General features: G+C 50.2%; 5 protein-coding genes and 2 pseudogenes across 27 annotated transcripts; 5 read left to right on the top strand and 2 right to left on the bottom strand.

Moving 5' to 3' along the window:
* Positions 1–1146: 1146 nt before the first annotated feature.
* On the top strand, positions 1147–7038 carry LOC106978168 (interleukin-36 receptor antagonist protein). 3 transcript variants are annotated; one of them, XM_053200909.1, is made up of 6 exons: positions 1147–1282; positions 2715–2838; positions 3213–3268; positions 4606–4691; positions 5725–5852; positions 6055–7038. In XM_053200909.1, exons 3-6 carry the CDS (start codon positions 3240–3242, stop codon positions 6277–6279), a joined length of 468 nt encoding a protein of 155 aa, XP_053056884.1. In that variant the 5' UTR covers positions 1147–1282; positions 2715–2838; positions 3213–3239; the 3' UTR covers positions 6280–7038. The 3 variants fall into 3 exon arrangements, with proteins under 3 accessions (XP_053056884.1, XP_014931302.1, XP_026889558.1); XM_015075816.3 differs by lacking the exon at positions 1147–1282 and having other exon boundaries at positions 2650–2838; XM_027033757.2 differs by lacking the exons at positions 1147–1282; positions 2715–2838 and adding an exon at positions 2943–3019.
* On the top strand, positions 5719–19373 carry IL1F10 (interleukin 1 family member 10). Of its 4 annotated transcripts, none has more exons than XM_027033758.2 (5): positions 5719–5852; positions 16041–16100; positions 17894–17979; positions 18260–18387; positions 18667–19373. In XM_027033758.2, exons 2-5 carry the CDS (start codon positions 16069–16071, stop codon positions 18877–18879), a joined length of 459 nt encoding a protein of 152 aa, XP_026889559.1. In that variant the 5' UTR covers positions 5719–5852; positions 16041–16068; the 3' UTR covers positions 18880–19373. The 4 variants fall into 4 exon arrangements, with proteins under 4 accessions (XP_026889559.1, XP_053056882.1, XP_053056883.1 ...); XM_053200907.1 differs by lacking the exon at positions 5719–5852 and adding an exon at positions 6594–6967; XM_053200908.1 differs by lacking the exon at positions 5719–5852 and adding an exon at positions 10328–10350.
* A 36593-nt stretch (positions 19374–55966) lies between these two features.
* Positions 55967–71454, top strand: LOC106978148 (interleukin-1 receptor antagonist protein). 5 transcript variants are annotated; one of them, XM_027033759.2, is made up of 6 exons: positions 55967–56128; positions 57128–57221; positions 65768–65819; positions 67746–67834; positions 68962–69074; positions 70140–71454. In XM_027033759.2, the coding sequence occupies exons 2-6, from the start codon at positions 57143–57145 to the stop codon at positions 70353–70355; spliced, it is 549 nt and encodes a 182-aa protein (XP_026889560.1). In that variant the 5' UTR covers positions 55967–56128; positions 57128–57142; the 3' UTR covers positions 70356–71454. The 5 variants fall into 5 exon arrangements, with proteins under 5 accessions (XP_026889560.1, XP_014931281.1, XP_014931284.1 ...); XM_015075795.3 differs by lacking the exon at positions 57128–57221 and having other exon boundaries at positions 55972–56128; XM_015075798.3 differs by lacking the exons at positions 55967–56128; positions 57128–57221 and adding an exon at positions 65277–65437.
* On the top strand, positions 58121–60743 carry LOC113592441 (cytochrome c oxidase subunit 6C-like; annotated as a pseudogene).
* Positions 71455–94963: 23509 nt separating the features above from the next.
* PSD4 (pleckstrin and Sec7 domain containing 4) lies at positions 94964–118101 on the top strand. Its single transcript, XM_027033761.2, has 17 exons — positions 94964–95214; positions 102735–103812; positions 104924–105028; positions 105315–105393; positions 105901–106285; positions 109199–109375; positions 109797–109877; positions 110024–110136; positions 110378–110436; positions 110621–110710; positions 111749–111792; positions 112137–112297; positions 113235–113305; positions 113426–113589; positions 114126–114270; positions 114463–114606; positions 115974–118101. The coding sequence occupies exons 2-17, from the start codon at positions 102844–102846 to the stop codon at positions 116229–116231; spliced, it is 3045 nt and encodes a 1014-aa protein (XP_026889562.2). The 5' UTR covers positions 94964–95214; positions 102735–102843; the 3' UTR covers positions 116232–118101.
* A 10678-nt stretch (positions 118102–128779) lies between these two features.
* Positions 128780–188221, bottom strand: PAX8 (paired box 8). Of its 14 annotated transcripts, none has more exons than XM_053200895.1 (12): positions 188069–188221; positions 187615–187722; positions 154999–155191; positions 152365–152565; positions 150942–151030; positions 150504–150629; positions 150068–150243; positions 145862–145982; positions 145191–145397; positions 137781–137882; positions 131419–131505; positions 128780–129981 (listed from the first exon to the last, which is right to left on the bottom strand). In XM_053200895.1, exons 2-12 carry the CDS (start codon positions 187637–187639, stop codon positions 129905–129907), a joined length of 1404 nt encoding a protein of 467 aa, XP_053056870.1. In that variant the 5' UTR covers positions 187640–187722; positions 188069–188221; the 3' UTR covers positions 128780–129904. The 14 variants fall into 14 exon arrangements, 13 of the variants coding, with proteins under 13 accessions (XP_053056870.1, XP_026889567.1, XP_053056872.1 ...); XM_027033766.2 differs by having other exon boundaries at positions 154999–155164; XM_053200897.1 differs by lacking the exon at positions 188069–188221 and adding an exon at positions 173648–173800 and having other exon boundaries at positions 131419–131531; positions 154999–155164.
* Positions 188222–201897: 13676 nt separating this feature from the next.
* LOC113592552 (uncharacterized) lies at positions 201898–202003 on the bottom strand (annotated as a pseudogene).
* Positions 202004–243793: the final 41790 nt, after the last annotated feature.

Here is a 243793-nt window from a genome sequence, read left to right as displayed (position 1 = left end):
AACAGGAGCAGAAATGCCCCATAGTGATGGCAAAGTGTATTCATTACCTATTGCCGTGTAACAAAGTATTCCAAGCCTTAGCCGCGGCTTCAAACAGCAAGCATTATTCCACAGAGGTTCTCAGAATCTGGAATCAGAAGAGTGGCATTATCTGGGTCTGGCTCAGGGCTCCTCATGAAGCTGCAGTCAAGATGTCATCAGGGCTGCCTCATCCGAAGGCTGGAATGAAGATGTGGGGCCTGTTTCTAAGATTGCTCACACATAGCTGTTGTCAGGAGGCCTCAGTTCACCACGTGGGCCTCTCCACAGGCTGCTGGAGTGTCCTCCTCACCTGGCAGCTGGCTCCCCCCAGGGGTGAGAGCCAAGAAAGATCAGGAAGAAGCTACAACACCTTTTGTAATCTAGCCTCAGATGTCACACACCATCACTTCTACCAGGTAGTAGATTCTTTGGAAGCAAGTGACTAAGTCCAGCCCACACTTGAAGGAAAATTAAGCTCCACCTCTTAAATGGTAGAGTATTAAAGGATTTGTGGACAGATTTTAAAACCACCACACGTGATGTGTGACTTGGGACAAAATAACATTGTCTTAAGTATTACCAGTTTAGTTTTCAACAAGTCCAAAATATAACTCTCATACAAACACAAAGTGGGCATGTGCCAAAGATTTACCATTGTTAATAAATGAAGGAACCAGCAGGACGATGAAACTGATTCAAAAGGTACGATCAGTCAGGAAAGAAATGGTGGAATGGGTTGGCTGACTTAGATTAAGAAAAACAAAAACAAAACCCTGCTTAATGAATTGCAAGGCAATAAAACTGCACCCTTTGGATGCTATATTTTTTATCAGGCAGAAATGATTTGCAATTTATCTCTCTCTTCTTAGTTCACATCTAACTTTGCAGAATCTGGTATCTACTCCACCATCATAAGTCAAGCCAAGGCATCCGTTTCCTAGAGAATTGAGTAACCACTGGTGGAGCCTGTTCCATGATGTTCCAATGCAACATTGAAAGCACATGTGGTCACCATTTTGTCTTTTTTCAAGATTGAAGAACTTAACTTTTTTTTTCTAAATTTTTTTAGCGTTTATTCATTTTTGAGAGATAGAGACAGAGTATGAGCAGGGGAGGGGAAGAGACAGAGGGAGACACAGAACTTGAAGCAGGCTCCAGACTCCGAGCTGTCAGCACAGAGCCTGCCACGGAGCTGGAACTCACGAATCGAGAGATTGTGACCTGAGCCGAAGTCAGACATTTAACCGACTGAGCCATCCAGGTGCCCCAAGAACTTAACTTTCTTAATGAGGGCTCGTTTTGTTTTATTTATTTATTTATTTATTTATTTATTTATTTATTTATTTATTTATATTTTCACCATCTTAGCTCCTTCATTCACCTCTCCATCCATTTGTCCTGTACCCATCATCATGAAACACATTGCAGAGCAAACACAGCTGGCAGAAACATCCCCCTGCACCCTCAGCAAGTCGCCCCATCTGGAGGGGGACAGCCATGCATTGGCATCATTTCATGTTAGTCAGAATGAGGACAGAGCTTTTGAAGCCCCACACACGTGTCCTGTGGGCACGTGGGTGCAATTCACTGGGGTTAGAGGATCAGAGCCCAGAGAGGTTGGTGTTTTACTTTTTTGGGTGAAACAATATGTACTTCTCTATAATCACTTTACAAATGAAAGCCTGTCTGCTTAAACCCATTTTGCTGATAGGACAACACCTTCTGGAGTTTCCTTTTGGTTTTGTTCTTTTTTGCAATTATTTCAATGTCATTTCCATTTGGTCCATTTAATGATTTTAAAATGTTTTGGCAGGTGTTTTTCACATTCGAATAACTTGATATTTTATTTATTCCTGAATGCTGTAAGGGTTTTTTAGTCTATAGGCTGGAATGCAATTTCTTTAACATTTATACCTGAACAATAAATTGCTATCAATGGCACTCAAGATATAATTAAATTGTTATTATGCACTGCCCTCTACCTTTAATTCAGATCCATCACAGAGAATGTATGGAGGTGTTGAAACTGCATGAATTGTTATCCAATCACATTTTATTTTGCCAGTCAGGTACTGGAGAAAGGTCATTCACAGATGGCATGAGCTAGATTTTACTTTCTGAGGAAATAATCAAACGCATGAGCAAAGATGTTGATGCAAAAAATTTGTCACAACATGATTTTCAAGCAAATAATAATAAACTAATAATAATTCATTGCTATAAATAAATGATGCTGCATCTATATAATGAAATGTATTCAGCTATTCAATGTTGCATCGTTCATATTTGGTATGGAAAGATATTCTGCTATTTGCTATATGAAAAAAGCAAATTGCAAGTCTAGTGTAGGTTTCTGTGAAACACTGTTGACAGTTACGTGTGTATGTATGCAGAGGAAAACTGTTTTCATTGGCTTTCTGGTGGCACACTCACAGAACACAAGTATTCACTTTTTTTTTTCCTGATCTGGATTTTCAGGTTTTTCTACAGTGAACATGTAGACTAAACATTGCCTACACAGGAAAACCCCACCTCCAGCATTTTCCATAGGCTTGGCAAAGTCAGGAAGGGAGGAGGGAAGGAAGGAAGGAAGGAAGGAAGGAAGGAAGGAAGGAAGGAAGGAAGGGAGGAAGGGGGAGGAAAGGGGGTTTGTTCTAAAATCTGCTTGCCTAGGGGGGCTATCTGCACTGCAGTCTTTGGGTCTGGAAGCACTTGAAGTCCAGGAGCTGAGCGCTGGGAAGCGCTGGAAAGCTTCAGGGAAGTTCTTCAGAATTGCTAAAAGAAGATTATCTCCAGAACCTTCCTTCCCTGGGAGAGGTAAGGAACAGCAGGTGTTTCTGGAGGCTTCGGGTGGTGTGAAATACCTGGGAAACCCCGCTCCTCCTCAGCTTGTGGCAGTTTCAGGGGCTCCTCCCTAGCGCATTATTAAAAGGGCTGTGGCACCTCGGAGGAGTAGGAAGATACCGCGGGCTCTGCCAGGAGAAAGGAGCATTCTGAGGTGTCCTTTGGGGAGCTGGGCTTCATTCTCCCCAGCAGGGCCGAGGCTCTCTCCTGACCCCAGACCTGGAATCCCCTGCTCTGGGGGGGATGTTCCCATGCTGAGGGGTTGGGGTCAGAACGCTGCTTGCTACCCAGGCCCCTGCCAGCTCAACCTCTATTTCCACCTAAGATTTTGTGTTATTTCAAAACAGGAGAGTCTACACACTGTGAAACTCAAGATGGTCCTGAGTGGGGCGCTGTGCTTTCGGTGAGTATCTGAGCCTCTGATGGGCTGTGTCCTCTGGGGAGAAGTTAAGCTCCAGGTAGACCTGTTGTCCATCCTTTCTGCGTAGGGAGGGGCTGTGGCTGCTCAAAGCGCAGGTGGGTGGGCAGCTGGGCAGTTATGAACAGCCCCTCACTGTCCTAAGGAAAGTTTTTCCAGCCTTCGTCAGGCTGAGGCTGGCCACCTCATGGGGGTTCCCTGATGAGAAGGGGAGCAAGTGAATCACTCTGTGTCAAGCTGCAGCTTCATGTATCCATAATGAGGATGGAAGTCGGGAGACCCGGCTTGGAGCTGTTACCACCCACTGGGGTGAATATTAATGTCCATCCAGCGGCTCGGCTCTGCTACATCCTTGCTGCCCTTTGGGGCAAAACTAGTCAGTCTGTCTGTCTCCTGGCATGTACTGAGCCAGGCAGTCTGCCGTGTTCTGGACTTTGCACTAATGAGCAAAAATGGTCCCTGCTCTCTCTGAATCGAGAGTCTACTATAGCTTTTTGCAAGGTGTGTTCAGTGGAACCCCAATCCTATGAGCTGCTTGATACAGTGGTGATCAAGAAATGTGGGAAATATTGCTTTCTACGTCTCCGCATAAGAGAACCATGGTGTAATTCCGCATGTTAGCAACTCTGAAGTACAGATTTGTTTATGTTTAGCTACCATTGAACCAGTTTGCACGCAGCGTGCTTGTTTCCATATAATATCTGAAGAAACCCACTTTGGGATGTATCTTTTCACCTCATAGGATGTTGGAAAATCAACTGAGATCAGAGATGAAAAATAAATTCTTTCATTTAAAAAATGAAATTCTTTCATTTCAAATTTAAAGATATCCCACAATTAATAAGTGGAAGTAAATGTGCCTTGACGTCTTCAATAATGACTGAAGAATCAGATTTTCATCTGGGAAAGGCCTGGGCGTTATCTAACCCATTGTCTTAATTTAGCAGTGGGGAGCCTCAGGCCCAGAGTGGTCAAGTGACTTGTCTGTTGTGATCTGGAAATAATGGTGGCGAGCCAGACAAGCACCCAGGACTCTGACTCACAGTCCAGTTTCTTTTCCAACATCACCCATGGAGGAGATTGGTTGGTGTAGCAAAGATTGAATGGGGTGGAGGAGCAAATCCAAGACTCAGGTGCAGTCCCATTGTTGTTGGAGTCCAGTTGTTGTCCCATTGGTAAGGTATGAGCCCAGCAGGGCTGGGAAGAAGGTTGGACTGTTGCTCCTGGCAGAGGAGAGGGAGACAGTGGGACTCTGTAGAGCCCAGCAAGCCGGAGCACCCACTCCTCCCCTAACTAAGTGTCATCCTGTCCTGATGTTTCAGGATGAAGGATGCAGAATTGAAGGTGCTTTATCTGCATGATAACCAGCTTCTAGCTGGAAGGCTGCATGCAGGGAACATCATCCAAGGTTGGTGGCAAAACACGACACCACTTCCCTAGACACTCTGAGGGGACGGGGCCTGAAGAGAGCTTAGAACAGGCATGCTAACTGGCACAGACCTACAGAGCCCAGGCCTGACACAGTGGATGGGGCATCATAAAAGCAGACCCTGAACAAGGACAAATAAACTACAGTATCTTCCAGCAAAGTGAGGACACATGCCCCAACGCCACCTGAGGCCTCTATGCACAGATGGGGAATATTTCCAAGATGAATGCTTTGTCCTTCCCTCAGAGGTGGACTTAGACCAAACATTTCTTTTCCTGGGATCCAGTGCTGAGGAGAGATCTAAAACAGGCTCTCTAGGCCTTTATTCCCATGTGGGAGTGGTTTTCTGCCCCTTTACCCTGGGTCCCCTCTGCTCTCTGGGGATTCCTGGTCACTCAGAGTGGTGGGACCCAGGTGGCTGGTGGGCTTACTCCTTCTGCCCCGTACACTGTGGCAGGTCTTCTCTCTAGAACAGCACATACCTGGCCACTTGGGACACTTGTATAGGCTGTGTGCGTGTGCGTGCACATGTGCATGCTTGCATGTATGTATATGTGAGTGCATGTGTGCATGTGTTTGTATGAGTGGTGGGGGATGGTACAGAGAAGAATGAGACCCTCTTCTGGTCTCAGGAATCTCACAGGTGGTAGAACATGTCCAAATAACCCTGATGAGAGGCTTATCCAATCGAGTTTCCAAAAAGAGGCCAGAGGGTCAAGCGGCATTAAAGGAAGTGGTCAAATCTTCCTGGGGACTAGAGAAGACTTGAAAATTTGAGCCTGGACCAGGGGGTGGGCATGGGGTGGGAGGTGGTACAATGTGCTTATGTCCCTTGATGTCACTGGGCCAACTGACAGGAGACCACCCTTCCCTAGGTGACAGCTGCTAACAGGCTTCCCTTCTCAGTCTGGGGACAGGAGGTCTCACACAGGTCCTGCTCTCCAAAGTCCATGATGCAGGGAGAGGGAGGGAAGGGCAGTCAAGGCCTCTGCATCTGACTTCCTTTCTCTAGGCGAGGAGATCAGTGTTGTCCCCAATCGGTCTCTGGATGCCAAGCTCTCTCCAGTCATCCTGGGTGTCCAGGGAGGGAGCCAGTGCCTGTCATGTGGGACAGGGCAGGAACCGACTCTGAAACTAGAGGTGAGTCCTGTTGGGACATCCTTGCTATCTGATCTCACAAAGCCAGCAGATGCTGAAGCCACTGAGCTGGGTGTCCTGGGGCCCAAGCTCCTCTCCCTTGTGGGGTTCTGTTGATTGCAGCCCTGCCTCTCCGTGCTCCCGGCCCAGCTCTCCTGCCTCCCCCACTCCTTTCCCCTCACCTGCCACGCCCTTCTGCTCACAGCCAGTAAATATCATGGAGCTCTACCTCGGTGCCAAGGAATCCAAGAGCTTCACTTTCTACCGGCGAGACACAGGGCTCACCTCCAGCTTTGAGTCAGCTGCCTACCCAGGCTGGTTCCTCTGCACTGTGCCGGAAGCAGACCAGCCTCTCAGACTCACCCAACTCTCAGAGGATGCCAGCTGGGACAGCCCCATCACGGACTTCTACTTCCAGCAGTGTGACTAGGGCAATGTGCCCCCAGAACGCCCTGGGCAGAGCCCGCTCAGGCAGGGGTGAAGGTGGAAGAGGACACTGATGGCAGCCACCCCCTCCGCTCTCAGGGACCCCACCTCTGGCTGCGCATTTGGCCACTCTCCCTTTTGGTTCCCAGTTTGGGTGAATTCTTTTGCGATTCGGGGCTTAGGCCACAGTTTCTTTCCCTGTTGGGTGCTGCTGCTCTCGTGGCACCTTGCAAAAACCATATGAGATGAACTGGGAGTCACATAAAAAGGTTCCTTACGGGTCAGGGTGCAGGGAGTGGTAGAAATCCTTCATGCTTTATGGTAACTCAGCCAGTACCCCTGAGCCCACAGGGCAGCCCATCCCAGTTGAGCCTATTAGGGCCACTAGCTGCCCACATGAGGTCCTTTCGTGCACCACTGTGCAGGAGAGGGGAGGTCATAGAGTTAGGGGCACAAGGCCCAGCCCCTTCCCTCTTCCCTTTAACTCAGCTGCCATTGTATGCTATTTTTTCCATCCTATCCTTGTGCTCTAGCCGTGGCAGGAGAGGGTGGTGGTGTGTGAGGAAGTGGCTCCAGCTCAGAAGACTGAAGAATGGCCAGGCAGGCACGTCATACATTCCGAGACCCAAGATACCATTAAAATCCAAGATGCTGGTGTCCACTCACATGGAAAGATTCTCACGACGTATTAAGTAAGGAGAGCAAATTACAAAGTCGCATATCCTATAATTTCATTTTAATTAAAAAAAAATGCCTATCTATATATTTCTGCATAGAAAAAAGTCTGTAAGAGTTTCCTTCGATTTTAGCAACGTCAGAGTGGTGGTATCACAGGTGGTTTTTCTTTTTGTTTTTTTATTTATTTGCATTTTCTAATTGTTCTACAATGAAGATGGATTCCTTGTGTAATAAGTAAGTTAACCTTGAGGAAAACAGAGCAGACAGTATTTCTGACGGTCCTCCGCATCCACTTCCTTGAGTAAAATTCATGTTGAATTAAGATCTGCTGCTCTGAGCAGCAGTAGTGAGAATGAGAAAACAGACCTCAACAGAGCTGCCAAGAAAAAGCATATGATGGGTTAGTTAGTGTGGTTGGAATCTCCTGGAGAAGGAATTTACAGAAAGAACCATCCTGGACCTGGAGTGGTCACAACTCCCTGAGATTTCAAGGTGTGGGTTTCAGCCTCCAAAGGGACCTGTGCTGGTTGAATAGTGTTCCCCCCAGATTCATGTCCTCTGGGAACCTTAGACCATGACCTTATTTGGAGTTGGGTTCTTTGCAGATGCAATTAGTCAAGAGGTCATGTTGTATTGGGGGAGGGGGGCGGCACGCTCTAAATCCAACACGGCTGGTATCCTTGCAAGAAGAGGAAAGGACAAAGAGAGACCCAGAGGAGACCCAGGAAGAAGGCCATGTGAAGATGGAGGCTGAGATTGCCCTCATGCAGCAGTAAGGCAAGAAATGCCATGACTGAGGCAATCATCAGAAGTGAGGAAGAGGCAAAGAAGAATTCTTTCCAAACCCTTCAGAAGGAGTATGGCTCTCTAGTCTCCTGAACTGTGAGAGAACAAATTTTTGTTGCTTTAAACCACCAACTTTGTGGGGATTGGTTGTGGCAGCCCTATGAATTAACACAGCTGCCGATGACCCCATCTCACAGTGTGTGTGTCCCCTCCCACATTGTACCCACGTTGTCTCTGTGACCAACAGAACATGGCAGGAATAATACTATGCCATTTCTGAGATTTGGTTATAAAATACTGTAGGTTTTATCTTGTTTTCTCTCTCTGTTTCTTTGTTCACTTGCTCTGGGGGGAAGTTAGCTGCCATGGCATAAGCAGCTCTGTAGAGAAACCCATGTGTTGAAAAATGAAGCCTCTTACCAACTGCCACATGAGTGCATTTGGGAGCAGCTCCCCCAGCCCCAGTCAGGCCTTCAGATGAGGCGACCCTGGGGACAGCTTGACTGCCACCTCAGGAGAGACTCTGAAGCAGAACCACCTGGCTAAGCTGGTCTAGATTCCCAAACCCCCAGAAACTGTGCGAGAAAATACGTGTTTGTTGCTTTCAGTTGCTAAGTTTCAGGGTCACTAGTTACACAGCAATAGATAACTAATACACAGGAAAGAGAAATAAACACATTTCTTTTATTATGATTGTAATTTTCTCCAGTATTTTCATTTTCCTTCTCAAAGTCAACATCGGCCCTTTAATTTCCCCCAACATTCTACGTAAAAACTGATCATGCTAAATATGCTGAATAGTCTCTGTTCCTGCAAGGTTTAGCTCCTCCTTGATTACCTTCACACCTCTAGTTCTACATGCCAGGGACTGTGACTCCAGCGTCCCTACCTAAACTCTGGGAGATGAAAACAGAAGCCAGAGCTGAGAGGCTCAAATCTGAGTCCCAGGGATTCTGCCTGCACCTCACCAGTCAGACCAGCCTGGCAGGTTCAGATTCTGCTGAGGCACTAGTAAGGAGGTGGCCAGGCCGGAAGCCTCTGTCTCCGTGGAGCAGCTGAGACCCCGATGTAGCTGAAGGTCTCGGGTAGCAGACAGCACAAGTGCCTCCAGAGGCCTCTCAGGAGGGCCGAGAACACGGGCTCTGGGCACCAGGCTTGCTTCTGCAGACCTAGTTCACACTCTGTCTTTGCTCACAGACCCAGCCATACTCTCACCTTGTCTCCTCGTCCGAGAAGCCTTTGCTGAATTGAGGCGTCTGGTCATCTGCTCTGACTGTGCTACATTGCTATGTTAACTTCTTCTCGTTGTAAGAATTGATTTGCCGTCTGTGGCCCCTGAAGTGACCTCAAGGTCAAGGCTGTATCAGTTTGTTTCCAAGCACCTCAAATAATGTTTGACAAATAATTGGAAACCTGTGAATACAGACAGTGGAAACTATTCCTCCACCCTGGAATATTTCTTCTCTCTTCTCCACCCATCTAAATGGGCCCACCCTTCAAGAAGCAGCCGAAATTCTGCCTCACTCTGGAAGCTTTCTCCAGCCTGCAGTGATTGCTTCATCATCTGTAGGATGATAGAATTCAAAATGGCGTTAGCAAGGATGAGCTGACATGAGTCAACAGAAAAGGAAGGAATGTAAAATGCTACCTTAGAAGTGTTTGGGATGGGGGACCCTGGCATCACGACTGTTTATATGAAAAAGATACAGTGGTTTTAGATTTCTTCAATTTCAGTATAAGCACCCTGCTTGACCTGTATTTACAGGGTTGTAATGCCCACATCACATGGAGTTTGTGTCGGTTGTAGGCATTGAGGACTGAGTGGGTCCTGAATAGTAGAGAGTGTCCCAAGAGCAAGTCACAAGGGCAGAGGCTAGGAAGCTGAGGGTCTTTATCCTGGAGAAGCAATACACAGAGAGCTCCATTCAAGCACTCAGAGCTCTGCCTACTAGAAAAATAAACTTGTCCTGTGTAATTCCAGGAAGTACAAGCAGGACCGATTGATAGAAATTATGTGTGACCCAAAAATTTTAACCGCAAAGATCACACATGTTGTTAGGGTTTCTTTAAGAGGTTGTGGAGGTGTTGAAGCAAAGCCTGATTAACTATGTCCCAGGGATGCCATAGCACAGGTCTCTCCATTTAGAGGGAACCTATATGCTATGTATAAGTCACAAAAAGAATTCTAGGAATTTTTTTACTCGAGGAGATTCTCTGCATCTATTGTTTCCAATATGCCCTTGTTCTGCAGATTAGAGAGTCTGGTCTCCTTAATGATCTTTTTAAGTGTTTATGACTTAGATCCCCAGCTGGACTGTGAAGCTGCCTAACAACAGGGACTATGTATTGCACATCTTTGTCACACAGCAGTGTAAATGCTCAGTAAATGCCCATTGATTGCCTGGCATAATACCCCATGCTTTGGGCCTTTCCACGGAGAGAGAAGAGACTGGGAGAGGGGTGAAGAATGACTGTCAGCCTTAGGAAACACAAATTGGGTCCCTTCCCTGCCCATCTTTTCTTGTCTCTCCCTCTTCAAACATCTGCATGTGGGTTGGCCTCTCCTACCTCCTTACCAAGCCCTTTGTGGAACTGCGCAAATGACATAATAGTGAGTATTACAGTAAGGCATATGGTCCCCAGAGAATGCTATGCCAAGCTTCTCTACCCCTTGTGAGTAGATGAATGGATGGCTGGGTGGATGGCTGGATGGACAAATGGGTGAATAGATGGACTGAGTTAAGTAATATCAATTAGATGCTTGACTATTCTTTACCCCTGCCCTGTTCCCACTGTGCCATGTGTCCTAGCAGTCCAGGGCACATGGTGGCTGCCCAGTCCCAGGATGGGTCTAAGGTCCATGTCCTCTGTAGGTAGGTTTCCTCAGATGCTCTGTCTCATCAGCCTAATACTAGCTAATAGGACCTGTTGAAAAGCAGAGACTTCCCTCCCCTCTTTCCAAACAGGGCCATCTTTGCAATGCCATCAGTCCTCTCTCTCACGTTGCCTCACTGGCCACAGCCTGGCTTAAAATACTAAAGGTCACTCTGTCTTTGGGCCCCTCAGACCCATTCACTCTTGCCTTTTCTATCCCTCTAAGTCTAGGATGGAGCCCTATGGGGCACCAAAGGGAAGGTGACATGAAGACATCTGACCCCAAGGCTGTTTATATGGCTACTGAAAGCACCAATAACAGTGTCAATGACAGTAGCTATGAGCAGGGGCCCAGTGCCTGGCTTCTGCCAGGGCTTTATGGGTGACTCTCTCCCCCTTCAACAAACACTCATTAATGCCCCCACCTTCTTATTATCCATACTGTGCTAAAGACATTGTGAAATCCCTAGGCTCTTCTTCCCCATCCTGGAACCAATTATAAAGATTGCTGCAGGCTTGACCCACCCTGACCCGACAGTATAAACTCAGGGCAAATGCCCGGGAGAAATCATTCGGACCTTTCAGGCACCCAGGATTGAAGGTCAGTGGTTGGTAGGCAGTATTCTATCTCTCTTTCTCACTTTCCTTCTCCTTTCTGTTAATATCTCTGATATGCCCCCTCCCTTAACTCCTCCTGACAAGCTCTCTAGATAACAAGGTATCTCGTCCACGGAACGTAGTAGGATGCTGAATAAGCCTGAAAGCACATAGAAAAAAATTTGAGAGAAGATATAGTTTAAGCCAAGTCAAGATTTTTAAATATTTAGAACCATAGATTTTAGAAAGTAATTTCAGAAGAAATCAGCTAAGCCGGTGGTATTCCACAGTATGTGGTGAGGCTTGGAGTTCTTTGGGTATGTCCTGATGCCTGCTTCCATGGTCAAGGACAGTGTTAGCAGGGTTCTGGAGTCACCATCATTCTCCGACTCAGCAAAAGAAGGTCCCCTTTATCCATTTTACTTTCATCAGGTTTCTGTGTAAAATTTCATTGTGAAATTTAGTTTTGAGCAATACTGGCCTTACCTAGCCTCTCATCCTAATGATAACAAGTTGGAGGCCCAGGGACAAAAAGGGACTTTTGCCCCAAAGGGTGGCAATATGAATTGGTAGCAGAGCTAGGTCCAGAACCCAACCTTGCCGTTGAAACCTTCTGTGTGTGTTTCTATGTCCTGCTTATAAGCATGCATGTGTGTCAGGGTGGTTGGAGGGAGCTACAAGCCACATTTCATGCATCAAGATATTGTTAACTTTTATGGAAATGAATGTCTATATATAGAACAATACACAATACAGTGAGATTTAATAGGAGTTCAGAGTAGGGTTGCAATAGTAAAGGAAAGATTCATTAAACTTTGAGTCATGGAATCACAGGTAGTTTGATCTGGAAAGAATCTTTAATAACCACAGACTCTAATTTTATAGACGCTGAAACTGAGAATTGGAGGTTAAGTGTCACAACCTTGTAGGCCTGAGCTGTTACTCTGACCTGATAATTAATTTAGCAGAGCTAGAGGCTCAACCTATAGATAAATGATACCATGTCCAGTGGCTCTAATGCCAAAAGATCTGAATGGATGGCAAGGAGGAGGGATAGATTTTGAGTCAGGGAAACCAAAGACAACTTTGAGCATGCCCTCTGGGAAGATAAGGAAGAGGTCATGTGCCTGGAGGGGTGGTTTAGTGTCCACAGAGAAGTGAGATACACTCATGCAAGTGAATCGGGGCCAGATGGTGATGAAATGGACAGCCATTGTAGACTCCAGGGCTGAGCAGGGATATTGTGAAAGCAGTACTTAGAATGTAGGTCCAGGTACCTCACATAGGTTGGGCTGGATTGAAGGGAGAAAAACCAGGAATACAGGCACAGGTCTAATGGCTATGAAGAAGACAACATTACATTTTATTATTACTTTTTTAATTTTTATTTATTTTTTTTTGACAAAGTTACATTTTAAAGAATAATTTGTCAGAACTTATTGGTAAATCAGATACAGAGTAAGGAAAAGTGGGGAGATGAATGGGCTGGGAGGAGGAGAAGATAGATTTGGCTTCAGATCTATTTGTTGGGTGCGATGGCAGGATGTCCAAAGGGGGATGTCCTATAGTCTGCTGGAGATACAGTAGGGTGTTCAGTCTGGGCTTGGGAGGCATCAGACCAAGATGATCAGTGCAGCTGTGGAAGTGTATGAATTGCAACTCTGTGGGGCATGTGATAGAAGTGCTTAAGACTTAGATGTGTGACTTCCAGCCTGAGGGATGCCCCCACATGGAAGAGAGAATCTACATGGACCTGAGAACGGGAAAGTGGAGTGCAAAGGGAGTCAATCAATGTCAAGAGTTCCAAGGAGGCAGTAGCCAAATATTAGAGGAATCAAAAGAGTCTTGATTTGGCTCCACAGGGGTTAATAGTGGTCTTGTGGTCTGTGTAATAGTTCACACAGAAAATGTGTAGGAGAATGAGAAGAGGGTGTGATAGAGAAATGCCTAATGCTACTTGGTAGTGGTTTTTGACTCAGGATGGGTGGATTGATGAAATCTGAGACAGCCAGAGATGGTGTCCAGGGAGGACTATAGGCCAAAGTCCGGTGAAAGGTCACTTGGGGACAATAGGGAAGGGAAATCTTAGGGAATGGAGTGTGTGGTGCATTGGGAGGGACCGTGACAGACTCAGCATCAGGACCCCACGCTCTCTGATGGGCTAGAAGCCAGCTTCTCACTCCTGTTTACTTCATCACAGTCTAGCCAGACCCAGGCAGGGGGTGCCTGATAAGAGAGTCTTTGGGGGAAACACTGGAATTTGGGGTTGGGACAGGAGGCTTCTGGGGCCCCAGGGGATCTGGCTGGACTGGACAAGCCCTGAATTTCTGCCCGTCTTTTGCACTGACACTGACCAAGAGTGGGAGTCATCATCCTCACATGGAGCCCTCCATTTGATCGGCCCTGGCCAGGCCTTGGCATAGCTACTAGGCTGCCCATATTTTTGCTGCTACAACCAAAGAAGCCCCAGTAGTTTGGATGAGAGAGAGCACAGCACCAAGTGTGCTTGCATTGAGGCCACGCTGCTAATGGCGTATCTGGGCTGGGGGATCATCTGTCTAGCCCTCTGCTACTCAAAAGTGTGGCCAGGGACGAGCGGCGTTAATCTCACTTGGTTGCATGTTTGAAATGCACGGTCTCAGTTTCTACCCCAGATCTAGGGAACCAGAATTGTCAGGTGATTTACATGTTCATTGGAGAGGGAGAAAAACCGAGATGGTATACCAGTTCCCAAGCCTGGCTGATCATGGAGTCACTTCAAGCCCTGGTGAATCAGAACCTTCAGCACAGGGAATAGTACTTATCCAGAGTCCCCCAGGTGACTGATGGGCAGGTGCGCTTGGGAGCCAATGACTTTAGCTGAGTTTAATTATTGAAAACAATTAAAACTTACTTTATACTACAAAGGAGAATCATGTTCATATGGGGAAAAGGTTAAGAGAGCTGAAGAAAATATCACTCATAACCCTGTCAGCCAAAGAGAACAACATGGTCTTTGTTCCTGTGTGTGTCTCTCCATGTGTGTGGCTTTAGATGGAATAGTAATGTACACATTCTTCATAACCTGAATTTTCCACTTAATGTATTTTGAACATTTCGTGTCATAAAATGTTCTTCCACAATATCATCTTTAGTGTACCTGTTTAATGTACATGTTTCTTATTTACTTAACTTGCCATAATTTTTATTTTTATTTTTTAATTTAAAAATTTTAAATGTTTATTTTTGAGAGAGAGAGAGAGACACAGAGTGCAAGTGGGGAAGGGGCAGAGAGAGAGAGAAAGACAGCATCTGAAGTAGCTCCAGGTTCTGAGCCATCAGCACAGAGGCTGAGGCAGGGCCCAAACTCATGAACTGTGAGATCATGACCTGAGCCGAAATCAGATGTTTAACCGACTGAGTCACCCAGGCGCCCTACCATAATTTTTAAACCAATGACATGTTATTGGATGTTTAGCTTATATCCAACTTCTTGCTATTGTCCGCAATGATGTAGTGAACATAATTAAACATTTGGGTAATCCATTACTTTCCCTTAGAGAAAGGGCAACAAATGAAATTACAGAGTATGTAGAATCGTTTAAGACTTTGATTCACGTCACCAACATCCATCCAGAATCCTAGAGATGCCCTGTTATTCGTTATTCTCACCAACACTTAAATGCCCGCTGCCAAGCCTAGGAGGTGGGAAATGACTTGTCCAAGGTGACCGCATGGCAAATCCAGTACCAACACTGGGTCCTGGAGCTCGGAGCTGCTGGCATGACTAGAAGCTCTTCTGTCATCATCAACCTGTCCCTCCTCACCCACTTCCCCAAATGTCCTTCAGGGTCATTCTTTCTCTCTCTCTCTCTCTCTGAGCCCTGCTCCTTCCTGCCCACCCCTTTTCCCCTGTCCCCTCTTATTTTCTGCTATCTTCTCTTTCTTCTTCTATTTTGTTTTCTTACCCTGTGAGAATCAGATCTACTGGGCGCACCCCAGCCCCAACTACCCTTGCATTTACTTTTCCAGGCTATTTTCTAATGGCTACCACCCTCATGCCCTGAATGGCTCTGGGTTTTTTTCCATGCTAGGTTCTGGAATGGTCTTTCTAAAGGTGGTCATTTTAGGGTCAAGTTCTAGGGCAGGATAATCCAACCGGAAGGAGCAGAGCTGTTGTGAAACTGTGGTGTGGGATTAATAAGGGGACACTGGCTTCAGTTGAGATCACTCATCCTCAAGTCTCTATATCTCAGGGCCTGTCCTATTTTCCATCTGGAGCATCATGGGGGAGTTTGGATGGTCTCTCTTTCACAATCTTGGGAAAACATTCTAGTTCCTTGAACGAGGCTTTCTAACTCTGCAGGGAGACCCTGCACCCTCCAGCAGCGGGCTGGAGATGGCTCCTGGGAGCACTGCTATTCCCGCAGCTCCAGGAGACGTGCGGTGACTCTATGGCTAGGCTGGGCAGTGAGACAGGATTTGAGCCCAGCTCATCCTCAAACTGTGAGGCTGGAGCACACCCCACCCTAGTCTCAGCCCCAGGAAGTAGTCCTGGCCAAACTCTTCGGGGAACCTGTTCTTCAGTTCCCCCAAGCTAGCACCACTCACATGTCACTGGCTCACACCCCTGCCAGATGACCCCAAAGCAGGGTGAAGCAGAGATGCCTGGAGCTTGCTGGGCTGGGGAGACCTTGGTGGATTCCATCAGGCCAATTATAGATAAGCAGCTTAGTGAGATCTTTCAGCTTTGTGATTCAGTGATTCGGGGCCCCTCAGGGGGTCTGTCCCCCCAGCCCCACCCTTATAATACCCTCCTTTTCTGACAGCCTGTCTTTTCTTCCCCCTCAGCAAGGACCAGTCACCCAGGATTGCAGGAATGTGCTCCCTGCCCATGGCAAGATACTACACGTAAGTCTCCCGGGAGTCCATCCTTTCCAACTGGAGGTCTGGAGATGACGTGGGAAGAGGGCAGGAAGGCCCAGGGGAGGGATGCGGCTCCTTCTCACCTGAGAACTCTCAAGTGCCCCCTAATTAAGTTTAATCATAAGCATGCTAACAATAGCCCTCTTCCCTGAGCATCCAAGATGCCTTGCCTCCATCCTGAGTAACCTACAAGGGGAACGTGCCTAAGTCCGGTCAGATTTGGAAACCAAAGCTCAAAGAGGCTAGATCGATGACCTCATGTATCACAGAGCTGGGACCCACACTCTCTGTGCCACTCCAGCCTCCTCTCTCCAGAAGCTCAGGGACAATTTTGAATCTCAGAGACAGCATCTTCACACGTCGGTCTCTGTGGCCTTTGCTCCCAGCATGCACTGCCAACTCTCACTGTTACCTCATTTGACATTTGAGACTTTACTTATAGCTTACACTTTATTGCCTGTGATTTCTCATTGGAAACTACCTCCAGTCCTTTGAGGAATGAGCCAAAAGCAGAACTGACTTCTGGGTTGCATTGCTGCGGCTCCTGCATGGGTCTGCCCTGTCCTGGACGTGAGGGGGCCAGTCAGGACCTCTAGGAAGTTGCCACGTGGCTGGGAAGGCAAAACACCTGTGTATAAAGCACCCAAATGACAAAACAGATATCAGCACTTTGGGGTATCTAACTTGGGTTCTGGTCTCCAAGTAGAATGTGGCTTGCAGATGAGTTACAGACAAGTCCTGGTCATCCAGGTTGGAGAGAGAATGCTGGTTGGCAAGCCTAGGCTCTTTTGAGATCTTTATTTTTTATTGTACAAGTGAACCTACTTTGAACACATACAGTCATTAGCTAAGGGTATTATAATTAGCTGTTATTGAGAGAGAAAAATCTCCTGGAGGCGATGGCATTGGCCCAGAGGAGGTAGGGAGGGCTCCCCGGGTCCTGAGAGTGGCTGACAGACGTTTTGAAACCAGCCAAGCGACCAGGCTAATAACCTGTGTGACTTTGATGTTGCACACACTCATTGTGGTTTCCTCCCTGCTCCCCAGCACGTATTTACCCTCCCAGGCCCATCAATGGAAACTCTGCCAACCCCAAATGCCTGTAATCACACCCTGTTCGAGCTCTTTGCTGACCTCCTAAGTCTGGCACCTAGAATGTGGGCCCACCCCAGGGCATACCTCGCGTGGAACGGTGGGGGTGGGGGGCAATGTTGGCACACCTTCTGTCACGTTGGATTTTTTTTTTCCCGATTCCTGGATTTTGTTCTATAAGAAAGCCCTTAAGATATTGGAAAAGCAAGCCACACTTTATTATATACTCAATGAATCCCTTCACTGAAGAGAATAAACATTTATGTAAAATTGGGGCAGGCTCAGAAAATCTGGGATAAGGCTTACTACATCCCACAGATATCTGAGCCTCATTAGGAGATTTCTCAGGACGGGCATGCAAAAGGGCCGGCATAATCGGGAAAACTCTGTCTACCCCTCAGTGAGAAGGTACTGGCTTTCCTCAGTGCCCCCAGGGCCCCAATAGAGCCCAAGCCTGGTAAAGGGAGCCTCTGAGAATCGCGAGCCCCAGAAGACCTTCCCTGGCCTTAAGGCTGACCTGGTTTCACCTGTTCTTGGGTGGAGTTGTATACCCACTTCTCATGTGTGGAAGAGAGAAGAACCCCTAAATGTTCAGTGTGGTACTTTCAGAGTGTGGAGGGGCAAGGACTTTGGGGTTTGGTGGTGCCTGAAGGGAGCAGGCCATCAGCACTGCCATCCTGTTCCAGAATTAAGGATGCAGATCAGAAGGCTCTATACTTAAGAGGTGACCAGCTCCTGGTAGGAGATCCCAGTGCGGACGACTGCTGTGCAGGTGAGCATCTGGGCTTCACCCCCTCGGACACACTCATGCTCCACCTTCCACAGGCTTTCCCCTTCCCTCCTGCCTCTGGTAACAGTGAAAAGACGCAGGGAACAGCTGAGGACCTCTCTTTCGGAGGGTGTCGTGGCCGCTGCAGGGGTCCTGGCTCGCCTCGCAGCCCACATGCAGGGGCCAGGCCTGACCCGCTTCCTTCCTGCCTGGGCTTAGCTCACTGAGAGCTTGCAATCTGAATCCCTCCCATCTCCTGGCTCTCGTCTCTCTTCCCTCCCAGAGAAGATCTGCATACTTCCCAACAGAGGCCTGGACCGCACCAAAGTCCCCATCTTCCTGGGACTCCAGGGAGGCAGTCGCTGCCTGGCCTGTGTGGAGACAGAAGAGGGGCCTTCCCTGAAGCTGGAGGTGAGAAACCACACCCTGTTCTAAGGGACCCTGCAGACATGGCTTCCAGGATACTCTGGCATCTCTGCACCCATCTGTGGATTCCTGGCCAGGTCCACACATTCCTCTCCTTCCCTCTGCACCTAGCACCAAGACCCCTGCCCTCCAGAACCCGCAGAAGGCAGTTCCCCGGGTATAGAACCTCTCCGTAAAGTCCCTTATTGACCACCCCCTGGAGGCCTCTGGGGCTGACATCTTTACCAGTAGCCTCATCCCGCGGCGACCACCTTGCTCCCACAGGATGTGAACATCGAGGACCTGTACAAGGGTGGTGAGCAGGCCACACGCTTCACCTTCTTCCAGAGAAGCCTGGGCTCAGCCTTCAGGCTTGAGGCTGCTGCCTGGCCTGGCTGGTTCCTCTGTGGCCCAGCTGAGCCCCAGCAACCAGTACGACTTGCCAAGGAAAGTGAGCCATTGGCCTGCACTGAGTTCTACTTTGAACAGAGTCGGTAGTGAGGCAGGAGGCCGAGTTCCAGGCTGGTGCCCCCAAACCAAGCTCATCCTGCTGAAGGCAGCATCCTGCTGATAGGCAGAATAATGCCCCCCTAAAGATGTCCATGTCCTAATCCCCAGACTCTGTGACTATGTTACCTGCAAGGCAAAAGCGACTTTGCAAATGTGATTAAGGTAAGGATCTTGAGATGGGAAGACTCCCACAAGGGTCCTCGTAAGAATGAGGCAGGAGGGTGAGAGTCAGAGGCTGGAAGATGCTATGCTATTAATTGAATTTCAAATGTAGCAGACAGGGCTATCGGCCAGTGAATGCAGGTGGTTCCAGAAGCTGGAAAAGGCAAGGGAAGGATTCTCTCCTAGAGCTTCCAGGAGAAACACAGCTCGGCTGACAGTTGAATTTTAGTCCAGTGAAACCCATTTTAGACCTCTGACCTCCAGAACTGTAGAATAATAAATTTGTGTTGTTTGAAGCCACTAAGTTTGTGGTAATTTGTTACAGCAGCAATATAAAAATGGTACAGAGTCTTAATAGGTGCTAGTATTCAGTGTTTAACGCAAGGGGTGTGGGTAACTCGGTGGGTTCTTGCGAGGCTTCCCACAGCTTCTACTGCAGTCCATCTGCCCCAGAGTCCCTAGAAACAGCCAGAAGCTCCAGGAAGAACCCAGCTCTCCCCTGCTGTCCATGGACAGACAATGCCTTGGGCTGCTCACAGTTGTAGTTTTAGTTCAAGTCTTACGATTTTCCTTTCAGATACTTCACAGTGAATCAGTCATTCGGTCGATCAGAGGCTCTGGTTGTCTGCCAGTTTTGACGTGTGAGGAGCAAGGAGGGGCAGTGAGGGAGAGATGGCGAGCTGGTAGTGGATGTGTTGTTTAGGCTACGGTGGAGCGGATGGGCTGGGGTGGCTTGGTCCAAACAGCAATACAGGGCTGGGACTCGGCTGACTGTTTGCAGCCGGGACTGACCCTCTTCCTTGGAGCCTGAATCCCTCTCCATTTCTCAATCTGTGGTCTGGCACAGGCTAGAGTGGAGAGCCCATGACGTCAGCGCTCAGAGCGGTGGGCTGCTGGCTCTCTTCCTCCTTTGTGTAACCACTCAGCCCCCGTGGCACCAGGGGCCGGGGCATTTAATGACAGGCTGTCTTCACCCTCAGAACCACCCTGCAAGGCAAGCGTTTTCACCCATTTGACAGATGAGGACACTGAACTAGAAGGGATGAAATCCCTTGCTGAAGGTCATGTGGGCCGTACGTGATGGAACTCAAGGTCGTCCTGGCCCATCTGACCCCGGTGTTGGTCCACGCATTTTTATTCCACTCTTTCTTTGGGAGTTCAGACAGGATGGCAAACAAGCACAAGCTTCCTTACAACTGATAACTGAGTGGGGAAAACACTAACCAGGCACATAATCAAAGAAGAAAACAGACAAACAAGAGCAGTTTACATCACAGAGGGTGAGCGCGGTAGGTATTGAATGACGATAACATTGGAGAAGGTGGTCAGGGGAAGCACCTCTGTCTTTTTGAGGAGGTGCCATCTGAGCGAGACTGAAGGACAGGAGCAAGGGGGGAGCGGTGTGATGAGGCAGAGGTATAGCAAGTGTGCGGGCTCTGAGACAGAAGGGGCTTGGTGTGTCCAAACGGCAGTGGGAGGCAGGGGCGTTGGAACCTGGAGAATAGGGGAGGGTTGGAACAGGAGCAAGACCAGCAGGGCGTGGGTCATGGGGGCTTTAAAGGCAAAGTGAGGGCTTCAGTTTATCTTCAAGTGCAAAGGGAAGCTGTGGGAAGGGTTTTAGCAGAGGAGGGACATGCTGGCCTTAGATCCTTCTCCTGCCTCTCCGTGGCCCGCATATGCCCCAATTCCTTCACCCTCTGGCCATCATGTCATACCTATGTGTTTATGTGTTGAGACTGCTCTGTGCTCTTTGAGGGACCGTTCTGTTCAACTTTGGGTCACCAGTGCCCAGAGTAGCTACTGAAACACCAAAGGTGCCGAAGAAGGGCAAAGTCTTGAATGGATTAGCAGATGCTCACTTGGGTCTTATGGATCATTCAGGATACAGTGTAAGGAGAGCCAAGGTAGCAAGAGAGATGGTCCCCATTGTAGCACAGAGGCGGAGCTGGCAGAGGGGGCTGGACAAGGCTTCAAAAAGGAAAGCGCGCTTCGTCAGGGCCTCAGAGAAAGAGTTGTTTTCCAGGCGGAGAGTGTGGGCGTGGGCATTTCTAGGCAGAGAGAACAACTCAGGGAGGCGTGATGAAGAGGAGTTGCTAACACTTCTGGGCCTGGGGAGCCATGGCCGTGCTGGACCCTAGGGCTTCTGGCTGAGGAGTTGCTGAAAATGAAGAGGTGAGGCCTGACTGTGAATGCTTGTGAAAGAGGTGAGGAGGTGACTGACACTTTATCCAGGAGGCCTGGAGGCATCATCCAAGTATTGCAAGTAGAACCTGGATTTTAAGCCTGGGCCCCTGAGGTCAGCACTGGCCCAACCCAGCTGCTATGAGGGTTTCAGCCCCTCCAGCTTCCTCTCTCCTCCCCCTCTTGCCCCAACTGCCTTCTGTCTGGCACCACCCTGGGATCAGCTTTGGTGCTTTGGTTCCAAGGTTTGGCCAGCCCCTGTCACCTCCCCATGCCCGCTCATCTCCTTCACTCATGGTAACTCAACTTGATCCTGCTTGGAGCAGGGCTCACGAATGAGAGGAATATTGGGTATGCCTGGGTGGCCACGGGCATAGTTCACAAGAGAAAGATAAATTGGATCAAGTTCTCTATATAAGTAAAAAAAAAAAATTTTTTTTGAGCACCTAACATATGCCAATTCTGTATTAGTGCATAGGGGACAAAGAGGACACAAGAGATTTAGGAGACACTGTCCCTCCCCTTTAAAGACACACACTGTAGATGCAGAAACCAGACATTAGGAATAAAAAACCAACGTGTATTGACTGCTTTCTACAGAATGACTAGAAGACACTCGAAATAGCACTCAGGGAACCTGGGATTGAAATTCTGTAGGACTCTTCTAGGAATAATGATGGGATGTTCCGGCACTGGGGATTTAAGAGTAAGAAATGGAACTAACTTCTGATAGATACACTTCAGAGATGCCAGGAATGTTCTCCTTCTCCCTCCCAAGTCTTGTTTTTAAAATTCCTCCTCCTCCCTGGCGACCACACCAAAGGCTTCATTCCAAAACCAGCCAATCAGAGCTATTACTGTGTAAATTTCTGGGAGAGGCACACTTTCAGGTTCATCCTCTATTTATATCTCAGGGTGAACTTGTAGTTGGGAGCCAAGGACTAGTAAACAAGCGGTTGGAGAGCAGCGTAGTAACTTCTCTTTCAGGCAGCACCAGGGAGCTGGGCTGGTGGGGAGGGTAAGTGGTCTCATCCAAGGGGTCAGGAGAGGATTTAGAGGAAGTGAGGCATGCATGGGGACCAGCCAGGGGAGGCATGCATGGGGACCAGCCAGGAGTCGTGGGGGCAGGTCAAGATGGTTCAGGCAGAGGAGACAGTCACACGCCTGCAGGCAATCCTGAGTGTGGCTGCATATGTGTGTGTTAATGAGCACATGTATACGTGTGCTCACTAGCATGCATGTGTGCACGTGTGTGTATGGTGTGCATACGCACGTGTGTGAACCAGTGTCCGCATGCATGCGTATGTGTGTCGTGTGTATGCATGAATGTCTGCGTGAGCGTGTGTGTTCTCTTTGTGTCCACAAGAGGTTCCAGACATTGCCAGCTGTCGAGAACCAGAGAGCCTTGTCTTTATGCCAAGAAGCCTGGAGCAACTTTATACAAGGGACTGATGTGTTCAGGGTCTCCCGTAACACAGGTGTCATTCCAACCAGGATTCAAGATCTGGTCACACTTACTTTGGACCCCAATTTTCACCTCATGACCCCACTCCTGCACTTTATTACAGCCTCTACAAACACTGACTTAAAACGCTGGACACAAACTCCACAGGCTACACAAGAGATGGCAGTTGTAGGGAGGTCTACACCTGGATTCGGGGAGGAAAATAAAAGTGAATAAGAAAACTCGAATGGCAGCCAAATTTTCCCAGGTATCGTTCTGCTAAAATATACGGCCACTTCATGAATGAGCACGACAGAAATGAACAAAATGAGCGTAAACAGAAAAGTTAACGTCTTATATATATATTTTTTTGTATTTGTTTTTGTTTTGTTTTGTTTGTTTTTATTTTTTTATTAAAAAAAATTTTTTTTCAGTATATGAAGTTTATTGTCAAATTGGTTTCCATACAACACCCAGTGCTCATCCCAAAAGGTGCCCTCCTCAATACCCATCGCCCACCCTCCCCTCCCTCCCACCCCCCATCAACCCTCAGTTTGTTCTCAGTTTTTAAGAGTCTCTTATGCTTTGGCTCTCTCCCACTCTAACCTCTTTTTTTTTTCCCCTTCCCCTCCCCCATGGGTTTCTGTTAAGTTTCTCAGGATCCACATAAGAGTGAAAACATATGGTATCTGTCTGTCTCAATATGGCTTATTTCACTTAGCATCACACTCTTCAGTTCCATCCACGTTGCTACAAAAGGCCATATTTCATTTTTTCTCATTGCCACATAGTATTCCATTGTGTATATAAACCACAATTTCTTTATCCATTCATCAGTTGATGGACATTTAGGCTCTTTCCATCATTTGGCTATTGTTGAGAGTGCTGCTATAAACATTGGGGTACAAGTGCCCCTATGCATCAGTACTCCTGTATCCCTTGGGTAAATTCCTAGCAGTGCTATTGCTGGGTCATAGGGTAGGTCTATTTTTAATTTTTTGAGGAACCTCCACACTGTTTTCCAGAGCGGCTGCACCAGTTTGCATTCCCACCAACAGTGCAAGAGGGTTCCCGTTTCTCCACATCCTCTCCAGCATCTATAGTCTCCTGATTTGTTCATTTTGGCCACTCTGACTGGTGTGAGGTGATATCTGAGTGTGGTTTTGATTTGTATTTCCCTCATGAGGAGCGACGTTGAGCATCTTTTCATGTGCCTGTTGGCCATCCGGATGTCTTCTTTAGAGAAGTGTCTATTCATGTTTTCTGCCCATTTTTTCACTGGGTTATTTGTTTTTCGGGTGTGGAGTTTGGTGAGCTCTTTATAGATTTTGGATACTAGCCCTTTGTCCGATATGTCATTTGCAAATATCTTTTCCCATTCCGTTGCCTTTTAGTTTTGTTGGTTGTTTCCTTTGCTGTGAGAAAAGTTAACGTCTTAGACAGAAGCGCTGGCATTTGAGTTATTTGACAGCATTACTGCTTGGATTCTACATTTGTGTAACTAATAGGGTTCACTAGCGATTATTGCAAAACAAAGTCTGTCTATCCTTAAAGCAAATTCTGATCTCTGCTCCTAAAAGGCGCAAATTCACAATCCAGGATTTGGTCCCCACAGCCCATTTCTGAGGCCAGCAACTTGCAATGAGACCTTTGGGCTGCAGGTGGCGACAAAGATCAACCTTCCTCACTGCCTATTTGAGGCCTTGAGCAATCACAATTCCTCTTACATTTGGTATCCACAGTGTGTCAGCCTGTGTGCACCAAATCTCTGCCTTTCCTACCATAGATGCAGCCATCTCAAATGGTGTCTGAGTGCAGGTCCAAATCATATGGAGACTTTATGAAGCTCTGCCTGCTCCTTCCTTCTGACAAGTTTCCTAGCACCTTCTTGATGCTCTAGGAGCTTGGAGCCTCGGAGGGAAGAAAGATATGAAACACATAGTCACTTTTACTCTTTATGTATGTATGTGAAGGAGCCAAAGATGTATGTCTGATCCCTTCTCCTGGTGACAGTGAATCATCCTGCAGCGAATCATCCTTTCCCATAGTCATCCCCTCCAACCCCCTGGGAAACCCTTGCCCAGGCTTTGGTCATAGAAGTAGAGTGGCGTAGGAGGCTGGAAGCCTGCAGTTTTGACAGAGGCTCCTCTGCACTGGGGCATTTCCCAGTGACATTTTCTGAAGGCTCATAGCCTTCAACAAACAAACAAACAAACAAACACAAAAAAACCACACAGGCCATGTGACTTTGTCTACTCAGAGGACTGGAGACTTGGGTATCTCCTACCTAAGTATATTCCAGACTTCTTCTGGGGAACATTATTCAAATGAATGTTCATGGGTTTATGGGGAAAAGGGGTTATTGTAATGGTTAATTTCATGTGCCAACTTGACTGAGCTAAGGAATACCCAGATAGCTGGTGAAACATTATTTCTGGGAATGTCTGTGTGAGTGTTTCTGGAAGAGGTCAGCATTTGAATCCATAGGATGAGTAAAGAAGGTGGCCTTGGGGTGCCTGGGTGGCTCAGTTGGCTAAGCAGCCACCTTTGGCTCAGGTCATGATCTCACGGTTCCTGAGCTTGAGCCCCATGTTGGGCTCTGTGCTGACAGTTCAGAGCCTGGAGTCTACTTTGGATTCTGTGTCTCCCTCTTTCTCTGCCCCTCCCCCCACTCGTGCTCTGTGTCTCTCAAAAATAAATAAATGTTTAAAAAAAGAAAGAAGGTGGCCTTCACCAGTGTAGGTGGGCTTCATCCAATCCACTGAGGGCCCCAACAGAGCAAGAAGTCAGAGGAAGGGTGATTTTTCTCTCTCTTTCTTTGGACTGGGATATCTACCTTCTCTAGCCCTTGGACATTAGAGCTCCAGATTCTAGGGCCTTTGTACTCCAGTCTGACACCAACAGTATGCCCCCCACTCCCCTCCACCCCCCACTGGCTCTCAGGCCTTTGGACTCAGACTGGGTTCTGCCACTGGCTTTCCTGGTTCTCTCTTGTAGACAGCAGACTGTGGGACTCCTTGGCTTCCATAACTGTACGAGTCTCTCTCTCTCTCTCTCTCTCTCTCTCTCTCTAGACAAATAGATATAGATATAGGTATTTCTATCTGTCTATCTATCTATCTAATCTGTCCTATTGGTTCTGTTTCTCTGGAGAACCCTAACATAGTTATCTCTGACTTACCCTCCTATGCTCCTCTCCCTGTTACTCTCTGCTTCAGCCACCCCAGCCTCCTCACTTCTCTCCAAAGACAAACACTCCAGGCTTGATGCCACCCCAGGGCCTTTGCACTACCTTCTTCCTGGAATTTTCACTTCCTCAGTGAGGGCTACCTGGATCACTTCATTTAAAATAGCAACATGAATCCCAGCACTCCCACATCCTCTATAGTACCATCATATTCTAACACACTCTATGATGTAGTTTTTAAATGTATTTTACTTTTTTCCTTCTCACTCCACTAGAATGCAAGTTACACAGGGCAGAAGTTTTAGTCTGTTTTATTTGTTTATAGATCACGAGCATGCAAAAGTATTTATAACATGTGTCAGGCACTTAGCAACATTTGCTGAATTAATACAGAAATAGATGCACCAGTGAGTTGGAGGAATGTTGGCTATTCAAGTCACTGTGGAATTCAGTCCCCAAAAAAACTCAAGTAGGGTTCCCAAAATGGTCCAATTTGAAGGTCAGACCCTATAAAGAATAGCACCGGAACGCCTATCTAGATTTGTCAGGATTTGGCAGTGGGTGGGAGTAGTGGAGAAAGGGTCTAGTTTCCAGGAGGGATTTTCCCAGTTATCTACTGCTGTGTAACAACCAATCCAACACTTCGGAACTTAAAACAAGAATGACTTATTATTTTTCATGATTTCTGTGTGTTGGCTGGTGGGTCCTTTGCTGGTGTTTCCTGGGCTCACACACATTCGGCTGAGTGTTAGCTGGGCTGGACGGTCCAAGATGGTCTCACTCGCATGTCTGGCAGTTGATACGCACTGCTGGGTGGAGGCCTTGGCTCTCCTCTGTGTGTCCTCTGGTAGGCTAGAGTGACTTCCTTATGTGGCAGTCTTAGGGCTGCTGTTCCAAAGGGGAAAAATAGAAGCTGCAAACCCTCATGAAACCTAGACTCCAGAACTCGCATTGTCACTCTTGCCATGTTCTACTGGTCGAGGCAACTTACGAGGCCAGATTTAAGGCAATGTGGATGGAGAAATAGACTCTACCTCTTAATGGGGAGCACTGCAAAGGATTTGTGCCCAAAGTCACTGTGAAGAAATGGAAAAGGAAAGTGTTAAACCCAGACTGAATGAGCACTCTTGACTTTCATGTTACCCTACCTTCATAGTTAACTCAGTGGGCTGTGTAAGGCAGTAAACTCTTCATTCATTCATTCACTCACTCACTCACTTGCTCACTCACTCATTCACTCATTTGCTAATCAAACATTACTGAGCTCTCATGGTGTTCAAGTGCAGTGCTGGGCATGGGGGTATAGAAATGAGTGGGGTCCAGCACTTGGTGCTCCTAAGGAAAGTGGGAAAGCTACCTTGCTCAAGCCCTCTTGGATGTTCTTCATCTTGCTTAGTGGTTTCAAGGCTAACTGGGAACCCAAGGGACAGTGTTAGCCCTTGGAGGGACTTCCAGAGGGAAGTGAAGCCCAAATGGAGCCTCCGTCTATGGGACACAGGCTGGTATAAGTGAGGGTAAGATTTAAGGCAAATCACTAACGTTGAAAAGGAACAGATTCAAGGAGGAGGAGGAACATCAGAAAGCAAAGGGTCTGTGGCCCCAGGAGTGGGTTCTGAAATAGATACCACCTGCCTCAAAGCAACGAACTTCTGGTGCGCTGGCAATAATATTATAATAAAGGCACCCATGCTGTTCCTTGATGTTTCCTTCCTTCTTTTTTTTCCTCTTCCTTCCCTCTCTTCCATTTGTATTTACTTCCATTTGTATTTACTACGTTAAGTTCTGTATTAGGAGATACCTGTAAGTTTTGGTTTCACAGCCTGCTCAAGCTCATGCTTCTGTCTTGCTCTCCCAAATCCTGAATTCAATATTGAGCGCATGTTGAGAGCTTAATCAATGGTTTGGGATGATTCTAAGTGGCAGCTGCAAACTGAGGGCAAGGTCAAAGAGTATCTTCACAGACATCGTAAAGAGTAGCCTGACCCTTACCCAAGACACTCCCCCCCTCCCATCATACAATTCCTAGGATGCTGAGCACCTTGTAGGTAGTATAGATTTACATGTTTACTATGTTAAGTAATAGTCTGTTCTCAGAGTACCAAAAGTTCTCAGAATCTCTTGATCATTTATATCAGGACCAGCCAGTTAAAAACAAAGACTCCTGAGTCCCCACTTCAAATTGGCAGGTACAGAGTTGTGAGGCTAAGCCCAGGAACCTGAATTTCTAGGGAGCCTGTGCGTGATATTTTGGAAGATTCCGAGGATCCCCAGTGTAAACGAAACTTCACTTCCTCCACAACCAGCCCCATAGAAATGAGATCCCAATCAGAGCACATGGCACTCTGTCTGTGTATATTTCCATGACACAAAGGGGAATAATGAAAACAGGAAGTTGAGAATCAGAACATAAGTCTCTATACAAAAACATGTGCCACAGATGTGACCTAATATGTCATTCTCTGCTCAAGCTCATTAGTCATAGAAGATCATGGAAAATCATCCTCATTATGAGAGCTGCTTGTCAGGTGTTACTTCCCCAGTCATCCTATGAGAGGGGAAAAGTGAATGACCAGCGTGGAAATTCAGGAAAGCTTGGTTCTGGGAATTCATTAGAACAGACTCCACTGGGACAGGAAGTGCTTTGCCTAGGGTTGGTTAGTGGGGGTGGGGGGTGGTGCAGGGCAATGGTTTTTAGGTGAGAGTTTGAGGTTGACGTTACCTCCTTTCTTGCTCTGGAACTTGGGTGTCTCCCCTTACTGTGTTGTCCTTGGGTACACTTTTGTTGTATCTTGTAGGTGGCACTTCCTAGGCCTGGCCAATCACTTAGCCAAAGGGATGGGAGTTCCTTCTCTGGAGAGATCCTGACATGAGAATATGGGATAGCAGAGCACAAACCCGTGCGCTCCAAATACTCTGATGGTGGTAGGTTAATGCTTGACGCTTTACCAATGTTCTTATGACAAGGCACCAGACTGTGAACTCCTACAGGGAAGAGATTTGAAATTTTCATTTCTAAATGTTCATAAATGAGCACAAAGGCAGCTAACATTACCTCACACGGGTGTGCGCGTTTTAGGCTTCATGGCTCTAGAGGACACCACTCACATTTGGACATCATAGACTTGAATATTTATTAGGACAATGTAATGGTAGTTGACAATAAGGTGCCTTGTACTAAAAAAGCTAGTACTTCGATTGACTTTCTAGCTGATGAGAATAAAAAGGGAAGCCTTATGCTAACGCATTTCGAGGAGCCACAAGTGGTTGGAACAGAGTGGAAGAAAAAGGGGTAAGGCGAGAGAGGTGACTTAGAGGAAAATAAGGGCCAGACCATGACATTTATTAAGACTATACATGCTAAACCCAGGTTGTTAACAAGAGGACAACATGGAGTTCTTATCAATGATTTCAAGCAGGGGAATGACATGACCAAATTACCTGCTAAAATAGTTGCTTCTGGCTCCTGGCTGGCGAATGGATGTTGGGACAGCCTCTCAAGTTTCCCTACTCCAGTGTTTCTTGCTTCCAATCCAGATAAGAGATGAGTGTCTACTAATTGTCACAGGGGATTTGAGGGAAGTGAATGGATTTAAGGCATAGTAAGAGGGTAGAGTTGATAGATTTTGGTAATTTATTATGTGCAGAATGAAGGGGGTAATTGTTGAGATTGATTAACAGATTTACAGTTTTGGTGTCTATTGATGGATGTCTCTACTGACGGGTAGTGATTCTAGTAAGGGATGGCAATTTTATTCACTGACATAAGGAGTAATGGAAGAGAAAGTGGCAGTTTTGGGGGAAAGCTGATAAGCTTTGTATGTTGAATTTTGAGGTACATGTGAACTCCAGATAGAGGTGCTCAGTGGGCAGTAATTTATGTAGATCTGGTTTTCAAGAGAAGAATTTGGAATGGAGATTTAAAATTTGGAGTTTTCTTTTTTTTTTAATTTTTTTTTCAACGTTTATTTATTTTTGGGACAGAGAGAGACAGAGCATGAATGGGGGAGGGGCAGAGAGAGAGGGAGACACAGAATCGGAAACAGGCTCCAGGCTCTGAGCCATCAGCCCAGAGCCTGACGCGGGGCTCGAACTCATGGACCGCGAGATCGTGACCTGGCTGAAGTCGGACGCTTAACCGACTGCACCACCCAGGCACCCCTAAAATTTGGAGTTTTCAAAGCAAAGGAGATAATTGAACATGTGGGGTGAATAAAATGGGGAGAGAGATTTGTTTAAAAGAGAAGATGGTCTAGGACAGAGGGATGTTTGAGAGGTGGAAGGTGCAGAGCCTTCAGTGGAGGCTTGGAAGGAGAGGCCTGAGGAGGTGGAGGGAAGTCCAGGAGACACGGAGTATGGAAGTCTAGAGAAAAAAGTGTTTTAAAGTAAGAATCATCGGTGTTGAACACTAGCGGTACATCAAGGCTGGTAAAGTTTGAAAAGTGTCCATTGGATCTAGGAGCTAGGTAACCCTAGGGCAAAAGTTTAAATAAGGGTCTATGGGGCACATGGGTGGCTCAGCTGGTCGAGTGGCCAACTTCAGCTCAGGTCAGGATCTCATGGTTCATGGGTTCGGGCCCCACGTTGGGCTCTATGCTGACAGTTCAGATCCTGGTCCCTGCTTCAGAATCTGTGTCTCCTTCTCTCTCTGCCCCTCCCCACTCGTGCTCTGTCTCTCTCTCTCTCTCAAAAATAAATGAACGTTAAAAAAAAGATATTTAAATACTAAAAGAAAAAAAAGAAATAAAGCGTCTTCAGGAGTGAGTAGAAGGTGAGAACCGAAGGTCAGTGAGCAGAGATAATTTCTTCAATAGATTTGGCTCTGAAGGGGAGAGAGAGATGAGTAGACATGTGGCTAAGGGAAGGCTAGAGGGAGACACATGGCTAAGGGAAGGATTTTTCAAGATGTAACAGGTTTAAACAAGTGGAAAAGTGGATGGGAAGGAGCTAATGGAGAAGGATGGGTTGGAAAAGTCAGGGTAGGGATGCAATATGTGTGTTTGTGGGTAAGTATGTGGTCCTCAAATAAGTCTGTGTGACTTTAAGTTCCTGTTCTGCTCTTTCTCATGTGAGTAAAATGAATGAAGCAGGCATACTCAAGTTATTTTTTAAGTTACATTGCAGAGTCATATGCTTTTTTTCTTTCCATGATGCATCTGTGAGAAAAGAAGAGCGCTAGTGACCTTCAGATTTAACGAGACATCTTTTAAATCTTCATACCATTTAAGGATATGGAAATGCTTTTTCAACATTATTTCCAACGATTTCATTGATCTATTATTGTGAAATAAAGCATCCTGAAACTTAGTAGCTTAAAAAAAAGAAGAAGAAGACAATTTCGTTTTGCTTGTGAATCTGCAGTTGAACAAGACTCAGTCTGATCCACCCCAGCATCAGCTGAGGGAGTTCAAAGGTTAAGAGCTGGGGTCATCCGATGGTTGTTTCACTAACAGGTCTAGAGGTAATACCGGCTTTCTGCTGGGACCTTGGTGGGACTGTTGACCAAATCACCTTCATATGGACTCTCCACGCAGCGTGGGCTTTTCCACGACATGGTGACTGGGTTCCAGGAGTGGGCGTCTTGAGAGAGAGAGAGAGAGAGAGACAGAGTGCAAGCAGGGGAGGGGCAGAGAGAGAGGGAGACACAGAATCCGAAGCAGGCTCCAGGCTCCGAGCTGTGGGCACAGAGCCCGATGTGGGACTCGAACTCACGGACTGTGAGATCATGACCTGAGCCGAAGTCGGCCACTTAACCGACTGAGCCACCCAGGCACCCGTGGCTGTTCTTAATTATTGCTTAATATGGAAAAAAATCTTGCTTAAAATGGATTCTTTGAACTAGTTTATGCTGCAGAACCATATCTGTCCCACTGAAGCTGTGAGGAAGAGCAGATAGATACCTCCTATATTACCAGGATTTTTTGTTTTTCAGTTATGAAGACTAACACTGTAGGCATAGAAATGATATTATTTCTATGATAAATAAGCAGCAGTCCCTTGGGTTTAATCTTAACAGCAGAATGGAAAAAGAACTAAATAGGATTTTTATTTAATGATAGTAGAATAAGGAACGTAGAGCGATTTTATTCCACTTAATGTAAACTTGGGTAAATAAAGTGGGTTTATACTAATGGTGGCCACCATATCGTAGCCTTTTGGGGGAGGATTGAGTAAGTCAAGGCATGCCAAGCTCTTGGCATGGGACCAGGTGCACAAGAGTCCTCACGTGATGATCAAAAATGGTAGGTGATGTGAGAAACTTGAGGAGGCTGAATGGGATGGTACCCAAAGCTAGAGGTCAGAGACTAGCCTTGGGTAAGAGGGAAGAAGGCAAAGATAAAGAAAGGTTCAATATGGGCTGATGAGGAGTTGAGAAATTCTTCCTGTTAGTTTCTGTTACTTTGTTATTAAGTAAAGGAAGAGGAGGTTGGGCAGGAGACTAAAGAATATAAGGAATATTTGAAATATTTTCTGTGGAGATGGGATAGCTAGCAAATTATAGAAACAAGGAAGGGATGCCAAGCAATGACAGAGGCTAGCTGGTTTGGGCTGTCATCAACATGCAATGGGGCAGATCTGCCATGATCTTCCGAGCTACTTGGTGACTTTGGTGTAGAATCTGAGGAGGCAGACATCGGAGAGATCCAGATTTTTGCCAAGCAGTGCGATGGGAGAGCAGAGGGGCCATCAGTGGGGAATATTGACAAAAGAATGGTCCAAGTAGGGACTAGAAGGAAGTGAAAATTGGAAGAGATGATAGAAGAAAGTTGAGTGGTCAAGGGACTGGAGGTCTCTGGTGTTGAAATACATACGCAGTGGAAAAAATGAAAAGTGAGGGAGAAACAGAGGGAGGGAAAAAGAGAAAGGAGAAAAGGAGAAACAGGACATAAATCCTGTCTTTTGTGGTCAGAGTAGGATGTTTGAACATTTCAGAAGTGAAGAGATTATGAGAAATGACAAGTCATAGGGTAAAAAAGGGACAGTAGAGGTGGGAGTCACTGAAAGTGAGAAAGTCAAGAGACTGAGAAGTCATGGTGTAGGTCATCCAAATGGATGTCAAGGTCCCTTGGGGTTCAGGACAAAGAGACAGACTTGGTTCCAGGTGCCAAATATTTAATAAATGGAGGGGAATGATAATGAGGTCAGTAGCTGAAAGCTACACAAAGAAGTACAGGTTGGTATAAACTTCAAAGGGCTGGGGTTTTCGTTTGTTTGCCTTTGTTGGTTGTTCATTTAACAAAGGTTGAAGATGTCACAATCTGATGGCAGTGGAGAGGTGACCCAACGTTGGCCCCAACCTCCTGGCCCTGAAATATCTGGGCCTGAGTTCTTTCTCCTTGAGAAAGCTGCAAGGAAAGCATGGTCCCCAGAAAGACCATGCTTTGGGTTCTTGGTTCCAGGGTTCAGCCAATGCAAGAATTAGGGGAATATTTAGAAAAGAGAATAGAGTGATTCATTTAAAAAATAACTAGTAAGCACTTGCTATGTGTATGATACTGTTTTCACTATTGGGATGTATCCATGAATAAGATGTATTAAGGGATTTGTGTAGCAAGAGACAGAGAAATAAACACCTGAGCAAATACATATGATATAATTTTGGCTAGTGGTACAGGCTGTGAGGGAGAAAAATAGGGCTATTAGATGGAAAGTGGAGGGTGTGTGGAGGAAGTGGGCACTTATTTGTCACAAATCGTGTTCTCCAAAGGGAAAGGAGGGTGCAGTGGGAGTTGTGTAAATAGTAAGCCTAGATAGATTTTATTGAATTAGTGCTTGCTAGAATAAATAGTTTTGCTGAATGGCAGATGGAGGAAAGCACATTAGGGTTCGCAAACCATCGCTGTGGGACATGTGATTTTGCAAAATAACTGCCAGGGTTTTTACAGCAATTACTTCCCATTGTGGGCCCCCTGGGAAAGCTATGGCCACTGCATAACCTTTCTTACCTTTTTGACCTCAAGGCCAAGGACAGACACTTGCAATTCCTGCCCACAGGCCCCCACAGGGTCCCACAGGTCACTGAACTACTGGAAAGCAGACCAAGCCCTTGCCCTGTGGGAGTTGGAGGCAGCATCTAGGGTAAGACAGTTTGCATGCAGCTCAGGAAGCAATGGTGTTCTTGAAGTTGAGCAAAGGGAAGTGGCTAGCATTTCAGACGTGACATTCATTGAGGCTTAGAAGAGACTTTTTTAGGGCAAAGAAAAGGAAGTTTTACTTTACTGAGGTTAGTAAGCATAGGAAATTTGCTTTCTTTCTTTCTTTTTTTAAGTTTTATTTAAATTCAAGTTAGTTAACATATAGTGTAACAATGGTTTCAGGAGTAGAATTTAGTGATTCATCACTTACATATGACACCCAGTGCTCATCACCAAAAGTGCCCTCTTTAATGCCCATCACCCATTTAGCCCATCCCCCCACCCAACACCCCTCCAGCCATCCTCTGTTCTGTGAGACCCTTATGGTTTGTCCCCCTCTCTGTTTTTATCTTTTTTTCCTTCTCTTCCCCATGTTCATCTGTTTTATTTCTTAACTTCCACATGAGTGGAATCATATGATATTTACCTGTCTCTGACTGACATATTTCACTTAGCATAGCTTCTAGTTTCATCCACGTCGTTGCAAATGGCAAGATTTCATTCTTTTTGATTGACAAGTAGTATACCATTGTATATATATACCACATCTTTTTTATCCATTCGCCAGTTGATGGACATTTGGGCTCTTTCCTTAACTGGCTATTATTGATAGTGCTGCTATAAACATTGGGGTGCATCCCTTTGAATCAATATTTTTGCATACTATGGATAAGTACCTAGTAGTGCAACTGTTGGGTCATAGAGCAGTTCTATTTTTAAAATTTTGAGGAACCTCCATACTGTTTTCCAGAGGGGCTGTACCAGTTTGCATTCCCACCAACAGTGCAAAAGTGTTCCCCTTTCTCTGCATCCTTGCCAACATCTGTTGTCTTCTGAGTTGTAAATTTTAGCCAGGAGATTTGTTTTCTTAGTAAATCTCTAAATAAGGTTAGAGGAAGACCAGGAACAATACCTGGAGGATAGAGCAGTAACTGACTGGTCATGAGAACTGGGCATTTGGAGGAGGTAGCCTCATTCCAGGTGGCCCTAAGAGCAGCCTGGGCTATAGTGATCCTCTCGGGTGCCCTGATTGGCCAGGGCATTGGGAATGCCGTTTGGATCCAGATTGGTGCCCCCCTTGCCTGGGATTCTGCTTTATAGGAATCCTATAGTCCTGTATGTCCTCGTCCTGAGATCATGAGAAAGATCTACTTTCCTAGCTACAGTTAAAGCCCTTCCCCTTAAAAATGAGTAAATTAATTCATTATTGATGTGCTTATTACTGCCTTTTGAGCTCTTACTATATTCAAGATACTGTAGTAGAAAATACAGACTCAAAGATAAAAATGTTACAGTTAATAATGCAGCAGGGAGAACAAATTCATCTTTAAAAATGATATCATAGGGGCGCCTGGGTGGCTTAGTCGGTTGAGCGTCCGACTTCGGCTCAGGTCATGATCTCACAGTTCGTGGGTTTGAGCCCCGCATTGGGCTCTGTGCTGACAGCTCAGAGCCTGGAGCCTGTTTCAGATTCTGTGTCTCCCTCTCTCTCTGCCCCTCCCCTGTTCGCGCTCTGTCTCTGTCTCAAGAATAAATAAACGTTAGAAAAATTTTTTAAAAAAACTTAAAAAAAAATGATATCATAAACTACTCCGTGCTGAAGTGTTGGTTTACCCTTTACACTCTCTCTTTCAGGCCTCTCTCAGGCTTCAGCCATTACTTCCAGGTCTCTATCTTTAGAGCAGTCTCTTCTTCTAACTTCCAGGTGTGTGAGTCTGCCTGCCAACTGGACACCCCCTTGGATGTCCCCTCTACATTTCAGACACAATGCAACTAAGCTTAGTTAACTGTCTCCCTCCACTGCCTTCGAAGCAATCTGCTTCCCCTTCCAGTGTATCTCCATTCTCAGTGGATGATTCTGCTATCTTCCCAGTTATTGACACTCCCAAATAAGAATATTCTTGCTCTCTGTCGTCTCTGCACGTTCAATGTTGCATCCACATTCAGCACTCACAAGTCCTATTGAATCTATCTCCAAAGTATCTCTAGGGCCTTCTGTCCATCCCAATGGTCATCACCATAGTTCAGACTCTGCCTCCTCATCTGTGGGTGCTGACGTGATCTCCCCACCAAACTCCTTGTTGCAGTTCTGCTTTGTCCTATACCCTGGTCCACACTGCTACATCCAGATGGCCCTATGCCTTTTCTTACAAGGTTCCCATACAGTTTTAGCAAAAACAAGATGCCTCATATTCTGGGCACTGCCAGTCCCCAGCCCATCTCCCAGTTGCCCTCACGGCTCCCTGCACATGCAGCACATTATAGCTGTCGCAAACCTCTTGCAGGTAGGTCCCCAGGATGCTCTCTCTCACACAAGGTCTGCCCTTGAACATGCTGCTCTTTCTGTTTGGAAAATCATTCCTCTTTTACTTCCTCAGCTAATTTTACTCCTACTTTGGAGCTCAGGCCCTCAGGGAAACAATTTGTCGCCCTGTGGCCCGATCGAGTATCCCTTCTCCATGCTCCTATGAGACCCCGGATCAACTCCATCACAGCACTTGCCACACTACATTTTAATTGTGGGACTCTGGTTAATCTGTAAGCAGCCTCTGGGCAGAGACTGTGCCCTTTACATTTTTGTAGTTCACTGATTGTCTTCTAGTAAGTGTTTAGTAAATGTGTGATAAATGAGTAAGTGAAAGAAATGAAAAAAATGAATGAAAGGAATGAATAAGGAAAAGACGGAGAGAGAGAGAGATGATAGAGGGAGATATAGAGAGATGGAGAGACAGAGATGGAGGGAGAGAGATGGGGAGAGATAGAGGTGGAGAGAGAGAGGTAGAGAGAGAAAGATGGAGAGAGGTGGAGAGAGATGGAAGGAGAGAGATGGAAAGTGCATGAGAATGGAGAACAGGAACTAAACCATTCTGGAAATAAGCAGTAAAGCCTTCATGGAAGAGGTGATGTTTGAGCCAATGTTGAGATAAAAGTAGGAGTTAGCCAGGCAGAGTCAGGGCAAGAGGAGTTTTACACATAGCCAAGAGTACCTGCTAAGGCACAGAAGTGAGGAAGAAATGGTGAAATGTCGGTTTGGTTTTCAGGATTCAGTTGCAAGTGACAGGAATGCTCTGATTTCATCAGGAATGCTTTCCTATCAAGAATTGGGTGCATACAGAATCAGCTGGAGGATCAGAGGAATGAGCTGTAGGCTGGGCATTCAGAAATAATCTTTGGAGGAACACTCCAGAACTGGCTTGCTGGGGGAGCCATCACCTCTGCCACAGTTGGGGAGATGCTGTCACCACTGGCCCCAGCTTCACACCCCGGGAGCCCAGTGCAGAATCAGGAAGCAGCTGCATTGGCTGTTGGCTCCAGGAACACATGGCCTCACCAGCTCTGGGAACCTGAAGCAGGCTGTGCTTGCTCAATCTGCAGGAAAGGAATGGATGGCTTTCCCCAAATAATGGATCCCAAATTCAAGTCTCCCACAGATGTGTCCGATTGGCAGAACTGAAGTCACCTCTGGAACTTTCACTGCAAGGGAGTCTGCAAAATGTGGTTCTTAACTTTGCAGGTAGTACAAGGACAAGCTGGAAGGCCACTATAAGAGAGTCTAAGGAGCCAGGCTACCGCATGCACTGCCCCCTTCCCACCTCTGTGGAGCCACAGTCATCAGAAATGGCCCATGTCATGCAGTAGAGATGAGCCATGGCTCTGTGCAGCGTTGCTCTCCCTGCTCCCCTGCCACCCTGCCTGAGGATGCTGGGTCTGTTGGGCTTCATGGTCAATGTCGTCACATTCTTCTCTGCCAAAGCCTATGCTCCTTCTCTGGGTTTCCATCTTGCAGCTTACCGCCCAACTTCGAACCAGCGTCTGTGGGACTCGTGCACATGTAGTGGCCGACTGACAATGACAAATGTGATATTCCCCTATGGGCGAGTGTGGTGGGCCAAGCACTGGGCTGAAGGGAAACGTGTGGGCTGAAGGTCTTGTCCCGCAATGAGCTTTACTCCCCGATAGCTCTGTGGCCTTGGACAAGTAACTTCAATGTTCTGGATCACGTTCAGTGCTTTGTGACCTCAATGTGCTCAGTCATAAAGGGAGGGATTAGAATAACCACTGTCACCACTGTCATGAACAACTTAGTGCATTCTGTCTCTTTGATTCACTCCCTCAAATTCAAAGTCCTCAGGAGAAGCATCCACTGGCCTGTCTTTGATCATGTGCCCATACCCTCCTCACTATCTAGGGAATAAGAGAGAAGTAGTTTGCTCTTTCAAGTTCCTAAATGGAAAGCAGAGCCCTACTTCCTACCAAGACATGACCAGTGGGGGATTTATCCCCAATGGGAAGCATGCTTAGTTGGTGAATAGAAAACTAAAAAGCCACTACACTGCAGACACTTTTTAAAAATAGGAATTATCCATTTTAGCCTCCTCCTGAATACTGATATTGTTGACATCACAAGTTTCACATGCTAGCTATGTTTGCATTCTGGAACACAGTTCCACTATTGAAATATAAAAATATGTTCTGAGACCTGAAATTGTCTCACTACCACCAGTGAGAGCCATCACATGATTGGCAAACACAGATGTATACAGGGCACACGAAGTGTTATATTAGTGTCACAAGCCAGTCATGGTTGACAGATCCATGCTTATCAGCTGGGGGCTATGGGACAAGGAATGGAAATGGACCATACTTTTTAAAATAGAAAAATAATTTATTGAAAAGTTTTATCAGGTGGTTCCCAGAATCTGTGGGAAGGCTACAGAGCCAGCTCAGAAAACAGGCAGAAATCGGAGGGGGGGGGGGGGGGTTGGGGGAGTGGGGTGAGCAGATTGAAGGGAAAAGAACCAAGAAAGGGCAGAGAGAAAACAATCAGCAAAACTAAAAGGCAACCAACGGAATGGGAGAAGATATTTGCAAATGACATATCAGATAAGGGGCTAGTATCCAAAATCTATAAAGAACTTCTCAAACTCCACATTCAAAAAGCAAATAATCCAGTGAAGAAATGGGCAAAAGACATGAATAGTCACTTTTCTTTTTTTTTAAATATAATTTATTGTCAAATTGGCTTCCATACAACACCCAGTGCTCATCCCAACAATGCCCTCCTCAGTGCCCATTATCCATTTTCCCTCTCCCTCACCCCTCATCCACCCTCAGTTTGTTCTCTGTATTTAAGAGTCTCTTATGATTTGCCTCCCTCCCTCTCTGTAACAATTTTTGCTCCTTTCCTTCCCCCACGGTCTTCTGTTAAGTTTCTCGAGATCCACATATGAGTGAAAACATATGATATCTGTCCTTCTCTGACTTATTTCACTTAGCATAATACCTTCTAGTTCCATCCACGTTGCTGTAAATGGCAGGATTTCATTCTTTCTCATTGCCAAGTAGTATTCCATTGTATATATAAACCACATCTTCTTTGTCCATTCCTCAGTTGATGGACACTTAGGCTCTTTCCATGATTTGGCCATTGTTGAAAGCACTACTATAAACATAGGGGTACATATGCCCCTATGCATCAGAACTCCTGTATCCCATGGGTAAATTCCTAGAAGTGCTATTGCTGGGTCATAGGGTAGTTCTATTTTTAATTTTTTGAGGAACCTCCACACTGTTTTCCAGAGCGGCTGCACCCATTTGTGTTCCCCCCAACAGTGCAAGAGGGTTCCCATTTCTCCACACCCTTGCCAGCATCTATAGTCTCCTGATTTGTTCGTTTTAGCCACTCTGAGAGGTGTGAGGTAGTGTCTCAGTGTGACTTTGACTTGTACTTCCCTGATGATGAGTGACGTCGAGCATCATTTCATGTGTCTGTTGCCCATCTGGATGTCTTCCTTGGAAAAGTGTCTATGTCTTCTGCCCATTTCATCCCTGGGTTATTTGTTTTTCAGGTGTGGAGTTTGGTGAGGTCTTTATAGATTTTGGATACTAGCCTTTTATCCGATATGTCATTTGCAAATATCTTTTCCCATTCTGTCAGTTGCCTTTTAGTTTTGTTGATGGTTTCCTTTGCAGTGCAGAAGCTTTTTATCTTGATGAGGTCCCAATAGCTCAGTTTTGCTTTTAATTTTCTTGACTTTGGAGATGTGTCAAGTAAGAAATTGCTGTGGCTGAGGTCAGAGAGGTTGCCTGCTTTCTCCTCTAGGGTTTTGATGGTTTCCTGTCTCACATTTTGGTCTTTCATCCATTTTGAGTTTATATTTGTGTACAGTGTAAGAAAATGGTCTAGTTTCATTCCTCTACATGTTGCTGTCCAGTTCTCCCAGCACCATTTGCTAAAGAGACTGTGAATAGACACTTTTCTAAAAAAGACATTCAGATGACTAACAGACACATGAAAAGATGCTCAACATCACTCATCATCAGAGAAATACAAATCAAAACCACAATGAGATACCACCTCACACCTGTCAGAATGGCTAAAATTAACAACTTAGGCAATGACAGATACTGGCGAAGATGCAGAGAAAGAAGAACCCTTTTGCATTGCTGGTGGGCATACAAACTGGTGAAGCCACTCTGGAAAACAGCATGGAGGGTCCTCAAAAAATTAAAAATAGAACTACCCTACAATCCAGCAATTGCACTACTAGGTATTTGTCCAAAGGATACAGGTGTGCTGTTTCAAAGGGCCACATGCACCCCCGTGTTTAAAGCAGTGTTATCGACAATGGCCAAATTATGGAAAGAGCCCAAATATCCATCAACAGATGAATGGGTAAAGAAGATGTGGTATACATATACAATGGAGTAGTACTTGACAATCAAGAAGAATGAAATCTTGCCATTTGCAACAACGTGGATGGAACCAGAGTGTATTATGCTAAGTGAAGTAAGTCAGAGAAAGACCCATGACTTCACTCATATGTGGAATTTAAGATACAAAACAGATGAACATAAGGGAAGGGAAACAAAAATAATATAAAAACCGGGAGGAGGACAAAACATAAGAGACTTAAATATAGAGAACACACTGAGTATTGCTGGAGGGGTGGTGGGTGAAGGGATGGGCTAAATGGGTAAGGGGCATTAAGGAGGACATTTGTTGGGATGAGTCTTGGGTGGTATACATAGGGGATGAATCACTGGATTCTACTCCTGAAGTCATTATTGCACTATATGCTAACTAACTTGGATGTAAATTAAAAAAAGAAAAGAAAGAAAGAAAGGATAGAGAGAAAGGCTGCTCACAGGGGAAGGGGGATTCTGCAGTAGCTTTCTGTTCTTTCTTAAATGCTGGCAAACTGGAGATTATTTTTGCGGTTAGACACATTCACGTTCACACAACAGGCGCTAGTTGAGTGTCTCCCTGGAGAAGCAGGGAAAAACAAGGCATGGTGCCAGGACCGGAGTATTTTGGGCCAAGTGCTGGACACTGGGAGACACAGAAGGACTGAGTCTTGGTCATTATTAAACTGATGAAGGCGGCCTACTGGTAAGCCTTGAAGCGCCGTGCTGAGCCCATACCTAGGGGAACCTCATACTCCATCATCAAATCAGAGCAACTGAGGCTCAGAGAACTAAGTCGCCTGCCTCAGTTAATAAACGGTGCAAACGAGATTCCAATTCAGAGCCTCCTGACTGACAGTCTTGTTTGTAAACACTCCCCATTTCCTCCTCCTTCTTTCGAAAGCGTGCCTGAGGAGCTCAAACAAGCCAAGACGTAGATGCCACGGGGAAGATCCAAACAACCTATGCAGAGTTAGAGACAGCAAGCGGTTGAGAGGTCCCGAAAGCTTCATGGAAGAAGCAGCATTCCATATGGGCTCTGAGGGCTCACCAGGGTTTCAGCAGGTGCATATGTGTAGGAAGATGGATATGGCAGTTTGAGGGAGTGAAACGAGCCAAGTAAGTGAGAAGGGCGAGGGGGATAGTTCTAGAAATAGTGAAGGATCCATGTGACAGTGTGAGGGAATGCACGGAGGGTGAAGGAGCAGGTGGGGACATACTATTGGAAACTTGTTATGACCTGGATAGACATAAAGAGTGAGAAGGTTTCCTTCCACAAGCAAGGGAGGCTTTTTTAGATTGGGTTGGGGGGAGGAGGCCTGATAAACTCTGTGATCAGAACTATGGTTTAAGAGCTATTTGCAGACTTTTGAATAACTGATGCCAATAATTTGTCTTTTGACAATGTATGTTTTTTAATTCAGGAGTTTTCCGGAATTAACTTTTAACTTTGACAAGGGCCTTAATAAAAACAACAAATTACAGGGGCACCTGGGTGGCCCAGTTGGTTTGGGCTCAGGTTGTGATCTCACAGTCTGTGAGATCGAGCCCTGCATCTGGCACTGCTTTGTCAGTGTGGGGCCTCCCTGGGATTCTCTCTCCACTCTCTCTGCCCCTACCCTGCTCATACTCTTGCTCTCACTCTCAAAATAAATAAAAATACACTTAAAAAATAACAAATAACAAATTTCAAAAAGGAAAAGCCATTTTTATTCTGTGCCCCCCCCCAAAAGATATAATCTCAGAGGAAAGGACAGTCCTCAAAAACAGGAGAGTTGTCAACACCCCAATATACTTAAATATTAAGGGCTTTCTTGTTTCTCATCTTATTTGGCCCGTTTTTACAGTGGTGCTGATCTAAGGACCAATATGTAGAAACCACTCTTCTGAAATATCTGGCCACGTATAGGAGGCAGACTGATGCTGAGAGAGACCACAGGCAGAGGAAAAATTTCTGTTCTTAAGGGGCTATTGTAATACTTTGGGCAAACAGTTCTAATTGGGAATCGGGGGGGGTGGTGCCTGTGGGCCTGGGTAACAGAGGTCAGATATGGGAGATGCATCTCCCACGAGCACATGCTATGTACTGCCCTTCCATGACCACCACAGACATGGCTAATTGATCGGATCACTCTTTCTTGAAGGATCCAAGATACAGCCTCGCAGTCCACAGCACCATGTTCTAGGCAGCTTGTGCCAGTGGGTCGGAGGGGGCACGTGATCCCAAACTTCTTTGCTATCACTATACTAGGTGATTTCCTATGAAGGGAGGTGGGGATGGGGATGGAGAGGAGTCACAGATGTTCTCGATGCTTTAGGCCAGGGGTTCTGAAAGGACTTGTGTTAGGCAGATTTGTGGCCCCCAAAGATGTCCATGTCAATGGACATAGGATGCTCAGAACCTGTCACATGTTACCTTACATGGAAAAAGAGATTTTCTAGATGGAATTAAAGATCTCAAAATGGTAAGAGAAGTGATCCCGGATCATCCTGGCAGGCTCAATGTAATCTCAATGATACTTAGAATAGGAAAGCAGGAATATGAATCAGAGATGTGGCAACAGAAAAAGAGGTCAAGGAGATGAAGCTACAAGCCAAGGAATGTGGGCAGCCTCTAGAAGCAGGAAAAGGCAAGGAAAAGGACTCTCCCAAAGGGCATCCAGAAGGAACACAGCCATGCTGCCACCTTGATTTTCTCCCGGTAGCACCTGTGTCAGACATCTAACTTACAGAACTGTAAAACAATAAATTTGTGTTTTAAATCATTAAGTTTATGGTAATTTGTTACAGCAGCAATAGGAAACTAATTCAAGAAGGTTGCATTATCCACAGAAACAGAGTAGTTGGAAGGGTGGAGTGAGAAGTCAGTGGATTCTGCTTGGGGCATTATGGATGTTATATGTAAGGTACATGTTACCAGGGAGATGTCCATCCGACAGCTGGAACTTCGGGGACAGAAAGGAAGGAACAACAATATTTTAAAAGGAAGAGAAATGGATAATAGCCAATTTTTGTTGGGTACCTATGAGGTTTCTGGTCCTTTCACCAAGTTATTTTATTTAATCCTTATGACATCTTGAAGGTATGGTTTTTTTCTTTTAACTTCTTTTTGTAAGTGGCCCAGGTAAGTGGCCAAGGATTAGGAGATGTGCTAAATATTACTAAGCTAATAACATAGACCAGACTCACATCTGGGTCCAGTCACAGGTGATTTTTGTCATTATGGTTCCACTATAATTCTGAAGAAGGAAGTTAAGGGAATTCCTGACCCACATCCTGATTCTTCTCAGTAATACAGAACATGAGGTCACCAATAGGTAATGCCAGGGTTAAGGGGTCACTTTGAGAAGTTAGAGGTAAACAAGGTTTAGAGCAATGGTTGTAGGAGAGGAGACAAATCTTTGGTAACCTGGAGGAGATGCTTCTCAGAAGGAAAGTTTCTTCACATCATGGAGTCACCAACTCCAAGACCAGTGGGTGTCATGGATGATGTCAGCAGTGATTCACTGTCTGTTGGCCCAGCAGAGGGAAGGGGCCAGAGGTTGGGCAGCGGCCAGGAGATCTGATTCCTCCTGCCCCTACAGTGATCTATTCTTGGACCTTCTCACTGTGGGGGCGGAAGGAGGTACATGAAGGGATTTCCCCAATGTCTGAGGGCTCCAAGGGGACAGGAGAAGCAACTGCTAATTTCTGGACCTACAGTTGGATTCTTGTTGGCTCAAGGAGCTGTGGCCTTCTGGGATTCATATACCTTTTCCAGCCATTATGGTATGGCACTGGGCTAGGAGCCAAAAGACTTTGGTCTTATTCTACCCCAGGGATTCATAAGCCTGCATACAGATAATAATTATTGGGCACTTAGCATGTGTCAATAGCCTCATGAAGCAGGTTTTCTTTGACCCTTATTGTTCTGATAAAGGAACAAAAGTTCAGAGACTCAGTAACTTGTCCAAGGTCACAGAGCTAGTAAAAGGTGTGGCTAAAACTTAAAACCAGGTTTATTCAACTCCAAATCCCATACTGGATCCACTTTGCTATGAATTAAACTCCTAGTCACAGTGGGGAAACAGATGTAATCGCAATTTATGGTAACACAGTGCGGTAATGTGGAATAAAAAGAAGGGCATGGAAAGCCTGGGAAGAAGCCCTTGATGATAGGGAAATGCATGGGGGGGAGGCTTCTCAGAGGAGGCAGCCTTAAAGCTCAGGGGTGAATGAGTTTCTGGCCAGAAGAAGGGCATTGTGGGTAGAGCAAGAAACAGACAAAGATGTGTAGGTGGTGGCCATGTTTGGGAAGAATGAGTAGGCTGGCAACCAAGATGATGAGTCAAGAGTTTATGACATCAGAGGCTACTGTTGGCACAGATGAAGACTGTGAGATTTTGTAAAAAGAAAACCCTCAACACTTTCAGCTAAGTCCTAAAGCTGTGTTGATTATTCATCGTCCCTCATGAGAACCAAGTAGGCAATATTTGGGCCTTATCATTCTGTTCAGTAAATCATTACGTTGTTCAGGGTAACATTTTTTGGTGAGGTTTGTTTGATCAGAGTGTAAACTCTAAGCATGTAATCACAGGTTTCTCAGTTTGTTACTCATCCACTATGGTCATCTGATCACAAGGCATGGCCAGCTGCTCAGACTTCTTGAAAATACAGGGAAATTGGCGTCTAGTTGCATACTCTCTGAGAACTCAAAAATCTCCATCCCTTTTCAGAGTCTCAGTTGGGTGAGATGACACCACCTATGTGTAATAAGCACTTTTTGTGCTCGCCCCTTGGTCTTCAGAATTAAACATTTCAAAGAGCTGCATCATTTTCCATAAATATGGTATTACTAGTTCATTTACCTTTTTTGCACATTGAGTTTTCTTCTAATGTTTTTGTTTTCATCTATGCTGCAATAACTGTGTGATTTTTACCCCTCAGATTATTTTCTGTCGACAAATTCCCTGAAATAGGATTAATGGATCAAAGATGGATAATATTTTTACTGCTTTTGCTACACATTACACAATCACCTTCTGAAAAGTTTAAAACAATAGCCCTAGGTGCTGACATCAAATTTCACTGCAACCTCATCAGCGTTGGGAAGTGTGGTTTTCCTACTTTTTGCTAATTCACGAGGTGTAAATGCCTTATTTTAACTATGGCTTCTTCATTTTTTTTAATTTTTTTTTTTATTTTTAAAAATTTACATCCAAATTAGTTAGCAATAGTGCAACAATGATTTCAGGAGTAGATTCCTTAGTGCCCCATCCCCATTTAGCCCATCCCCGCTCCCACAACCCCTCCAGCAACCCTCAGTTTGTTCTCCATATTTATGAGTCTTTTAACTATGGCTTCTTCATTAATGATGGCAATGACACATTTTCTACGTTTCTGTTTTCCATCTGATTTCAGCTTCTGACAAAACCTCCTTTGCTCATTGGTCTACTAGAATTTTGATGTTTTTCTTCTCAACTTGGATTGGAAATCAAACCCAAAATCACACATGGAAAAATAAGCTAAGGTCTCTTTAGGAATCTACAGAAATGAAGGGATGGACTAAGAACCAGAACAGCAAAGGGATAATGAAGATACAAAATAATAAATGTGAGTTTATTTTCATTTTTGAAGTTCCTCCAGCGTAGTGATTCTTTTTTTAAAAAAGTTTTTAGTGTTTATTTTTGAGAGAGAGAGAGAGAGAGAGCGCGAGCACGAGTGGGGGAGGGGCAGAGAGAGAGGAAGACACAGAATCCGAAGCAGTCTCCAAGCTCTGAGCTGTCAGCGCAGAGCTGGATGCGGGGCTCGACCCCACTAATGGCGAGATCATGACCTGAGCCGAAGTCAGGCGCTTAACCACCTGAGCCACCCAGGCGCCCCCCAGAGTAGTGATTCTTAACTTTTTTTAGATGGTACATCTTTTCAGTATATGAGTCCTTACCCCCCAAAGATGAACCTGACCTATCACATAAAATTTACATGAGTTCACTGACCCACTCAGGCCTATCTGCAGATACCTCTCAGGTTAAGATCCTTTGTTCTACAATCACTGCTTTAACTAAAATGTTCATTTGATTATTGCTCAATTTTACCTGTCTTAACAAAGGGTTACATTGTTATGTTTTGTGTTAGAAGGTTAATGTTATAAATAATTCGATGTTGTCTTTATTTCTTTTCGTCCCCCCCCCCTTTTTTTTTTCAGAGTTTTAAGGCTCTTGCTGGGTGGATTTCAAAGTCCCAGAGAGAATTTGACCTCATGACTCAGACCTCCAACTTCAGGTACGACATGATCCCAGTAATGTGGGAACCTCAGAGTCTGAAACAAAAATAAGAAATTGAGGTCCCCAAATACTTCAGGTCAGTTGGGTTCAGAATTTTAAATAACTTTGTTTGAAATATTTAAAGCAAAAAAAAAAAAAAAAGAATCAAAGTGTGAGCAAGAGAGAAAACTAACAAATGACCTGGCAGTTTGGAGAATTAAACTGAGTTTTTAGAAATCATAATTATCTTCAAAGTGCTGACAGAAAATGAACTGTTAATACAGAATCATGTACATATTAAAACTATTTCTCCAGAAAAAGGACACAATAAGGAAATTTCCAGACAAATTATAAATGAGTTTACCACCAACAGGCCCTCATTAAAAGAATAAAGGGTGTGTTAAAAAGAAGGAAGATTATTCCAGAAAGAAGGCATATTATTTTTTTATTAGCTGCTATAACAAATTGCCACTAATGTAGTGGCTCAGAACAATGCAAAATTATCTTCCATTTCTGGAGGTTAGAATTCTTTTTAAAAAAAATTTTTTAATGCCTTATTTATTTTTGAGAGAGACAGAGCACAAATGGGGGGAGGGACAGAGAGAGAGGCTCTGAGCTGTCAGCACAGAGCCTGATGTGGGGCTCCAGCTCATGAACTGTGAGACTATGACCTAAGCTGAAGTCGCATGCTTAACTGACTGAGCCACCCAGGTGCCCCTGGAGGTTAGAATTCTGATCTGAGTCTCATTGGGCTCAAATCAAGGTGTTAGTCAACAGGGCTGCTGGGGGTTCTAGGACACAAACTGTCTCTTTGCTTTTACTACCTTCTAGAAGCTTCCTGCATTCCTTGGCTGGTGGCCCCTTTCTCCGCCTTCAAAGCCAATAATGGTGGTTGGGTCCTTCTCATATCATATGACTCTGACTCCTCTTCTGTCTCCCTCTCCCACTGTTAAGGACTCTTGTGGTTATACTGAGCCCACCCAGATAATCCAGAATAATTTCCCTATTTTAAGGGTCAGCTGATTAGCAACTTGCTTTCCATCTGTAACTTCAATTCCCTCTTTGCCATGTAACATAACACATTCACAGGTCACAGGGAGTAGGAGGTAGACATGTTTGGGTGGCCCACGACATCTGGGATGTCAGTAAGAATGGTGAGCCAAGAAACCAGCAAACGTGTAGGAAAACCTAAACAAAGCCTGTCTTATCTGTTAAAAACAAATCTAAATGTGCTGTTAGCAAAATAATAGAACTAAAACGCCATTCAGCAGTAACATAGAGGTTGGGTTTAAAATGCTCCTAGATCCATGTATTTGGGGGGAAGGATGTGTAGATATTTATTACCTTTAGACCCCGAAAAGTAAAAGAGCCATGGTAAAATTTCTATAGCAACCACAAAAAGAACACAAACAAAGTATGTAATTTCTGAGCCATTAAGGGAGGGCAGGGAAATGGCCCCCCCTTGCCGTACTGGCCCCCCCACCACCCGCCCCGGGCCAGTACGGCAAGAAAAGAGGAATAAGAAGCATTAAAAAAGAGCTAAAACAGAAATGAAAAATTAAGGTAGTAAAGCAAGTCCAAATATATTAAGGACTACCAAAAAATGAATGTGAACTAAGCTTCCTAGTTGAAAGACAGGTCAGAGAAAGACAGATATCATATGTTTTCACTCCTATGTAGAACTTGAGAAACTAAACAGAAGACCACGGGGGAGGGGGAGGGGAAAAAAAGTTTCAAACAGAGAGGGAGGGAGGCAAACTATAAGACACTTAAATATAGAGAACAAACTGAGGCCTGATAAGGGGGCGGGGGAGAGGGGGAAATGGGTGATGGGCATTGAGGAGGGCACTTGTTGGGTTTGAGCACTGGGTGTTGTATGTAAGTGATGAATCACAGGAATCTACCCCCGAAACCAAAAGCACACTGTATATGCACTCTATGTTAAGCTAACTTGACAATAAATTATATTAACAAAATAAAATAAAATATAAAATAAATCGGGCTTGCTGACATTTACAAGACATGTCTTAAATACAAACAGAAAAGTTCCAGGTAAAAGGATGAAAGAATACAGTCAAGCTCTAACTAGAAGACAGCCACTCTACTAATATTGGAGCCGAATTTCATGGAGAGAACACCAACAGGAAGGGGCTGGCCACAGCAGAGTGACCAGGTATTTAGTCGCCACAAATATAGGACACTTCTAAACGTGTACTGCTGCTACTAAATAAATTAGTATTATTTATAGTAACAAATAACTTCAACACACATGAAATTTTGGACGAACCACAGCTATCTGCTGAGGTGCTATGTCCACGTCACTCTACCGAAAGCTTTGCTGGTGTTATCAAAGCGCGATCATCATCCCCGTGTTGTGGATGGGGAAACCCTCCCCATACATCAAGAGGTTATGCTTGGGCCATGCCTTAGTGTCTTCTGGACTCTTCCCTCTCCTCATTGAGCCCACACCTCATCTAGAGAACCTTTTCACATCGCCCATCACCCAGGATGAGGAGGGGATATGTCTTTACTGAAGGACAACAGTCACCGTCAAATGTGTTTAGATAGATCTGGATGGAAGCTTCTCTGGTGCACGTGAATCAGCAGGCTCTGTGGCATGTCTGACTCCAGGTCAATCACTGCATACACACGTGCACCCACAGCCCTCTCCTGGCCTAGCAGTGATGCCCACACGCAGATCCCGGGTCCTGCTGGGGATCTCTTTGAGGAAACCACCATCACTCTGGGGCTTATAGGAAGGCCTCTTCTGTCTTCCCCCTTGTCCTCACCCCAGGGTTTTTTTTTTTTTTTCTGGGCCTGGGGCTTGCAAATCTTGCCTCAAACTTTCTTTAATCAACCACACCAGGCCCCTAGCATATTAATCCCAGAGAAGGCCTCAGACCAACACCCAAATTAAAGAAACAGGTCTTGCTGCAAGACGCAAAGGCTTTCACTCTCTTCTACAGTTTGCACTTCTGGGCAAGAACAAGTTCAGACGCTGGCCAGCCTATAATGCTGCCAGTATTCCTATGGCATTGGAGCAAGCTCCTTGCCCAGTAGGATGCTGCGAGATGTGCTGGAGAAAGCCAAGGTCCTGCCCCTTCTGGGCCCTATGTCCTTAACAGGTTACCCCTCACCTTTGAACCTCTGATTGACAGTGGTCAAAAGCCTCCGGTTATTGAAGGCATGAAAACATAACCTATATAAAGCATCTGGCATGGTGCCCAGCACATTTCACATTTCCCTCCTACCCCTTTCAGGAAGTCCATTTCCTCTTGGATGGGCTGGCTCTTGTTTCCATTGTGTCATCAGATCCATACTAAGGCCATGTTGGACATGGGTTCTGGGAATTAATTTTTGGCCTCAGTTCTGTCTGCAGACTTTCCTGTCATTTACCTCCATCTATCTATTTGCCAAATGGAGGTATTTGTATTTGCCCTTCTGCCAGCTGGAGTACCCAAAAGGTTTAGGCTTCTGGCCATCCTCAGAGATTTAGGGGTGGTCTTATACTGCCATTTCTTAGATCCCCTATTGTTCTTCATGTGTAATAAGAATCCCGTCTGCTATTCGTATAAGGGTTAGCAGTTCACAAAGCTCACCCAGTAAAAGGTAGGCCAAGTGAGTATTTTCCATTCGAGAGCTGGGAAAATTGAATCCCAGAGATCAATAAAGACGTTTTTGGGAAACAGTCAGTGGGTAGGTGAGAAGTTAAGGTGTTCGGCACTGAGGTGTCCCGATTACACATCCGATGATTTACTCCCAAAGGAGATGTTATGGTGAGTAGGCTCTGAGTGAAACAACTCTGTGCCTCAGTTTCCTCATCTGTAAAGTGAAGATAATAGTTAATACCCTCTGAAGACTGTTGTGAAAATTCAGTGAGATAGCCACTATGGTAGCATCACAGTTGTCATTGATCATTGCCACTGTAGATGCTAGGGGGCACTGCCCAGACTTACCCCTGCCCCATAAGGATGACCTGTCCCTGAAGAAGTCATGTCTGCCCTCCAAGGGAAGCCTGCATCCAGGGAGCAGTCAGTGTGGGGATACAGAGACCCAGCTCTCTTTTCAGGCCCACCCTAGCTCCAGATGTTCTAAGGGATGGGCTGAGGCCTGTGCTGTGACTGCATTGCAGTTCAGGTCCTTCTATTCAGTCTTCCTTTCTTCGCACCACACAGGAGTGGCTCCTGAACCAAGTCCCCAATAAGCTCCCTGCACGCTAGTCTCCATTGCATGCCAGTCTCTGTGTGCACGCGTTAAAACCATCCTCGGTCATTTAAGCATGAACCGTAAAGGGGAGTAGGTTTGCATGGAGCCATCCACACAAAGTCCTCTTCCCAGAGCAGCAGGGAGTTTGGCCCGGGTTAGGTGTGCACTCCATGTCCTTGCAACAGACTAGGATGGGGAGATTCTCCTGAGGTCTAAGTCCATGACCCTGGCCCCCAGCACTGGGATCCAGCCAACTGGGGAAGCCTCTAGGTCTGGACAACTCCAGACCCTTGGCTATTCTGTTCCTGGGCACAGCCTTCTTTCCCCAATGATGCAACCCTTTGTAACAAACCACAGGTCAATTGCACATTCCTGTTACCGAGCACAGAGAGGCTTTGTAGCTCAGTCTCTCCAGGAATTCTGACGCACCGCAAGACCCTGTGGTTAGAATACTTCTTTCCTAATAAAAGCCCCTGGCCTCAGAAAAGGAAGCTTTCTCAGGTGACTAACATTTGAGGCAGGGCTTCCCAGGACCCAGCCACCCTGTTGCATGAAACAACCAACAGAGATCTACTTTAGCTCAAGTTATTTTAGGCGGGGGGTGGGGGGGGTTGCGGATAAGACCCCATAACCACTATCAGCTCCCCAACTTCTCTTCCCCCAGATAAGCATAGAGTGTATGCTCCCACGGCTTTTCCCTCGGAACACTACACTTTAGCTCTGCTTTGCCTAAACCCCCTAGCCAGGCTTTCTTTCACTTTGAAGCTTCTCTTCCCTTTTCCTCTCCTACCTGCCCCATCTTCCTCCCCTGGCTGCTCCCCCAAGCCCAACTTCAGTGTCACTGCTCTGCACTCCCACAAAACCCTATGCTTCCCTTGTCCATGCACATATCACCCTGTGATGCAGTTTTCTGGAAGTATGAAGACTGTATCCTGTGAAGACAAGGACACGCCCACCACACTTACCTCTGACCCCTCAGGATCTGACATAGCACATGGCAGTGGTTGGGGGCTAAGTCTTCATGGAGCGAATGTACATTAGATTTTGTTGTGATTGTTGGTTGTTGTCACAAGGGACCAAATCGCACTTAGAACTAGCTGACAGCTTTTACTATTTGGCTGCTGTGAAAGCCAGTAGAATGGCTTCTCTTTCTTAGATTTAGCGTGAATGATACCAGGAGGATTTAGATTGTTCTAACTCGGGTCCTGAGTCCCATGCACTGTGGCTGAGGATGTGGTAAGACGGCTGGGCTGAGAAAAGCTGGGGTGGCTCACCCACGTGAGGCAGGGAGCCTGGCAGACAAAACCTCAGACAGGCCCAGCTGCGCCGTGGACTCACGTCTAGGAGCTTTGTCAACTGCAATGTACTCCACACACGTGGGCAATGACTTATGGATTTTGAGGTCCTCAGTTTGAGAGCAATTACATGTGGCCTGGCCTCTGCATTCTAGTTCCTCCTTCCCAGTGGTGCATTAGTTTGGAGGAGCTATCCCCCCAGCTACTGTCCAATCAGCCATGGCCTGGGGACAAAGTCAGGGACATTTATACGTGACTGGCCCTGTGAACTGTGGCGGTGGCAATGGGGAAGTTCCCAGAAGAGTGGATCGTGGGGTTAAGCAGAATCTGCACATCTTGACGTTGGTTGATGTGAACATGTGTGTTTCAATGCGTGACCACTTATAAGATGTGTGAGTGGGGTGTGTGTGTGTGTGTGTGTGTGTGTGAGAGAGAGAGAGAGAGAGAGAGAGAGAGAGAGAGAGAGAGACACTGTACCTGAGTGGTAGCTTCCCATCCATTCCTTTATTCATTTCTCCATGTGGCAGGTTCTGCGCCATGTGAGTTGGGGATATAATGGTGAACAGAACAGACACAGTCCTTGCCGTGACCTGCCGGGGAGGCAGAGGTCGCACATAGGATCACACAAATGAAGGTTTTAAGGGTGAGGATGGTCCGCTAGTCAGTGGAATGGGGCAGGGGAGGGTGTTCCATGCAGAGGACCAGCCTATGTCAAAGCCCTGAGGTGGGAGGAAGAGGTGAACTTGAGAAATCAAAAGGACTGTGTAGCTAGAGTTCAGGGAATAAGGGGATTGTTCTGCAGGATGAGCCTGGAGCCAGGTTGTATAGACTCTCCTGGAACCTGTGAGGACTAGTATTGATCTAAGACCATGTGAAACAGCTCAATGGTATCTCTTGTCACAACTCAGATCCATTGCTCTGGCCTCATGGACCGAAACCAGCAGGAAGCAGGATACCCCTTTGGTGCCTGTCTCCCCTGGCTGAAGTGGAGGGATTCTCTAATGCTCTTAGTCTTCCCACAGTGCACAGGAACCCTGCCATTGAGCCTAGCATATGACTTCCCTTTGGGGCCTTGGCATCTCTCCTACCTCACCTGCAGCTGTCTTAATCTGAGACATGGATTCTAATAACATTGAACCTCAATATCTCATTCCTCCATTCCTGATGCCTGCTCTCCTCATTACCTCTTGCTTTTCCCTTGTCTTCTATCTGTCCCCCACCCCCTTCTTCTTTGTGCAATGGCCTGGCCCAAGGGAGGTCAGTGCTGGAGTGAGTGGTCAGTCATTGTTGCTGGAGGCAGAGTGCCTCAGTGTTCTTCCGAAGCAGCCCCTCTCCACCACCCAGGGTCCCCAGCCACCAGGAATTCCCAAGTTCCCCATTGCCAGCCCTTCCCACAACTGTAGACTTCCCCATCTCTGGGACTTTTTTGACTCTGGGCTTCTCAGGTGCTCTGAGTGCTCCAGGCCAGGCCACTGATCCCTTAGATCTTTGCAGCTTTGGAGGAGAGGTGGTAAACCTAGGGAGGAAAGTTCTGGAGTGGGCTAGGCTCTAGAGGGCTAGAGATGCCTACAAATGGTTCCTCCATCCTGGAAGTGCCCCGTGTCAGGCCTGGATGGGAAATGCCAGCCTTGTGCACTGATCAACATGCCATCCCCGACCCAGACTGGCAGCCTAGCTTACCATCTTACCGACTGCAGACTAGGCCAGGCCCTTAGCTCCCCATGGAGACATCAGACCCATGCTCTGCCAGAATTATAGCTCATACTTAGATAATGCTTCCTGTGTTCTAAACACCTTATGTTTGTTTGCTCAGTCCTCACAACCACCCCAAAAGGTGACTAACAGTCTTACCTTCCTTTTACACATGTTTCTAAGATCACACAGATGTAGTTTGTGAGACTGGGATCCGAAACTCTGAGTGCCAGAACCTGCCTCACAGAGTGGTCCTCCTGGTGTAATAACAGACACGCACACCATGATGACAAGATGGCATCCACAGGCAGGTTCCCAAGCTTCCCCAAGGGCCCAACTTTCCAGGTTTACAAAATTTAGTTCCTGATTTGTTAGCAAACAGGAATTTCTCTACAAAACCTGCTTCAGAAATTCCCAGCCCAAACTCGGAAGCCTTGGCATTCTAGCTGATGAGCCAAGGCTGAATAGAACAGGAAGTGAAGGCCTTGTGGGAAGTCCCTGTGGTCAGAAGTACCCAGGAACGGGCACCCTGTCCGCCTCTGGCTCTCTGCATCTCTCTGCTGACTTCAGGCCCTGTGGGCTGAGTGAAGGGGCCCTGGGAATGAGCCCAGGCCCCAGAGGCAGGGTTAGAGGAAAAGTGAAGAACTCCAACAGACCCCTATTGAAACGTTTATGAACGATGAGCCCTTCTGCAAGTAAGAATGGCCTTTCCTTCTCCAAAAGAAAAGACAGGCTTGAAGGTGGCCAGTAGGCTGGCCCGCCCCTTCACTCTCCCTTTCTCCTGTGCCCTAAGGCCCTGTCTAGAGCAAAACCCTATTTCAATGCACACAGCCTATAAAGCATTTTACAGTTTGCATGCCATTTCTTGCTCCAGCCTGCCCCTAATCTAAGGGACACTTCCAGAGTCATACAGCTGGTTAGTGGTAGGCCAGAGGACAAGATTCAAGACCTCTAGCTTGCCAAGGGATCCCTTGCCACTGCTCCCCATGCATCAACCCAGATGGTTTTAAAGATTCCTGAGTTGTCTGCTCCCTGATGGCAGGACCCAAGGGCATAAAGCTAGAGAGCAAGTTTGGAATGGCAAAGAGGAGAAGGTTTAGAACATAGAGTCTTCTAGAGAAGGTGGGGAGAGAGTATCTGGCCTTGTGGGCAGTTATCATGCCAGCAGCTGGGGTGGGGAACCTGAGGGTAGCTGGAAGAAAGGATGGACACCCTGCTGCTCCATAAGCCACACCCCAACCTTATGAGCCTCCACATGGTCCCCAAATAGACCAAGAAGGTCCCCACCCAAGGGCCTTTGTGCTTACTCTTCCCTCCCCCAGGACACTCTTCCACTTCTTTGACATTACTCAGGTCTCAGGTCTCAGGTCGCAAGTCAGCTTCTCAGATTGGCCTTCTCTGACCACTTTGCAGAAAACATGCACCCACCCCTAGGTCCCTCAAAAACCTATCATGTTTTTTATTCCCCCTACTGTACTTCCTTTCATATGAAGGTAGTCCATTTGTTTCCTAATTTCTTGTCTTGCCCTCCTCTGTTAGACTATCAGGGACCTTATCTGGCTTTCCCCCAGTGCCTGGAAGATTACCTGGAACACAGGATTAGGTCAACCCATATTGACTAGGTGAATAAACGCATGCATGCATGATTGGGTTGAGCACAAAAGTTGGGTGCGCACAAAGGTCCAGCCTTACTAATCCCGGTCGGTTCCTCACGTGAGGCCTCTGGTTTTACAGAGAGATAAGAACCTGTTTGGTTCCTGTTAGCCTGAGTCACCCTTTTGGAAGCTGGGCCTGGCGAGCCCTGCCTGGGTGTGTAGAAGGCAGCAGTGGCTCTTCCTCTTCCTCTCCTCAGGTAATCCGGAAGGAAGGAGCAACTTCATCCCGGGAGGTGCTGGTGGCACAGGTACTGCCCGGTGCTTCTCCTCTCTGTGCAGCAGCTCAGTCTGGAGCCAGAGTGTAGAAGGTGTCAGAAGACCTCGGATGCTACCAGGCCCTCCCCATGGCATCAGGTAAGCGCCTTCCACTCCTATTTTTCCATCTGAAAAATGGGTAGGAAACTATCGACCACTCGTGTTTACTGAGGGCAGGCTTCCAGAGAAATGTCAAGGGCATGTAGCTCCAGGCCCACGTTGGAGACTTGGCCGAGGTGGAGGCTACAGCGGGCCACACACATACACTGAGGTGAGCCCAATGCCTGTCCCTCCAGCGGGCGCCAGAGGAAGCATGTCTGCTGTGAGAAAAATCATGGAGCTGTTAGACTCTATTGGTCCTTTTCCACTGTTGACAGAGACATAGAAATTGGAGAAATATTTCTGTCAAATGAGGGTGAGAACAGTGTGAACTCAATGAGAAATACTAAAAGAAGCGGGCACTAGCTTACAAGAGCTGAAGGATAATACCAAAGGGTGGGGACTGGGAATTAGTGGGGACTGACTGGCTCCAGCAGCTGGTTGTCTCATGAGAATGCTGGCCCAGGTGGCCAGAACTTCTCATTTCTCAGGAGCAGTCAGATATTCTGATTTCCTTGTGTAGTAGTTTGATTAAATAAAACAATAACGTGAGCAATGGAAACACGCAGCCTACAGGCTACTGCTCTGCCGTCTGTTTAAGATCTGTGTAGGTCAGAAAAAAGATCTTAAAACTGGGGTTCCGGAGACCTAGTTCCTGTGCTTGGCCTCAAACGGCCTCTATTACTCCTTTCTGGGTCTCACTCTTCTCAGGTCAAGAGGAGGCAGGCAAACTCTCAGGGTTTCACGGGTACAGTAATAGCCAATCCTTCCGTGGGCTTACTATGAGCCAGGTGCTCTGCCGAGCTGTTAAGGTGGCCTGTCTCTTCTAATGCTCACAACAACCATATGGGGAAGCACTATTATTGTTCAGTTTCAGAAGGGGGAACTTGGACACAGAAAAGTTAAGTAATTTGCCCAAGGCCAGACAGCCACTACAAGGGGAGGGGCTGGGCTCCACTGCAGACGGTCTGTCTCTTAAATCACTGTGTTGTGTTCTAGGGGTGCAGAGACTGAATGAGGTCATGGAGGGAAAAGTGCTTTGGAAACCACAAGCAGTTTTTCCAAGGGCAGCAAGGCCTCCCCTTTGGAGGAGGTGAGGCAGTCTCCAGTGGCTTGTATGAAAATGTGAGCCCGTGGTCTTGGGTGTCTTTCGAATGTGTAAAAGGGGCGCCACTCCCAGAACTAGATAATGATATAATGTGAGGAAACCACTATACTTAAAAACGGTTCATTCCAAAATATTTTATTATTTTTTAAGTTTATTAATTTTGAGAGAGAGAGAGAGAGAGCATGCACGCAAGTGGGGGAAGGGTAGAGAGGGGAACAGAAGATCTGAAGTGGGCTCTGTGCTGACATCCAGAGATCCTGATGTGGGGCTCGAACTCATGAACCATGAGATTAAAATGTGAGCCTAAACCAAGAGCTGGATGCTTAACCAACTGAGCCACCCAGGTGACCCTATTATTTTTTAAAATGTTTATTTATTTATTTTGAGAGATTGAGAGAGAGAGAGAGAGAGAGAGAGAGCAGAGGAGGGGCAGAGAGAGAGAGAGGGAGAGAGAGAATCCCAAACAGGCTTCCCGCTGTCAGCGCAGAGCCCGACGTGGGGCTCAATCTCATGAATCGTGAGGTCATGACCTGAGCCTAAATCAAGAGTAGGATGTTCAACCGACTGAGCCACCCAGGCACCCCCAAAACATTTTAAAGTGGCAGGTGGTAGGTGCTGAGTAAGTTCAAGTTCAGGAGATGAGTGTGTGTGAGCCCAGTGAAGACACCATGTTTTCTGGAAGGCCAGGGACGTGGGTGGTGCTATCCTTGCCGAGCAGAGAGCAGGGCTCTGAGGAGAGAGATCATGGAGAGATTCGTAGTTTGCCTAAAGAGCTGGGAACTCGAGGGCAGAGGAGCCAGGGTGAAGGTGGGTATGGGCTTGGGACACGTCTCTTACCTCACTGGACCTCTGCTTCTTCTCTAACACCCCTGACCATACCGCTAATGTGTGTGAAGAAGGCAGGGCAGGAGGATGAGGAGGTGAAGGTGAAAATAGTGATAGTGAAAGGGTAAATCCTTTGCACAACTTACATTTGAAAACAATCTTAAGCCACTTGACATGGACATATCTTGATTTACATAGTTGGAGGAAATAAAATGTGAATGGCTAAATTAAAAATTAACTTGATCAGAAGGGGAGTGATTGATCAATACCGTATCCGCTATGGTCTCTTTTCCTAAGTGGAAGACTCGCTAAGTTTTTTGGTTCTTGTGTGCTTCATCTACATATCTATGTACCTAATAAAATGGACCACATCTTTGGGGCGCCTGGGTGGCTCAGTTGGTTGAGCGTCTGACTTCAGCTCAGGTCATGATCTCATGGTTCGTGGGTTCCAGCCTTGCATTGGGTTCTGTGCTGACAACTTGCTCAGAGCCTGGAGCCTGCTTGGGATTCTGTGTCTCCTTCTCTCTCTGCCCCTCCCCCACTCATGGCCTGTGTCTCTCTGTCTCTCAAAAACGAATAAATGTTAAAAAAAAATTTTTTTAATGGACTACATCTCTGCTATGCAAGACACAATGATGAGCAGTTAACTGTGCCTGCAATTTGCAATCCCAGCCACCCGCCGATATAAGCACCTCTTAAGGACTCGTATTATAGGGTGACCAATCATCTCAGTTTTCCAGGGACTGAGGGACTTCCCAGGATGCCAGACTTTTAGTACTAACACTTGGAAAGTCCTAGAAAAACCAGGACAGTTGGCCACTCTAGTTCAAAACCAGATAAAGAGCTTTTTCTCTTTAACTTCTGTAAGGCCTTAGAATCGTCCTTTCCTTACTACCAAAAAACAGACAAACGCCTAAAATGTCCAAGCAATTGTGGAATAAATTGTTGCTCTATAAGATGTGAGTTCAAACCAAAAGGAACACCATAGGAACAAATACAATCCTTGGCTTCTGTTACCTGTGCGATGAGGCAGAGAGGAAAGAGGTCAGCTGCCTTTCTGGCAGGACTGACTGTAAGGAAGAATACAAGAACTGGGTTCAAATGCTGCCTCCACCACCATCTGGGGCAAGTGATTTAGTCTTCCTGTACCTTGGTGTTTTTCTTATGCTACAAAGTGAGTATAAATATATATACCCATCTTGAAAGTGGGTCTACATTTATCCACCTTGCACAGCTGTTATGCGGACTAAGTGAGATCCATATGAAAGAATAGAACACACAGCCTGAAGCAAGCATGTAAGAAACACAGCTGTGCCCTCCCCCATTCCCTGGTTCCTGTCCCTCCCTGTCTGCCAGTGGAGAAGCTAGCTGCCTTATAAAGCTAGTTACCATAGCCAAGAAGGCAAGAGCAAACATGTCCCTCTAGAAGCACAAGATAACTAGATAAATAATGGTTTCAGTGCAGATTCATATCAAACCCAGAAATTGTTGAAGCAAAAAACATCTTGGAAGACTTTGAAACGTACAAAAGATTCTCAGTAAGTTTACCATTTAGACCTAGGAGGAGAGCAAGCTTCTTGTGAAGCAATGATTGATAACAGTTGACGTTATATATAATCTCCTGACCACCCTTACATGGCCCAGGAGGGCATACGGGTCACCCTGATGGCTGCAGTTTGGTGGGCAGAGATGCCCAGGACAGAATCTGTCTCCAAAGCTGGCTTGCTGCTGTAGGGAGCTTCTAATAAGCTTCTGGATGTTGTTAAAATTGACTTGGTTACCTGGCAGGGCTGGGTAGGTGGAAACTGACAAAGGGAAGGCATGAGATATACTTGTTCCTCCTCCTGTTTGTACGAATATATTTACCCATCTCTTGGAAAGAGTAACCGGAGACTTTGTACCGTTACCTTAGTAAAAATTTCCAAAGTTTGGACAACAGCACTGCGTCTATTGTGTGCTGTGTGCTGTGACACTCACGTACTCAAGAGCTGGCTGAACATGAGACTGAGACATTACAACTTAAGGTGCACACCTGTCCACCCAAAGGCTTAAATTTTTACAAGTGGTGCTCGCATGACATAAATGCAGCGCCAGCAGGCATAGCTGAAAACGTTTGCACCAAGATTCACTGAAGTTTCTTGATAAACTGGATTTGTCAGGAGGGATCATTTTCTGCGAGGGGGACGTGACCAGTGCGATAGGCCCCTGGGCTGAGATGGGGAGGGACTAGAGTTAAGAAATAGGATGCTTTTGGCCATCCATTTCTGTATCAGTTAGGAAGGACGTTGGGTTTAAGGTTGGTGTTGAGCAGAATAGCTACCAAGACTTCCGGTGTTTTGGCGAAACCTCAGATGTGAGGTCTTCTGGCCAAGTGTCTGCGATTTCATACTGTTAGAGCATTCCCTGTATCCCTGGGGGTTGCAGCTTTCTATAAGTTTGCTGTGGCCGAACCAAGAAAGAAGACATACGCAGATTTCTACGGAAATTATGATTCCACGAAAGATTTTGAGGAGATGAAGAAGGCTGGTATCTTTCAGAGTGCAAAGTGATTTTGGAATGTAAAGAATTTCCTTGGGTTGAGTTCCATGAAAGTTTGTCGCTGATCTGTGTTCCTGAAGTATGAAACATGAATATTGGGTTATGGAATAGTTTCTCTTGATAAATAAACTAACAGATACTGTGGGGGGAAAAAAAGAAAAAAAAAAAAAAGAAAGAAATGGGATGACTTTGGGTGCTTGGGTGGCTCAGTCGGTTAAGCATCTGACTTTGGTCCAGGTCATAATCTCACAGTTCGTGAGTTCGAGTCTTGCATTGGGCGAGCCCTGCTTTTCTCTCTCTCTCTTTCTCTCTCTCTCTGCCCCTTGCTTACTTGCACCTTCTCTCTAAAAACAAAAACAAAAAACAAAAACAAAAAACAAGAAGAAGAAGGAGAAGAAAAAGAAAAGAAATAGGACGCTTTCTCTCAAGAAAGATAGGCGAGCTGCCAAATCGGCCTCCTCTGCAGGATGCTGCCATCAGCGAGACGTGCTTGTGTGCGTCAGCTTTGCATTCAGCATTGTCATGCTAGTGGCTCGAGATCATCCACAGTGGGAGTATTTACACCAGAGAAACAGGCAAATGCTACTAACGAGAACCCTTTTGGTGAGCCAGCTGTCAACACTTACCAGCACATCACCCCTCTGCCTTCAGGCTCAGTGACCCCAAACCTCACACCAAGTCTAATCCATCTGTCCACTGGCCCCACGATTATCTTAATAAGACAAATCTGACTGTCTCACTCTCTGATTCCATTTTCTCTAAGATAAATTCCCTGCCCCTTGGTGTTACATTAAAGGCCCTTCATCCTCTGATTCCTGCCCAACTTTTCAGTCACTTCTGCCCCTACCCCCCCCAAATGCTGTTCCAACTCCACCATCCTGAGTAATAAGACTTAAAGTATAGACATCAGTGTCCACGCCTGGCCTAGGATCAACCTTCCTGCTGTGATAACTAGCAAAGCTAGCAAAACGTATTTCTAGATAATCAGAAGGTGTCAAAGAATGACCAAGGCTTTGAAGAACTACAAAAGCCCAGACAGGTGGAGGTCAGCACTGGGCCCCTTTGCCCTGGGAAGCATTGGCTGGTTTTAGAAGCCCCAGCTGAGTTTTGGACAGACTTACAGGGCTGGGGGTGTGGGGGCAGGGAGAGGATAAAATGTGTACTTTAGCTCTCACTGAGGAGGAGGGGCCTCAATAAACCCCCCAGGTCTGGGCTGGGACCCGAGAGGATTGGGAGTGAACAGAAATGGAACAGTCTGCATGGTTATTAAAGCTCTGCTCCGATCGTGTCAACCCTCTTGGGGTTAAGGTCATGTGGGGCTTCAGTGCCTACAGCCTCACTGCCCGGAAGAAGCAAAAGTGAATCATCTCTAGATATATACACCTCTAGATGACTTGTCCGGAGCCTCAAATGATCTCTGCAGTTTTTGATATGCTACAGTGCCCAGCAGTCAGTAAAAAGTAGTCAGGCATATGTAAGACAACCTGTGCACCAGAGAAAAAACGGACGGCAGAAGGAGACACAGCAGGGATTCAAATAATGAAGTTATCAGGTGCAGCCTTTACAAGAACCGTGAATACTGTATTCAAGGATTTAAAAGACAAGATGGAAACTTTTGGCAGAGAAGTAGAAACTATACAAAAAAAAAGGAAGCAAATGGAAATCTTAGAACTGAAAGATGTAATTAACTGAAATTGAGAAATAGTTAGCATTTATTGAGCACTTCCTATGTGGATGGAGCTCTAGAAGCATCAACAGGGGCCCATAGAGCCTGTGTGGTATCGCTCCAAGGACACAGACAGAGCCTGGTTTTCCTATTTCCCTTGGAGTGGGCCTTGGTCATTTCTGCAGTCACCAGTGTCTAGCAGGGCAGGGCTCGGCATGCCGAGGAAGGCACTAGATACAATTGTGATGCCTGGAGCTCCCAGGGTCCGCTATGTGGTGTGGTCGTTAAACCGAATTCAGGAACTGGAGCGAGTGGTTGAGGAGCCAGAACTGAGAACAAGTTTAGTCAGAGATTTCCTGTGGGCAGAGATCATCGGGACACCAACTATTTTGATAAGACGGAACCAAGAGAGGAATTGTGGCCAGAAGCGTGAGGGGAGGGAAAGAGCCTCTCACCCCCCACTCCTTTCCTCCCCCAGCCCAGAGGGATGAGGGCCTCCCCCTCGGGAGTCCAACTGGGCGTGCAGGGCAGGGCTGACTGGCTCAGGGGCCTTGTGACTGACCTTTCTCACTTTACGTGGGCCACAAAGCAGACGCAGTAGCTTTCTATTGTTTGTGTATTTCCTACGTGCCAGGGTCAGGGTTAAATACACCATGTGCACCATCTCAATCCTCACAGAACCCCGTGACAAGGCTTCAATTATTAGGCCTGTCTAATGGATAATGAAACCGAGGCCAAGAGACCTGGGCCTGGGTGGCCCAGCTCATAAGTGATGGGAGGACGCAGCCCCAGGTCGGCCTGACTTGTCGGCCCGGCCCTAGGAACTCCTTCCTCTATACTCAGAAAGGCCTGCCAAGACACTTCTTGGGCACAGTGGGAAAAGGGCACAGACCTGGCAAAGGTGGAGAACTCAGGGCTCTGTTCTCCAGGAGAAACCTGTCTCTTTGAATTTGGGCTAGGGACAAAGGAGCATTTACCCAGCAGCCCCAGGGGGGGTGGGACCTTGGCTTGGAGTGCTGTCTGAGGGCAGGCTCCGGGCCGCTCGGCCTCCCCTGGGCAAGTCACTTCTCTTCAGTCTTCAGGGACGTTTTTCAAGGGATGTGGATGTAACATTGAGGCACGTAGGAGAGGGTTTATCACAGTTTAGCTGCCTTTCATCTCAGAGAGGTGCTGACCAAGTTTAGGCACCTGATGATTTCTAAGCGTTCCAGAAATCGTATCCCGCAATTCAGCAAATGCTGCAAGAGGAAAATAATCAAGCAGGTTCTTACACATCACCTCCTTCAGCCAGCCCTCCCCCAAACAAACAAAACTCCCCTTTGGCCCTCAAGGGTAGATACTGTTTCTCGCATGTGTTTCAAAGGTGAATGTCTCCCTCAAGGTCACTCACCTTGTGAGAACAGAGGGGACACGTACACGCCACTTTGCTCCTCAAAGGAATCACTCAGGGAGATGATACAATTTTTGCAGAAATGTTCCACTTGCTCTGAAAGATTTGAGAAGTCTGCCTTTTTGTTTTTTTTTTTAATTTTTTTTTCAACGTTTATTTATTTTTGGGACAGAGAGAGACAGAGCATGAACGGGGGAGGGGCAGAGAGAGAGGGAGACACAGAATCGGAAATGGGCTCCAGGCTCTGAGCCATCAGCCCAGAGCCTGACGCGGGGCTCGAACTCACGGACCGCGAGATCGTGACCTGGCTGAAGTCGGACGCTTAACCGACTGCGCCACCCAGGTGCCCCTAGAAGCCTGCCTTTTTAAAAAAATTTTTTTAATTGAGGTATAATTGACATAGAACATTGTATTAGTCGCAGGTGTACAACATAGTGATTTACCCAGCAGCTGTTTTATATACATAGTCATAAAAATATCTTTTATATCTTATCTTTTATACCTTTTGTGATCTACTCTCTTAGCAACTTTCAAATACGCGGTGTAGCCTTCCTCCTTGAAGGATTTTACTCTCATTTGGACACAGATGCTGATTTGTTGGTTGAACATATTTGTTGGCTGAGCTCATCAAGATCAGCCGCTGTGAACAGGATGACCATTGGCTAGGAGTCTGGAGACCTGGATTCCTGGGCATATCGTTGCCATTAACGTGCTGTGTGGCCTTGGGCGGGTCCCTTTCCCTCTCTGAGTCTTAGTGTTCTTCAAAACAATGGTAGGGTGGGATAGGAGGGCTGCCGAGCTCCCATCCAGTTCTCCAATGCTTCAGCCTACGTTTCTGCATTAGCGTTGTGTGCTCTGATCATGCAGAAGCCCTGTACGTATTTTCCTTATCCGTAAATGGGAGTACGCATACCTTTTTCCTAACTTCTACAATGTAGTAAGGAAAGAAGTTAATGCGTATTAGTGCTCACTGCAGGCTAGAACTTTCCTCTCCTTCTTCCCTTCCTTTCCCTTCCTCCTTCCCTTCCTTTCCCTTCCTTCTTTCCTTCCTTCCTTCCTTCCTTCCTTCCTTCCTTCCTTGCTTCCTTCCTTCCTTCCTCCTTCTCTCCCTCCCTCCTCCTTTTCACCCATGAGGAAGACGTGATCAATCCCATTCTGGGCATGAGGAGACGGAGACAGAGGCCCAAATAAGTGAAGTGACTTGTTCCAGGTCACGCGGGTAGCAAATGGCAAATGGCAGAGGTGAAATTTGGATCCATTTTTCTCCAGGTGCTGAATTGGCCCCATTTTCCCAAGACGATTACTTTAAAGACGCAGATAGCAGGAATAGAGCTGGCTTCAAAGCACCTCTCAGGAAGTTTGCACTACAGCAGGAGGTCCACAAACCAAGCCAACCCTGGCCACCACCCATTTTTGTAAATAAAGTTGTATCGGAACACAATCAGCCTGCTCATTTACAGATCGCCTCTTCTACTGTTTAAGCTACGGTAGCTGAATTGAGTAATCATGACGGAGACAGACCCTAAAATATTTACTATCTGGTCCTTTACAGAATGTTTGCTAGTCCCTGGTCCAGAGTCCAGCAAGGGCATGCATCCTTCAAAGAATACAAAGTGACATGAGACCGTCCTGGGTGCTGAGGAACCCCACCACTTAGCTTTAGGAGAGGAGGACTTTTCTACTTAAATCTATTTTTACAAAGTCAACAAACAGTCTCAGGATACCTGTCAGGAAGATGAGGGAGCGTTCAGTTTTCATTGTGCTCTTCTTCCCAGGAACTTGGTGAGGGGGAAATAGAAAGCTCAATTTTGGGGAAATTACACAGGGGGAAAGGGGAGGGAGTCAGTTACAACACCCCGTTGCGACACTCAGCACGGTTGAAAGTGACAACAACAAGGGTTTCTCATTTTGGAAATGTGAGGGCATTTCCGTTTCTCAGAGCGGGACAGGGCGGCAACAGCCTGCTTTGGGTGAGTGACTATTTTCTTTATAAGCAGCTACTCCGGGCCTGAAATGGCAGTGTCCCTTTGCCTCGCCGTGGCCACAGAATGGAAATCTGCAGATGTCCCCCCAGTTACCTGATCTCTTTCCTCCTTTTCTTGTTCTATTCAGAGACAGCCTGCCATCCCTTGGGGAAGAGACCTTGCAGGATGCAAGCCTTCAGGTAAGGCCGCCCCTGCAGAGGTGGGGTGGATGGACAGGAAAATGGAGCCATCGCAGCCGTCGGGGGACGTTGGCCTCCACAGCACCTGAAAACCGGGTTTGGACTGGACAGGGATGCCCGTTATTCAGGAAAGGGGAGCCACATGCGTGGTCTTCAGGGCTTGCATTTCAGAGTAACTTGGCCAGGGACTTATTTCCCGGAGACTGGCGACTCGGTGGGTGACAGACAGGTGCCAAGGAACCATGCTGAGGCTCTTTGCTGGGCAAAGAAGCACACAGGGTGGCTGTGGGCAGAGCATGGCCCAGAGTCCCAGACTGCCGGCTAGCACTGTGGCTCCGTGTTGACATGGTGGAGGATCCTGCTCCTCTGGGGCCTCAGTTTCCCCATCTGTGACATGGGGTTAATGATAACCCCCTGCCTGCCTTACTGAGTTGTTGTGAACGTCAAGTAGGGCCTGAAAACTACTGTGATTTTTAAAAATTGAGCCAGGAGTTTTGTGAGATGTCACCAACACTGTGGGAACATTGGCAGGCTCTGATGCTGTCCACGTGCGCCCTCTGTCCTGTGACATCCTAGGACTGAGCCTTGTCAGGGTGACTTCACCCTCAGACTGAGTTTCTGTGCTTGAGGCTGAAGTTTGGGGTTCTGTGCATGCCTGTGTAAGTGTGTGCATGCATGTGCGTGTGCATCCGGGGCAAGTCCTTCCCCTTTCCAGACATGGAAACTGCTTCACGAGATTTGCCTCTGCCTCCACCTACTGGCTGGGAGCTCCAGGAGATGCCCCTAGAGGTCTCTAGGAGAAGACTCATCCAGGAACTAAGAAAAATCTCGAAAGGTCAAATCCTCACATGTGCAAAGACCTTTACAGTTTGTCCCACTATCCTTCACTAAGCTCATGAGCTCCCCAAGGTCACCTGATGAGATGGGTGGTTTTAGGTACACTTCATGTGTGAGGAGATGAGGTACAGGTCCAAGGTCACATGGGGGGCAGCAGGGAATGGAGTCTCTGTTAGTCCCGCTGTCAGCCCTTGACCAAGAAGAAAAGACTGGAAGTCCCTGGGTGAGCTGGAAAGGAAGCTTGTTCCCAGGGAGTGCTGCCCCTGCCAGACCCAGAGCAGCCACTGGCTGATGGGAACAGACCCTCACGGTCTAAGGCTCAGAGTGAGTTAGTTACAAGCTGCTGTGTCTCTTGAAACTGCTGTGATGGCCACTAGTCTCAGACAACTCTTTAAATTTACACTGAAATTAATAAAAATTAAATTGAATTTAAAATTCAGATCCTCAGTTCCACCACATTTCAAGAGCTCAATAGCCATATGTGGCTGGTGGCTGCCATATTGGACAGGGTAGGTCCAGAACATTTCTGCACCCAGAAACTTTTATTGGATGGTGCTACTCTAGAGCATGTTTTGCTGAAGTAGAAGGTGTCTGCTCTGGGAATCAGAGGATGAATAACAAGTGAGGAGAGGGATAGAATGTGGGTGCGCATTGGGGCACCTGGGTGGCTCAGTCGGTTAAGTGTCCAACTTCAGATCAGGTCATGATCTCATGACTCATGAGGTCGAGCCCCACATTGGGCTCTGTGCTGACAGCTCAGAGCCTGGAACATGCTTTGGATTCTGTCTCTGTCTCTTTCTGCCCTTCCCCCACTCACGCTCTGTCTCTCTCTTCAAAATAAATAAACATTAAAAAAAAAAAAAAGAATGTGATGTGGGTACACTGCTTTCCAGCTGTGGGAGTTGGGTCTGCTCCTTAATCAGTGTTGACCTCAATCTCTCCTCCATGCCATGGGTGTACAGAAATCCCACACCCCTGGCAGAAAGTTGAATGTGGACCCAGTGAGCTCTGGAGCACACAGGAAGGGGTGGAGCACAGGGTTGGGCACACAGAGGTTGTTTCCCATAGCCGGGTCCTTTTGCATTTCAGAATCTGGGATGTTAACCAGAAGACCTTCTACCTAAGGAATAACCAACTGGTTGCCGGATACTTGCAAGGACCAAGTACTAAATTAGAAGGTGAGTGGTTGCCAGGAAAGTGGCTGCTACGTGGGAACCGGGTCACTTTGCCCTGGAGTCCTTATCCTGTTCCCCCAAAACCTTAGTTTCAAAGCCCTAATCCCCATTGGGTCTTTGCGGCTGAGTTGGAAGCTGGGGGAAGCCTGGCCACTAGAGGGCATACTTGAGGGCAGCCTCAAGAGGGTGGGAGCCTTAAAGCTTAGGTCTGGAGCCCCCACCAACTGGCACAGGGTTCCCAGGCCACAGCTGGCAGGGATAGGGCACAGAAGGTAAGATGGGCCCTTTCCCTCTGTGACTATTAAGCCTTCCATGTTGCTCTGTTGTCCAGACCCTAACTACCATCCAAAATGAATACACCATATCTAAGGCTGGGTTATGTCCCTTTTTCACAGACACCACACTCAGCCATGTTCTGGTCTGTGCGCTAAACAAGCTGCATGAACATGGGCAAGCTTTGCCCCCTCCCCCACCTCAGTTTTTCCCTTTAGTAAAATGAGGCCACTGTGAGGGCATGATGGGAGATTCTTTCAGCACTAGCTTTCCGGGATGCTTTCACATCCCTATCGGCTGACTTGATACTATAGAACGGTACCATCTGATCTCCATCTTTCCACCCTGCCCCATCCCCTTGTTTTTGGCCCCCTGCCTCCTTCTGAAAGAGTGTGAGACATACCTTTCCTGTCCATCTGTTAATTCTCCTAACGAACACACTGAAGGGCAGAAAGGCTGAGATTTTCACTGCTATGTGAGGGCTCAGAGACCACCGAGGGTAAGAGGCAGGTTCAAAGTCACTCAGGTCCCTGTAGACCAAGCCCTGGAGCCCATTATGTGCTATTTTCTGTCCTCATGGGCAGCAGACTTGGTGACCTGGAGCACCCGTATCCTGGGAAGAAGGAAGGATAGAAACCATGTGGAGCGGAATCTAGGCCACTTGGTCCTTGAGGAGTAACTGGATAGGGAGTTTGGTTTGATCTGCTATTTGAATGCGGACCAGGAAGATGGCGCCTCAGTGTCCTTCTGATCTTAGGGTTTTAGTTGGTCAGGGGGAGACAGAAAACTCTCCTGGGAGAGTCCAGGCTGCCTCCCATTCTCTCTACAACCTGACCCGCCCCTGTGCTCTTCCCCAGAAAAGTTAAACGTGGTGCCCATTGAGTCTCATGCCATGTTCCTGGGGATCCATGGGGGGAAGCTCTGCCTGGCCTGTGTCAAGTCTGGTGATGAGACTAGGCTCCAGCTGGAGGTAAGGACCTGTCTCATATAACAAGCACCCCAAACCTGGTGGCTGGAACCACCATAATGTGCTCTTTCTCGGGACTCTGTGGGCCATTTAGGGGGACTCAGCTGGGTAGTTCTGACCCACTCAGTGCAGCTCACGCCCCTCCTGCAGCTGCACCCGGGAGAGAGCTCTGGTGGCGCTGGGGTGTCTAAGATGGTTTCTCACCCTTCAGGCCCTTGTTTCAGGTGCTCTCTCAGAGCTCTGTTGTCGGCTTGGGTTTCCTTACAGCATGGCGGCTGGCTTCCTCAGAGGGATTTTTCCAAAATGACAAGCCTCACTGTGCAAATGCTTATCAAACCCCTGCTTGCACCATACCATTAATGTCCCATTGGCTGAAGCCCATTGTGTGGCTAAGTCTAGTCTCAGTAAGGGAGGGGGCGAAGAAGGATTGTTCATTTGGGATCTCATTCTCTGTGGGTCACTCTCTTGCCTGAGGGGCCCCAACCCACTTAGGCTTGCCACCATCCAGTGAAGCCAAGCTTCAGGACCCTTCTCTTCTAATCCTTATCTACTCAAACCCATGAGTTGGCATCCTATTCAGGGCCCTGTATTCCTTGATCCCTGCAATATTAATGAGCTGCCAGCCCTGGGAAAAGATGGCTTTGTCTTAGGCGCTTGTTGGACAAGATCTTAACCCAACGTGAGTAGCTGTGAGCATGGCACTGTCACTTGCCCCCACCAGTGGATAGGGGCACCTATCCTTCTCTACCATGCCCTCTTTCCAGAGGCATAGACCTTGACAGAGCACCAGCCTCCACAGCCTTGGTCTCTACTGATGGTACCATGTGCTTACCAAACTTATTGGCCCATGGCTAGAGTGGCCAGATTTTTCAAAGTCAAGGTGTGACAGTGGGACAGACTCTGCTGTCCTAGGAGATGTAGGACACGTGACTTCTTGCAGTGGTCCCAGGTCAGTGTTTCTCCAGCACTTGCTCTGGGCCAGCCAGAGGCCATGTCATGGTGGGGAGAAGGGGGCAGCACAGGACCTCCATGCCTCCCCGTTCTCACTGCTCATGTCTTGGCTTCCAGGCAGTTAACATCACTGACCTGAGCAAGAACAAGGAGCAAGATAAGCGCTTCACGTTCATCCGCTCAGACAGCGGCCCCACCACCAGCTTCGAGTCTGCTGCCTGCCCAGGCTGGTTCCTCTGCACAGCCCTGGAGGCCGACCGGCCCGTCAGCCTCACCAACACGCCCGAGGAGGCCATGTTGGTCACCAAGTTCTACTTCCAGATGGAACGTTAGTGTGTCTGTACCTCACTTCCCCCACTCCCAACGTCGATGACTCCAGAGACACGTCTCCACCCTGCCCGACGTCTCCTGGCTGTTGTGGGGCTCTGAGGAGCAGCCTTGGTGGGGTGGACCCTCAGAAGGATATGCAAGAGCCCTGCAAACAGGACTCCAGCAGCTCCTCCTCAGCTAACCAACCTCCATGCTGCCTCCACAGCGGTCTTTCTAAAGTGCAGCTTGAGCCACAGCACTGCTCCAAGCCTTTCAGTGCTGCCTGTGGCTTCCGGACAAAAGCCAGGCGCCTTGGCCAGCCTGGCCCTCTGCTCTCCTCTCGCCGACTCCTCACCCTCCTGCCTTGCCCCAGTGTCCATGTCCCGGATCCCTCCTGTCACTCGCTGGCCTGCCCAACCTTGTTTTGCAAGCTGTCTCGTGGGGGAAGCCTTTAGAGTCTGTGGCAAAACGGAAGATAAGGATTTCATCTTTTTTTTTTCAAAGCCAGTTGCATCCAATTTGAAGGAGAGTCCTTTATTTGGAGACTGTCCTTTCTGGAAAGGAGCAGGGGAGGGTGAAAGCAACTCTCCTTTTTCATTTACCTGTCTTATTTTTGTAACAACTCAACCTAAAAAAATGAAAAGTCAGCGTATTTTGTTGGTCCCCGCAATTTTTCTTTCTGTAACATTCCTGAAGTCTGGACTCCACTGACCAGGCCCCAGTACCGTCTCTACTCCAGACCTTTTACAGCTGCGGGCAGTGCTTTCCTCCCCCATCCGACCCATCAAAAGCTCCCAACCCCCAGGGCACAGCACAGGAGCAGCCCCCCTGGTGTTCTTTCCACGTCTCCTGGGAGGGAGGAATTGCTCTTGGACCATTTTAGCACTTCTGACATTCTGAGACTTGTTTGAAAGATGGTTGAGCCTCTGTCTGTCTCCTGCACCAGACTGTGAGCTCCTGAGAGCAGGGAGCATGGCTTGTGTGTTTCAGGTCCCCGCGGGGGCCGAACACATGACCTGGCCCTTAGCAGGTGCTCAGTGAATGTGTGTTGTATATGTTAAGTGGAAAGTTTTCTACTCCCTGTGACTTATGCTCTGTTTTACAATAAAATGTTGAAAATTCATCTACTTTGCTGGCTGTGTCTATGGCCTTGCCAGGCTTGGGGCATGGAGAGCTTAGGAAATGGGGAGTCCTTGGACCTCTGTCACTCTGGGGACTAGACCTGGATGACTCTCTTCTAATAGACCTTTCCTCCTTGGGCCTCACTCTTTCTGGATACAGGAGCGCAAATCTCCTGGCCAGGAAGCGGTGTGGTACTACTGTCCCCAATAGCCCCCAATAGAAAACAATGCAAACGCCCATCACAGAAGAACGAAGACACAAATCACGTATGCTCATACGACGCAATGCTCGACAGCAAAGAAAGTGGATGAATTGCAGCCGGCTGCCCTTAACAAAACAGATGCATCTTACCAGCATGATGTGGGGCACAAGAATCACAAAAGCATGCACAGAGCATGATTCCACTTACATAAAGCTAAAATGGGCAACGAGCAGTTGTGTGGAGGGATGTATAGACAGGTGGTGCAAACAAAGAAGCAGGGACAGGCTGTGTCTGAAAGCAGATTTGGTGGGTGACTCCTGGGAGACAGAAGGGCAGGCAGGGGCACCCAGCCGCTTTTAGGACCCAGATGACAGTCTATTTCTCGGTATGGATATGTTTTCTGTGTGTATGTGACATTTCACAGTTCTGAAATCTGAAAAATAAAAAGCCTTGCCCCTCTGGGGTGTGAGAAAAGGGGGCACTGGGAAATGATGAGATCAACAGGTGGAATTTTGAATTTGGCCGCGTGCGGTGGGCATGCAAGACCATCATTAAACACAGCTCGGCTACCAGGCGGGTGGGTGGGCAGTGCTGTCCCTAATCCTGCCCGGGTTCTGCTGACTTCTGGACTTGGTCTCGGGAGTCTTGAGGGGAGCCCAGCTGGGCCATGAGCCCGCTGTGTGACTTTGGCCAGGTCTCCTCCCTCCTTGGGGCCTGCTGCTCACTTGTTCCCAGAGACAGTTGACTTGGACCGAGGGTTTGCAAACAGCGCCCCCTGCACTCCTCTCCAAGACTCGAGAAACAGAATCCACAAAGCAAGACCACAAGGCGGGGCTCCACTCCTGGAACCCAGCTCTGGCCCAGCCCTCTGCTCTCTGCTTCACAAACCGAACTTCACGTGCAGCCTTGCTGGAAGGGGAGATTTCGTTGCTAAAAAAACAAACGGAATCAAACAGGTTAACAGGCAACCGTCTAGATCTCAGCTCTGGCTCCTCGGAGGAGGTCACCCTCCAGTCACCTCTCTCTTCCTCCTGTGTAAGGTGCAAGTATCCACACCTGCTCCCCGGGGACAACATAGCGATGAAATGAGATGGTCTGGGTACCGTGCCGTGTGTCAGAAAAGGGCGCACGTGACTGATAGATTTGCAGTCCTGGTAAAGGGAGAAGTTCAGGGCGGAAAACCCTTCCCGGGTTGATGGTGACAATAGCAGCGACACTTGTGAGGCCCTGCAGCCACCCTGCCCTCCTATTACAGAAGGGGAAACCTGAGGCTCAGACCCTTCACATGATTAGGTCAAGCAGCTGTCGCGGGTAAGTAGCAGGCGAGGCAGCGGGGGGTCAGGCCCTGAGCTCTGGTGTTTCCTGGCTCTCCTGTCGGCAACAGGTGCTCATGCGCAGGTTTGTTAGTGTCTTGAAGCCTCAGTTTCCTCATCTCTAAATGCAGGTAACTGCTAATGCACAGGGCTGGCTTCTCGCGTTCAGTCTTTGCACTATTACCATGGTGGTGTGCTTACCATTATTAGTTCCGCCAAGAGTCAGTGCTCAAGGGAATCTTCTTTAAAGCCTCGTTGCTCTAAGTGTGGTATAGAGATCGGCAGCAGCAGCATTTGGGAGTTAAAATGCAGAGTCCCAGGCCTCATGCCAGACTTACTGACGTAAGATCTTCTTCTTCAGCAGGTCTCCAGGTAAGTCAATGCAGGTTAAAGTTTAAAAAGTTCTGCTTCAGGGCGCCTGGGTGGCTCAGTCAGTTAAGCGTCCGACTCTTGATTTCGGCTCAGGTCATGGTCTCACGGTTCATGAGATCAAGCCTCGAGTTGGGCTCTGTGCTGACAGCTGAAGAGCCTGCTTTGGAGTCTCTCTCTCCCTCTCTCTCTGCCCCTCCTTCCCACATACTCTCTCAAAATAAATAAACTTAAAAAAAAAATCAGCTTCAAAGCGCAGCAGTTATGCGGTATATAAACTCAGGCATATCTGTTAAACTGACTCTCATAATTATAAACCCAACCCATGCCCTCAACATCTCTCCCACTTGCTCACTGACGACACCAAAAACTCCCCTCTTAAGATCTCCTTACTCCGGCTTCAAGTGTTCTTTAAGGGAGGAAAAGCCTTAAGCCCTTTCCATCCTGCTAGAACATCCATCCATGCAGGGATATTCATCTGTTTTGTTTGATGATGTATCCTAAGTACCTAGATCAACACTTGGAACGTAGTGGGTGCCCAGTAAATAGTGGATGAATAAACAAGTTGGCCATTGATATATCCATTGGAATTAATGTATTACACGGGTCCAAAAATTTGGGAAGACAGGGAACTTAGGCCAGGGAAGTTTTGAAAGAGGCCTAGAGAAAGGGAAAAGACCAGGGTGTTGCGGGTTCCAGGGATTTGGGAGCTCATCATGGAGAAAGAAATGACCACAAGGAGGCAGCACACGAGCTTTTACTGAGCCACTCTATGACGGGTGTGCTTCCAGAGAAGTCTGTCCAGAGACTAGTCAGCAGTAAGTTGCTACTTAGGAAGAGAGGCAGGCATGGGGACTTGGGGGAGAGGGGACGCATGTGTCTGGGTGATGTCACTCGGCAGCACAGCGGGGAACTTCTGGGTCAGAGAGCTCCAAAGCACATCAGCAGCTTGGGGTCTTTACGGCCTGGGGCTTATCCATGGTTAGCAGATGTTGGGAACAGTTTTGTGGGATATGCAAAGCAGGCAGGCTCTCACTGGCTAAAAACGTGCTTATTTGGGTGATGTTTAAAACACTTAGTTGTGGAAACATTTGAGTTAGGCCTCAGGTGGGCTTTTAAGCTAATAGGTCTCAGCTACTGTGAAGAAATCAACTACCTGGGGGCCAGTGAGCAGAGGCCACTGTTGGCTCATTTACGTGACACAGGGTCTGGGACGTGGCTCAGGAAAGGCCGGCCTGGGCAGCCTGTTAAGTGACAGTTTTGTGCAAGTAGGAGGCAGTCCCGGTGGCTGGGAGGTGGGGGGTTTGGGGGGGTGGGGGTGGGGGGGAGTACAGAGCACAGGGAGGAAAGATGAACAAGCATCTGAGAGGAAGGGGACCTTTTCACATTGAGGCCTGACTGCCCTGTAAGGCCGCAGCAGAGCAGAACAGCTAATTCGAAAATTCGAAACTGAATATACAGGGCTCCAGTCTTTAAGGCCTTCAGAGTCTAGCCAGAATCTCCCTACTAACCGGCTGGGTGACCTTGGCCACGAGACGTCTCCTCTCTGGGCCTCAGTGTTCTCACTTATAAGTGGAGGGGATTAGACTAGGTCTGTGGTTCTCATTAGGCTCACCTGTGGAGCCTTACCAAAAACATGATGGCAATGCCCAACCCCACCTCCAGCGACTGGTTTGGGGGTGGTCGGGGCACGCCCAGGTCAAGACCCCCTGGACCAGAAGGCTCCTGAGTTCAAGTCTTCCCAGCTGCTCAGAAGGAACCCTGCCTAGTGGCATCTATAAATGCAAGGGAGGAATGGTTCTTAACTTCAGAGAAAGGCTCTTTACCAAGTCAGCACTGTATTTTGACTATATATATATATATATATATATATATATATTTTTTTTTTTTTTTTTTTTTTTAAATTTCAGAGAGAGAGAGAACCAGGGAGATGGGCAGAGGGAGAGAGCGAGAGAATCCTAAGCAGGTTCCATGCACAGCACAGAGCCTGATGTGGGGCTTGATCCCACAATCCTGGGATCATGACCTGAGTCGAAATCAAGAGTTGGGGCGCTCAACCGACTGAACCACCCAAGTGCCCCTATTTTGACTATATTTTGAGTTGAAGGTAGGTTTTCAATCTTCTCAGTCTGGTTATGATCGTCTTCAAACTTCATTTTTTTTTTTTTTTGGCATAAATTATGCCATAATAGGAGATGTTAAATTGAGGTAAAATTCTGGAAATCTTGGGGAAAACAAATAATTTTGTGTTTTCTCTTCATACAAGTGAAATCCCTAATCATAGTGGCAAATCTTAACATGCTTGATATTGAACCCAACTCTCAAAAAAGTTCGGAGATGGTGAAATATGTGTGTTATCTGCAAAACTGAGGGAGCCTAAATAGAGGGACGTTCAACTTGCAAACTAATGTTTTGCCTCTGGGTCTTCTGTTCAATAAAGTATGTGGGGGTTAAAACAACATCAAAAACAAAAAACCCAAATAAAAAAACAACCCAAGGAAGAGTTAAAAAAAAATGTCCACCAGAGGTCAGCATTTTACTGAAGATAATCCTACATGCCTGCCTGCCATCTCCACTCTGGAAAGAACCTCGAGATGATAAATTAGTTCAGTTCATGTGCTCAGACTGGTGAAGGTCCACTCCTCAAAAACTCTCTAAGAAATAGCTGGGTTTTCATGCCACGGGAAGTATATTCTCATTCAACCTATCAAACAAACCGTAGTTCAGTCCTAATTTGAACTATTTGCTGCATAGAGTACATGGAGGGCCTGAACCCTGATAAGTATCCAACAAATGTCTGTTTTTCCAAAGGGTGAGACTCAGGAAATTCTAAAGGTCTTCTTGTATCTGCTTGAAAATCCACATCCTGTGGTTCTGTTTCCAGTTGAGGGCCTGGTGGCCAGATGATCGGATGATCGATTGACATGTAGAATTAACCACCATGCCCCTGCCCCACTGGGGGGAGGGATACCCACCCAGCCCACCAGAACTCAACACAGGACCCCTGTTGACACTCTTTTTGTGCCGGAAAGGGGCTAATGGAGCTAACAAAAGACAGGTAAGCAAAAAAAGCCGGTGAGGAACAGATCCAGATCCATAGAGGGAACAGCCCCGCCTTCATCCTCTCCCCAGGGAAAGCTGACCCAGAGTCAGATGACCCGGGGTAGCAACAGAGGTCACTGATCTTAGTGGTCAGGGACCTTAAACTGCAGCACCTGTTCTTCCACCTTCACTCGGAGGGTCTCCCTGCCAAGGGATGAGAATGTCTTGTTCTCAGAGTCAAGGCACCCTCTTCCTTGGGTCTTGATGGAGTCACCCTGGCATCTTCTTTTTTCTCCTTGGCACCATTCTTTATTAGTCATGGAAGTTTTCTTTCCTTTCACCGAAGGCCTGTGGCTGAAGCCCAGGGACGGGGGGAGGTAGGCAGGGGCTAGATCCTGCCGGGCCTGGCCAGTCACGGAAAGGACCACAGTCTCTGTCCTAAGGCATGAACAGACCTTGGACACTCAGAAGCTTACCCTGTCAGCACCCCATGTCCCATTTTGGGGCACACACTCTCTTCCTCAACACCACCGAATTCCTAGTCAACCTTCATATCCAGGTTCCTGGGCAACATTTTCCGTGAAGCCACGGAGGACCACGTGTAACCTATGTGTAACCCTCAGTAACCCACTGTCTTGAAACCTCCGCAAGAGACTGGGGCTTAGACCCCTGGTCTGCATAGGACCGATGAGGCCTTTCCAAGTGTACGTGTTTTAACCCTCCCCTGAACGCCTGAAGGCGGGGACTCAGCATTTTGTGACCTCCAGAACACTTAGCCACTTACCTGAAACTGATGAAAATGCATTGCAAACATATCCGAAGTGTGTTAATTTCATAGGCACTTCCCATTTATCTTTCCTTTTCTTAGACTACTCTACCCGGCTTGTTTCCTCTTCTTCCCTGAGGCCTCTGCACAAACGGCACTTTATCAGGTCTTTTCTGCCCGCCCCCCGCCCATCTCAAGTAGAATTCTACCCCCCAAAGCCACATGTATCTCCCTTACTTGCTATCTCTGTACCTTGTTTTATTTTTCTTTCTGGCAATGATTGCCTCTGACATGATCCATATTTTGCTTGTTTGCTTATTTAATCTATTGCCCTACTACGTTTTAAGTTTCGTTAAGGCAGGGACATTTCCCCACATCAGTGCGCGATTATTAATTCAATAGTCTTCAGCAAGCATCTACTCTATGTCAGTTCCTGGTGCTGGAGACAATACCCGGAGTGCACCCTCACAAGCTTGGCCAGGACTAAAAACCAGTTCAAATATACACGCATAATTGGTAGTATTTTTACATGGTTAAAATTTGTATTCCAGTCCTTGTCTCCTTTCTTGTGGGCAGTGTTGTGAAACAACAACGCCTTTTCCTGGGGTAGAGATGGGGGCCCATGGATACCACTTGGGCATCTCTATGTCCTTATTGTGAGAGCCACGAAAATCTCAGGGGTGTGACGGAATCATCTGGGAAGAAAAAGAAAGGCTTGAATCGTGAAAGAAGGGTCCCAGCAGAGACAGCGTGAGCCACAATGAGAACTGACTAAGAGACGCCATCGTCCTAAACATCCGCTGGCTTCCCCACCCCATAGTGCAGGATCCCAAGGTCCAGTCTAGCGCCTTGTTCTTGGCCCTTCTCTTTCCCTAAAGACCATTCCCCACCACTCTAGCTGCTGGCCCCCAGTGCACACCTTGCTGTTGCTCTCTCTGTAAAGGAGCTTATATCTCATGACCTCCCTCCACCCCAAGTAGGTCCAGAGCTCACCTATGCATTTCCAAACACACCCCAAAGAGCTCTGCTAAGCACAGGGCCCATGTGCTCCAGGAGGGCCAGAACTTTCGATTGATGGCTGTGTTTCACATCAAATTCTTGAGCCAGGGCTTCCAGACTTTCAGACCAGAACAAACCACCTGGTGAAAGTCCTTGTGTTTAGCCCTCTCTGAGGTGGTCAGGAGGACGTGTACTGCCATCAGCAGAGGGGAGGGGAGCCAGTGGCACAGAGGGCTGGTGTCCAGGTGGGCCCTTTGCTGATAGAGAAGGTGGTATATCGATAGAAATCCCTGATTTGAAGCCAGAAGGCTCGGGGATAAGGTCCAGCTCCACCATTGAATAGCCGCAGGATTCTGAACAAGCTACTTACACTTCTTGAAGATCATTTTACTCATTTGGAAAAGCAAGATCATACTTCCCAGAGCCGTTTTGACGATTAAATAACATACGTAAACGTACTCCATATAAAAGCTCTCTGTAGAAAACCATTTTAATAATGTTATAACCCAAGTGTCTCCAGATGTCTCTAGGCTACAGAAACGAAGCAAATCCCACCATCTGCAGGTCTGGATCCCGTTCCAGCTTTCCCTTGAGCCCCTCACTGCCCCGTGACGTGAAGCCACCCCACCCCCACCCCAGGACTTCTGGAGTGACCCAGTAAGGGGCCCTCACTCATTTGGTCACCACTTACTTCCCTCCTCACCCTATTCATCAATGTCTACACCAATGGCCATCTCTCTAGATAATCCCAGAGCCTCCAGTTCCCGTGGTGCCCAAGTGGGTTCTGAGACAGAGAAAGGACATCTATTTCTCCAGCTCTTGTACCACTAGATGGCACTTGTCTCTCCAAAAAGCGCTCAGTGGCCCTTCCGTTCCCAGTGAAAAACCTGGTCTGTGATCATTTGATCCGATGAGACACACATTCCCAAGAAGCAGCAGCCAGTTTCCCAAAATCGGATCCTGATTTGGGAAGGAAACTTACGGAAGCCATGTGCAGAGATGCCGTCCTGCCTGTCCTCCTCACACTGCCCAGAGAGCCTCCTCTTCGGAGGATGGTTTCTGCTTTGCAAATGCAAAATCCAATGATGCCATTCTTCACCCAGAGCGAAGGATCCATCTGCCCCCAATGCCTTTCCAAGCATTCATTTTTTTTTTTCTCATGACAAAATCGCTCGCTGCTTTGCAACCACGGTTTCTCACTCAACGCAATGCTTTTGAGATTCATCCAAGTGTTGTGGGCAATCAGATCACTTCTATTTGCTGAGCCCTATTCCAACTTAGGAATAGTTCGCAACTGTTCAGTCATGGACTTTGGGGTTGTTTCCAGTTTTTGTATTTGATAAATGAAGCAGTTGTGAATATCCTTTTGGATAAGTCTTCTCACTGACATTTATTTTTCATTCTCTTAGTAAACTGCTAGGAGTGGCATGTCTGAGGTCAATGGCAGATGTGTGTTTCGTTTTATAAGAAGTGGCCAAACTGCTTTCCGAAAAAGTTGCGCCTTTTTTCTACATCAGCAAAGTGACAGTTGTTTAACTTCCTTGCCAATAATCGGTATTATCAGTATTCAAATTTTAGCCATTCTTTTTGAGGGTGGGTGATGTGGTATCTCATTGTAGCTTTATTCAGCACGAATCATATGGAGCATCATTTCATGTGCTTTTTTGGCCATTTGTTTATCTTTCAGTGTAAAGTGTCTGTTCAAATCTATTGGCCTTTATTTTAATTGAGTGATGTGTCTTTTTATTGCTGATTTGTGGCACTTGATTTAACCTGGATACAATTCTGTCGTCAGATATTTTCTCCCCATCTGGAACTTGCTTGTTCATTTTCCTAACAGGGTATTTTGGTGAACAGAATTGAAAAAGATTTAAGTCCAATTATTATTATAAGAAATCTTGGCAATCCTTTTACAAAGCTGCAAGAATTATCTCCTTATTTTCTTCTAGATATTTTATAGTTCCGGCTTTTATAGTTAGGTCTATGATCTATTTTGAGTTAATTTTTATGTGTGACGAGAACTGAGGCACAAGGTTCTTTTTTTTTTTTTCTTTTGTGATAGCTTTGAGATATCATCATTCACATGGCATACAATTCAACCTTTAAAGCGTACAATCCAATGGTTTTTAGTACTGGGATGGTTAACTTTACGTGTTGGCAGAGCTAAGAGATGCCCAGGTAGCTGGTAAAACATTATTTTGGGGTGTGTCAGGGAGTTTCTGGAAGATGTTAGCATTAAATCGGTAGACTAAGTAAAAAAGATCGCCCTCACCAATGCTGGTGGACATCATCCAATCCATTGAAAAAAAACATAATGGCAGAGGAGGGGTGAATTTGCTCTCTTTGCTTGGCCTGGGATATCCGTCTTCTTCTCCTGCCCTTACATATCAGCTCCCCTGGCCTTTGGACTCAGACTGGGACTTACACCAACCGTGTTCCTGGTTCTCCAGCCTATAGATGGAGGATCAGGAGCCAATTCCTATAATAAACCTCCTCTTTCATGTAAGTCTCTCTCTATACCCTGTTGGCTCTACTTCTCCGGAGAACTCTAACATAAGCATTTGTGTAGCACTGTGCAACTATCGCCACAATGATTTTCATCCTTTTCTGTACCCCAGACACAAACCCCATATTTTTACCAGTGACTTACCGTTTCCCCTTTTCCCTAGTCCTAGGCAACCAAGAATCTATGGATTTGCCTATTCTTATCATTTTATATGAATGGCATCATGCAATGTGTGGTCTTTCGTGACGGAGTTCTTTCACTTAGCAAAATGCTTCTGAAATTAATCCATATTGTCGTATCACATATCTGATGGGCTGACTGATATTCCACTGTATGTATATACTGCATTTGGTTTATTTGTTCATCAGTTGATTGACATGTGACAAGTCGCTCTACTTTTGGCGACTATGAATAATGTTGCTATAAACATTCCTGTACAAATTTTTGTATGGGGATATATTTTCACTTTTCTTGGGTATAGACCAAAAAGCATAATTGCTAGGTAATATGGTACTTCTAGTTCTAACCTTTGAGGGACTGCCCAACTGTTTTCCAAAGCTGCTAGATCATTTTATAATCCCACAAGCAGTATATAAGGGTTCTAGTTTCTCTACAGTCTCACCAACAGAGAGATTACCTTTTTTTTTCAATATGTGAAATTTATTGTCAAATTGGTTTCCTTACCTGTCTTTTTTATTATAGTCAACCTAATGTGTGAAGTAGTCTCTCATGGTGGTTTTGATTTGCATTTCTCTGATGGCTAATGATGTTGAACATCTTTTTTTTGTATGCTGATTAGCCATTTGTGTATCTTTCTTTGGAAAAATGTTTATTCAGACCCTTTGCCCATTTTTTAGTTGGGTTGTCTTTTTGTTATTGTTTACTCTAGATACAAGTCCCAAGTTCATTTTTTATCATAGGGGTTTCTAGATGTTCCAGAACAATTTGTGGAAAGACTTTTCTTTCTCCATTGAATTACCTGGATGCCTTTGTCAGGAGGTGCCAATTGATCACATATGTGTGGATCTATATTTAGACAGTCTAATTCTGCTACATTAATCTGTTTGTCTTTATGCCATTTTGGTTTGAAGTGTTTCCTAATTTTCCCTGTGATGTCTTCTTTGACCCATGAGTTGTTTGGAGGTGTCTTGCTTGACGTGGCATTTTCTAGATAAAATACTGCTGTCGATTTGCAAATTAATTCCATTGCGATCGAGAAGATACCATCTATATGGGTTGACCTAATGAAATTTAGTGATTGTTTTATACCCAGTCTATATGGTCAGTCTTCATCCTTCTAGCCCAGAGTGCCTTGTCAATGCCTGACGTACACGCAGCAGGTGTGCGGTGAAAGTTTGTAGAGTGAACAAAAGAATGAATAAGTTGTAGGATTGCTGACCTGGCATCAGGCCCCCTCTAAAAAGCACCAAAGCATCAGCATTGCATGGTAATGTAGAGCATGGACCCTGGGTCCTTCTGACTTGGGCAGGTTACTTAACCTCAGTTTCCTCATTAAGTGAAAAGTTTCCTACCTCATAGGGGAGTTGCAAGGATTACATGTGTTAAGACAGGTAGAGAGCTACTGCTCTCTAGTTAACACAGTATACATTAGCTGTTGTTCCTCGTGGAGATCCTGGTCAGCTCCGTTTTAGGCAGCATCAGATAAAGAGGCAGTTTCTCCAGGTCGCCAGTCTCTACGAGAGTTAAGATATCACAGGCTATGTTGGAAGAATAGAATCACTTAACTCAGACTTTTACATATGGCGCCTTAATGGCTACAGAAATAGAAACTAGATCGTGCCATGAACTGGGATCCTGGAAAATAGAAGCTTCTTGCCAATGTCAACTTATGTCTGAGGATGTGTTTGCTAAAATATGCTCGTTTCAAAACACAACTAGTTGCCATCATGCCACCAATTCCCAAACCAGCGAGCAGAAGTTCTCTGTAAGTGGACAGTCACAGCTGAAATTCTGGACTCCACTCAGACCGTTTTTCCCTGCCCCTGTGAAATACACACAAGCAGTGAGTTTGCAGGAATTCAGAGCAGCGCCCAGCTCGAGGCGTGCGCACATCTGGGTCTGGCCTCAGTTTCCGGTTTCTGGGCCCAGAGACGGAGCGGAGGGCTCCGCCGCGGGCAGCTTAGCCCCGGAGAGCGCAGGCGGGCGCGTAGCCCGCGCCGCCGCCGTCAGACCAGTCGGACGGCTTCGCCCCCAGCCCGCCCCTCCCTGCCCGCGCCGCCGCCCTCCCTCCCGGAAACCCAGTCCCTCCCGCGAGCGCCCGAGCTGGACGCGCCCGGCCCCGCGCAGTCACCGCCCGCAGCCCTCGCGGTCCTGGCCCGCGCCTGGGCGCCGGGCCATGGGGCAGCCGGGCCGGCGGGAGAGGCCGGAGCAGGAGCCCGGCGGGAAGTGGGTAAGGGCACGTGGGGAGGCCGGGCGGGGGCGGCCCCGCCGCCCTCGACAGCGACAGTGTGCGGGACACGGGGCGCCGAGCCGGGGAGCACCTGCGCGGGGCTGTGGGGACTTGCGCTGAGGTCACCGGGGGTCTGCGGACCGGAAGAGCGGGAACAGGCCGCAGGAGGGTGGACAGTGAGCGCGGGGTGGGGGGGGCGGGTTCTCAGAATCCAATCTGATGTGGTGACAGGGATGGCACACAGTGGCGACTGTGCCCCACTGGGACAGTCTGCCCGGGCCTGCCCTGCGGTGGCTCCACAGGCTCCTCCAGAGGGGCTGCGTGGATCTCGGCTCCAGTATTAAAACTGGGTGACACGAGGGCTTTACTGCTAATCTCTATTGCCCTGTGCCTCCAGTGACCTCAGACCTCCTCCCTGCCCCCTTGGATGCCGGCCCCTCTCCTTGCCCTTCTGGGTGTCTGGCCAGAAAACATCAGAGATTTCTGGAAAGGTAAACAGTGTCTGCTCAGCTGACAAACTCACATCCCCGCTCGGTTCCTTTCTGGTCTAGAATTTAGTCTAGCTTGTCCTTTTGGCAGGACGGTGGAGCCAGGATTGGGAGTTCTTTGCTGGTTTTTTCCATGCTGCAAGATGGATTTTGCTGCTCTGGTCAATGCGCTCCCCCAGACCCCTGTGTCTGTGGCCTGCATGTCTAGGTCAGGAGGCCCGCATCAAAGTGAGGACCTGGGCAAGTTGGGGCTCCACCTGCCCTTGAACCTCATTAGCCCAGCCCTTTCCCCAGCCCAGAGCTGATTGAATGTAATTAGCAACTAATTGAATGTCTATGAGCCCCTCTGCATAAGAAATACACCAAGGTCAAGGTTAGACGGGCGGATAGGGCTGAGTGATTCATTCTTTTCTTTCAGACCTTGTATATTCTCTATGTGGGGCCTATGAAGAAGAGTCATTCATTCATTCAACAGATTCATTCATTCATCGCACAGATGTTTAGTGAGTGCCCACTACCAATCAGGCATTGGAAATAGGAGTTGTAGGAGAGAGGAGCAGGTGAATCATGTTATTTCAGAGACCGATAAATACTGTAAAAGGAAAGAACCTGGCTGATTGATGAGCATGGTGGTGAGACAGGTAAGAGCAATTGGCCGCTAGCTAGACAAGGAACTAGCTTTCTGAATGTCGTGGGAGGGTGGTACCATTTTCAGGCCCTCAAACTCTGGGGGCTCAGGATAGGATGTCCTCCGTTTCCATGAGCAGGGACTTGTGAGCTGCCTATGAGGGGGTCAGTGAGCAGCGGATGGGTAGTGAGTAGCTCCTCTCTGGAGCCCTCCGAGTATACTTGGGGAGGGGATGGCTTATATCTAGGCTTCCCTAGAACACGTGCTCTGTTGGCTGGCTCGCTCATTTGTTCATTCAACAATTCCTTACAATATGTTTCAGGCCCTATTCCAGGTGTTAAGGCTACATCAGTGAACAATACAGTCTTTCTTATCACAGAGCTTATTTTCTGGTGGGGAGAAATGGACAGTAAACAACAATAACAGCGATCTGAGTGTCTTGTCAGAGAAACGCTATGAAGAGAAGCAGAGCAACTTAAGGGGTTGAAGAAGACGATGGGGCTGTTGTGTTCAACAGAGTGGTCAGGACAAGCTGTACAGAGAAGATGAAATTGGAGTGGAGACCTGCATGTAGATAAGACATAGTTATGGGACTATCTGAGGGGAGAACATTGCAGGCAGAGGGAAGAGCGAGTGCAAAGGCCCTGAGGCATAAGTAACGCTTGAACATGCTGGGCATACTGACCATGCTGGAGGAGCGGGTAGGAGGCCAGTGTGGCTCTGGAAGGCCAGCAGGCATTCCAGAGGCTCTCTGAAATGGGGGCTCAGCCTGATGAGCAGAGGCATCCAGGAAGGAGATGATGCCTCCTGGCTGCTGTGGCAGGAAGATTCATAGGCTCCCCAGCAAACCCAGGGTCAAGGCTGGTGGTTTACACTGAGCAGAACAGGTGATCCCCAGACATGGAGAGTGTGTCTTTTGGTGGGAGAGGCATTGCTTGCTGTTCTTACACCCAATATCTGCCTAAAAAAAATCATCACGGGCCCACACTAAGAGAGCTAAAGTGGGAGGCAGATCCCAAGTTTTTCAAATCAGTAAAGACTCTGGAAACTGGATAGAGGGAGAAAAAACTTGCCTTCTAGGAAGATTCCAGTAATCTTTCATTCTTTAATTAGGTGATCTCAATAGGTTTAAAAGGAAAACAGTATATAATCAGTGACATTTATTTATTTAAAATATTTTTTAATGTTTATTTATTATTGAGAGACAGAGACAGAGCATGAGCCTGAGCATGGGAGGGGCGGAGAGAGGAGACACAGAATCTGAAGCAGGCTCCAGGCTCTGAGCTGTCAGCACAGAGCCCCACGCGGGGCTCCAACTCCGGAACTTCGAGATCATGACCTGAGTGGAAGTCGGGCGCTCAACCAACTGAACCACCCAGGTGCCCCATCTTTTGTTATTTTTAAGATAATATTTACAAGGGTTACAATTCTTTTAGAAAGTATTTTTAAAGGCACGACTTGCATGTGTTAAAACTTTTTATAAATGTTAATTCAAACAGCGCTTAAGGTGCACGGTGAAAACTCTCCCTCCCCCTCCTGTGCTCTGATCCTCTATTTTCCTCTTCAAAGGCAGTTTCTTGAGACTACTTCCAGAGAGATACATTCTGTTTGTAAAGGAGCCTACAAGTATGTGTAACTTCTCTTTTTTTATGCAAATAGTACTAATACTCGGTTCTGCCCTGTCTCTCTTTTAAGATACTTGTTCTGATTCAGGACGTAGGGATGTACTTCATGCTTTTTAAATAAATGTGTAATGTCTCACTGAATGGATGTGCCATATTCATCTAGCCAGTCCTCTATGGCTTCTAGGTTGTTCTCATTTTTGTTTCTTTGCTTGCCATGCCAGACAATAATGTGTGAAGCGTACGTGTTCCTACATACCCGCTCACTTCTGTGACGATAGGAGGTCATGAGCACAGAGTGACTGATTTGAAAGCCATGCGTAGTTTAGATTTCTGTTGATGGTGCCAGCCTGCTTTGCAGACACACACAGTATGACTGAGGGCTTCTGAGACAGCTTGGTTTTCCCGCCGCTCTGCCAGCTTGGTGTGTTATCATCTCGCTGTTCTTGCCAATGTGACAGATTAAAAAAAAAACAACAACGAAACTGGCATCACGTTGTAGTTTTAATAAGTATGCATAGCGAGTGGTGGTAGGAGTCTCATCTGTTTTTCGCTGTTTGTCTCTGTGAACTGTTCACGTCCTTGGCCTATGGTTTAAATTGGATTTTCGTCCTTCTGTTGTTTTGATTGCATTATAAGGGGTCTTAGGATTTCTTCTTCGTCGCTCCTGTCTAGTCCCACCGACTGCCCCTCACTGTCTTCCCCTACCTACCCTGCTTGTAAACAGCGGCCATTCTGATAGATGTATGGTACATTTATCCCGGGATCTGGATGTATTCTAGAGAAATATATGACGTTGATTTATATATGCATGTATTTTAAACCACATAAATTGTATTGTGCTACAAATCATGATCTTCTTACTTTTGAAACCTGACGCTGTTTTTTAAAAAGATTGATCTGGGGGCGCCTGGGTGGCTCAGTCGGTTAAGCCTCCGACTTTGGCTCAGGTCATGATCTCGCGGTCCGTGAGTTTGAGCCCCGCGTCGGGCTCTGTGCTGACAGCTCAGAGCCTGGAGCCTGCTTCCGATTCTGTGTCTCCCTCTCTCCCTGACCCTCCCCCGTTCATGCTCTGTCTCTCTCTGTCTCAAAAATAAATAAACACTAAAAAAAATATTAAAAAAAAAAAAAAGATTGATCTGACTGCTGTGTGAATCTCGGTTCATTGCCCTGATTACTGGGCTGTGTTCCCTGGCTGGGATTATTGAATTTTCCTAATAGATGATTCTTTCATATTTTATTTATTTATTTGTTTATTTTTGTTGATTTTAGAGAGAGAGAGAGCATGAGCAGGGGAGAAGGTCAGAGGGACAGAGAAAATCCCAAGCTGAGCGTGGAGCCCGACTCGGGTTTTGATCTCACGACCCTGGGTTCATGACCCCAGCCAAAATGGAGTCGGACACTCAACTGACTGGGCTACCCAGGCACCCCCTAACAGTTAATTCTTAGTGGCTTGGCCCACATAGATTGGAGAAATGCTATTATGGGGATAGCCTCAGGGGAGGAGGAAGATTTGAGAGATGGAAAGGAGAGTGGGGAAGGGAACACAGATGACCAAGAACACAGCGTGAGGGCACTGCGGTGCACAGAAGTACCAGGAACATTCAGGCAGAACATTCACGTGGCGCTTCAGGCTGTGGATGTGTGGCCCAGGGAGAGGCTGGGGGTCTCAAACGCCGGTGTTGGACCTTCCCCGATGGCACCATGGGCGGAGGTCAGCAGGAAGTATTTTCAAGGGCAGGAGTGATCTGGAGGACCGGGGCCTTTTGTACACAAGAACCTGAGGGGTAGGGGGTCCCTGTGGTTCTCCTGGTGGCGGAGTGGGGAGCAGTGGCACCTGCCGGAGTAGGAGAAGCAGCAGAACTGGGTACCGGGGTCAGGAAGGGTCTGGGCTGGTGTCAGGGCCGTTAACCTGAGAAACCAGGTGGATGTGATGCCACAGACAGGACCCAGGAGGGGCAGGCCTGGGCACAGAGATGGGAAGGCATATTCATGGGCACATGGAAACACTGTTGGGCCTGCCACTAAATCGAAGCCCTGCTCATCCAGTAGAGGATTCCTGCTGGCAGTTAGGACTCTGGGCTTCAGTGAGTGAGGTCACCCCGGGCAAGAGAGGCCTGGGCAGAGCAGAGCCTGGGGCAGGCACTCTGGGAGAAGTGGATGGACAGGCTGAGCCAGACTAGGAGGCTGGGTGCACTCTCGAACTCTCCCTTTGCTGACTCCACGACTTTAGGAAGGCCTTCTCTCAGCATGGGAACCTGGGTGAGGTAGGAGGCCCTGCCTCCCCGATGTCTCCCAGTGCAGCCTTGGAGGAGGCATAGACGCACAGAGGCAGACAGGAGGGAGACGGCCTCAGGCGGCGCAGGTCTGTGGGCTCTCTCTTCCCAGGGATGAGCCCTGAGGCCCCCGTGCTGTTCCCACGTGAAGCTGCCATGCCAGGCTGCCCCTCTGTCCCTGCAGGCAAGTGTGCATAGAGCATGGAAAGGTCCCTCCTAGCATCGAAAGAGCACCAAGAAGCCCAGGGCTTTGCTGCTATGGGCAGGGCTAAATCTGGGCACCCCCAGGGAAATCCGGGACCTTTCAGTGGCCCCGGGGAATGCCTTGCTCTAAGTTTTCTCACCCTCCGTCACGATGTCAGAGCATGCCTGTTCTCGGTTTTGTGTAACACCAGAGCCTTGTGCTCCTGCTAATTGTAAGCCTAAATTTCTATTCAGCAGTTAATGACTGATCAAGGCTAATTAGCGTTATAAGGAAGACTCCCAGTTCTTTCTCCAACGGAAATGCTTGAGAGGTTAGAGTCAGCGGCACACAGCATCTGCTCTTTTGCGTATCTTGTCATGATTTTTGACAGAAGAGTTTTCCACCTTCACTGTTTTAATATTTTTCCTTGACTACACACAGTTTGAAAATAAAGTAGGCATTATTTGCTTCCATGTGGTCCTAAGAAATAATATCTTATGCAATCATATGTCTGTCGCATCAGTTATACTTTTTAAATGCGTATTCAAATAAAATTTATTAAAAATGTTCATTATGTGTACCACACTCCTACTTAAGTGAGCCCAGCCTTAGATTCATGGAGTCATGGAGGAGGTAGGTAATCTTTGCCCTGTAGGAGAGGGGAAAAAAACTTTTCCTCTAGCGGCTTAGATTTAGGCCACTGAGACAGGCAAATTAAACTGACAAAAGACAGATTAACAGTAGAAAGAGGTTGGGCGCCTGGGTGGCTCAGTCAGTTAAGCCTCAGACTCTTGATTTTGGCTCAGGTCATGATCTCACGGTTCATGGACTGAGCCCCATGTTGGGCTCTGTGCTGACAGCGTGGAGCCTGCTTGGGATCCTCTCTCTCTAGAAATACTTTCTAAAACAAAACAGGGAATGCCTTGCTCTAAGTTTCCTGGGCTTATTGCCATGCCCAGGAAAGCCAACCAAAGAAGTAGGGGGCTTGTTAAGTGGTTAAAAGCTTGCACACCTAACTTAGGGAGAGGGAGGCAAGGAGAAAAAGGCTTCTGTGGGAAGAACAGATAGGTTTCTTTAGAAAGACAAATGGGTTTTTAGAACAAATGAGGGATGAGAAAGTTTGTGATAATGTCCGTCTCTAGGATATGGGTGGTCTTTCAGTCTCCTTCGGGGGCCGTAATCTTTCCTAGAGAAGGGATTTGGGAAAGTTTTTATTTTCCCAAAAGAAGGAATTTATGGCACCCTTATTTTCCAGAAGTTGTTGCTTCCAGTCAGGTAAGGGGAGCTCTGAGAAGACTTCTTTTAGCACCTGTCAGACCTCAGATGTCTTCACCTTTAAACAATCCTCATAGCAACTCTGGAATTCCAAGCAGGTCCCCACACCAACAGCAGAGAGGTCCCACTGGCAGCCACTCAGGGTGTGGTGACAGTGCGGGGTCAAATACAGTAGACACCATCGTGGGCCTCCCCATTGTACCCTAGTTCCCGCCTCCCCTGGAAAGGAGGGATGAGGTTGGCAAAGAACCTCCCAGTCTTTAAAGTGTGCAGAAATATTCAATCATTATTTAATTCAGTGTATTTAATTGTCTAGTACCTTTGTTATTTTTGCTGATGGTAAACACAACACATATTTTTTAAAAATTAGATACGTGCCAGAAAGAGCGTGAAGAGCTTAAAATCCTGTGTACTGTTGCCACGCACAGAAAGCCGCTGCCAACCCATGTTTTGGTATTCTGTGGCCTAAATACACACGCTCTCAAACCTTGAGATCATCAGGAATATATAACTGGTTTTCTTAATAATATGCCATGGGCATCTTTCCCCTGCATTAAATACTCTCTAAACATAAGATGGTTAAGGGTGGCCGAGGTTCACCATATGGCTCTGGGCTCTACCATAATCAATTATCCAATTCCCAATCGTGGGTGTTGAGTTTGGGAGCATTTTTGCCGTTAGAAAGAACTGCCTATCCCTGTACCGGAGCAGATGTTTGTGAGTATCTGCTGGGTGCCAAGGGGGCTTGGAGACGGAGGTGACTAGCTAGAATCCCACTCACTGCTTACCTAAGGAGGGCAGACCCGTGACAAGTGGCTGCAAGGAAGGTGCCAATCTACGAGCCCAGAGTTGGGAGGGAGCTGAGGAGAGGAGCCTTGGAAGACAGAGTCCGGGGCCAGACTTTGGTCCCAAGGAAGAAGAGAGCCAGGGAGCTGTGGCCTGGGCGGCTGTCCATGCACATAGGGTCAGCCTCCCAAGGCTCCTGTGCTTACCACAGGATTGGGCAACCAAGTCCAGGAGGTAGAAGCTTGTCATCATCACTTCCTGCCCTTTGTCAGGAAACCAGGGGCAGCACTGGTGCCCACATCTGTGTTGGGAGGTTGGTGGTAGCGGTCACCGCTGGACCAGACTCCCTTTCCTCATTGCCCTGCCTCTAAGAGACGTCTCCCTCGCATTCGAGAACTACAGGCATTAGGGAGGGAAGCCCTCACCCCACTCTGCCCCCCAGCTCTCCGCTCAGATCCCCAGGGGACCCATAGTCATGTGGGCCAGTGCAACTATAACCATCTAACCTGCCAGAGGAATGTCGAGGGAGGCAGGTGTCCTGTCTACACTCACTGAGGCCCCAGGCTTGTGGAGGCTGGAGAGCCGAGGGAATAGGGCCTTTACGGGAGGAAGGAGCGTGTGGCTTACTCCCAGGCCTCCCTAAAGGGCAGAAGTTTGTAATGCAGGCAGGCACGCAGGAGCCCACTGAGGTGCTCCTGGTTTCTGCTCTCACCCTGCCCAGTAGCTGATGCACCCCCCCCCCCAACCCCCCCGGAAGGATGGGAGTGAGCTGTAGCAGCTCAGGAGTTTCTAAAAGCTTTGAATTGGGAGAGAGAGTTTGGTAGCGCTGCTTGCTTGGAGAGAAGCCCAGCGCCTTGACACCTGCAGTATGCAGATGGTAACGGGGTGTAGCAGAAAGCGGATTGGCTTGGGTTTGGCAGTCCTGGGTTCAGATCCAGCCAGAGTAACCGCTCAGACCCTCAGCGTCCCCATGTGTTCTGCAGCATGGGGATAATAACACCCCATCCCCACCCCAGCCTCGTGGGGATTGGAGGTGCTGCTTCTAAAGGGCCTGGTGAATGTCAGCACAGGGGGGCCCTTGGTGAGGGGCGGTCATAAGTCAGGTGCCCATTCCCTTCCCGGCTGCCCCCCTCCTCTCACACCCTCTCAGGAGGGCAGGCTGCGTGCTGGAATCCCCAGAGCCCCTGTCCTGGAAGGTGGGCCCCATTCCCTCATCTGTGCTCAGCTTGTAAGCTGCCACCTCCCTACCTGTGCCGAGCAGCTTCCTCTGCCGGCAAACAGGAAGTCACTCACCTCGAAGGAGGCAGGAAGGGGCTGCCTGGCAAGGCTGCGTGCCCAGGGGCTGTGGTCAAGTCAGGAGGCCAGGCGTCCTCTGGGCCCTGGGGATGGGGGCGGTGGGCTGGGTAGGGATCCCCAGGCACGGGGAGGGGTTGCAGATCGAAGCTCCCGCTGGCAGGGGCTTGGGGCCAGGAACCCGTTTCCCTCCGCCTGCCCTCATCAGAGCCACACAGCCACAGAGCCAGTGCCCTCCTGGGCTGTACCCAGGGATCCCCCATCTGGAGTTTTGCGCCTGGCAGCCTTGGGAAGGAGATGGAGCAGAGCTGGTGGCTGCTACAGTCAGGGAGTCTGTTCTTGGAGATAGCTGTGAGCAGGAACATCCCACACCCCCAGAGGCACGCCCCTTGCACACACCAGCCCCCTGGGAGGAAAGGGAGGGGCAGATTCCGTCCCCTGTGGCAGCGTTGTCCTGAAGTGATTAAGGAGGAGATGACAGGTAGCCCTGGGGTGCTCTGGAGGTGAGTGGGTGGTCCTTGCCCTTGACAAGGTCACATCACAGGGAACGTGTGGACTCATAAACACATAGAGGAGGCAGATCGCTGGTGCCCCACCTGACCAGCGGCATTGCAGCCACGGGGAACCGTGTGTGTGCCAGGATCACTGGGGTGGCAGAGGGGCTGGACTGCAGGGGGCAGGCCCAGACTCGGGGTGCAGGAGGTCCACCCCAGGTCCTCACCTCCTAATCAGTCCTCACTTTATGGCCACCTGGCTTCGGCCCGCATCGAGTCCCCTGCTCTCCCAACCCCTGCTTGTCTATAACCTCCGTGTGGCCACGTTTCATGGTCATTTTGCTCCTGCCTTACCGTCCTAGACCTTCTAGTGGCATTTGACATAGCTGACCACTTCCTCCTTCTAAAGTTATCTCCTTCCTTATCTTCTGTGATGACACACTCATGTTTCTGTCCCCTCCTTGGTGCCCCCTCTCACTGTCCTTTGCCTACTTGTCCCTGTTAAAGCTCCCCCAGAGGGGCCCCTTCCTGCTGCTCACACGTGGCTCACTTCTGCGGCCCAGTCCTCGCTTCCCGTCCCCTCCAGGCATGGTTTCAGTTGCTTGCTTGAGTTTCACAGGTGTTTTACACCTGATATTTTAAAAAGCAAACTCTGGATTTTCTCCCCAAAGCTTCATCTCCCTGATTGTGCCATTTTCAAAAGTGCCATTTGTACCCATCCAGGTGCTCTAGCCAGCAATCTAGAACTTTCCCCTGGCTTGGCAGTGCCCTCCAAGCCACTGACCTGCCTCCCCTGGACCGTGGGAGCCCCCGGTGGTCTCCCTGTTGTCGGTGAGCCCTTGACTGTCTAGTGCTCATGCAACAGCAGATGATCTTAAAAACCAGTCTGGCAGTGCCCCCTGGCCTGTCATTTCTCCACTTAGCATGCACACTGGCTGACCACTGGGGACCCTGTGGGACCTGGTCCTGCCACGCCAGCCTCGTCTTCTCCCACCATCCCCTCAGCCAGGTGACCAGCTGGCTGCCTTGCTTTCCGTCCCCTTAACTCACGAAGAACTTTCCAGTCTCAGGCAAGGAATTAGACTGGCTGGTTTTTCTTCACCAGGGGATAATGGCCCCCATGAGCATTTCTGGTCTCCTGCCGCTGTCCCTGCTGTCGTCCCCCCTTTGCTCCCCACTCCTTCCTTCCTCGGCATCCATCACCACTTACAATCATGTGTTGATTACTTAGGCCACTTGTTTATTTTCTGTTTCTGTCACTAGATTGGAAGCTCCCTGAGGACAGAGTCTGTGTATTATTCCTGAGGGGTCAGCAGCTTGTCGCATTGGGACCACTGGAGGAAGGGGCGCTGGCTGGCCGGGGCCACATTCCAGAGAGGCCCTGTGAGGCTGGAGGCCCGGGGGGAAGGTTTGCATTCAGGCTGAGGTGACTGGGTTTGTGGCAGACACAGCTGGGCACAGCGCTGTAAAATCCCAAATACAGAAGGAGGGGCGGCTTGGGGGAGGTGATGAGCCAGGTTTGTACTGCGGGGAGTCCGAGGCACTCATGAGATAAGCCTGCCCCTAACATTTGCCAGCCCCAGAAGTGAACAGTGGAGGGCCCCGTCTGAGGTGTTCAGATATATAAAAATTATAACTGCGCCTGCCAAAGTGTTCTGTGAAGTGTGTCCTCTCCTCTTACCTCCCAGCTTAATACTGGCCTGGAGGTCCAGGTTTGAATGGGGATCCTCGGCCTCCTTCGAATGTGGCTGTTGTGGCAGAGCTCACGTCCAGCCTCCGACCCCTGCCCTGGACCGCCTCCCCTCCCTCTTCCCACCCTGCACCACAGGCGCACGCGGGGAGCAGCCTGCTACAGGTCCAAGCCCTGTCCACCCGCCCCTGTCCCTCCCCTGTCCGCAGTCTAGGGCTGCACAGAGCAGTGATGCAATGCCTCATGGGAGGAACAGGCCATTGTGGCCCCCGAAGCCAAGAATTCCAGGCTCCTTGGGTGCTCTGAGTATGGTGGAGGAGGGCCTGGTAGGCCTGTCCTTGTGGAGGAGGGACACAGAATGGCAGAGGGGTAGAGCTGGAGTGAGGCCCTCTAAACTGTGGGCCAGGGTGGCCTCGGTCAGAAGGTGCTCTGTTCATGGGACTTGCATGTGGCGGAATCTCCTGGGCCCTTGGAATTATGAGGAGCTCGGCGGTGGGGGCTTTGGAGCCTCAGCAGGGGAGGTGGTGGTTGTTGAGGCGGGAGGAGTAGCTTGTGCAGGGGGAGAAGAGAATGGTACAGGGACCATGGCTCCCCACCAGCCTTTGTCTCACGCTTGTGGACACCTGGGACCTGTGTCCTGCAGATACATGTGGGGAATCCAGCAGTGGGGAACGGATGACAGTTCTTGTGGTCAGACACTCTGAGTTCTAATCTTAGCTCTGTGACTTCCCAGCTGTGCCACCCTAGGCAGAGGCGTAACCTCTCTGAGCCTGCCTCCAATCTGTAACGGGTATAGGGATGCTTCCTCAAGCAGGTGAGAAGAGTTGGCTGGGGTGCTATGGGGGGAGGGGGGGCGCTTCGTGACTGCAAGGCCTTTGTATCAGGCACCCCTGTTACCTACGTGAGAAGTAACAGCACACAGTTTGCAGTATCATTTGTGAAAAACAAGCAAAGAAAAGCTGCAGGGCCCAGGGCCCTCTGTGTCCCACTGGGTGCCCTGCGAGGGACCGCCAGCTGGGGTAGAGATGAGAACCTGGTGACAGAACCACAGGGAGGAAGGGGGTGGGGCCTGTCCACAGTCCAGGGCACAGCACCTTCCCCTTTCTCTCCCGAGGCCCTTGACTGACAGTTCTCTCTGGGCCTGGTGGAGGGCCCGGGGGCCTCCAGCCAGCAGGGGCATGGGGAGGGGGGCCAGAGGCAGTGGGCCTGGGAATGGAGGCCCCTGTCTTGTGGGCAGGAAGTGCGAGGTGCAGAGCAGCTAGGGAGCCCTGGGGAGGCTGCGGGGTGGGAGGGTGAGAGTGTCGGTGAGGAGAGCGGAAGTCGGAAGCACCGGCAGCCACATTCTCCACTCACGGACAGACGGGTGTCCGGACCTTGCATCGGGAGGGCCCGCTTATCCTTTCCTGGGTCCTCTGGAGGTGAGCAAGGCAGACCTGCTTGGGGTGGCAGCTGGGACGGAGCCGGGGGCGGCAGAGGAGGTGGACAGTCCCGTGCGGGCCCTTGTGGTAGCTGCTGGGGCAGGTGGGCAGGAAGGAGGGCTCTGTGGGCCCACTGCGTGTGTACCTGCTGTGAGCCTGGCAGGGCGTCAACCCTCAGCTTCTCTTTCCTGTCTCTCTGTCTCCCTCCTCCCTCAACCTTCCCCTCCCAATCCGGCCCTGCCTCCGATCCCGGCTCTGGCTCCCACTCACCCTGGCTGGGGGTCTGCGTTGTGAAGAGTTAAGGGGCAGAGCGAAACTCCTTCCTGAACCTCTTGTGGGCCTCCCCAGGCCTCTGGTGACCGCTATGGCTCGGCGCCCAGGAGGACTTGTGTGGCCAGAGGTCCCAAGTGAGCCAGGAAGAGGCTGGAGAGAAGGAAGCTAGGCGGGCCTGGGCTTTGGGACAGCTTTGGGTGCAGTCGCTCAGAATCAGCCATTAGGGGGCTCCCAGCTGTACCTCCCCTTTCGGGCCCCACCCTGAGAGAGGCTGGGTTAGTGCCCGGGACCCTGGTTGCTGGCTTGCCTGGGCAGCCTTGGTTTAGGCCTGTTGACCTGACGTGCAGCCGCCACCATTTTACTCTGAGAAGCGTCCCTGTTGGGGACACTCTAAGGCCTTCTGCTCATAGTTGTGATCCTCGCGGTGAATGGAGTCTCCAGGAGGGAAGGTCCTTCCAGGGCCTCAGATCCTATGGCTGGTGTCACTCCTCTGCTAAAAAGCAGGGGAGAGTGACCTGTCAGCAGCAGGTAATAAATACCCCTCAGGACTGTTGGGCCTTAGCCAGGTTTGAAGCAATGTGCCTCAAAGGGGCCTGACTCCCCAGCCTCCTGGGGCTTTAGAACGTCACGGAGCTGCTTCTTTCTATAGATAAGGAAGCACCAAGCACAGGGATTAGAACCTGGGCTGCTGGGAGACCCGAGAAAGGGTGAGGGTGCTCCGGCCTGGCCCTGAGCCCTCCTCCTGGTCCTTGTCCTTCTCAGGGAGCAGCTGCTCTGGAGACACATTGGTGTTCTGCTCTCATTCTCTCTGTCCCCCAACATCTCTGCCCCAACCCCTCTGCCCCCTATCTTCTCCATACCCCCATTCTCTCTTCCCCCACCCATTTTTGCCCCCCCCATTTCTCTGTACCCCATCCTGTCTGCCCCTCCCCCACCCTCCCTGCACACCCATTCCGTCTTTCTTCTCTGTTCTCCCTCTCTGCCTGAGCCCCAGCTGACCCCACCACAGGGTCCTCAGTACCACTGGAGCCTATCTCTCTCTCTCTCTCTCTCTCTCTCTCTGCACATTTGCATGAAGGCTTCTTCCGTGTGGGCAGGATGTGGGGCTGCCCCTCGTCATGTCTCTCAGTGCTCTGGCCCCAGGTTCAGGCAGGAGCGTCTATCCTGCACCTCCAGACAAGGAACTCCTTTACTCCTCTGTTCTCTGGGGTGGCATCCCTAACCTGGCTCCCGCCTAGGGCTTCATGGGGACAGGCTACCTCCTAAATCCCTGGAGAGGCCAGGAGCCTTTGCTTTTTCCATAGGTAGGAAAAATTTCCAGGGCAAAAGGAAGGAATGTGTGCTGAGTCTGGAAGCTTAAAGGGAGTGAGAGACGGAGACATATAACCCAGATAGAAGGTTCAGGGCCTACTCCGGGAGGAGCTGAGAGCTGAGGGAGCCCACTGGGAGGGTTGTCTGTGTGCTCGTTTGTTTTGGCTTCTCTAAAAGGCCGGCAAAGCAGCAAAGGTCAACTGAGCGAGACATGCTATTTCCTAGCACCTACCGGGGGCCAGGCCAGCAGCAACTTTCAGACCCGTCCGGCTTTATCACAAATCTATAGAATAGCTTTACTCCATCTTATTTCCTTGTTTTATAGCTAAGGAACCAGGTGAAGTTTCTTGACCAGAGTCATACAGCTCTTTGGTCATAGTTAGGGCTTGAGTCTAGTCTGTGAGCCTCTGGACGCAGCCGGGGAGGGGTGCGGACCTTCAAGACTTCCACCTGTCCCCTCAGGGCAGGCTCACCCCCAGCCCCCTGCGGCCGCCCTGCACTTCAGGGTACAGGCTGTGTGCCCAAGCAGGGGGTGAAAAGCAAACCCAGCTCTCAAAAAGTACAATCCAGGTACCAACTGGTCTCCTTCTTGACCCCAAGATCAAGGCAAAGTTGCACTGAAGCCCAGGGCGAGGTCAGGCAGGGGTGGAGGGACTCATGTCCCCTTGATTTCCTAGCAATCAGTGTCTGTGTCCCACACGCCCATCAGCCAGACCCAGCTTAGCCTCTGCAGGGCTCTCCATACAAGAGAGAGAGGGCACCACCCCTCTTTCCTCTGCCCCAGCCCCAGCCCCCTTCTATTCCTTCCTCTCACTGTCTCCTGGAGCTCAAAGCATTTTGTTGGATTCCATAGAGCCATTCCACCAGAACTGAGCTTTAAATGTCCCAAGCCATCGAAGGGCCACTTCATTTTGGAGGTAACAAAACCCATCTTAGGAAGCACCAGAGGCTTTCACCCTCCTTGGTTCTGGTTAGCATACCTGAGATGAGTGATCTCAGAAGAGATTTCACTAAACACCAGGGCTGAAAAATAAAATGAAATAAAAAGTAAAATAAGAAATTTCTAGGTGCAGGAGCCCTGGACTCTGCTCCCCAGTTCCTGGCCCACCTCTGCCTAAGAGGTTCTATCCTACCCCCGGGAAACAGGCCCTTGCTCCATTCTTGACCCTTGCCATGTCAGGCTGCCCTCACCCAGGTGATTGGCAGGACTCCTTGATGGCCATGGGAAGTGACCTCACCCCTGAGGTCATCCTACCCCTTCATTCAGGGAGGAGCAGTTCAAAAAAAGGAGGAGAGAAAGAGAGGGAGGAGAAGGGGAAGAGAAAGAGAAAGGAAGAAAGGGGTCAGGGGAAGAAGGACCTTCTTAAACTCTCAGTGACGTGGCTTGCACAGGTGGAGTACCAACAAGGTGCTTAAACATGTCTTCCTCAGGTCCTCTCTGTTGACTTGCTGCCTGCAAGTCAGGACCCTACCTCTGGGAAAGCTCTGCCCCAGGGCACTGGGCTTCCTGGGAGAAGGGAAGATATGATTGGTTCATGGGCAGAAGGAAGTTGCGAGGTCAAAATGATGCTACATATCCTCCAAGCCTCAGTGTCTCCAGTCCTTTGGTAAGGTTGTTGAGGAGGGGCTTCCTGAGGATCTGTCCCTTCCACCCACTCATCCATTCATCCATCATCCATCCATCCATCCATCCATCCATCCATCCATCCATCCATCCCTTCTGTCCATCCATCCATCCATCCATCCATCCATCCATCTGTCCATCATCTATCATCCATCATCCATCTGTTCCTCCCTTCCATCCATCCATCATCCATCCATCATCTATCCATCCATCCATCCATCCATCCATCCATCCATCTTTTCATTTATCCATCCATCATCCATCCATCCCATCCATCCATCCATCTTTCCTCTCATTTCCACAAACATTTCTGGAGTACCACTTCTGAGTCAAGCAGGTACTGCACCAAACAGTGGGAAAACAGATGAATTCAAGAGACTCTGCTTCACAAGTAATTCATACTTCATTCAATGCATGAAGACCCAAGGGAAATAGATTTATGAGTGGGTAGATAGGGCGCCTGGGTGGCTCAGTCGGTTAAGCATCTGACTCTTGACTTCGGTTTGTGAGTTCAAGCCCCACATCAGGCTCTGTGCTGGCAATGTGGAGCCTGCTAGGGATTCTGTCTCCCTCTCTCTCGGCCCCTCCCCTGCTTGCTCTCTGTCTCTCTCTCTCTCTCTCTCAATAAAATAAAAATTTAAAAACTTTAAAAAAAAGGTTTATGGGTGGGAAGAGAGAATGATACTTAAAAGAGCCACAGACCTGGGATTGGACCCCAGTTCCCCCACTTACCAGCTGAGTTACCTGGGCATATCTAACACTGTCTGAGCCTTCACTCAGCCTTACAAGTAGGGAGGAACTGTTACCATTTGTCTTATTCTTGGGGTGGCTGGCAAGACAGATGAGCCTGTAAAGCACCAAACTGGATAACTGGCACGTTGCAAGGGCTTGGTACGTTCTTTTTGCCTCCCCCATGAGGTTGGGTTGCCAGATAAAATACAGAATGCCCAGTTAATTTGAATTTTTTAGAGAGTAAATTTTTAGTATAAGTATGTCCCAAATATCGAGCATCCTGTATGCTTATTTGCTAAATGTGGCAACTCTACCATGAAGTTGCATGCCGCCCATTTGGAACTGCCAGCCTAGAACTGGGAACACCTCCCACTGGACTCTGTAACCCTAGGTGTCCCACAGGTGGTCCTGAACTTCTTGAGTCAACACTAACCTTTAACTAATCCACTTGAACCAAAGTATAAGGACATGCCCTCTGCCCTGAACTTTGTAGTTGGGAGTGGGCATAACACACACACTAGCAGGATTCTGTCCTTCAGCATTTCCATACTGAGACAGGTGAACAGAATCACAAAGAACCTGCCTTCTAGGTGCTTACATTCTGGGAACGGGAGGCAGATGAGAACCATGTGAGTAAACCACCCGCAATCACACAGTGGGGTAAATGTTCTGAAATAGAGAGTGAGGGGTGGGGTGTAACCAGGGTGAATTTAATTGATGCAGAGTCACGGCCTAGTCAAAGTGCATACCTCTTCCCCCATCAAATGCTTGATCTCTCAGTCTGTCTGTTTCCTCCCTCCATTTCCCAGTCTCCACCCCACCTCCCTCAGGCCCCAAAAATCTGCTCTCTTCTCTCTTTGGTCTCTGGAAAGCTGCTACAGCTTTTCTGATTTTTTCCCCCCTCAAACCCATTGAAGAATGTCTGGTTTCTTCTGGGAAGGCAAATCCAATGATCATTTACATCTAGCAGAGTCATGAACGTTTACCTGTATGGCTCCTTAATTCATATACATATTTATATAGAATTCTGTACATATTTGCCAAGAGGAGCATGGGGGATGCTCCCCCATGGAGGAGCCTTTCCACTGGCTGCTGCTAGCATTTCCCAGTCCAGTTATTGACATTTGAACGTTTCTTATCAAGTGAGTTCACTAATGGGAGTAGGAGAGTTGATGTCATCCAGGCAAAATACTCTCATGCCCACAGGGCCATGCTCTTGAGGCTGGCCGAGAGAGAGGGAGACAGAATCCCTAGCAGGCTCCACATTGCCAGCACAGAGCCTGATGTGGGGCTTGAACTCACAAACCGAAGTCAAGAGTCAAATGCTTAACCTACTGAGCCACCCAGGCGCCCTGTCTACCCACCCATAAATAGTAGCCCAGTGAGGAGTGAGGACTGGAGCAGAGGTGTGGGGAGGGGAGCCAGCTAAGCACAAATAGACAAGGTCCTGGTATGGAGGGAAGGTCAGGGGAGGTCGGCCTCGGGGTCGGGGAAGTGAGCTGTAGAGTGGGTGCTTCTTTCCACCTCTGCCCTAAATGGAACTTTCTGCCCGATGTTCCCTGTGCCCTGTGGGCTGCAGTGGTGGGATCTCACCTCCTCACTCATACTTGATCATTCTTCACACAGGCCTGGGGAGGGAGGTTTGGATCTGGCAGGTTGTCCAAGTATAGACAATGGGTTGTGAGGTTCACTCCTCCTTCTCCCTTGGAAATAGGACTATGGCAGTTCTCTTACTCAGAGAGGACGGAGAGTAGAAAATGGACAGCCACCTAGGGGGAGCAAGGTAGTCAGATATCTCCTTTGGGGCCAGCTGAGGATTTAGGGAGCAAAGCATCTGAATCCTCAGCCTATAACTGGGGCTGGTTGGGGGGAGGGGTGTGGGGTGGAGACAAAGAACCAAGAAGGACCCAAGGCTGAGCTAGGAGACCCATAGAAGACCAAGGGGGAGACCAGTGCACATCAGTTTGATTCAGAGCATTGAATATAAGATTAAAAATAAGAAACAGCCCCATTTTGGGGGACAGGTAGTCTACACAGTCACTGCCAGAACTTGGTGGCTTCGAAGGCGGGACTGGGGGCCTTTCCCAGGGGCCACAACTTCAGGATCATGAGGCCCTAGTTCAGCAATGACAGATTCTCGCTCTGAGTGAGGGATGTGGCGGTTGGGGCAGAGAGGTAAAAGTCCAGAAAAGGATTCTGTTTTTGAGGGACTTTTAGGGGAATGCTCTTAAGAGGAACAAGAAACTGAAATTCATGGTGGTCCTGTGTCATTTCTGTTAGGTACCCTCCCAAAAGAGGGCACAGTGCCAAGCTGTGTTTCTAGGTGACCTTAAAGCAATAGGTTTAAACAAGAGGACTCCCACCTGACCCTGGTTTTTCAACTCTGGGGGTTCCCATTTATTGAGCGTCTGATGGCAGGCTATAACGTAGGCAACAGGTGGTTACAAGTCAGGGGCAGGTGTGTGTTTATTTGTACCTTTGTTCCCCAAAATAGTTTAATACAGCACACAAGCACACACAAGACTTCATGGTAGAAACACGCGAGTGAGGAAAGTGAGCCAAAGAGAGAACAAGAAAAGGTGGGATGAAGCCGGGGATGGGTTCGGTACTGGAAATCTGTGCTCGAAGGGCCTGTGCACTTGACCCCGTACTTCCTGAGAGCCAGTACCAAGAGTGGAACAGGTTATGAGTTTCATAGCATCCACAGGATCAAAACCAGCCACTTGTTCTGAAGGAGCAGGGCCACCCAGAGAGCCACGTAGCTTGTCCACATGCAGAGCATGGAGATGCACGCTTCTGGAAAGTACCCTGGGGCATCCCTCAGCTGCACCCAACTGGTGCGAGTGTGGCCGATGCACCGGGCAGGTCTGAGCAGATGTGGTGCAGCCCTTGGTGGGCACGGCCCTGTACCTCTCTCCTCCCCACGCAGCTAGGTAGGCCCGTGGGCTGCGGGTCCTCCCGTCAGGAGCCCAGGCTGGCTCTAGCCCAGCGCCCCCTCTGGCCTCCACCTGCATGGTGGAAGTGAGAAGCAGCCTCCTGGCCTAGCGAAGGATGAGGCCCCAAAGACAGGAGCCCAGGGAGGCAGAAATAAGGCAGCCTGCACCTTTCTCTCCTGGGTGCCTGCTTCTCCCCCAGGTCTCCCTGCCTCTAGTGTTGTCTGTTTGGCTCCCACACACTTTGGTTTACGTGTGTTTTTGGCTTCCGTGGCTTGCGTGCCATTTTGAGGCACGTCCACCTTTGGTTCTTGCCAACCACTTCAGTCCCTCGGTTCTCCAATCCCAATTCCCTAGTAAATCATCTGGTTCGTCCAGTTTATCTTTTCCGGCTAAGCCCCTGGGCCACCTTCAGCCGACAGACGGGGGTCTTGGAGCGAGCAGTTGAGACGGGGGGGGGGGGGGGGGGGGGCAGGGGGGGGGGTCGACGGTGCCCTCCTCACCCTGCCGGCGGGGCTGTGGCTGGCAGCATCCCTTAGCCGGGAGCATGGATGCGGCAGGCACCCCAGACGCATCTAATACACTAGACGTGTGTCTCCAGGGGCTCACAGCCTTTGCTAACCTGCATTTGCTCTGGGCGCTTGCAGGGTAGATGTGGGTTCCCAGCCGCACCCCAGGCGAGCGCTCCCCCTCATCCACACGATGGGATTGTGAAGGCGGACGTTTCTGGGGCCTCCTGAGCAGCTTGCGTTCCGGATGATGGGTGACGACAGCCTCTCTGAACACCCCAAACCCATGGAGTTTCTCAGCCTCTCCTTGGGAGACGACCTGCGGCCGTGCCCAGGAGCAGACCTGAGGGAGACGTGCGGCCATCCTGACCCTCCTGAACCTTGTGCGGAACAGACCTGGTCCTCTGAGCCTCCAGATTCCACGAAGCCAGATGCTCCTCCCGGGGCCTCCGACGCAGAGCCTGTGCACCTGGGGAGCGGCTCTTCCCAGGGGGGGCCCAGGCACAAGGCCGCACCCCCCGGGTCACCCAGGAGCAGCCATCCTCTGGGGAGCCCCAGGCAGAGCCAGAGCACGTCCACCCAGGTGATGTTCTGGGCGGGCATCCTGCAGGCCCAGATGTGCGTCCTGGACCTGGAAGAGGAGCTGGAGAAGACAGAAGGGCTCAGGGCTGAGCTGAGGTGCTGCATCCCCACGGCCCCTGTGGAGCTCCCCACCTTCCCCTCCAGCTCCGCAGGCCCCCGGGGCTCAGGCCTCCACCCCAGCTCGCCCACGGAGGAGGCCTCTGGGAGAGACAGCAGTGGGCCTGAGGGGGAGAATCCGAAGCCCGTGTGGCCGAGGGAGGAAAGGCCAGACTCTTCCCCGGAGTGGGGTGCCGAGGAGGAGAGCGTCTTCTTCGACAACCCCCTCTTTTTGGAGAGCCCTTGCTCGGACACCAGTGCTTCTGGAGCTGGCTTTTCCTGGGGGTTCTCAGACTCTCACACAGATAGGAGACCCGGGCCCCAGTATCCCCAGACCCTGGAGCCCCCGCTCCCAGAAGGCGGAGTGCCATGGGAGCTGGGCAGTGAGCCGGATCTGGGGGTTGGCACGGCTGATCACAGCGGACACACCACACCTCCATTCCCTGTGCCCACCTACAAACCTCACTTCTTCTCGTGGGCTGTGGCTGACACCACCGAGGGGACCCCTGAAGCACCTTCTGGCTGCGGGGAGAGTGAGGTAAGCCGAGCCCTGGGGACCGACCCAAGGCTGTGCATGGGGACACGGAAGGAAAGGCCTTTCTCTGTGGTCACGGGGCCCAGAACACTCTTCAGATACTAGGGCCTTTTGGAATGCTGAAGTAATATAGCTGAAAAGCAGGTCCGGGGTGGCCTTCAGAATTATGAGTCCTTCGTTTGTTTCATGAACGCCATGATGTCAACAGAACACGATGGCAATTAAGTGCACAAATGTCTCCATCTCACCAGTTTCAGGGGGCTGTGTCTGGACACATTTGGAGAACAAACAGCTCCTCCAATTGCAGCGTGTTCCAGGCCATTCTTAGTCTCCACCCCTCCCACCTCCAAGACCTTCCCAGCTGTAACAGGGCAGGGCTCAGCCTGCAAGATGACCTCTGCCCCTGGCCGGGAGATGTCTGTTTTAGGAGTCTTGTCCTCTCTTTTCTTGAGAGATTTTAGCATTTAGTTACTTTTAGTTCACCATCTTTCAACACCCCCCCCCCCACCCCCGTGTTGATAGATCAGGCCCCTGCGACAATGGCAGAGGTCCTTGAGATCAACTAGGACAAGTTATGGGGACAAGTGATGTGAGACAGCAGGGAGCAGCTTTCCCAGGGAGACCTCTGCTTAAGAGATAAGGAAAGTCAAGATGGCAGAGCAGGGCTGTAACTTTCTAATCTCTGTTTGCAAAGAACAATGCAGAAGAGCCATTAACCCGCACGGCTCTCTCACCTGACCCCAAGGTCAGCGATGCTGCTGGGGACTGTTGGAGTCGCCTCACCCGAAGGCTGGGGGTGCCCCGTGTGGGCCGTTATGGCTCTGTACGTGACCCTTGTTGCTCTGGCACCCTGGGGGTCCTCAGAGGGAAGCCTGGGAGCCCCATCCTCACAGCAAGTGGCACTTGCTCCCATCCCAGTGCCTGGGTGCTGCCACTCTCCCTAGAATCCAGCCCCCCTGGGGCCGGTGCTGCAGCCCATGGAGGGAGGAGGCTGGGGGCAGAGAAGGCAAGAAGTCAGTGAGCCTGGATGGGAGGCCCCGGAGGCCTTGTAGGGCGTGTTAAAGGCCCTAAGAACAGTCTCCCTCAGGTCAAACCTCTTGCCTCTCTTTCTAAGACTTCTCTGGGAAACAGCTGTGACCCCACCGCGTCTGCAGCATCCTGTGTGGATAAAGCCTGGGACGCAGGACCCAGCCCCGCCATACATCCTGCATTACCTTGGGCAAGTCATTTCCCCTCTCTTGGCCTCCCCTGCCCCATCCGTATGGAGGAACATGAGCCCGGTGATACTAGGGCCCGGCACCAGCACTTCTGGGATGTGGGTCTTTTCCCATCCAGGGTTCCTCTTCTGAACTGAGGACCCAGACTAGACTGGACTGGGGCCATGTTGTCCGGGTGGGAAGACAGCAGGGAGGGAGGGGCCCTGTTTACTCAAGTCATTCTCCCTTCCCCACCTTCCCCTCTCAGTGCCTCCAGGGCTCATGGAGATCCTGTGCCTCTCTCAACAGGCCCTGCCCAGCCCTGAAGGCTGGCAGACAGAAGAGGGTCCTTCCTGGCCCCGGGGGCCTCTTCTCTCCCAGAACAGAGGTGAGACCTATTATGGGCTCTGGGAAATTGGGTGATGGGAGGCTTTGGATCCAGGTGGGGACAGAGACCATCCTTGGATTCACAGGTGTCATTGAGAAGTCTCATTATATTTTCTTGGAGCCAGACAGACTTGGGGTTTAATCCTGCTTCTGTCTCTGTGACTTCATCAGGACCATGGGTTTGAAAATGCTCATTTCATAGAATAAATGAAGAAATGGACAAAAGACCCAGCATTTCTGATGCCTGGGTCCTAGTCATTTAGGAAGTCCTGAACCCCAGGTTGCCTCGGGACTGGAGTCTCCTGGGAGCTCTCTGGCCACTGCCTCTGCATGTGGGAGGTCACTGCCCGAAGGAGGGACAGAACGTGCTGCCCAGCTCCAGGGGAGGAGCCCCGGGGAGGGAGCTCGTGGAGGTGGCTTCCCAGGCTGTTTTCCTGGCTCTGCCGCACCCCTTTGCCCTCAGTCTGCCTCTCGCCCCGTGTCAGCTTCACTCCATGCTCTTCCTCAGGTGACAGTGATGCTGAGTGTTCCCAGGAATCTGCTCCCTGCACCTTGGCTCCTGGCTCCCCAGGGAGCCCAGCGTCTTCACCGGAACCTAGCAGCCCTGAGTCTGAGAGCAGAGGCCCTGGCCCCAGGCCCAGCCCTGTGTCCTCCCAGGAAGGCAGCCCGCGGCTCTGGGGCCCCCTCCAGGGCAGCAGTTTCCCCGAGTGGACACTAGATGCTTCACGCCCTTCACTCCTGGAGACAGATGGGGCAAAGCCAAGTTTCCTGGAGAAAGAGGAGGCCAGAGACGCTCCAAACCCAGGGAAGGAAGTAAAGAGTGAAGGCCCAGCCAGGACTCCAGAGGCTGGAGCCGTCGTCCAGCCTGGTCCTCACTTGACTTCTACAGAAGGGTAAGTGTTAGACTGACCAGCTCTCTAATTGTGGATACATTTAGGAATGCCCTGGTCTGGACAGAGCGTGAGAAACGCACAGTGGGATTTAACACACTAATATCTATTAAGCCAGGAGTATAGGACTGGGTGTCAGAAGCTTTGGGAAATACTGAAGGGTTTGAAAGCACGAGAAACCAAGAAGCAGACAGTTACACACATGGGGTGGGATTTGTGTGTGCTGAGGCAATGCCCTGAGAGTCTGGGCACCGGGAGAGGAGGAAGGGGAAGTGTTCGGGGAACCTGACCGGGGCCAGGTGCCCAGAAAAATAGGAGTCGTGCTAGGCAGGGCTGGGGAATGTGAAGGTCAGAGCTTGTGATGTGGGGATTACACACTGCTTTGAATTTGAGATGTCTAGGAGAAATCCATCCGTGAGCCTAGGTCCAAGGTGCTGGCTAAGATCTCAGGGGAAGCCAGAACACCAAGGGGAAGTTTGACTGGAATCAAGGGGGTGGATGTTGGGGCCCATGGCAGGATTGAATAGCCCCAAAACTGTGGCCGGAGGCAGGAACAGGACACCTGGGAAGCCAGCCTAGATGTCTGCCTGCCCCGGGAGGCACCTGGGGTCTCCACCCAGGAAGGAGGTTTTGTTCTCTGGCTGGCTGAGTAGGGACATACTGAAGAGACCAGGAGGCACCGGTGACAATTCTGGTCGCACCAACTGGAAGGTTGGCCCCACTCCTAGCTCAGTGTTATTGGATGATGGGGACAGAGCCTCAGGCAGGGCCAGAAACCAAAGCATCTTCCTCATGCATCTGGAAAACTCCACTCTGGAGTCTCTGGAGGTGTTTGGAGGCTAGGTAATCAGGGGAGTCTCTCAGAATCTGAGAAGACAGGGCTTGTCATACCAAAACTCCAGTCAATTCAACCCAAAATAAAAGTAAGTAAATCTGCTTAAAATGAGAAGCATACTTTCATAGTAAATAATGAAACAAAGGCTTGATCGGGGCTTTGCTTGCTATGATGTTAAGTATTACATAAATAAATAAGTTGAATCTTATTTTTAGCACAATATAGGATTAACGTTCCTGGCCTGAGTCTGCTGGCCCCACGAGATGTCTCCTTTGGGTCTGACTGTCACAGTGAGGTCACAGAGGTTATTTTTATTATATTTTATTTTACTTTTCATTTCATTTCAATTCATTTGTTTTAATGTTTATTTTTCAGAGAGAGAGAGACAGAGTGTGAGTAGGGGAGGAGCAGAGAGAGAGGGAGACACAGAATCTGAAGCAGGCTCCAGGCTCTGAGCTGTCAGCACAGAGCTGGAGGCGGGGCTCGAACTCAAGAACTGTGAGATCATGACCTGAGCCGAAGTCAGACACTTAACCGACTGAACCACCTGGCACGCCCCTCAATTAATTTATTTTAATAACAGCTTTTTTGAGAAAGAATTCACATACCATACAATTCACCCATTTAAAGTGTCCAATTTAAGTGCAAGCAGGATGCATTGCCCCATGTCAATCCTGTGACAGTTCATATTTGCCTTATTTTTTCTACCCCCAAAGTAACTCCCCATTGTAACAACGCTAATCGACTAGGTCGTTCCTATAAACGTATTTTAGGGCTTGCTCAGCTGGGTATTCACATAGTTCCGTTTAGGTGGGACAAATGTGTCATTATTTTTCTTCTCTTCAGTTGTCCAGTGGAGTAAATCCTCCAGTTCCTTGTTTGTCTGTGGCTTTCCATGTGATTCCTGGAACCTTCTGGCATCACTTACACGGACTTCATGAAATTAAACGTTTTTTTGGCGAGATTTGTAATTTCACTTTTCAGTGGGTCTCTGTTATGCTGGCCCCGCCTTGCTGGGTGCGTTAGAAGCCTCAGGAAGCAGTGAGGAATGAGCAGCAAAGACATGCCCTGGGAAGGGGGGTGGGCAGCCAGAGATGGACGTTTGTGTTAAAGGAGAGAGTGCTGTCGAGTGCAGCCTAATTTTATAAGTGGCCGGCTGATCAGTGAACATTTTCACGTTCTGATGACTTTTGCTTACCCGTACAGCCCCCTAACCGTGGTCACTTGGATAATGAGTGGGCACATCACGAGAATTCCCCCCCTCGCCCCCGGTTGTCATACTGCAGGGAACCGGAGGAGTCAGGGAGAGGCTGGGCTCGGTGACTTCCAGGGTTCTAGCTGCCAGGCTCCGAGTGTTCCCTGAGTCTGTCAGGGTTGCCTGGGCCCCTGTAAGCTCGCGATAATGACAGCTCACCATCTGGGCTCCTGTGGTGACGGCTTCCTTTATCGAAGGGCTGCCTGTGAGAAGGGAGAGGCGGCTTGGAGAGGTCGGAAGCCGCCTATTTGACTCCCGAGCTGTAGCTGTGCCTGAAGCCGGGCTGGCTTCCTGTGCTTCCCTCCTCCTTGCACCTTCCGTGGCTCCAGCTCTAGGAGTGAAGCCTGGGGCTGGGGCTGGCAGGGGGAAGAGGGCATGGAGGCGACACGGGCAGGGCAGGACGGGTGAGGGAGATGAGTGGCTGGTGGGGTTTGGAGAGACAAATGCCATCCCTCCTGGGGATGGATTAAATACCACTGGTGTCTTCAAAGGGGACACCTGCCACCTCAGATGAACTAGGCTCAGAACATCCTGGTGGTCTGCCCGAGAAAGTGCCAGGTGCTAAGCTTGGCTCCAGCCCTTGCAGGCTGGATTCTCCTGGTGCCCAGGCCAAGCAGGCTGTGACGCTGCCTCTTTCCCCGGTGAGGCCCTGGTCCAGCTTCCCTCGGCCCCCACCGCTCAAGGCCCTGGAGCTCTAGCTCGCCTGCTGAGCTCTGGGCAGGGACTCTGAGCATCCCTTCCAGGACTGACCTGTAGGGACACTTGCCCCATACACCTTCCTGTCCAGCCCCCGTGGTAGTCTGAGCACACTGTTGGACTTTTGCAGGCTTCCTGAGAGCCCCATGCCCCAAACACAGTCCCCCGAGGAAGGCCAAAGGCCACAGGCTGGAGACAAGCTGGCGAATGGTGTGAGGACCGACAAGGTGGCCTGGAACTTGGCCTCTCGCCTCTATCACCTGGAAGGCTTTCGGAAGTCTGAAGTGGCTGCCTACCTACAGAAGAAGTAAGGGGCTTTGAGCCTGAGCAAGGCTGGAGGTCAAGTCAGGGGAGGGAGGAGTGGTTGGTAGACTCCATCCGCCGGTCGCCCCTCCTGTCCCTGTGTCCCTGCTGCCCCACTGCTGACCTTCACCCCGTCATTCCTGTCCCAATCCATGCCTCCCCCCCATCCCCTTGCCCTGCCTGCCTCTTCCTCTTCATCACGCATGTCACCGCTTGTCCATACTCGTGAGCCCTGCTTAGAGCCAGTGGACCGGCCCCCTTGTCTCCCCTACCCAACTCCTCGTGTCCTCCCCACTCGATGTTGGATGGTGCCAGTGGCAGACCAGAGGCCTGCTGCCCCCTTGCCCCCTCGTCCTCTTGGGACGTGTGCCGGCCCTGGGGCCCCGACCCCCAGTGCAGGCTTCATGCCCATTTCCTGTCCACAGCAATGACTTCAGCAGGGCTGTGGCTGAGGAGTACTTGTCCTTCTTCCAGTTTGGAGGCCAGAGCCTCGACCGCGCCCTCCGGTAAGACCCCTGGGCCGTCTCTGGGGCGGAGGGATGGCTGGGAGGTGGCGGCACTGGCGAGGGCTGGAATCTTGATTGCCCCCCGGCTCTGGCGCCTGCTGGCTGCCCCAGCCTGGGCTCCATCCTGGACTCTGGCCTCCTTCCAGGGTCTTCCTGCAGGCCCTGGTGCTCAGTGGGGAGACTCAGGAGCGGGAGCGAATCCTCTACCAGTTCTCCAAACGCTTCCATTACTGCAATCCTGGGGTCTTCTCCTCTGCAGGTAGGAAGGGGCTGGCCCTGAAGGCAGGGCAGGGGGGTCCTGGGGTGCCTGGGAGGGGGTTGCATGGAAGTGTCCCCTGGTCCACTCAGGAGTTCACTGGGTAGCTGCTGGTGGGAGTGTCTGGGGGACTGTGGAGAACCAGAGAAGCATTTGGGGGTCACCCCACCCAGCACGGGCAGGTGGAAATGCGGGAGTCCCGGTTCCAATGAGCTTTCTCTGCACTCACCTCCCTCTGGAGCAGATTCTGTACACACCTTGACCTGTGCCATCATGCTCCTTAACACAGACCTGCATGGACAGGTGAGAGGGCGGGGGTGCCGGAAGAGGGGGGTTGAGGCCAGAGGCCCGGGGTGGAGTCATGGAAGGGCCCTGGGGGAGGTAGGTCTGGAGAACTGGAGAAGGTTCCAGAGTGTCCACCTGGGGGGTTATTCTGTTGGGGTGAGGAGTGTGTGCCAGCAGTCCCCCTCCTCTGCATGGGCCACAGAACATTGGGAAGAGCATGACTTGCCAAGAATTCATAACCAACCTGAACGGCCTGTGTGACGGCGGGAACTTCCCCAAGGAGCTGCTGAAGGTATGGTGGGGAGCGAGGGTGCCGGGGTGGGGGGGCGCTCCCTGGGCTCACGGTGCCAGGGGCTCCCAGCCTGGGCCTGCCTCTGCTGCATTATCTTTGGGAGGACAGGCTTGTGTATGGAAGGTCCCAAAGCGTGGGTCCTAGCCAGCCGCATCAGCACTACCTTGGTATTTGTCGGCTTGTGGAAATTCACAGGCTCCTTGCCTCGGACCTACTGAATTAGAATCTCTGGGGCTGGGGCCCCTAAAATGTTCTCTTAGGCTTCCCGGCGATTCTGAGGCTTGGGGAATGTGAGGAGCACTGGTTTCTTGGTCCTCTGAACGAACAAAGGGCAGTTTGAAGTCTAAGACTTAGGAACCACAGGTTCTAGGGTTTGAATTCTTGTCCCTTGGCCCACTTGGGCTCCTCCTGGGGTAGCAACCACTTTATGGTGTGGTTATCACAGTGAAATAAAGGTTGTCAGGTGCTCAGAGCGGGGCGAGGCACACAGCATGCTTTTCATAAGCAGTGTTGGCCCTGGTTCTTTTGTCTGTGGGGTGAACATTTCTTGCACCCTTGCTGTGTGCCAGGCATTGCCAGGGCTCCAGAGGCATGCAAGCAGGATGCATCGACACGAATACTCTTTGTTATATCATTTCAATGTTCCGGTACCTCATTTATTCATTCGTTCACCATATATTTATTGCCCCCGTCAGTCAGCCGTTCCTGCTGTGTCCCATGGGCGGGATGGTATGTGGATGATTCATCTTCTCAGGAGAACTAGCTCAGGCCTCACTAAGCTCAGGTAGGGACTAGGATTGCTTTGCTCACCTTGTCTCCAGCATCTGGCATGGTGCCTGGCACACGGTGAAGGCTCCGTAAATGGTTGCACGCCTGCATGGGTACGTGGATGCATGAATGAGCTTCCCGCTCAAGGAAGGGCAGCTGTGTTGGGGGTGGATGAGGCCGATTGCGGCCTGCCCTTGTCCTACCGATGCCAGGTGGAGTTTGGGCCCCACAGGCCGAGGCTCCCTGCCCACTATGTGCCTTCTCTTCTAGGCCTTCTACTGGTCTATCCGAAGTGAGAAGCTTGAATGGGCTGTGTAAGTGACAGCCCCCTTCCCCCCACTCCCCACCCCTTCCCCGTCTCTGGGCCTGTCCTCCCTCCACCTGCCCACCTGAGAGTTGGAGGAGCCCCAAGGCCCCGGACAGTGCTCCCCCACTGAGTGAGGGCCAGTTTCAAAGCAGGTGGAGGAGCCCAAGTCACACCTGGAGGTGGGGCTGGGGATGACAGGAACGGATGAGCTGGCTTGGAAGGACTCCTCTTGGGAGGTCCTGGGTGATCTGGCTCCCCAGTGAGAGAGAGGGTGGGGGGTGCTGAGGCTACGGGTGCCTCCTGGTGGCCTTTGCCCGGCCAGTACCCCCAGCCTGATTCTCTGATGTCCAGGGACGAAGAAGACGCAGCCGGACCAGAGAAGGCCCAGCTGTCTCCCGCTGCGGGCAAGATGAACAAGCCCTTCCTGCAGCTGGCCCAGAACCCCATGGCACCCACCTACAAGCAGGGCATCCTGGCCCGGAAGATGCATCATGATGCAGATGGCAAGAAGAGTGAGTGCTGCCCTGTCGCTGTGCGGGGCTTACATCTGCCATTGAACCAGAGTGTGTGCGTGCGTACTACAGTGGCTCTGCTCGGGGACACGGCTGACGCGTGCGGGTGTGCAGAGAGATCGCACAGGTCAGGAACCGGCGCCTGTGTTCTTTCCTTGCTGGTGACCGTGTGCTGGGCGCTATGTAAGATGCCAGGGGGTCGGGGCACGGGGACAAGACAGACCCTGCCCTCCAGGGTCCCTGTGGTGAGGGGAAGTCAGACAGTCGCATGGGTGTCTGGGATAAAAGGTAGAGATTGGTAAGTGGTGTAGGGAGGGTAAGATCAAATACGGGGGGGTGTGGAGAAGGGCTAGGTTTTGGTTTCGTTTGGGGGATGAGATATGGGGGACAGGGACGGGTCAGGCTTCTGGGACATGATGGTATCTGAGCTGAACCTTGGAGGAACGGAGGGCAAGAGGGCATTCCCAGTAGACAAAGGAGTAGACGCAGTTTGCTCTGAATGGGGGTGTGTGTGACAGAGAACAGAAGGAGGTGAATTTGGCCTCATCTCTCAGACAGGTGAAGGCTTTAGAGCAGGCCAGCGACAGGACCAGAGCCAGGCTGGGAGGGGACTCTAGGGAAGCAGGCCTTCTTCTGCTTGAGGACTGAGTCCCTGTGCCTCTCTGGATGGGACCAGAAAGATGTCTAGTGGGTCTGTGCTCGTGGGTGGGAGTGTTTGGAGAGGGGGCGGCCGGCATGGACATCTCTTTTGTTGTTTGTTGTTTGTTGATTGCCTGGGCGTGAGGCATGGTGCATGCTTGCTTGTGACTGTGTTTTGTTGTGTTGCTATGCTGCGTGTTTCCGTGGACCCTGGGCAGGGACTGAGTTGGTGGGGGAGGGGGCCGTGTGTGTCTACGTGTCTGGATGGGGCGCCCACCTTTGTGTACTCCTGGGGCAGCGCCGTGGGGCAAGCGCGGCTGGAAGATGTTCCACACCTTGCTTCGGGGGATGGTTCTCTATTTCCTGAAGGTAGGAACGGGGTGCACACCCCTGACGGGCAGGGTGGGGGAACAGGGAAAGGCCCAGGATGGTTCGGAGGGTGGGCAACAGATGATAACCTCTTTTCTGGGCCCCTGGGCCCCGTGGCAGGGAGAGGACCACTGCCCTGCAGAGGAGAGTTTGGTGGGGCAGATGGTGGATGAGCCCGTGGGGGTGCACCACTCGCTGGCCACCCCGGCCATCCATTACACCAAGAAGCCGCACGTCTTCCAGCTGCGGACTGCCGACTGGCGGCTCTACCTCTTCCAGGCACCGTAAGTCCTCCTGGGGTGACAGACAGCAGCAAAGCCCCCGCTGTCCTCTCCCCATCGCTTGCTCACCCTCTGATGGCTGCTGGCTGGGACCCGGCGGGAGCGGCCTTCTTCACCAGGAAGCCTGAGAATGCTGCAGCCTTTGGAAGGGGTCCTAGGGTGGCCCCAGAGGCTGGTGCTGCCTGCTGGCCTCTTCTGACCCGGGCTGCTTCCCCAGTGCATCTGCCTCCCGCGTGTAAGTCCCAGTCAAGCCTCCCAATTCCGAGCGGAGGATTCCAGGAAGCCTCTAGCAACTGAGCACTGGCTTGGACATTTGGTCTAAAATCTATTGCCTTCCCAGATTTTCCTCTTTGATGGATGACTAACACCACCAGCAGAGGTCAGCCACCTCGATCAGTGGCAGCGCTTCTGGCTTTTTGAGGCGCTGCGTCCTGAAGCAGTCCTGGAAGACTGTGCAGACCGCAGGAAGCTGGGGGGGTGGGGGGAGGGGCGGGACCGACCCTGTGACCTTGGGGACCCACGGCCTCCTCTGCCCGCAGCACTGCTAAGGAGATGAGTTCCTGGATCGCGCGCATCAACCTGGCCGCCGCCACGCACTCGGCGCCGCCCTTCCCCGCAGCGGTGGGCTCCCAGCGCAGATTCGTCAGGCCCATCCTGCCTGTGGGCCCCGCGCAGAGCTCCCTGGTACAGCCCCCGGAAGGGCCGGGTGCGGCGGGGAAGGGCGCTGCGCGGGACGCGGGACGAGAGGGGAGGTGGGAGGGAGGGGCTGCGCACCTGGGCCCGGGAACGAAGTGGGGTTTGCGATGGGCTGTGCACCTGGGCTCGGGAACGGAGGGGAGCGGAGAAACAGCTTACCCCTCTGCCTCCCGCTCCCAGGAGGAGCAGCATCGATCCCACGAGAACTGCCTGGACGCTGCCTCCGATGACCTGCTGGATCTGCAGAGGAACTTACCGGAGCGGCGCGGCCGCAGCCGAGAGCTGGAAGAGTACCGCTTGCGGAAGGAGTACCTGGAGTATGAGGTCAGGAGCCGAGTCTCCGCCCGCCCGGCTCGCTCCAGTTCCCTCGGTTGGGCCCTCTGCCGCCCTCTCGTGGCCGCATCCGTCCTTGCAGCCTTAGTTTCCCCAGCTGCCCTGGCGGAGGGAGGTCCTGTAGGCACCCGCGCGGGCAGGGGCTTGCGCGAAGTGTGCGTGTCCTTGTGCCCTCAGACCTCTTCACTTCTTGTCGTGGGGGCACCCAGCAGCTGCTTGTCTGTCCGCAAACACTCACAGGGGACGTTCTTTTTATAACTTTCTTTCACCCAAGAGTATACTGTATTTGGCTTTCCCTAAATTGAAGGAAAAACGATTTCAGTTGAATGATCTCCCCTAATACCTACCTAATACTAATGGGCAATATTTATGGAGCTTGTATTACTTGCCTCTATTATCTTGTTTAGTTGTCTGACAACTCTGAGGTAGGGACTGTTGTCCTGACTTTACAGATGAGGAAACTGAGGCAAAGAGAGATTAAACAACTTGACCGAAAATGATGAATTCACATGCCGCTCCAGTCAGGGTCGAGCCTCATTTATATTAGCCCAATGATCGATGCCAAAATGGCTTATCCCTGACTCCCCCCCGCCCCCGCCCCACCTTACACCCAGATTCTGCTACGGTCTCTCATCCGTGCACCTTCTGGGACCCTATGCCCGAGGAGTAGGTGAGGGGCACTGCTGTGCACACTGGGCCTCACGCTGCCCTCTCCCTGCCTGTGACCAGCTGCAACCTGTAGCCAAGCCCCTGGCCCTCCCCAGACCTCACTCCCCTCTGTAGAGAGCAGAGACAATGATGCGTGGGCCCCCCAGCCACCCAGGGCTGGGCTGAGGGTCCAGCGGGGTGGAAGACGGGAACGCGCTTAGTACGCTGGGACCTGTATCCCAAGGCTGCTAGTTACGGAGGCCTCAGGAGTGTTAAACAGATGAAGGGTAGTTAGCATCTCTCTCTCCAGATGCCAATTGTTAAAATGCTATTCAGACTCAATTAGGCTTCAGTACAGATGTGAGCTGTTTGTGCGCCGTGCTGCACAGATCAGGCCTAGCGGGTTATGGGTCTTTTAGTGTCTCAGAGATGTAGCACGTTCTGGAGACGTTAGTTACAGCCCTACAAGGCGGTGGCGGTTAGAATGGGGCTGGGCTGGCGGGGGTCCGGATGATACTATCCAGGTAACCCCAGGGCTCGGACGCGAGGCTGCTGTGTTCTGCAGTCTGGTTGCTGGAGCGTGGGACAGACATTGGCTGTTGGTCTAGCCCTCTTCCTCACACGTGTGAGCTGTCTGCCCCTCGAGATTCCAGCTTCCTCCTACCCTGCAGCCAGGGAAGCGCTAAGGTGGCGGGGCCCGTGTGTTGCAGAAAACCCGCTACGAGACGTACGTGCAGCTGCTGGTGGCCCGTCTTCACTACCCCTTGGATGACCTGGACCTGTGGGAAGAGCAGCTGGGGAGGGAAGCCGGAGGCACTCAGGAGCCCAAGCCCAGCCTGAAGAAATCCCACTCGAGCCCGTCCCTGCACCAGGACGAGGCCCCCACCACGGCCAAGGTGAAGCGGAACATCTCAGAGCGTAGAACTTACCGGAAGATCATCCCCAAGAGGAACCGCAATCAGCTGTGAAGCCGACGCCACCTCCCAGACTCTGGCCCCTGCTCGGGGTGGACCTGAGACCCCACGGAGGAAGCTTGTTTCAGTGGGTCCGTGGTGGGGGATGAGGCCTACCCCTTTCCCACGGAAGGCCAACCCCCGTTCCCCTGTGGTCCTCGCTCCCTCCTGCGTTCACTGGAACTTTCCCAAACTGCTGCGCCCACCCCCACGGCAGCCCCCAGCTGCCCTGGTCCCCGGTCACTTCCGAGGGAGGAGGGAGGTCCGGGGTTTGGCTGCACTCCCGTGTCACTCTCTACCCTTCCACAATCCAGAGTGGCCACATTTTTTGGGCCTGGGGGCAGCTTAGCACTCATTTGAGCATCGGAGTACCCCTGGGCTTCCAGAGAAAAGCTGGGGCAGAGGAAGCCTCTGGGCAGTCAAGTTAGGGGAGCCATAGTCCTGAGGAAGATCTTGCTCTGGGGATCAGGTGACCTGCTGTGAGAGGTCCTGGGAGAACCCAGCCAGCCCCCGGTGACAGAGAGCAGGGTTGCTCAGTGCCACCCCCTGACAGGTAGGCTTTTCGGGCAGGGACTCAGCTCAGTGAGGCTGACTCTGGGACCCTGGGCCTTTGTCTCCTACCCCCCGATAAACATCCGTGCACCAGGGGCAAATGAGACAGGCCCACGTCACACACCCCATTGCTAATCATCGGAGCAGAGCCAATGGTGGGCAGTGAGGGCCAGAAGGGGTTGGGGCCTCCAGAGCTCTGTGGAGAGGCCTGGGAACAAGGGGCCTTTGTTTCCCCAGAGCAGGGAAGGAGGTTCTCCAGGTTGGGACCCTGAGAGAGGCTGAGGGGCAAGAGGTGGTGTTGTACCCCTTGGGGACTCTCTCGGAAGGAGCTTGTCTGAGAGCTGTGAGGGCCAGTGGAAGCCTGGCTCCCTCCCACACACCCCACTCCTTGCATTTCATTCCCGAGGAGGGGCCCCAGGGTCCCTTCCGGGCCCCTCCCCCTCCTGCACCCTCTGCCCCCCTGCCAGCTGACAGGGGGCTTTGCTGCCCTCCCTGGGAAGTCCCCTTGTGCTGCCCTCTGGCTGCCTCCCAGCTGGGCTCTGGGGGAGGTTCCGGACACTCAGGGACCTCGGGCTCTGCCTGCGGGAAGGAGGCTGGGCTGGAGGAGCGGGCCACCATTGTCTCTGTTCAGCCAAGTGTGCGAGCAGGCCGCCGGCCAAGAGGGGCCTCTGCTGCCTGTCTGCCGCCTGCTGGCTGACGCGCTGCCTCTCCAGCCTTCCCGCCGTGGGGGGGGGGGGGGGGGGGGGAAGCCCTCCTCCCGTCCTCGCTTGTCACCACCCCCGGGACCTGAACTCTACCAAGTGGGGCTGGCCCCTGGGGACTGTGAGGGGTGTCTGGCCAGGGCCCAGGGCTGGGCCAGGTAACCAGTGGGCACACACTAAACGCAGGCCAGTAAAGAAGCAGGTGTGCATGCATATGTGAGGAAGGGGAGGGCCATCCTAGGACACACCTGTGCCTAAGCGTGTCTGCGTGTGAATGCGTAGGTCTGCGTGCATGTGTGTGGGACGGAGTCACACATTTATAGGCTGTCAGCGCTGGGGGGACCTCAGAATCATCTGTTCATTCCACTCATTCATGCATTCATTTCACGAATACTATTGACCATTTCTTATGGGCCAGTACTAGCGGATTACAAAATCACTTGAACACGTCTCTGGCCTCAGGAGGTAACAGTCCTGTGGTCTGGTTCCCTGCTGTCCATACAGAACCACACTTTATCTTGCTGGTAAAGACCCATTCCCACCCTTTGCTCAGGGATTCGGATTCAGTAGGTCTGGGTCAGGGTCACGGATACGTATTTTTAAAGCAGCCTGGGTCACTGATGTGCAGTTAATAGGTGAAAACCTAGCATCAGGTGGATGTGACTTGCCCTGGGACTGATGCTTACAAGCTTGGCCTTGAGTGGATTTTTTGACCTCACTGAACATGTATCCTTATTTCTAAAACCAGAATAAAAGGCAGAGGCGTGCCTGCGTTTGTGCATAGGTGTGGCCCTTCGATGCACCTTCGCTCATGTAGAACCGGTGCCTCTCTTTCACCCTGGGGAACATGAAGCCTTCAGAGAGATGGGGACTGCAGGGCCCTGCCTGGTCAATGCTGTGTAGGCTTGGCTTGGCCTGGAGGCCTGGGGAGGTGGAGACTGGGTGGTTAGGCTGCAGTTCTGACATGTGGCCACGGGAGGGCGGGCTTGCATCTTTCAAGCTTCTGGAGCCCAGGGGCCCAGCTGCGGAGCACTGCTCCTTGAAGAAGAGGAAGTTAGTCTGTATGTCCCCGGGGCCATCACCAGAACCAGGACCTCCCGCTTCCCTACACGCACAGTGGTCCAGGCCGGGCCTCCCACCTTGTGGAGAAGTTGGCCAAGCAAGGGTTGGGACTCTGACATCTTCCTGCAGATGGAGAGGGAAAGGGTTTCTGGAGCTGTGTGGGCGCGGCCTGGAGTTCCCTACACAGCTGTCCCTACAAAAGTGAAAACTGAGTGAGCTCCAAGTCCCAATCCTGAGGTGTGGGGCAGATCCAACGCACGGGCCTCTGTCTGATCTTGTGTCCACCCTCACTTCCTTTCCCACCTGGGAAGTGGGTTTGGTGGGTCTCTGCAGAAAAGACAGGTTCGTGGTGATGAGCTCAGGCTCCGTGAGGCTGGCTGAAGTTTGGTTCTTCTCCCTTCTAGGGGGGGCTCAGCCTCCGGGGCCCGCCGTGACCCAGGTGATGCCCCAGATGTGATCTCTTCCTGGTGTCCCAGCGTCTCTGTGTGGCTTTCTACTGATAACCTTCATTTGTTGGTTGTTTGCCGGGCACCGGGAGAGAGTGAAAGGCCACTGAGGTCCAAGGCTTGGGTCCTTTCCTTTGGCAGCCAGAGTCAGATGGAGACGACAGGTGGGCTATGTTGGAAGGAGCTGGGCTGGAGGACTGGGATTAGCCAGGGTGAGGGAAACATGGCCGTAAGGGTGGGCCCAGGCCGGGTCATACGGGACCTTGCATGCGGCCGAGGAGTGTGCTTTACCAGCAGAAGAGGCAAAGCCTCGTGGTTTGGGGGGCAGCCAGCCTGGGAAAAGGCTTTAAGAAAATGAAATGAGTGAATAAGGCTGATAAGTAGGGTCAGCATATGGCCTGGGGACATTCTCTATAACTATGCAACTTTTCTGTGAGTTTAAAAAAGAAAAAGAAAAGGCCTGGAAACTTAGGACAGCCTGGCAGTCCCACATCTGGTCCTTCTCCCTCCCTCGTCCCCCACCCCCACATGCACGCTGGCACGTACTTGCACGTACTTCTGGGTCTCCTCAATGCCACACTCTCCATAACCACTCCTCCGCCAACTTTTCTGGATGCCTCTGCCCGCTTGCTCACACCTTTATCTGTTTGCCTTGCGAACAACTTCCAACATCCTCTGTACCCTTCCGTGAAATGGGGACACACCAGAAGGACCACTGATGACACTCAATCGTCAAATCCAATGTCTTCTCAGCCTTCATGCCCCTCACCTCTCAGCGACCTCTGACCCACAGACCTGTCTGACCCTGCACGAGGCCCAGCGCAATCTGGTCTCAGCAACCGGGACCTGGAGTCAGACTGCCCGGGGTTGAGTCCCAGCTGTCCCTTTTGTGGCTCTCTGACCACATGCCAGTTACTTGGCCTCATATGCTTTGGTTTGCTTCTCTATCAAATGCGGATAATGACACCATGTACCTCACAGGGTCCTTGTGAGGAATAAGTATAATTATGCACATAAACATCTCAGAACAATGCCTGGCACAGAAGGAAAGCTTAGCAAGTTAGCTATTAGTACGCGGCCTTGCCAGTCTTACCACATGTGCCCTCCCCTCCTTGGGGCCCTGCTTAGGTTCTGCTCTTACAATTCAAGGCCTTGACTTTCCCTCTGCCTGGAAGTTGCAAACAACAAATCTTAACTCCAATAGGCTTTAGCAAAAAAAGGACATTTAATGGCTCCCATAAAGGACAGTCTCTATCCAGGTCAGATGACGCTCGAGCTAGGGCTCCACGCGGAGCAGGCCCCCCACTGCCTTCTGTTCTTCTGAGCTCCATCTCCCAGGCTAGGAGGCAGGAGCAGCACTCATGATAGCAAGATGGCCCTCGTAGCTACCACCTTCTTGGTGCAAGTCCAGCACATAGAAACTATCTGCTCCTTGGAAAGTTCAAACTCAAGTCCAGGAACAGAGTCCCTCTGAGCTGCCCACTTTGAGCTATGTGCCCATCTCTGAGCCAATCACTAGGGTCAGGGGCCTAGGGTAATCAGAGTCCACCTTCTGAGATGGGGATGGTGGTGAGGTAGTGTCACCCCAAAGGATGGGGACTGGGACCAGCGGCTGAGAAATTCTGAGTACTGCTAGTCCCAGGAAGGGGAGGAAACCAACGATCCGGAGGCCTTCTCCTCCAGGACCTTCCTTGAGCCCTGCTCCCCCAGTTAAGTCTGTCTCCCTTCCCCTGTCCTTCTCTCATCCCCTGCCCTCTTCTTTCTGTCTCCGCTCCCAGTAGAACATAGGCTTCCCAAGGGTAGAAGCAGGGCATGTTGGTTTCCATTGCTCTGAGCCCAACTCGTACAGTCAAGAAGTGTAAATCTCGAAACTGTATCCTCCCTGGGCTTCCAGCCTCCGTGTTTTCTTGGCTCTCCTACTTTCTTACATTGTCTTTTACTGTCTTTCTTCCACTTGCTTCTCCCACCCCTGAAGTCAGCCTTCCCCCAAGGTGCAACCTTGTGGAGGCCTTCAGGATAGCTTCTGGGAAAGCCTCGTGATGTCGGCCTTCAGCTCTGATCTCTGTTCTGCTTTTCAGACCCGGGGGTCTAACTGTGCAGGACGCGGCCCTCAATCTTCCTGGAGATGGTAAGTTTCCATACAGATGTACTCCCGTTTCTAGTGATGATTCTGTGACAGTTCTGTGACAGCTGATTTGAGAGGCAACGTACCAGGATTATGAGGATATTTGAGCCAAGTGGGCTTCTGCCTCACCGGCAGTGTCAGGTGGAAGTTTCTGGTTTCCTGATGTCTTTGTCTCCGTCTGGTGAGACACGGACAGGGTCTGGAGGAAGTACGTGGACAGAAAAGCGATGACTCTCTCATTCAGTGAACGAGGACGGATGAGAGTGAAAGTCCTTCCACCTGGCCACCAAGGGGCTCGAAGCTCATTTACAGATCAACTGCGGTGGCCCAGGACCACTCTTTGTATATTTCCCGTGGGCCTGATGCTTTATTTCTTGTTTGTATTTTCCTAATTTACTACATGCATTTCCTGTGAGCTGTCTCAAATCCTCTCTGGAACAAGGTGAGGAATACGTTAATATTTAAAATAAAATAAACAAAATGGCAGTGTGTGTGTGTGTGTGTGTGTGTCTTAGGTTGGAAATTCCTTAAGGGCAGGGACCATGTCTGTTTATACAGCACCTGGCACAGTGTCAAATTGAAGCTTAACAAATGCATTTTGATGAAGAGGGAGAAAGAAGCTGTCTGCAGGAAGATAGGGAGATTTAGACTGCACCCTCCAGCTACCCTTCCGCCAAAGCCCCTTTTTCGCAAGGCGTGCCTTTCATACTCTCTGTTCCTGACCATCCAGGTTCCTTCCTGTCATCCCTGCCCTGTCCCCACTCCTCATGACCAACCCTGTCCTCATCCACACCTGCTCTCTTACAGACGTGCCCCTTCCCCACACAAACACAGCTCCAGACACACCTCGCTCGGGGCTTCCCCCCAAAACACCCCGCCCACCCTTTCACCCGCTGCCCCAGCCCCACAGGCTCAGCCAAGGCTGGGCAGCAGCGTGTGGTGCTAGGAAATGCCACCGGCGGAGCCGTTGGAGGTGCTGTCCCTACTCGTGCCTTGGCCCCATGGGGGCCTCCAGCCAGGCGGGGACCTGGCAGAGGGAGGGAGAGGATAAGCCGCTTCAAAACTCCAGATGCAGCAGTTAAAAAGAGGACAGAGGCAATGATCCTTCAAATTGCCACATCTGTATAATCTGCCTTTTATTTTCTGCTTCATGAAGTTTTATTTCCTATTATTTATTCACCTCCCCGCCCTCCCCTCCCCCGCCTCCGCTCCTCCTTAGCAGGCGACATGCTCAGATGGGCCCTGAGCCTTGGCCTGGGTCTCAGCCCACCCCCACCCAACCCCCACCCTGGGCCGGCTGCTGGGAGAAGGCACCTGCTCCCCCCTCCTATGGCGCCCCCCCCATCCTTGTGCTGCGGCCCCTACAGGCCCCTCCCTCCACCCTCCAAGGGGAGCTTGGCTGCAGTGTGATGGGGGGAAGGGATCAGGGATGTGAGGCCTGTCCCCCAAGACGGCTGACACTGCCACCACCACTTAGCAGGAGCTTATGGGAAAGAAGAACCCAAGGCCCTGGAACCCACAGCCAGGGGGTCTCCATCCCTATGTACCCTCTCCCCGCCCTCCTCTCCTGTGCCTCGTTTTCCACCCTCAAGGCCTCTTCCTTCTGCTCTTCCAGGCTGTGGTCAGAGAGCTGGGTGGGGGGCGGCCTGCTGAGCAGGGGCGTATTGAGATGGGAAGAAGGGGGACCAGCCAAGCCTGCACTGGGAGGGACAGCTGCCCAGCTGTTTAGGACCTGAGCCCCCTTGTCCTGCAGGAACAAAGAAGCCACTCTGAGAAAGACCCAGGTCTTCAGGTCCCTGGCTCCCTGCTAGTGGCAAGCCAGGCTGGAGTGCGGGGAGAGGGTGTTTGGGAAAGATCGCCTACATTTTGCACTCCCCTCACCCAGCACCCTCCTTATCCCTCCTGGGGACACACAAGCATGGGAGAACACCCCTTTTCTGGAAAGAGAGGTTTGGCTTTTAGGCCCTGGGGGTTCAGGGTTTGAGTTGGTGTTCCTAGTGGCTGCTTCCTGGAGAAGACAGGGATGCCAGGGAAAGGCCTGGCAGGGGCAGGGAGGATTTCGCAAATATCTGAAACCTGAAGGCACTTCACATCACCTCTCTCGAGGCCTTCATCACCTTCCCGCCTTGTTCTGTCCTAGTGGCTTTCAGTAAAATCTCAGTTCTAAGTTCTGAAGGAGGTGGGGTGGGGTGGGGTGGGGGATGGTGTAATCCAATCGATTCATCTTGTTTTCCAGTAGATGCCTGTCACAGTCTGGCACATAGTAGGTGGGTCGGGAAAGACTCCCAAATGAATGAATGAATCAATGGATGGGAGGGCTCAGCAGACTTTTCCTGCCCCAGCCTCTGTTAACTGTGGCTTATTAGTCTCACTCTGGTTTCTGCCCCAGCCCTGGAATCCTTTTGAAGCCTGGCTTAGTTCCTCCAGCTGACACGGGGCCCCTGGGTGAGCAGGGCACCAGAAGCCACCCCGTCCCCACCCAACAGAGACGCGATTCCAAATACGGCAATATGGTGCTTCCTATGGGGTTCAGTGGAAAATTACCTGGGGAATTTGGAAGAAAGAGGGCTTCATACCTGAACCAGTCAGATGAGGCCGGTAATGCCTTTCACTGACCCAGGCAACCACTGAATCACAATGTTAGGGCCAGACATCATCTCGGCCCAAGCCACACATTTTACAGCTGAGGACACTGGCCTCCCCTGGGGTCTCCAATGGGGAGGAGATGGGGAGGGGCCAGGGCCCCGCACCCCAGCTCTGGGCTCCTTAGCTCCACCACTGGCCACTCGCTCTGGGGGAGGGGTGGGAGAAACAGAGGTGATGTCCCGTTATGATGACAAGAACTAGCAGGTTCCAGTACCCGCCAGAGTCAGTCTACACTGGCAGGCGGAGCAGCCCTTTCCCTTGGCATCGGCAGCTAGTTTCACCAGCCCTTCTTTCTTAAGCTTCTCTCTTTCTCTTCCCTTCTTTCCGTTGGTGGGGAAATGAGTTTCCATTCAGACCAAGCTCACCCCTTCAGGGACAACTTCTTTCCCTGCGGGGGCAGCAGAACCCCTGGAGGCCGATTGATAGATCGGGCCCAAGGAACGTTCTGGCCACACTCCCTGGGCTGGGGCCGCGGGGTGCTCTCCTCTCCCCAGGGGGGCATACGTGGGGGAGCCGAGGCCTCCCAGGAGATGGGGTGGAGGGGGGATGGAAGGGTGGAGGGGTGGGGGGGCACAGGCTTGGAGGTGGTGGGAAGATAGGAGGCCTGAACATGACTTCCGGGTCCAAGCTCCGGGCCAGGCCGGGCCGTAAGTTAAGCTTGCTAACAATGCCCCCCTCCCCAAGGCAAACAAACGAAAACCAAACAAAAAAAGATTTATTTGCGAATGAACAGCGGCTCCCGTAGGAGGCCTGGGCGGCGGACTGTGGGCCCGCGTGCGTGACTGTGAGCGCCCGGTGGGCCCGGCTCCCTCACGCGGGGGAGGGTGCCTTGGCTGTGGGGGAGGAGGACGTGGAAGTGGGGGGTCTCGGAGCGGGTGGGGGCCGGAGGCGCGGCGGGGGGAGGGTGTTGGCTTCACGCTGGTACTAGTTTGATTTATCCCTAATGAGTTCTCAGCACATGGCTGCTCCCGGCGCACTCCGGGGGCCAGCGCGGCCTCCCGCGGGCCCCAGCCCGCCCCGACTCCAGAACAGCCGCCGCTCGCTCAGAAAAGAGCCAATTTCCACACTGCACAGTCCGCTTCACTCAAGGGGAAATCACATTTCCCTGGGAGAGCCGCAGGCAGTCACTCCACAGCCTGGCCAGCTGCCACCAGGCACAGATGCGGGGGAGCAGGGCCCCGCTTCCCCTCTCTCCTCGCCCAAAGCCCCGCTTCCCGCCGCCCGCGGGCCCCGAGCCCCTGCCCCCAAATCTCCGGGCAGCCTCTCAGCGGCCTCTGCTGCTTTGCAAGACCAGGAGAGAGGGTGCCGTCCAGGGGAGGATGCTGGCCCGGAGGGGACCGGCCTTGCCCGCTTCCTCCGGCTTCTTAGAAGGCCAGGCGGCTGGTTCCGTCCAGGGGCTGGGGCACGTGGAGGCGGGGTTGAATGTGGTGGGTCTGCCTTCAGGAGACAAGGCCTCTGTGCCTGTGTCCCACGGTCCCCCAAACAGCCAGAGGAACAGAAGAAGGTAATGAGAAGAACAAGAAGCCAAAAGATAAGCAGATGGAGAGAAGAGACGCGCGTCCTGGCATTTGTGGAGCAGGACGCGGGACCTCTAAGCCCTTCCCGAGCGGTCACTTCCTCTCTCACGTGTCCACACCCCTGCGGGACGCAAATGGGGGCGGAAGGAATCCTTTGCTCCGGACCCAGCGGAGGAGGAACTGGAATAAGAAACTAAGAGATGAAAAATGTCAGGACAAAGAGGTGAGAGAGGTTGAGGGACGGGGTTCTCCACAAGAATCACAGCTATGGTCACTCAGCTTGGTCACTCCCTGTGGAGGGTGACGCATGGACTGCGGGCAGAGGAACAGTTAGATCCCCTATAGATGGAAGTGCTTAGTGACCCTAAAGGTAGGACGGCAGCTGCCAAGGGATGGCCGGAAGAGAAACTCACGGCCAAGGACAGCGGAAACGGGGTCAACCCGGTGCTCCTGGGCCCAGACCTACCCACCTCCGCCTGTAGCCTGACCTCTGGACCTTCCATCCAGCACTGTTTGCCCTGTCAGGAGAGCATGGAAGTGCCCTGGGTGCTCACGTGCCTGCCATCCCTCCCCACAAAGTAAAAGCCGCCTGAGGTCTCTGCAGAAGCCTGGCCACATCCAGGTATCAAGGCCCTAGATTAGGATGCAGAGTTGGCCTTAGATTAGGGGTTGGGCTGTGGTCCCTGCTCCTCTGAATGACCTTGAAAAAGTCAAGTAATCGTTTGCTCTCAGTTTCTCCACGTGCAAAATGGGGCCAATGTTCAGAATCAGAGACAACAATTGATATGAATGAGCTTTATAAACAAAGACTAAGCCTGTGTGGAGGATTAGGACGTCTTCTGAGGATGAGGGAAGATGGGGGTGGGGGTGGGGGGACAGTTAAGTAGGGAGTGAAGGGGGGCCGGGCAGGGGCCCCCATTCCCCCTTGGCCTCCCTCTGCTCCTGAAGCTCAGTCCCACCGACCAGGGGCATCGTGGTCTCTAGGCCCCTCCTCCTGCACCCACCCCAAAGGACAAGGACATCAGGAGTCTCCTAAAGAGGACCTAGGTGGGTACACGTGTGCATTGGGGGAGGGAAGCAGGAGAATGACGCGGGCCGGCAGGAAAGCAGCAGCCCTAGCAAGTGCCTCGACTTCCCTGGTCTCCTATTTCCTGTCTGAAAACTGTGGCCGCTGACTGCTCTTGCCTGAGCTTGTTGCCAGGGTGAAGCGCGTGCCCGCACGCGAGGGACAGAAAATTCACTTTCTTTGCTAACAACTCATGGCAAGGATATTGGAGAAGGGAGAGAGGGGTTGGAACCCGCCTGGGGCTGGCCTTGGAGGCAAGACTCGCAGCTGCCCCTGTCCTCACCCCTGCAGGCTGTGGGGTCAGACTGGAGCATCCACACAGCTCCAACCCACCTTAGAAAGCGGGGGGTTCTGTCTGCTCCACCTGGTGGCCCTGGGGGTGGGGGGTTTGAGCCGCTCTGTGTCTTAGCCGGAAGCTGTTCAGCTGCCTGCGGGGGCTGCCTGGCCCACTCAGACCTCTCGGAGCTTCTGGTACCCTGGGCTGGCCCTGCTGCGCTAGGAGGGGCAGAGGGGGTGTGGGGAGGTGTGATGGCGGTGGGGGTCACTGAAGGGGATGGAGTGAAGACGAAATGATGGAGCAGGAGCTGGGAGAGCTGCCTGGAAAGCTGAGGAGGCCTCCCCACACCGGCTGTGACTGGGATTGCTCTGGTTGTGAGGCAGGTGGGTGCCTCTCTCGCCCGCTCAGGCCCAAGCCTCACCTCAAATCCTCCTCCGCACACGCTCTACCCCCACAAGTCTTCGCAGAAACCAGGGCCTGACCTTGCTCCCCGGCAAACTGACCCCCCTCACACGCAGCTACTCACGGGTGCTTCCCACATTCCCGCGTGTCCTCCCTCCTCACAATCCTTTACCCCCGCCCGGGCCACCCCAACTTCTCCCAACCTGCCCCCAGTGCTGGGGCACCTCAAGTCGTCGCTTTCCCCCAATACAGAAACGACTCTATTTTCTGAGACCCAAAGGGGGACCATGGTTTGACCGTGGATCGAACGTCTGGATAGGCACTGTCTAGTAGGACACATGGCCGTTGGCCCACACCACACACTAGCCAACACCCGCTTTGAGCACAGTGCCCTGAGATGTTCAGCTCACCTCAGAGAAAGGGAGGGGAGTTCAGAACCACGGTTACCTGCAGCAAAAAAGCACAGCCCAAGTCCCATTGTCATTTGGGGGTTGGAGAGGGCCTGCCAGGAGCACCAAGTGTTCCCAGAGAGGGTTCTGTCTGCAAATGCAAAATCCGTCTGCAGGCTCCTTGGGGCACCATGCATCTCAAAGTGATCTTGGAACCAGGTCAGGGGGCACTGTCTTAGGGCACTCAGGGACCCAGAGGTTCGAGATGATGCGGAGCCTCAGATACGACGGGATTCAGTCCTGCTTCCATGCTCATAGCTAGAGGCAAGTGCTATTCTTGGAAAATGAGCCTCATCTCAGATCCCCTCAGAAGAGGAGACGGGTTTTCTCTGCGGGAGGGTCCCGTGGCTCTACTCTCGTGCCATCCTTGGCCAGCATCCTTGGCCTCTCTTTAGGGAGGATGGTGGGGCAACAGGCCTATCTCTCTGCCTCAGCCCTCCTAGTCTTGGAGTCCCTGGTGGGTGAGGAGTTTCCTCTCCATCTGACAACCTCCGTGTGCTGCCCTGTCGTCAGCATTCACCTGGGCACCGTGCTACACAGAGCCCTGCCCCTAGTTCCTGCTGTGTCCCCGGTGGAGAGGGTCCCCACAGGCCAAGCACCCTCGTGGGGGCACAGCTCTTGCAGTCACCATTTTATGTGACCCTTGTTCTCCAAAACTTCTTAGAAAGGGATTGTCTGCCCTGCGGCCTCCCTCACCCCCTCCTGGCCCTGCACGCCCAGGGCCACCCATTGCTCGGTCTTTCCAAGAGGACTTGATTGAACCCCACCCCCCACCCCCACTTCCCACCTGGGGCAAGTTATTTCATTTTGCCGGAGCCTCAGTTTCCTCAAATCTCGAATGGGGCTAATCCCAGCTTAATTTATGGGAGGCCCTCCACACGGAGCCTTGCACACAGTAGAGCCCGGGAAATGTCTTCTCTCTCCTGTCACACCGCAGGGCGCATGGGAGCGGTTACCTGGGCTCCGGTTTACAGTGTTCCCAGAACCTTCACCAACCCTCCCGCTGATTCTCTGGCTTCCTGTGAATAACAGGAGCAACTACTTGTGGGGAGTCTACGATTGGCCCGGCATCGTGCCATGTGCTCATTTTAATCTCACATTCACTCACAGTGGAAATCAAAGCTTAGGATAAGTGGCTGCCCGGAATTAAACATCTATTAACAGAGGGAGAGGGAGAATGCCAAGTCAGGGCTCCTGGGCATCAGACGGTCTTTCAACCCCCCACCCCCCACCCAACATGAGTTCATTGTCCACAGGGCTCTGGGGTTCCCTGGAGAAAGCCCAGACCCAGGGTGCTTCCTTCCCCAGCTGACCCCAAAGCCTGAGACCAAGAGTAATGGTTTATTGAGTTATGTGGTAATGGTGGGTTGTCTTTAAAAAAAAAAGAAAGAAGCGTCAAGGAGAGAAAGCCCAACATGGCAAGGAGACAATTCACTGAGAGGCCAAAGTCTAGGGGTGGACAGAGGGAAGCTTGACCCAAACAGAGCTTCATTTACAGTATTTACAGTCAGGCTTCTGGGGCAAGGGCTGCGAGGGGGCCAGAGGGGGAACCTCCATTGCTGGCTTCAGGGGGTTGCCTCAGGGTCTTTTCCGTTGCTGTGGGCTTGGGCTGTAGGCTGCATACCTGGCTTGGCAGGGGCTGTGGGGAGAGGGAAGCGGTCCCCGGCAATTCTGCCTCATTCTGCCCCCGGGGAAGGGCTGCAGCTCACTCCCCAGGAGCCTGGGCCCTGGGGAATGTCTGTCTCAAGCTGTAATAGGCCGACTGGCTGGCAAGGAATGATCCACCGGAGGAGAACCTGGGGCCTGCTCACACATTCTCAGCAGCAGGTGAAAGGCAGGCCCTTGACCGCCAGGTGGAGCTTCTGGCTGACTCCACCCGGCCCTCAGCCGGTGGCCGGGAGGGAGGCGCGGAAAGAGCCAAGCAAGCCGAGTGGAGGAGGTGGACGGCCAGAGCCTCGGCTGTGGGGCAGGCTGCAGGTGACGGTCAGCGAGGCTGTGGGGGGACAGCCTCCGCGCCCGGCTGTGGTGTGCGGGCTGGACAGAAGTGCTTACAGCCCAGGACCGCCAGAGCGCGTTGATGGAGCCACAGACGCCTTTGCGGCCCTAAGCCCCTCGTGGGCCGCGAGCCGTCCCTCTCAAGCTCCTCGGCGGTTCCCTCCTCTCTCCACATTTCTCCTCCAATTCTGTCTCTTTTGGAATGGGGCAGTGCTCTCTCCCTGGAACTCCTGCCCCTCATTGCGGAGTCTTTAGAGGACAGTTTGGCCTTCTCCAAAGTCATCCTGTCTTTCATGGTTCATTAAATCAACCACACAGGGAGTGAGCCGCAATGCTGGACTTGTGGTTATTTTTCATGTAATAAATAAAGATTCCTTTGTGTGACTCTCTGGGGCCTGTCCCAGGCCAAGTCCTCCTGTTGCTCAGTTGCTCCCACTGTCCCCATGGCAACTACAGGTGGTCAAAGGCCGTGGCAGTGGTGGGCGGTGCGCTTGGCCTTGATGTGGAACTGTAATAATATGGGGAACCTGGACGTGTTTAAAAAAAAAACAACAACAACAACAACACTGCTGGTCAGAAGGGGAAATTGCACCACAGCCTTCCCCTGCATCTGCTAACCTTTAAGACAACACAAGTTAATCATCCACCCCTCCGGCCTATCTGATCATCAAAGATTAACTCCTCTCTGGGCCTATTTCCTCCTTCCCTGCCCTCACCTTTGGGTTTCTGGCCAGAATGAGAACTGTTGGCTTCTTGCCCCTCCCCCCACGATGGCTTTGACCTTCAACACCCTCCTTTTCAGGGAGAGGGCAACTGAGAGCAGTTACATCTGGAACCTTGAAGAACCAAGCACACCTGGGGATCACTGGGGCCTTCCCCAACCTTGCATACACAGTGCGAGGTCAGAGAATCTTCTCCTTAGGGCCCAGAAGGACTAGAATCCTGACTGGCCATGGGGGATGTGCGTTTGAGGATCTCCACAGGGAGGCTCCCTACACCTGCAGGATGCGCAGCCCAGGAAGGCTTGGAGGGGAGGTGCCCTGCCCCTGGCCCATCTCAGCACCGTCATCCTTTCTGGCTAAATTGAACGGAAAGGTGTGTTGGAGTTGACCCCATGTGGCAAACAGAGCCCAGGTTAACCACCCTCCCAGTCATTTTTGGAATGCCAGAAGGTAATGGGAAGAAAGGGGGTTCTTGGGGGATGGCTGGTCCTGCCAGGCCCTTGGGGTGGGCCACACTTGCTCCACTGCTCCTCTTGGGCTCAGGTTTGCTCTGAGACCCTCAAGGTCATCACTCAGGGAAACTCTAGTGGGATTCTTCAAGCCACTTATGGGGCTTGGTTTCCTAAAAAGCTTCCTTACCCAGCCCATGGCCCCAGGGCAAGAGAGGGGTGAACAGGAGCCCATAGCTCACTCTCTGGACCTCCATCCTGAAGGGTGTCCACATCTCAAGCCAAATATCAGGAAGGTACTGAACAAAGGGTCCCCGTATGAGGGTTCTGGTGCTGGATAATGAGTACCAGTGCGCCACTTAGATGGTCAATGTGTGTGACAGGACAGCCTTATTTGCACTCCTGTAGGGCATCCTTGCCTCAGTGTCCCTGCTGCTGCGCTGTGAGCCCCTGAAGGCAGGAAGTCCACTCTTAGACTTTGCTGGAGTCCACCTTTGCCCTTCCAAGGCCTGAGCCCTGAATCTCACACAGAACCAAGATTTCAGAGACATGGCCTCAGGCAGTAGGAGGGAGAATGATGCCGAGAAGTCTCTTGCTTGTGTGCTCTCCCTCCAAACACCTAGGTACTTGGCCTTCCCTCTACCTGCTTGGACTGCCAAGAACACCTGTCTCCCAGAAGCCTTCCATCTAACCTGGGCCTCCGGGCTGCCTTTCAGGCAGACTTTTGGCCCAGTCTTGTACCCCAACCCTGCCCCACACAGCAGAGGGCCCGGGCGGCCCCGAGGGGACTTACTCAGCAAGCTGGAGTTGGGGAAGCGCCAGGCCTCGCCGTAGGAGGAGTAGGGGGTGTGGCCGTAGGCATTGCCAGAGTATTCACTTCCTGTTGGAGGCACACAGGTGAGAGGCCTGTGAGGTGGACATACCAATGTAGGCTTGGGGGTGGGGGAGAAGGGTCTGCAGGGCTGGCACTGGGCCAGCCCTGGGGGCACGGACAGCCAGGGCAGAGACCATGTGAGCTCAGATGTCCCTCAATCCACCCTTTGGGGGCCCCTCAGCCTGCATCAATTTGGACAGGTACCAGAGGCGCCGCCCTGACAAGCTCAGTCCTCCCAGGTAGCCCAGGAGGGACGTGATATTATTGTGCCCATTTTTCAGGTAAAGAAGCTAAGGCTTGGAGACCTCTAGAAGCTCACACAGCTGAAGGGTTTGGTGATGTTTGGAAGCTGAACTGTGTCTCCGGCGCCCAGGTTCTACCACTTTTTCTGGGCCTGGACCTTCAACAGAAGACCTTTCCAGGAAGGGGAGAAGGGAGTGAGCGGGGTCACAGAAGCAGCCATAGAAAGAATTAGCACGTACAAACTTTTTAGCCTCCCTAGGTCTGAGTTTGTTAGGGACGGGTGTGGGGTGTGTGTGAGGCCGTGGCGGTGGGGGAAGGGGGCTGCTGAGGATTAAAGGAAGGAGCCCAGGGAGGAGCCCTGCGAAGCACCAACCTCTTGGGGACTTGCTCTGAGGACGTGGGGGTCCCATCCTAAGTGGGCCACTTGAAGCAAACTCAGTGCGTGACTTCCAACACAGCAAATCAGATCACCTCTTTCTGTGAGTGAATTCTTGGCTTTACCAAAAAGGAATGACTTACCAAAGAAATGACATAAGGATTCCCTTAAGTAACAACAAACCCAAGCAGACCGCACCATTACCATGGGTACTTGGTGGGGAGCTTAAAGTCTGCAAAACATGTTCCCATACACTATGCTCCTTTGTCCTCATCAGCATCCTATGCAGCACCCATTAATATGGCCAATTGATAGAAGAGGAAATTGGAGTGCCGCAGGATTAAGCAGTTTGCCTCAAATCAAATGGCAGAGCAGAACTTGGCCTCAGGGCTCTTAACTCTGAATTTCGGATAATCCCTTTATGTGCTTCTGAGACAGTTTCCTCTGGAAGCCAGGTTCCTGCCAATCCTGCCAAACCATGAATATCTGCACCGCCTTTCAGAACCTCATCTGCTATTGGGAGCTAAGAGCCTTCGGTGGCTTCTGGTCTCCTTCACCGACACTGGAAGGGAAGCTTGAAACTGCCTGACTCTGGAGCCGGCCTGCCTGGAATCAAATCTCTGCTCCCAAATCTCCCACTTCCTAGCTGTATAACCTTGGGCAAATCACTTAACCTCTCTGAGCCTTGCTGTCCTCATCCGTAAAATGGGACGAATTATTGTCTCTCTCTCATGGTGTTTTAGGGAGGATTAAATCGGATAATATACGTCAAACGTTTAGCCCCACTCTTGGTATATAAAAAGCACTCAAGAAATGCTAGCTTTTAATATTTTCCCATCAAGCAGGCGCTAGAATAAAGCTCAACCGAGGATCACGAGTGAAGAAACTGCTCCCCAGAGAGGGAAAGACATTTACCCCAGATCCCCTGTTCAATTAGAGCCTGCACTAGAATCATGCGCCCTAGCTCCTACCCCAGGGCTCTTTCTTGTCTCCCACAATGGAAACTGTTCCCCATTAACCGCTGTTGTATCCTCGATTTGCCTGGTTTCAGAACACCCTAGAAGGAAGCTGATTCTACGTGGGCTACACAGCCGGGGCCTCTAACCACAACCCCCACTCACCCCACCCCCCTGCCCAGGGCCAAACACTACTGGCTTCGAAGGACAAGGAAGAGAGGTGGAAAATACAATGTGTTTCCTCTCTCCTTTTGTCACTTATTCATGCATTCACTCACTCACACACTCATATACTGAACACACATTCACCAAATACCTATGTGCTTCGATCACACGGAAGCTGGCAGAAGGGTTGGGGCACAGGAGGCGGCACGCACCTGGGTGCCGCGTCTTCCCACCACCAGACCCGTCAACCTGCATGCAACCCCAGTGGATGAAATGTTTCTGCATCCGTGAAAGGCCAACCCGTCGTCTTTGCTCTGCATCTCACCCCTCTCACCTTTCCAAGGACTTTCCCCCTACAATCTATCCCCTTTTTTCCTGCTTCAACGATCCCTCCCTTTCTAATTCACCAGTTCTTCCAGGCAGCAAACATGCTCTGCCATCTTCTCTTTTAAAAAATTCTCTTCCTGCCGCGTATCCAGCTACCAGCCCCTTTCTGTGCTCCCTGGTCTCTGCCCTCACCTCCTCATTCCCCTCCAAACAGGCCAGTGCTGATCCCCTGACATCCCCACAACCTCCATCCTGATCATTCCAATGGTCACTTCGATGCCCACCCCACCCCCTCAACCTCCTAGCCAACCTTGATTCAGGTCATTGCTCCCTCTATGCCTTTGGGTTTCACGATGCCTTTGCCATTAGATCCACTGTTCCCTCCCACTCACTCTCCTTGCTGGTGTCTTCTCTGCTCCAGCTCTAAGTGCTGAAGGCTTGGTCTGTGAGCCTTCTGTGATTTTCCATCCACATTCTCTTTCTAGTGATCTTGTCAAATCACTTGGCATTAAATAACAGCTTGGTACAATGGCTGAAATTTATGTCCTAGCCAGAATTCGTTCCTTCAGACATATATCAAGTGCCTACTGACTTATTAAACCGGGTATTTGGAGGTGTCTCAATCCTATTATGGCCCAGTAGAACTCTTGATTTCCACCTGCCACACATTCTATCCCTCCCTCTCCTGGTCTCCCATATATAGACTTGCCAGCACCACCATCCACGCATTTTCCCAAGCTTCAAGCCTAGGAGTCATTCCTGCTTCCTCTGTTTTGGAACCCCCACAGCCAATTCACCAAGTGTTGTTGGCTGTACCGCTAAAATACCTTCAGTGGTCTCTTTTCTCCTCCCTCACTGCTTACCCCCCCGCCCAGCCCAAGCCACCAAGGTCTTGCAGGAACTATTACGGTTGTCCGTCCGCTAACTGGTCTCTGTGCTTCTTCTTTTGACTGTCTACCTTCCAGTCCCACTAAGCTCCTCCCAAGAATGAAACAGCAGTCTGTTTCCCCGGCAGTTGTCTTAAAATTTGACCCAGCCACTACCAACAGCCCCTCCTTTTGTAGTGCCTTCCCCATTTACTCATTGTTCTTGGATATACTCACCAACTCCTTTTTAAGTGTGATCGCGCTAAACTAGTTCCTGCCTTGGGGCCTTTGCACTTGCTGTTCTTTCAGGCTGGGGATGGTTTGCTCTAGTTTATCACTTGGCTGATCACTTTGAAAACCGTCTCAAAGAGGTCTCCCCTGTTCACCCAATCTAAAGTAGTTATCTCCTCTCCCCGTGGCTCTTTAATACATCATCCAACTTTACTGTCTTCACAGCACTTGCCACTATCTGAAATGATCTTGTTTACTCATGTGTTGACTTGTTTACTGTACTTTTTTCTTCATGATTAGGTTGTAAGCTCCATGAATAGAGGGGCCTCCTGCCTTCTTCACTGCTATATCCTCAGCATCCTATACCATAGATATTCAACCAGTATTTGTCAAGTGAAAAAGAGATGAATGGACGAAAGGATGCAAGAATGGTTTAAAGGCTGGAAACTGGATGATGGATGATGGAAAGGTAGACAGATGAAAGGATGGATGTACAGAGGGATATATGGATGGATGGATGAATGGATGGATGGATGGATGGATGGATGAATGGATGGATGGGTGGATGGATGGATGGGTGGATGGGTGGATAGAAGGATAGATGGATCAATGAAAGGATGGATGTAAGAAAGGATGGATAGATGAACGGATAGAAGGAACTATCAATGGAAGGAAAAAATGGAAAGATGGATGATGGATGGATGGAAAAATGTGTATAAAGATGCATGGACGGAAAAGTGGGTAGATGGATGGACGGATCCATCTATCTGGAGTTGTCAGTTCAGCTCTAGAACTGGTGTGAGGGTCATCAACTCTGTTAATGGGGCCGGAAAAACAACAACAACCATGAGAAGGCAAAACAGATGATGAGCGGACAGGAGAAGTCTGTGTCCTGGTCCTGTTCTTGTGTCACTTTGCTATAGCCTGCGTTGTTATTTCTAGTATTGGGGGAGGCAGTATGGTGTAGTAGAAAGAACCCTAGATTTGAAATCAAAAGACCTGGGTTTGAACAACTCAGTCACATGGTATAGTTAATTAAGGCCCTGAGCACACTCCTTTGCTTTTCTAAGCTCGTTTCCTCATCTATATTAAGCTAGAATGATACCAGCTTCCTAATTTTATGGTGAGGATTCAAGAGGAGAGTTATATCTATGAATGGCCAGGCACACAGGAATTAATGATCTTTTCCTTCCTTCCACAAATGATTGAAGAATGCCCACCGGCATGCCTTGCTTTAAGCATGTATTATGCATCTAACACACAGTCGGCACTCAGTGAAGTTTTGTTAATTTTAATAGAAGGAATCACCGTTTAGTCAACTGGGAGATTGCGGCTACTATAGAGATGGACAAATAATCTTTGTGCAAAAAGATTCCTTAAGAATTAATTTGTACCACGGAGTTCCTAGGAACCAGATGATACACTTAAATAGTATTGCATTTTCTGAAACCTGAGTTACATATGACTTACTGGAAAGTCCATGCACTGCGCAAGGCAAGGCCCACCCCTTTTGTAATTCACTTGAAGTTGATGTTGTAGTTGTGCTATTTTTTTTTTTTTTTCCACAACACTCACTCAGGATGAGATCCTTCTGGAAACACCTGCGGGCCTTTGATGAGAGGCCCAAACCTTCCAGCTACCTCACGGGTCATACTCTGGGCCCCAGGACCCCCTTGCCCTGGGCCTGGCCTTGGGGAATGATTCATAATTAAGAGAAAAGCCCTGTGCTTTCTGTTTCCTCCTCCTCCTCTAAGCAGGCGGCAGGGAAAGGTGGAGAGGTTGGAAGGGGGATGGGGGGAGCCGACTGGAGCCTGGGATTTTGATTGAGAGGCCCCATTATCCACACTCTTAAAAAAATAACCGAATCTTTTCCTTTTTTATCTTGACCAATCTCATTTCACGCTCCAGAAGAGGAAGGGAGGGAGGGAGGGAGTCCAGGGCCAGGAGGGAGAGAGGAGTCAGTATTCTGTATTTTCAACGCTGCATTAAGCACATCGCCACGGTAACCAGGCAGCAACAAGTGCCAGCTCAGCAGGTTCCCAGGGAGCGCAGAGCCTCCTTGCCTCCTGTCTTCTCCCTCCCCTCCCTCTGCCCTGGAGAGCCCAGCCCACCTGCTTCAGCACAGGGCACCCAGAGTGGGTGGCTGGCAGAGAACAGCCCCTGCCAGGGAGGGAGGGAGGGAAGCAGCCTGGGTGAATGTAATGTGTTAAGTCTCTGGGGTCAGGGGCGTCTGCACGGGGGTCACAGATGCCCTGATTCAGAGCTCGTTCCAAAAGCTCCACGTCCTGGGGCCTCTTGGGGCAGTAGATATGACTCGATTCTGCCCTGTCCTCCCTTGGGTCCTTCCTATACGGTTCCTAAAAGAGTGAGTGAGATTCGCCCAGAAAAACTCCTTGTCCTCACTTGTCTAGACCTTGACACCCTGGGTCACTATTGGGTGATGATCACGCGGGTGGAGAAAGAAATCCACATGACTGGCAGGCAGTATTCCAGGGCAATGCCAGTGATGATGGAGAAATCCTTCCAGCTCATGTCCCTGCAGTACCTTTGGAGTACGTGGAACACGGGTCCTGCCCATGCAGGGTTGAGTGCGTGTGGGGTGTGAAGGAAGGTATGTTTCAACCATTTCATCATCATCATCATCATCATCATCATCACCGACCCCATTCTTATTCAAGTTTTACAGAAAGGGTGTACAAATGCATCAGAGTGAAAAAACTGGGAGACAATGGGTTGCTCAAGGGCCAGGCTTGCGTTTAGCTCACACTGTCCTGCGGACCCCTAAGGCACCCTCCATCAAGCCTCACTGAGTCAACGGAAGAAGTGGCAGAGTTTGGGTTTGAACACTGGCCAGTCTCAGCCCTGCCCGTTTCATCACAGGGAATCTGGGAGCAGGTGGGAAGAAAGAAGCTGAGCCGGGGAGAGTTAAGGAGCCAGGACTGCAGTGCAATTTTTGCTCCAAGCGTTTCCAAGAAGATGCACCCTATGGTGGGTCTTTCAATGCCTTTTGGGAAATCTGTGCATGGGACGTACCCTGCCTCTTGGCCCCTCTTGCTCTACCTTTGGCCAACACTTCCTGTTTGCAGTACTCCCCTCCTGCCCAGCCCCTCCCCTTACCTGCCACCATGCCTGCGATGGCAGAAGAGGCATAGCTGCCCTGTCCGCTGGTGGGGATGTGGGGTGGGTATCCGGGCAGCGTGGGCCCCACCATCTCTCTCCCTGGAAAAATACAGCAAGGAGTCATTAGTTAGGCCACTGTGGGCTTCTGCGCTGTCTGTCTTGCTTCCCTGAGGCTCAGCGAGTCTTCCCTCATGCCACCACCACTCTCCTCAAAGCCAGTCTCCAAACCCACTCCCCCTCCTCCCTTCTCTGAGCTCAAGCTTCTCCCTCTGTCTGGCCGACAGGACACAGGCTCCGCCGTGCAGGGAGCACTTGCTGTTGCAGTCCTGTATTGTGGCCCATCCTCCAATGATTTTATTGGTGTGCATCTTATTTACCCATAACAATGTCATGGTTTTGAAGGCAGGGCGGGGGCTCTCTCTTCTGGGTCTTTGTTATCCCCCCCAGCGTCCAGCGTACCAGTGTGTGTAGGGCCTAAGTAATACATTAGGGGCCACTGGACTCAAAGCTCACATTCTTTCAGCTCCGCTTTGAGGATCAAGAATGAGGTCCTACAAGGGATGGCAAAGGCCTTTGGGCCACTACCTTTCACTATACTTTTTTGGACCCGTGGCAGACATCGCTAATCAATCACTGAACTGGTTTCCAATGGGCCAAGGAGGGTGGTTCCTATTCCTCAACGTGGTCTTCCAGGTGGGTACAACCTATCAGAATTGTAAAGGACACAAAACCTATAGGCTATCCCTGACCTAGAAAGGAGACACAGGCTGAGAGATATTTGGTGTTAACACCTGAACATGAACCACACATCTGTCGATTCCATTCCTGGAAAAAAAAACACAAACAAAAACCAAAAAACAACCCACTTTCAGCAAAACGGACATCCAGCTCTCTCTTTATAATCTACGGGTAATGCCCTTGTCTTGGAGGCATGTGGAGACAGCCCTAGTGACCTGATTTCCCTGGCTCTACCTCTCCTCTACATCAGAAAGTTTGAACCTTCCCATTCTGGAGGCCCCGTCTGACTCGGTGAGTTTCTTCCACTTCTCTCATGTCCCACAGGCCCAGATCAGACTCTCCCTCACCCAAGGATTCTTGGCAATTCATCCTGCTTTGGCCACATCTGTCCAGGTAATGACCGCTGTCATTACCACTCAGCGTATTTATTAATAACATCTATTTTACTCTCAAATGCCCCATTTGGAATGATGAGTTATTTGGTCATTCCATTTCTTAGTGATGTTTACAGGGTTTCTCAACTTCAGCACTATTGACATTTGGGGCCAGATAATTTTTTTTTTTAATTTTTTTTTAACGTTTATTTTATTTTTAAGGCAGAGAGAGACAGGGCATGAACGGGGGAGGGTCAGAGAGAGGGAGACACAGAATCTGAAACAGGCTCCAGGCTCTGAGCAGTCAGCACAGAGCCCGACCCGGGGCTCGAACTCACAGACCGCGAGATCGTGACCTGAGCCGAAGTCAGATGCTTAACCAACTGAGCCACCCAGGCACCCCAGGGGCCAGATAATTTTTGTGTGGGGGTCATCCTCAGCATCGCAGGATGTTCCATAGCATCCCTGGTGTCTACTCGCTAGGTACTGGGAGAACTTCCCACCCCACAGGACAACCAAAAATGTCTCCAGATATTGTCATACGTCCCCAGGGGGCAAAATCACCCTGGGGTGAGAAACGCTGTGTTCGGTTATGACCATTTTACCCAAGCACCTCTGCCTCCTTCACATCGGGGACTGCCTTTTCTCCCGGGACTCACAGGGACCCCCTGTGAGTCTGTCAACCAACTTACCAAGGCCGTCCCCTCTGCACCACTGCCTGTTCAACTTTTCTGCCTGACATCCCCCCGAGGTCCAACATGCTTTGAACTCTTCAGGGGGTGGCTAGTAATGATGAACAGGAAGGCATGTCCCATGGAACCTTATGAGTCGTCAGTACTGCAGCGACTAAATCTTACCTCTATTTTTAGAGATTTCCTGAAGACAAGTTGTGCATTCAATAAAGATTTATTGAGAAAGTATGAGGTCCCAGGCACTTTTCCGAATACTGGGGATACAGCAGTAAGAATGCTAAATTAGCAAGGCCAGCCACTAAAGCAAGATTGGGCATGAGCTGGGATAAGCATGTGGAGCCAAGTTTAGGGGGTCAACAAACGAGACCAGGCCTTCTGGACTTCTGTCTTTCCCCTGAAGGAAGGATTTAGGAACCAGAGGACCTTGGTCCTTACCCTGCTTCTGCAACTAATTTTCCAAGGGTCCTTAGACCAGCCACCTATGTGCCCAAGCTTGTTTCTTCATGTGCAAAATGGGTGGGGGAGGGGGGAAATAAGAGTACCTTATATACCTTATTACTATTACTATGATGTTATCAGTATAACTCACAGCCAGGGTTTCATGTTATAGGTGGACATCGATTAGCGCAGTGGACACATTCTATAAGTTGTTACATCATGGGAACCCTTATAGAATAAACCCTATTTGAAATAAGCCATCAGTGTTCATTATTTAAAACTATGTGAATGTTTTCATAAAAATGAACACCATCGGTGCCGGAGCAAACAGGGTGGAATCCACTGGAATTCTATAGGTGGGTTCAGTTCACTTGACCCAAGGTCTGAATAAAGGCGGGATTGGAAACTCAGGTGAGGCAAGGAAATTTTAGTGCATTTAGAAGTAGAGGAAGGACTATGCCGAAAATACTCCAAGGTAAAATCTGATCCTTCTTTGAAGAAGGGCTGCAATACAATCAGCTATCGGACTCAGCCCCCTCGGCTCTCAGATGAACATTTAGCAAAAGACTGAAGGCTCTGAGAGGAAGGGGCGGCCATGAAGTCTGTGAGGGCAGCAGGCGTACAGGGGGTGGACAGATGCATGAGTAGGAGAGTGATGGAAGAAGGTTGGTGGCTAATTCAGGCCCAATGCCTTTTCTTTTCTTTTCCTGCTTCCTCTTCCCTGAGAGAGAGAGAGAGAGAGAGAGAGAGAGAGAGAGAGGGAGAGCTCCAGATACAAGCCAGGCTGTGGATGAGGGACAAACTAATTTCTCTGAATCACATCTTCCCATCTGTCTCATGAGCTAGGTTAGATTAGAGATAGTAAATTAGGTTCACCCTATCACTTATTTCATTGGTAGGGGCTTCTTGGTACCCTGTGTTGAGAAGGATTCTGAGGCTGCATCTGTGTCTACCATGACTGGGGCTGGAGGTGAGGAGGTAACTCTTGGCTTTTAGGCCTCCTCTTTGCTGGTGCTGGTCTAGGTATTCTCCAGGTCTCCTTTGACCCTGGAGCCCTGTGGTTCCACACTCCCCTTTCTACTGCCCTCGACCCATCCCTTTCCATCACCTGGCCCTACTGTTTCTTGAGCTCTGCAGCTCAGTGGGCAGAGCACCAGGACACATGCTCCCCCGAATCTGCAATTTAGTCACAATTGCCCTGTAGGACCCCATCCCATGAGAGCTAGCCCCTAGACTGCTCTTAGAAATAAATTCATTAACCTCACTCCCTTGTATTCTGAGATTTTAATCTTCATCTCTCCTTGACCACCGAATTTTCTCCCAGGGGAGCAGATGTTTCTGGATCAAGTGCTGGAGCAGACCCCAAAGTCTTCCATGAAACTTGGCCCTCCTGGAAAGCCTAGTAAGACTTTCTACAGGATGGCCCTCATCCAGCCTATGGTACCTTAAACTCCCCTGTCAATCCCTCAAAACTCTGCTTCAGTTCCTTGAATATGTGGTTTCTTCCAAAAAGCCAAGAACCTTGTGACCTTCTCAGAAATGTAACCACAGAAACCATGAGGTAGATGCACTCCAACATGTTAGAGACATGCAACTCTAACCACGACCTTTTACTGAATTACTTATTTTTGAAGGGTCTTCATCATTAGTTTCTTTGATTTGTTATTATTTATTTATTTATTTATTTATTTATTTATATTTTGAGAGAGAGTGTGTGCGCATGTGTGCATGCATGAGTGAGGGAGGAGCAGAAGGAGAGAGAGAGAGAGAGAGAGAGAGAGAGAGAGAGAGAGAGAGAGGATCGTAAGCAGGCTCCATGCTCAGTGCAAAGCCTAAATCAGGGCTCAATCCCATGACCCTAGGATCATGAGCTGAGCTGAAATCAAGAGAGACACTTAATCAACTGAGCCACCCAGGTGCCCTTAGGTTCTTTGATTTGTAATTCCTCTGCACTCAAATATACTTTCTACATGGCCCTATTTTTCAGAAGGTGATGTAGACACAGGTTGATATTCACTGGCTGCAAAGTGGGGTTCTATAAAAAAACACTAACACCCCAGAAATATTGGCAAGTGTTCTAAATATTGGTAGAGTCCAGGAGGAATTTAGAGGGTAGAGGTGATTTCAGACAATTTTATTTGCCCACTTTGATGTCTGCCCTCTACTTGACCCCTTTTCAATTCCTTATCTTGTTCTGATAGCAAAGAAAATTTATAGCAATCCAGAAATCTCTTTGGCAGGACTAAATATAATTTTGCACAAAAGAATGGAGGCGGGTACTGGACTCTTTGATGATAAAACCAAACTCAGGGCTCTCTGATCAGCTGAGCTGGAATCAGCCCTGGAACACCCAGGACAAGGATGCCTTCGCTATCACTCTTGCAAATGTGCTGGGACCCAGACTGGGGCATCTGAAGGGAAATGGCAGGAATATTAGGGACAAGCCTATTGTTCCCCAAACTCTGATCCTTCTTTTTTAAAAAGCTGATTAGGGGGAAGCTGAGACCCAGAGGGACAGTCACCCTGGAGACCGCGCTATCAGAGACACTGGGTGAGGAGAGGAAGTGACCCCAGGGGGAGACTGTGAAGCAGCAGGGAGGGTTCTTAGGAAGCCACTCAGAGGAGGTGAGCTGGGAAGGCTCTGGTAGGTGAGGGCCAAGCTGATTCTGGAATGAAAACTCATCTGGTCCTGCCTCTTTCCTCTTGTCTGCAGCACTACCTCGGCATAATTGAGTCTTGGCTCCCTTCTTTCTTTCAAGTTCACCTCTTCCTCTCTTGGATGGCTTTCTAGCCCCCCCGACTCTTGAGATCCTTCCTTCCTTCCGGCCTTCCTTCTCCCTGCATGTCCTCCCAGCCTGCTCACCGTGGCTCAGACCCATGGTAGGTATTTTAGGTTCATTCTTGACCATAGTCTGCAGGTGGACAGTCTTCGAGGAGCCACAGGTCAACACCCTGGGCTCCACATGGACACCAGCCATCCTGTACCTTGTGCCCAAGCCACAGGGCTGGCCCAGCTCTGTGAACTGCATCCCTGACTTGCTTCCTGCTCTTGGCAACCTGCCTGGACCCGGTGCCTCCAAGCCTGGGCGTTCCTTGACAGAGGAAGAGTCCCTGACTCTGGTGCTGCATCTTCAGCCCTCGGGCTGGGCCCTACAGCCAGCCATTGGCTTCCACAGGGGCCGCACTCTATACCCTGGTGTCTGCTGACAGCTTCTTTGCTCCATGGGGTGCATGACCTTCCAGTTCTGCTGCTGGTCTGGAATGTGGGCATGTCCACTAAACGGAGAGCTGACAGAGGTCGGAAGTGGCCCACTGCTTTGACTGCATATTGACAGGGGGTGCGTGAAGCCCTAACAGGGTGACAGGGAAGGGAGAAAGTTGGGGGCAGGGAGTTTGCCACGGACCACTGTCCAAGACCGCTTCCCAATGCCATGCGTCCACTGCCTTGACCTCTCGAATGGTCTTGCCAGGTACCTGGGCAATTCACGCAGTAACTAAAGAACTGCGCCCCATCGTCACGTGCTCCATCCACACCTCATCCCCTGCCTGGCTTATTGCAGCCCTCCTGGTTGGGGCCCACCATTCACACGAAGCAGGCGGTCTCACCCAGTGCTTGGGCCTCTCCATCCTGCGGCGGATGTGAGCCCCTTTACTCCCTGGCTCCCCTCCCACCCTCCCATCCCATTTTCTCTGGCTGACATCACTCCACTCAGCTCACAGATTTTTCTCCTTTAATCACTTTGGTCAAAACAAATGACCCATCTCCGCTGACTTCACCCGCTTTTGAAATTTTGAACTCTGAGTCAGCATGTGCTCCCGTGCCCCATACCCTGAAACACTGCCTCTCTGCCCACACATTGGGCTTCCTTCATGAACCCTTTACCTCTGTGCCCACCTCTTTCAAGAGGTCCTCCCACACTAGACATGGGGATGCACAGAGAAAAACATCCCAGGTCCAGCCAGACTGTGCACTTGAGTAAGATGACCTTGTGGTCCCTCTGGGCAGGTAGAGGCCTTGTTCTTCTGGTGTGGTGGTTTTCAAGTCCAGGGGCTTTCAGGGAGGCAGAGTCCCTACTTTAAAACAGAGTAGCTCTTCATTTGTCTGATTTGGATACCTGGCTTCTGTAAAAGCTGTCATTTTAACAGCGTGTTTTGAGGCCCAGCAAGGTGAAAAACACTGGTCCAGAAGGGCTAGTCCACTTCTGGCTTCCTCCATGGGTTCTGGTTCAGTGCCTTGGGCCAGTGCCTTGGTTCAGTCCCATCTCCGTGGAAGCCCTTCGGAGAGCTGAAGGCTATCATGGGTCCCTCCCTGCTCCCCATTCTCGCTCCATCTCAGGTCTTCTCCTGCCCAAGCCAGACACCCTCTTTCAGCTGCTGCCCAGGCCCTGGCTGGTGGGCTGATGTCCTACTTCCAGGGAGGCCCACTTCTACTGAGGTCTGACCCACAGGCCGCATGCAGGCCGAGCCCTCACTCTGCCAGACAACCACACGCCTACGCAGGGGCCCTGGCCAGGCCCAACTCCTTCCTGGGCCTCTTTCCCATCAATATAAGGAGAGATTTGCTCTAGATGCCCCTAAGGCATTCCAGCTTTACGTGTTTTGAGGCCAGTGAGGTTCCTGATAGGAGGTCCCCTGCTCCCTCATCTCTCAAGTTTCTCCGAGGGTGACCCTGTTAAGCTGGATACAAGGAGTGCTACACCGTGGAGACCCAACTGGGACGGACCCTCTGTCTTCTTTAGAAATTTGATCCGGAAATCGTCTCCAAAAGCCAATGACTTCTTCCCTCCAAAGTTTTCTTCTTTTCCTTCTTTTTTACTTTTCACCCAGACCAAGGGTTCACTGCTTTATACTTCCTGGCTCCTGGCCTTAAGGGCCCCCGCTCTTCCATGGGTCTTTGGGGGGAGGTTCTGGAAATGTGCCGCGCACCCCACTTCCTGGCATCCCCAGAGTGCCTGCCCCTCCCACGGCCTGACTTGGCCAGCACGGAGCACCACATCTTGGCACGTCCAAAAGCTGCGGGTAGATTTAGGGAATAGGGTGATGGTGGACAGGACTGAGGGCCAGAGACGGGGCTGGACCCAAAGCAGGGGACTGGTGGCCGGCCCTGAGGACCTCCCCCTCCCCCACCCGCGATAGCTGCACGGCCCGGGACCTCCCTGTCGTACCTGAGAGGAGGGCCTGGCCCGTGAACTGCCCGTACACGGAGGCAGCATGGGGAAAGGCATTGAAGGGCGGGACCGAGGCACCGGCTGGGACCCCGGAGCCGACTTGCTGCAGATCCAAAAAGGCGGAGCTAGATAAAGAGGAAGGGGTGGAGCTAGAACTGGACACCTCGGGGGTTTCCTGCTTTATGGCGAAGGGTGAATGAGGATCTGCCGGAGGGAGGGAGACAACAAGGAGAGAGGGGTGTGAGATGATGGGGTGGGCACATGCACAGACCCAGCCATGAGATGCGGGAGGGTGCGGGCGGGGCGCGGGGGCAGGCGGCTCCTGTCTGAGTCTGGGGGTGGCGGGAGGGCTGCACGTGTTCCTCGGGATGACTGAGGGCTGGAGAGAAGCTCTGCCTCCCTGCTGTGCCTCTGCTAGCATAGGAGTGTTGTGTGTGGCGCCTCCCCTCCCCTCCCCCGCAGCGGTGGGGGAGCGAGGAGGCACGGAGGGGGTCTGGGATAGGAGGCTAGACCCTCTGGACCCACCTGGAGGCCCAGTCAGCACAGCCCACCTCTCCTCTGCAGGCCCAAGGTCCTAGCACCCTCCTCCTCAGGGCCGGCCGCGCTCTGCCTTCCAGCCCATCTGTGCAGCTGGGGCCACATGGCCCAGGACATTCCGGGCGTCGTACCTGCCACCACTGGGTAGGTCTGATGAGTCGAGAGGTTGCGCCCCAAGGGTGTATTGGAAGGGGTCAGGGTGGCCTTGCCGTCGTCCAGGGCGCTGTTGAGCAAGGGCAGCGGGTAGAGGCCCTGGGGAACAAAGAGAAGTCAGCGCACAGAGGCCCCTGGCAGGCGGCCTACCTAGAGACCCTGAAGCCTGATCTCCGGGCTTCCTCTCCTGCAGCCCTGGAATTCAAAGCCAGCTGGTCTCCCTCCCTGTCTCCCCACACGGTCTGGACGCACAGAGAGCAGGATGCAGGGCTGAAGCGGTCTGCCTCTGGCCTGGCTCAGAGTGCTTCGCTCCATTCATTAGTTTATTCCTCTCCAGATAGGAAATGCAGGCACAGGGAAGCCAAGAAGCTCGTCATACTCCCATGTGGGGCAGAGCCAGGACCGAAACCCAAGGGCCCTGGCTCTCATGTGCATGCTCTCAAACGCTGCCCTAAACTGGAAGACACGATGACCGTTTCTGTTTGCAAAGAGGGCACGTCAGAGCTTTGCCAATGCCATCCTGACCCACTGAGCCCCATGGCCCTGTGATGTGGCCAAGCAGTATTTTGTATGTTTTGTACGTGGAGAGCCCGAAGCCCAGAGAGGCAAGTGTCCCCAGTAAGTATGAAACTGGTACCAAACAGAGGGTCCCGGATCCTGCCTCGTGTGCTCTTTCCTTCAATAAAGTGGCAGACAGGACACCCACCAGAACAGGTGGGTGTCTTCTTTCTCTTTTCTACGTCCAAGTAAACATTAACCCGCAGGTTCAGCTGGACGATGATACTTGGGGTCAATTTTGTTTAAAAATCTCTTTATCAAGTACCTGGGGGAGTTTTCTTTGTTAAGGCCTCATTTTAGATGCCTTCCGGCCTCCCTGGACACGAGTGGGGTTATGTATGATTAGGGCAAGCATGCATTACCCCTCACCGGGACTCCCTCCCTTGAGGGGACAAGACAGCGCAAACAGGCACACACCCGATCCCCCGGGCAGGTCACACACATCACAAACACACTAAGTGGAGCCGTGTGCATATTAAAATCGAGGAACGTTCTGCGGTTACATAACAGCTCCACTAAAGGCAGTCACTTCCATGGAGCCGTGTTCTCCGAGGGGCCACAGCACTTTCTGGTTGCATGCTGGGCACTTTTGGAAACTGCAGTCAATTCTGAAGGCCACCAGGGCACCATTACCATTGTAGCAGCAATTACTGACTGAATGGTGCTCTGGTTCCATGCCTTCCGAGGGGAGACTGCTGTAGGGTAGGGTAGAGTTGCCTGGAGCCTGGCTTAATGAAATTGAACAAAATACCCAATTTCTAGAGAGTGTAAGAAAAGTTTAAAATGCCTTATGGATGTGTTGATTTGATAACAAATATCTACTCAAAATCCTATAGCTTTCCAAAATCCAGGCAATTCAGTGAAGGGGGAAAAAAAATCCCCAAATCTCTAGAGTCAGACATCTTGGTGATGTTGCATTGAATGGCGGCGATATCCCAGTGATGGGACAAACTGGGATGGAGCCTGAATTGGCGTGCAGAGGGGCACAGTGCTTTCGTTTCCTGGGCCAGTTTGAGCCCTGGCTCTGCAATGACCAGCCAAGGAGCTTTAATCTCCTTGACCTCTCTGAGCCTTGATTTTTTTTTTTTTCTCCTACATAACAAGGATAATAGAATCTGATGTACGGATTGAATGAGATTCTATATACATATACTAAATGCTTAGCACAGAATGCCCAGTAAATTGCTATCATAGGTATTATTATTTCAGAATTATGTGAAGAGTCATAAGCTGCCAAATTCTTGCGGTCTGTCCTAATAGTCACATTCTGTTGATCTGCTTCTTATTGCACTTATAAAATAGAGGAAAAATACCTATTCCTAAGCGTGACATCTAACTGTGCCTGATCGTGAAAGAGCAACCAGAAGTAAGGCCACCATCTTACTTTCCCTTGTTGATTTTACAGAACCTGAGGTCAGGTGTGAGGACCTGTAAGCCTCTCTCTCTCCCTCTCTCTCTCTCTCTTTCTCGGCTCCCCAGGCCAGAGGGCCTTCCCGTGCCCAGATGAGAGAACACGGAGTGTCCTTTGATGGCACAGAGTCACCAAGGGTGGGAAAGGCAGGGGCTCAGATGCAAAGAGCCCTCGGGACAGGCTGGATTCTCCCTGCCCCCACCACCAACCCAGGTGAATGAATGAGCGAGTAGAAGACTGGCTGAGGGAGGGAATGAATCACGGGTGGACATGGCTGAGCCTCAGTTTCCTCCTGTACAGGATGAGAGGTTGGAGGAGTTCCATGGTTTTCGAACTCTGTTTTTCCGGTGTTCACATAATAATGGACATAGAAGCACCATATCTAAAACAGGTATCAGTGGGCAAGTCTGAATGAAACCAGGGCCGGCAGGTCTGAGCTCCACAGCTGTTTGCTCCCCCAGGCTCCGTCGACCCTCCCTGGCCCTGGGTTATCTCCATGCAAATGGAAAGACTGGACTCAGTGGTCCCCGGGGTCCCTGTGGCTCTGAGACTCTCTGATAACCATAATTCCCCATGTACAACATAGGCCGGCTTGGTGTGGGGTGTCGGGGCTTCCTTGTAATCAAGGAATCAGCCAGGTTAATGGAGCCAGGAGATGGCTCTGTGACCCAGAGGGCGCCTGGGGTCTCAGCAGCAGGGTTTCTTTACCAGGATGGCTGCTGTTTGCACACTGGGGTTACGCAGGCTCCTTCCCACAGAGCGGGCTCCCCGTGGGCCCACGGCTGCGGCCCCATTTCCCTCAGGGAGCCATGTGCTGACTCTCCGATGAGCACCCGGACCCTCTCCCCAGGTCTGCTGGCGGCCAGCTTTCTCTGCACCCCCTCGTGGGGTGCAGAGCCCGGCCTGATAAAATCGCTGACGCAGATTGCTGGCCCAGCTGCGGTGCTGGCATGGACCCAGCAGCCCAGACGGTCACTGGCAGTGGTTCAGCTGGTTATTGGCATCGGCGATGTTGTCCTGCTCAGACTTTAAAGGTGTAAGGCTTGCCTCATTCCTGGGTCAAACGCTAGCAGGAGCAAAGTGGGACTCGTGGACCCACCCTAAGGGAATTCCTCAGCTGGTTGATCCCGTGGGGGAGGGGGTGGAGGTCACGGCTACTGCGGACAGATACAGATGAACTGAGGGGCCAGCGGCCCTGGAGTTTCTGTCAGACTTGTGGAGTCTCTTTTGGGCTCGTGGGAGACCCGTGACATCTCTGCTACCTTTTCCCGGAAGCTGACCCACTATAAACCATCTCACCTGTCCTGAGCACGAGAAGTAAAAAAAAACAAACAAAAACAAAAACAAAACAAAAAACTCCCCTGTAACTTGAAATTTAGCGTTCTGGATTTCTCAGCTCACTCACCCATACGTCTTCACTGGGTATCTATTCTAAAAGGGGCACAACGTTAGGTGCCGGAGATTAAAAAAAAAAGATGCTTCAAGACGCTGCCCTGCCTTATGAAATCCACTGTCCACACACCTCTGTCCACTAGACGGTTCCAGCACAATGTGAGAAGTTACCCGAGGGGCACATTGGGTATGCAGAAGCACAGACGAGGGAGAGACGGAGCATGTCTGAGGGGCAGGGCATGCTTCATGGACAAGTGATGCTTGAGCTGAGTCATAATGGCCAGGCGGTACTTTTCCAGGCAGAAAGGTGGGAGGCAAGGCGCTGTGCGGGGAGGGCGTGCACTGTGCCAGTGCAGAGAGGTGTGAACGAGAGCAGTGTGCTCGGGAGCATGAGTCACGCACGGTCGTAGGGTGTGCGGGTGTGAGTGGCCAAAGGTAGGCTGCAGGTGCTGGCTGAGGTCATGGCGTAGGGCTTGGAGGAGCTGCTTTGGAGCTGTAGGACCCGACCCCTGCAGTCTGGGAAAGCCACAGGGCAACAGAGGGATGGTTGTGTTGCTCTTCCCGAAAAGGCAGAGCTCAGAGGCTATAGGTGAGGAGAGGCAAGAGTGCTGGGGCAGGGGCGGGGGGAGGGGAGGAGATGCCAGCATCTGGGAAAATAAAGTCTGTGAGGCTTGATGCTGCATGAAGCATGCGCCCTGAGCCCGTCGGAGCAAGTTCTAGTTGCTCTGGCGGCTGGACTGCAGGCTGACTGGGAGTCTTTGAGAGACGGCGCTTTGCTGCGGCCCCTGCCCGCCGCCGCTCACCTGCTCACCCGGCTGCTCACCTGCTCGCCTTTGGTGTGGCTGGGGGAGGCATAGGCCTCCGGGTAGTGCTGCCGCTCGAATGGGCACTCGAGCGGCTCAAGGTGGTGCTGGCTGAAGGCGTCCGTGCGAAGGTGCTTGCGGGGCCCGCTGCTGCTGCTCTGGGAGTCGATGCTCAGCCGGCAGCTGTCCTGGTCACCTGGCATCCCCAGGCAGGGAGAGAGCTTTCAGGGGACCCATCTACCACACCCCAGGCCAGAGTGGAAGGGCAGACTCGGGCTGCAGAGGGATGGGAAGGACCTGGCTCCGGGCTGCGGGACTGTGGCCAGCTTGGGGGGTGGGCCACGTGCTGTAGGCGGGAGTTGCAAAGTCTGCGGCCACCGGTCCCTGTGGAGCCTGAGCAGACTGCCCTCCTGCACCCCCCCACCCCAACCTGCCCTCTGGCTCCCCAACACTCACTGTCGTCCATTTTCCTCTTGCTGTCGCTGCCAGGCTGAGCAATCCCCAGGAGCCCGTTGATGGAGTAGGTGGAGCCCAGAGAGTCTGACTGGGGTGACTCTGGGGGCGTTACAGCTGAGCTGGGGACTGCAGTGGGGGGGGAAAGGGAGAGGGTCAGCACATGCGGGTGACACCCTTGGGAGCCCCCACTGCCACCATGGGGGAGACAGGGGGCCCACTGGAGTGGGGGTTCTTGGATCAAGGCTGCCGGAAATGTTTCCACCCCTAAGTATGTCAGTGCATCTTCCCCGGGACCCAGCAAGGCTTTGTTGGTGGAAGGGCTCAGTCCGCACAGGCGTGTGTGTGTGTGTGTGTGTGTGTGTGTGTGTGTGTGTGTGACTGTTTTTGCTGATGGGTATGGGTGTGCGAGGCTGAGTGTGCCTGCAGGTCAGCACTCACTCAGCGTGTGTCCCGGGCTCAGGGACTTGGTGGCCACGCAGCTGTCCATGGGGAGGTTGAATGGTTGCTGCACTTTGGTCCGGATGATCCTGTAAGGAAGACAAGAAAGGCTATTAGAGAGAAGAGGAGGAAACAGGACTCACGCTGGCCTGGATCTGTGCCTTTTTGAGAGCCCACCTGGGTATCTTAAAGGCACCTCGATTACAACCTGCTACAATCAAATGCATGGCCTTACTCCTCACACCTGGTCCTTCCCAGTTTTCCCGTTTCATGATCAGTTCCATTGGTCACTCAAGGCAGAGATACAGGCGGAGTTCACGTCTGCCTCCTTCCCTCTTCTCTCAAGCCCATCATGAGGTTCAGTGGGTTTGACCTTGTAAACCTCTCTGCTGTTGACCCCTCTCTGCATCTCACTGTCAGCAACTTAGTGCATGCCACTACCAAGTCTCTCCCTCCGGGATCGCTCCCTGGCCTGCCCCTATCTGCTCTTGACCCTTTCTACTCGATTCTCCCGATTGTAGCTAGAGTGGACTTTTTGAGATGCCAGTCAGCCTCCTGCTTAAAGTCTGCCAAGTTTCGTATAGGTCACAGGTAAGAATATGTGACATGGCCACCCGCCTCTAAAAGGCAGTCTTTGCTGACCTTTCCACCTCAGCCTACCCCATGTTCCCCGTCTATCTGCTGGCTTTCTTTCAGCTTCTTGTCTAAGATCTATGAGCCACAGGTCCTTTGCATGTGCTGCCTCAAGGCTCCTTTGGCTCCCCTTTTCACTTATTTAACTCTTACTCATCGTTCTTACTCAGGGACATCTTTTCATACCTTCCTAAACCAAGTCGCTTTATGCTAGCTCACATACCCGCATGTTTCTCTCCTCAGGAGGACTTACAGTGCACTTATACAATTGTTTGTGTGGGCACTTGATTAGTACTTGATTAGTGTCTGTCTTCCCCCTAGACTGTAAGCTCCACAAGGACAAGGATTGTGTGTGTCCAGGGCCTAGCACATAAATCGAGTGAATCACACATACATGAATGAGTGAGTGAGGAAATGATTGAGGTAGTGAGTGAATAATTGAATGACTAAACAATGGGGTGAATGCTTGAATGAGGGCCGGGTTAGGGGTCATGTGGCCCAAGAAAGGATCAATTCAAGATTCTTTCATTGAATAAAAAAGGATGTAGCGTGTGAGGAAGGAAACTGTGGAAAGTACAACCCAGGGTGGGGTGGGGTGGGGGCAGAAATGTCTCCTAGCAGTGGGGAGGTGTGATGTCTGCCCGGAGGCTGGGGGGCTTCCTGCTTAATTCTTCAGCAGTAGGCCCCTCCTCAGGCTCCCCTCTACCCAAGCCAGGCCCTTCTTCAGGTCTCTGTCATGATTCCCCCAAAGCCCAGGTGCCTTGGCCCCCGGCTACTGTGTCCCTCTTACCTATTGATGGAGCTGACACTGGGCACAGTGTCATTGTCGCAGACCCCCTCAGCCAGGAGCCGGTCTCGGATCTCCCAGGCAAACATGGTAGGGTTCTGACGCTTGTAGTCTCCAATCTTCTCCACCACCTTGGGGGTGGCCACCTTGGGCTTGGAGCCCCCTATCACTCCAGGCCGGATGCTGCCAGTCTCGTAGTACCTACTCCAATAGAGAACCCCAAAGAATTACCCAATAAGCAGGTGGGGTCTTCCAGCCGGGACTTAGCCAGAGACTCTCATTCCTCTCCAAAGCTTCTGGGAGGGGTTTGGGAGCTAAAACGCACCCCCCCAGGGCTGGCCTCAAACACTTGATGTTCCTGGCACTATCTGTTTCCCTTGCATGGGTAGGTTTATGCTGCTGCTGAACTCTGCTAAAGACCTCACCCTGGACACCTGGCTTCTCTCTTTTTCCCTCAGGCCAGTGTCTTGTGTCTGAGCTCCTGCAAGAGCCACCTGTGGAGAACAAAAGATTTCCCTTCTTAGAAAGGAAATTGTGATGCCCATGCTGCGTGTGTACATACAAGTTCACAGTGGTGGGTTTCTCTATCCGGCTTTTCTTTCTTTCTTTTTAATGTTTTTATTTATTTTTGAGAGAGAGAAAGAGAGACAGGGCACAAGTGGGGGTGGGGGCAGAGAGAGAGGGAGACACAGAGCAGGGCGCTGTGAGCTGTCAGCACAGAACCCGATGCGGGGCTCGAACTCACGAGCCATGAGATCATGACCTGAGCCAAAGTCAGACGCTCAACAGACTGACCCACCCAGGTGCCCCTCTATCCAGCTTTTCTTAGTTAAAGCATGACTCACTGTTCTTGGCCATCCTGGCTTTACCCTCCCCAGGAAGCCAGCTTGGATCGTTGGGCCCTCTGCCTCGGTCTGGCTGGTTCACCTTTGCTCCCCTCCCTTCCCCCTGGCTGGCCACTGGTTTTCTACCAGGTTACATGGTTCATGTTGAAGCTGCTTCTCATGGACTCTGGAATACCAGCCTGTCCTGGATCCCTGGCCACATCCAGCCCCATAAGCCAAGCTCACTCTCCCAGGCTGTCCACTTCTCCTCTCCTCTGAGCACCCAACTAGCTGCTTTGGCGGATCAGAGACTTAGGTCAGGATAGCTTTGCCCTCCTTGTTGTGGAAACTCTGTGGTTTCTTCTACAATGAAATAAAATCTGGTTCTTTAAAACTCCGCTTGCCTGTCACAGCCTTCCAGGGCTCATCTCTCTGGGGCACCCCAGCCCACCCTGGGAAGCCCTCTCCTGACCCTAGCCACAGAGCACATGCCACCCTGACAGCTTCGGTAGGAAGCCAGGGCTCTCCACAGTTCAGTTACAGTTCAGGGCTCTTTGCCTCTTTAAACCAGAACTCCACTTGAATCCGTTAAAAAAAAATTTTTTTTTTTTAATGTTTCTTCATTTTTGGAAGACAGAGAGAGACAGAGCACAAGCAGGGATGGGGCGGAGAGAGAGGGGGACACAGAACCTGAAGCAGGCTCCAGGCTCTGAGCTGTCAGCACGGAGCCCGACGCGGGGCTCGAACTCATGAACTACGAGATCATGACCTGAGCCGAAGTCAGACACTTAACTGACTGAGTCACTCAGGTGCTCTTCTTCTTGAATCCACTTATCGGTTGGGTGAGGGAGACAGGTACATTGAACTGATGCAAGGCCCCAAGTCCCCCAGTGCAGGGGCATTTTGGGAGTGGCTCTCCAGACTGTGCTATGTCAATCCAGAAGCAGGGCTTTGCTGCTCCTGGTTCCACCTGAACCTTTGGGTCAGTGGTCCTCAACTCCGGCTTCAGAAAGTTGGAATCACTTGATGGAGCCTTAGCACTGTACGAAAACTTGGGCCCATTCTCCTAAAGTTCTGCTTTAATTGGTGTGGGCTGGGGCCGAGACATATATATATATATATATATATTTTTTTTTTTTTTAATTACTTTTCCCCAGGTGACTCTAACGTGCAGCTGCGGCTGTGAGCCACTGCTCTGTGGTTAGTGTTCATTCGTGTTACCTGGTCATCTCATAAAAATCACAGCACCCAGGCCTGGCTTCCAGAGTGGATGCTGTGATTTATATGTAGGTCTGGACCAGGCCTTAGGAGCTGCCTCTCATCAGGACCCCCTGATGCTTCTGCTGCCGTTGCTCTGGGAGTTACCAGTTTGAGAAGCACACTCAGACATCCCTCATGGGGGGCTTAGGCCGCAGGAGCCACCTCTGATCATGTGCCCCTCCCTGGTGGCTCCATTTCCTTTGGTCTCAGCGGTTGGCGGGGGTGGGGGTGGGGTGCTTTGGGGAAGATGCTCCTGCTTTAGGAGTAGAGAAGCCTATAAAAATAAGACATGAGACAAAGGAGAAAAGTGGGAGGGAGAAACAAAAGGAAGGAGAAGTGGACAAAGAAGAAGAAAGGGCAGCAAAATAACAGAAGAAGAGCAGTGCATAAGGGGGAGGCCCAGAAGTGCCATCACACTGTTCAGGTCCCGGGGACCAAGGCTGGACATCGGGAATGGACCCGAGTCCCCTGGGGGAAGGGAGGGTGGCTGCGAGGTGGGCCGCAGAAGGCAAGCCCTGCAGGGACGGTGGCGTGTGGTGAATTTTGTGCTTACCTGCCAAGGATCTTGCTGACACAGCCATGGCTGACTCGGAGCTGGCGGGAGATGTCGCAGGGTCTCACGCCCTGGTGGGCCAGGTCCACGATGCGCTGACGCACCACTTCAGGCAGGGGTCTGCCGTTCACAAAGGCCCCTCCTAGCTGATTCAGCCCTCCGTGGCCTAAGAAGACAGTAGTCCCAGGAACAGCTGTCAGGGGCCAGGCAGGGCGGGTGGGTGGGAATTAGCCCGGGTGTGGGTGCTTCTGTGCATGAGAGACCGTGCACGTGAACTCTAACCATCGTGCCCTCGGGTTCTCCTGATGCAATGCCCCCTGTTTCCCATTGCAGAGGGAGGCCAGCTCCCATTGGGGGGTGGTGTATGATGCCACAGAGGGGTGCGCTGCAGTCTGGGCACCTCTTGGACCTGCGCAGGCTCCTCTGAGACCCTCAGCCCTCCTCTCTGAATGCCAACCCCACCACCTTCTTCCCTCCCTCTGAAAGGGGTTGGAGATGCAGAGTCTTCCTACTCTGACACTGAGCTGTGTGATGTTGGAGCAAGTCCCCTCTCCTCTTTGGCTCCCCGTTCCTTATCTATCAGATGAGGGCATTCAGTGGTCTTTACATTTGTCAGAGCCAGATTTTGTAAGCACAATTGCACTGAGAAACACAAACACAAGTGAACCGAAGCAGAGCTTCTCTGCTTGAGCCAGGGCAGAGCGGGCCCAGGCCCTGTGTGTGGGCTCCTGGCCCGAGTGAGTGACCCCGTGGTTTCTTCTTTATGGGCCAGAGGACTAACAGGACTGGCAGAGAACTCCCTGCCATCCATTCCCGGGGGCCCAGGACTATGTCAGGCTGCAGGCAGTTGTGCAGAACGTGGACAAGCCGTGGACGCGTGTGCATGTTCCTTAGCTGCCTTCCCGACTTGCCCTCTGCCCTCTGGCCCCCGCCTGTGTTTCATTCTGAGCCCTTCTACCTGTTCCAATGTATGTATCGAGTGCCTACTATGTGCCAGGCCCTGCAGATGCCCAGGTGAATAAGACAGATGTGATCTCTGTTCTTGTTTCACGGGGTTTACTAAAGTGAGGGCCCAGACCAACAAATAGCCAATTACCAGACCACGTGACCACTGCTGGGATGGGGCCCAAGTAGGGAGTTATGGGAACCACTGAAGGGGACCAAGCCCAGGCTTAGGGGACCATAGAAGGGTTCCTGGAGAAGTCTGAACTTTGACTGAACATAAAGAGGTGTTAGCCAAGTGAAGGAGTGAAGGGAGAAAACTGTTCCAGGCAGTGGGAACAGCACGTGAAAGGCTTAAAGGTAAGAAAGTGCTTGTCTATTAGACTTACCAACCTTCTCAACTCTCTAAAATCCCTAGACCAGCTTGGACTAATTCCAGGGCTGAAATATCCCTTTTGCTGATGAAGAGACTGGGGCTTGGAGAGTTTCAGTGACCTGATTTATGACTTAGGTGACTCAGCCCGTTTGAGGAGCAACCAGGCTCTAGCTAAAGATTAAGGCTCCCATCAGTGCTTCTTGGGTTGAGTCCTGCACTTGTGTTGAGTCCAGAACCGACCCTGGAAGCTTGGCATTGCCCCTGCGGGACTGCACTGAAGGTGCCATGGTCTGGGCATGAAGGAGATCTTTCCACACTGGGGCATGATTTGGTGATATGGCTGGGATGGTGGAGCTTGAGGGGTGGGCGTCAGGGGGAGCGAGCAGGCAAGGAGGAAGAGCCAGTGCCAAGCCTTCTGTGTGAGCCCGTTAAGGACTATTTACGGCCAAGGGTGGGAAGCGCCTCTCAGAGCACACAGTGCCCATTATCGCCCACTGACTTAGCACATTCAGAACTGCCTTGCAATGTCCCCTCAGGGGCCCAAGCTGACTTCAGCAAAATAGTCAATTTCTCTTAAAAGAAAAAAAAAAAAAAAGAGGCTATAAGCCTCTGGCCTGGGCAATAAGTCAGGAGGAAAAAGCCTGCTGGCCAAATACCCAGCAGGAGGGACACAGTGATCCATCTCCCTGGTGGAGGCAACTGGGTGAGCTGGAGCACAATTTCCACCTGTGCTCTGCTAGGCAGCTTGTCCCAGCGAGTGCTTTCCCACCAGGGCTGGGAGGACATCCCAGATGACCCTCTCCTGAGCCCATGCGGCTAGCTTCTCATGGCTACAGGCCATTCTTGGAGAATGGCTTAGCCACTTGATCCTCATTCGTCCATCCTTATGGTCTTTTGGCTCGTTTGGGTCCAGACACTGAACACAAGGGGGCGCCAGACAGCCACCCAAACGCAGACAAGACCGTGAACTGTCCAGCTTTGTCCCCATTTTCCAGAACTTCGATCTGCCACGTCATCTACCAAGGTTCAGGTGTTTGGTGGTGGGGGCTAGAGCCTCTATATCTGGAAGCAAGTTTTCCTGAAGGTGGAGTTCTTCACCCCTAGAAAGGTAGAAGTTGAAAAAACCAAGCGCCATTTTGGGGGTGACCTGAATTGGATATGGTGCCTTAAAAAAAAATATATCAGCCCTATCTGTTTCTCTGTTGAAGCTGTATGGGCTATTGTCCTAAATCTTCCTGAAGGGCTGATCAGGATTCTTAGAGACCTAAGCCCTCAGGAACCCTCCTGAAGGCTTATTTATTGGATCATCCAGCATCAGTGTGAAATGGAAGGTGTTCTCCTACCTCTGGCCCCTAAACTATAAATGCTCTGGTGCTTTATTTTATTTTAGTGGCTTCTGAGTGACTTGTGTTGCTGTACAAGGAGCTTTGGGCCAGATTCTTGCATCGACTCTGTCTGTTTTTACTTTTATCATTTGAGAAAGTTGGTAGGTTTTTTTTTCAGCACTACTGTTCTCATCCATTGAATGAAACTTCTTCCTGTGTCTCATGCTGACCCATAACAAGTGCTGTAAGAAGATGTGGAAATGAGGGTGTAGGAGTATTTGGTTTGATGGAAATCTTGATAGAAGTGTAATGTTTTTCTAATTTGTAATATTCACATGGTTGAATGTTATGTCCCAAGCTTGGACCTAGGACTGAGGCAGTGGTTCACACACTTAAGCTTGCATCAGAATCACTTTGGGAACTTTTAAAAACACAGGCTGATGAGCACAGTGCCCTGAGTTTCTGAAGCAGCGGGTCGAGGATGGAACCATGAATTTGTTTCTACGAAGTTCCCAGATGCTGCCGATACTGCTTGTCTGGGACCACACGTTGCAAACCACTGGTTTAGGTTGGACAATGGCAGGGAAAGAAAACTGAGAGAAACTAAATATTTGTACATCTACCACCTCAGCCCTACCTTCTAAGAATAATAATTCATATTATTTGTATGTTAAAATTTTCATTTCTTTTTATCTCAACGCGTACGTATGAAGTGCCTACCACGGCTCAGGTACAGAGCACTGAGGATGCCATCTTGAATAGGACAGGAAACCGGGCCCTCAAGGAACTTACAATCTTTGGGGGATGCAGTCACATAATTGGGAATCACCATGGTGAGGGAGAAGTTTCTTGAAAAAGGTAAGTTCAGGTGTTAGGGGAGCCCATAAGTGGTCAGATGGAAGTTGCAGGGAGGAATGACCAGGAGGTAACCAGGTGAAGAAGTATCCACAGGAAAATAAATCCATGCACAAGGTCTTGGTGCTCTCAAGGCACTGGAAGACATTTACTGTGGTGTAGGACAGGCAGGTAGCAGGGAGGTAACAGAAGATGGAGATGGCCCGTATGGTTTGAGGTGTTGAGCTGAGTCCCCGTAATGGAAGGACTTTTGTCCTTCCTATGTCCGGTGTGGGGGAGTGGAGTCCTTTGGGTGAGTCACCACCAAATGCCCAGAGGTGGGTGCAGCCTTCCTTCCTGCACCGGGATGGGCTGGGCCGCCCACCGTGCTGACCACCTTTCCATGCAGCTGTGGATGAGGTGGGCTTTGAGGCCGGAAGCCGGGAATGAGTGGGAGCTCCTGGTTGGACTAGTGGGAAGGTGTGAACCCGAAAGAGGTTGGAAGCTTCCTAAGCAAAGGCCCTTTGCATGGTCTGGAGCGTCATGGGTGGGTATGGTAGAGGAAGACAAGACTGCTTGGCCGGACACAAGCAGGTTCTGAGTGTGAAGGCCCTCAGACAAGGGGATGCTGACTTTCCCAGGGCCACAGAAGGAAATTGAGGGGTTTCGACACTGAGGGGTTTTGATCCTTGCAAAACCCCAGATGAAGCCTGCTGTCCGGAAGTGTATACTATGGAAAAGTGCCATTCAAGAAGGCATTAGGATTTTCTTTGGTAATTTCTTCACTCCGTATAGAGCTCTAAGGAACAGGAACAGTAGGAGGAAAAGAGAGACACTCATCGCTTAAAATTCTTGTTATGTGTACCAATCCCAGAACTTTAAGACACATGGAGAATTTTCCTGGGCCCATAGTCCTTTATACAAGTCTCTGTCATGTCACTGAGGGCACTGATAAGTCTCTTTATTTATATTCCAAAGGGCCCTCCTCAAGGCCAGGACCTTTGCTGTCTTTGTCTACCTGGCACCTGCCATAAAAGTCGAATTAATGCTTCAGTATATACATGAGACACGAAAAATGCTTTTCAAACGTGTGGGGCTGTTGTGATGGTCACATCGCACTGACTCTCCACTGTGGGATCTCTAAATGGCAGACTCCAATACTCTCCTCTTTCTTTCTGTCTCATTCCTCAGGCCTCTGCCCGGTCCCAGAGCGACACTGGTGCAATGTGTTGTTCTGGGAGAATTTCCATGTAACTCCCCGGGGATTTTTGCTTTATCTCCAAAGGGTGTCAAGGTGGAAGTTTGACCCTTGGTAGGACTATAGCGGGAGGGGCTTGTGGCTGCCTTGGGATGTCCTTTAGATCAAGCATGCCTACTCCCCTTCCATGGAGGAACAGCCTTGCCGATGCTAACTGGGCTCTGCCATACTTAGCCCGGTGGTGGTGTCCCTCCCCAGCACGCTCGCCGGGCCTGTGGTCACCCACTGCAACCTCCCAGCTGCTCCCCTTGGCCTGGTGCCTTTCTGGAATAAAGGCCAGGGCCTCAAACCATTCCTAAAGGAAGTGTTCCAGGACCACAGAAACCTAGTGTTCCAACCTCTTGTTCCATCTTGCACCCCAAGTCTGCACATCGGATTGCACTGGCATCCATGGTTATGGGTTCCCTGGGCACATTAGGACTTAGACTAGCCCAAAAGGGGTGGGCATGCTGAGAGACAGCCTTCCGCATCTGGCTTTAGCCCCGTCTTGCTGCATGGCCTTCGTGTCTGTGCCTTGCACTTCTCTCCCCAAGGCTAACTGACTGGGGCAGAGACAGTAGCTAGGTAAAGCTATTGCTTCTACTTCTCATTCATTTCGCATTGATGCCTCGCCCTTCTACCCGTTCTGGAACCCTACTCCATAAATTAGCCTCACATTTCTTTTTTTTTTTTTTAAGTTTATTTATTTTGAGAGACGGGGGGGAGGGGCAGAGAGAGAGGGAGAGAGAGAATCCCAAGCAGGCTCCGCACTGTCAGCGCAGAGCCCGATGTGGGACTCGAACTCGCAAACCACGAGAGCATGACCTGAGCCGAAATCGAGTTGGATGGTTAACTGACTGAGCCACCAGGCGCCCCTCCTCACTTTTCTTTTGTGTTACTTACCTCTCCCTTTCTACTAGGTCTTTCGCTGGACCTACAAACTCAATTACATTCTTCTATGCTGCTTCCCCAACCCCTCCCCGTCCCCCCAATATTCCCCCCGTTGACTATGAAATGTTTTCTGATGATTGTTTTCAACCAGACTTCTCGAGAAGTAGTCATACTTGCTGTTCCTATTTCTTTCATTTCCTTCCTTGCTAGTCGGTGGTCAACTCACTGTGTGCCTCCAGCTTAGCGTGTGCTCAAACTCGGTACTGGATGGATGGCGAGTGGTTCCGTGCTAGGTTCTCCCCCTTAAAGAAGTTTCTGTGACAATGCTGTCTCCTGGTTTCTTATACCTTCAGACCTGCTTTTGTTTCCCTTTACTGGGCTCTCTTCTCTCATTTGTTCTATTATATATGTATATATATATATTTTTTTTTTCAGGCTTTTCTCAAACCCCAGTGCTTCACCCACTTTACACCATCATCCTTGGTGATCACACGCCCACTCTCATTGTACCCATGTACTGATGGCCCCATGGGCATCTCTGGGATCTCCAGCCCAGAACTTTCCCCTTCCTTTTATATCCAATTTCCTACTGGAAATCTCCTGTTGGGTGATAAAGAGCGTCCTCTCTAGTGTTGTCTTGGTCAGTAAAAGCACCAGCTGCCATACAAGCACAGAGCCTGCCTTTGGCTTCATCTCCCACCACCCTCAACCACAATGTGCACCGTGCCCTCCCTCATTGGCTTCCGTGTGACCTTAGAGCTACCAGTGCGTCCTTCTGCCTTGGGGCTTTTGCACACACGGTTCCCTCTGCCTGAGGGAACCTCTTCCCCTCTTATCTGGTTAATTCCTGCCCATCCTGTATAGGTTAGCACAAAGTCACTTCATCCAGGTGGCTTTGCTTTACCCTGCAGAGTAGGTTAGGGCCTGTGGTTAGACACCGTCCATGACATCGTTTATCTTTCTTGCAATGCAGTCATTCAAATTTTAATTTCACATTCATTTGCATGATTATATACAGGAGTAGTGACTGTCTTCTCCCACCAGATCGAAAGCTCCATGAGGGCGGGACCGTGTCTGTTTTGTTCATTATTAAATGGTATTAGGTGTTCAATTAATATGTGCCACATGAAAGAACTAATGGTCTTTAGTTTCTTCCCTTCTGCTCATAGGGAGGACTCACTCAGCCATGACATTTTTACCTCTTAAATATTTACCTAACCAGTACCTGCTTAGCCATTCCCAGTGTTCACACATCCAAATATTCATTTATCCATTCAACGTGTATTCATTGAGTACCTACCACATGCCAGGCACTTTACTGGGACTGATCATATAGAATTGATGCCTGATCTCATGGAGCCCCTAGTCTAGAAATAGGTAGATATTTAAAAAGTAAACGCATAAACAAATGGATAATTCTTGCTAGGATAGTGCTAAGAAGGACACAATAGGGTACAGTATTAAAGAATAAGGGGGTGGAGGGTGAGACATAGAATTAGTTCCAGGTGACCAAAGACAATCTCTCTAAGTGATGTATAATCTGAGACAAAGGTAGGGGTTAACTAGTCCCCTGGACTCACTGGTCTTTGCTCTCAGTATGCACACATGGCCTTTTGTGGGGAGCAACCCATCTAAAACCTGAGTCTGACCGTGTGCCCCCCGGTATTGAAGAAACCCGCTGGGGTGTGGTCCCATCTCCTATGGGTGACGTCTAAGCTACTAAATCTGGAGGACAAGGTCCATGTGAGCTGACCCTGGCTCACCTCTCCTCTCCAGCCTCGATTCCTACCTGCCTGAGCCTTATTTCTGATGACCCAGCAGTGCGGAATTGCGTGCTGTTCTTTCATAGCATCCAAATCCTCCCGTGTCCTTGTTTGTGCCGTCCTCCATGCCTGGAGTGGCCTTTCCTAACCGTCTCCTGATTGATTTGTACGCATACCTTGAGTCACTTCAGGAAGCTACCTCCTCCAGGAAGTCTCCCTGCCTTTCCTGCCTGTTGTCTCTGGTCCTTCCTTTTTTTTTTTTTTTAAACATTTTTTTTAACGTTTATTTATTTTTGAGACAGAGAGAGACAGCGCATGAACGGGGGAGGGTCAGAGAGAGGGAGACACAGAATCTGAAACAGGCTCCAGGCTCTGAGCTGTCAGCACAGACCCGATGCGGGGCTCGAACTCACGGACCGCGAGATCATGACCTGAGCCAAAGTCGGACGCTTAACTGACTGAGCCACCCAGGCACCCCTGGTCCTTCCTTTTAAACATGTCAGGACATAGTCTCTACCACTACACGTGGCAGAATATGCATCTATTTATACTGGCTGTGTCCTGCTACATAGACTGTGCCCCATGAGGGATGATTTTTTTATATCTCTGAAGCACTAATATCTAGTATAATGCTTGGTGCACAGTGGGCACTCAATAAATGCTGGCTAATTATTGGAAGAAAGGAAGGAAAGAGGGAGGGAAAGAAGAAACAAAGGAAAGAGAGGGAAGAAGGAAGGAAGGAAGGAAAGAAAGAAGGAGGGGAGAGAGAGATGAAAGGAAGGAGGGTGGAAGGGAGGAAGGGAAGGAAGGAAGGAAGGGAGGGAAGGACAGAGGGACAGAGGGACAGGAAGGAAAGTAAACAGGCACCAAACAAGCTTAGTGAAGCCCACACATTCTTTGCGCTAAGCAGAATTCTGTCTTGCAAAGTCATATTCTCTTAGACACGAGCTATTTTAAAAGGGGTCCAGATATCACAGTCCAGGAAAAGAGAAATTTGCCCTCCTGTAGGAGCCATGGGATGAACACAGAGGCCTTCCTTTACATCAAGCCTTTGACGTCAGCATGAAATGTGTGGGCACTTGTCATGGCTCACTTACAGCCTATTTGGTCTGCAGGAGCTCCCTGTCACTCCCATGGGAGACTGTCACCAAGGCGGGCCTGCAGGCTCCAAGGTGAGAAGCCTTTTCCTTCTAACTCCGGCCTTGGAGGGCCTATGGAGAAAGATGCGGGGACACCTACACAGAGTGACCCTCACGGGGTTTACGGCTCTCGTGGGGAGACTAAAGTGCGCACCGAGGGAAGGAGCCACAAGAGAGAGCTCGGGCTAGGGATGACCGCTGTGTCTTGTCAACAGCTACCCCTCCTGGGACCTGGACACCCCAGAGTCAGAGGCACACTTGAGGAGAAGTTTCTGGCTCAGAGCTGCTGGGCAGTGACGCCCTTTTACGTCTAACAGGATCCAGTTGTTAAAAAAGAAACTGGTGGGGCGCCTGGGTGGCTCAGTCGGTTGAGCATCCGACTTCAGCTCAGGTCACGATCTCGCGGTCCGTGAGTTCGAGCCCCGCGTCGGGCCCTGGGCTGCTGGCTCAGAGCCTGAAGCCTGCTTCCGATTCTGTGTCTCCCTCTCTCTCTGCCCCTCCCCCGTTCATGCTTTGTCTCTCTCTGTCTCAAAAATAAATAAACGTTAAAAAAAAAAAAAAAAGAAAGAAAGAAACTGGTGTCCCAGGTCTCAGTGCCAAGAAGCTCAGCACTGTGCTCTGTGTTCAAGGCCAAGGACACGACCAAGCCAGTCCTGGAATCCTGTTTCCTCAGACCTCTCTGACATTAAGTAGCATTATCAGTCAGTGTCTAGTCAGAAGACCTGTCCTTAGGTATTTCCGAAGAGATGCTTCAGTGTAGGAGCTTGCTTATCTGGCTGCTGGAGGGCTGTAAACAGAGCACAAAGAAACACTGAGGTAACCCTGAGGTGGTAACTGCAGAAAGGAGTCACTGCTCCTAGGGGAAAGAAAGGGAAGAGGCCTATTCTGGCCTGGTCATTATCTTGCTCTTGGAAGTTTCTGGAATGCCCTAAGGGACAGGGAATAATCCAAGCTCTGGCTTCCCCGCTCCTGGAGCCCCTGCTGAGATGGTTATTCATAGATTCTTGGGCTTGTCCATGTTGATTTATTCTCCTGGTCCATTGGGCTCTGTCCCTCTTGTGCCTCTGTGCACTTTAACGAAGCCCAAGAGGTCTCCAGGTTGGGAGGCCATGAGGACAAGCTCCAGCTCCCAGCTTCTCTCATCCCGTCATTCCGGTAAATTTGAGGGTCCCCGCAGGCCCTTAGGAACAATGGGATAAGAAGTTTGGCTCCCTTAGAAGCTCTGCCTTAGATCAGCCCAGAGGGTGGGAGGGTTTAGCACTATTCTTTCCTCCTCAACAGGGAGAGAGGGCTGGGAGGGGCAGAGGGAGGGAGACAAAGGGTGGGGAAAGAGGTCTCCCCTGGATTAGTCTCCAGCTGGGAAAGAGACAAATTTGGTATCTTGCCAGTGTTGGACTTAAAGAAGAGGAAAGAGGGGAAGGAGGAAGGAAGCAAGGGCTATTTTCAGGATTCAACCTCCTTCCCCCATTAGTCAATGCTTAGGAATAATACTAAGAGCCCATCTGCAGGAGGTACTTACTCTAAGTGCACCTTTTCATTAGCTCCCATGACAACCTTTGAGGTAGGTAGCACATTGTCCCCATTCTACAGATGAGGAGGTGAGGAGCAGAGGCCCTGTGGAACTTGCCCAAGGCTGCATCATTACAAAGGGGCAGAACTGAGACTCGGGCATAGGGCCTCCAGGTGCTGCTCGGCCCATCCACCCCCGGCCCCACCCCTGGCAGCACGGGGTGGTTCCAGAACAGTCAGCCCCTTCTCTAAGAGCCACAGTGTCTTCACATCACCTACCAAACAGGGGTACGTTCCAAAACACACTTCAGGATCCTTCTCAGGTTTTCATTTCGTTGAGGCCCTAATCTTTCCTTTTTTATAATTTTCTTTAGTCATAATTTGGTTCTTTTTTTAAAAAAAATTTTTTAAAGTTTATTTATTTATTTTGAGAGAGACAGGGACAGCATGAGTGGGGGAGGTGAAGAGAGAGAGGAGAGAGAGAGAGAGAGGGAGAATCCCAAGCAGGTTCCACACTGCCAGTACGGAGCCCCACGCGGGGCTTGAACCCATGAAACCATGAGATCGTGACCTGAGCCGAAACCAAGAGTTGGATATTTAACCGACTGAGCCACCCAGGCGCCCCTAACCTAATTCAGTTCTATTTCCTCGTACTCTTCATGTTAATCCTGCACTCTATTTCCATGCTTTGCCACTGCCTTTGTGCCCAGTCTTTCCTGCTCTGGGTTTGATCCTTCTGCCCTCTCTTTTGATTGCCTTCCTTTCCTTTATTTCCAGCCCTTGCTGACTGCCCCTGCGCCTCCCATTCTCGTTTCCTCCCAGCCCTTTCCCTGTCCCAGTCCCTTGGTCCCGTCAAAGATGACAGAGCCCTCCCACCACCTCTCCCCTGCCCATTCACCCTGAGTGTTCCCTTCTTTCTGCCTCTGCGCTCCTTTGGCCGACCCCCTCCCTGCATCATCTTTATTGCCTGCATGACTGCTCAGGTTCTTTATCCCATCTTCCCCTCAAAGGCATTCGCAGCTCGGCTGTTATTCTTGTATTAGCATTGAACCCATTAAAGCTAATTTGTTTGCCCTAATCTCCATTTATTTTTCCCTAGTTGATATTAGATTTCCCTTTCTATTGCTCCAGCATGATTTTCTCTTTGTCTTCCTAATGGTCTACCCCCCTCTCTCTTCCTCTATTAATCTGGTTGGCTTCACCGTGTGTTTCAAGGCCTTTCTCCGCCTCCCCCAGCCCTTAGATTAACCCTGTCACCTCCCTCCCAGGAAGGGCCCCAGTGCATGGATTTCCAGACGATGGAGCTGCTGTAAATGTCAATAGACCCTTAAGCTTCCTAAGAAAAGTCCCACTTGACGTGAGGCCCTGCCCTGTCCTGAAGGCAGTCAGGATGCCTGGAACTCAGGAGCTGGGGAGCTGGAGGCACGTGGGAAAACACGGGCTGTTCTGAAGGGTCACCAAACCCGAGGCTTCCCTGGCTAGGCTCCCCACTGGGGCTGTCTCAGAGATTTCTGGAAGCCTCTGCAAGCTTTCTCAGATCCACACATTACATCGGTAAGCCACACAGTGGATGGGCCACTTTGTCGCTGTGATTAAGGTTGGGTACCATTTCTCCTCCTTCCTTGGTTCTCCAACTAGAGGCACGCTGCCTCCTCTCCCAGAAGAGGTGTAGCCTCCTCTCTGAGGATGTGAATTTGGGGTGGCTAATCTTCACCTTGCACTCACGTTCCCCCAGATAGAAGCCTTCCTGGACCAGCTGTCAGGGACAGCTGTCAGGGACCTCCACTATCCCCTATCTTCCCCCATCCTCGACTGCCCCTATCCATGGCCCCTTATCTGAATCTCATTAGGCCTCTCTCGGGGTCGATGCTTTGTCTGCATAGCTAGATGCCTAGCTCCTTGAAGGCAGGTGCAGTGTCCTATCTGGCCATATAAGCTTGCCTTGTAGGGGGACAGCCATGCTCCCACCTGGTTGCATGTTGGAATCACCTAGGGCATTTGGAAACTTTCTACTTCTGGTCAGTTCAACCAGACTCTCTTGCCATGGTGTCCCTAAATCTGTATTTTAAAAAGTTCCTCTGATGATTGCCCAGAGTTTATATCCACTCATTAGATGCTCAATACATGCTTATTGAAAGCATTAACTAATTGATTGAACATAAAGTTCTGGTCAGAGGCTTCAGTGGACCTCCAGTGCTGGCTGGAGGTTGATTAGAGGTCATTCTTCTCAGCCCTTCTCACTGAGTTTAGATGTCTCCAGACTCTCCGGAAGTGACACACCAGGGGCTATAGGAGAAAGGTCTCGGGCCTCTGCATCTGGGGGGGGGGGGGCAGGGAGACCTGAGAGGTGACAATGCCAGCACGCCCTGGTCATGTACTTAGAAGCCCAGCAGCCACACAAATCACTGTGCCCCACCTTTCTATCACCCTCCCTGGGGTCAGAGGCCTGGGGATATTAATGTTGTTTTTTAAAATATGGGTCTATGTTAAAGCAATTTTCAGTTCGTTAGATTTCAATTCAATGAGTACCCCCTCTAAGTCTAATAATATTCCAGGCTGGATGTGTGTGGGGAGATGGTTTCTGCATAGAAGACACAGTTCTTGCCCTTGAGAAACTTACAAGTTAATAATCCCTGACACGTTATAGAACCTTAAAATTTTAAAATCCGTTCACATGCACATCTCCTTCAATTCTTTCGACAAGCCTGTGGAATATCTATGGTGGGGGGTGTGCACATGTGTGTGTGTGTGTGTGTGTGTGTGTGTGTGTGTGTATGAGGATGAATCATCAATAATTCACATCCTGAGGACATATGTTATGTAACGTTCGGCCAGGTTCTATAGCTCAAAGTTATAATGTTATAAATGTGGGTGTTGTGGACATTGACTTAAAAATCACCCAGAGGTGGGGAAGGGAGGAAGAGGCCAGGTAGCTTGAAGGACCCCTGGTGAACAAGGGAGGACTTGGTGGCAGAGGGAGAGGGAGAGGCAGAAGGAGGGGGGAAGGAAGCAGCGGCCGGCAGGTGGGGTAACTGCAGTGACTGAGAGGCCACAGGTTCGAAGGACATCTTGAATAGAAGTGAAATCACGTGAAGAAGAGAAGCGGGAAATTTTGCCTCACCTAGAGGGTTGAACTAAATGACCTTGGAGATTCTCTCTAACGGGGATTCTATGCTTCTGAGGTCTTAATTAAGATAAGAGGTGGCTGACAAGCTCAGCAAGGAGGTGGCTGGAAAGGGTGAGCTTTGGTCTGAACTTGAGGCAGTTGGAAGGGATGTGTGTGTGTGTGTGTGTGTGTGTGTGTGTGTGTGTGTGTGTGCAGGTGCAGAGCCCTCAGGGCTGGGGTGGGAAGGGGAAGAAGGGGAGCCTGGCCGTCCTGTGGAGCAAAACAGGTAGGAACAAATGAAGAGGAACCGCGTTTTTGAGCCCGATACACCGAGCAAAATGTGTGACAAAACCGTGTATCTGTGTTTTCCACACCTGATGGCAGCTGGGCCCCCAGAACCATAGCCAGCCCCCCTGGCACCATAGCAAAGTGGATTACACACTCTAGAAGCCACACTCACGGCTGCATAAGGAACCAGGAGGGGACAGGCAGAGGTAGACTCAGCCTGCAGGTTATGGTTTCAGGGGAGGGAACAGGGGTGCTGAGACCTGGGTTCCACCCACTCTGTGACCCTACCTGGCTGTGCCTCAGTTTCCTCATCTGGTCTGAAGGCAGCAAATGATCTTTATTGTCCTCCCAATCCAACAGCTGCCACTCCAGGAATGCCCTCAGGCCTGGGAGCAGAGGTCAGACACCCCCGGGAGGGTGTGCACAGAGAGCTCTGTGGTGGGACGTTGGGCAACTTTTCCACACAGGAAGCTATCAGTGGGTGGCCCTGAGGCCACCTGTAGGAAGATGAGGGAAAGTGGCACACAGTGGGCCTCCTGGTCTGCCACGTGACCTGCATGATGACAAAGAGAGACGCTCTGGCTGACTGACTATGGAGGTGGCCATGGGCAGTATCTTAATGCCAGAGTTGTAGGCCCTTCTAGAGCGTTCTTGGCCAGGAAGGGGAGGTGACCCGTCTAATGTCACAGACTCACTTCATGGCACAGTCAAGACTCAGGTTTTCTGACCCAAATCCCTGTTGGTTCCACCCTCCAGGAGGCCCTTTTGGACCTGGGCAGCACCTTGGCTGGGGCCAGCTTGGCAGACAGAGGAGGAAGAAAAGTGTGGGGATTGGGCAGAATGTGTTCTGAATCTCAGCATACCCTGAAAAACATTTCTGCTCCTCTTACCAGCTTATTCATTTGTCATTTTTATTTGCTTATGTGGTGAACCCAGACTCAAGGGTCTTGTCTGCAGGTTCCGGGTTTATGAAGCAGAGTCCTCTCCTCTGTGGGAGCACTGGGGTGGACACCACAAGAAAAGTTCTAGAGAACCCATATTGGTTTCTCCTCCTCTTCTGTCAGTCCCAACAGATGCTTCTACAGCTGGTGTCATTTGGACCTAAAGCAGCCAAGGGTCCATTCAGGGCTGGGTGGAGGGCTGACCCAGATCACCAACCTGCAACACTCAGATTGTTATGTGTTGAACTGTGTCCCCTCAAAACTCATATGTTGAAGTCCTAACCCCCAGTACCTCAGAATGTGACCTTATTTGGAAATAAGGTCTTTGCAAATGATCAGCATGAGGTCATTAGGGTGGGTCCTAATCCAACACGACTGCGTCCTTAAGAAAAGGGAAATTTGGGCACACAGTGACGACGCAGGGAGAATGCCATGCGAAGACTGAAGTTATGTTGCCACAAGACAAAGAACACCAAAGATGGCCAGCAAGCCACGGGAAGCTGGGGGAGGGGCATGAAAAACAGACTCCCCCTCACAGCCCACAGAAGGAACCAATCCTGCCAGCATCTTGATCTCAGACTTCCAGCCTCCAGAGCCGTGAGACAACAACTTTCTGTTATTTCAGCCCCCCAGTTTGTGGTACTTTGTTACGGCAGCCCCAGCAAACGAATGCACAGATCAACAGGGTTCTAGCTCTGAACTGGATCCAGCAGGTTCAGGGAGGCGTCCTTGGGCTACTCTCCTGGGATATTGGGCTGCCTCTCCAAGTGACTTCACAATATAAGGCAGGCTCAGTCAGGCAGAGAGCACTTTCTAACATCTGATCCTCTCTATGTGCCCCTCTCCTCTTGTCTTCACTATGGTTCCTACAGAGCCACCATTGTGGTCTCCATTCCTGATCCTTCTATCATGGGGCAAATTCTTCTTTAATGTCAACATCAGCATAACAAAGCCTCCATGTAGGTGTCAATCACTCTTACCCAGCCAGGCTGGGTACCCCCCCCAACCCCCAGTCAATCAGGACCTCCAGGCTTCTCCCTCTTTCAAGAACCTTCGGGATTGACTTTAAGGGTTGGTTATGGACTCACCTAACATTTGCAGTGCCCTTTCAAAGTGTTGGCAAATAAGTGATTCTTAAATTTAATTAAATTTAATAAATATCAATCGGGCCTTGGTTTTTATCGGAGATGGGTTTTCATAACTCTGTGAGAGAGGTGGGGCTAGTGTGTGCACTGGCTTGTGCACAGCCAGCTAAGAGCAGACTTGAGACTGTATGTCAGTCTGATCCACTCTTGCCCACAGCCAGATGGGAAATCTCGGTGAGGCAGGGCTGTTGTACAGGAAGAAGGGCTGTCTCCCCAGCAGGCTGGCTTGACAGTCTCTACCTGTGAAAGACCTCTGGCTGGGCCTTGGTGGGCTGACTATGGATCTGTGGTTCTCAAAAGCTGATCCACAGCAGAATCACTGGGCACCTGTGATGGGTGCAGACTCCAGGGCCCTACATCTGTTAATAGAGCCCCGGGAGCTTCTGATGCTGGAGTGAAGACTACCTTTGAGAAACAGTTGTATAAAGCAGATTTTTTAAATGGTCATTTCATTTAGTGAATATTTACTAAGCATCTAGCATATATCTCCTATGTGCCAGAGGAGTTTGGGGCACTTAATTCATAGCCTAGAGAATCTTGTAAGCTTTGGTCCTTACAGATGGCCCTAAATCTGGCCATCCGCCCTGCCAAGCTGGTGCCCAACATCCACGAGGAAGGACCCCTGTTGGGCCAGTCTTGCCCAAGCCTGCCAATACTTGCTATTTCCAGGGGTCACTGCGGCCCAACCTCAACAGCCCCCATCGGGGGCCTGCGGCAATATCGTGTGAAAGGGCCAAGTGCGCTTCGTGTGGGGAAAGCTTTATTCGCTAAGCTCAAATGTACGAGGTAGGTCAACTCCAAAACAAAAACATGCTATTGGAGGATTATGTCAAAATTACCATCATCGGGGTGCCTGGGTGGCTCAGCTGGTTAAGCATCTGACTCTTGATTTCAGCTCAGGTCATGATCTCGTGGTTTGTGAGATAGAGTCATGTCAGGCTCTGTGATGACTTCTTGGAGCCTGCTTGGGATTCTCTCTCTCCCTCTGTCTCTGTCCCTCCCCCACTCATTCTCTCTCTCTCTCTCTCTCTCTCTCTCTCTCTCTCTCTCTCAAAATACATAAATAAGCTTAAAAAAAAAACTACCATCATAGGCATTTTCAGAGCCCTCGTTTGATACAGGATTTTATGTCCAAGTGCTAGGGATGTAGAGAGAACAAAGAGTTCTCGCTCTTGCCTAGCTCGGAGGCGAGTGCAGTGGGGAGACAGACCAGAGGGTCACTAATGAGGGGGGCAGAAAGGGTCGGGTTAGGGAAGTGGAATGTGGGTGGGACCTTGTCTAAAGGGTAGGAGTAGGGATGATGTTCCAGGCAGCTGCCATCGCATGGGCAAATGCACAGAGGTGGAACTGCACACGATGTGTTTTGGAAACAAAGACTAGTTGGCTGGAACATGGGTTTGCATATGGAAGTTGTGGGAAACAGTGTCAGCGAAGTGGGATAGAATGTTCTCAAACTGTATACCAGCGGTTTGCCCACAAATGCCTGTTAATGATTGGATGAAAAGGAAGCACAAACAGGACTCTAAGATTATTTTGGAAAATCACCAGGCTAAGATACTCTGGAACAGGGATGGGAGAGGAGAGAACTCAGAACATTCTGGTAATGCGAATCATCTAGCTGTCACAGATTATTGCCAAGCTGTTCCCCTTAATAAAAATACCACAAAGCCCAAAGAGGATAAAATAGGTATGTGGCTCCAGCAAGAGAGCTAAAGGGACTACGAAAATCAACAAGGGAAGTGTGAAGTCAAGCCAGGAGAGGATGCAAGTTTTCATGCACGGTGAGTAAAACACTCCCAAACATGTACATGGAGTGCACTTGGCCCAGGCTTCCTGACCCTGACAGCAGGGTTGTATCAACAACACCTTAGCCTGGCCTCTCTGGTCAAAGCCCCCTATAAATCCCAGCTGACGTTCTGTTGCTGTATCCTTTGCCCAGAGCTGACTCTGGTCCCTGCCGGCTGCACACACACCTAAGACTCCACATCTCTGCTCCTGCTGGTCCCTCCCAGAGTCCTCTGATGGAATCCTGCCCCTGCCTCGGCGCAGGCTCCCACCCCTGCCCCGATCATTGCCCCGTATATCCTCCTCTCCCACGGGCTCAGCATTTTGTGTCTATCTGGACTGAGGTTTTTCCTTTCTCTCCTGGCTTGTGGCTGAAAGTCCAATTTGTTTCCATTCTCTCTAGAATGTCAGCAAGAAGGCGGAGGCCAGGTGTCTTGAGTTCTGCAACCCCAAAGGCCAGAACCTACTGAAGGGTTCCATGCATGTTCACTCGTTAAACTTAAAGATAGAGTACAAATGTCCTTTGAGACAATTTGGAGTTAGAGCTCAAGGTTTATGTGGCCAGGGGATGAATGATTGGGTGAGAGGGTGAGGTGTGTCACAGGACCCCGGAGTAGCTAAGCGTGGGCTACGGGAGGGGGGGGGGCAGGGTGTGTGGTCAGAGACCTGTGCAGGGCACTGCCAGGCAAGTGCAGGCATGCGGGGCGTCAGAGGCAGAGAGTAGAGGGACCCTGGATGCTTCTTTAGGAGCTAGAGTATACCCTCAGGTGATCCAGGCCCAGGGGCCAGACTGGGCACCCACTTAGGAGAGAAATAGGCCAGGAGGAGAGGGGACAGTCTCAGGGCATTAGAGGTTGGGAAGAGAAGCATCTCTAGAGAGTGGTGGGCCATGTGGTTTGTGAATCTGAGAAAGAGGAAAAAGTAGATGATGATTTCTATGGCTGGTGTCATGGGTTAAATGTTGTGTCCCTACCCCCCCCCCCCCCCCCCGGCTCAAATTCATACGTTGAAGCCCTAATCCCCAGTGTGGTGGTATTTGGAGGTGGGGCCTTCGGGAGGTAATTAGGGTTAGATGAGGTCATGCGGGTGGACCCTTATTTTTTTTGTTTAATTTTTCAATGTTTATTTTTGATAGAGAGAGACAGAGCATGAGTGGGGGAGGGACAGAGAGAGAGGGAGACACAGAATCTGAAGCAGGCTCCAGGCTCTGAGCTGTCAGCATGGAGCCTAATGTGGGACTCAAGCTCTGAATGGCAAGATCATGACCTCAGTCGCCCAACCAACGGAGCCACCCAGGCACCCCACGGGTGGACCCTTATGATGGGATCAGTGCTTATAATTAGAGCTTATAATAACGCTTATTCTTACCAGAAAAGACACCAGATCCTTCTCTCTCCAAGCACAGGAACCAAGTAAAGGCCATGTGAGGATACAGTGTGACGTCTCAGTCTACAAGCCAGAAAGAGCATCCTCACCAGACTCCATGTTGGTATTCTGATCTCATACTCTCAGCCTCCAGAACTGTGAGAAATAAATATCTGTTGTTTCGGCACCCAGTGCATGGCACTGTATTGTAACAGCCTGAGCTGACAAAGACAGGTGGCTGGGATGGAAGGTGTAGGGGTGATGGGAGCTTCTGAAGAAATCTCAAGGAGAGATGTCACAGGAGCAGCCCTAGGGATGCTCCAGGGCAGCAGAGAGCGAGACAGAGGGGCAACTTGAAAAAGCTGTGTGGGCAAGTGTCCTTACTCTGGTGCAAAGCCACTGGGTCCCTTAAATGACTGGCACGTGTGTGCCAAATATCATATTCCTGGAGAGCAGGGGGCTTGTTGAGAAAGTAAAAGGGAGAGGTGGGGGCCCAGGGACATGGCTTCTTCCTTCCTTCCTTCCTTCCTTCCTTCCTTCCTTCCTTCCTTTCTCCCTTCCTTTTAATGTTTTTTTTTTTGAGACAGTGTTGGGGGGGGAGGGGCAGACAGGGGACAGAGGATGCACTGACAGTGAGAAGGATGCAGGGCTCGAACTCATGAACCACGAGATCATGACCCGAGCAAAGTCAGACACTCAACCGACTGAGCCACCCAGGTGTTCCCACAGGGCTCCTTCCTTGATGGTGGCAGTGCAAATCCTCTGTGATGGAAATGCCTTCCCACACAGGAATGTGCATCTTTCGATTTCACGGAATTGGGGTGCTGCACCCACCACGCGGACATCAGGCAACTCCAGCCTCACATCAACACTAGCTGTTCTGATATTTGTCAGGAGACAGGGCACCTGGAAGATCACACACACGTCCACCGAGGGCGTGACCACATGGCAAGCTCCACGTAGCAAAAAGTATAGTGTGCTGCGAACTCAATCCCAGATCCTAAGGAACGTACGACGTTGTGCCACTAAACGGAAAAAAAATTACACCTTGAACTCGAAGGTGGTTTGTCCACCAATGCACTTTCTCCTGCCACCCTTGCTCAGTTGCATTATACCAGTGAACGCGTCTGCCCGCTCTGCAGGGAAACACTGTTTGAGAATCACTGATTTATGAAGGTTATACAAATATTTGTGGATCAAATGTACAAAGCATTCATGATGACGCCGTATTGTTTGTGATAATCAGCTCATGCAGGTGCTGCAGCAGGCGTTGTGCGTCCGTGAGATCGAGGTGCACACTCACGTGGCCCCTGCACATTTTAGTGAACAGGGGCATGTGTGTTCATAGGGCTGCAGGGCCAGGACAGAGTGGCTCAGGGCACCGAGCTGCCAGGGAGTTCTGATCGGGGCAGAAGATTTGACAGGATATTCTCATGGTCTGAGCAGAGGTCGGAGCCCTCCAGTGACAGTGCTCAGCCACCAGGGGACCAAGAGGCCAGATCTCTAGAATAAGCAAGTCCTGCTGCTGTTGCCCACCTGCTCAGTAACTCTGTCCTCATCTGGGAAGAGCCACCATGAATCCCAGGGACAGAGCACTGCTAGTGGCCCTGACATTGGCCCAACGAGTGGCCCATGCGAATGACTGTCTTTTGGTCTCATTTGAAAATAAGGTCTCTGTGGGGTCCCCATGACCACCTATGTCCCATCACTTAAGTGGGGGCCCAGACAGGAGGGCGTGGCTGGACAGTGGAGTTCCTCTGCTCAGATCTCAAACCATAGGTTACAAGAACGGGGAGGTCACAGGTCCATGACCTCATGTCTAAATTGTCCAGAGCTGACCCACCACACAGAGCAGATTCTCTGGATATCTTGGACCTCACTTTCCCTACAATGTCTATTATTGGTGCTTCTCAGCAATTGTGGACTCAGTCGGGACTCAGCAATGGCGCCTGTATTTCCTTGGGGTGTCTGAGAGCAAGGGCTTCCTATGTGTATGTGTGGGAGCATATGTTGCCCACATGTGTACGGGTGTATGTGGGTGTGTGAATCATATATAGGGGACTAGGGCAGGACAGCCAGGCACCCAGGAGATAAAAATTTTTTTTCAATTTTTTTTTTAACTTTTTATTTATTATTGAGAGACAGAGAGAGACACAGCATGAGCATTGGAGAGGCAGAGAGAGGGGAGACACAGAATCTGAAGCAGGCTCAGGCTCCAAGCTGTCAGCACAGAGCCCGACTAGGGGCTCAAACTCACAAACCCACAAACCGGAGATGATGACCTGAGCCTAAGTGGGACGCTCAACCAGGAGATAAAATTTAAGGAGGCATTCACTCTCAGGGCCAGCCTTGCCCTTTCGTGCACCTGAGAGTGAGCGCTTCCTTAAATTTTGCCCTCTGGATGGCTTTGTGACTCACCCCTAGTGGCAACCCTGGTGGGGTGTATGTGTGTGCATTTGCTTGTCTGTGTGTGTGAGTGTCTCTGGCTTCAGCGGTCCCTGCCAGCAGGCGTGGGAGCCCCTCTTCCCAGTCCCCTGGGTCAGTGCTCACTTAAAACAGGCCATAGCCAGTACTCCCTGGACCTGAGTCAGCCCTCACTCCTCCCCAGCACACTCTGAAGGCAGCCGGGTGTCACAGAGAGAGCGCTGGAGCCTCTGCTGTGTCACTAAGCAACTGGGGTCTGGGGCAAGGCACAGCCCTATGAGTCTCCATTTCCTCGTCCGTAAAATGTGGCCACAGGGCCTCGCCGGAGAACCCCTTCTCTGGGGTCTAGGTAGATTATTTGACGTAACAAAATCCTATGACGTTCCTGTGATATGGGAGGCCTACCCACTCACAGGTGTTCAGGTAGGTCAAATCTAGAAGGCATGAGTCACAGAGAGAAATATTTCTTTACAAAGCAGACTGTAAAATATACCATAAGAGTAAAGGTCTAGGGGGCCCTGGGAAAGGGGTGGAGAGGAGGGAAGGCTTTAGGGGCGGGTGGCGTTGGAGCTGGGCTGGTGGAGGATGGCTGGGATGTGGGGAACCCCCGACTAAGTGCTTCGCCAGCCCGAGGTCAGCCAGTCCCCACAGCAGCCTGCTGAGACAGGAACCTTGAGTCTACTTTTCTGCAGGTGTAAGAGGTTGAAAGGGGGGACTCAAAATCCCCAAGGCCAGTTCCTTTGGGGCTCCCTTCTGCCTTCCAGCAAGGAGAGACATGGGCTCCCTGGCCTCAAGATGGGCGCCGTCTATGTGGAGCAGATTGGCGAACTCACACAAAACTGTCTGCAAACAATAGAAGGCTGTGCGCAATTGTGTGCGTGCTGCGGTACAGACAGTGACTTCCAGGGAGGTGGGGACAGAGAGCAGAGTGGGCAGGGGCACGATGCGCTCCTGGCCTCAGACCTCTCGGGGAGATGGAGACCTTCCAACCAACAGGATCCAGCCAGCCAGGAATGCAACTGTGAGAAAGCAATCAGGACAGCACCCGTGTCACTACCATCAGGACTCTCGAGAGCAGGTCTCACCTGCCAGAGGGTGAGCCCTGAGGTCCGGACGGGCTTGTCACAGTTAGGGACACCTGTCCGGACAGCTCTGTGGCCAGCAGGAGAGGGGACGCTTGGGGGGCACAGGGATCTCCCTGGTGTGGGGCACGGTCATAAGGTCACAGAATACAGGGACACTGTCCCTACTTGTCCTGTCACACTGTCACACTGTCAACGAGATGGGAGGCCTAGAAGGGAAATCCTTTGAAGTCTGCACATCTCTGAAGGTGCGGGGGATATGCGTCAGAAGTGTCTGGCAAGCATTTTGATTTAGCAGAAGTGGGCACATCTCCATGGCATTTGCACCTGCAGAAGGGCAACGTTTTGCCATGAGCCAGCCAGTCACCCCACTCCAGAGTCCTAGGGCAGACCCCCACGGAGCTGGTTGAGCCGCCACAGGCTCACGTGGTGCCTCTCTGGAATATGTGCTCCGGGGACCAACTAGACTCAAGAAGGCCAGATGAGGTTTATCTGTTGTCGGCAGTGACGTGGACAGGGAATCACAAGACTCCAGCTGCCCACCGGAGTGAGAATCACCCCTGTATTTACCTTCACTACTGAGGCAGTGAATGCCACCATTGCTGGCCTGGTGCCCTGCACGTGGCAGGTGGCCCTCCACCAGGGCTTGTTAAATTGAATTAAAAGGCCGACCCTTGGGTTCCCGTTGGCTCCTAGCTTGACTCTAGTACTTTCCTGCCCTGACATTCTCCCTCCCATCCTCATCTCCGCCCCCCCCCCCCCGCCTTGTTTCCACCTCAAAGTCACAGCCAGATGCCCAAGGACCTGTCAAGAGGTTGCCCCATTCTTGCCACCTCCATTTTGACAGCACTCTGACATGATCTCAGTGTCAGAGGAGACGACCAAACAGAGCTGGCGTCCGTGATTTTGGTGCTCAGCTAATTTCAAATGTCAACCAGGGTCGGGCGCCTGGGTGGCTCAGTACGTTATTCATCCGACTTCGGCTCAGGTCATGATCTCACAGTCCACGAGTTCGAGCCCCGCCTCAGTTCGAGCCCCGGGTCGGGCTCTGTGCTGACAGCTGAGAGCCTGGAGCCTGCTTCGGATTCTGTCTGTCCTTCTCTCTCTGCCATTCCCCCACTTGTGCTCTGTCTCTCTCTGTGTGTCTCTCAAAAATACATAAGGGTTAAAAAATCTTTTTTTAAGAAAAAGCTGTTTCTAAGTTCCTTGCTTACAAACATGCTTGTCTCATCATCCTAAAATTAAAAATCAATCAATCAATCAATGTCAATCAGGGTTTGCTGTTGTGACAAAGCTGGATGATTATTATACAAAGCAGGAAAATATAAGATGGGGGTGGGGTGGAGGGAGGGAGAAAGAAAGAGAGATTAGTGAATTTTAACTTTTTGAAGATAAATGTATGGCTTTGTGTCCGTCAAGAACAAGTACAAAGACATGTCCTCCCGTGGTCCTCTCTTACTACACACACAGGATAGCTGCACACCACTTCGGCTCATCTTCCCTCTAAGACTCTAAATTCTACGAAAACTCTAGAACGTTCTGGATTCGGACATAAAGTCCACGGATAGCCCATTCTAGCGTTTCCCCCATGACTGGGTTTTCTCGTAAAATGGATTAAGGAATCGTTTTCCAGAGTGAGTGGCGGTCCCCGTTGATAATGGCCACGGGGGCCTGAGTCAGTGCTTCCCATGTGTCTTTTCATTTAATCCAACACCCCTGGGTCGTAGGCCTCTTATTTTGCCCACCTGGAATTCGTGAAAGATCTGTCCTAAATTTTAACAGGAACAAAGTTTAAAGGCTGGGTATCAAGTTACTCACGGAGAGTTTCACAGGAAATACTAACACAATGTCATGTTTGGGCACCTGCCCTGGAGAAGTTTTGGAGACTCTCCTCCCTGGTGACCACTGTATGAAGCAGGAAAAAAAAAATTGGGGGTGTCTGGGTGGCTCAGTGGGTTGAGCGTCTGACTTCAACTCGGGTCATGATCTCGCGGTCTGTGAGTTCGAGCCCTGCATCGGGCTCTGTGCTGACAGCTCAGAGCCTGGAGCCTGCTTCGGATTCTGTGTTTCCCTCTCTCTCTCTCTGGCCCTCCCCCGCTCATGCTCTGTCTCTCTCTCTGTCAAAAATAAATAAACATTAAAAAAAATTTTTTTAATTAAAAAAAGGGGCGCCTGGGTGGCTCAGTCGGTTAAGCGTCCAACTTCGGCTCAGGTCATCATCATCTTGCGGTCCGTGAGTTCGAGCCCCACGTCGGGCTCCGTGCTGACAGTTCAGAGCCTGGAGCCTGTTTCAGATTCTGTGTCTCCCTCTTTCTCTGACCCTCCCCCGTTCATGCTCTGTGTCTCTCTGTCTCAAAAATAAATAAACGTTAACAAAATTAAAAAAAAATTCTTCAGTAGTTGCTATGTGCCAGGTGGGGATACTGGTTTTACTTTCAGAACTTTCTAGAAGCCCCACATCTTTTTATTTTATACACACGAGGAAACTCAAGCCCAGAGAGACAACTGACTTGCCTAAGATCACACAGGAAGAAAACAGGACAGGCAAAGCCTCCAAGGCATAGCCCCTTCTGCTGCCTGTAGAGACGGGGAGGCTGCCACAGGGCCCTGGCTTCACAGTGATTTCAAACTCCCTCGCCCTCTTGACACCTCCTGGCCCTGGAGTTTATTCTAAGAATAATAGTTCTGCTGTCCTCCTGGGGCAGCTGAGGGATCAAAAAAGCAACACACACAGAGGGCCCTGGGTGTGCAAACATGCAGTTCACATGATGACAGCAGATTAAGCTATTTCTTAGATGTGTCACCCAACCAGCTCCCGACCTCTCCGCTGTGCTGGTCTGACAGCGACAATATGTCCCAGTGGACTAATTAGCACTAACTACTCAGGTCACTCCAAGGCCACTTAGGAGAACAAGTGCAAGAGAAAAACTGATGGGCATCGTGGCTGAAGACGGGAGGAGAAAGAAAAGAGTTAAAAGAAGGGAGAGAAAACAATGCTTTTTTTCTTTCTCAATCTCTTTGCTTAAACTACAGATGGGTTTTTATCCGAGAAAGGCAAACCAGCTCAGGAGTTGTGCAGCTGTTCTCACAGCGAAGAGTGAAAACGTTAAAATTAAACCCGGTGTCGGCTAATGTTACAAGTTGAACCACGGAGGTGGCTCTGAAGGAGCAGACGATATGGTTTTGAACCCCTGAGTGAGAGGGACCCAGCAGAGGGAATGAACCTAAACTTGGGAAGATGAGACAGGGCACCTCAAGTGCTCAGCACTGGCTGCCTGTGGATGGGGCACCAGTGGTGTCCCCTGACTCTAAAACTCCCATCACACCCACTAACTCATTAGTCTCTACAGTGGACCCACGTCGGGAGGCCAAGTGTGGTTTGGGATGCCAAGGGACTAAGTTCCTTGTTGGCCTACGATTTATTGAGATGCCGGAGTATAGCTGTCCCCTTTTTTTGGTGCAGGTGCAAATGTGGGCGCCTTGGGGGCATGCGTTTAAAGAAAGCCCCCTCTTTCTGCCTTTCCTAGTGGCTGATCATTTCCTTCCTCCTCACAGCGACCTCCAGGAGGGACATCCAGTGCGACGCCACTTCTCCCATTGTGCAGATGGGAAGATCGAGAACTGCACTGAAAAAGGATCTATCCTAACTGAGGTGGAGAATTAGGGACTCTGATGAGGAGAACAAGCTGGTAGACTGAAGGCCCTGCCTGTCACCATCACCGTTGCTATTGCATAGGCCCTGTATTTTCTCACCAGGGGACCTGGCCGAAGATCCAGGCGGAGCTGCGGGCACGAACCATCCAATGCCACAGGGAGTTTGGATGAGCTGGACTTTGGGAAAGGGGTACGGGGGAAGGGGGGGGGCATGGAGTCAGATCAGTCTCTCTCAGGTCCCTTCTCTTCTGAAAAATGTCAGTAACAATAACTACCTGGCAGAGTCCTGGGAATTAAACTGGAGGATGATGTGCCCTCTCCAGTGGAACACCATACCAATGACAGCCCTCGAAGATACTAACACAGCTCTCATTTACTGAGGGCTCACTAAGTGCCAGGGTGTGCTGAGCTCTTTGCATATTACTTCTCTTTCTTTGAATATGAGAGTGGCACTTGCAGAGCTGAAGCAGCTATGGGCTGGCTGGCTGTGCTGAGGCTTAGCAAGACAGGGCATCTTCTGCGGCATTCAGGACTAGGGGTGGATCCTGGGAATGAACACAGAAACAGGACCCACATGCAACTGGGGGCAACTCTGCTGAGCTTCTGGCCCCTTGATCTTAGATATGCCTTAGTAAGGAGATGCTGATTTCTGCCCAGGCCCATTCCTGGGGAAGGAGCCCCGGTCAAGGTAAAGCCCAGACTCAGTGACATGAATTGTGGGTTTAATAGAAAGATTCCTGTAAAGATTTTTCTGGCCCATGGCCCATGTAAGAGACATTTGCTCATCGTGTCCCCACCTGGCCAAGGGTGAGATCGAGAAGGGCTTTCAAAAAACCGAAAGAGGCTTGTCAGCCCTAACTCTGGACTTGAGGAAATAGTTAAGACCCTCAAAGATCTACTTAAGAGAGTGCCATGACCACAGATAAATAAGGAAGAGTGGATGCCTTTGCCTACCCAACCCTGACCCAGAGATTCCATCTGAATCACTGAGATGGACTGAAAGAACTGGGATTGGCCTGGGATAGTGGAGCTTCTGGGAACCAGGAGACCCCTGGATTGTTGTTCTCTATTTCTTCCCCCAAAGAGAAATATCTAGCACCCCTGCAGAAAGCAGTCACCACACAGATTTCCTAGGCAGAATATCTTCTAGCCCCTTCTCAAAAGAACCCCAGGCTGAAGTATTCTCATCTGAACCCAGAATCACTCCCCCCAAAGAACTCTGAGTATGGGGGTGCATTCTCCCGCTTTTACAGGGTGTTTTACATCCCCAGGTTCTATCTTTGAAGGGAGTGGGGGCTGGTGGGGGCCAGTGACTCAGCTGTTCCCCGAGTTTCAACTAAAACAAAAGCAAACTGCAGTCTTGAATAGGGGTGCATTCTCTTGTCCTCTCCTTTTACAATCATCTTTTTTTCTTAAATGAAATCGTTTCTTTTATCTTTTGGCTCCTTGTGTACTCAGAACCACAGAGCTCAAAGCTTTCTCAGCGCAACTGAGAACTCGGCACCTCTTGGACTGATAAATAGAGCAGCTTTAAAATGCTTAGAACTGAAGACAGACCAACTGTGGCGAGAGAAAGTAAACACATCCGTGCACCAGTCAACCCTAGCAAGCTCCTCGCTGAGATTACAAACTGCAGTTCCTGCCTGAGCTGGCGAGGATGCTGGAGCAGGCTGGGGAGGGTGGGGGGCACAGCCACAAAGCAGCCTCCTCTGCCTGCCTGGGTTAGTCCTGCCCCAGGGGAGATAGGTCACCTGGGAGTCTGCTCAGGACCAGGTTTGGATGTGTCTAAGCATAACAGCCCCTGCCAATGTGTTTTCCCATTGGTTTCACACTTGGAAATATCCCAAGAGAAGAGGGGACCAGCTTCATTCTTCTGATTTTAAAGGGGCTCATCTCCCTCACCCCACACTCTTTGTGTGCAGGTGAAATTCACCAGTGATAGAATTGGGATTTTTCACAAAAGAGAATGTGATCACTACATATTTTGATAGGAATAGTTGAGGAACTTTTCCTATGAAAAAGAAATACTTTAAATATCTACCCCCCCTGAAACACGCACACAAATTGTTTTTATGAGAACCAATTAATAAATGCTAATTCATTCAGGCATATCTCTACTAAATTACTGTTTCATTTAATTGCAGGGGAATTTTCCATTACTAAACTCTCCCTTGCTGATTTTTTTTTGCATTATTTATATATTTTTTCAGTTTCACTAATAGTGAGATTGGTATGTGATATTATCTAATGTTTGTACGTCTTAAATTTCTTTTTTCATTTAAAATGTTTCCTCATTCTTGCAGCTCCACGTAATCTGGGAGAAACATCGTTAAAAGCAGACAAGATTTTATACATAAATGATTGAAAAAGGCACTGGCTGAAATTAACCTGACAGGAGCGCATCTTGTCTGATTGAGTTTCTTTCATTTCAGCTGTGCGTGAGTGTGGGCAAGTGTGTGTCTCCAGTTTGGGTTTGTGTGGAAACGTTTTCCTATGTCAGTGAGTCACAAGTCTATCTATGGAGAGCTTATGGGTATACAGCTAGGAGTGAAGATCACAGGGGCTTTAATAATAAAAATAAACACTCAAATCTCTTTATAAGCCCCCCCCCGCCCCCCACCACCGTGCCCTAGCACAGTGCGTATTTTCTGGCTTCCTTTTTATGGACATCACATCAAGACTTTTGTATCTAGACACCCAAGAGCCAGACCAGCTGGCTCCTCAAAATCCTGCTTCGTTTTATGCATAAAAAAGTGGGGAGTTTCCAGTGGTGTTTAGGGGTAACTTAGGGAATATGGTAGAGATCCCTGTTCAAAAGGATGTGTTTTGAAGTAGAATTTCCATTTTCTTATATTGAATGACCAAGGTCCTGTGCACCTGGCTATCTTCACTCCTGAAATAACTTCTTTCATTTTTATTCTCCCTAGCCACCTTCTCCCTCTCTCTCTCCTCCCCCTCCCCCCTTGCCTCCTTTCAGTGCCTTTTTCTCTTGATTCTTTCCTTTCTTTCCCTTCTTTCTCTTTCAGAGTAAGTATTCTGGATGATGTGAATGATTAAACTGTTTACTCTGAGGTTCAAGTATGAAAAGGCATGTCACCGAAGCAAAGTTTCACCTTCATACCCAACTCTATCAATAATTACAAAACAGGGATGACGATTAGTAAATCTTTCTTACAATTATCTCTTACGAAAATGATGCCATGTAATCTGAGCATACTGAGTTCTACTGATTTTACCGTTCACAAAAATTAATTACAAAGCACAGTAACCTCAAAATGAAGTCAGCATATACAAGGATTGTGAGGATACCCATGGGAAAATATATACCCATTAAACATGTGCCCTGTTAAAATCCAAGGCTTGAAGCCATAAATAGAAAGTTTTGACATATTATTATATTGGTAGATGCTCTCCTTGGAATAAAAATTGTGCAATCATTAATATTTCGTGAGACTGACTTTTTTGTTGTGGTTTCTTTCACTTCCTTTGTCCTCTTCAGCAAAATCAGGCACAGTCTTTTGGGTATCGACTGATAAAATTAATTAACTTTTCTTCCACTCCAAAAAGGTCCCAAATAAATGCTTCCAATAGACATCAAAAAAATGTCAATTAGAAATAATTACTTCTTATCAATCAGCGGAGCAATTAAAGTGACAAAAGCTTGAAAAGATACTTATCTTAAAACTAATTCACAAGGTAGCTAAATTATCTCCTAATTAACTGGCATTGAGGAGGGCGGGAGGATGGAACATCTCGAAACAAAGATGAATTGAGGAACCCCAATACCTCTTTATGTTCCTAGAGACGGTTTTCCATCCGGAGACCTTGTTTTCAACCCAGGCAAGAAACCTGGGGAGAAAATAGATCCTTCCCAAATGCGTTTGGTCCCCTTTCCTCCTTTCGAAAACCTAGAGGAACAGGGCTTTGCATCTCAGATCTAGGAAGTCAGAGGCACGTTCCTCCTGGATCTTAAGTCTCATTTTACCACTTGAATAACCTACTTTCAGCAGCTGGGGTAGAGGGTTGCTGCAAATTAATTGCACATAACTTTTAATCAAACTTGCTTGCTTTTACTGAACTCTTTTCCTCGCCGATAGAGTATTATTTTCATTTTAATATTTATGTGGCACTTATCTTAAAACAGTTTTAAAAAACGGTTTTGCTTTACAGGATCTTTGTTCCCTGATGCTACAAAATTCCCAGTAGATTTTACAAAACGTTCAGCCCATTGCTGTCCAGCGCGCATCAGAATAACTCCCTATGCGCTCTCCACATCCTTTCAGAATAAAGCTGTAGAAAAAAAATTAAGACCTCTCTCCACAGCAAGATCAGCCAAGAGTGAGGAGAGCGAGCCGAGGGTGAGCTGCAGCGGCCAGGTGGGCAGAGGCTGCGCAGAAAACTTTCCTGGGGCGTCTCCGGTTTTTGGAAACGGTGCGCTGGGCCTCGCTCCCGCGAAAAGCCCCGTGGCCGCCTGCACCTCTGGATTCTGTTCTACGGAAAAACTTAAATGGAAGCTTTCCAGGCAAAGCCGAACTCAGAAAGGAAGTGTCCTGGGCAAAGAGGGAAGCTGCTAAAGCCTGAGAGAAATGGGCTTATAAAAACAGGAGGCATCAGCTTATGAATTTATCTTTAAATATAAGCAACAGTGTTAAGTGAACTGATTTAGAGAGACGCAGGTCTCTGGCTCAGGTTTTCCAGAGAGGATTTTGAAAAGAAACGGGATAGCCTCGAAACGTTTGAGCTATGTTTTAGGCAGTTTTCTTCTGTTCAATTAGCATTAAATTAAACTAAAGGAGAAAGGCTCATTTTCCTTCCTTGCAGCTTTATCTCTTTATTTGTTTGGGGGAAGGTTTAGAAGAAGTCCCTCTGCCTTCCTCAAACGGAAAAATACCTCTGCCCTGGCCCTGCCAGGGAGTGGATGGCTCTCTCCCCAAACCCAAGGACAATTTGCATCTGAGCTAGTGGAGAAGGGGCCTCTCTCATCTTCTGGGCCTGTTGCTGATTAAAAACAAAGTAAACATAAATGGTGTCCTTTTATTTCTTTCCTTCTTTTAGCCCCATTTATTCTAATGAGTGCTTCCAGAATGAAAATAAGTAGCGAGAACAAAATCAAGCCAACATAAGGGACCGTGACATCGCCTTATTTCTAGCAGCGACAGAGGGAAAGGGGTCTGGCGCAGCAAGGTAAATTCGAGGTCCAAGAGCACCCACTCCTACCGGAGCCTGAAAGGTCAGGGGAAGGTCGGGCTGCGGGCGGGGGGAGATGGAATCGGGAACCGAGCGGAAGGGGCCGGGAACAGGCTGGTACAGGTTGGGGCACTAGGCGCTGAGCGCTCGGCCTCGGAGACTGTCCTGATCCCGAGGCAGGGGCGACGTCCGGTATTGTACCCCGGTTTGGCTAATGACTGAGGGGCTAAAGCCTGGTTCCAGCTTTAGAAAGTGGTCACGAAGCGCGCGGCGCCCGGGCGCGGCTGGGCAAGGGGTGCCAGACATCTCCGCTCGGTTCCCTGGCTTGCTGACCCCACTGCTCCCGGAAAGGGCCGCGAGGTCTCGGCTCGGTGCCCCGAAAGCGGCCCCGCGCTCGCAGAGGGCGGCCGGGATGGCTGTGGCCCCGCTCTCCCAGGGGGACCAGGGTGGGGAGGCAGGGTACCGCCGACTCCGTCTCCCAACCCGGAGCAAACCAGGACGAGCAACCTTCCGGCGCCCTGCGGGGTTCCCCGCACCCCGTGTCGTGCAGCCTCGGCCCCGGGACCCGAGGCTGCGCGGCGAAGCTCGCGCTCTCGGCTAAATAGAGATCTCAGCCGCGCGCCGCGCCCGATCCGACCCTGCTTATTATAACAAATGTCCCGTTTGCCGAGCGGGACTTCATATTCGCCGAGAATTCATCTGAAATATTGATTTCCTCTCACTTCGCCGGCCCAAATCGATAGCGCTGCGCCCTGGCCCCATAAATCGCCTTCCCCGCGGCCGGCCCGGCTCCATCCATCACCGCGGGCCGGGTCGCGCCTCTGCCCGCCGTCCACACTTGCTGCGCGCCGGGGCGGCGGTGCCCGCCCGCCCCGACCTCGGGCCTCCGTCTCCGTACACACCTCCCCCCCTCCCCCGCACCCTCCAACCCGGGGCCTGGGTCAGGAGGCAGGGGAGAGCAGGCGCCGCGGCCGAGGACCCCGAGCGCTTTGGAAGGCCCTGGGCCGGGACGCCGCCGGGGAGGGGGTTCGGCCCCGCGGGCAGCCCAGTGCTCGCAGGCCGGACGCCCCGCGCGCGGCTCCCCGCCTGCCCCAGGGCCGGCCAGGAGGAGTCCGAGAGCAGCCGAGGGCACTCAGAGGCCCCCAGGCCCCTGACCGCGGGCTCCTTTCCCGCTGGCTTGAGGGGTGCGCGGGGCTCACGGTCCCGCCGGGGCAGCCACCGGCAAGAGCTGCGCACACCCGGAACAAGGGCTTAGAGGTCGGGGGCGGCGCGGGGCCTGAGAGCGCACAGGGTGTCCATTCTAATGGGCCGTGCAAGACGGGGGTGGGGCGCGAGGGACAGACACCCCTCTGACCCACACGGAGAGCTCCTCACCGCTCCGTGTGGTCCGCAGAAACCAAGGCCTGGGGAGGGCGGCTCGCCGGGCCGAGGGGGACCTCGGGGCCTGAGAACGGCGCGATGGCCGCAGCGGTGAGCTAGGCCGGCGGCGCCCCCAGCTGCGTCCCCACGCAGGTGGGTCCCACGAGCCCGGAGCGTAAGCTCCCCAGCCCCACCGGCCCGAGCGCACGCACGGACGCACGGCGACGCGGGGGCTCCGGGGTCCCGGCAACGCCGCGTCCTTACCGGATCTGATGGAGTTGTGAGGCATCGCCGGGGAGTCGCTCGCAGCCCGCCGAGGGCTCAGGGCTTCCTCACGCCGGTCCCCGCCGCGCCCGCCGCCACGCAGCTGCCCTGTACAGACCCAGGGGAAGGGGCGTAAGATTCGCTGTCCCTGCTTATGCCTCCTCCCCAGGCCCTGTCCCTTAGGCTCTCATCATGTGGCAGGAGTCGGAGGATTTTTAGGCGAAGGGTGGCCCACCTCAGCCCGGCTACCTAACACACGTTTGCCCGGAAGATCAGGGATTGGGTGTCCGCTGGGGAAGCCCCAAACTCCAGCCTGGGTGCCCTCCTCCTCTGTGGCCTCGGCCTTATCCAGTTTAACTTAGGAGAGGAAAGGCTGCCAGCCTTCCTGGGACCCTCTCCCTTCTCGAATCACCGCTCTCCCCGTCAGCTTTCAGCCAACCCCTGGACAGCATACCTGGCCAGCCGGCCGCAGGCCCTCAACGCCTGGGTCCGCTCGCGAGGGTGCCCTGGGCCCTGCGTCTCTCCTCCTTCTGAAGTTTGTTCCCATCCACCCGGCATCGCCGCCCGGTTTTATCCCGCCAGGGCCCTGAGAGATGGGTCTGGAGAGGCTCGAAGGCCTCGGATTGGCTGGCTGGGTGCAGGGGGGTGCGGGAAGGGGAGGATTTTGCAAGGGGGACATGGCTGAGTGGACTCAGGAGTTAGAAACATTCGCAGGAGCTTCTGTTTCCAGCGGAGAGGGGAGAGGGAGGCAGCTGAGCCCGAACTCAGCGGGCCTGGAAATATTAGAGGAGTGGGGACATGGAGGCCTCAGAGCCTGACGATGAGGAGCTCTGGGTCCTCCTGGGGTCACTGACCGCCAGAGTGGGAGAAACAGTTTCTCTGTGATCCCCTGCAACCTTTCTCTCACCCCTGCTCCGCTCTAGGGAAGCAGCCTTTTCTTTCGTAGATGGGGAACTGTTGTTTTTAAGCCTGTTTCTTAGGGTAGAAGCCTGCAAGTAGGGCTGGAGATATGAGGGTCCCACCTTGTCACCACTGGTGTGGACTCCTTCCCTGAACAGCCCCTGAACCCATTCCCTCCATATCACCCAGCCAGGAACCACACCCTCACATTATGAGGCTAATGAAAATGGTCCCATAGCCTATTCAACAGGGATTCCCCTCCTGCCAAACACACATAGCCACCAGCCAGCCTTCCTTCTTGCTCCTTGAGGAGTTTGAACTTGGTAGAAGAGTTCACAGGGCGGGCAGTGAGGGTCTAGGTCTCACTTCAACATGGGTGTCAGAAAGGGACAGGACTGAGCTGACCTCTGGCCTTGTCTGTGGGGATCAGCAGCCTTGTGAGTTGGGGGCCTGGGTGTGGATAGGAAGGGGTGTTTTGGGGGGGAATGAGCGGCCCTCTCTTTCTTCACAGGTTTTCTTTTCTGTCCAAGAGGCTGGGTCCAGGGAAGATTGTGTGGGCGCACAAATGTCTTGGCACATCTGTAGGCTGGGAGGGCAGGGCCTGGATGCTCCCCAGTTTCAGACCAGGTGGCCAGACTCAGGAGCACAACTCCCTGGCCTGGAGGGACTGCTCTGGGACACAGAGGCCAGAGATGCCAGAGTGAGAGAGGAAGGAAGGGGCAGAGGAAGGGAGTTATTCACGGGGACGTGTGTGTGTGCATGCACAAGTGTATGTGTGCCTGTGTGTAAAAAACCACATGATTTTTGTTAATGAAAGAAAAAATCTTTCATGTTAATCCGCTTCCTCCTCCCACCCAGACTTGCTCGATTTAGTAGAATTTAATCATTTTGTGAAAAGAGGAAGAACACGCATGTCCCTAAATGAATCCTCCACATCTGTAAGTCAAGCTGTAAACAAAAACAACAGGTGCTTTATTGTCTTAAAGCTTTCTCCAAAATTGTTATTTAAAATTGCTCCGTGGTTTCCAAATGTCCAGATGCAGCGCTTCTCTGGTCAGATCCCCTGGAGAGAGAAGACCAAGGAAGGGTGTTGGGATGGACGTGGAACTCAGCACGGGTCCCACTGATGACACTGTGGGCCAGTGGGCTACTCTAGTGCCCGCCCTGCTTCTGTAGGGAGCTGTGGGGCAGGGCAGTAGAGGCAAAGGCAGAGACTGTCTGCTCAAGCTTCTTCCCACCAAGGGAAGTGCTCCGGGTGAACCTAAAAAAGTTCCACAGACCTCAGAAGGTCTTCCCAAGCCAAGGGGCTGATAGGTACTAATCAGGGAAACTCCTTCATCCATTCTTGCCAGTGCTTTGCTCCTGGTGGGCAAAACAAATCCTCCCTCCCCCCTGCCGCCCACTTTTTTTGGCAAAGGCTCTCAAAGGACAAAAACAGCAACTTATCAAAACATTCCTGTCTCCTTTGTGAGCTCATTAAAAAAATTCATTTAAATATGACAACTAAAGGTGCAAAAAAGCCATTCACATGCCTGGAGAGCGTGCTTCCCAGACTGTAGGTGACCAGATGGCCAGGAGGAGACTCAGCAGAGAAGTTCTAGATCCAGCAAGCTATAAGAATGCAGTGAGCCCTGCTGAAGAAATAAACACAGGCGTCATGGTGCTATCTAATTAGTCAGAAATCAGTTCCGGGTTCCTTACTACTTTCGAATTTCCCTACCACTGAGGTCAAGAAAATGGTTATTAATCAGCACCCCAATTCAATCTCTTTGACGGCAGTCTCCTCCTCTGCAAAATGAAGAGGTTGAAATAGATATATATTTCAATATTTAAGTTGGATAGATTAAGATACATTAAATATATTATGTCTATTTAAGTTAAAATATGTATTTTTAAAATCCATATCCATGATTTTAGTTATGCATAAAAACTTAAGCCTTCCTCTGATGTTACGTGACATTTCAAAAAAAAAATTTAGCATCATGACCGAGAGACTCAGATCAATGGTACATTTAGAACACACTTTTTGTTATTATTTTTTAAGTTTATTTATTTATCTTGAGAGAGAGACAGAGCATGAGCAGGGGAGGGGCAGAGAGAGAGGGAGAGAGAGAGAATCCCAAGCAGGCTCCCTGATGTCCATGCAGAGCCTGAAGCAGGGCTTGACCCCACAAACCATGAGATCATGACCTGAACTGAAATCAAGAGTCTGAGCCACCAGGTACCCCTAGAACGCGCTTTTTATTAAAAACATTTTTTTCCCAATGTTTATTTGTTTTTGAGAGAGAGTGAGACAGAGCACGAGCAGGGGAGGGGCAGGCAGAGAGGAAGACACAGAATCTGAAGCAGGCTCCAGGCTCCGTGCTGTCAGCACAAAGCCTGATGAGGGGCTCAAATGCATGAGCTGTGAGATCATGTTCCGAGCCAAAGTTGGATGCTTAACTGACTGAGCCACCCAGGTGCCCCCCACTTTTAATTTTTTTAAAAGTATATCTGCCTCGAGTTTGTTTGTTTATTTGTTTATTTTGAAAGAGAGAAAGAGTGCATGCACGGGAGAAAGGCAGAGAGAGCGGAAGAGAGAAGACCCCAAGCAGGCTCCACGCTGTCAGTATGGAGCATGATGTGGGGCACAAACTAACGAACCATGTGATCATGACCTGAACTGACATCAAGAGTCAGACACTAGTGCACACTTTTTAAAACCAACACTTTCTTCTCCAGCTTCTCTTAGATTTGATACCCATTAGGTTTTCATGCTGAGATTATCAACTGGCAACCTGTGATTCAAACCCAGTTACAATTTTTTTAACTCAGTGTTTTTCCAAGAAAATGTAACTAACTACCAACATGAAGATCGAAAGAATAGCTCTGGCTTGCCTTTAAACATTGGACAGATCTGGCCATAGATCTGAGTGTTTCTTTGTGGGAATGAATGTTCTTTCAGGTTTAACGTTCAAAGAGTTTAATATCCATACCAGGTATAGCTGCCTAACTCCAAGGAGTATTCTGTGATTTTTAAAATATTCTAAGTTGATCTGCGGAGCCTTCCAAGGTTGGTCTTTCTTTCCAGGATTCAGCTGACATTGGCAGAGCTGGTGGTAGGGTTTGCCAGGGATGAAACTGAGGATATTCCCTAGATGTGGGATTTCTGGTACTAAAACCAAACTGCCCTAAGCAAACCAGGATGAGTTGGCCATCATAGCTGACAGAATTGGGAAAAAGAGTGGTTTAGGGTTTTCATAAGCAGCTCACAGTTTGCACTGACTACAGGTGTGGCTGTTTAATCGCACAGGTGGCATCCTATCATCTTCTTGGCCCCTTGAACTCCAGCATGGGCCATGGGCCTTACCTCTTAATCCTAGGAGAGGGAGAGAACCTCCCTCTCTCCTCCCCCTGTCCCACTTTGACATGCAATCTCAGAAGTTTCTCTGTGCAGACCACCCAGAGGCCAGCCTTGAAGGAAACCCTCGTCCCCCAAACCCTGAGTGCTTACCTGTCATACCCCTTTTCCCTACAAGGGAAACAATCCCGGGGATGAAAGTTCGTTTTTTGGGAAGAAAACAGCAGCTCTGTGCTAAGAGTTAGAAGGTAAGCAGTTTAGCCCTGGCTGTGTGAAATAGGACCATTTCTTTTCTCTGAGCCTCACTTGCTCCTTCCATAGGATGTGGGTGCAGGTGGGGAGTGAGGAGGTTAAGACCCGCCTGCCAGATTTGTTGCGAGGATGAACAGAATTATGAATGTGGAAACCCTTTGAAAGTTACAGCTCTGTACAAAAGTTAATTATTATTCGGCCACAAAGGCTGGGCAATACTTCCAAGGGTAGAATGAAAACTTCTCTAAAACATTGCTGTAGAAGTCAGTCCCTTTAATCCCCTCCCCAAAGTACTGGGGAGTTTATCAAGCAGCCATGTGAACCACTGGGTGATGGGCAGGTGAGAGGGGGAGGAAAGGGCCAGTGAGCCTGCACTGGGGGTGCAGGGTGGGCTGTGGAAGGGGGGAGGGGGAAGAAAGAAGGGGAGAAGGGGGAGGAGGGGGCGAGGGAGGGTGTCTCTGAGGGGAGCTGGGCATAAGGGTGTCAGGGCAGAGCTCCCAGCCTTGCTAACTTCACCATTTCACAGAGGGCAGAAGTCTTAAGGGCACCTGCCACCTTTGCCCCACCCTCTCCCCTCACAGACTTGCCCAGTGGAGCCGCAGCCACCTGGGATTTCTACCCCGTCCCCACACCTCAGGAAATGGCTGACAGCCTGCCCCGAGGCCTCCTCGTTGCCCAGCCAGAGAATCAATCATTAATTAGCCCGTGTGCCACCCCTCCCCCTCAGGCTTTCCAAACACAGAAATAGAAATACAGGTCCTGGCAGGTGAAAGGAAAGGCCCCGCTTGTGGAAGGCAGTTTGGAAAAAGCCACCAGTGGCATTTGTCCAGTTTGTTTTGGGCTGGAGATGCATCCTGGGCACGCATCTCTCAAGCTCTTTGCCTACCCTGCAGCCCTTCGGGGGCTGTGTCTGGGGTATCTGTAGGCCACCTGAGTAGGAAAGAGCCTCGTTGGGGAAGCAGAGAGGAGGGTGACAGGAGAAGACGGGAACAATAGACGGCGGGGATACCAGCTGTCAACTTTTTTCTAGTTTTAAGAGCTTTTTAAAAGTTACAAATAATAAACCAGGCCCCTTGGCAACCCATTTTGCAGATGAGAAAACTGAGCCCCCGAGAAGGTAGGTAGCATGTCCAAGTTTACCCGGCTGGTAGGTGGCTGACTCGATGACCGAATAAGCACTCGTGATCCAGGCCCTGCCTTCAGTGTTGGAAATTCTGCTTACCCCATCCTAGTGGCTCCCTCTCCCGAGTGCCTATTCACCCACCAGTCAGGAAGGAAGGTTCTGGAACCCAAGGAGTGGCCAGAGTGAGGTCAGACCCTCATGGCCAGAAAACTTTCCTGTCCCAGGAGAGGAGAGCTGCTCACTCAGCAGGAATGCCCTCCTCTTGGCTAGGCCCCTGGTCCAGCCCAGAACAGCAAGCGTCAGGGCACAAGAATCTTCTCAGGCCTATGCCAGGGCCCTGGAGTGGTCTGTCTTTCTGACAGCTGTTTTTGGGGAGGCACCAAGGGAAAAACCCAGGCTCAGGGCTCTTCATCAGACTCCAGGCTGGCTTTGTTCTCTGTGGCCTTGGAATACCAGAGGTTCCTGTGGTTCACACAAACCACAGAACAGAGCATGGCCTCCCCTACCCCTCAGCAGTGCCCGGAGCCCTGATGAAAGGACCAGGAGACCCTGGTGGTTGGGGAGCAGGGTTGGGGGAGAGGTTGAGGGATAGAGAGGATTCAGGAGATCTAATCTGTCTTTTGCCTCTACCCTTCACTACTGCCTCGCTCCCGGAAGGCTTCCCACATGCTGAGCAGAGTGATCCTGGACACTTTGCCAGACTTTGGGCCTCCTCCAAACTCAGGACCTCTTGCATTCTTCTGGAGAGCCCCTGCCTTCCCTGCATTTGGAGGAGCAGCCTTGAGGGTTTACCACTTTGGAGCCCGATTTTTGTATCTGTGCCTCAGTGCCCCAGCAATATGTCCACCCTGGCTGTTCTACGTACCCCACGTGAGGGTGGACACAGCATCACCTTGAGGGAATGCTAAGCATGGCATTTCTTTCCGATAACAACTATTATTTACTAAGTATTATTAAATACTAGGGACTGTTGAGTACCTTACACACACCCAGTGAAGCCAAGTTTTGAGGCAACTGGGACATAGAGGTTGCTCTGGGTCACCTCACTGCCGAGCAGTAGAGCCAGGATCCGAACCGAGGCTCATCTAAGACCTGAGCCCGCATTCTCTCCACTGCCCCATGAGGTGTTTCCAGGGCACGGAGGGCCAGGGAGCCCCAGGGGAACAAATTAGAAGACAAACTAGAAAATGAGTCTCGTTTGTCAGTTTCAGGGGCCACCCGTGGCCGACTGGGAAGAAGCTTGACCCTTAGTAATGAGACCGAGGCTTCCTCGGCCCTCCGAGAGGCCAGGTAAAGGAAAGAATAAAAAACAAGGCAAAGGTTGGGGTCACAGTGCATTCCACCTCGCCCTCGCAAAATTCCCATGCACTTGGCAAAGCCCAGGCACAGAACTCATTTGTGGCAAGAATGAGTGAGTCGGACACATTTTTCTTTTTCTTTTGTCTTCAGCTTTATTGAGATATAACTCACAAATTAAATTGTAAGATATTTCAGGTGTACATCATGGTGAATATCTGTATACATTGTGAAAGGATCCCCACTATCTAGTTAATGAACACATCCATCACCTCACAGATCTCTCTCTCTCTCTCTCTCTCTCTCTCTGTCTCTCTCTCTTTGGTGAGAAAGTTTTCCTAGCAAATGTTAACAATGTGTTTTCTCAGCAAGTGTTAATCATGACAGTCACAGTGTTTTATGTTAGATCCTCAGACCTTAAACCTATACACTTTGGTAAGCTTTGTTTAAATTTTTTCCCCTCATTTTTAGGTATGTCATCTAAGGTAGCATTTTCCTTTTGCTCGTCCTGAGCTCTTCTCCTCTGAACCTCATAGAGTATGCTGTGGTCTTGCTGCTTTCCCTGTCGTGTTACAGACTTTGAGCATGTCTGCTCGGAGACTTCATTTTTCCAAGTGGAATCACTTCCCTCAGGCTGACTGCAGAGGAGAGAGAGCCTGGAGCCCTGAGGAAGGATCTTTTTCCCGCTTGCACCATGACACTGCCCTCCACGATGCAGGGACAGTGTAGGTAAGAGTCAGGACCACAGAGCTGGCTGTCCGGCAGCCAAAGCTGGGATCCTGGCACATTCTTGCACTGGCTGTGTGACTTTCTCCCAATTGCCCGATCACATTTCTCTGAGCTGCAGTTTCTGAGTCTGAGAAGTGAGACGACTAAGGGTACTTCTCTTTTTTTATATTGTGGTGATTAAGTCAGACAAAGTGCTTGGAACACAACGGGTGCTCGGTAAGTATCAGTGACTGACAGTAAAACTAGCCACGGTAAAGAAGGTAGAGACCACGATTCGTAGACCTTGGGGAATGTCACTGTCTCCATACTCTACACTGGCAGACTCTGGAGGTTCTGAAGGTGGTAATGGAGTGAGGGGGCTGGGGAAAAGAGGATAGAACATGGATGTTTTGTTTGTTTGTTTGTTTATTTATTTATAGATTATACGCATAACATATCATAAATAATTCAAACAGTCATGATAAATGTCTCCCTTCCTCCAGCCTTTAGCCTGAGGTAACCGCATTATCTATTTGATGTTTGTCCTTCCAGAACTTTGCTATTCATACCTATGTTTGTGGCCGGTAGAAAGTCTGACCTTTGTTTTAGGAGTGTGTGTTTCAGCATACATAGTAGCATACTGGATGTAAATCTCACTCTGCAAGTTGCTTTTTTTTTTTTTTTTTGCTTAGCAATGTCTTGAACATCTTTATATCTTAGGACATAGCTCTACCTTGTTCTTTTGAACTTCTCAATCACAGTCCAAAATATGGATATAATGCATATATAATATATGCAGATATAATGCATATAAGTCTCCCCCTTTCCATGTATTTTTCTCTCTCACTTTTTTTCTCATTAAAATGTTCTGCAATGAACTCTTTGTGCACATGTGTGAATATTTTCCTGGTGAGACGGAAAATGAGAAACGGAATTGTGGGGCTCCTTTAAAATAGGCGGGATTCATTGGCTGTCCAGTAGTCTAGTCTGGCTTCTTTTTTCATTACTCTTGAATATGCCTTTAAAGATTGAAGGTAAGCAGGTTGGGCAGAGGAAGAAGTGAGGTACCTGTAAGGTTTCCTAATCCAGGGTCATTGTCATCCTCTAGACAGTGACCAAGGTGTACAGAAGTCAGGGTGGGTGTCGTGACTGGGGGATGCTCTTCATCCTGAGAACATTCCTGACTGCTCACAACTAATCGGGGAATGGAAAGAGGGTGCACCCCAGCCCCCTGGGATCCCAAGGCGACTTCCATAGATCAAACTGGGTGACTGTGTTACGTTCCTTCCTTCAGAATTCAAGAGACAGCTGGCCCCTCAGGCTTGAGACCCAGTGTCTCCATTCCAGAGCCTCAGGAGTTGTGAGCTCAGAATCAGAGAGACTTGGGTCTGTGACACAGCCCTACTCTGAGCTATGTGAGCTTGGAAAAGCCACTCACTCACTCTGATTCCCTGGTCTGTCATGCTTAGTAAAAAAAAAAAAGCATATATATTCACATCCTATCAATAGGGTGCTGTGAAAGTGGTTTGTAAACTGTTAAGAAATGGAGAAATGTGAAGGATAATGAACTTGAAGCAGTTATGGTGATGAATATAACACCAGGGTTACCTCACCAGGAGAGCCTTTCTCCTTCCTTCCCTCTCTCTTTCCTTCCCTCTCTTTCCATGAATTTAGTTGCACAGATATTTACTGAGCATCTACCAAGTCCTGGGCACCCTGCTAGGACCTGGGAACACAGTGGAAACTGTGCAAAACAAGAATCACATACTCGTGGAATAAATAGGCAGGTTCTTGCAGGGAGGTGTGCTACGTGCCATGACAGAGCAGGAGTGGACAGGGGAGGTGTGGGGAGCATGGAGCAGGGCACCTCACAGAGTCTTAGCTGTTCAGAAGGGACCTCTCAGCAGATATTGGAAGAAAGAAATGCAACCAGCCAGGCAAACAGAGGAATGGGAGAAAGTGAAGATCAAATATTCTGGTATGGGCCAAAAAAAAGTTCACAAGGTGAAGAAGGTCCAGAGGCCAGGAGGCACCAGGCACATTTAGGGACATTTCTCACTGTAGTGAGAAATCAAGTACAATTATAGTGTGTGTGTGTGTGTGTGTGTGTGTGTGTGTGTGTGTGTGTATGCATGCAGGTATGGTAGGGGCTGAGAGATGGGACTGGGACAGGGTACAGGGTTAGATCACTAATGTCCTTATAGACTTGTTAATGGAATTAGACTTTATTCTAAATGCAAGGCGAATGTCTGAAAGGATTTTAGCAGGGGAAAAGGAACGGCCAGACTTATGTTTTATTATTATTATTATTATATTTAAAGTTTAAAGTTTATTTATTCTGAGAGAGAGAGCAGGAGAGGGGCAGAGAGAGAGGGAGAGACAGAATCCTAAGCAGTGTCTGCACTGTCAGCACAGAGCCTGGCGTGGGGCTCAAACTCATGAACCGTGAGATCATGACCTGGGCAGAAGTCAGATGCTTAACTGACTGAGCCACCCAGGTGCCCCTAGACTTTATGTTTTAGAAAGTTCTTCCTTGCTGCAATGTGGACAATGGGTTGGAGGAAGCCACGTGACAGGCTGGAAGAGGCTGTGTGACCATGGTTCGCTGAGTGGTGACAGAAGCAGTGGGGCTGGAGAGAAGCAATGTTGGGGATGGGGTAGTGGAAATATTGCCCTACTTAGCTGTTGACTCTTGATTTCATCCTTGTTCTGGTGGTGACAGGCTGCAGCCCCGTGAAGACCAGATTGAATGTAAGTGATAGTCCTGTCCTATCTTCCTATATCCCCTGGAGGGCTCAGACCTTGGGTCTCCTCCAAATTGTAGCCACTGCAGGTCAATCTGGTTCTTCTCACCTCAAAACCTCAATGGCCAAGGGGAAGTTTCTGTCTGATGACAGATCCGACAAGAGAGGATAGAGATCTTGGTCCAGGACCCAGACTGTCATAGACCAGCTGATGGGATAGGGAGGAGGCATGTGCCTCAAGTTGCCCAAGGTTTTGGATTTCAAACCCTACCCCAACCTTGACAACAATAACACCCTTGGGGCTGAACAACAGACAACTGCTGAACGGGAAGGAGGGGGTGAAAAGGTGTGCAAAGGGTGTTTGCTTCTACACAGGGCAGTGAAAAAAGAGAATTGGCTGACAGGAAGGTAGGGTCCCAGGCTTGGGACTGAGTTACAGACCTTGGGGACGTCACTCAGCTTCTTGGACCTTGGTGTCCCCATCTTCATAAAGGAGGAGAATGTGGGAGCTGGCACATGTACTGGCTCCCAAGTAATAACATAGAGGAGTATTTCCTAGAGTGATTCCTTGAGCAAAAACCACTCTACACACTATCTCTAAACCCAAGTTTTCTCGTTTTCAATACAAAGTGCTTAATTAAGGATAGCTTCTTGTTTAATCTCATTGGGTTGGTTCTTGGGAGACACTGTGTGTGAAAGCACCTTGAAAACTCTTAAGTTGTAATAATACTATAGCCTGATATCACTCTTTATGGTGAACAAATGCTGTCATACCCATGATTTCGTTTAATACATTTGTCAGTACATATGTGTATTACTATTGCTATGTGTATCTACTATATAATAACGTGTGATGCTACATATAATATACATCAAATATATCTATAATATATCACTATATATAATAATACTATGTACCTCTGTCTCTGTCTCTGTCTCTATCTCCATCTCTATCTCTATCTCCATCTCTATCTCTCTCTATTCCTATCTCTATCTATGCTGGCATGATTTCTAATATGTTCCAAGGCACATTCAGTGGGTCTCTCACTCAGAGAAGATGACAAAGCTCTGACAGTGGCCTCCCAAGTCCTCCTCCATCAGGGCATGTCACCTGTCCCTTCCCTCATACATCTCCTCTCCTCGCTCCCTCTTTTATTCTGTTCCAGCCACACTGGCCTCTTGGCCTTCCTCAAATATGCCAGGCTTGCTCTCATCCCATTAGCCTGATGCTTGTCCCTCACCTCCAAGTCTTGGCCCAAATCACCTTCTCAGTGAATCCCTCTCCAGTCCCCCTTATTGCAACCCTCTCCCTGACTCTTTATCCCTGTTCCTCTGCTTTATTTCTCTCCACCACTGACATATTATATTTATCACTTATTTATTTGTTTGTCACCTGTTCTCTCCCTCCCCTGCCCCCTGTAACAGATAAGTGGCATGAGGGCAAGGAGGGCTCATCACTTTTGTTCCCCCATGTCTGTTATAGTGCCTGGTACATAGGAGGGGCTCAGTAAACATTGGTGCTTGCGTGCGTGTTCGGTGGAATGAATGGTAGCAGCAAGGATAACACAATGACTTTATTGTGACCAAGTGGTGCTGGGCGCTGGACACACAGCAGTTAACAAGACAAACACTGGGCCAAAGTCTCAGCCGTGTGTGCCCCCCATTGGTTCTTGGCAGCTGGCGGTAGAAGCAGAAACTCAGTAGCCCTTAACTTTTTACCTGGGAATGCCGCCTGCCTGCTGTTTTTTGTTACAGGCAGCTGAGGATGCTCTGAGTACAATCCGGGTGGAAGTCGGGTTCAGGCCCTGGCCAGGGTCAATGAGAGGTGTACAGGGAGCAGCCTCCCCCAGACCCCAAGGGCAGTGGGAGACAGCTAGATCAGCCTCCTCCTCTTTGGCATTCAGCCCTGCCACCAAGGGCTCCAAATCTCTGGGCAAAGGTCACAGCACCTGATGCCCAGAGGACATGTGACCAGAGTGCTGCTGAGTTGGAACAAGCCACACAATCAGGTCATTGTGTTAAACGCGCAGGTCCCCTTGCCAAGACGCACCCCATTCCATCAATGCCAGGATTTTCTGGGGCCCTGATCTACAGGGACCCTAAACTGGGGAGGGTGTTGTCTCAAAGGTCTTAAGGGGAGGAGGGATTCTTCTGGGAGACCCATTGTCCCTGGTCTGTTCTGAGAGCCAGGAACAAGTGGGTAATGGAGAAAGAAGCACTAAGCCCAGCCTGGCTCTGTGCCTCACGAGGAGTGGCAGACCCTGGCAAGATCGTTACTCTTTGACTCTTGGTGCACTTTGGCTTTAACCATTGTCTTCCAACATTTGCTTTGGGTGGTGAAGACTGCTGATCACTAACTTTGATATTTTAGAAATCCAAAGATTTTCCTTCTGTTATGACTGGGTCCAAGGATTCGCAGGAAGTCCACTCTTGAAAGGAGATCTTCCTTCACAGAACCAGCAGGCCACTAGGCAAGGATTTGGGGCTACTGAACTCTGGGTGAATCTGCCAGACTAAGAGCATTGTGGGGTGGGCCTCTGGAGAACCAGATCAAGCTGTCAGAGAGTACATCCCCCCTTTTCCACTTTTAAGCTGAATGGCCTTGGGCAAACTACCTAACCTCTCTGAGACTTAGTTTCCTCATTTATAAAATGGGGATGATGATGCTTGTCATATATGATTGCAGATGATCTTAAATGAAATGAGGTCTGTAAAATATTGACCTGCACAACAAGAATGCATTTGTTACTGTCCCTGGAGGAGTGAGGGGTCAGAGGAGGCTTTGCACTCTGTAGATGCTCAGGCAAAGCTTACTGGTAGGTTTCACTCCACAGACCATTCAGTGACTTTAAGAGAGTCCCACCCTGCGTGGGTTGTTTACTTTTTTCATCATAGGTGACCCTAAGGAAGCTGGCATGATGCAGTAGCCTTCAGCTGGGTGGACACAGCAACCTTGATTTTAACAGACAGGAGAATAAGGAATTTGCTTCTTACACTGCAAGATTCTTGAGCACCTGGTGTGTAGTGAGTAAAACAGAAGTGAATCTGCACTTGATCTGAGCCAGAAGACTGAGAAGTTATAAGAGGTGAATCTGAGTCAGGGAGCTTGCGGTCAACCAGGACCACCTTGGGTCCTAGTTACTCATGGGTTCAGAGATCCCAGTTCTCAGCACACCTTTCCACAAGAGAGAGGGAGAGGCAGTAAACAGCACTCGCCCTTCTCCATGTTACCTTGCAGGAAAGAGATTGGTCTAGAGGCTGGGACCTAGGTACCTGAGATGCCCTTGTCCATAAACCTGGCTCTTGGGGGCTAGTAGATGATTTTTGTGTTCTATATTTTATCTCTCCATAGTCATCCTCCAGGGCAACATCCACCCTCCCTGTCCCCCCACCCCCCGACATATGAAGGAAGGTCTGGGCAAGGGAAGAGGAGCATTACAATTATTAGAGGTTAATTTTTTTTGGCATATGTGTGTCCATTCTCCCACATCATTTGTTGAATGGACTTTATTCCCCCATTGAACTACTTTTGCACTTTTGTCAAAAATCCACTGGACATATTTGTATGACTGAATTTCTGGACTCCTATGACCCATTAATCTATGTGTCTCTCCATCTGCCAATACTATAGGTTATCTTCATTACAGTAGCTTTACAAGTAATTCTTAAAATTGAGTGCTGTGAATCCTACAACTTTTTTCTTTATCCACAATTTATTTTGACAATTCAAGTTTTCTTTTCCTTGCCTTTCCATATAAATTCTTTTACTTTTAGTTTTCAAATTCATTTAATGGCAAGTGGTAATTAGCAAATTGGCAACGGTTATCCTGAAGTTACTACACTCGCTGTGTTGTGATTTCTTAGGTTTGATCAGATAACCTAGGATCAGACATGCCCCCTCATAAGATGAGTCAGAGTTGGTTGATCACCAGCACTTATCAGACCAGACCTAGACAAAGGACTAGGTCTGGGGACATGTCCCTGGTCTTAATATAGTGAATGATTAGCCTGGGAGGAGCATTACAATTATTGAGCACCTACTTAGTAAGCATCAACTACGTGGTGGATGCTGTCCAAGGTGCTGTCTGCTGCCATTCCCACTGTTCTGGGTGCTCTTATTCCTAAAGAAAAGGGCCCTGAGACCTTCAATTTTGGAGCTGGAAAGTCTTGGAGGCTTTGGTCTGCCACTTACTGGAGGACCTTAAGATGTGACTTAGCCTCTTTCGACCTCAGTTGCCCCCCCTGTGAGATGGGGGTAATTAGAACGCCCACATTTTGAGTGTTGTTGATGATTAAATGAGATGAGATACGCAAAGCACATGGCACAGGGCTTGCTAAATGCTCTGAAGTTTTTAGGGATGATGATGATAAAATAGAGTTGGATCCGAAAACCTTCCCCAGATGTGATCCTTGGTCTTGGTGCTACCTGGAATTTCCAGCTGCGCAGCAGAGAGGTCTTGACTCTGGCAGTTCTGGGAGTACAACTCTATTTCTCACTTGCCTGATCACTCGGTGTCATTTATTTCTTCCAGAATATTTCCATTCTGGGGTCTGAGAGTTGGGTCCCAGGGCGCTGGGCCAGCGGTGCAATGTCAGAGCTGTTCCAAAGGACAGAAAGGCCCCTTGCCTCCTCCAGGTGCCCTCCTCTGCATGGGGAGAAGCGGAGGGGGGGGGGGGTGCGATGAGGATGAGCCCCGCGTGGGCCGGGCTGGCTCTCTCCCAACCCGCCCAGCGGTGGCCGACTTGCTCTAGTTACCTCCTCCCACCGGCTGGGTCTCCAGGTGCCTTCCTTTAATTAAAAGTCTTTAGCCTTCCGCGACACGGGCCTTCATTTGCATGGGATCCCTCCCTTTATGCAGCCTCGGTATCAGAACGAGCCAGGAGGTTAACGGAGCGTCGTCGCGCCTTGTCCCGGGACAGCCGGCTGAGCCCAGCGCCTAGTCCCCGCCAGGGCCCCCGGGGACTCCGCATGCCGCGGAGCCGTTCTGCCGCCCCGCCTGGCTGGCCTGGCTCGAACCTGGCCGGAGCAGAGGCGTCCCGGCTCCGCTCCAGCGCCGGCGTGCCCTAGCCTCCCGCCTCCCCGCGTTTGCAGCCCGAGTGGCCCGCGGTCCTTGAAGCCTGGGCGAGGTCCTCTGCGTCTCTGCAGCCTTCGGAGCTGATCTGGACGCATGGGAATCCAGGAGGAAGGCGGGTGTTTTCCAATCATCTGTGTTTGCCCGTCCCTGGACTGAGTTCCAGGGGTTTTGCAGGGCAAGTCATGACTCCCTCCCCAAGGAAACAAGAGCTGATCAGGAGAAATTGGTATTGGAGATTATGCCAAGCACTGTGCTATCAAGGTAGGAAGTGGTTAAAAACTGCAGGAGGGTTTCACCTCAAGGGGCACTGGAGTTTAAAGGAAAGCAGGAAGTGAACTGCCAGTCAAGGCCAGTGTCTCGCTGAGGAGGAGGAGGAGGAGGAGGAGGAGGAGGAGGAGGAGGAAGGAGAGATAAGAGGAGATTCCGATGCTTAGAAAAATCAGGCACATTCACCAGGGTCACATTGATGCCCAGTCCAGCTGGCCTCCTAGACCGGTCTTTTCCCACTCAGAAGAAAAGGAAGCATCTACCCTGGAGTGACCAGACTCCTTCTTTCCCAGATGCTCATGCTGTAGTGGAGAAGATAGACACAGACCTGGGAAACTCTAGGTCAAGGTCTTTGCTTCTGACGCCACATTGGGCTCTAACCTCATGGTTTTAGTTTCCTCAGCAGACCTAAAGTTTTCTGTGTAACCCTCCCCCCCCCCCCAATCTGTTCAGTGTTACTGGAGTCAGTCCCTCCATCACCAGCAGCCCCAATGTCTCAAGGCCAGGGAGACAAGAGTGGTCAACCTTTTTTTTTTTTTTTTTTTTTTTTTATGTGGCAGGCCCAAATTCTTAGAGATAAGGAAGAGGAGATACAGTGAGGGTTGCTTTATCTTTGCTTATTATGTTTTTACTCCTTTTCCCAGATTGATTCTGAAGACCTCCCATCCCCCAAATCTTATGAACTAGTTTAAATCTTCCTTTCTACAAGTCCCTTTTTCCATTTTCATTTCCTTGGACTAGGAAAAAACACCTTCCTCAAAATGGCCTCCAACAGGTCTCTCCTCTAATTCAGACACTGTGACTATAAAGCTATATTAAAACACAAACATTTTTGTTGAGAAGAGTGTGACAATATGCGTCCTAAGGCCCAACAGACAGTAGTAAACACTGGGCCATTCGATTAGCTTGCTGTCACGTAGAAGGCAGAGTATGACCCCCAGAGGATGGATCTTTGGGGACAGGCACAGCTTGAAAGAGGTGCTGGAGGACTGGAGATGAGGAGGGAGGAAGACAAGGGTGTGAGCAGTGAGCCACGTGAGCGGAAGTGTTAAGAGAGGGGGTAATGAGGGCTAGAAAAAAGGCATCCATGCAGGCTCCGAGGCAGGATCCTGAGACTGCCTTGTTCCCTCTGGGTCCTCACTGCCTTGCACAACCTTTGGATGTAGGTTCTCAATAAATATTGAAAGTAGTCGGTATTAAATGACTGTACCAAGTAGAAGTCCTCGAGGGAGAAGATATGGGAGCAGGAGAGGAGCCTGGAAGGCAGGTCTTGTGCAGATGAATTCTATTTTCAGGTTGCATCTTCGTGAGAGAGGGAGTGGGGTGGAGGGCACACATGTCAACATGAACTGAAGCCCTCGTTTTCTCCTAGTGCCTCCTTGGCCTCATGAAAAGAGAGACATTTCCTAAAAGTGTAAATAAGTTTAATTGAGTTTACTGGTGAATAGCCAATTAGGCTTGTCCTGGGAGGAGGTTAGGGGGCTGGCTTCGTAGTATGTAGACACCTCACTGATGAGGTGAAAGGAAAGGTCTAGGTAGGTCTAGGGGTTCAAGGAATGTTCATCCCGCGGGAGGGAGGCTTGTCTCCACCTGGCACAGACATAATAGCATCAGTAGTGCCAAAGGTCTTCCTGGATAGTAGAGTCATTGAAACTCTTTAGGTGCAAGTAAAGGCATCTAATGTGGATCAATTAGAGAGAATATTTTCATTGCTAAAGCAAAAAAGTAGAATTTCTTCTCTTCCCCCTCTTGCCCTTCCTTTCCCTGGCCTCCTCCTCCCCCTTCTCCTCCTCTCTTCCCCCCTCCCCCACTCCTCCTCCTCCTCCTCCTCCTCCTTCCTTCCTTCCTTCTAAATTGACTTCTTTGGGTTTTAAACCTGCCTCTAGTCCTAACATGGGCATTTGGTAAATGAACACATGAATTCGTTCTTGGCATTTTATTTTATTTTGTTTCTTTTTAGTTTAGAGACAGAGAAATCGAACAAGCAGAGGCTGGGACAGGGGAAGAGAGAGAGAGAGAGAGAGAATCTTGTGCAGACTCTGCACTGAGTGATGCGGGGCTCGATCCCACGACCCCGGGATCATGACCTGAGCAGAAATCAATAGTCGGACATGCAACTGACTGAGACACCCAGGTGCCCCCATTCTTGGCATTATAGATGCAACTGTGGGATCTCCAGAGGGGATCCTTCCAGCAGCTAGTCTGGAGACATCTGGGATGCTTCTCTGATTCCAGTAGATGCTTTATTCTGTTTTGGTTGGACATTCGGCTGGAACAAGGGGTCATCCTCGAGAAAAGTCACATGGCCTCTCCAATAGACAAGTCAGGAAAAATGGTGGAGGTGGGGGGCAGCGGTTGAAGTTGGTGAGACTCACTTTTCAGAGTCAAAGAGAGAGAGAGAAGGCCCATCAGGCAGAGTCTTGTTCCTCGTGTTTCATATCTGTGTGTGCATGTATAAGGGTGTTCCTTCCAATCACCATCTTGGAGGTCTTCAAAGAATTAGAGGTTAGGACCAGCACTGGCCAAAGTTCATAAGTTTTGTTTGCTTCTCTCCTAGTTCTTATTTCCTTTTGCAGGAAAGGGAGCAACGAGGGGGTGGGGTGGGGATGCAGAGTGGGGCTGGGGGAGAGAAGGGGCAGCAAACATGATGAGTCCCTGAGGACTAAGGCAAAGGAAGAAACAAGTCCACGAGAAGCTGATCTGGGTCTGTGAAGAAAGTCCGAGCACTTAAAATGTCCTTCTGGGATTCCCAGACAGTGTTCTTGGTGGTTTCTTTCCATTGGCTAGACTGCCTGTAAATCGGGTAGGTGCCACCAGGTGGAGAAGTGTCTGGATTACAGCCTCATGACTCACATTATTTCCCATGAGTGTGGGAAACTGAGAAGATACAGGGTTTTAATCATCATGCTTAAAACTGTTCCTAAACACACACACACACACACACACACACACACACACACACACACACTACCAATTATTGAGAAAGGACTCCTCCACTAGTAAGTATTATAAATTCACGGAAGTTATTTATCACTAATCCTCTCCAGAACTTTGTTGCTTTTTCTTGCAGTGATTTCTAAGTCCAGCCCTGAAATTCTAGGAGTCCGTAACATAACATTTACAACAAGACTTATTGTACTTCATTTTTCCTAGCTCTTTACAGCGTTGGGGTCTCAACTGCATTCCCCATCTGTTCCTTTCTTACGGTTTACTTGAGCTCTGTGTCTTTTAACATCAATAACCATTCCCCGTCAACTTCCTCAACTTCTTTCCTCTCTGTTTAAAAGACGTCTCTGTCTCTCCACTCATCCATTCTCCCCTCTTCTCTGGTGTGCTAGACACAAACGGCATGTACTTTCTTGGATTCCTGCAACTACCTTCTTTCTCTCTCTTGTTTGGAGCCCATCGCATCTTCTACTCCAAGACTTGATCACTCTGTGAGATTTGGCACGTGGGTGGACAAAGACTGAATGAGGCAATCTGGAAGTTCAGGGGCATGGGCTCGCTGTTGGGTAAATCTTGACTGGTAGGAAATGAGACACTAGAGGAGGATGGTCACATAAATTCCCCATCTCCTTTCAGTGGGTGCCTCACCTAAGGTATGGTTTTCTTCTTGCAGAGAAGAGAGAGAACATGTCTTGTGAGTGAACTGCTGTGTGTCTTCCCAGCTTGTTGTGAAGTTTCCAGCAGCACAGTAATGCATTTCAGCACCGTGCTTCACACCTTCTCCTGCCTTGCTTCCATTTTTTCCCTAACCTTCACTGTCCTGAGGGCTTGCACCTTTCCCCCAGGCAAAGTGTCAGCACTTCAATCCTTGCCTCAGGCTCTGCTTTCCATAGGCTAAAGGCTGAGATACTTGGCCTCAGAAGACAGTGTCCCCTTCCTTTTAAGGACAATTTTCTCACTTGGGTTCTCATTTCAATCTCTTTCTGCCTCCTCTGTGCTTCATTAACCTTTCTTCAGTTTCTTTTTTGTGATATAATCAACATATAAATTTTTCCATTGTTTTCAGTTTTTAACTCCTCCCTCTTTATGGATTCCTTTCTCTCTTTTTAAAAAAAATTTTAATGTTTATTTCTTTATTGAGAGAAAGAGAGAGAGAGAGAGAGAGAGAGAGAGAGAGAGAGAGAGAGAATCCCAAGCAGGCTCCACATGCTGTCAGCATATAGTCCAATGTGGGACTCAAACTCACGAAAGGGGAGATCATGACCTGAGCCAAAACGAAGAGTCAGACACTTAACTGACTGAGCCACCCTATGGGCACCCCAGGCGCACCTAGGGATTCCTTGCTCGTAATCTATGGACATATTCAAGTATTTCCATGAAAAATAAACATTCCCTTTACTAAAAGTGTTTAATTTCATCTCTTCACAAACAGATTTCTTATAAAGTTATACTTACTGCCTTTATTAGTTTTCTAGGGCTGCCATAACAATGTAGCACAAATTGGATGGCTTAAGGCAACAGAAATTCACTTTCCAATGGTCCCGGAGGCTAGAAGCCTGAAAGCAAAGTGTTGGCAGGGCTATGCTTCCTCTGAAGGAACATCTTCCTTTGCCTCTTTCAGCTTCTGGTTGCTTCAGGCGATCCTTGGTTTATAGCAGGGTAACTCCAATGTCTACCTTTATCTTCACAGGGCTGTCTTCCCTCTGTGTGTCTGTGTCTTCACAGGGCATTCTCCTCTCTCTTATGAGAACATCAATCATACTGGATTAAAGGCCCATCCTCATGACCTCGACTTAATTACATCTGCAAATACCCTATTTCCAAATAAGGTGCCAGGGATTAGGACTTCAATATCTCTTTCAGGGGGACACAATTTAGCCCATAACACTGCCTAAAGGTTGTTACTGCCAACACAGTCCTTGGCTTCTTGTAACTAGGTTTCTTTCCATACCTTGCTACTCACGTGGTTCCCATAAAGGTCACCAATGCCAAATTCAGTGGCTTTTCTCAGTCCCTCTCCTTGTGACCGCCCTGCAGTATTTGTCACGGTTACCTTTTTCCCTCCTTCCTGAAGCCCTCTGCCCACCTGATATCCAGGTCATTGTGCCCATCTCTGGCCCGTTCTGTCTTCCGTACTGTTCCACATGTGCCTTTTATGACTTTTCCTTCTTGCCCCATCTCCAATTCAAGATGTGTTTTAACGTTGGGGCCTTGGTCGTATTCTTCTCTTTCAACACACTCTCTCCTCTGGCCGACTCCCAACCTTCACGCTTCAGTGGTCTCTTCTAAGTAGATAACAAATATATCTCTCTGGTCCGACTGTCTCCCAAGCTCAGGGCGAGCATTACCGCTTGGAAATCACTGAAGGGCCTCAAAGGTAATATATCCCAAGCACAACAGATTATCTTTACACACACATATACACACACACACAGGCACACACACACACACACACACACACACACACACACACCCTGATCAAAGAAACAACTTGTTTCCCTTCTTGGCTTTCCTATCGCTAGTAACAACCACAACACCCTCCCATTCTTTGTTTTCCCGGCATCCATGTCTGTCTTTGTGAAATTGTTCTGAGACCAGACCAGCGAGATGTGCCTTATTGCCATTATTGTGAACCCAGCTTTAGACACAGGCTGTTGACGCCTGGGGAAGTCTGGTCTACACCTGATTCTGTGGGCTAAGACTCCCACAGCAATACTAGCAAAAGGATATGTAGCAGCCCATTTGGGAATAAGGTAACCCTGGGCCTGGTTTCAAACCCCATGAGGCCCAGGGGCACCCTCTCACTCACATGCTGTTGGTTTGGGGACATACGACTTCCACATTAATTGTACATTTTTTTCAGAGCCTCTGGTGGAGAATCTCACACGTAGCTAGCTTCCCATAAATGTGGTTGAATGATGGAATTTGCCTGGGTGCTTATCTCAGCCATAAAACCCAACACACTTGCACTCAAGGATCTGTAAATAAGCAGTGGATACTGCTTCTCTGTAACCCAACTCCCCAGAACCTTCCTTCCCAGCACAGCCAGAGAGCATAATAATGACCATGTTTAAGATTCAGGGCTGGAGTGGACTGTAGAGATGAACCTGCTCCAATGCCTTCATTCCACTGACACTCTGAGACACCGAGGAACTTCCCCAGGGCCCTGTGTGGTCCCCTTCCATGCTACCTGCATTATTTGCTTTCTCCATAAAATGGACAGCATCAGGCAGAGGAGTCCTTCTACCTCCTCACCTGCCTGCGGTGTCGTCGGTGGGGGTGCGGTCCCATTGCACATTTTAATCCTGTGGGTGACATCCACCCACAGCACCGTGGGAAGTCTGCTTGGCAGCAAAGCATCTTGGGATAACTTAGAGATATTGTCCTGCGGTGGATCCTTGGGGGTCCCGAAGTCTCAGCAGAGGGAGCAGGGAAGAGAAGGACGGTTCAGAGGCTGTCATGTATCAGGGAACATAAAGGGTACCTCTGTGTTCATATGTAGCCCAAGTGTATGTTCTGGTCTCAAAAACTGTCTTGGGACCTTATAGCCTCTTTTAATAAAGGAGGCCTTGCTGGACAGCTGAAGACTGGGATCAGTCGCATATTTAACACCTCTTCACAGGGGGGCCTCATACTGTGCCTTGTATCAGACTGTGCCCCAGACAGACTGGGGAATGCAGGTTTATTTTATCTTACATTTAACTGAACTTATTGTATTCGTAAGTGTGTTGGGGTGGGATGAGCATGTGATGGGTGCCCAGACACGGCCTGAGGTCCAGGCTGAGTACAGGGAGCTGACTGCTCCAGGAGGTGCTGCACAGTCAGGGAAGGTCTTTGGAATCCGGGCCGTTTGTTCACAGCGCCCATGAAGAGGCTCCAGGCTCCAGGCCCCAGGTGGGGTCCAGGCAAGTGGGAAGCAGGCCTCAGGTGTCACAGAGGGCTGGGGACACCCATCTCCCTAACACTCAGGTGTCCCCTCTTACATGAAGTCTTCTTGGCCTCGGTGTCCTGTTCTTTGACACTTTGAACCTATGGGCTCATTGGGCAATTGTCACGTGGCTCCGGGCTCAGAGGGACCTTAAGCATACAGCTGGAAGAAATAGAAGGTCAATGAGGAGTCATCCACACAAGGTCCCGGTAGGATTGTGGTTGCGGCAGAGCCAGGGTGGGCACCAGGCTCCCCGAGCCCAGCTCCTCCCCAGGGCTGCCTTGTCACCCCCCTTAGCCTGCTGGCTGTCTCCGCACCTTGGAGAGCAGTGCCCTGCGGTGGCTTGGGCTCTCCATTTCCTCCAGCTCTGGGCTGGAGATGCAGTGAGCAGCGAGCCTGCTCCATGCCAGGCCCTTGCTGGGTACTGACTCATCTGTCCTCTCAATCACCCTAGGAGATGAGCACTGGCTGCTTCTTCTTCTTCTTTTTTTAAATCTTTTTAAATGTTTATTTATTTTTGAGAGAGAGAGAGAGAGACAGAGAAAGAGAGAGAGCCATCCAAAGCAGGCTCCACGCTCTGAGCAGTCATCACAGAGCCGGATGTGGGGCTCGAACTCACCAGCTGCGAGGTCATGACCTGAACTTTGAGGTCATGACCTGAGCTGAAGTCAAACGCTCAATGGACTGAGCCACCCAGGCGCCCCGAGAGGCACTGGTTTCTTAATGTTGCAGTTAAGGAGCCTTAACTCAGCGGGTCGGAGAGTGTCCTCAAGGCACCCAGATACTTGCTGGCTTCTGGAGGAGCCCAAGGAGGACCGCCCCAGGCACTGCACGCCCGCCCCTGCCCTCCGCAGCCCACCTCGGGCTGAGCTCTCTGTGCCAGGCCCTCCACCCCGAGCAGCTCACCTGGGCAGGCGAGTGGAGATTGCACGGCTGGCGAGTGATACATGGCAAGCATCGCCTCCTGCCTGACAGGCAGAAGATAAACAGCTCCCCGTTAAATCTCACTTAATGCTGATATTTATAAATTTATTCAGCTTGTGTTTACTGAATCGAGAGAATGCCTAATAACATAGCGTGCTTCATCTCACATGTTTCTACTAATGAGAATGCAAGTATTGCTTAATTTTTTTTTTTAACATTTCATTTGCTTTCCACTCTCCCCCCCCCCCGCTGCCTCTACCTCCTCCTGTTGTTGTTGGTTCAGATTTTAAGCTGTGGCTAAACTCTGGGAAGTTTGGGCTTCTTGGATGTCAGCGAGGAGAGGAGCAAAGTGGGCGTGGGTCTGTGGTTGCAGGGAGCCCCGTTCCCCCCACGCAGTTCACCCCATAACGTCCATGCTCAAGGAGTCAGGGTGCTGAATGCCAGGGCACGCTGAGGGGAGACAGAAGCCTGCTGCACTTTGGGGGGCTGCGGGCTCTGAGTCAGAGTTGGCAGTGTCGTGAAGCTTCAGGACGGGGAATTTAGGGCAGAGAGCAGGGGACAGCACCCTAAGCTTTAGAGAGACAAGGAGGATGGCTAGAATGAGCAGAAGAGTAGAGGCAACACCTGCGGGGCTGTGGTGCAGCTGTGTGTGAATGTGTGTATATGAGCATGTGTGTGAGTGTGTGTATGTGTAAAAGGTGTGAGTGTGTGTGAATGTGTGTGTATATGCATGAACCTGTGTGAGTAAGAGAGAGGGAGAGGGAGAGACTCGGCTTTTACCTTGGTTTGAGCTGCTCACCATGGGTGTGTTAAGGTGAATGCCTTCCCCTGACTGTTGATGGCCCTGAGGGGGACGGTGCTGGCTGCTGCAGGGTGGTTATGGGGCATGCCAGGCCAGTAGGCTGCACCGGGCCAGGGAGTGTGCCAGGAGCAGGGCAGGAGAGGTGACAGAGATCAGCAGAGCTCAGGAGGACGCTCACAAATGCATTCTGGCAGAGGGCCGAGGGTAGGGAGAGCTGTGCTGTGCTGCGCTTCCTTGGCAGGGAGAGAAAGGAGCGGGGTGGCAAGCCGCCAGGCCTGGGTGGCCTGGTCGACAGGGAGTCAAGAAGAGGGAGGACACCATGGAAAAGTCTGGAATCAGGGTGGGGTTGCAGAGAGCTGGAGCCCGGGAGGAGGAAGGCAGAGGCATGCTGCCCAGGGGACAGGACTGGGAGGGACTGGGGAAGGTGCACAGGGACAGGGGGAGGGACAGGAGTCTGCTCCAGGGGGACAGAAACAGGATCTGCGATGAGGAAGTGGGAGAGAAGATGGGTACAGGCCTGCCCGGGACCCCGTCCCCCCGCCAGTCCCGACCAGTGGCTGCTGTTCATCCTCCCCCAGCCCCGCATGGAACCTGCACGCTGTCCAACGTGTCTCTTTCCCTTGTAGGGTTTTCCTTCTCTCTTCCAAGCAATGATTCTTACCATGGAACTGAAACATCATTTTTAATTTGAAAAACTGTATATAACTTTGAATATAAAAGTCACGTGGAATAATTTATACTTTTCTGTCCAGACCCCCTACACGTGGAAACTTACCGAAAGCTGTAGACACTTCTCTTACAGTTCAGCCAATGGCCCCCTGCCCCCTCCCCGTGCCTTGGCTGGAGGAGAGGCTGTAATGAAGGAGACTGGCCTTCTGGCCCTGACCCCTGTGACCTTGGATGAGCCACGGGCCCCTTTGAGCCTCATGACCTGAAGCTCCGGGCCTTCTGGTCCTACTCCAGGCGACCGATTCTGATCTGGGCATCACCTTCTGCTGGCCCAGCAGAACAAGAGGGCCTGGCATGGCCTGGGGCAGCTCTGGGAGAGTATTTTCTGCTTTTTTCTCATTTGAGAGGCGGCAAGGTCGTCTTCCCTGAAGTCTGGCATCTTACGGGGTCTCATGACTTTGGGCATCGCCCAGGGGGCTGGGACCAGCACGGGAAGCCACGGAACTTGGGGAGAGGATGGAGGACCCAGCCAAATGCCAAAAACCATTTCCCCGAGGGCAGGGAGTAGGTAAGGCATCAAGTTCTGGTTCTGCCGATCGCTGGCTCTGTGCCCTATACAGAGTACTCACCCTGTCCGTGTGCCTGTTTCCCCGTCCACAGATGTCATCAGATGACCAAGAAAAGCTTTCCAGCTCTACTGATAGTCTAATTCCACAGCTACCTGCCCAGGCAGCCCTACACCACGGTGTCCTCACCTTCACCACCCGGCCCCACGGGCTGACCCACATAGGGCTGGGGAAGGGACAGCCCTCCCTGCCAGGGCCAGCACATCCTGGTCCATCTGATTCGCTTCCCTGAGGGTTGGGGAGCAGGCAGGTGGCACGGACATCGGAGGTCTTGGGTAGCAGCTACCTGTTTTCGGAGTGAGTGGGGAAGCCCCATGCCCAGCCTGTACTACATCTGTCTGCTTCCTGTCCCCTGATTTGGTCCTTTCCACATGCAGCCGGTGTCCCTGTTGACATCTATGCTCATACCTCTGAGGTTCATAAGGATGGTCAGCCATCCCAGGCTCCTCTCTGTTCTGCAGCAACAGCAGGAACTTCCTCTTGAACCCCCACCCCCAATGCCTCCCTGTGGGCCCAGCTCTGTTTGGGGTTCCTTCAGGAGGAGGGGGAGGGGGACAGGGGCTCATCCCTCTCTTTTGTGCTGCCTTTCCCTCCCACTTCCGCTCCCCTCGCTGCTCCGGGTGACCTTTCACCCCTCCCTTGGATGTCCCTCAAAGGCAGCTCCTGTGGTTAATAACTTCGGCTGGCAACCCCACACAAAGCCAGGGCCGGAAACCATTGTCCGGGGGACAATGGCCGAGCAGCCCAATAATGAGGCGGCCACAGTGTTGTCTGACATCCTACGTTGCCCTGGCAAAGGAGGAGGGGCAGTGGGGTTTGCCATGCCCTCACCTCCTGGAGTTGAATTATTCCCCTCGCGCATGGTGGCTCCTCTTTCTGAGGGGACACCAGGCACCTGTACCCCCCAATCCGCCCCATTTTCCTGGGACTGCAGGCTGGGTAGATGTCACCCAGAGACACCCCTCCCCGCCAATATACACCACCACTGCTCCGACTCAGCTCATTTTCCCACTCCCAAGCCCAGAGGCAGAGCACCGCATGCTTTGGCAATTGATTGGCTTTGGCAAATGGATCAGGGAGGGGAGATCTCGGCCTGCTGCCTGATGGGAAACCTGTGGCACTCTGAAGAGAGTGTAGGCTCTGGAGCCGGCAGGTGTGGGTTCAAGGCTTCCCTCCTCCCTTCCTGGCTGTGTGACCTTTGGGAAGCTGTTTAACCTCTCTGAGTCTCTGCTTATTCATTTGTAAAAGGGATGGGAGGGGAGCCAAGAGGAGGGGCCTCAAAGGTCACCTCAGAGGTGAGTATCTGTGACCTCTGGCAGTTGCCACACCCTTGCCACTCTTGTGGGGACTTAGACAGCGTCCCTCCCCTTGTCCCCTCCTGTGTGGGAGTAGCCCTGCCTCAGTTACCATCTGACTTCTTTTTAGGCAGGCCCCTGTCTTGGGTCCCAAACCAGACTGTAAATTACTCGGGGACATAATGTGTCCCATGCCGTTCCTCTGTCTCTCCCCCCTTCTGCCCTCTGCACAGTGCTGGGCACTCTGGGTCCCAGTGAAGCCACAAGAATTGATTGCTGATACTTGCAAAAGGTTTTCAAGCGATTCTCAGCTCTGCTGACCACTAGACTTACCTGGACAGGTTTAAAAAATACCCAGTAATTTTGACCTAGTGTGGTCGATGGCATTGGGTGTGTGCGTGTATGTGTGTGTGTGTGTGTGTGTGTGTGTGTGTGTGTGTGAGAGAGAGAGAGAGAGAGAGAAAAAGAGAGAGAGAGACAGGTGGGAGTATTTTAACATCCAGGTACAGAAACACTGATTTGTGTCCTCAGAGAACGTGCCTTCTCACATTTAGCTTGAGCACAGCCCTTCTCTGGGGGGAGAAATGGTCTTTGTTGGAAGACATTCTGGAAGGCAGTCTACTTTACCATGGCTTGACTGGAAGCAAATGGTTTAGAGGTAGGGATAGTTTTCGTTTTAAATCAAATTTATTGAGCTATAATTTGAATATACTAAAATGTACCCACAGTTCATGAGTTTTGACTAATATGTACCTCTGTGTAACCCCTGCCCTAATCAAGATACAGAATCATCTGTGGTCCCTGAAAGGGTCCTCGCAGACCTGAGATGTTAAAAACTTCCCAGCTGATTTTGTGGCACAGCGGAGTCTGAGAATTGTGAAGGCTGGACACTCACCTACTGACTAGCCATGCTAGTCACTTCTTGCACTTTGGCACACACGGCCTCACCCGGGGATTGGTGAAAAGCTGATTCCGTCCCAGGGCTGGGCCTGGGACTCTGCATTCCTAACATGCTCCGCCCACACTTTGAGACCTGGGTTCCACATCCCTCACTCTGCAGATGAGGGAGCTGAGCATCAGAACACGCATGTGAGTGACCTGGAAACCCTGCTTTTGAAGCTCCTGGCCTAGTGACAGTCCTACCCATGCCTTCCAATCGTTCTCTTTTTTAGCACAGCTCAAACCCTGAGTCCCAGACAAGAGGCCTGGCTGTGATGGCTTCTCCCTTCTCCTTCCTTCTGGGTGTTGTCTGTAGCTTCCCGCCTACTCCCACCTGCCTTGGACCCCCTTACGTCCCTCTCCTGGGAAAGATCTCCTTTGCTGCCTGTTCCTGAATGACCTACCCATCCCCTAGCAACACCCACCTTCCCCGGCCCATTCTATTCCTTGCTGTGCATCAGTCCAACTTAATGAGCAAGTGTTTATTAAGCATTAGCACCGGGCCAGGCCTGATCATGCCCTTGAGGAGGAGGATAAACCAGAAACTATGATTAAGTTAACCGAGAAGGCAATTAAATAACAGAATATATGTACTGGAAGAGACCTAGGTGATCCCCCCCCTATTTCACTGATAGTGTTTAGGGGAAGCCTTCTACCCAGGGCAGAGGGGTAGGTAGAGTAGACTTGGCAGGGGAGGAAGGATTTGAGAAGGCCTCTGGACATAGCGTAGGAGAAGCTGTGAGAAGTCAAGGCAGGGCATCCTGGCTCATGGCAGGAAGGAGACTCTCTCATGGAAACTGGGCCCCAGTTCTCAAAGGTTTGGGAAGAGGTCCTATGGAGCTGGCCGCCCAGACAAGCCTGCCAGGATAGTCATCACTGCTGGGGCACGGGAAGTGTCCACCCAGGAGCCTTCTGGGCACTGGGTGTATGGTGTCACCTCCCCCAGCACAAGCAAGGTGTGTGCCTGGGGTGGTCAGAGGATTACGTGCTGTAACTGCTGGGACCTGGAGATGTTTGGTCTGGGAGACCTGGGGGCCATGTTTAAACATCAGCAAAGCTATAACACTGATGTCATTAAAACTGTGGAATTTAGAGAGAGGATGGATTCAGTTCACCCTTGGGAAAAGCTAGGTTCTAACACCGGTCCCCCAGGATAGACTAAGCCACCTGAAGAGGAAGGGATTTGCAGTCCCTGAGTGTGGACAGCTGAGAATGGACGGGGACAGAGGTGCCAGACCTCTAAGCTTCCCTGTCCCCTCCCCGAGAGTCCACCAGGGGAAGCCAATCGTCCTGGGGGCCTCGGGTCCATCTTTGTGCCTGAGGCGAGCCCCCCCATAACAATTCTCCTGTGGCTACCTGACTGGGACAGATTTCCCTCTTTCTAGAAGAGGGGCAGCCATTTGCCTTCTCGTATATATCCACACCCAGAATTCAATATTTACAGGCAAGAACACAGATGGCAGCATAGGTTTAGGAAAGACGGATGCGGTGGGATTCTATCAGGTTGCATCAGAGGAATCTTTAGGCATCTGCAAAAAATAGACTTGAAATTTAAATAAAAGGTTAGTGCTGCACATGTAAAAAAGAGCATTAAGATAATGAGGCAAGGCTTGTCTAGGAATACCGTCAAGCTCCAGATTGCTGTGGATTGGATGTCTTGTGGGCTTCTGGGGGGGGGGGATCAAATGTGAGTGGAATGTGACGAGCCCTGGGACTGGGCTCAGCCCTGCCCTGGCCAGCTGGGTGTCCTTGGGCATACTGTGGGTAAGTTTCTCCTTTTGCATGAGGCTGAGATCGTCATCAAACGATTTAAGCTTTCTTCCAGCTTAGATGCAATAGAGTTCGGTAGTTTTAGGATTCCATTCAACTTCCCATCCAGCGGTAGAAATCAGGGCCAAGCTGGACTGCCTCAAGGGAATGGTGGGGTCCGTGTCCAGTAGGCCCGGCCACGATTACACTGGGAGGGTCTGGAGGGAGAGGCACAGAGGTGGATGACAAGAGTGACTTGAGATGGGGAAGAAAAAAATTGGAGGTCCTCAGACTCTTCGGTCATGCATTGCAGACGCTCACGTGCCTGCCAACTGCCTGCCAGTCAGACTTGGAACATCCCCACGGGACCTCACAGGGGTCGCCTGGTCCGTGTTCCACAAGGCAGGAACAACTGCTGGTTAGTCACGCAGATGGGAGGTGAGGAGCACAGCTGTCTTTGGAGAGCACTCATAAGAAGCTATCACTGCGGCAATCAGCTCCTGGCCAGACGTAGGGGACGGGTTTCTCGAGTCCTTGTGGAATGGCTCCACAGTGTTTGTCCGTCCCACACCACGCCTGACCCCTGCTCTCTGCTGGGAGGGAAGCGCTTGCTCCCTTGGCTGGCTCCATTGAACCAGAAGGGAAGTACAGGGCTTCCGTACTCTGCTCACACTGTGCGGTTTCACTCTCCAGCTTACATCTTCACTCCGGAAAAAAGAGCCCAGATCTCAGCATGAATGCCATCTTAGGAGATCATGAACAGCGGGAGAACCCTGCTGATCAGTAGGCCTAAAGGATGCTGGGATGGAGTCTCCAGGATGGAAAAGCCAGGATGCCAAATACCCCTTTCTCTCCCGGATCCCAAGGCGGACTTTCCCACTGACCCACACTGGCCTCCGAATAGATCTTAACACAGAACCCCGTCACTGGGGTTGCCACATTTGATGAAACCTTGACCTTCTCTAGACTGAAAGCTTAATTCCAACACTAGTAAATGACTTTGGTCTACGTATAGGGCATATTTCCTCTGGCAACTGCACAGAATCATCTATAAATATCACCTCTGCTGGTGGACGGGAGGAAGACAGCTTCTGATGGTTCCACAAATTGCTCTTTAGAAACTGATTACAAAAACGCTGCTCGTTATCACGTTTCTGCTTAATTTCCTAGAAGAGCAATTCGAAACCATACACGCATTCCTACAATTTCGGTTGACAGTCGAGTAAATTGCATGTAGCAGGTACTCCTCAAGCACTTCTGGGTGAATGAATGCGTGAATGGATGACGAACGAATGAAATGAAAGCTCTTCTGGTTTCTCTTAACATCAGTATCCTGTATTTTTTTTTTTCCTGAAAACTTTAGTAGCCCTTTGAAAACCTTTGTCAAGGGAAAGCCATCTCTCTAGAAGCTGCAACATGCTGGTGCTGGTGATGACTTTTTTTTTTTTTGTCGGAGAAACATTTTCCATTCCTGCAACTCACCCACCCTCTTTTTCTGGGAAGCACATGTCTCTCAGAGCGAGGTTTTGCAAGAAGGGCGCACCATACCCCCACGAGGTGAGAGTATAGCTGTCCCACCTTCCGGTTGTCCCACGTACCCTGGGCAGAATGTGTTGGTTATTAACTTTGTAAACTGACTTTCCGAACAACTGTGGTCTATTTAGTTTTGGCATCCATTCACTCAACTCTTTTCTGGTACATTTCTTTCCTTTGTGTTTGCTTTGACTTATTGTAAGATCAGGGTGCAGCTCCTGAGATGTTCTGCAGGGCAAAACAATTGGGTGTGCCGTGAGGCTTGATGTAAATGAATCACCAGTTGGCACATGGGAGCCACCTGCCTAGGTGCATACTCAGACCACCTGGTGAGGGTTTGGCATTAGGTAAGCAGCATTCATACGTCCACCCAAAGACAGCCGCCAGCGTTGGTTCCTTGTTGCTCATGGCTTCCAGGGGCTCTGGGTGACGCTGGGTTGGCTGGCAGTCTTCTCCCTCCCTCTCCTGCCGTTCCTGGCTCCGGACCTGAGCTGCAGGGACATCATGTCCCCCCCAAGTGGAAGGGTAGAGGAGGCAGGCTGGTAGTCTTGAGGGTGGGGTGGAGCAGGAAGAACACTTACTCTAGAAGGCACTAGATGTCATAGAATCCTACATGCCTGGGAGGGAAGGGGTACTACGGAGCATCTGGTCCAACATTCTCACTTCAAAAAAGAGAAAAATGGACCCGTAGAGGAGAAGTGGCACGTGACATTAACAGAGCTCATTTTGGAGAAAATCAGGACTGCAGCCCAGGTCTCCTGACACCCACTGCCATGCTTGTTCCTGTGTCCCATGCTGCTCTAGGATGGACAGCATACGCCAGTTAGGGGTCTCTTAAGAGGATCACTGTCTCTTTTGAACCCCCGGGGTTTTGAGATGAGCTGAACAAGCTATAAAGCTGAAAAACTGGCCTTGGGTTTTTGGGCAAATGCCTTTTCATCATCTCGTTTTTGAGACTCTGTTCCCCTGGAACTGGAAAATTTTAAATATATTTATCATGCCATTTCATCCTAAAGACCAATTTTGGGGCAGAGCTATTATTTCCAATGTATAGATGAGAAAACGGAGGCCCCAAGATGGTGGGTAACTTGTTCAAAGTCACACAAATAGTAAGTAAGTGGCCAGGCGGGTCCCAGAAGGGGGGTCCTGCTCTTCTCTTTCAGGCCATCCAGCTAGGTGCCCTTGCACTTGTCAGTTACATGAGGCCTCCTTACAGACAGTCAGGGACAATTCTCAGTGGGGGAAGGGAATAGGGCTATAATCCATTTTAAACCTTAAGACATGATCTCATTTGGATTTTCAAGGCCTGAAGTGGACATTCTGCTTCTTTCTGGGAATTTTAGAGTTCAAGAACTGATGGGGGGGGGTTCATATTATGTGTTGAAAACAACAGTTTTATTATACTAATTTGAGTTTGAGGCCAGTCCTGGCACCTAAAAGCTGTGTGACCTGAGGGAAATTACTTAGCCTCTAAGTCTCTATTTCTTTCTTTCTTTCTTTCTTTCTTTCTTTCTTTCTTTCTTTCTTTCTTTCTTTCTTTCTTTTGAGGGACAGAGAGAAAGAGAGAAAGAGAGAGAGAGAGAGAGAGAGAGAATCTTAAGCAAGCTCCACACTCAGCACGGAGCTTGATCCCACAACCCTGGGATCATGACCTGAGCTGAAATCAAGACTTGGACCCTCATCCCAGATGGCCCGAGCCTCTATTTCTTCATATAGATATTCGTGGGAAGGAAGTGTATCATGGCGTGCTTGTGGACTCAGTGCCTGTGGGGGAAGGGAAAGAAGCAGGATTGGGCAGAGGAGAAGCTGAACTGTGAGTATTGCCTGCAGAGCTCTGAAATTGGGGTTGTCCTACAGAGTTGTCCTGGGCTGGGATGAGAAGGCCAGTCCTTTAAAACCCCGGATTGACCACTCACTGGATGTGGGGCTTGACCTTGCATGAGTTGGATCTTGTCAGCCAAGCGCAGTTCCAGAGAGGTCCAAGACTGAGTCTTTCAGTCTTGAAGGGGGCACCAGGTCAGCACGGGATGGTACCCACCCCAGTCCTTTGCAGTGTTGTTCTAGGACTAAGTGAAATGATTGGGACGTACAGACAGTGCAGGGACTAGAACAGAGACAGTGCCCAGCTGAATCAGGTCCTTCCTCCTCCCCGTCCTCTCCCCACTTCTTGCCCTTGTTTAAGGAACCTTCCAGGTGAATGTGCAGGGGGCAGAATCCACAGACCTCACAGAGAGCTCTGAGGACCGGAACGCAGGGATCTCCCTGGAGAACCTGCTTCCATTCAACAACCTGGCCTGGCCGACTTGCTGCCGGGGATGTGGGAGGGTGTGCGTGTGGGTGCCCGGATGTCTCTGCCAAATCACCTGTAAGCCCCCCGGGACAGGAACCAGGGCTAATATTTCATTCTCACTTCCCAGTTAGTTCCCTTGCTTAGTGTTGCAGATCACAACGATCCTCGTCATTCATTGACTTCAAAACAGACCACAGAGCATAGATGTTTAAGATGATGAAATTAATATATATGGTATAATAATCAACCACAGTTATTGTAAGCTTCAGCAGGACCACACATACGTAAGAACCGTGCAAACTGGGGAGCTGACTGGGGTCCCCATAGACAGGCTGCAGAAAGCCCTCAGACAGTTGTGAAGCATGGGGCACGTGGAAGAGATCATTAGAGCGGGCGGCGGGTGACTGAGGCTGACACCGTAATAGTCAGCCACCCTGTGCCAGTCCTGATATGCTTGATCTTCTTTAACCCTGAGATCCCTACTGGTGGGTGCTGTTCCTATCTATTCGGTACAGATTAGGAACCCGCGGCTCAGAGTGGGCAAGCCACGGACTCAGCTGACCCGGCTTCTTAAGCTGCAGAGCTGCCCCCCCCCCACCCCAGAATCTGCCTCAGGCTAGCATTTACTCCAGTGCCTTGCTCCTCAAGCCAGAGGTTCTTCTCTTGGGGGGAGGGGAGGAGAAGGGGGATCTGGGCATCCTGTGGGAAGGGGAAAAGCAGGATTGCAAAAGGAAAAATGGCCTGCCAGCCCACAGAGGCATTCTAGGGGATGGTGCCCTCTCCTCGAGTTGGGGGTGTGGGATTGGGGGCAGAGGAGAAGCCTCAGACTCAGTCTTCAGTCGCAGATAAGTTTAGGAGCTGAAATGAGTTTGTGAAGAAGGTTGTGGATCTTCTTCCCCGGAGACCCTTACAAATAGGCCACAGCAGCCATCAGTGGCAATAATCAGTGGTTCGCTGCTCATCAGAAACCAGGGTGGGCTAAGAAAATATCGGCCGGGGTCAGCCCAGCTGCCCCACTTCTGGAAGGCCTGCTCTGCCAGAACACAAGCTTGCAGTCCAGGATGACTGGGGGGTGGGGGGTGGGGGCTGGTTATAGTCATCGGAAACTCCTTTATTCCTTTCAGAGAACTTTAACAAGGGAATTTTCCCGGTGCTTTTAAAACTGGATTCGGGTCATTTATAGAACATCTCAGAGCCCCATTTACGATATGCAGGCGTGCATGTGCCTGCATGCTCAGAAAGTGCCTGTTCCTTTCCTGGTAGGGACTGTGGGGTCTGTCTTCTTTGGCGCCCCAGTTGCTCTGAAATCTGTGACATGGCTGAACAGGGGTGCACTGCTTCCCTGGTTATGGCCCCTCCAACTGGACCCTGGATATGTAGGGCTCACCCTGGTTTTCCCTCCGCATGCATGCCATCCTTGTCATTTGGGGTTTGTCCCCTCCGGACTCTGTGTAAAGTATCCCCAGACATGCACACGTGAGCCCCCGGGACTGGAAGGGACGGGAGGTCCAGAGGCTTAGAAGGAAGAAGGCTGCCAGCCATGCTTGAACCTCAGAACCCTTACCCAACCTCTGTCATTCAGCTTGACTCTCCTCATCTGCAAAGTGGCGACAGTCATTTGTACCTTGTTATGGCAGTGTTTGCCAAGGGCATTGCACGCGCTTTGGAGATGCTCAGTGAAAGATGGCTGCCGTGGTCACATTGCATCACGATTTTGATTAAGCTACGACTGCAGGCTCCCTTAAGGGCTGGGTGGTAAGGAGGGGTGGGATGGTGAGACAGGGGAAGCCACCTCTACCAGAGACAGGGAGACATGGGACCCAGGCACAGGGGTAGAGACAAGTTCTGGGACATATTACTACTGTTGCAGGCTTTGCATGAACCTCACTTGTCAGGGAACCCCGGGGCCTTGCTGCTGGGAGCTCGTTCCGGGTCAGATGTTTGGGAGCTCTGTGTAGACCCCAGGCCAAAGACTTGACATTACCAGCGTCCCCTCATAGTTTGAGTGGTCTTACCTCCAACAGATCTCCATGATTGCCACTTTGCTTCCAACTTCTCAGAAGGGAGGATGAAAGTTGCAAAGGAGCCCTGGAGTCCGAAACTTTTGCAAAGAAATAATCTATATAAATGCTTAGAATTCCCACATCAGCTGCTCACAGTGCAGCTAAGATCCTGCACAGCTACAATGAAACAAACCGTCATATCACATTGTTGCTGTGTTCGTCATTAAACAACGCATCTAAAAGTTGATATACGGTGTTTGCATTTTCCCTGAAACGTTGACCTCTTGAAGAAATCAGGTGAGGGAAGTTGACGGTGTAGACTTTTGTGGGGACTCAGGAGAAGGATGTAGGAATGTTCAAGGACTTTTGAGGTTGGAGGCACCGTTTCTTTATGACATCTAATTCCACTCTCCTTCTCATTGATTCAGACGAATCGCTTGAGCACTGCTCTTGCATTTATCAGTCATGATTAAGGTCAATTTTTTGGCTCACAAATAAAATGACTAGAGGGAGAAGGGGGTAAGAGAGAGAGGTATGAGAAGGGAGAAAGGCAGACGAGAGAGGGAGGAAGAGAAGCACACAGATTTCTTTAAAGACTGAACAACAGCTGATTCAATAAATAACACAGTTATCTGAGCTGGACATTCAGGGACACCCTGGCTGGGTAGATCAGTAGTGGATGGCGGGCAGCGGGCAGAAGGAAGGAAATCTTTGTAAGGCCCGGTTTTTATAATTTGAGATTATATGTTCCTAAAGGTAAAAGTCATGTACTGGGGGAAGTCACAGTGATGGAGGGAGTAAACGATTCTTCTTTTAAGATGACTGATATTAGTAGTAGGTGCGTATCGTCTCATTTTATATCACTTGATGGGATAATTCTATTTCTTGAGCCAACACATATTAATTGAGCTCTATGTTCTAGTTCCTGGAGTACAGGGATGAGTATAAACAAACAGTCTCTCCTCTCCGGAGCTTATAGTCCAGTGGAGGAAATAAACGTGAGTGAAATTACGGCACAAATGCAAGCAAATCTGCATCAGTGATAAATGCGGTGAAACATGGTCTGTAATGGAAGGATCTGACCCAGTGGTTTCTACAGCGAGACTTCTTAAGGAAATGATGCTTGAACCAAGATCTGAAGGACGACAGGAGCCACGTGGGCTGAGAATTGAGAAAAAGTGACCGAGGTCGGGTGGGTAGCAGGTGCAGAGGCCCAGAGGCAGGAGGAAGCCTGATGGGGATGGGGGTCCCCAGAAGGTCAGTGCTGCTGGAATGAGGCAGAGGGAGAACGGGGGGGGGGGTGTGGTGGAGAGGCTTGGGAGGTGGGCCCCATGCAGGACTTATAGATGAGTAAACTGAGGCTCAGAGAGGGTAAGTGGTTTGGACGGTATCACACAACTCAAAAGAACAAATAGCTTTTCCATAGCATGGAAAGCCTGTGGCCCATTAATGTTTTTCACATATTAGGTACTTTGTTCAATGTGGGTACTTGGGGAAGACCATATTATTATCACTCATTAAGCCATTAACAATATTATGTATTGCTAATCAAGCATGTAAAATAGACATATAATGTCTTACACTAATACGGACACTAATTACATATGTATGTCATAACCAGTCATGACCTTGCTTAACTCCCAGACCTATGTTTCTGGAATCTTTCTGGTAAATGATGCCCCAAGGCAAGACTAAGAAGTCCTGCATTAATCCGGAAGTACACCTACAGCAGCTTGGGCAGATTATGTGACGGTGTAAGGCTTTGTGGGGCCGTATATTTTCAGGTCCTCATTGTTCTCCACAACAGACATGTTCTAGGAAATGCATCTCTAAGTTGAAGTTGGGCAATTCCAACCGACAAGTAACTTCAAGAATCCCTTCTTCCAGAACCAAGCTGGATCGATCCACTGATACATTTGTCTCACAAGTTTTCTTAAAGCAGGCCCTACCTTCGATATTTGAGGGCTGGCTTTTGAACATTGCAACAAGGCTTTTGTGGCCTTCATGTGAGAAGATGGTGGGCGTATGGATTATACATACATTATATACATTGTGGATCTACATGTATCCATTTTCTTTCCTTCACCTGGTGGTTACCATATAGGGTCTACCTCTAACTTTATATATAAATGGAGTCACTTTGGCTTTCTTGAGGGGGTAGTAGGCTGGGAGCCTTCTTGGCAGAGGTGACACAGGATGATAGAAGCTGGATGGCTGACCTTCAAGATGTCCTCCTGTCCAGCCATGTAGAGCATCTGTAATGAACTTCCTTCCCTCTCCCTGGCAGGATGTGCCTTATGCTAAAAGCCACCTCTTACCACGGGCTCCAGTGTCCTGCATTTGGTTTCTTGAGCTGCCTGCTCTCACGGGCGCTGCTTCTGGACCCTTACCTCCATGACTTCCAGACCCCTTGTCTGTTCCCTGTGGTTTTTCTCTGGGCCCTTTGGCTTCTCCCTCAAATGCTTCTTATGACTTTCAACCTCCACTTTCCTCTCATTACTGTTTTGTCTCAGACAAAGGTGAAGTCACCAATAATTTACATTATCACTATCTCGTTCTTTCTTGAGGGGGTGTCAGGTAGACCTGTCGAGGGTGCTAAATGGGGTGGAGGTCTCCACGATGGAGAAAGAGTTTTGGGAGCTAGCAGACCTAGGTTTGATTCCTGGCTCCACCAATTACCTGTATATGACCTTGGCAAGTTAATTTCCAACTCTCTGAGCCTCTCTTTATGTATCGAAGGCAGAACTTCCTCGTGGCACAGTAGCATTGGCTTCAGCAGGTCCCAAGTTTCATGCTATAAAACCGTGATGGTTTTATTGACCAATAAAACCTGAACTAAAGAGTGGCAAGGAAAATTCTGATCTCATAGGGTTGTAGTGAGGGTTTACCACACAATCATCTGTCATATAGGAGGTGGTAACACTAACTCTCATTTTATTATGAACATGGTGGCACATAGTAGGAAAATCTTGAGGGTGAGTCTAGGAGATCAGAAGATTCCTGTCAAATCTAATGGGCAAGTGAGGAGACAGTCAGTCCCCAACTGTATGAAATAAGCAGATATTGATCAGATTAAGCTGCTTGAGGAAGAGTGGGAGGCAGTTGTCAGATGAGGCTAGAAGGCAGACCCACACCTTATTCACTGACTACAGGCTGTCTGGCCCCTGGTGGTCATGACTGTGGTCTTTTAAGGGTGCAGGAAGAGAGAGACAGAAACATGCTCTTCTGATTAAGCAAGCCTCTGGCTTCCTCTTCTGGTACCAATCTCCGTCCCAGAAAGCCCCCTCCCCACCGTCTGGTTGGCCTGTGTTCTTCCAACCCTGAGATTGTCTTATATGTCACTCTGTTTCTCCATTAGGGGTTCTTACTTCGGCCAAAATAACTTTGAGTCTATGTCACTTTGACTAATACGACTCTGGCGGTCACCAGTCAGCTCTTTACGTATCGAAGGCAGAACTTCCTCGTGGCACAGTAGCATTGGCTTCAGCAGGTCCCAAGTTTCATGCTATAAAACCGTGATGGTTTTATTGACCAATTAACATAGGTTAATGATGATTGTTTTTATGCAAGTTGGCGGGTCACCCTCTGGACAGCGGGTTGAGCAATGTCATCTGAGTCTTAATCATAGATCATAAAATGTTAGAGCTAGAAGGGTCTCGGAAGTCGTGTAGTCCAGCCCTCTCATTTAACAGAGAGACCTGGAGAGGTTAAACTGTGGATTAAAAAGGCCAATAGGACAGAGCCATGGAAGCACCAGGAAGGGCAGGCATTTCTTCTAGATGATTTGACAAGGTGGCTCTGATCTCTTTCTTATAACCATGAAATTAGGCTTTCCAAATGCTAGGTGCATGGTGATGCTGGCATGGAATTTGTAAGGCCAATATATGAAGAACTGGGTATTTTAACAGCTAGAGGACCTCTCAGATTTTGATGGCCTCTGGCGTTCCAGGCCATTATTTTATATGGAACGTATGGCCCCGTACATGCAATAATTTACTTGTTTGCTTACATTCTTTCTCCCATAAAGGAGCTTCTTAAACACAGGGCTGTGATCCTTATCTTTGTGTCTTTGCGTATAGTATGTGCTCAGTAAAAGATCTGCCGAGCGAATGAATGGGTGGAAACGTCTTCAAAGTGTATGACAAAGAATAAGCTCTTGACACAGAGGGCAGAGTGAATTTTAGAGCAGAATAGACTCTCTTGTGGTTGGCGACCCTGGAGGAAAGACCATAAGCATATGGAGGGGCAGAGGGGGAATCACTCTTGAATTGAAATAATGAGAGCTGTAGCCTACAATTTTTCTGAAAAAAGGTAGAGTCTTTCCAAGTCCCATGGAAGCTTCTTGGCTCAAGCAGAGAGTCTGTGAAGACTGAAAATGGCACACAGGGCCACCTTGACAGGGGAAATGTTTCAGAGAGGAGGGGAAGGTCAGAGGAACAAATGGTCCAAGGCCATGTTGGCAGCTCGAGGCAGCGCTGGCGCTGGAATCCAAGGCTTCGGGCTCAGCCTGCTGGCCTTTCCCGGGCCTGGCTAACCTCTGCATTCTGTGGCAAATTCCTACTCTGCTAGGGAGAACCGATATGGGAATCCGAGGCCCCCCACTTCTCAGAAAAAGGGAGAGCGATATGGGAACACACGTCCGTTTGGTTCACGGTCCTCCAGTGGACGCCACTTTTACTCCCCACTGCTCCGGGCTCAAAGCCCCGGATGTTCCAGCCATCGCCGAATGCCCGCCATCTGGAGGCTGTATTCTCACCCGGAAGCTCCGTTTGCATCTCCGCCAGAGGACGGGCGCTCCTCCTCTGCTCAGCGGCCTCCTGTTCCTAAAGGGAGAGGAGGTGCTGGTGGATCTCTTGGATCTCGCTGGATCCAGCTCAAGGTTGTTGATCTGAGCAATGTTAATCATCCAAACGAGTTTGCAGCTGTTACTTCTCACCAGAAAGGCATGCTCAGTGCTATCCATAAAGTGTTGGCTTCCACTCAGGGTGCTGAGGAGACAGGGGCCCTATCCCCAGGGTGACAATAGGAAATTCAGTCTACTCCCCAGGCCCCTTTGTTGGCACTTGGGAAGGACAGGAGGCACATGGAGAGGAGCAGAAGAGTCTCTGTGCCTTGTTTATAGAGTATTGTTTCCACAAGAGAGCATTTCTGTACTGGTCCCTGTATCGGTCCCTTCCCCCCCCTTCCCTCTCTCCCCCACCTCCCCTCTCCCTTCTCTCTTCTTTCTTCTGATCTCTTGTTCCCTCCTCCATTCTTTCCTTCCACAAGCCTCTGTTGAGCACCTACTAAGTACCAGGCATTAAGCCACGGGGGATGTTGTGGAGGGAGGAATACAAAAGTTGGTAGACCCTGGCCTCTCTTCGGGAAGAACTTACACAGCCGAATCGCAGACGGGAAACAAAGCCATGCACAGATATAAGGGTCCAGAACTCCCACACAGAATCCACGAAGTGTCCCAAGGACGGGGGGGGGGGGGGGGTCCATGCACAGTGGGACGTCTCCCTAGGGGAAGGAGTTCAAACACAGCTGGGGATCAGAGCAGCTTCGTGGCGGGGCATGGCATTTAAGCTGATCCTCAAAGTGGGTGCGTTGAAGGTGAGCAGTATCCGAGAGGGTTTCTCCCTGGGTTCTCCACGTCCGGAAATGATCTTTTCCTTGTCTGATGTCCACAGTGCTTTATCTCCTCTCTCTTATGGTCCCTATGAGGCTCCAGAAACAGCTTCGTGGGTGCCTTTCCTCTCATTGACAAGGCTGGCCTGGCTGCCCTGCCTCCCACCTCTGGTGGCTTTCTGGGTAGGCCCTGATGCCCTAAGAGTCACAGAGAACTGGATTGTCTGCCTACAGGGATTTCAAATGCACTCAGCGGTGTGGACCTCTATATTCAGGAAACAGACAAGATAGTATATTTTAAAACACGGATTTAAAAATGTTAGCCATATATATTCTATCAACAGAGAGAAAAGCCCAATTTTAAAAAGGGGATAAAAATCCCTCATGCATATAGAGTTTCCAGAGAGGAACAGTGCCACTTGGGAGGATTTAGGAAGCAGCCTTCCATCAGTTTGCCAATCTTGGAGAGCTTCGTGGAGGAGGGTGGGCTGCAGCTTGGGCAGGAAAGCTGGGGTGGGAGGTTGACTGGGGTCATGGCAGTCACTGCACTGGGCTCCTCGAGGCAGAGACTGTGTGACAGATGCTCCTAAGTCCTAGGCCACCAGCATGAAGCCCATCACAGGCATGACTGAGCCATGAACAAATTATGTGGGAGACAGCAGGGCAAGCTAAGAGCTGGGGTGAGTGACAGGGGCTGAGAAGGTGGGCTGGGACTGAGCCTCGTGGGCACCTTGCCAAGGGCTTTGAGGTGGAGGGTGCTGCCAGTGGGTTGAGAGAGGGAAAGAGAGAGAGAGAGAGAGAGAGAATCCAAAGCAGCCTCCACACTCAGCACAGAGCCTGATGTGGGGCTTGATCCCACGACCATGAGATATGACCTGGGCTGAAATCAAGAGTCAGACACTTAACCCACTGAGCCACCCAGGAGTCCCGTCATCCCATGATTTGAAAGGGCTCCTGTGTTCACGTCCTCCTTTTGTTGTTTGGCACCCTGGAAGCCCAAGGTGGCTTTTCACCTTGATCATGAGGTCAGACCAGAACTGAGTGGGCAGTTTGGAGGCTGGGAGGAGAGCCTGTGGCCATCGCTGAAGGAGGAGAGGGTAAGGGTGTGAATAAGGTACTGGCCCTGACAATTGAGAAACAGGCTACTAAGTTTGGCAACTGATTTCTTGTCAAGGAGTCTAGACAAAAAGAAGGGGGAAATAATGATAGTAGCAATTTATTGGGAGCTTAATATGTGCCTACTGCTACATATACATTATCTACCTCATAAGATGGGTATTATTATTAATACTATGTCATATTATAGATGGGGAAGCCGAGGCTTAGAGAGGCCAAGTGATCATTCAAGGTTAATAGCGTTAATATACGGTAAAGCTAGAATTTGAAAATTTGGTTTTTAAATTTACCAGAGCTCTTAGCCCTGCTTTGTTTTGCCTCCCTTAAGGTGATTCACCCACAAAGCCTTCTCTGGGTTTTTAAATGGTGTCATGCTGTGGGTTCTTCATGAAGGGAAAGCTGGGAGGCCTCTGCAGTCCTTGGGGGTCAGACCCTGGATCAGTGACCCTTGTTATGACAGTGGTTCAGTCTGTTAAGGGTCCGACTTCGGCCCAAGTCATGATCTCATGGTTCGTGAGTTCGAGCCCCAAATCAGGCTGTCTGCTGTCAGCACAGAGCCGTCTTCGGCTCCTCTGTCCCCCTCTCTCTCTGCTCCTCCCTCAACTCCCTCTATCTCGAAAATAAACGTTTTTTTTTTTTAAAGGAAAAGGTGGAGAATAAGAGGAAGTGATGAACTTTTAAAGTGCTTTCTGGCTTTCGCCTTAATTGATGCTCGTGACAGCCCTGGGAGTTAGGCATGGATTTTTTTCAATCCCCATTTTCCAGCTGAAGAACCTGAGGCCTGGAGAGGTGAAAATAATTGCCCAAGGTCACCTAGCTGGTAAATGGCAGGAGGGCAAAACCTGGTTCTCTCTCCCTGGGCTCCGCTCCTCATCAGGGTCACATGTGGGGTTCCTACAGGATGCTCACCTTGCTAGAGGGTCAGAGGGCAAAGGGGCAGAGCAGGTGGAGGGTCCTGAGAGCTGAGAGGAGACAGGTTCTGAGACACGTGATCACATCCTCAAAGCCCCAAAGCAGGGCAGAGGCCTGGGGGCTGAAGGTCTGCCTGGGAGTGACATCGCTTAACTATGCCAGTGGCATAGAGCCCAGAAATGGATGAGCTACCCCAAATCCAGAGGGAAAGAAGAAGGCAGGGCAGGCACTCCATGCCTTGGGTTTCAGGAGGCCCCAGATCAACACGGACTGCTGCAGAGAAATGCTGATAGGATGCCCAGCCCCGGGCCGCGGTGGGAGGAACGAGAGCTTTGGGTTTGGGATTGCTCTGGGTTTTGTTCCAGTCTTGCCCCTTCCTGGCTTGGTGATTTTGTGTCTCAGTTGCCCTTTCTTCTAAAACAGAATAACGCCAGCTTCTTTACAGTTGTGAAGCACGAATAAGTGAATCCATATTCATGACATTAAATGAATTTCATTCATTTTAGCAGTCTACTCTGTGCCAGTGCTGCACTAGGTGTTGGGGATAATTCTGCGACCCACATAGACCAGAGCAGTTTACAGTGTGCCCCACACAATCCGGGGGCCCCACAGGCACTACTTCCTCCAAACTGTAAGGGATCGAGTTCTTCCTTACAGTGAGGGCTCCACCCCAGCATCCAGGGAGGAGGAGGAGGGAGAGAGTGGGAAGGAAAGCAGAGACTCAGGCTCCTTCTGAGCCCATAGCTCCTGAGCCACGCAGGAGCCAGAAGTCTGGAAAGTGGAGCTGGGGTTGGGGATGAAGTCGAGGGCGGCACCTCGCTAGTCCCCCTTATCAGGCTGGCCTTGCACCACAAGCCCAGAGAGTTGACAACGATGATCTCACTTGGGCTCCAAACTTCCTGGGGGAGAACTTCTGGGCAGAGCAGAAAGCACTGGCGTGTGCCTGTGTTGACAGCTGAAGGATCCGAGTGCCTGGCTGGGGATCACAGGCTGTGCGGGTGGCCAGGCAGTGCACAGATTCTGAAGGCCCCTGCCCTGGGCCCCAGGGCCAAGTTCGATGACCACAGACACCCCAGGGAGGCTCCTTTTCCTGATCAACTGCCTGCACCGTGTGCTAGATGCCATTGGATTACCTTTTACAATCTTTCCAGGCCCGGAAACAGGGATTATCATTCCCATTTTCTAGATTAGGAAACCAAGGCCCGGCTTCTTTAAGGCCACACAGCTTCATCCCAAAAGTTGGGATGCAGTTTCCCCCTCTCTGTGTCTACAGCACACACATGAAAGGCAATGACTGGAGACCTTCTCTGCTGGACCAAGAGGACCCCACTTGACCTCCATCCCGCATCTGCTCACCTGGAGTAGGCAGCAGGGACAGAGGTGAGGACGAGGAGGACAAGGTGGCAGAAGGCAGGCTCCCCAACATGTCAGGGCTCAGAAACTGGGGGGGTGGGGGGGGGACATGGTGCTCTCTGCCCACCATCCTCTCGCTGCTCTGCCTCTTGACCAGACATCTATGTCTCCTCTGCTCTTAGCACCTTTGGATTCCTTTTCTTCTCTCCTTTCCCTTCAGGTGTCTCTGAGTCCCATTCATCCCTGGCTATCCCTTTCGCGTTCCTCCCTCTCTCCCCCTTCCCCCGCCCCTCCCCGCTCTCCCCTTCCTTACTCCTCCCTTTCTCATCCTCCCTCCTTTCTTCTTTGTCTCTGCGATCTCCTTCCCTCCTTTTCGGCTGGTTTCCTCCCCAGGCGCCCTCCCCGGCCTCCCCCTCCCGCCGGTGCCTCCATCTGCGCCGCCAGCCTCTCCGCGCGCTCCGCCCTGCCCGCTCCCAGCCTCTCCCCCTTCCCGCTCCGCTCTCGCTCTCGGTGATTTATTACTTGCCCTGCTGCTTCTGACAAACTATTTGTAGGAAAATGAGATTTGGTCCGCGCTGGATGGCTCCTCTGGGAGGCGGGCGTGGGGGTCGGGTGTCGGAGCCCCCGTGCGGCCCCCCCACCGGAGCCCACGGCGCTTACGGAGCTCTTTAAGATAAATGAGCAAAATTAAGAGACTCACTGGGGGGAGAACACACTGGATGGCAGCGAGCGACAGCGGATGGTACATGGTTTCCTCCCAGAAATTCATCCACGTGCGCCCCACTGGGGCCTCCCCCATCTGCCGCCGACTGCAAGGAACTCCGTCCCCGGGGAGAGGAACTACCAGCCCCGGGGCGCCTTTCTTTCGGCCCCAGGACGCGGCGCGGCGAAGGGCAGGGACCTTTCTAGCGAGGCACACGCAACAGATTGGGGGTGGGGCAGCAGGTCCCCCTGGAGGTGGCCGGGAAGGGGAGGGGACGGAAGAGCGTGAGTAGGTGGGTGGCCCGGGGCAGTGGGACCGGCTGCGGTGCGTGCACGTGGGGAAGCAGCCCCAGCACCCCGCCCCCCCTCGGACGCCCAGACCGCTTGGCCGTATCCCCGGGTCCTGGGACCCCGGGTCCTGGGACGGGTCACAGGCACCACTCAGGAGGGGACAGTAGGCAGTGGAAGCTCTTGGCAGGGGTTTGACCCCTCAGGTAGTCTGGGTAGCGGGCTATAAGTGCCCCGAGGGTCTGCTGCTTTTCCTGCCACGTGTCAGGGCTGGCTCACCGTGGGCCCTTAGTGTTGTTTGTGCAGGAAGTGATGATGGCCTGAACACAGAAATGTCTTGCAAGCTCGAGGCTCCATTTAGAACTCCAGTGGGATGTGTGTTGGAACGGGGTTTTCAGTGTATTTTTTTACCTCCCTTTTCAAACGAGAAACTAAAATCATCTGTTATTTTATAGTCTGGTATTTATCCTAATTTTATATATATATTAAAAATCAGGGTACACATTTTTCTGACCTGTTTTATCCATTCAACATCATATTGTGCATACTTTTTTATGATATCAAGTATTCTTCTATGATATAATTAAAATTTTTTTAATGTTTATTTATTTTGAGAGAGAGAGAGAGAGCATGAGTGGGGGAGGGCCGAGAGAGAGAGGGAGACACAGAATCTGCCACAGGTTCCAGGCTCTGAGCTGTCAGCACAGAGCCCAAGGTGGGGTTCGAACCCATGAGCTGTAAGATCATGACCTGAGCTGAAGTCTGACCTTTAACTGAGCCACCCAGGCGCCCCTACCACAGTATAATTTTAAATGGAGTCTCTGTTTGGGGCACTTGAGTGGCTCAGTCGGTTGGGCGCCCGACTTTGGCTCAGGTCATGGTCTCGCACTTGGTGAGTTGAGTTCCAGCCCAACGTCGGGCTCTGTGCTGACAGCTTGAGCCTGGAGCCTGCTTTGGATTCTGTGTCTCCCTCTCTCTCTGCCCCTCCTCTGCTCATGCTCTGTCTCTCTCTGTCTCTCAAGAATAAAAAAAACAACAAAAAAATTTTAATGGAGACTGTGTTTTATTGAATGTTTGTATATTCTGCATATGATTGTTTTTTTTTAACAAGGCACCTATTTTTGTTTATTGTATTTCTAAATTTTTGCTATTATAAAGATCTGTGAACTTTATATTATCCTAATCATGCCATTTTTAAAAAATCATAGTCAGTGATAAAAGCAGTGATTTCTCCTCCTTCCTGGCTTATTAAAAATAAGATGTGACAAATTTTAAAAGTTGACAACTCCAAGGGGCCCGGTGTGAGAGCCCAGCCTGCATCAGCCCTTCTAGAAATTGTAGAGATTTTCGAAGACCATCTGACTCTGCAAACCAAGGAGACTTGAGAACATTCCAGAAGCAAGAGAGGTAGCTAAGGCTTCAGCTGTTCTAGGACCCAAAAAGTTGTGGTATTTGAAGAAAAAGATAATTCAGCTTCAATGTCTGTAAGACTTTTTCAAATAAATTGTGAGCCAAGTGACGATAACTATAACAACAGGCCAAGTTACCTCTGATGGATGTTCAGTGTGTTATATGCTTGTACTAATTTCGAGGTGTATGAAGACGTAAAACTTGAAAATAAACGGTGGGGCTGCCCTACAAGTCGAGGATGAAAAGTGTCTACTAGCATATGAGTGGAAAAAGAAAAAAGGATTTGAGATATAAGGGTGTTGAAGAAAAAAAAATTCAATATTTAAGGACCCCACACAGGTAATCCAAGTGACAGGACACTTTCGAGGTGGAAGTTTACCTCCCGCCCTTGAAAAACCAGGCTTGGCCCATCTGTGTGTCTGTCTGTCGGTCTGGAGTGTGTGGGTCTCAGGAAGGCTGTGAGATGGTGCAAAGCAATTTGATTACTTGCTCTCCGGGTTTGTGTTGCCATCGGCACTGTTACCGTAAACAAATGAAATGGGTGAGGTACTGAGATCTCTATGCATATGACCCTTCCAATCAATCTACGTCTTGGGGCCTTTGAGGACACCTTACGTCACTTGTTATAAACTTCATGCTTGCTCTCTGAGGCGGCAACAGAAGGAGAGAGGAGCCCGTGAACTATTTCCAATATTTGGAAAATATTCAGATTGCCTACTATAGAGTGTCTCAGGCTAATAAGATGTCAAGTGTTTTTTTGCTTTGAGTTAATTTGTACCAACTCATACTTATCTCAAATGGATTGGTCGGAGGGATATTTTCCTGAGTCCTCATAACTGAAAAGGAGAGCCAATTGTTTAATAACAAATAGTCTGGTTTTTTCTAATTATTTTTTAAGTTTTTAAAAAAGTTTATTTATTTTGAGAGAGATGGAGACAGCATGAGTGAGGGAGAGGCAGAGAGAGAGAGAGAGAGAGAGAGAGGAGAGAGAGAATCCGAAGCAGGCTCTGCATTGCCAGCACAGAGCCCAATGTGGGGCTCAAACCCATGAAGCTGTGAGATCATGACCTGAGCCAACACCAAGAGTCAGACGCTTAACCGACTGAGCCACCCCGGTGCCCCAGTAGTCTGTTTTTTTCTAATCACATAGGAGTTCCTGGCTGGATGGGTAGGAAAGAGGGTCTTTGATATCAGGAACAAGCTTGGGAAGCAGTATATCATGTATCGTAGTTCATGATGCCATTGAGGGAAACCCTGCCCAAACAAGAGGGCTCATTTGGTCCGGAAGTTGACATTATGGTGGGGATTTTCTAGGAAAGTCCATCCAAATCTCTTTTTCCCTCAGATCATGGAGAGGTAACATATTGAGGGTGGGGTGGGTGGAAGGCATCACTGATGACTGGGGAAGAGGCATGAATATGACAAAAACAGGGACCTTGGCCAAAAAAGATGATTCATAGCTGACTCAATCTGGAGGCCCCCCCTTCCCGATTTCATTTTATTAGTAAGAAAAGGTTCAGTGGGGGGCGGGGGGGAGAGAAAAGAAATTAACACCATGATCCCTTTAACACGGTCCAAGATTTACTCTGCATAATCCAGCCATATTTTTGATAAGAAATTCATGGCTCCTCTGTCCCCAGTAACAGAACGGTGATCTTTATGGGGCCGGCGTGAGGAAGCTGGCGGGCACGGCCCCCGTCACATTAAACTGTCTCAGTGAAGAGGCAATTTGTTTGATATTAAGAGTTATAAAAATATCAGCACAGAGCGGTTATGCCGGGGATATTGCACAAGCCAATCTGAATTTTAATGTAGTGTGAGCAGTAAGCACCACATTCCCCATGCCCATGCCACACTCCCTCTCTTCAAATATTTGAAGAGAAAAAAATAGAGGTTTTGAGCGTCTTGCTCTTTGCCACTTCTGCCTCGTACCTCCCCCCCGCGTGTGGGAGCTGGCGGGGGTTTCTGGGTGTCTGGAAGACAGTAGCATCTCTGGCATGGACTGGCTTCCCATCACCCCCTTCTCATGCCCCTCACTCACTCGCACATACAGCCAGCCCAGTGCTGCCCGGAACTCAGGCCCCTCTGCCAGCAGTGTCTCTGGGTTTTCATTGCAAGTGTCCTTCTTTTAGTTCCTTGATCCAATGGAATGCCATTTCCCAAGCATCTAGTCCCCCTCCCCCCAATCCATCCTAAAATGCCCTCCTTATCTTCTTACCACACCCTGATCCCACCCCATCCCTTTCTCTTACTCCATGACCTATAGGTACATACTCTGACCTCTGCTCCCCATCTCTTCTATCAGTATTCTCATTATTTCCATCATTCCTCTTCCTTCACCTCCCAGTCACCTCTTGCCAGACTCTTCTCCCATAAATATCCATTCAGCCTTACAGATAGATCTTCCTGAAATATGCTAACCAATTAATTTCACTTCCACAGGGCGTCCACTCCGTGTCAGGCATGGGGGTGGTAGCCGAGGGAGACACAAACATGAACTAGCCTGGGGGTTTCTGTCCTCCGGGGACTCACTATGCCGTTGGGAGGGGGAGGGGAGGGTGCAAGTGGTCGGGGGTGGGAGACAAGCTCTCTGGTCGTCCTCACTCAGGGTGGAGTGACTTAAGATCCTGAGGAGACGTTCAAACAAAAGTAGTGAGAGCACAAGGAGGGGTGAGGCGTTTGTCTGAGGGGCAATCCCAAATCTATCACAGAAGGGGTGGCTTCCAAGAAGGGATACAGTTGACAGGTGGCAATTGGAGCCCTGGGAGGAGAAGAGCTTGGTGGGAGGGATTCATGGGGAACTTTTTAAGAAATGTTGAGCCGTCCAGTTTGGCTGAAGAGGCCCACAGAAGTTCAGTGATATACCCAAGCTACTGAACTGTGGAGTCCGATCTAGTGCCTGGCTTGTCTGATTTCCCACTTCAGGACGCTTTTCATGACACCACAGCTGGGATTCTCAAAGTGTCGTCCGGGACCCCTGGATCCCCCCCGAAGGCTCTTTCGGGGGGGGGGGGGATCTGTGAAGTCATTTGTCTTTGTTTCTCTCATTTGCTCACAAAAATACAGTGGGGTTTTCCATTGTACATTTGGAAGCTCCGCGTACCTCAAATGCGAGCCAGCATTTTCCCAATAACCAACGCGTGGTGTTACCAATCAGGCGGGGGCAAAGCATCCGCTCAAGGTGCAAGGTAGATCAGCGCCTTAAAAGCAAGAGGGTACGCAAACCTCCCTGCTGTAATTTCCATTCAACAGCGCAACTAACCTTTAAGAAACTACCATTTGTTGAACTGTGAAGTAGTGTTAAAGAAGAATACCCACAATGATCTGCAAAGGTGGTTAATAGACGCCTCCCTCTTCCAGCTACATATTCGATTGAGGCCAAAGTTTGTCCCCTAAACCTCAACCAGAGCAACACATCACAACACTTTGAATGCAAAAGCAGGTTCGGAATCCAGCTGTCACCTATTAAGCCAGACGTTAAGGAGATGTGCGAGCATATATAATAGCAACACTCAGCTCGCTATTTTAGAAAATAGAGCTGCTTTCCATAAAAATACGCGGTCTATATTAACACGTGTGATTTTATTATTGTTACGTTAAAGTGAGTTAATAAATACATGTTTTTAAGAGGTCTCACTTTTGATGTATGGTACAATAAATATTGATACCTATAACGCGCATAAAGAAATGCTCTTGGGCTACTCAGAAATTGTTTAGAGTGTGGAAAGGTCCTGAGACCAAAATTCTGAGAATGGGGGACCAGAGAGTGTCTCTAAAAGCTCATTAGTTGTATGTTTAATTGAGTTTGGCTCAGAAATAATGGGCTCACTCCTTGCCTCTACCCCCACTCTGCCCCTGACTTTCTGTCTCTCTCTGTCTTTGGCTCTGTCTCTGCCTCTCTGTCTCTCTTGCTCTCATTAAGCTCCCGCCCCCATTTACAGCAACCTTATCCTTGAACCCCTGCCCTCCATCTGGAAGCTTCCTTCCTCTCCCTACTACCTAACTTCCCATTCACAGCACCTTCAACCCTTGCACCTTACTCCCTCACCTTCTGTAGATTCCAGATTCAAGCCACTTACATTCCTCCAGATGGCCTCCCTTTCTCCATCTTCTCTTATCTTCTGCACCTCAAACTCCCTCTCTAATCTCCCATAATTCTTTCATGAACAAGCTCCCTGTTTCTTCCAGCACTTACAGAGGCCATGCAGGCTCCTCGTCTTTGCTCACGAGTTTCTACTCAAAAACTATTTATTGGAGGAGCGCCTGGGTTGGTCAGTAAGTTGAGAGTCCGACTCTCGATTTCGGCTCAGGTCATGATCTCACGATTTGTGGGTTAGAGGCCCGTGTCCAGCTCTGTGCTGATGGTGTGAAGCCTGCTCTGGATTCTCTGTCTCCCTCTTTCTCTGCCCCTTCCTGTCTCTCTCAAAATAAATAAATAAACATTTAAAAAAAACCTGTATTTGCCACTATAATGAAACATGCCTGCATTTGCGCCCAGAATTGTGCTTGTTGTTTTCCAAGGCACACAAGGCTCTTCCAGACCCTCTCAGCCCAGCCCTGGAGCCAACCTCGTACAAAGAAAGAGTGATGTTGTGGGTATGATGGAAGGAACTTGGGCTTGGAGACAGCCACATCTGGGTCAGAGCCCAGCTTTGCCACATATTAACAAAGCTGCTTCAACCAGATCATTCCATCTCTCTGAACCTTAGGTCCTCTTTGTATAAAGTACAAGAACCCTGCAGAGTTCTTATGGAAATTAAATCAGAGTATGCATATATGGCAGAGAGTAAGTGCTCATGAAGTTTCACTATTATCAGAGAAAAACATATGGCATTCAATAAATGTGGGTTTTTACAAACTAGTTAATTATTTGTCTTGATAGTTGTAAGTTAAGGTAAAAAATAACGTACATCGTTAGTTCTCAGACTTCCACATACAGTGGAATCGTTAGGACAGTTTATTGAATATAGGGAGGTTCCCAGAAATTCCTATGTAGTAGTTTATGGGCTGGGTTGACACACACATATTTTTAACCACGTCTGAGGCACGCAAAACACTGGCCCATATATTTCCTGAATTTTCCTGAATCTCACATTCTCCCATTATTTTGTGAGATTTCCCAGTTCCTAAAAACCTGCTCAATTTGTACATGATGATATCTAATGTTACGTGTTTTTGTACGCATTATAGTATTGAACGGCTGGTTGGCAGAGTTTGGCCAAGATGTCACTAAGCTCCCCCCGGCTCCCTGCCCCTTTAGCAGAGCAAGGAGCACAGGGCAGCTGAGATAGCTTGGGTATGATTTCATATTGCAGAACCTTTATTTCTTTGCCTTTGAAGTGAGGATGGCCGTATTTCATGAGAGCGTTGTAGGAATTATGCAGGGTAGTGGGGAGGGGGGCTTGTGTGACATGCCATCCAAATGCTACTTTTAATTATTTGCTTTTGTGAAAAGCCCAGTTGCCCTAGCCAAGAAAAGGAGGAAGTGGAGTCGCTCATCTCTGAGGCTTCCCCTGTTTTGGACACAACTCCCCACCGCTGTGAGGACAGTGCTGGCTCGGGGTGGGCTGAACGGACACCAGGGCCTGGCTTCCTGCCACGTGCTCCCTCTCGCACCCAACCCTGACCAAACTGAGCCTCCGAATGGGCACTGTCTGTACTCAGCCTTCTTGAATGTGCTCAGTGCTTTGGAAGCCAGTCATCTTGTTTTTCTTTTCTCCCTGGTTCATCCTTTGGACTTACTTGATGTACCTTGACCTGGAGGGTTCCTTATATAAGCTGGATGCTCCTTCACCTCACTTCCTGTGGGTACAAAAAGGTCACAGTGATCTGTGTGCCTGGCTCCTGGTACTGGAGACCTTGCTCCTGGGAACTTGAGGCCATCATCTCCCCTCCTCCCACCCCTCACCCGCCCCCTCGGGGCTTCTCCCATCCATCTCAGGCACTGCCTGGGTGTCACAGTGCTCTCATGAATCGCTTTGCTTTTCTCGTCTGCTGATGCCGCTTGCCTCTTGGCTGTGCCCCCATTGTCACTCTGCTCAGGCTACCTCTTGAAAGGTGGCCATCATTGCTTGCTCTGGATGGCAAGTGTCTGCAAAATTGGGAGAGGAAAAACCGCGCCTACTTCTGTGACTCCTTTACGGAGTTCCTTGAACCCCAAGGTGTTAAATCTCAATTTTAAGTGTTCATGCATTTGGCCTTTTCTTTGCAAAAGAGCATCTAGGCCACTAAGATGGCTGGACTGAGTGAGCTCGGTGTTGGCCGTGTTCTGTGCAGAGCCATTTCCATCTGCTGCCCAGGTCCTGTGTCCAGACTGATCCAGAATCGTGGTGCATTCCACCCCTCTCCTGGATCTGTATCCTTTCGTTTTCTCACTGCAATTTGGCCTTCATGAAGGCCCCATTAGTGTCACCAGACATGCCTGTATATGTCCAAATCCCAAACTACTTCCTCAGGAAGCTTCATAGCCCTGCATAAACCAGTCAACATAGTTAGGCTTTGAGCATCAGGGGTTACGGGAACCCAAAGACTCATCCCAGACATATAATATGCTAATGGGGCGAGATCCTCTGCCCCATTCTTCATGTGACAAGTGCTTCCAGGTGGCTTCGGTTTTGGGGTCTACAGTGGGGGTGGGTGGTGAGAAACTTGAGCTGGCCTTGCTTTTATGAAGGAATTATTTCTTCTTTCCTTCTTTTTTTGTTATTTATTTGTTTGGAAGATAGCATCACAGGGTAAACATTGAAGAGAGCAAGAAGCTTTGAAGTGTTCCCTGGACAGAGGTGAAGAAAGAATCTGGGGAACACAGAAGCAGGAAAAGCTCCCTTTGCCGAGTGGATGGGCTGGGACCCATCTGGCTGGGACCGTCTGTTCCCGCAGGCAGGGTGTGAGGTCCCCAACGATCCCCATCACGGCCCTTTCCCCAGCTGTCATGTGGACGCCACTCAGTGAAGGGCAATGGTCTAGAATCAGGAGAAGGGGAGAGTGCATGATGAGGGTGAGGAGAGGGGAACAGTTTCCATATTGGTTTTGAGGATGAAACAAACGAAGAATTAAGAAGAGCCTCCAGGCAGTCTTCAGAATTACTGTGTTAACCTTGGGAAGAGAGAACACAGATGACCCTTCTCCTCAAGAGGAAGCCAGTGTAGGGCCATCCATTCATTCCTTCATCCCTTCATCATGCACGCATCCAACACTCGCTTGCCATACATCTGCATCAAGGAACAGGCAATGGCTGTCCCCGGAAGGTGCCAAGGATCAGTGCAAAGCATGAAGGAAAGACTCCGTTGCTCCTGGCACAGAGTGATGTGCCTGGATCAGGAGTGGGCTGTGAGATCAGAGAACTGGAGTCTGAGAGTCCACGCTGAGAAAAAACAGGCGGGATCCAAAGAAGGAGGAGATGCCAAGAAAGGAGAAAAAAAGAGCAATGACCATGCAGTCCTAAGGCTAATTGCGCTGCTAGCAATAATCAGGAAGGTGGGAAGGGGCCCTGGTTGGGAAGGAAAGTTAACGAGCTCTGCTTTAGACAAGTTTTGTGGCAGGGGTTGGAAGGTCAACCAAATAGAGATCTTCCATAGACAATAAGAAATATGAGATCGGAGCGGGGCAAGGGGTCAGGGTTTGAGTTGTAGGTTGGGCAGCCACAGGATAGTGGGAACAAAGCAGGGCTAGTGAGATCATTCCTTTGTCTGCTTCAGAAGTATTCACTGAGGGCCTCCTGTGTACCAGGCAAGGAGCTGAGACCTGAGGATACTTACTGTGATGAATCTGGCAGGGAGGGAACCTGAATGATGTGTGAGGGAGAGAATAAATGTCAAGTTAGGAACTGGACCAGGGGAAAGAGTGGACCTCCAATTGGGTCGTCAGCCTAGGATGCAGGAGGCAAGAAGGGAATGGATGGCGTGATCGATCAGTTAGAGCCTGAGTCGACCTGCATGGAACAGGAAATCCAACCGGCAGTGGCCCAAATAAAGCAGGGGGCTGTTGGTCTCACACAAAGCAAGGAACGTGGGTGTGACAGCCCAGCACTGGTGTGGGGACTCTGCCAAGTTGCTAGAGACCCAGCCAACCTGCCCCTTCAGAGCCACATTGGCAACTGGTGGCATCATGTGAGCCAAGGGTCAACCACAGTCCCCTCCCTCCCAATCCTAAACCCTGCATTTCTTTCTTCTCTAGTTTAAGCTGTTTTCCAAAGTACATTCCAAGGACCCTAAGGAACTGTGGAGGTACCTCAGTGGCAGCTGAGGAGGCTACAGGGCAGGCCAAGGGGGCTGGTCCTCAGCACACGGGATGACGTTTCAACCGAGGCATTGATGTTCATATATACCGCACGTCTGTGATGATATATGTTCTAAACATCCCCTGAAAAAGAATGCTCTTTTTGAGCATGAGCAGGGACTCATTTGTAGAGACCACTATTGTCAGACACACACGCTCTGCCCAGGCCCCTAGCTGGTGTGTGTGCGCGTGTGTGTACGTGTGACGCGACTATGTACATGCACTCACCTGCCTGTCTCTCAGAGCCGTGTACCTTTGTCCCCCTCAGCGCCCTGAGCCCTTCCCACTCTAGAAGCTCTGTGTCCTGTCCGCCCAAAGGATCCCTTACCCATTCGAAACCTGGGATCTTCTTTTCAATTCTTGTCTGGAAACGCAGTATTTGTTGAAAGCTCATTTAGGACTGGTAGCCCAGAGAAGAGGCTCGGGATGCCAAGACATGCTTGCTTCCAGGGAGGAAGGCTGGGGGGAGTGTGGGAAGGGGGGGGTAGGGAGGACTCCACTAGTAAGACTGCAGCCCCAGCTGCTCATTAGTGCTGTCACTTGGGAGAGAGTGGGGATGGGAAGTCACCTTTGTTAAAAGAGTCATTTCTGCGCCCAATGTTGCTCCGGGGGCTCTCCTAATCTTAATCTTCACGCTGACCCTGTGACGCAGGAAATTTTATCTCGTTTCGTAGATGCAGAAATCTTGCTCTGTTTACTTACCTATTAAGACCGCTGAGAACCCCAAAGCAAGCACATACATGTAAGGTAACTTACAAACCAGAAGATGTTGTCCTGGGGCACGGACTGTGGTCACTGGCTGGCCTCACTTGACCAACCTGGGCCCAAGGAAGCTGGCTTACTCTCTTTCTGCCCCCAAGCCTGCTGAGGAGAATACACCATAGAGGGGGAGAAGGCCCAGGGCCTTGTCTGCCTTCCAAGGGAGTGGTGAGGTGCGTGGGCCCGCTAAGCAAGACTCCAGGAAAGCAGTGTAGAAAAATAAGCAGACTTGGGTTTAGGACCTCTGGCTGGTTGGTTACTTATTCTCTCCAGGCCTTAGTTTGCTCATCTGTATAATGGGATCTCTACCAGGACCCAGCCCATGGCGTTGTCATGAGGAGCA

Source organism: Acinonyx jubatus, chromosome A3 (genome assembly GCF_027475565.1).
Source record: "Acinonyx jubatus isolate Ajub_Pintada_27869175 chromosome A3, VMU_Ajub_asm_v1.0, whole genome shotgun sequence".
In the NCBI taxonomy this organism is placed as follows: Eukaryota; Metazoa; Chordata; class Mammalia; order Carnivora; family Felidae; genus Acinonyx; species Acinonyx jubatus.
Note: the sequence above shows the minus strand (reverse complement) of the source record. Positions and strands in the feature narration are given on the sequence as shown.

Excerpts from the sequence above, each read along its gene's own strand:
- LOC106978168 (XM_053200909.1), top strand. The coding sequence starts at position 3,240 with ATGGTCCTGAGTGGGGCGCTGTGCTTTCG. Across the intron at positions 3,269-4,605 it reads AGTGGGGCGCTGTGCTTTCG|GATGAAGGATGCAGAATTGA; the intron begins GTGAGTATCTGA and ends CTGATGTTTCAG. Across the intron at positions 5,853-6,054 it reads AACCGACTCTGAAACTAGAG|CCAGTAAATATCATGGAGCT; the intron begins GTGAGTCCTGTT and ends TTCTGCTCACAG.
- IL1F10 (XM_053200907.1), top strand. The coding sequence starts at position 6,594 with ATGGTAACTCAGCCAGTACCCCTGAGCCCACAGGGCAGCCCATCCCAG. Across the intron at positions 16,101-17,893 it reads CCCATGGCAAGATACTACAC|AATTAAGGATGCAGATCAGA; the intron begins GTAAGTCTCCCG and ends ATCCTGTTCCAG. Across the intron at positions 18,388-18,666 it reads GGCCTTCCCTGAAGCTGGAG|GATGTGAACATCGAGGACCT; the intron begins GTGAGAAACCAC and ends TTGCTCCCACAG.
- LOC106978148 (XM_027033759.2), top strand. The coding sequence starts at position 57,143 with ATGAGGTCATGGAGGGAAAAGTGCTTTGGAAACCACAAGCAGTTTTTC. Across the intron at positions 57,222-65,767 it reads AGGCCTCCCCTTTGGAGGAG|AGACAGCCTGCCATCCCTTG; the intron begins GTGAGGCAGTCT and ends TGTTCTATTCAG. Across the intron at positions 69,075-70,139 it reads AGACTAGGCTCCAGCTGGAG|GCAGTTAACATCACTGACCT; the intron begins GTAAGGACCTGT and ends CTTGGCTTCCAG.
- PSD4 (XM_027033761.2), top strand. The coding sequence starts at position 102,844 with ATGATGGGTGACGACAGCCTCTCTGAACACCCCAAACCCATGGAGTTT. Across the intron at positions 105,394-105,900 it reads TCTTCTCTCCCAGAACAGAG|GTGACAGTGATGCTGAGTGT; the intron begins GTGAGACCTATT and ends GCTCTTCCTCAG. Across the intron at positions 113,306-113,425 it reads TGGTTCTCTATTTCCTGAAG|GGAGAGGACCACTGCCCTGC; the intron begins GTAGGAACGGGG and ends GCCCCGTGGCAG.
- PAX8 (XM_053200893.1), bottom strand. The coding sequence starts at position 173,702 with ATGGCCTTTACTTGGTTCCTGTGCTTGGAGAGAGAAGGATCTGGTGTC. Across the intron at positions 150,244-150,503 it reads CAAGAGGAAAATGGACGACA|GTGACCAGGACAGCTGCCGG; the intron begins GTGAGTGTTGGG and ends TGGGGATGCCAG. Across the intron at positions 129,982-131,418 it reads CCCCAACTCCAGCTTGCTGA|GTTCCCCATATTATTACAGT; the intron begins GTAAGTCCCCTC and ends AAACACGTCCAG.